The sequence below is a fragment of the Pituophis catenifer genome, unplaced genomic scaffold (genome assembly GCF_029215685.1).
Source record: "Pituophis catenifer annectens isolate HBS135680 unplaced genomic scaffold, rPitCat1.0.hap2 SCAF_11, whole genome shotgun sequence".
NCBI classification, from domain to species: Eukaryota; Metazoa; Chordata; class Lepidosauria; order Squamata; family Colubridae; genus Pituophis; species Pituophis catenifer.
Window position 1 is genome coordinate 678,894 of NW_027256891.1, and position 288,358 is coordinate 967,251.

General features: G+C 43.3%; 1 protein-coding gene across 1 annotated transcript; it reads right to left on the reverse strand.

Moving 5' to 3' along the window:
* Positions 1-35,812: 35,812 nt before the first annotated feature.
* AR (androgen receptor) lies at positions 35,813-204,074 on the reverse strand. The gene is made up of 8 exons (XM_070951840.1): positions 202,557-204,074; positions 136,638-136,789; positions 100,962-101,078; positions 67,001-67,288; positions 48,021-48,165; positions 46,229-46,359; positions 41,974-42,131; positions 35,813-40,242 (listed from the first exon to the last, which is right to left on the reverse strand). Exons 1-8 carry the CDS (start codon positions 203,747-203,749, stop codon positions 40,087-40,089), a joined length of 2,340 nt encoding a protein of 779 aa, XP_070807941.1. The 5' UTR covers positions 203,750-204,074; the 3' UTR covers positions 35,813-40,086.
* Between the last annotated feature and the right edge of the window lie 84,284 nt (positions 204,075-288,358).

A 288,358-nucleotide genomic window follows, 5' to 3' on the forward strand; every position in this document is an offset into this window, starting at 1 on the left:
GCTATTATTATAGAATCATAGAATTGTAGCCCAGGGAGGGAAGTCCAACCTCAAGCAGGAGACCAAAGAAGTGGCTGTCCAATCTTTTCTTGAAAACCTCCATCGATGGAGCACCCACAACTTCTGAAGGCAACTTCTGTTCCACTGGTTAATTGTTCTCACTGTCAGGAAATTTCTCCTTAGTTCTAGGTTGGCTCTCTCCTTGATTGGCTTCCACCCATTGTTTCCTGTCTCCCCTTCTCTCTGATAGTCTCTCACATATTGTAAGACTGCTATAATGTTACTCCTAGTCCTTCTTTTATCCGACTAGGCTTTCCTAGCTTCCTCAACTGTTCATAATATGATTTAATCCCTTACCATCTTTGCTGTTCTTCTCTGCATACTTATCAGGGCCCCTATTTTATATGACGATGACCAGAACTGGACGCTGCATTTCAAGCATGGCCTCATTAGTGTGGTGTAAAGTGGAACTATCAAGTGATTTCAACGCTATCCCTCTGTTGATGCAGCCTAGGACAACGCTGGCTTTTTTGGCAACTGCAACATCCTGCTGGCTCACACTTCAGTGCTGGTCCACAAGACATCAAGACCACTCCCTCAGTTACTATTGTGGAGCTAGGTACTGCCTGTGTCATACGTGTGCATTTGATTTTTCTTGCCTAGGTGTAAAACCTGATTTTTCTTACTACTGAATTGTATTTGTTGAATAGGGCCCAGTGTTCAACTCTGTCAAGATCCTTCTGGCTCTTGAGCCTTTCTTCTAAAGTCTGGCATTGTCTGCAAATTTAATGAGTTCCCTTTCTATCTAATTAATTATCGTCTACCTAATTAAGTAGTTCTGCCTTCTCCCTGCTGCCTATCACTTTCTTGTTATCTGCTTCCATTAATATTCTTAATTTCATTTTCTTCTTCTTTATGTATTGAAAGAATATTTTTGGATTTTTTTTAGCTCATTCTGGGCCTTAGTTTTCCTCCCTGCCTCCTTGGAGATCGGGTTATTTGTTGATATTCAGTTTTAGTTATGTGCCCTTCTTTCCATTTTTTTCTATTTGACCTTTTTTGTCCCTTAATTTATTGGAGAGCTTGTTGTGCAGCCATGCTTGTCTTGTCTGTTCTTCCTCTGCAGCCTTGATTTCGGTCGGGGCTTCATTATCTAATTTTTCAGGGTTTCCCAAGAATCTTGAAATGTTTTTCCTTTTAGGACATCCATCCATTGAATCCAACCTAGTCTTTCTCTTAGCTTGTTGAAGTCAGCTATCTTAGAGTCTAAAACACTAGTCTGACATGTTACGGGTAGTTAGCTATGGTTGCATTATGGTGAATTCAAGTATGTTCTTGGCTGCTTTTTTCCCAAAGGTTTTCTAACTTCTACTCCCTCAACTATTTTGTCTCTATCGGTATCAGTTAAGTTCAGTATGGCTGTCCCTCTGGATCTTCTACCTTTTCAGAGGTGGTATTCAGCCAGTTCTGACCAGTTCTGGAGAACCGGTAGGGGAAATCTTGAGTAGTTTGGAGAACCGGCAAATACCACCTCTGACTGGCCCCGCCCCTATCTATTCGCTGCCTCCTGGGTCTTCTTTTGTTGCCCTGCACACCGAGCTGGAAAGCAGGTTGGTGGGGTGGAGTGGAAATGGGGATTTTACAGTATCCTTCCCCCTGGAGTGGGGTGGGAATGGGGATTTTGCAGTATCCTTCCCCTGCCATGCCCACCAAGCCATGTCCACCAAGTTCATGCCACGCCCACCAAGCCACGCCCACCAAGCCACACCCACAAAACTGGTAATAAAATTGTTTTGAATCTCACCACTGTACTTTGCTCTCCTTCTGCCTGCAGAGTTTGCCTCCCAGTTGAAGTCGGAGTAGTTAAAGTGCCCCGTTACTACCCTGGTGTGTTTTCTGCACACCTCAGCTAACTGATTAGCAAAGAGTTCATCTATGTCCTCTGGTTGGTTGGGTGGCCTGTAGTACATACCTATAACAAGGTCATTTCTTTTTCTTTTAACATTTACCCAGATACTTTCAAGAAGGTCAATTGAGAGAGCTGGTTACAGTGGAAATGCCAGGAAGCACAAACTTATCTTCCAGACTGGAAAAGGTTCTGATCATGTCTGCATAAATTTCTGAGCTTCAAGTATGTTTGGAAAGACAAGCTGGCTATGAGCTTCTCAACAGTGGCTCTGGGTGCGAACATACAGCGTGGAGCAACTCTTTCGCCATTTTTGCATCAGTGACTCTTTAGTGATAAGAAAAAAAATGAAAGCAGCACTTGCCCAAAGAAGGTTTCCAACTACCCCCTGAAGCCCAGATTTCCCAAGTACAACATGGCCTAATCCAGCTGGTTGTGTGAACTGTGCACAAAGGACAGGAGGCAGCAAAGAGGCTGTTGTGGTACCAGTGTGGCCGCTGCAGAGATGTGCCCTTTACTCCTATTTGTTCCTCAAGGAGAAAACACATGCTAGGATGAATATTAATCTCAGTGAAAAAAAGGGGGAAATAATTCATCATCCTCCTATGTCCTCAAAGCTGCCAATGTATTGAATAAATAAATGTATTGCAAAATACTGTTTGCAAACTGCTGCTTTCCTGCTTGAACTGAGAACCTGTATTTAAAGCACAACCAACTTTTCCTCTAGGATTGATTGAAATAAGAAAGGTGGTGACCTTACACAATCCCAGGCCAGAATAGGATGCAAGCAAGGTCCTGCCTGACTTCATTGTCCTTGTTTTCCATAAATTATGCCATCCTGTTTCCTCCAAGCAAGACTAATTGCGTGTCATTATTTTATTTTTCACTTTTGGAAGAGTTTGCCCACGTTTGCCCAATGACTGAATGCAATTATTTGCCATCACATGTGCAGAGAAAAAAGGAAGACATCTGAAGCGTTTGCCAAGGAAGATCGTTGTGGAATCCAAGTCCAAGGTTCCTTCCCAGCAGCCACCTCAAGTCTTGCCTTGGGAAAGGGGCACATTGGCAGCAAGCTTTGGTCACGGCAGGGTGACATCTGTCTCCCTCTTGACCCCCAGGGCACCCTGGCTCTTCTCCTTCTGCTTCCTTTCCTGCTTAATGTTATTTTCCCCTCCTACCTGCTTACTTGGGGGGTCTTCAGATTGATCATAGCCTCCATGTAATCACAGATAAAATGTGTTTCAGACCTTTTGGATTTTAACTTCCTGCTAGAAGGGCGTCTATGGTTTAGATTGACCAAGATTCACAACACCAGAAACTGCCATGGAAAGGACATTCCGCCCCCCCCAGCCCCACCCCGTCCCTCCCACTCCCAAAGAAAAGCACGGCTGAGGCCAGGACAGCCACTTAGCTCTTTAGTTAGGAAAAGATTCTACCGAAGAGGATTGCTGATTCACTTTAAAGAAGCCCATCAAATGCAAGGAGCAAACAGATAACATTTTGGACAGGCACACAGTATTTTAGTTGTGTTATTGGTTAACAGATCAATGCTGAGCACACAAGAAATGTTATTGTGGATAACACGTCTAAAACATTGTGCTTCTGGCACCCCCTATGTTGCTTTGAGGTGTACAGGTTAGGTTAGGTTTATTAAATTTGTATACCGCCCTTCTCCCGAAGGACTCAGGGAGGTGAACAGCCAAGATTAAAATACATACAATATAAAAATTAAGATGAATTAAAACAGAACTAAATCAAATTGGCTTCCCAAAATTTAAAACCCTTTGCCCATAAAATAACCCATTAAAATTTTAAGCCAGCCCAGCTTGCTGAAATAGGAAGGTCTTCAAAGCTCGACGGAAAGTACGGAGGTCCGGCCAGGATCAGTCGTATTCCTGGGGGTAGCTCATTCCAGAGGGCGGGTGCCCCCACAGAGAAGGCTCTCCCCCTGGGGGTGGTCATTCAACAGTGCTTGGCCGACGGCACCCTGAGGAGACCCTCTCTGTGGGAACGGATTGGCCGGTGGGAGGTTATCAGTGGCAGAAGGTGGTCTCGTAAATACCCGGGCCCTAAGCCATGGAGCGCTTTAAAGATGAGAACCAATACCTTGAAGCGCACCCGGAAGACCACCGGGAGCCAGTGCAGCTCACGCAGGAGAGGTGTTACATGGGAGTGCCATGTCGCCCCCATAATTTTTTTTTTTTTTTAAATTTGATTTATATGCTGCCTTTCTCCGGAGACTCAGGGCGGCTTACAATGTGCTAAGCAATAGCCTTCATCCTTTTGTATATTTATACAAAGTCAGCTTATTGCCCCCACAACTGGGTCCTCAATTTACCTACCTTAGAAAGGATGGAAGGCTGAGTCAACCTTGAGCCTGGCAAGATTCGAACCTATAGTAATTGCAGGCAGCTGGTCTGGGTGCTTTAGACCACTGTACTACCAAGGCGCGCGGCTGCATTCTGGACCAGCTGGAGCCTCCGGGTGCTCCTCAAGGGGAGCCCCATGTAGAGAGCATTGCAGTAGTCCAGGCGAGAGGAGAGGAGAACCCAAGAGAGTTTTGGAGGAGGTCCCTGGTGAAAGGAGCTCAACTTAGACCCTGCCTTTCTGGGATATACTCTACCCCTCCCCCTCCCCCAAAACAAGCCTTTTCCAAGATCTTCTCATTTCATTATTTCATAACATGAAATTATGAAAGTTATGAAATTAACATGATTTCATAACATTATCTGTTTGGGGATCTATTTCTTCCTGACTTAGCTTCAGTTTCCATGAAACCAGAGCAAAAATTCTATTTTCTTTAAATTTGCTCTTAAAAGCTTGGAGACAATCCATTTTTCCAATGAAAGAATTATCGCCTCTCTCACTTGTCCAAATCCCCAGGCCTTGCAAACGCAGAAACAAACATGCTCTGGAACCATTTGATACAAGTTTATTCAAGCCTGAGGCCTGGCACAAATGAGTACGTATCAGTCCATTGCAAAATCAGCGCTGGGAGCTACCGCCTCCCAGCCCTCTATATAGGTGAGGCCATGCCCCTCAGGCCCACCCACACAACCAGCATCCGGCATCAGCATTCAGTTCCATGTTATCAGTCCACCAACTGGTGCTTAGGACACTGGCCTCCGTCCGGCCTCCGATCGCTGCATCCAGCACGCTTTTGCATCAGGTGCCAGCCAGCTGGGTCCCGGAAGGCCGCCAGTCAGCTGTGTGGGCGAGAATGCTGCCATTGCTTCCCTCGCTGCTGCATCCACAGCAGCTGGAGCCGACGCCATGCCAGTTGGGCACCTCATCACCGGCTGGGTCACCGCTGCACCGTGCAGCTGTTCTTGCTACCATGGCTGTTCTTGCTACCGTGCCTCCCCCCCACCCCCAGGTATGGCAAGCTGGTCGAGGCTTGACAGCCTCGGCTGCTGCAGTCCAAGCAACCCATCTTCTCTCTGCTCCCTGCCCCACGAAAAGAGGTCTTGTTTCTTGCTCTTTGTCTCTGCATTTTCCTGCCTGGAGTCCTCCCTCGTCTTCCTCCAGTGGTGCTCTAGGCATCTTTTCACCCTTTTCAGGACCTGCAGTTCCTCCATGAGCCACAGGGAGGGTTGGGGGCAATGGGTCAAGAGAGGCCCACAAGCACGGTGATAGTCAAAGCCTTTGACTCTAGGACATTACAAGGACCATGCAGCAAAGCCCCCCCAGACATTCTCCAGTGCTCTCGGGTCATCGTAAGTATTTCTCAACAATTAAGCTTTCACAACGACTGCTATCTATGATAACATGGCTCAGGGCCAGGTTATCTTCGAGACCGCCTTCTACTGCATAGCTCCCAGCGACCGGTAAGATCCCACAGAGTTGGTCTCCTCCGGGTCCCATCAGCTAAACAATGCCGGCTGGCAGGCCTGCGGGAGAGGGCCTTCTCTGTGGCTGCCCCAGCTCTCTGGAACCAGTTACCTCCTGAGATCCTGACCATCCCCACTCTATTGTCCTTCCGAAAAGCAGTGAAGACCTGGCTTTTCTGGCAGGCCTGGGGCCGTTGATCTCGCTGTTGCGATCTGATGAGATCCGGCCATGAATGGTGTGAATGGGTTTTAATGTTTTTAATGTTTTTAATTTTTAAGTGTTTTTATAGTGATTTTTTGAGTGTATTGTGAGCTGCCCTGGGTCTTTGGAGAGGGGCGGCAGATAAATTGAATAAATAAATAAATAAACAATAAGAGAAACAGAAATAAGAATGAATTATGTAAAGCAAAAAACCCAACCCTTTGAGTTTGCAAACAAACCTCCGAAATGGTTAGCATATAAATTACAAAAAGAAAAGAAAAAGAAAATCATATTAATATGTCATATGTATGACAAAATCGCTCAGATCCGGCGGGATTTGGACTCTATTGCTTAACGCATTGTAAGCCGCCCTGAGTCTCCGGAGAAGGGCGGCATATAAATCAAATTAAAAAAAAAAAAAAAAAAAAAAACTCTGACTGGGTAGATCCAGGCAGAATGATGAGGAATAGTCTTGAGAATGTTATCTGGGAAGAGTTTGACTCTGTGACTCCGGATGACGTGGACAGGATTTTGGGGAGACTTAATGCGACCACATGTTTACTGGACCCGTGTCCCTCCTGGTTAGTACTGGCTTCCCGGGAGGTCTCACGAGGCTGGCTCCAGGGAGTTATCAACGCTTCGTTGAGTGAGGGTCACTTCCCCACTACCTTGAAAGAGGCGGTGGTGAGGCCTCTCCTCAAGAAGCCCTCCCTGGATCCGGCAGTATTGGCTAACTATCATCCTGTCTCCAACCTTCGCTTTGTGGCGAAGGTTGTTGAGAGTGTGGTCGCACGACAGTTCCCAAAATTCCTGGAGGAAACGTCCTATCTAGACCTGTTTCAGTCGGGTTTCAGGCCTGGGCACAGCACGGAAACGGCATTGGTCGGTTGGTTGATGATCTCTGGAAGGCTCAGGACAGGGGTTGCTCCTCTGTTCTGGTCCTATTAGATCTCTCAGTGGCTTTTGATACCATCGACCATGGTATCATGCTGCACCGGTTGGAAGAGTTGGGGATGGGGGGCACCGTGTTACGGTGGTTCTCCTCCTTTCTCTCAGACCGGTCGCAGTTCATGTTGGCAGGGGGGCAGAAGTCGACCTCGAGGCCTCTCATTTGTGGAGTGCTGCAAGGGTCGGTCCTCTCGCCCCTTCTGTTCAACATTTATGTGAAGCCGCTGGGTGAGATCATCCGTGGCTTTGGGGTGAGATACCACCAGTACGCTGATGACACCCAGCTGTACATCTCCACCCCAGGCCACCCCAGCGATGCCCTTGAAGTGATGGCCCAGTGCCTGGAGGCTGTACGGATCTGGATGGGGAGGAACAAGCTCAAGCTCAACCCTTCCAAGACTGAGTGGCTGTGGTTCCCGGCATCCCGATATAGTCAGCTGACCCCATCGCTGACTATCGGGGGCGAGTTTTTGGCCCCCGTTGAGAGGGCGTGCAATCTGGGAGTCCTCCTGGATACGCAGCTGTCTTTGGAGGAACATCTAATGGCTGTTGCCAGGGGGACCTTTTGTCAGGTTCGCCTGATTCGCCAGTTGCGCCCCTTTCTTGATCGGGATTCCGTGTGCATAGTCACTCATGCCCTCGTCACCTCTCGTCTGGACTACTGCAACGGTCTCTACATGGGGCTCCCCTTGAGAAGCACCCGGAGGCTCCAACTGGTCCAGAATGCGGCCGCGCGGGTAATTACGGGAGCTGCATGGCGCTCCCGCACAACACCGCTCCTGCGCGAGCTGCACTGGCTCCCAGTGGTCTTCCGGGTGCGCTTCAAGGTGTTGGTTACCACCTTTAAAGCGCTCCATGGCATAGGACCTAGTTATCTCCGAGACCGCCTTCTGCCACCAACGACCTCCTATCGACCCGTGCGCTCCCACAGAGAGGGCCTCCTCGGGGTGCCATCAGCCAAGCAATGCAGGCTGGTGGCCCCCAGGGGGAGGGCCTTCTCTGTGGGGGCACCTACCCTCTGGAATCAGCTGTCCCCAGAGATAAGGAGAATCCAAGACCTCCGTGCCTTCCGCCGTTCCCTTAAAACGTTCCTTTTCCAACAAGCCGGGCTGGCCTAACAATGCCTTTTAAATGATTTTAAATTTGTATGTTTCTTAAATTTTTGGCCAAATTGAGATATTTCCTTTTAATTTGTTCTTAATGTTTATATTATGTGTTTTTATCTGGCTGTACACCGCCCTGAGTTCCCAGGAAGAAGGGCGGTATATAAATTCAAAGTAAATAAATAAATAAATAAATAAATAAATAAATAAATAAATAAATAAATAAATAATATTGCAAGTGGGGGATACCGTATTAATGGATAGTGTGGCTATTCCAAAAGCATTTCTTCAGTATTATTCGAATTCATATGAAGCACAAGACATTTCTCTGGAGAAATAGATGTATACCTAAAGAAACAAAATTTACTGAGGATTACAGAGGAAAAGAAAAATAATGATGAGTGGCCCTATAACGATAAAGGAGGTTTCGGAAGCTATAAAACGGTTGAAACAGGAAAGAATAGATTTCCAGCTTCTTATTATAACTGTTTTGAGATGAATATTTACAACCTCTACAAAATACGATGATTTCTATTTTACAGGCAGGAAATATGCCAGACAGCTGGAAAGAGGCCAATAGAGCCTCAACTTCTAAAGAGGGACCAAGGTTTGACTTCAACAAGAAACTATTTGCATAATTGACGGAAGAAAAATAGGCCAATATCATTACTGAATAATGATTAGAAGTGGGTCATAATTACTTTGGTTGGCAGGCTGAAAATAATTTTGCAAGATCAATGGATGAACAATGTAGGTTTTTATCAGTGATGAAATTCAAAAATTTTCCCTACCAGTTCTGTGGGTGTGGCTTGCTGGAATGGCCTGGTGGTCATGTGACTGGGTGGTCATACACAAAAATACCGGTTCAGGCAATAGGTTGTAAAAAAAATGCTTTAAAAAGTAAAAAAAAAAGTTCCCACAATTGTGTGGCACAGCTGATTGTCACAGCTGATCGTTGGAACCTTTTTTTCCTACTTGTAAAAGCATTTTTATACTACCGGTTTGGGCGAACCAGCCCAAACCGATAGCATTTCACCCCTGGTTTTTACCTAAAAAGGCAATTGTAAGACGATATTAGAAATGTGTTGCAGATTTTGGAATATTTGGAGCAATATAATGAAAAACAAGTCCCATTGATCTTGTTTGATGCAGAGAAGGCCTTTGACCATTTGAACTGGGATTTCATGTTCAACATTTTGGAAAATATGAAATTGGGAGAGAATTTTGTGAAATGGCTAAGATCAGTTTATACTTCACAAAAAGTACAACTACAGGGAGTCTTTGACTTACGACCACAACTGAGCCCAAAATTTCTGTTGCTAAGTGAGAAATTTATTAAGTGAGTTTTGCCCCATTTACAACTTTTCTTGCCACAGTTATTAACTGAATCACTTACAATTGTTAAGTTAGTGAGACGGCTGTTCAGGGAATCTGGCTTCCCCATTGACTCTGCCTGTCAGAAGGTCGCTAGTGGGGATCCCATGGCCCAGGGACACTGCGACCGTCATAAATATGAATCCAAATGCAAATCATGTGACCCTGGGGATGCTGCAATGGTCATAAGCGTGAGAAATGGTCATGTCCCTTTTTTCAGTGCTGTTGTATCTTTGAGTGGTCACTAAATGAACTGTTGTAAGTTGAGGACTACTTGTAATTATTAATGAAGCTCTAATAAAGACTTGTGAGGTACAAAAAGGAGCCAGACAGGGATGCCCATTATCGTGTCTCTTGCTTATTTTTAGTCCTCTGAATACTGAGTAAAAGAGAAGATGAGAAGATGGTGGGAGTAAAAATTTAAAAAATAAATTTATGAATTTTAATAAATATTTTAATGTGAATAATTTTTTGTAGTTGACTTGGTGGTGATTTGGAAAGAATGTAAGGAAAATTGAAACTTTAATTGCAAAACTGAAAGGATTTGGGACATTAGCAGGTTCTAAGATTAATAAACAGAAGACAAAGATATTAACAAAAGCCATGAGAAATGGCGGACTGAGCGAATTGGTCAAGATTAAAAGTATCACAATGAAGAATGTGAATTGTATGTTATTTCAAAATAATTATGTTAAGGCAATTCATTACCCCAACTAGGTAACATCATCAGTGGGGTCTGCTCTCACTTTGTGTTCCCGTGGCTTGCCCTGGTCTTCCGTCCCTCAGTTGCATTGATGATGTCTATGGAGATCCTCAGTCCTCCAGGACGTGGTTGTCCCAAAGGAGCTTTTTCAAGAGGCAACTGGGCTTTCTTGTTTTTCTTTGAAGACGTTTCGCTTCTCACCCAAGAAGCTTCTTCAGCTCTGACTGGATGGAGGGGAATGGAAGGGTTTATATTCCTTGCAGAGACAGCTGGTCCTTTGCATCCTTTTAGAGAGTCATTGAGGCTGCTTGGAGGTTCCTCTGTGTCCTCAGGGTCTCTGAAAGAATGCAGCTGCAGCCCCAGCATCCAGTCAGAGCTGAAGAAGCTTCTTGGGTGAGAAGTGAAACGTCTTCAGAGAAAAACAAGAAAGCCCAGTTGCCTCTTGAAAAAGCTCCTTTATGATAGCATTCATGATGTTACCTAATTCAGGTACTGAAAGCTCTGCATAAAGACAACCGAGCTCAGAGCACCTTTCAACCCTGAGCTACAAATATTCTCATTTGTAGGTGAAAAAACCCACATGTTAAATATAAAGTGCTAACAAGTTGCAAAGGGAATTGGGGGGGGGGGAGAGATTGGGTTTGTTGGCTTGAAATTGTATTTTGCAGCTTTCTGTTTGGGTGGCTTGAAAGTGCAGATGCTCCTCAGAACGGGAAGGCTTTTGGAGTTAGAAGGACAACCCCTGAAATGGGGGGGGGGGGGAAGGGCATGGATATTGGTGGTATGACAGTTGACATTAGTGTGGATTTTAAAAATCATTTATGTCAGATATGCCATATTGAGAACATGGAATAGATATAAATCCAGGCTGTGCCCAAAAACACCTTTGTGGGTCTCAGCATAAGAAGCATTTTATAGATGATAACTAATAGGGGAACAAAAGTGGCTAACTTATTATGAGATACCAGAATTTTGTCAAGGGGAATAGAAAATAAAACCAAGAGAAGAACCGGTGGCAGAGGGATATAGCTCCCAACGGTTTTCTTATTTACAGTTGCCAGAAAGATTTAAAATAGACAAAAAATGTTTGTGGTATTGAATATTGTAACACAGGTATTGAAACAGAACTGAGTACAAATGATGAGCATGTAACTGCTTAAATCTGTACATTTTTTTTGAAATTTGAAACAGAAGAAGTGAAATAATGTATGATAAACTGAGCTGAAGCTTTTGGTTATAATGCAGCAGCCCCCTCCCCAACATTTCTGGCTCTGCAGACTGGGGGTATCCGCAGTGGTGGTGGGCGGGGGAGGGGAGGGGAGAGGAGATGGTTTTGCACATGTTTCTCAAAAGGCAAGTGGACTTTCTCGTTTTTTTCCAGATCACTCTTGTGAAGAGAGCAAAGTCCACATTCTGGACAAAGGGGACCGCTGTTTGGCAGAGGGCTAAAAGAGGCCATCTGTATTAGAACTGATCAGTTCCCGCTCTCTCAATAGGGGCGGGGGGAAGCTACGACACCGCCTCTCCCCTCTCTACAACACAGTCTTGGCAGCCGGTCCAAGTATTCAGGTGATCCTGAGCGCACAGATAAACCCGCAGGTGGCCTCAACAGCTGTTAGACTATCTGCTAATGACCAGATGACTGCAAAGACTATAAATCCTCCCATTCAGTCAGAACTGAGAAAGCTTCTTGGCTAAGAAGCAAAATGTTTTCAAGAAAACAACCAAGGAAGTCCAGTTGCTTTCTGAAAAGCACCTTTGGGACAAGAGAACTACGTTTTAACTTTAGAGAAAGAGGTAAATTTATAATTGTACTTAAAATTGGTATAAAGAAGGTTGGAAACTACTTCTTTGTATCTTTTTGTCTTTAAAACTTCAACAATATTCGATATAAGAAGTAATTTAAAAGTTTGTGCACACCTCATGTGCACTCAGTCTTGCTTACGATGGTGGTAGGAGGCCAACATGTGTTCAGACTCTACTTCTTAGTCCACTTCCGGGGCTTTTGAAAAACTCACCTTCCTTGGGAAAGTTCATGCAATAGCCCATTATATGAAAAGGACCTGCAAAACTCAACTCTCTGATCTGACATAACTTGATTTCCCATCATAGCCCCAAACAAGACGGAGCCAAAGGCTTCCTGCATCTTGCCATTGCTGCCTTATTCACATTCCCCTCTTCCCAACTGGCAGGCCGTGTGCTTCCCAGTGATTCACTGGGCCATTAAGGAACATCTGCCCAGCCCCAGTGCAAGCAAACGGGCACTGGGGTGCATAAAACCCTGGTTATGGCTGAGGTTGTTGCAAATAATATAATCATAGGAAAGGGAGCAAAAGAGAATGTTTAGCATGCTATCAGCCAGTGGCCATGACAATTTATGATGCTTTGAACGCTGCTTTATTTTACCTAGTAATGGAGGGCCTGGAAATGAGATTACTAATGTACTGCTTATGAGTAATTGCCCCTATGGATTAGCCTAGTCTGCAATTTCAGTTTCCATGCAGTAGTTTCCTACAAAACTAATTCCAGCTTGTTTAAAAATATCTTTTAAAAACATGCTCCTCTTGGCTCTTTCCTGTGACACCCCCCCGACACCCCCCCCCCCCGCTGATTCTACTGCCACTTAGAAAAGGGGTTGATTGAAATCAGTGATCTGTTTCAGCTTCACAAAAAATACAGGTAACTTTGCCCATTAGACATTGCCGGATGTTTTGCAAAACTCTCACAGAGAAAGAATGATGGCTAAAAGGGACATGGTCTATTCTATAACAATTTTTTTTTAAATCATTGTATTTACAGCTTAGCCCATTTTTTCATGGCTAACAGGCCCAAATAACAAAATCCTTCAACTATCAATAGGAAAACATCTTACAGACAACAGTTGAAATGTTAATTACTATGCAAATAATAATAATAAAAAGATTGGCAAATCCAGTTCAAAAAGCTTATTGCTTTAAAAATTACATGAAAAATGGTCGTTTTTAACACTATAAGCTGCAAGGAGGTGGCCAAGAACTTCTTCCGTCCCCAAAACCCAGAACAATTTTTTTCTCAGGTTCTCACCAAGTGAGTGCTTGAGAAAAGGATTGGGAGGCTGGGGAGACGCTGGATTCCTCAGGAGATTGCTGTACCCAAGCAGGTCCCTTGAGGTCCCAAAGAGCTCAGGGGCTGGGAGAGAGGACTCTCAGTTAGAGGTCCCACTCACCTATCTGGCTCAGATATTAGAGGTAGGGGGAGGAAGAGCCAAGGTGGCGCAGTGGTTAGGGTGCAGTACTGCAGCTACTTCAGCTGACTGCTAGTTCAGCAGATCAGCGGATCAAATCTTACCGGCTCAAGGTTGACTCAGCCTTCCATCTTTCCGAGGAGGGTAAAATGAGGACCCAGATTGTTAGGAGGCAATATGCTATTTAGTATACTGTCTTTGGTGTAAGCGGCCCAGAGTCCTCAGAGAGTGGGCGGCATAGAAATATGAATAATAAAAATAATAATAAAAATAAGTGCAGCCAAGGGGCACAGGGGATGGGCAGGAGCTGCACATAAGCATCCTTGCCACAACCTGGGAATGAAAATGGCATCGACCTGGTTTTTCAAGAAGAATGCACACCGGCTCTAGTTACTTGGTCTGTGTTACTCTTTCATCAAGTTTACATTCATTCACCATCATAATTTCCATTTTTCGATTCCAGATGTTCACTTGGGAAATCAGTCACTTTGTGGGATTATAAAAGAATAGGTAATACACATGCAACCCAGATGCTTCAGTCTAATGAAATATTAAATGTAAGACCCCTCCAAGCTGCTCTACCTAACAATGCATATTGCATGACCTCTGAAAAATCTAAAGAGCAAAGAGAAATAATTGCATTGCATGGCTTTCTGTCACTTTTGGACCTCCTCTAGTTCTTCCAGTAACTACTGGATGTGCAGGAAGTGATGCAAATGGCAACTTTTTGTTGAGATGGAGCATCAAAGCACAGTCAGCTCATAGTGGCCTATCCTGAAAACGGGATTTCTGAAAAGCCTCCTTGACAGGAAACTCATCACATTCAGAATCTCCATAGACATTCATCACACTCAACTTAATGTGCTTAGGAGGTTTTTTCAGCCATGGGGATCAAATAGTCAAGTGGTACAGAATAGGCACCACTTGGCTCAATTAGAGTAGCTGTCAGACCTGTCCCCGTCAGATCCCTTGGAAAGAAAGACTCTTGACTCCATTTGGGTGAAGTGATAGGTTCTTTTTTCTAAAGGCTGCTGGCTGCAGTAAGGTGAAACTAGAATGAAATTTCTTGCATGAAAAGTTACATATTTCCCCCCACATCTGTGAGAGGGATGTCCTGGTGGACCATTGCTTAAGTATGAGCCAGCCACGTGCTGCAGCTGCCAAAAAAGCTAGGCTGCATCAACAGAGGGATGGAATCAAGATCATGGGAAGTGATAGTACTGCTTCACTGGTGAAATCACACTTGGAACATAGCATTCACATCTGGTCACCATGATGCAAAAAACAATGCTGAGGCTCTAGAAAGAATGCAGAGAAGAGCAACAGTTCCAGTCGGGCTTCAGGCCCGGGTACAGCACGGAAACGGCATTGGTCACGTTGGTTGATGATCTCTGGAGGGCTCGGGACAGGGGGTGCTCCTCTGTCCTGGTCCTGTTAGATCTCTCAGCGGCTTTTGATACCATCGACCATGGTATCATGCTGCACCGGTTGGAAGAGTTAGGGGTGGGAGGCACTGTGTTGTGGTGGTTCTCCTCCTTTCTCTCTGACCGGTCACAGTCTGTGTTGACAGGGGGACAGAGGTCGACCCCGAGGCCCCTCATATGTGGGGTGCTGCAAGGGTTGGTCCTCTCGCCTCTCCTGTTAAACATTTATGTGAAGCCGCTGGCGAGATCATCCGTGGTTTCGGGGTGGAGTACCATCAGTACGCTGACGACACCCAGCTGTACATCTCCACCCTGGATCACCCCAATGATGCCCTTGAAGTGATGTCCCGGTGCCTGGAGGCCGTACGGATCTGGATGGGGAGGAACAGGCTCAGGCTCAACCCATCCAAGACCGAGTGGCTGTGGTTTCCGACGTCCCAATATAGTCAGTTGGCGCCATCACTGACTATTAGGGGCGAATCATTGGCCCCCACGGAGAGGGCTCACAACTTGGGCGTCCTCCTGGATTCACGGCTGTCTTTAGAAGAGCACTTGACAGCCGTGACCGGGAGGATTTTTCATCAGGTTTGCCTGATTCGCCAGTTGCGTCCCTTTCTGGTCACTCATGCCCTCGTCACCTCCCGCCTGGACTATTGCAATGCTCTCTACATGGGGCTCCCCTTGAGGAGCACCCGGAGGCTCCAACTGGCGCAGAGTGCGGCCGCGCGGGTGGTAATGGGAGCGACATGGCACTCCCATGTAACACCTCTCCTGCGCGAGCTGCACTGGCTCCCGGTGGTCTTCCGGGTGCGCTTCAAGGTTTTGGTTACCATCTTTAAAGCGCTCCATGGCTTAGGACCTGGTTATCTACGGGACCGCCTACTACCACCAATAGCCTCCCACCGGCCAGTACGCTCTCATAGAGAGGGACTCCTCCAGGTGCCGTCAGCCAAACAGTGTCGACTGGCGGCCCCTAGGGGGAGAGCCTTCTCTGTGGGGACACCTACCGTCTGGAATGAGCTCCCCCCGGAGATACGGAGGATCCCGGATCTGCGCACCTTCCGCCGCGCTGTGAAGACCTTTTTATTCCACCAGGCGGGCTTGGCCTAATCTCTTCCCTCTTTTTAATATGTAAATTTTAATCTGTTTTTAAATTATTGGGGTGTTTTAATCTGTCTGGGCCAAAATGATTTAATTTGATTTTATCTGGTTTTTAAATTTTTTGTATCTATGTATTTTATTGTTTGGCTGTTCACCGCCCTGAGTCCTTCGGGAGTAGGGCGGTATACAAATCAAATAAACTAAACTAAACTAAACTAAACTAAACTAAACTAAACTAAACTAAACATAAGGCTATACCTTATGATGACCAGTTAAGAGATCTAGATACAGTGGGGCAAAAAAGTATTTAGTCAGCCACCAATTGTGCAAGTTCTCCCACTTAAAAAGATGAGAGAGGCCTGTAATTGTCATCATAGGTAGACCTCAACTATGAGAGACAAAATGAGAAAACAAATCCAGACAATCACATTGGATTTGGAAAGAATTTATTCGCAAATTATGGTGGAAAATAAGTATTTGGTCAATATCAAAAGTTCATCTCAATACTTTGTTATATATCCTTTGTTGGCAATGACAGAGGTCAAACGTTTTCTGTAAGTCTTCACAAGGTTGGCACACACTGTTGCTGGTATGTTGGCCCATTCCTCCATGCAGATCTCCTCTAGAGCAGTGATGTTTTGGGGCTGTCGCTGGGCAACACGGACTTTCAATTCCCTCCAAAGGTTTTCTATGGGGTTGAGATCTGGAGATTGGCTAGGCCACTCCAGGACCTTGAAATGCTTCTTACGAAGCCACTCCTTCGTTGCCCGGGTGGTGTGTTTGGGATCATTGTTGTGCTGAAAGACCCAGCCACGTTTCATCTTCAATGCCCTTGCTGATGGAAGGAGGCTTGCACTCAAAATCTCACGATTCATGGCTCCATTCAAGTTGAACAGTTAGTGAGGGAAAGCATGAATTTACTCAGCCACAGAAGGGCCAGGAATGGCAAACGCACGCACTCACATATAAACAAACGCACACCTTTGCCACCCTAGCACTCTCAATTCAGGAGGAAATAATCAGATTTGGTTGCATGTTTTTTTTTAAAGTTTTGTTTGCTTTTTTTTATTTCCAGAATTAATGATGGAAAGGAAGAAGAGCCTCAATGCCCCTGGGCAATTTTTCTCCCTCCCCACCTTTAAATCGTTATTAATATGCTAAAGAATTTCTTTTCATTTCATGAAGTGTAAAACATACAGAGAAGCTGGAAGGCTTTGCTGTGTGGATGGAGGTTGCAAAACCCAGCTGATAACTGGGAACTGATCACTCAAAGAAGCTCCATGGAAAGGTTATCCTGTACCAGAAAATGTGCACTTTTGATTAATTCGGCTGCTTTGCAAGTACATTCTGGCAACAGCTTTGTCATGGTGTAGATGAGATCAAGGCTGACGGGGGATTAGAGGCAGGTCATTGCAGAAGGCCCAGGAGAGAGATCAAAACAGAGGCCTTGAACTCTCTTCCCCTGCCCGACATTTGGATTCCTCAGAGGGCTGCATTCATACAAATTAATAAAATTTGTATGAAATCAAATTAATAAAAAATCCTCTTATGGGGTAGTGTTGGCTTCAGATGTTCAGATTCTACCAATCTGCATTCAAATTGACAGAAAACATCCCTCAAAATTTATTTCATACCAAGGGACATTTTAGAATGATTCTCTCCACAGTAGCATGAGTTCTTGCATTTGCTATGTGACAAGGTAAACAAGGTCCTTGGTAGTACAGGGGTTTAAGGCACCCTGTTATTAAGCTTATTAAGACCAGCTGCCTGCAATTACTGCAGGGTTCGAATCTCGCCAAGGCTCAAGGTTGACTCAGCCTTCCATCCTTTCTAAGGTAGGTGAAATGAGGACCCAGTTGTGGGGGCAATAAGCTGACTTTGTATAAATATACAAAAGGATGAAGGCTATTGCTGAGCACGTTGTAAGCCGCCCTGAGTCTTCGGAGAAGGGCGGCATATAAATCAAATTAAAAAAAAAAAAAAAAAAGGTCTGTATATGAATATTTTCACATTCATGGTTTAGTCTCCAGCAGCCAGCAACTCCAGGCTTCTGTTAAATCTCACACAAAGATAAAAATGTTCTATTGGACTTTCCCAATAGCTGCTAAATGGATTTCTGCTTTGGAGAAATAAACTACTAGACTTTGGAGAAGTCATCTACTTAACTGACTTTCCTGTTTACAAATTTGGTGAAAAATTTGAAAAGGACTTTGCGGTCCTGCTGGTAATAGAGCATGAGCCCCAAATCCCCTTTGGTTGTTTGGGACTGGTGACCATCAGGCCATCAGGGCCCACCAGACTCCATAATGTGAGAACCACTATCTGGACTTCTCTATGCAAAACCAGGAATTTCTATCATATATTTGAAGTGCTTTGCATAAATGATTTTGAAAGCTGAGTGTCAATGTTTTGACTGACGAACCTAACCAAATAGCTGAGACGATCCAATCCCTGAATGCAAAACTTTATTGAGTACATCATTTCAGCACTGATGAGGGCAAAACCAGATCTAGCTAATTCCCATGCAAACCCACATAATTAAAGTATAGGATTCTCCCTCCCCTATTAGTGCAGGCCACATTGTCCAATTGAATGTCATTGTATTGTTATGAGAAAAAGTCTTTGGTTTTGGCAAACTTCTGCCAGAGCATCCTTGGTTCTCATGCCTTGTCTTCTTGATGTCTGGAGCCTACATTCCATCTCCCCCTTCCCTCCCCTCTGGTTCACTGGCAAGCTGAGAAGTGATAATAGTTGCAACAGCAAAAGCACTGTTCGAATTTGACACTGAGTGGATGATTACAGAAGAAGCCTATTCTACCTTGTTCAGACAAAATCTCTCACAGAGAAATATCTGTGCAAACTCACAAGATTTCTTATTGGACAGAAGTGTCAGAAGAATTTAGCATTTGTTTCAAGAATGTGAGAGGAAAAACCTCTCAGCATATTACTGCAGCTAATTGATTGATTGGTTTGAACAGTTTGAATGAACCAATCAGAGCACAGCTTCCTGGCTCTGAGTTTCCCACACTTTCCAACAGTCAGTTGATCAGTATATAAGCAGCAGCAGAGCACGAGAGCAGAGTTCACTACGGAGTTCACTGCAGAGCCCAGCAGAGAGCAGCAGATCATGGCCAGAGACCTCACCTGAGACCTTACTCCAGAGCTGAAGTTGCTACAAAGAGCTGAATCACTGCCTTGCTCCTGAGAAGACTGACAAAGAATGCAGAGAGCCTCCCATGCTTGGAAAGAAGATTAGAGCTAATGGACTTTGCTAAGAGGAGAATCTTTTAGGCTGTTGGTGTCTGTAGGTTTTGTTTTTATCTGTTTTTATTAAACCAAGTAGTTTCTCAAGACTCCTTTGTCAACTTCCATGCTTCAGTGCGTTTGTGTGCATATTGGGTCAGGTCCATTTGAACACAGAACCTTTCATTCACAATTGGTAGCAGAGGATGGTTCAATGGACCTGATTCATAGCACAATGCACTAGCATGCTCACCATCAAACCAATGCGACAGGATAAAGTCGAGACCCGGGCCTTTACTAAGATTAAGCAACTCCAAGGCCGATTGATGGAAGATCAAGCCAGGATGGCCTCAGCTGGAGGACTTCAAGCAATGGTTGTGCAGGAGAGCGAAGAAGCTGTGAGTTTCGAAGCAGATGCCCCAGCTCTCGAGATGCATGTTGCAAAAGGTGATTTTTCCCTGCTTGGAGGAACAGTAGGTGGACGGGCGTCTCCTATGGCATCGAGTGTAAGACTGGTGGGAGAAGATGAAGTGAGGTCAATAATACTTCGAATTCTCAGTCTCTCTACAACGTGTCAGAATCCAGCTGCTGATTTCAGCATCTTGATGCAAGCAGCAACTACGCCAGTGGCAGCTCGAGACAGGACTGAAAACACCAGGCTGGTAAGGGATTTTCAAACTTCTCCTGTAACCCCCCTTGCTGGCTGTAAACCCAAGACAGGAAACAAAGGACTGCCTGATTTAAATTTCCCGCCAAATGTTATGGCGCCATCTACTGCCCAAACTGCTTTAGATCAGCCAGCTGGAAGTTTTATCCCCCCCCTCAACTGCAGCATCGCTAGTCCCGGTTGCATTTGAAATGCCATCAATGCTGCCTGGACGGGCTACTACCCAGACGACCAATACGGTGATGTTGGGCACAGCCTTGAATGTAAGGAGTTCACCTCCCGAGTCTGAAGTTGCAAGTGCAATTGAGACATTAACTGCGTTCTTTGGAACTGATTTTCAGTTACTCCCTGCTCAATGTGAAACTGCAACTCGTATTAATACTCCCTCGATATCTACGACCCGCTCTTCATCTGTTGTAAATGGGGCGGGCACTCCCACGGTGCCCCCAGTTTTTGGAGCTACCTCTGGGACTATACCAACCGAAGTTGATGTTCCAGGAGTACGCTCAAGGTTTTCTGCGGGGGGGGGGGGGGGCAGCCAAGGAGGTCTTCGCATTCTGCATCACAGGCAAGGATGATTTCTGAGTATATACAGCCTGAGAATTGGACCCCCTCCATTGAAGGGGGGCCTTCATCGAGTGACCAACCGACAGTTTTTAAGCCAACCACCGTGATTCCTATGCCCTATTGTCAGTTTAAAAATCTGCAGCATTATGGGAGGCAGCATTTTCCTAATTCTATGCCTACAAATGCAAATATTTTGCCATCTGGTTTTAAAATCTTACACATTAGTGGAATCAAACAGAGTTTGATTAGTATCATAATTAACTCCCTAGATCCTAGTTGGGATAATTTTGTCTCCCGACTGGACAACATTAGTCCTGAAAATATGTCCCTGGAAGTTCTGTCTGGTAAATTAATTGCTGAAGACAATTGGAGAAAAGATAGGGCAACTGTCAGGTGTGCTTTCTTCAAAGTCCAGGAAAGAATGACCCAAACTCCATTGTTTATAGAGAAAGGTACTTTTACTAGAAGATGAAGTGAACGCAACCAAAGGAAAGCAATACGCGTGAAAATTGCATATAGAAAGCATCCCCTCCCACTGTCCACCATAAATCACCCAATCCAAAGGTCAAATCTTGCAGCACCACGGAAGTTGTTACGCCCTTACAAACACCTGCAGATGCTCTGCAAGATTCATCCTGCACGCTGTGGGCCGAAATGGAGTTTCTGAGGGACAGATCCACCCCTCAGAAGCCCCATTCGGCCATCCAGAGGCCTCCCCTGGCTCGTTGCTGGCTGAAATGGAGCTTCCCAGGGGCAGATCCAGCCCTCTGAGGAGGCATTCGGCCCTCTGAGGGCCTCCCCATAATTACTGTACTGACTTTTCACAAAGCTCCAGAAGAGGCTGACCTACATGGCAGAGAAGCCAAAGTCTTTTATTCAGAAGCCCGTGAAGCTGTAAGGTAAGGAAAACAGCTTTCCCCATCTGAATGCAAGACTGGCTTCTCTGCCCCGAGGGCCTGTAAGCTTAGTTTGGGCCCAGTGCGGCAGGCGAGGAGCAGCCTCCTGTTTGCTGCTGACTGGCTAGTTCGAATGAGCAGCTTCAGGGATTGGGGCATGGCAGCCAATCAACAAGGGGCTTGCAGTTCAGCTTGATGAGACAAAGGAAGCAAGCTCCTTGTTGATTGTCTGCTGAAGCTGTCCTGAAGCAGGAGGCCTTTTCTACTACCAGAGGCTGGCAAAAAATTTTTTCCTTAGATTTCACATTCTTACAGCTTTGCCACCATCTGAAGAAAAGACTTTGGCTTCTCTTCCAGTGGGTCAGCCTCTTCTGGAACTCTGGAGATCTTCAAAAAGTAAGTAACCCATGGGAAAGGGGGTATAGAGGAGTAAGTGGAATCTGGGATGCTAGCAAAGCAGGCCCAGTCTGTGGGGACCCCAGGGGAGTATGAGGTATCTCAGTGGATTGGGGGAGGCCTTGGATGGCCTGCTCCAGCACTAGGCCCTGCAGGCTCTTCCCCGCTCTGGGGTACCTCATGTGCATTTAATGACCTGCGCATTGGATTAACAAATGCATTAGGGAAAGCACACATTCATTTAATGGGATTCAATCAAACAAAATTTCAGGTTATGAATGTAATTGGCAGGCTCTATTACATTCATAATTTGAGGATTACCTATAATAAAAAAGTTTCTTTCAACATATAAACAATAAGAAAAAAAGTCAAGTTGGTTCACTAAAGACAGAAGATGGCAAGGAAGCCAGTAGAGAGAAAGCTTAACTTATTCCTCGCATCAATCTTCACACAAAAAGAAACTATAGCCCAACCTACCAAAAAGACAACTGTAAAAGACAGACTAGAAATAAAAATTAAAATAAGGAAGAAAATGGTAGAAGAACTACTGTCTGCTTTTGATGAATATAAATCACTGGGACTTGATGGATTACATTCCAGAGTTCTGAAGGAGCTGGCAGATGTTATCTCAACATCTAGAAACAAATAAAGTTATGCCTACAAGTCAGCACAGGTTTGTTAAAAACAGAACATGCTAAATCAGTCTTATTTCATTCTTTGACAAAGTGACTAAATTACTAGACTAGAGAAATACTGTGGACGTAGTATAGTTAGACTTCATCAAGGCATTCAACAAAGTAGACTACAACCTACCTCTTGGTAAACTAGAAAAATGTGGGATAGACAGCATCATCACTAGATGCATTTGTAACTGGCTGACAAAGTACATCCAATGTGCAGCCTTTAATGGAACTACAACTACATGGAGGGAAGTAAGCAGTGGAGTACCTCAAGATTCTGTTTTAGGCCTAGTATTCTCCAATATCTTCATAAATAACTTAGATGAGGTGATAGATGGGGGACTCATCAAATTTGCAGATGACGCCAAGCTGGCAGGAATAGCCAACAGCCCAGAAGATAGGCTCAAGATCCAGATGGGTCTCGACAGACTTGAACACTGGGCCTAATTCACAAAATGAAATTCAATGGAGAGAAAAGGTTTTACACTTAGGGAAGAAAAACCAAATGTGAACGGATCTTGGAATTCTAATGGATAGTTACTTAAACATGAGCCAGCAATGTGTTGCAGCTGCCAAAAAAGCCAATGCAATTCTAGGCTGCTTTAACAGAGGGATAGAATCAAGGTCATGTGAAGGGTTAGTACCACTTTATGGCTGACAATCTGTACTCAACAAGTAGTCCTTAATGGTACTACTTAGTACTACTACTTCCTACATGGAGGAAGTACCCAGTGGGGCACCACAAAATTCCATCTTAGGCCCAGTATTCTTCAATATCTTCATAACAATATCTTCATAAATGACTTAGATGAGGGAAAAGAAGGGGAACTCATCAAATTTGCCGATGACACTAAGCTGGCAGGAATAGCCAACACCCCAGAAGACAAGCTCAGGATCCAAATAGATCTTGACAAACTTGAACAATGGGCCCTATCCAATAACATGAAATTTAATGTAAAGCAAGGTTTTACACCTAGGCAGGAAAAACCAAATGTACAAGTACAGATTAGGTGAAACCTGCTTCAAAAACAGTAACTGTGAGAGGGACCTTGGAGTCCTAGTAGAGGGTCACTTACACCAGAGCCAGCAGTGCGGAGCAGCAACCAAAAATGCTAATACAAGCCTTGGTTGCATAAACAGAGGCATAGAATCAAAATCACATGAAGTAGGGCCTGGTGGCTCAGCAGTCTAAAAGCATTGTGATTATCATCTGCTGCTTGCAATTACTGCAAGTTCGAATCTCCCCAGGCTCAAGGTTGACTCAGCCTTCCATCCTTTCTAAGGTAGGTAAATTGAGGACCCAGTTTGTGGAGGCAATAAGCTGACTTTGTATAAAAATATACAAAAGTATGAAGGTTATTGCTTAACGCATTGTAAGCCGCCCTGAGTCCCTGGAGAAGGGCGGCATATAAATCAAATTTTTAAAAAAAGTATTAGTACCACTTTATAAAGCCTTGGTAAGACCACACCTGGAATACTGCATCCAGTTATGGTCACCAAATTGGAAAAAAAAGATATTGAGACTAGAAAAAGTGCAAAGAAGAGCAACTAAGATGATTAAAGGCCTAAAACATATGAAGAACAGTTGCATGAACTGGGCATGGCCAGACTAGAGAAAAGGACTAGGGGTGACACGATAGCAGTATTCCAGTATTTGAGGGGCTGCCACAAAGAAGGCGGAGTCAGCATTTTCCAAAGCACCAGAAGGCAAGACAAGAAACAATGGATGGAAACTAATCAAGGAAAGAAGCAACCTGGAATTGAGGATAAACTTCCTAATAGTGAGGACAATTAACCAGTGGAACAGAAGTTGTGGGTGCTCCAACACGGAAGGTTTTTAAAATGAGACTGGACAGCCATTTGTCCAAAATGGTATACAGTCTCCTGCTTGAGCAAGTGGTTGGACTGGAAGATTTCCAAGATCCCTTCCAGCTATGTTCTGATTCCTCCTCATTCACCTTCCCAACTGGACGTCCACCGGTAGAACCGGTTGTTAAGTAGTTAAGTAGTTAAGCAGTTTGGAGAAACGGTTGTAAAAAGAAATCTCCTTTTGTTTTTTTCCCACTTTAAAAAGTTAATCCTGTAAGGAATTACAACATTCGGTGTTGTTTCCTAGCCTAATCTTTATTGCCCTGCTTACAGAAACTGCCTCTCGGGCAGTATGCCTAGACTTAGTGTCACTTCCGGTTCCGGAGGTTCTCTGAGGTTTTTTTTTTGCTTGACTTTCTTAAAGGGGAAGGGTTGTTTTAAACTTTTTACACTGCTGTTGGGAGGAAATATTCCCCTGTTGGAGTTCTTCCAGCCCTGGTGCAATGATCAGCACTTTGAAGAAATAATTGAAATTTATTTATTTATTTATTTATTTATTTATTTATTTATTTATTTATTTATTTATTTATTTATTTATTTTTATTTCTATACCGCCCTTCTCCCGCAGGACTCAGGGCGGTGCACAGCCAAAATAAAACATCGTATATAAAATTTAAAAAACAATTTAAAAACAATTAAATAATTTTGGCCCAAATAATTTAAAACAACCCAAATTAAAACCGAATCAATTAAAACTGAGAGGACGGGATCAAGCCAGCCCAACTAGATGGAATAAGTGTGTTTTTAGGGCCCGACGAAAAGTCCGGAGGTCTGATATCGTGCGTATCTCAGGGGGTTTGTCGTTCCAGAGGGCTGGTGCCGCCACAGAGAAGGCTCTCCTCCTAGGGGTCGCCAGCCGGCACTGTCTGGCCGACGGCACCCTGAAGAGGCCCTCTCTGTGCGAGCGAACCGGCCGGTGGGAGGCTATTGGCAGCAGAAGGCGGTCTCGCAAATACCCCGGCCCTAAGCCATGGAGCGCTTTAAAGGTGATCACCAACACCTTGAAGCGCACCCGGAAGACCACAGGAAGCCAGTGCAGCTCGCGCAGGAGAGGTGTCACGTGGGAGCGCCCCGTCGCTCCCATAATCCCCCACGCGGCCGCATTCTGGACCAACTGCAGCCTCCGGGTGCACCCCAAGGGGAGCCCCATGTAGAGAGCGTTGCAGTAGTCTAGGCGGGAAGTGACGAGTGCTTGAGTGACCGTGCGTAGGGAGTCCCGATCCAGAAAGGGACGCAACTGGCGTATCAGGCGAACCTGATAGAAAGCCCCCCTGGCCAGGGCCGTCATATGCTCTTCTAAAGACAGCTGTGCATCCAGGAGGCCGCCTAAGTTGCGAGCCCTCTCCGTGGGGGCCAATGATTCGCCCCCAATAGCCAGCGATGGCACCAGCTGGCTATATCGGGACGCCGGAAGCCACAGCCACTCTGTCTTGGAAAGGTTGAATTGGAGCCTGTTTCTCCCCATCCAGGCCCAAACGGCCTCCAGGCACTGGGACATCACTTCAAGGGCATCGTTGGGGTGGCCTGGGGTGGAGATGTACAGCTGAGTGTCCTCAGCGTACTGATGGAACTCCACCCCAAAGCCACGGATGATCTCGCCCAGCGGCTTCACATAAATGTTGAACAGAAGGGGCGAGAGGACCGACCCTTGTGGCACCCCACAAGGAAGGTGCCTCGGGGTCAATCACTGCCCCCCTTTCACCACAGATTGCGACCGGTTAGAGAGATAGGAGGAGAACCACCGCAGAACGGTGCCCCCCAGCCCCTTCAACCGGTGCAACAGGATACCATGGTCGATGGTATCAAAAGCCACTGAGAGATCTAACAGGACCAGGATAGAGGAGCAACTCCTATCCCGAGCCCTCCAGAGATCATCGACCAACGCGACCAATGCCGTTTCCGTGCTGTGCCCAGGCTGGAAGCCAGACTGGAGTGGGTCCAGATAGACATCTTCATCCAGGTACTGGGGAAGCTGCCGCGCCACCACACTCTCAACAACCTTCACAACGAAGCGAAGGTTGGAGACTGGACGATAGTTAGCCAAAACAGCCGGATCCAGAGAGGGCTTCTTGAGGAGGGGCCTCACCACCGCTTCTTTCAAAGCGGCTGGCAAGACACCCTCACTCAGAGAGGTGTTAACAATCCTCTGGAGCCAGCCTCGTGTAACCTCCCGGGAAACCAGCACCAACCAGGAGGGACATGGGTCCAATAAACATGTGGTCGCATTCAGCCGTCCCAGGATCCTGTCCACATCCTCGGGAGCCACAGGATCAAACTCCTCCCGGATAACATTCTCAAGACCTGCCTCAGTCATCCCGTCTGGACATACCCAGTCAGAGGCCAGGCCTTCCCGAATCTGAGCGATCTTGTCATGCAGATACTACACAAAGTCCTCAGCTCGACCCTGCAAGGGATCATCCCGTGCTTCCAGATGGAGGAGGGAGCGGGTCACCCTAAACAGGGCGGCTGGGCGATTATCTGATGACGCGATAAGAGCATCAAAATAGCTAGATTTCGCTGCTTTTATCGCCAGTAGGTAGGTCTTAATATGAGACCTCACCAGTGTTCGGTCGGATTCGGAGCGGCTGGTCCTCCAACTACTCTCCAGGCGTCTTTTCCGGCGCTTCATCTCCCTCAGCTCCTCAGAGAACCAAGGAGCTAGGTGAGTTCGGTGTCGGGTCAGAGGCCGCAAAGGCACGACGCGGTCTAAAGCCCCGGCGGCCGCACTGTCCCAGGCGGCCACTAGGTCTTCAGCCGAGTTATGAGCCAGAGTCTCAGGAAATGGCCCAAGCTCCATCTGGAACCTATCAGGATCCATCAGGCACCTGGGGCGGAACCACCTACTCGGTCCCGCCTCCCTGCAGCGGGGTGCAGTGGTTAGAAAGTCTAGTCAAAGGAGCAAGTGGTCCATTCAAATGTGAGTTGACGTACCCTTTCTGGCTTTTGGTCTAAAACTGGTTTTTGGTGATGTTTAATCCTGTGTTTAGTGATGGGATAATTCTCCCTATTTAGCTTTGTTTGGAAGGAAAAATGTTAATCTCTGTTCCTGAAAAGAAGCAGCTTTGGAAATCTGACTAGTTCTGTGTCTATTTGTTCCGGTAATTGGTTTAACAAGCAACAGATACTCTGTTTGCTCCTTGGCTTCATTCTGGAGAGTTTAAACGACCTCTCTGCTAAAGAAACACTTTATAACACTTTATGAGCAAGAGTTGGCTGCTGATAGTTATCATTGCTTTTTAACTATTTTAATTCCTCAAGGTGCTCTGGCACCCTCCCTGATTTGTTACTCCAGTTTGCAGGTATTTCTAATCAAATGATTGGCATTTAGGGCAGCTTTTTGCAAGAAAAGAAGCTTTTTGTATTTTTGTACAGGTAATCCTTGATTTACAGCAGTTACAGTGGCACTGGAAAAAGTGATTTATGACCATTTTTCACACTTATGACCATTGCAGCAAACTGTCATTAGGGCAAAGAAGCGATGCCACATGACCACCTGGCCACGCCCACCCAATCACATGAAGCACTGCAGTTGTGAAATGAGTGACACGGTTGTTAAGAATGCTGCAATGGACATTTATTAATTCAATTTATTAATTCAATTTATTATTAATTCATAAATTAATATTATTAGTGGCATAAATGATGACCAGTCAAAAGTGCAAGGAACTGTCAGAAATCACTTTTTTCAGCCCTCTGGGTAGTCCTTTTGTGCATATGGACTACTCAGAGGGCTGAAAAAGTTATTTTTGACTGGTCCTCGCACTTTTGACCAGTCCTCACATTTATGACTGTCCTCACATTTTACGTTTTTCGCCCTATCTTGTCACCATGGTGAAGAGAAGCAGTTGTGAAATGAGTGACATGGTTGTTAAGAATGCTGCACGGGCATAAATGTGAGGATGGTCATAAGTGTGAGGACCAGTCAAAAGTGCGAGGACCGGTCAGAAATGACTTTTTTCAGACCTCTGAGTAGTCCCTATATACATAGCCAGGGCCACCCAGTCACATGATCAGCTAGCCACGCCCAGCCAGTCACATGACCTCCAAGCCACGCCCACCCAAATAAGCCACACCCACAGAACTGGTTGTTTAAAAAATTGAATCCCACCACTGGTCCAATATTATATAAGGAATTTAAAACATGCAGTGGTGGGATTCTGGGGGTTCTAGGGGGTTCGGCTGAACCCTTTGTTAAATTGCTGGCTTGCCCCGCCCCTTGCCCCGCCCCTCCGCACTACTATTTATTGCCAATAAATAGGGCGAGCGAGCCAGCAATTTAACAAACGGTTCGGTGTTTTTTTGTAATTTATTGGCCCCGCAGCACACCAAACAGTTTGTTAAATTGCTGACTCGCCCGCCCCTCGCCCCGCCCCGCCCCGCCTGCCACCCGCGCGGCGCCAGCCTACCATAGCCAGGGGTAGGCAATTGTGGCTCTTTTACAACCTGTGGACTTCAACTTTCAGAATTCCTGAGACAGCTTGGGAGTTGAAGGCCACAGGTTGTAAAAGAGCCACAATTGCCCACCCCTTCCCTAGCCTGAGTTCCGCTGCCTGGGATCCACGTGGGCTCCCACGTGGTTCCCCACCGGCTCCGGACGCAAGAGAGCAGGATGGAGAAAGCATCTTCCACGCCTTCACTCATCCTCACCCTCTGCTTCTGTTGGATCGCCGGCCGTTCGCTTACCCTGCCCACTCCCAATCTATTGCTGCCTCCTGAGTCCCAGCTGATGGCTAGAGGAAAAAAAACTGTTCAAATTCTTGCCGCGGGGCTTCAAAGGGCCGCCCTATAGCCAGTGGTGGGATTCTGCCGGTTCTAGGAACCGAACCATTTGTTAAATTGCTGGCTTGCCCCGCCCCTCCGCACCACTATTTATTGCCAATAAATAGTGGTGGGTGAGGGACGGGCGAGCCAGCAATTTAACAAAGGGTTCGGTGTTTTTTTGTAATTTTATTGGCCCGCGGAGCTTCAGCATAGGCTAATTAGCCCTTGCTTAGATCGGCTCCCGACCCCCAGCTGATTTGCTCTCAGCTGTTTTGCTCAGAGCTCTGCTCCTTGCTGGAGCAATTTTTTTCCCCCCTAGCTATCCTGAAAAACGAAACTGAAACTGCTTTGCTATTGCTGCAAGGTTGGATAATTAGGCAGGCAGATTTCTTTTCTTTTTCCTCACCAAAAAAGATAGGTGCAAACAATGGGAAATTTAGGGAAAAAGAGGAGAGTTCAAGATTTTAAAACACAAAAGAAAAAAAGCTCTATTTAACTAGGGAATTGTAATAATTGAGATACTATTAATTGTATATTTCTGAAAGCAGAAATTGTTAAGTTGTGGTTTGGAGAAATGTATGGGGGAAATTATTTGGTTTATTATTTTTGGTAAATATAATTAATTGATTTGTAAGAAATTGGATTGCATGGAAATAATTGGAATATTCATGTTCATATTTATTAATATACAAAAAAGGTAGTTATATAACTAATTAATTTATATTAAAATGTTGAATTTATATTAAACAACTAATATTACATAATTAACCAATGTGAGGATGGATATAAAAATAGATGACAATGGGAAGGGGTATAATATAGAATAGAAGGGAAAAATTGAATTTGATTAAGATTAGAGATAAGGATGAAGGGTAATATTGGTTTTTTACAAAAGTAGATGAGGAATAAATAAAGGAAATATAGAAATTGTAAATTTAATTGAAATGACTAAACACTGTTTAAATTTGTGAACCGGCCAAATACTCTGTTCAAAGAAAATACATTGTATGTTTGTATGTGTGTTTCTAATTATTCTTATTTATTCATATTTGTTCTCTTTTATTCTTTAAAGTTTAACAATTCATTCTTTTATCTTAATATCTTTATATTTGTTTGGGGTTGGCTTTCTTCCCTTTCATCTTTTTTATTGTACAGCAATCTTTCTCCTCAAACCTACCACCTCTCTCTTTTCTTTCTTTCTTACTTTCTCTTTCCCCCCTCTCTTTCTCCTCCCTACTTCCTCTTCCTTTCTTCTTCTCCTCCTCTCTTCCTCCCTCTCTTACCCTCACTCCTACTCTAATTTCCCTTCCCTTCCTTCATCCCTCTCTATTGCTGTATCCTTTTATGCATATGGACTACTCAGAGGGCTGAAAAAGTTATTTTTGACTGGTCCTCGCACTTTTGACCAGTCCTCGGACTTACGACTGTCCTCACATTTTACGTTTTTGCCCTATCTTGTCACCATGGTGAAGAGAAGCAGTTGTGAAATGAGTGACATGGTTGTTAAGAAAGCTGCACGGGCATAAATGTGAGGATGGTCATAAGTGTGAGGACCGGTCAAAAGTGCGAGGCCCAGTCAGAAATGACTTTTTTCAGCCCTCTGAGTAGTCCCTATGCACATAGTCACGCCCACCCGGTCACATGACCAGCTAGCCACGCCTACACAGTCACGTGACCAGCTAGCCACGCCCACCCAGTCACATGATTGCCAAGCCACACCCCCAACTAAGCCACGCCCACAGAACCTGTTGTTAAAAAAATTGAATCCCACCACTGAAAACATGTCTCTCATTAGTTTACTCCTTGGAAACTAGACCTGGCTGCAGCCCTGCAAATAGCAGCCCTTGCATAACTGCTTGTAATTGACATAGGGATTAATTGTTTCCTCAGAGCTAACTGTGAAGGGATCCTACCCTTATGTCCCAGAGAAACCAGGCAGGAAACGGGACTACTTCTTTGTAGGCTACAATAACAGAATCTTGCGAGTCTGAAGGTACAAACTTCCTGCTGTGACTTTAACTGCCCTAACCATTAGGCTGGGTCCTTCCTATGTTTCTTCCTCTAACCCTTAAGCCAGTGGGGGGCTCCTCTCTCCCGTGATTGTCTTCTAAACAGCATTTCTTCCCCTCGTCCCTCAAGGTCATTCTCATACAGCAGCACCCCTTAAGGGCAGAAAACTGCAGAGTAACTTTATTGCCGGCTCCCTCACGTTGGAATCGTGTTCCAGGGAGAGCAAATAATGGTCACGGGTGAAGGATTTCTGCTTGTTACGTGTACAGAACAATGTTTGAAAGTCTCAACTGAAGTTCAAGTGCTGTCTAACAATCCTTCAATTGGAATGAGATAGTGTAGAGTGACATTTTGTCTTCCTGTCTCTATCATCATTCTTGAATCACCGCCAAAGCTGTTGGTGTCAGTGGTGGGTTTCAAATTTTTTTACTACCAGTTCTATGGGTGTGGCTTGGTAGGTATGGCATGGCTTGATAGGTGTGGCTTGGTGGGCATGGCAGGGGAAGGATACTGTAAAATCTCCATTCCCACCCCGATCCAGGGAAAGGTTACTGCAAAATCCCCATTTCCTCCCGATCAGCTGGGACTTTGGAGGCAGAGAATAGACGGGGGCGGGGCCAGTCAGAATTTTTACAACCGGTTCTCCGAACTACTCAAAATTTCCGCTACCGGAAAGGGAGGAAGGGAGGGAAGGGAAATTAGAGTAGGAGAGAAGGTAAGACAAGGGGGAAGAGAGGATGAGAAGGAGAAGGGAAGGGGAAGTAGAGAAGAGAAGAAGAGGATGGAGAAAGAAAGTAGGAAGGGATAGGGAAGAGGGAGAGGGTAGGTTTTGGGAGAAAGATTGCTGTTCAATAAAATTTTCCGCTAACGGTTCTCCAGAACTGGTCAGAACCTGCTGAAACCCACCTCTGGTTGGTGTCATCCTTTGTCTTGGCTGGACACCCTGATTAGCAAAGTTGGGAAAATATCTACTATTTTTTGAGATATTAGATTTTTTAATTGTTTAATGGGTTTTAGTCGTAAGGTTCTTAATTTTCGGCCAAAGGGTATAATTCCTTTAAATTTTTAAATTTTGTATTGGATGTTTTTTACTTGGCTGTGCACCACCCTGAGTCCACCAGGAGAAGGGCGGAATACAAATTTAAATAAAATAAATAAATAAATAAATAAATTGTAGCACTGCTACAGCCACAGGATGGGCCTGCCCTTTCTGCTAATCCAGTTGACCAAGCCAGTGGTGGCCCTTTCTCCAGCCTTAGAGGGAACACAAAGCCTCCTTTGAGTGAAGCTCAAATCCTAGTGACTACATATTCGATTGGCAACTAAATATGGCGAATGCTTTTGTTGACATCAAATGTCTATGTCTTCAGTGATAAAAGAGCAGAGTGCGGCTTCCTCTGGAATCTATTCTGGAGGGCAGGGGCTATGACCACTTTGCTTCCTTAGACTCAGAAGATGTTTAATTCACGGGATACCACACTACCCAAATGTACTTCACGGGCAGGAAAAAAATGGATAGGTGGTCCCTGGATAACCAGGCCCTCTGCCATGAATGGCTTTATCAATAATCAACACCTTGAATTGCTGTCGGAAGGCAGCTGGCAATCAATGCAATTAGCACAGCAGCAGTGACACATGAGAAGAACGAGAAGGGCCCATAACTGCTGATGTTGTATTTTGAAGCGGCTCTAGCCGTAGATTCCAGAGGGTCTTCAAAAGCAGCTCATGTGCAGTGCTTTGCAAAAGTCCAGGGCAATAGGGACTCTCTGAAGGGCTTGAAGACAAGATGCAACTGACTCACAAAATGAACCTGTGCAAAAACGGTCCTAGCTAGAACTGCCACTTTCTTGTCGAGCAGGAGCTGAGAGTCCAGGAGGACCCCCAAGTTGCAGGCCAATATTGACTGAGAAGTGCAATTCCATCCAAGACGACCAAGATGAAAACATCTCTGAGCCAAGGGCAGAACTGCACTGAAAGTCGTTCCTCCCCATCCAGACCCAAATAGCCTCCAGACACTGGGTTGGTACCCTGGCATCATCTTGCAGCCCAGGATTTAACATTCTGATGATACCAAATCCCAAGCTGATAGATGACCTCACTGAGGAAGGGGACAAAACACTGCAGCACAGTGCCTACCACCCCGAGTCTCTGTAGCTGGTCAATGGCGTTGAAGACCACTGAGTGGTCAATGCATCAAAAACCACTGAGGGCAGACAGATGCACCACTGCTTTCCTAGCTTCATCAAAGGTCATTGACAAGTGTGACCAATATTGCCTGGGTACTATCCCCTAGTCTGAAATCAGTCAAAATAACCTGCCTCCTCCAAGATCTTCGGAAGCTGCTGATTACTTTCTTCAGAAAGAGAAGATTGGACACCGGACAATATTGCCCAAGATGTTGCTTGTCTCTTCAGCACACAGCAGGAACACTGGATAATGTGTATTATTATTAACATACTAAACTGGAGACCTGGCAGTGGGTGGGTTCAGTGGCTCTTTGGGCACTGCATGACCTCCATATGAGCAGGGCCCCAGGAATGCCCTCGTCTCATCCCTTGAGAAGCTTGATGCCTTTCCCACCCCAAGCAAAGGTGCCTTCAGGTGCCCTTCACATGGAACCCCCAAAACGATCAGCTCAGCTTTGCTGTCACTTTGCGGAAATGCCCCTGAACGGCCCCTCAGGTGAGCCCCTGGGATCAGCAGATCAGGCAGGTTGTCTGAGTAGCAAATGTCCCTTCCAGGAGAGACCAGCCTTGGCTTTGCCAGTTTCCCTTCTTTACACTGACTGCAAATGAGTTGTTTTAGCACAGTTACCGCAGGATTTTGTCCTTAGGAAGATATAAGTTATTATTCAGAATGTAAATATATTCCCTGTCACCTTGAAAAAGAAACGAACCATGCAGAAAAACTAAACATATTTAGGTCCAGCTGGAAGGGATAAGAAAAGATTCTATTTGTCACCCAGATCCTGTAAAACATATTCTTAAATAACCTACGTAAGCAAATTATTTGTTTTCTCTTCAATAAGACTGATTTCCCATAACAGCATCGACTGTTGATAAAATACCTTGAAAATGCTTTTGAAATGCTTCCTCTGCATAAGTTTCTCTCTCACTCATTTTGTCTAGATCAGGAGTCTCCAATCCCCGGGTCCACGGACCAGTACCGGTCCACGGCCTGTTGGGAACTGGGCTGTGGAAGTGGTGGACGGGAGTGCAAAGCTTCATTTGTGCATGTGCGAGATTTAGGTTGCGTGCACCAAACCATCCCCCCCCTCCCCCCGGTCCATGGAGCCCGAAAGGATGTATCAAAAAGTAGAAGCCACACTCCATATGTAGCCAAGAAAGGAATTGTACACATGGATTCAGACAACCAAGGTTTGTTTTTTAAAACTGTATTTGGAGGAACAATAGAATGCAAGGTTACAAAGATCAGAACTGGTTTACAGCATTAAATTTGCCCTCTGTCCAACGACAACTGTCACCTTCTATTAAACACACCACGTACTAATGAAGTCAGAAACAAAAGGCTCATGTTTTGTCTTGTAACATCCTCTCTTTATCAGTTCCCAGTTCTCTCCTGTCTCTTGAGGCTGGGTGTACACCAACTCTCAGGTTTTAGCCTCTGAGCCTGGAGCGGATTGTTTGCCCCGGCCTCATGTCAGTCATCCCAGGGCCTGTGGCTGCAGCTGCTTCTGTGGTTGTGCCCAGCATCTCCATAGAAGTGTCTGACACTGAATTACACTTTTGTGTCTAATTCTGACACTAATAAAGTCAATTACAAGTTCTTCTATCAGTGTCAGTAAATAAATGGCTGGTAAATAAATGGCTGCTTCCATCCGCTTTGGCACCCTTAATTAAAGACCACTTCCTGGATATAATGCCATTATTCTCTTTAAGTATGGCCACATTTTGTCATGTAATATACAAAATGCACAGCAATTGGACTGATCTGCTCGCCCATCCATCCACCCAATCAATCAATCAATCAATCAATCAATCAATCAATCGTCATTAGTTTTATGTATGCAATGAATTTATGATCATCGACCATAACAAAGAATCCATCCATCCATTTCATATTCTTTCAATGAATTCTTAGCCTAATGAAATCATTCTTTATCTACTGCTGTCTGATGCATCTGACAGGCAGTTCGGCGCACGGGAGAGCTGGGTGGCAGTGGTGTGTTAACCATTAAGCAAACTAAGCATGTGCTTAGGGCACCAGGCCCAAAGGGGCACCACAAAGTTGAGAAACAACCCCCCCCATGAAGATTGGTTCTTCATTGAAAGGAGGGAGCCACCAAGATTTGTCAGTGCTTAGGGCACCAGTGAGCCTTAATCCACCACTGCTGAGTGGGCAGCTGTTCTGAGGACAATATTCCAGCTGTTTGGCTGGTATTGATATGTTATAGCATCACAAGCTTATTTGACTGCATTAAGACCATAGAAACCTGTACAAGTCCACCTAGCTCCCGCCCCCTCACAACTCTAGTGCACAGCCATTTGGGTGGTCTCATCTAACAATAATCTATGTATGCAAAGATTTAATTAAAAAATACACAAGCAGATTAACAAATGTAACTTTTCAAAAAAGTGCCACAATTTTTACAGAATTATTTCTGGCTCCAGCTCTGCTATCCGCTCCCCCCGCCCCCAGGCTCTCCAAGCAAGGAGAAGGGCCTGGTGCCTTGAGCCCCTCTGCTTTCTACACATTCAATGCGGAAACCATCAACTTCTGCTAAGAATGAAAGGCGTCTCACACAGAAGGACGTGCACTTGACTCTGCCCTGACTTCTGAATGTCCTTCTCTGGCCAAGGGCTCCTTTCCAGCAAGAGAGACAAAGCCCAGGTCCTCCTCTGGCCGCAGCCTGACCCTCCTCCCTCCCTCCCTCCCTCCCTCCACCGGTGGTTGCAGCATCCTCACAGCCGCAGGTAAGGGAAACAGAAGACCCCCATCGCCTTCAGCCTTCCCGTCCTCAGCCGCAGCTCAGGTTGAGGCTGTGCTGTAAAACCACTCTGAGGCAAAAGAGTTCTCCTCCACTCTCCGAGGAGCTGTGAGCATCGAAAACCTTTAGTGCGATCAAAGGGGAACAGAATCCGGGCCAGGCTCCCCCCAGTGCAAATAATGCAACCAACGGGCTATTCCCCACAACAGAGACCCTCCCTCTCCCCTCTGCTCAGCAGGCCAGGAAATCCATTCGTACCATCAGATTTCCATGCTTTTCTGCCTTGGCTAACCCCACAGGCCCTCCATCCCCGCAGCGGCAGGGCAGAAAATGCTGGCCAGGGTGCAGAGGAGGCTCCGTGTGCTCCAGAGCAAGAAGGTGACATGTCCAACTGAGTCAGAAATCTGTTTTTCCCACTTTAAATAACATTCTTTGGTACTAACACTACAAAGACATTCTTTCGGTCAGAATTGCAACAAGTGAACACAGAAGCAGCTTAAGCTTTTACAAAGTGCTTCAGACAAAAGAGAACTCAGAGTTCCAGTAAAATTAAGGGACAAGATTGGAAAAAACGTTTTCCCAAAGAAAAGGGGAAAACATAGATTTAGGCATCTTTAACTATAGAAAATCTAAGATTCTTAAGCACATAATCCCACATCAAAAATAAAATACAAGAAACCCCAAATCTGTGATGCACAGCCATTGTCATCAGAATTGTGATGTTGTCAAATGCACAAGTCCCTTCTTTGTGCCATGGGAATGCCCCTTTCCTTCAATTCTCAGCCTTCTTCCTTCTTCCCAGCGGCCAAAGGAACAAGACCAAGCGTGTCCCGGGGGGGGGGGGGGGGGAGACCCCATCTGGGGCGAAGGAGCAGGAGGCGGCAGCAGCAACGGAGAGACCGTCATTCATCCACCCCCCCACCCCCACATTTGTCAGTCCTTTTACAACCTTGTGCGTTTTCAGAGTGATTGGGGTCTGGCAAATAACTTCTCGTATCACAAAAGGCAATTTTCATATGGCAGAATAGAATGTACTCACGCCTAAGTACACTTTTTAAAATGCCTAATAATTTTGATGCATAAAATGCACAGTACTAAAAATATGGACTGATGACTATGATTTTGTAAATGCTTTTCATAATTCATAAGCTTCCCCCCCCCAATTCCTTTATACTGCTGCAGCAGTAGCCCACCGTAAATAAACTGAAGAAAGTAAATATTTAACTCCCGGCCACCACTAATCCATTCTCCAATATTTACATGACATTCATTAAAAAGGATTTGAAAGGATCTTCCAGAAATGGTCAGAAGATGAAGCTTCTCCTGGACCTGATGCACATCGGAAGATTATCTTGATGCTGAAGAGACGGAAGAGAAATCAAGCTGCTGGATGATAGGTTACCGCAACCGTAAATGAGTCATCCTGGAGTACTTGAAGATCTAGCAGGTTCACTGTGGTATCAAAAACACGAAGCAGCCATGCTAGATTGCAGAGGCCTGCCAGCGGTGGCACTTTGGTTGCGCGCGGATCTTGAAGATGTCAAGATGTTGCCCTTTTGCAACAGCTTAGCATGAAGGATGCATGTTGCCCTTGAATTTCAAGATTTTCAGAAGATTTGAGTATGGGAGGAAAATACCCTGAAATCAAGTACAGCATGCATGCACACTGGAATGCCACGGACACAGTTCCCCACCGCCAGCTCTGGGGAAGGCACATCACAAGTACAATGCAGTGGAGGGAAGTTGAATCAACACACTGATCTGAGCCATTTGGGCTCGTCAACTACAGAAGTGCTTTCAGTGTTTCTGCCCAACTTTTGATGGCCTTATCTTCACTCATTTATAGGGGCGTCTGAGGCAATATTTCTAAAATGAATAATGAAATTATATTGAGTCTACAGGGAAGGATGGTTAAGAGTGCAATTCATCTAGTTCGATGTATGTGGGAGGAGGAGGTTTTCAAACCAAGCACCCAAAATGTAGATTCATGTCTTAAAAAAGAACTTCATTGTTTTTTTTCAAAAAAATCTCTTGAGACAGCATGAAGAAGGTTCAGGAAAGCCCAAATATCCGCAGCATTGTCACTGTTGCTCTAAGAACGAGAGGAGAGGGAACCTCAGTACAGAAAACAGGAACATATTTCAATGGTTCCATCTAATTATTGTTGTTAACGATCCAAAAATTAAAAAGCAGCTAAAATAGATTTATTTTAGGAATGCAAGGCACAGCATCACTCAAAAGCAAAAGCTAATTCAACGGATTGCTATTTTATTGTTCTTGTTTCTGCAGAGATGAAACGGAATGCTGGTCGTTTTAACTGCGTTGCTAGAAATGTAACCTTGTTTTTCCTTTGGCTGAAGCTTGGACTGTGCAGGATCCATCAAAGGCACAACAGCAGTCAGGTAATTAATGATCTTAAGCATCAGGTCAAAGTGACCCAAGGTGGGCAAGTTTTAAACTCCGAGCAAGACATCTTGAAATCACAGCAGATGAAGAATCAAGCCGGGCCTCAGGAGGTTCTCCAAAAGTTTGAGCTGAATTTCATCTTTGTTATTCTCAGTAGATGTCACCTTGTGCTAAAAAGTGGTACCTAACAGGAAAACCAATCAAGATAACGTTCTCATTGCAACCATGGGCTTTTCATACACTCACTGATGGTATCCAAGGGCATGTCTTGAATTTTCTTTTCCCAGGTGTATATTTTTCCTAAAAAGCAAAACAAAACAAAAAACCCTAATTCACCCATATGGCTTCTCTGAATCTTTGGCTACCAGCTCATGGGATTTCCTGGTAAGTGATACCACGGTGCAGCTAGGTTAGAAAAAAGGGATTTTGTTTCCCATAAAAAAGAGGTATAATTTTGGGAGGATGGTTTCCTTATCTCCTTTGATAAGGCAGTTTCTCCTATTGTTCAACAGAAATTGCAGAAAGGAAAAGGGGCTCCTTCGTCGTTTTCTTGCAGTTTAACACATCATGAACCCAAGTGAAGTTTGGAAGAAATTCTCCTGGGCTGGGCTAGGACGATGCTGACGGATGTTCCCAGGAAGGATCACCGAGTTGTATGATTTCTGAGGCTGTTCCCTGCCATACATCAAAAAGCAAGTGACCCAAGGAAGTGAAATGAATGGCATGCAACGAGAGGCAGAGCTCAGATGAGGCTAACAGAGAGTGGGAGAGCGCGGGAAGTTGCGGGAAGCGGAAAAGAATACAACTGGGAATTAAAGGGAGGGAGGGAGGGAGAGTGAGTGTTCATGAAAAGGTAAAAAAACTCACAACTGGAATGTGTTCACATTCACTGGGCAAATGTTTTTACTTCTGGCTCATGGTCCACAGAAGAAGAAAGATGAAGTAGTACTAGCTACAAAAAAGCCCCATCATCTCTGGGTGTTGAGAAAACTTCCAGCCCTTCTTATTCCTTGCAAGAACCACTGCATGTGTTAGGGAGCCGCGGCTGCGAGGGTCTCCACAGGCGATTCCCGGCTCCTTGGCTCCATCCCAGAGAGAAAACCAAGCTGAAGGTCTGAGTGCTGGGAACCCAATGGCTGTCGGTGGTCTCCTGCTCAAGCAGGGGGTTGGACTAGAAGACCTCCACGCTCCCTTCCAACCCTGTTATTCTGTGTGCATAGTTGTCTTGAGCCTGACTGTATGTGGAAATGAAGTCTAGCAGGCACACAGATCGTGTGTATCAACTACGTTCCCTTTGTCTGCTTTGGGGTTTACATCGCTCGTTATTTCCAGGGACCCTTCAGACCTTTTCTCAGAGAGATGAAAAAGAGGCTGCAAGAACTGCTAAAACAAACCCAAAATACCCCCCCCCCCCAAATCCAGCTTGAAAGCCTTCCCTTCTCCCCAGCATTTAATGACCTGCTTCCATCGGTTAGAAAACAGACAGCAGCAGGAAGCGGCTATGGACACTTCCCTTGGTGCAGAGGGCCACCAAAGCCACGGTGGGGAATGCACAAGCACAAGAATGTAAACGGTGCCACCAGGCACCACGCCACAAAACCGAAAGAGGAAGTTCACGCACACAGTGAGCCACTGAAGCCGGCAAGTGTCCAGGCAGATCTCTCAAGGTGAAGGCAGTTCAAGGAAAAGCAGAAAACAGAAACCTGAAAGGGGGCCCAGCAAAGAGTTCTTTGTGGTTACTGTGCACCTTTGAGGACACACAGTGTGCCAAGGCACTGCAGTGCAGGAGTCCAGGGACCCGAGGAAAGGAGGCCGTCCGCTGCTCGCCATCACTGGGTGTGGAAGTAGATGGGTTTCACTTTCCCAGAAAGGATCTTGGGGACCTGCACCGAGATGATCTCAGCCATCATTTCAGGGTAGTCGACGCTCACCATGTGTGACTTCACCAAGAGGTCAAATGTAAACTGATGCAGTTCTCTGGCAATCTAGAGGAGGAAAAGGGAGGTTTGTCACAGGGAGGAACTCTTATCTTGCTCAGCAAGTCCTTCCAGAGGACCTTCTGCCCTGAGGGTCACCATCTGCACTCTGGAGGACGGGGGAGCCACCAGCGGTTCCAAAAGAGAGAAGTTTGGGGTTGCTTCAAAGGGAAGGGGGAAGGATACTCGGGAGTCCCGCATATCCCATTGTCCTGGCTGGACTTGTGTTGTAAGGGCATTTTATTCTCCCGCAACCAGAAAATGCACAATGTTCTGCAAGGTGTGACTTTGTGTTTTCTTTTGCTGGAGCTTCTAGAGCTGCCCATGGCAAGTGGTGACCCCCTCTCCTTCTTCTCCTCGGCTGAGCCCAACATCAAGGCAAGAGCTCGTCTTTAGATAGAAGGGCTCCGTGGCCAAGGGCTGCCCCAGAATGCAGCCCAACATGATGATGTCCATGGAAGAGGAGGTGCTGCCGGACGTCCCATTTGGTCCCTCTCAAAGCTGAAGGGCCTCTTACTTGCTCCTGCTTAACTCTGCATTCCTCCCACTCCCCGTCTCAAATTCAGATGGAATTTTCTCTTCTTCCCTAAACCCCGCATAAAACGCCTCCCTCCTTACTTCCCCACCATCCCATCCACACACCACTCTCTGAAATATTAACGTGGAAGAATTCCAGACGTTTTACGCTGCCTTTGAGGCTGAATGCTCCTGCAGCCTTTTGTAAGCTATGGAAAAGTGACCAGACCGTCTGATTGGTGGAGAGCTCCTTTAAGGAGGTGTTGATGGGTGTGGCGCACATGGACAGCCCAGATTGGAATCCAGATCCAGTAAGGCACAGATCCCTAACTGGAATCATTGTTGGCTTTTCAAACAACAGTTCTCTGCTTTAAGGCTCAGCCGCTTCCCTCACTCCTTGTTTTTTTTTAATCAGACAACTCTTGCCATACTATTCATTTGTCATTTCTTGTTCTCTTTCCATCTGCTGCATGGAGGCACCAACTGTCCTCTGTGGGGCCTGCAGCGGGAAATGCTCCAGGTACCCCCTCCTAAACATAACGGTAGCTAGGGATCCAACAGCGTCCCCTGTTCCAATCCTACAGAAACTTAGCGGATGGAGCTTCCCCAAGAAGCCTCCCTGGCAGGGACTATCTGAAGAGGACCGAGGGAACTTGGCTCTGAGCCCAAGAAACAACACCGAGCAAGAATTAAGGAGAGGGAGGAACTCCCCCCCCCAAGCTGTACATGGCTGTTGAGTGGTGGGCCAGAAGCCCCGGTCCAGAAAGACAGAACAGTAATTAAACTTCCTTTTAAATTTGATTTAGTTAATACTAATATAGCAACAACTTTGTCTACAATGTTTAAAGATGCACTGAAATTTATATGTATGCTTTTGGAGCTCTCGGGGTGGGGGGAAGGGGCTGAGCCCAAGGATTTTGAGGCTGCTTGCAGCTCTGGGGCTTGAGGTTGTGTACCACTGTGCAGGGTCCACAAATCTGGAGGGCCCCCTAACTGGGGAGCTCCTATAAAAGAAACAGGTGAATTATATTTACAATATAATTGTTCACCTCTCTGTGGCAAACATCTTTATGCAAGTCCCCTTGCTCTTTTTCAAAAGTGATCCTGCGAGATTCTGTGACTTCTTGGGCTTTGAGTTTCCTCTTTTTGAAGCCCTTTTTGGTCTGAGCAGACTTTGCCCTGCACCCCAAGGTCCTTGGCCAACTCTCCCACTTTCACACTTACCGGCTGCACAGAGTCCAGGAGCTTGGTGAGCTGATAGAAGCGACGCGAACAAGACGTGGGGTTCTTCCTTTTGCAAGCAATGATCCGGTCAAGCTCCTTGATGTAGTTCATCCGGAGCTCATCAAAGAATTTCTGATTCTTCAGGCCATCCACTGGAACTGATGCAGAAGAAGGAGAGGCAATAAAAGCAGGCAAAGGGAAGAGCCTGAGGGGGGAGGCGAAGGAGTCTCCTCACTTACAAAGGCGCAACCAACAGCAGGGCAGCTGCCACAGAGAACAAAGACTGTTTCTTCTCCAAGCAGAGTTGGAAGGGATTTGGGGGGTTGCCTAGTCCAACCCCCCCTGTACTAGCAGGAGACCCCAGACCCTTTCGGACAAATGGCTGTCCAGGCTCCTCTTAAAAGCCTCCAGTGATGGAGCAGCCACAACCTCTGAAGCAGGGGTGAAGTGTAAAATTTGTTACTACCGGTTCTGTGGGCGTGGCTTGGTGGTGGTGGGGTAATGTGACTGGGTGGGCGTGGCCAACTTTTTTTAAAAAAACTTTTCAAAGCATTTTTTCTGCAAATACAAAAAAATGCTTTGAAAGCCTCTGCCAATCAGGCAACACAGCTGGGATCGTCAGAGCCTTTTCAAAGCATTTTTTAAACCACCTCTTCCGCTGAAGAGGTTGCAGAAAAAAATGCGCTAAAAGCCTCTCTGACGATCCCAGCTGAGCCAAGTGACCATCAGAGGCTTTTTTTTTACTTTTAAAAGCATTTTTTCCGCGGAATAAGTTGTAGAAAAAATGCTTTTAAAAGAAAAAAAAAGCCTCTGATGATCCTGCGGCTCAGCTGGGCATGGTGGAGGGGGGGGGGGGCGCAGGGATTTTTGCTACCAGTTCTCCGAACCACCTGCCGCCATCGCTACCGGATCGGGTGATCCGGTCCGAACCAGGAGCATTTCACCCCTGCTCTGAAGGCAACCTGTGCCAGGAGTTAATTAAGGGACCTTGGAGATCTCCTGTTCAAGCAGGAGGCCCTCTACCACTTCAGACGGGTGGCTGTCCAGTCGTTTCACTTGTTAATTGTTCTCACGATTAGGAAGTTTCTCCTTCATTCCAGGTTGTCTCTCTCCTTAATCACCTTCCATCCATGGCTTCTTCTCCTGCCTTCTGGTGCTTTGGAGAATAAGTGGTTCCCCTCCCTTCAGATATTGGTAGGCTGCTCTCATGCCTCTCCTACTCCTCCTTTTCACTAGACTAGGCAAACCCAATTCCTGCAACCCTTCTTCCTATCTTTTAGCCCGATAAAGCTTATTTGGAGGCTGTAGTTTCTTAAAGAAGGCATGCCCATTAGCACCGTGGATCTCATCTACCATGGATCATTTACAGAAACAAACAAAAAAGAGGTGGAGAGTCTGAAAAAGTGCAGAGAGCAACAAAGGCTAAAACATAAGAAGAACGGTTGCAGGAATTGGGAAATGGGAATGTCTAGTTTGATGAAAAGAAGGAAATAGGTGTGAACAACCTATTCTTCCAGATACCTGAGGGCAGGACCAGAAGTAATGGGTAGCAAATCATGAAAGAGAGATCCAACCTAGAACTAAGGAGAAATTTCCTGAGAACAATTAACCTGTGGAACGGTTAATTCCTACCCCCAGAAGTTGTGGGTGGGGGGGGTGAGATCCGGAAGCGGCGCGGCGGTACTGGATGGGAAAATGTCGGGCTACGATGAGCTCAGCAAAATCCAGCCAGATGAACCATCACCGGGGGGTCTTCAGAGGGACAGCAAAGAAAGAGAGGCAGCTCAGTGTCTAAAGAGGGACAGGCAAGTCCCTTGGATAGCCTGAGAAACTCTCTTTGAGCTGGTGATGGGGGGCGGCGATCAGAGTGAATCGCCGTGAAGCTGGAGCCTCTGGAGCAAGTGATATACAGGTGGGAAGATTTGGACAGAGTGCTGATGCTGGGTGAGTGATCGGCTAACCCACAGACAATAAAAAGAAAATTCTAAATATTTTTAGCTACTAAACTATTACTAAAATTACCCTGGCGTGGAAATTGCGGCTAAATAGCAGCGGGGAGATGGCGATGGAAAGAGAAAGTGAGAATGACAAGCGCGCCATAGAAGAACCCGAATAAAGAATTAAAAGTGATTGACAAATGTAAATGTAAATCTGGAACTTGGATTCAATTTGGATTGGATTATAAACTGATGGGTAATATATAAAGGTGAAAGAAGATGTGAAAACTGGATTTTTTCTCTTTTATGACTTGGTAAACAGGGATGTGGATTACAAATAATAGGAGCCTGAGTGGCGTAGGAGGCTAATGCCTCCTAAGGCAGCATTTAACATCCAGCTGCCTGCAATTACTGTGAGTTCAATTCTCCCCAGGCTCAAGGTCGACTCAGCCTTCCATTCTTTCTAAGGTAGGTAAATTGAGGACCCAGTTTACGGGAGCAATAAGCTGACTTTGTATAAATATACAAAAGTATGAAGGCTATTGCTTAACGCATTGTAAGCCGCCCTGAGTCTCCGGAGAAGGGCGGCATATAAATCAAATTTAAAAAAAAAAAAAAATTAGATGACTGGAACTGTGGATTATAGAGAGACATCTGCAGGAGAAGGAAGAGCATGACATGGAATTGTTTTAATTTTAAAACCTTGAACTTTTAAAAAAAGATAACTGGAGAGAACTAAGGAGGATACGTTTTGCCTACAAGAGGGCAGACTTTGATGATTATAAAAGAAGGACCTTAATGCGATTTAAAACTGGAATAATTCAACCCAGAAAGAATAAAATGGAACAGGAACTTAATGAACTGATAAAGACGATGGGGAAAAGGGGGAAAAATTTGTATTTATAAAACTTTTTCAATAAAAAAAATGTTTTGAGAAATATATTTAATGATTGAAATTGAATGTAAAACTGAATGAAATTGAATTGATAAAAATGATTTAAATATTATACTTGCAAGAAATAAAGCAGAAAAAATATATTGGTAAAAGTAAAAAAGATAAGAGATTAGAAAAGTGTTTGAGTAAAGATTTGAAGGAAAAAAGAGAATAAAATGAAATATATTGTTAGTAATTAAAAAGATAAGGGATCGGGGCTCCCTGAACTCCACAATGGAAAACAATAAATTGAAAATGAATACAGCAATAGAGAGAAATGAAGGAATTGGAAGGGAGGAGGGAGAGGGATGGAAGAGTAGGGAGGAAAGAAGGGAAGGGAAAGCAGAGTAGGAGAGAAGGTAAGACAGGGCGGAAGAGAGGAGGAGAAGGAGAAGGGAAGGGGAAGTAGAGAAGAGAAGAAGAAGGTGGGGAAAGAAAGTTGGAAGGAGAAGAGGGAGAGGCTAGGTTTGAGGAGAAAGATTGCTATGCAATAAAAAAAGAAGATGAAGTGGAAGAAAGGCAGCTCTGAACAAACAAATATAAATATATTAGTAAAAAGAATGAATTGTTAAAGAATAAAAGAGGACAAATATGTACAAATAGTAAAGTTAGAATTTAGGGATAAATGAAGAAGGTGTTTATATATGCAAGTATAGAAATACTGAGGTATATTCAAAAAAAAGGAAAGGGGGGAAGACGATATTGACAAAAATTGTACTTGAGTAAAATGTATTTGAATTTGACTAATTGTACAAGATAAGAAATGACCAACACTCTGTTCAAAAAAATAGAGAAAGATGTGGGTGAAGGTGGGAGAGGAGAAAAGAAAAAACCAATAAAACTTGTTTATCTATCTAGAAGTTGTGGGTGTGCCTTCACTGGAGGTTTCCAAGCAGAGACTGGACAGCCATTTGTCCAGCATGGTACAGGATCTCCTGCTGGAGCAAGCGGTTGATCTAATACAATCGGGGCCACCGAGGGAAGTTCAGAGAAATGCTTTGGATCCTGCCTTGGGCTGTGATGTTCAGATGTTCTTCAGAAGGGGTCAAGCTGCTTCCCAAGGCACCCAAAGGCCAGACAAGGAACAATGGATGGAAACTGAACAAGGAGAGATTCAACCTTCCTGACCGTGAGAACAATCAACCCATGGAACAGAAGCTGCCTTCAGAAGCTTTCAAGAAGAGACTGGACGGCCATCTGTCAGAAACAGTGTAGGGTCTCCTGCTTGGGCAGGGGGTTGGACTAGATGACCTCCAAGGTCCCTTCCAGCTCTGTTAATCTGAATCTAATCTGAATAAAAGACTTCCAAGGTCCCTTGCAACCCTGCTATTTTATGTTTTGTTCTAAGTTCAAAGACAGGTAGATGACAAATGCTACAGCTTACTAATACTGAAGAGGAGCAGAGCCTTCATGCAGAGAAATTCTTGAGGAGTAATCTGAAGCCATCCAAATTCTTGAGAGAGATGCCGCATCCTGACACATTGGCTGTACATTCTGGATTTGTGCATCCGGTACCTGGGAGAAGAAAAGAAGAAAGACGTAGAGAGAATCAGCTGACAAAGCCTGCCTTTCTTCCAGGACCAAATTCCACACTTTTCACTATTTGAGAAATTTCTCATTGTTACCATTTCAGTCTTGATGGCAGCTTAGTATTTCTTGCCATCCAATGCAAGTCCTCTGAAGGGTGCAAGTTGATCTTAGCCCCAAGCTCTGACCCAGTTCAGCCCCCTTCCGTCACTCTGTAAAATCCCAGCAGCCCCTCCCTGGGATTTCTGTCATTTCATATGAGAAAGCTTATAGCAAGGAAACACTGACATGCCCCACTAGGAAATCAGTACCAAAGCAGCAGTGCCTGCCCCCCAGGAGGAGTTAAGCTGCAGTTAATTCCTGCTGGTCTTACTACGCACTGAGCCATGTTACATCTCCACCATCAACTTTTGCTGAGTAAGGTAGAGCATCTGGGTTATAAATACGCGTCTGTCTCCAAGGAATGAAAAGATGGATGAGGAGATGTGGAATCTGCCAACTATAGACACCCCTGGATGCCCGAAGAGCACTCAATCGATTTGCATGCCCACCTGGACATCTGAGATTCCATAGAAGTTTCCCTTCTGCTTCCTCTCAGATCAGAAACAGGTCTGAACTCATCTCAAAGAGACACCAAGTCACCATGGACAAAGGTCATGGAGAAAACTGTCATATGTTGCTTCTGCCTGTGATGAGTCAAGAAGGAACTTTCCTGATATGGAGATGGCATATCTTCTTCATGTATGTATGTAAGGTCAGGAGGTTATAGGAAGAAAACACTGACCAAGGAAGGAACAAACAGATCCAAGATTGCCTGATGCCAATTGTGCAAGCAAGGCACGATTTTCAGGGTTAGGGCTACCATCACTTTTAAAAAATATTTCATAAAGAACCAGAATTTTTGGCAAGAAAACTATGCCCATATTTATGCACAACACAGGAAACGAAAAACACCTCCAAAAATATAGAACCCAGAATGCTGAAATTTGTGTCTAATATCAAAAAACGGGGAAAGAAAGCTAGAATCCAACTGATGTTGCAGAAATAATGTGGTTTCTGCTAAGAAAAACCTGTTGGAAATCCATGGAATTATCCATGGATAATCCATGGAAAACGCTTGGGTCAGGACAGCTCCATGTCAGGTGGTATATGGCTTTACAGAACTTTGATCCTCCAAGGTGGCATCTGAAGCATCAGCATTTTATGCCAGAGATCAACAAAAGATGGAATATTTCAAAGGATGCACAAACATGAGGAAAGGACCAGTATTTGCCCACTTGAGAAAATATAGCATACGCCTGGAAAATACATATTCAGTTTACACTTAAACATTTAAAGTTACCTAGAATTCATATTGTGCGGCCCCACATTTTGCCTTTTGACTCTTGTGCAATGTAATCTCAGCCAATCTCAATGACATTGCACTCAAGGAATCAAAACCTTAAACATCTGCCTGAAAGAAGTCAAGCAGACACAGTTTGAGCTCAAAAAGTTTGACCTTGCACAAACTTCCTTTCTTCCTTTTCACTGAAAAGGCCTTGTGGCTCATTTGCCCTGCCGGGCCTGAAGAAAGGAGAGGGTTTCGACACTTTCCACTTTCTTCAGCTTTATACATTAATCAAGTCTAACATGAAACAGAGGAAACATACTCATTGAAGACCAAATCTGGAGCAAAATAAAGCATCCGGGAATTCACATTGGTGAAGGATCTCCATCCCATGGCAAAAATCATCAAGCCCATCCAGGAGTACTGAATGATGGCCATCTGGTCATCTACATGCAGGTTGCGGAACCCTGGGAAGAAAAGTCAGAAAGGTTGAGTCAGCTGGAGGCAAAGCTCTTCCTTCAGGTCAAGGAGCAGTTGGGTTGTTAGCCTGGGCTCCAGGCTGCTGGCCCCTCCAGGCCAACCCTTTAGAGGCAACAGAAGTCCTTCTCCAACCACGATTACAGCCTGGAGCATTTTCAATCTGGCAGCTAGAAGTGAGGGAAGGAAAAGTCACACACAAAACATTTTCTTACTGAAGGTTTGCCTGTTGTTATAACAGAACAAGCTATTTTTCTCTTTAGACTGCAGGGATCACAAAAAAGAAAAAAAAGGACTTATAATTAGGGATGAAAGGAGAAAGAAAATAAAGGCTCACACCATAAACCATTTGGATTCCGAGTTGCATGCAGTCTGGACCGTCCGTATGACGACTCCATGTGAGGAGAGAGGCATTAAGTCAAAGATCTGCCAGGATGCCTTGATAAAACCCAGAATTTTCTCAAGCAGAATTAATTATCAGAAGTTCATATAATTTGATGCCACATAGTGTGGGTCACACTTCAGCCCCCCCAAACAGATTGTATTTTAAAATTCCATTTTAATCTCACTGCTATTGCCCTCTTCATTCTAAAAGCATCTCTTAAGCCTTTACAATTATTAAAAATATACTGTGTTGCCTAAGGTATTTCATCCATAATTATATTTGCTCCACTTAAAACTTCTCATCCGTTAGATTTGCAGACTGAGAGGAAATCAAGCACTTTTGCTGCTAATTGCTAACATGAGCGCATGTTTCATTCACCTTCTTGGCATTTGGAAGGTGGCAAAAGTGCTGAAATGAATGACCACAGAGAAAGAGAAAATTTGAGGATTACCAGAACTCTCAACAAAGCTACAATTGGAAACTACTTACATCTTATTCTTACTTTCTACATCTTTCCAAGGTGATTTACAATATACACTGTATGCACAATTATTAGGCAAGTGAGTATTTTGACTAGATCATCATTTTTATGCATCTTTTCCACTTCAAGCATAAATTTATATTCACATATACTGGATATAAGCATATCAGGTGATGTGTATTTGTGTAATGAGGGAGGGTGTGGCTTAAGAAAATCAACACCCTATATCAAGGAGTGCGTAATTATTAGGCAGCTTCCTTTTCTCAGGCAAAATGGGCCAGAACCATCAAACGCTTTGTTGCAAATAGTCAACAGGGCTGCAAGAAAAGTGTTGAGAAAAAGAGATGCACATTAACTGCCAAAGATTTGAGAAGAATCAAATGTGAAGCTTCCAGGAAGCCATTATCCTCCTGTGCTGTCATATTCCGGGACTGCCACCTACCTGGGGTGCCCAGAAGTACAAGGAGTTCAGTGCTCAGCGACATGGCCAAGGTCAGGGAGGCTGAAACCTGACTACCACTGAACAAGACACAAAGCAACAGCAAGACTGGCCAAGAAGTATCTGAAGGCAGATTTTTTTCAAAGGTTTTATGAACTGATGAGATAAGAGTGACTCTTGATGGATCACTTTGAAGGCTTTGATTTCTCTGCCCTGAGTGGACCTTCGCAGTTCTTCCAATTCTGCTTCTATTAATATTTTATTTCATATTATAAACAGACATTGATCTTCCAGCTCCTGTTCTGTTCTTTCTGATTCTGGATGTTGTTCTTTCCAGAACTGGTGCATTCATTTCAAATATCCTCTTTTTGTTGGACTTCATCTGTAATAACAGATCATTATTTCTTTGTTTTCAGTCACTGTATATTTGCAATGTGTAACACCTTTTCCTCTGCAGCTCCTGGCCCTGATTGCTCAGCCAACAGTCCTGAGGCCTGTAGCCCATTTTTCACCAGATATCCAGGAACTCCAACATGGACCTTGTTAACCCGGGTGACATCTGAGCTGGTATGGCTTTCTGAAATTTAGGTCTCATAATTTTTATGGGAGAGACACTCTGTCTGACTCCTCTGATGACACCTGCCAGTATGGTTGAACCTCTGGCACAGCTCTCATCTTCCTCAGAGTGCACAAGTCGCACAACCACGTCAAAGCAGTGCCTCATTGGGAGATTGTTGTTGTTATTACATGGGTAACCCAAAATTCTTTGGATCATTCTAGGGTCAAAATATAGATTTCCTTGGTGACAGATTTCCCCCCTAGCACCTCATAGCCTGTTGTCTTGTGCTTTGTTGGTCCGGAAAGGTACTTCTCCCTATGAACCAACAGCCATAAATCCCAGTGCAGAAAATTATGTGATTTGGACGTTCTGAATTTTTTTTTTAAATTTGATTTATATGCCGCTCTTCTCCGGAGACTCAGGGCAGCTTACAATGCGTTAAGCAATAGCCTTCATACTTTTGTATATTTATACAAAGTCAGCTTATTGCCCCCACAAACTGGGTCCTCAATTTACCTACCTTAGAAAGGATGGAAGGCTGAGTCAACCTTGAGCCTGGTGAGATTCGAACTTACAGTAATTGCAGACAGCTGGTGTTAATTACAATGCTATCAGTCTGCTGAGTCACCAGGCCCTTCCAATTTTGTGATAGAGTTTGTGATAGAGATCAAGAGTTTAAAGTCCTTGGGGATCAATTCAGAAAATACTTTTCTAGAATCTTTTCTTGGCACTATTTCTTCAGCATCAATTTTTATTCTTGGAAAACATGGCAATAGAATAGAATAAAATAAATAGAAGAGAAGAGAAGAGAAGAGAAGAGAAGAGAAGAGAAGAGAAGAGAAGAGAAGAGAAGAGAAGAGAAGAGAATTTTTTTTATTGGCCAAGTGTGATTGGACACACAAAGAATTTGTCTTGGTGCATATGCTTCATTAAAACAATTTTGTTTTAGTACAGGCTTTTGACAGCATAGAATAGCTAACATTAATTTATAGAATTAACATAGAATTTAGAGTGTTCAAACCATTCATATCTGTAATCTGTACACAGATGAGAGCTTGCAATGTTCCTTAACATCATCTAAGTAAGTTCCAAGCAGAGGCAAGAATTGCAGGATTTTAAGGTTGCTCTCTTACAGATTGCATTACAACTTATTTGGAGATGGAATTCATGGTATCTGTGGTAAGTACAAGCCAACAAGTTTAACATCTTAAAAAACAAGTAGCATTACAGTTTCATCTCTGAACTTACCAATAAAAAATAACAAGTATGAAAGTTAAGCAGAGTTAAGAGTTTGTGGTCATTTTCATCTCCAACTAAAGCTGAAATTCCAATTTTGGTTATCACTGAATTTGCAGGAAACCTGCCTATAGCTATCACCTAAATGACACCTTGAGATAGCTATCACACTAATGCTGCATCGGTGGAAAGCGCACTTAATAAGTGCTTGGCATCAAGCACATTTTTACCTGCTTTTCCACTGGTATCTCATTTCATAATTAAATGTTTCACTTGAACTCTACTAATATTAATTAAAAAAAATTTGCTAGTGTTTTTAGCAATAGCAGCACCCAGTGTTTTACAGCCCTCTCTAAATAGTTTACAAGGTCAGCATCTTCTTGCACCCAACAATCTGGGTCCTCATTTTACCGACCTCGCAAGGACGGAAGGCTGAGTCAACCTTGAGCCGGTGAAAATCAAACTGCTGGCAGTTGACAGAGTCAGCCAGCAATACTGCATTCTAAACATTGTGCCACCATGGCTCTTTTTCTAAATAGCTGTTAAACAATGTTATTAACAATTATTTTGTTGGTGGTAAGCACTGAACTATCACTTTTGTAATTAATATTTTCAGCTCATTATTAAAACATTAAAGTTCATACACGTTCTTTCTAGCAATATTCTGAACAGTTCTATATATTTTTTTTAAAACGCCCTAAAAACTCTTCTGTAAATTAATCCAGCATCAGAAGGTGTATACTGACTCCCTGAATTGCTACTGTAATTAAAGGCAGATTCCATATTGGAAATTACTACAAAGAAAGGCAGAAATATAATTTCCAATTTTATTATGTGCTCTCACTAGCATATGTCCAGCCATTACTAATTTCATATTTTGGAGAAATATATATACTACCATGTTTCCCTGAAAATAGGACATGTCCCAAAAATAAGGCCAAGACTGATTTTTGGGGTGGGCCTAAATATACGCCCTCTCCAGAAAATAAGCCCCCCTTTCTGTCACACACACACAGGTTCCTCACCCCCCCAGCCTTCCCAAGGCAGCCACATCCCTGTGAAGTATTGCGTCCCCCACCCCTTTTGCCGCCCGTGGCACCGACCATAGACCTCGAGTGCCTGCTCCTGCACCATGGTGATGGCCCACCCGCTCTCATCCCCGCAAGCAGGCACCGCATCCGTTTTGCTCGTGCTACTGAGCGCCTGCCACAGCAGCCCCAATGCAAGCATCGCTGCCCTGGGGCTTCCTTGGCAGGGCGGCCACCTGCAGCAGAGAAGCCTCCATGCACGGCAGGCAGTCGTGGAGGACTACAATGGCAGGCCTGGCACGTCCCGCATCTGGGCGCGGGTCTCGGTGGGGATGGCTGAGGCGCTGCAGGTGTTGCTGCTGCCGTCGCTGCCACCTGCAGAGGCCCGGAGGCCCCCTGCAGCCAAGCTCAGCTGCGGGTGACTTTTAGAAATTTGCCCTCCAAGCCTTTCAGAGTTGTACCTTCCCGTTTTGAGATGTCAACCTGCACCTTCTTTTATCCCTGTTCCTCCACTCCCACTAACGAACTTACTCCCAGCATCGGATTAAGCCCAGATAAACCACCCTGTCAAATGTAATCAGGAAGGACTCAAGCAGGCCGAGATTGGCTGTTGGAAAAGTTAACGGCACGCGTTACATGAAAGATTTTAAAGACAATTCACAAGACAGCTTTACTGAAAAGCAAAAAGCAAAAGGTCGATTTTTGTCAAAACGTGCAGTTTTTAGTGTCTGCTGCCAATGTGGTTGTGATGACATTATAAAAGGGAAGAGAAAAAAGGCAGGCCTCTGCTGAGTTTGCCTTCAGACAGGAAATAGGTGTGAAGAGAACAGTTCAACATCCCGGAGTCACGGAGATCCATGGTTACACAATCATTCCCTTCACATTCTAACTCTCCCTTTTCCTTTCAGTCAGAAACTCCTCTTAGGCAGGAGTAGATCTTACCCCAGGCTGGGAACTCCCTGAGCCTCAAACTCTCCCGCCAGGGCAGCCAGACCAAGGAAGTTTCTGTCCCCATGGGCAGCCCCCCCCCCCGCCTAGCAGGAGGACTTTGAAGGAAGATGTGCTTCATTGCATGCCATTGGCTACCTGCCAATTGATAAATCAGAACAAAATATTTATTTAACAATAACGACTGCAGTTGCAAAGAGGCTATAACTCTCTCGTGAGGAAGATGCCAATTTGTATCCATTATTTCAACCTAAGGCAATTGGCAGAAAAGCAACATCACATTTAAAGACCAAAAAATCCAAGCTGAGTGTAGTATGAAATAGCACAGAATTAAAAGAGGAGAAAAACAGCAGTTAAAGGGGGACTCCAAATAACTTGCTTTCCCCACTCTTGAGGGTCCATCTGGCTTGAGGAAGAGCAGACAAGACACTAACAAGGTATGTGCCAGCTCTGCCATCTTCGCTACCCATTGCTAAGCTTGCAGGCATCCTGCCATAAACGGGGTGGGTGGGGCAGAGGAAGGTAGGGAAGTTATGCAGGTGGTGTGAATGGTTTCTATGGATAGAATATGTCCTAAAGATATTAATGAAGGAATGACAGATGTGGAACAAATGTTTATTTGACAAAATAGAGTTCCAAAAACAGAACTACAAATGATAGGCTACAGATTGAGTTGGAAAAGGATCTTTTATTCCACATAGAAAAGAAACTAGATGATTTTTTAAAAAAAAATACAAATGATAAACCTAGAATAGAATAGAATAGAATAGAATAGAATAGAATAGAATAGAATGGAATAGAATAGAATAGAATAGAATAGAATAGAATAGAATAGAATAGAATAGAATAGAATTCTTTTATTGGCCAAGTGTGATTGGGCACACAAGGAATTTGTCTTTGGTGCATATGCTCTCAGCGTACATAAAAAGACAAGATACGCTCGTCAAGAATCACAGGGCACAACACCCAGTGACAGTCATATGGTACAATAAGCAATCAAATCATACTAGGAAACAATATCAATATAAATCGCAAGGGTACCAGCAACAAAGTTACAGTCATGCAGTCACAAGTAGGAGGAGATGGGTGACAGGAACGATGAGAAGATAAATAGCAATAGTAATGTAACCTTAGTGAATAGTTTGACAGTGTTGAGGGAATTATTTGTTTAGCAGAGTGATGGCATTCGGGAAAAAACTGTCCTTGTGTCTAGTTGTTCTGGTGTGCAGTGCTCTATAGCGTCCTTTTGAGGGTAGGAGTTGAAACAGTTTACGTCCAGGATGTGAGGGGTCTGTAGATATTTTCACAGCCCTCTTTTTGACTCGTGCAGTATACAGGTCCTCAACGGAAGGCAGGTTGGTAGCCATTGTTTTTTCTGCAGTTTCTAATTATCCATTGAAGTCTGTGTCTGTCATGTTGGGTTGCAGAACCAAACCAGACAGTTATGGAGGTGCAGACGACAGTCTCAATAATTCCTCTGTAGAACTGGATCAGCAGCTCCTTGGGCAGTTTGAGCTTTCTGAGTTGGCTCAGAAAGAACATTCTTCGTTGTGCTTTTCTGATGCCGTTTTTGATGTTAGGTGTCCATTTTAGGTCTTGAGATACAATAGAACCTAGAAATTTGAAGGTCTCTACTGTTGATACTGTGTTGTCTACTATTGTAAGAGGTGGAAGTATGGGAGGGTTTCTCCTAACATCCATCACCATTTCTACGGTTTTGAGTGTGTTCAGTTCCAGATTGTTCCTGTCGCACAAGGCTAGTTGTTCAACCTCCCTGTCTATATGTAGATTCATCACCGTCTCAAATGAAACCAATCAATGTTGTGTCATCTGCAAACTTCAGTGGTTTAACAGATGGAACGTTTGAGATGCAGTCATTGGTATAGAGAGAAAAGAGAAGTGGAGAGAGCACACATCCTTGGGGAGCCCTGTGCTAATTGTACAGGTATCTGGTGTGATTTTGCTTACCTTCACCTGCTGCTTCCTGTCTGTTAGGAATGATCTGTAAAATATTTTCTTATTGGAACTACAAAACAGGCTTATTAAAGACTTGAAGAAATTTGTGTGATGGGATAAAGAATTGAAGCCCAAACAAAGCCTATGACGATACTGAATTGATTTAAGATTTCAGACTTTTAGAAGTAAAAGGAAGGAATATAAGTTTGATAAGACCTCCTCCTCCTTCCTCTTCTCCCTCCCCTCCCCCTCCTTCTTTCCTGGAAACCCCTTCTGGATTTTTTGCTGGCACTAAGAATGAAAAGTTGATGTTTTATGGATTTGTTTATATAGAAGAGATAATATATTGGAAGAAGAGGTGTATGCTTAACCTTATAAGAGCTGAAGAGTTATTTTTTTCCAGTTTTTTCCTTTTTTTCTCTTCTCTATCTCTAGGTTTACTTTATATTAGTTTTTACTGTAATCAAAATTGTTAATAAAATTGTATATAAAAAATATGGAGCTTCCAATTGTGACCCAAAGGTGGGACATGTGAACCAAAATATATTGTGAATCCCATTTTCCCTTTGAAGCACAGCCATACCACTCGATCCCATTTCTTGTCTTGCTGCCCTTGCTGGTCAAGCCAAAAACAGCTATTTTTCCTTGTTCCCCATCAAAAACTCAGTTACTCTTCCTGCAGAGAAAGGACAAGTGATTTCTTCTCTCCTAAGGAAGATCTCTGCTGAAAATTATCCAAGGACTTTTCTTTCCTGCTGGCCCCAACCTGAAACGCTGCTGCTATGTTCAGCTTTTTCTTTTTTTTTTTTATTGAAAAAGTTTTCAAATACAAATTTTTCCCCTTTTTTCCTTCCCCCCCTCCTCCCTAACCCCCCCTCGCCACCCATCCCCCCGTGACTTCTTCACACCAAAAACCTAATTCATAACAGATTACATAATATTTTACCATCGCCTTACTCTCTCCTCTATATACTGACCCTTACTTACTAAAAATATTATTAATATTATTACTTTCCCCTTTTACCATACATTTCAAAAAAAAAAAAAAAAAAAAAGCAGTCTGCTATAACATTGTATGATAACTTCTAGTTTAGCATAATATTATTATAACCCCCAATTTAGCAATAATCTACCCTTTTTGTCCTCCCCAAAACTTATATCTATGTATTGTTACAACATTTCAAAACAACCTTCCACTTTAAGACTGTATAATAAATCCTACTTTAACATTTATTCTTTGTGTATATTAATATAACATTTCAAAGCAGCCTTCCACATAAGTCCTAATTTAACATTTATTCAACTCTGTCCATTTCCTCCACTACCCTAAATATATCACTTAAACATCCCTTTTCTTAAGCTAATCCATCAGTAGACTAACATATTTCCACCCACTTTCCTACAAAATTACCATACACAACAATTCAATTCTTAATATCTGCCCACTCTACTAATATATATATATATATACATATATTCCGTTATTTAAAAAAAAAAAGACAATAACTTTAAATTTATAATACATATAATATCTTCTTTGATGTCTTTCCACTAGATTGTTGAGTCCCCCATCCATAATTGGGTAACATAGCATCCTGGTGCAACAGTTTGTTCAAAGTCTTCAGTCTTCATCTGCCCCCATCAGTAATGAATATCCTCATATATATATAAAAATAAAAACAACCACCCGAGTGACATTATAATTGTATTCCATATAGTTGTAATTGTGGCTTTCATCAGGATTATTAATTCCCATCATCGTAATGGGTAACAACCAGATCTTCTGCATGCCCCAACGTAACTCTCTTGCCTTGTAGCTCAGAATAATTATAATATATTTATCAGTACAAGAAAAGAAATCCAAAATAGATAATTCAAATCCAACAGATTAAGGCTCTTTTCACATCCCAAAATTACGGCATTGCAGAGGTCTGTCATTGTCCTCAGGATGATATTAACCAATACTTCGCCTCCACTATCTTTTCACATATTCATTCATTTTTTTTTAAAATCACTGGCTTCACCGTTGCTTAGTTTAGAAATTTCTGTTTTTATGAGACCTATTTCTTTTTTTCTTTTCTTTTTGTGGGTTTGATTTCCATCCTGTTTTCCTTTCTACAAGTTGTATATCAACTGATCGGTTTTCATTCTGCTTTATAAACTGATCTTGTTGGATCATCACGTTGAAATCAGATGCCGCTTCTCTCATATTTGTAGATAATCCAGCTGGAGTATCAAGAGAATCCAAAGACAGTTTGTCTACCACAACCTCTGTAATTCGATGTTTTCCCTTTATTTCCAACTCCTTCTGCTTATCCTGTATTGTGCCTATAGATGTTAAGTTCATTTTCAAAATTTTTTGATAAAATTCTTCCGCTTTTTCAACAGTATCTAATTGGTATCTTTCTCCTTGATATCTCAATATTATGCCAACTGGGGCATTCCACCTAAATGGAATATTTCTGTATTTTAACTCAGTCACCAGAAAACCAAATTTCTTCCTTTCCATTAACATCTTGGGGGGAAGCTCTTTGTAGATCCATATCTTCCTTCCATACAATTGCAAAGTAGAATTGAAGGAATTTTGCACAATTTTATTCCTAATTTCCTTGTCTGTAAAATAAATCACCACATCTCTAGGCAATTGCCTTTGCTTTGCAATCCAGGAGTTTATTCTGTACACTCTATCAATCCTACAAAACACTTCCCCAGGTTGAACCTTTAAAATCCCAGCCAGAATTTCAGAAGATATTTTCCTTAAATCATCTCTGTTATTTTCCTGTAAACCTCTGAGTCTGATCGCATATTCTGTAAAATTATAATGCATCATTAAGACCTCTCTTTCAATCCGTTGTTGTAAATTTTCTACATTACAAGACTTTTGTTCAACCTCCATTTTAGATTTTTCTTCTGAGCTATTGTCTTGAGTATTTGTCAAATCATTTTCAATTTTTTGTATTTTATTATCCAAATTGTCCTCAATTTCTTCCACTTTAGACTCTAATAAGTTAGTATTTTCATCCAACTTAGTCATAAATCCTACAAGATCATTAGCCATTTTAATAATCTTTCGATTCAAAATATCAAACTTTAATTGCACTAATTCTTTAATTTCCTGCTTAAATTTTTCAAAGTTCTGATTCACAATCTCATCCCTTCTTACAATCTCCTCCAAAAGAAATTCAATTATATTAAAATCGGTTTTCTGAGACTGGAGCTTTAAAACTTGGTTACGTATTTTGTTAATGGGGGAATCCCCCCCCATTGCTTGTTTGTCCAACTTTAATGCCATGTTTCAACACAGACAAACTATTTTTCTTAAAAAGAAAAGAGAGGCAGCAGAGAAAAAAAAAAACCTCTTTCCAACCAAGATGAATATCAAATCTCCAGGAAAAGAAAAAACACAAAAGTAGAGCTTTATTTTAAAGTGTAGCCAAAAATATTTATTCAGCTACTTTGTATCTCAATAAGAAACGGAAGGACTCTCCCTTTCAGCCCCTTCTCAAGCCTCGGCAATCGCCCTTTTTAAAGATTCTTTTTTCCTTTTCCTTTTCCTTCTTCAATAATTGTTATAAAATAAGTGAAATACTTGCAATTCGAGGTCACAGATCCAGCTCAAATCCCTTCAAATGTAACCAGGAGCATTTATTCTGCTATTTTGTAACTTAATAAGAAACGGAAGGACTTTCTCTTTTCAGCTTCCCTGCTCCAGTTTCGGCAATCGCCATTTTAAAAGGTCTTTTTTACTTTGTTGAATATCCTTTGTAAAATAAGTATTAATACTTGCAATTTAGGGTCACAGATCCAAATCCAAATCTCATCATCTTTAGTTAATCTGTTAAATATCTTAAAAGGCTTGTCTTCGTAGCCTTGTTCTGCAAAAAGGCAGAAGTCTCCCAACGCCCGGAGCGGGCGGCAAGTGCTATAGGGAGCATTCCTCCGCCCGCCCCCAAGAGTAAAAAAAAAAAACCCCTGGGGGCTACGGAGAGCTCTACCTGCACTCACCTGCTCTATCCCACATTTCCTCCTGGAAATGGGGTTTTTCGAGCCGCCTTTGCGCTGTACAGGCGGCTCTTTACAGGCGAAGGGGCTGGCGGTCCCAAGAGACCGTCTGGTGGCTACGAAGAGCAAACCGGAAGTCCTATGTTCAGCTTTTTCTGAATGGAACCACTTATGGTGGAGTTGATCCAATGCCCAACTCAAAGCAGCTTGCAGGACTTTGTTGTGCTTCCACCAGACGTTACTGCTGTTTGGGTCCCAAAATAGGAGCCACACTGGAAGATCAAGATGGAAGGCAAAGTTCTGTCCCCCAAGATAGCCTGAATGACTTTTTCTCCTGCCGACAACCAGCTGATTTTGCCACCAAAGGTGGTTATTGGGAATGCTCCCCAGGTGAGACTAGGGAGGTGGGTGCATTTTATTACCTGTCCCCCAAGAGGCTCACAAGTGAGTGATTGTAATAACACTTTCATGCTCATAGTTACCTGTGAGTCAGGTGGCTGTGTAAATGAATAAATATTTAAATGCTCCTTTTAGCTTTCTGCAAAAGCTACTTTCTCAGTTATCACTGATGAGGGCAATGTTTCAGAGGTGGGATCAGCAAGCAGAAGGCTACTCAAAGAAGCAAACTAGTCACCTTCAAGTAGGCCAATCAAAAGGTAAAAATCTGTTTCAGGAAGTGCTTTGAGATTTGATCAAGATGGGGAGCGAATCCATTGACTGACTGTCCAAAAACAGCCGTAGCTCTCTTCCAACAGGAAAGCCACCAAGTATCGTTGGTACACGAACAGAAGAAAACTAGAGATTATTATCTATCTTTCCTATCCTATCATTAGTTCTTTAATTTTTAAAAGTTGTTCTGGGCTTTGGGCTTTGCACATTTATAAGTAAGAGATTTAGAAGTTCTGAGAATGATAGGTTTAGGAGTGAATTAATTAATTCATTATCTCTAAAACACCACATACCTCATATTTCTGTGGTAAAGGTGCTGAAGAGTGATTAAGTGGATTAAAATAAGTTTCAAAACCTATGAATAATTAAAGTAGAAATAATAAAAGCAACACAACCACAAAAACGGCAATGAGAGCTACGACAGCTAACAACTATCAGGTATAATTGCAGTTAACAGCAGGTGTACCTGCAGAGGAGGCATTAGAGAAGTCAGGATGGACCATATGATAGAAGCCCGGACTTTTGCCAAGCAGTCATGGCCACCTCCTTGGCCTTTTCTGCCTCCCCTCCCCTCCCCCTCCAAGGATGTACCCAGTTAAAAGCTTCCGTAAAGGCAATCGATTAAGTCTGACATTCAGCCTTTCCCATTAGGAACTTTCTAGATATGCTGGACAACAACCTTGCATGTGGCCAACTGGAATCATCTGATTCTGAATTGCTGGCCAAAGAAACAGCAAAATAGTTGCTGCAAGAGAGAGAAGAGTTGTGGAAAGTGTGTTTCATAGCTGAATTCTTGGAAACTGAGCCTCACAACTGAACAGGGCCAGCAAGACTTTGCAAAAGTGACTTGGGGGTGGCAAGCTGGCTGCGCCGCGTTGCCTCATTCTGATCCAGCTGCCTTGGAATTTCCTGAGGAGACATTCTTGAACTATTGGTGCAGCACAGTCACACGGGGGCTCTAACCCGAGCAACGTTCTGTCTTAACCGAGCAGCTTAAAGCCCACACACAACGCCAACCATTACCTTGATATTCCCTTGAGATGAGATGGGCAGCCTATAAGTTTCATAAATAAATAAAATAAATAAATATTGCATCCTTCATGGCCAAAAACTGCAGAGGCAGCAATTGCATTTCTTATGAAGGGAAGGCAAAAGGGAGGAAAAGCCCCTTCCTTGGCCTTCTTTTCGGCTGCCCTTCCATCCTCGTCTCCCTGCATGGCCTGGGAGCAGCAGCCGAAGAGAGGAAGGGGAGCAGCTCAGGGTGGGAGCACGCGGAGCAGACCCTTTGCAGAAACCAGCCAATCTGGCTCAGGAGTTCTCTGGCCTCTTTCTAGAGACAGGAAAGTCAAACCCTCAAACTCTAGGAGGCTTCGTTCTAAATCAGGCCACAGGTTTTAATGAACATTTACCACATGAGTCCTTCCAAATGAGAAGGAGTTAATAATCAGGCAGTACTTTTAAAAAGCTCTATTTTAACAGAGATAAGAACCACCAGCAAGTTACGGGGTTGCTAATAAGACATCGGTCTTGGAAGTCATGGTGACATGACACCTACAATCTCAAATAGGAGTGACTTTCTCATTATCCTTATTCACAATTTCAGGAATAGGGTCTAAAAAATATAATTTAACTGAAGTTAAAATGACCTTTGAGAAAAGCAGCGGTTTGGGAATGTAAAACTGACCGAACAAAGATCTTCCATGCAAAGTTATCCTTTCAAAATGGGTGGCAATTACTTGGGCTTTCTAGAAGTTTAAACAATTTGGTTCTAGTCACTTTCTTTGGAGAGCTGAAGGCAGGAGGAGAAAGAGCTTGGCAGACACCCTGTTTGAGTGTGGATGGTGAAGCAGGTATGCTTACAAGCTATCCCCCCCCCATTTTACTTCCCCTCTTTTGTATTGGTGATATGACATATGGCTGAATAATTAAAACAGTATTAGAAGTTTTGACGTTCAGGAGCAACTCAGGAGCAAGTTCAGGAGCCCGTTCCTGGACTTGCTGGTTCTACCTTGCTTAGAATTGAGTTGCTCTAGTACACGTTTCTTCATGAATTGGTGGGATAGGTTTTCATTCATAAACCACAGTTATGTACATCAAGTTCTGTAAAATAGGAATCAATAGAAATTAAGTGCTTCATTAGATGACCAAGTCCCAATTTTTCAATGCAGTTGCATCCAAATCAAAAACTAAAATTTTCTCAGTTTGCCTGGATGAACTGAGAACCTCTTTATTCACGTAAAGCAGAAAGGAAAGCCCAGAGTGTCACCTGATCTTTCCTGCTTCTTTTCAATAACGAAGGATCGTATAATGTACGGGTCAAAAGGCATCTTAAATCCTGCTTGTATTACTGGAGCGCACTCCTCGCGGGGCTGCCCTCGAAGGGTCTTTGGAAGCTTCACCTGGTGCCAAATGCAGTGGGTGCCCGTTGTTTGGCACATGTCACACCTCTGCTCCACAGGCCACACAGGCTGCTCCTGAATACAAGGCAAGGTGCTGGTGTTACCTTTCATGGCTTGGGGCCAGGCTACCTAGGGGGCCATCTCCCTCCAGCAGCGTCTCCCCATCCTGTTAGATCCAGCAGGATATGCTCTGGGTCCAATCTCCTATCGGCTTTTTTATTGTAGCGCCTGATGTCTGGGGATTAGATCGGCCCCATCCCTGGTGGCCTTGAAAGCTTGGCTGGGTCCTGGCGGCATGATGGAGCCCGTCCCCCTTGTCTCTTCTACTTTCTGACAAAATTCTCACCACCAAGAAAGACCAGAAGTCTCTTGGACTTCCATTTCCTAGCAGTTTTCGAATTGGTGCCATTCCTACTGGGCTAGCCAAGACTCTTGATCTCGTAAGAAATTCCAAGGTTGATTTAGAAAGACACCTTCTGATCCACTTCTGCTTCGGCAGGTGACCTGTACCAAATTCCCACAACAGTATCTTTTTCATTTCCTTCTCTTTAATGTCATCCAGATGCCTTCAACTTGAATTCCATAATCAGGGACCTGATTTTCTACACAGGCATATGACATTTTACCCCGAAATCTATTCCCCTTTGTTTCAGTTGGGTCTATTCACTTTGAACAAGTCATAGCCCTCCATTCTACTCTCAGCAGGCTTTTACCATCCCTGCCCATCATACTTGTCCCATTCGCTTTCCCACCTGAAGGTCTCTGGTTCCTCTGTTTTGTCTGCAAATGTGGACTTGGTGATTGATCTTGTACATGGGGAGGGTTACTGCCTCCCTGCTGTCATCTGCTGAAGATTTCTAAGTAAGTTTTCCATTTCATTCCTCTGCCATTATTATCTGCAGCTATGGTTCTAATGCCCAGCCTTCCTCTACTGACGTCTGGGCTGCTGCCTCCGTTCAATTTATTTTAAAATCTTCCATAAACCCTGCAAGGCTTTTGCTAAAGATATTTTCCCTTCTCTTACGGGTTGTTGCACATTCTTGCCAAGGAATCCCTTATGCTGGTGACGGAGGCCAGGGTTTAGGACTTCAGGTCTTTCTCAATGGGACATTCCTTGCCTGTTTTTTCTTTCCAGGGTCCTGATTTTCCTTCCCTGCCTATTAAGGACGAGCAGAGAGGATTAGTACCTCTCCAGCTGGTCCACCTGCCTGCCCAGGCTTTTAAAGATGCTGGTAATATTCTGAAGGGTTTTTATCTTCTAGCAAAATTGTTTAACTGGATCAGAACACACATGAATCGGCCAATATCAATTTGATGAGTTTGGATCATCTTTTCTCCATATCCATCAGGAAGAGAGTTGTTTCTTATGCTCTTCTGTTTCTCGCCCTTATCACTTTACCTCCTCAGTGGAAAGCCTGGTTTTGTTGGTGGCTGAAGCACTGACAGTCCTTTCCATTGTGTTTTGAGAAACTGGCATAAAAAACTGCCTCTCAGCTGCTTGGAGCTGTTTTTCCACATTCAGCTGGTTGGCTCCCATGACACAGTCTTTCTCTCAGTTTAGCCACTCGTTCTTGCCATACTTTTCAATGCTCACCAGAGTATTTTCCCCCCCTTTGGGGGGCCACCTCTTCTCCCCTCGTCCTGGGCAGCGGACTGTGCCCCGCCAGCCTTCATGTCTGAAACCTTATGGAACAAGGGCCTTCAGTTTGTTCACCTTTTCCTCCACCAAGGCAACAAGCTTTCATCTACAACGGATATAATTAGTGTATTCTTCTGACAGGACTCTGTGCTGGGATCCGTATGGCATGATGGCTTCCCATATGGCAAGGCAACTTCCCCAGAACAGCGACAAGAGCACCCCATTATTCCCAGTTAGCGTGTCCGTGTCCATAGAACGATGGGGTGCTGGTGACAGGGATGACGCAATGATCCCTATCCAAAATAGATGGAGACCCTCTTGAGGAAGAGGCATTTAATGAAAAGAGGTAGAATTCTACTACCAAAAACAAACATTGTTCTTTTAATTACATTAATTTTTATTTCAGGAGGTATTTGGAGACTTAACAATCAATGAAGGTGGTAGAATTTCTTTCTTTTATAAATACAACTTGCTTAAGCGTGCACACAGAGACAGGCATATGTACAAATTGAACATCGATGGAAAAGTGAGATTAATGAAACTGATAACTCCTATGCATCTTATAGAGCCTATAGAGATGTTGTGGCCTAGAAGTGGAGCTCTTGCCTCACAATCTGGAGGCTGTGAGTTTGATCCTAGGTAGAGGCAGATGTAGGGTCTCCTGCTTGGGCGGGAGGTTGGACTAGATGACCTGCAAGGTCCCTTCCAACTCTGTTAATCTGTTAAATCTTTCATGAAAATTAGCAGAAATTAGAATTGGCAATACTTTATAAGCAGGACTGAGGTGATGTTGAAAAAGGAAGTAGATGCCTCTTTCACCGTACAAATTAATCAGTCAGAACCAGAACACTCCTTCATTTATTCATTCAGAAAAATTATCCAAATCTACATATTTGTGTGTAGTGAAAGTATGTAAACCTCTAGGCTTCATTTGAAGGGGAAATTTAGAGTCAGGAGGCTGCTCTGGAGGAAGCAGTGGGCTAAAATTCCTCTTTAGCTACTGTCTAAGTGGGGGGGGGGCAAACCAGTTACTGAAAGCAAAGAGAGACATACTTTTGCCACACATAAATACATCACTCCGGATCGTTTTCCTCGATCAACCAGTGAATGTTTTTGACTCATTTGTTTAATTTGGTTTTCTTTATCTAGTTTTGGTACTTGCATGGAGATGAAATAACATTTAGATCACATTTATGCAGAAATACTGAACATTCAAAAGGTTCACAAACTTTAAGCACCATTGTATTTGGTGCTTAAATTTCCATCTTCAGCATCCTAGTTATGCCTTATTAGTGCATTTTTGTCCTGATTTTGTCCACGAATCCAGAGCAATAATATAAAGAGGCCTCTGGAGGCCCAGATTATCCAGGGCAGAGGAGCCCCACTCTGTGACAGTTCACACTTCTCTTCATAGCCCTAAAGCTCAGGCTCTAAAGGGAAGAGCACTTCTTCTAATGCAAAACCTTTTGGGGGGGGTGGAATTTTGGGGGCATTACAAAATTCTCATAAGGAGAGTTGCCTAATCACAAAAGGTGTCATCCCCAATTGTCCTTTTATCTGAAACTATCTCCGCCTCCTCCGCCCAGGTCTGCTCTGCAGGGTGCTTTTTCCTCTTGCCTTTCCCAAGCACTGGCATGCCCCCTTTTCCTGAGGAATACCTGGGAGAATAAAGATACTGTGTTTACCTTCACTGCAATCCAGGTTTCTGAATACTGAACCCAGGGGGTCAGGGAGTTTGAAGGGAGAAGGCCTGTGGGGTCCCCATTACCTGGCCCGGGTGCCTTGTATTCAAGGCAATTCAGGGCCATGGGTGATGCCAGGGGTTTTGTGTGGTCTCTGGGTCCTTGAAGCTTCCCAGGACAGGGTCACCTTGTACACTTTATGCAACACAAACTGCTTCCGGTGCATCGTTTGAGTCTTTTGGACAAAGACTGGAACAGAACTATCAGCTGCCCCTATTAAATCTTGATTTGCTTGCATGTGGTGCATAAAGAAAAGGCCATTTGGAAAGAATCAGAAGGCTAAGCTCTCACGGAGCTGTTTGAAACATATTTTCTCAGGGAGCATCTTGTTCTGTAAGATCTTTCAATATTTTGAAAAACTGGATTCTTTCATTTGTTCTATAGAACGGTGGTATGGGATTTTTCTTCTGCTTTTCTTTTACACTGATGGATTTCTTATATATGATTTTCCACTCCAACTGGTTTTTTACTCATTATTTTAACAGCAGATAATGGAAGAAAACAACAAAAATTAATTTCAAAGAATATGCAGAATAATGGAAGAAGGAACTCTGTGTAATATTTGAACGGAAACGTTTTTCTTATTTTGCATAAGAAACTGAAGCTGAGCACAAATCAGTTAATCAAATCAAAACAAGCCTCAAATAATACCTGAGCAAGAAATGCTGGGCAGCAAAGAAGCCTTTAGTAAAGCTGGCCAGAGAGAGGGAGGCAAGTACTCCAGAGAGTACGGAAACAAGAGGCAGACGAAGCCCAGCACGGCAGCAGGCATTTCTCAGCACAATCCTGGCAAAGGGAGGCTTGTATGGCAGCTCTCAGGGGGACAATCTCTATAGGCTCAAGGACACATTTTGACTTTTGAGAGCCTTTTTATTATTTTTTTTCAAAATGCCAACAGGACCTATCTGAAGCCAAGAAATATAAATAGGCAACAAATCCCTTGGTCCTTTCTTTGCATTTAAAAATGTTAAGTCTAATGTCAGCAGGAACCTGACGGATACCAAGGAACGTATCCAGGCCACTTACCCTCAGTCAAGTTTCCTTGAGATAAATGCAATCCCTCATGGACCATTCCATGCAGTTTTTGTGGCAATAACAAAGCAGGGGGTTGGACTAGAAGACCTCCAAGGTCCCTTCAAACCTGATTATTCTATGTTCTGTGTTAGCTATCACCTTCTTCCATGAAGTTTTTTCAATCTCCAGTCTAGCCTTCAGCTCTAAGATTGCCAGGAAGTCTCCTCTCTGAGTGCCTCCACCACCTGAGACCCCCCCCCCCACTCCCTTGGCTTGACATCTTCAGATCCTGACAGGGCTGAATGGGGGTACACAAAGTGCCTCTTACCTGGCAAGGCTTTTGCCCATTTCACCACATGTACCAGGTGCCTCTCTCCAAGCTCATTCAAACTGGTGAGAAGGGAGCCAAAGGAGTCGGGCTGGTTATTGTCATGCCCTGCGCAAACCACGCCGGGCTCGATCGCTTCCAGGACATTGAGGAAGATAGGCTGGCATTCCAGGCCATCAATGTGCGCTATGGGCATTTTCGTGGCTTGCTCCTCAGAGGGGCTCGACGGCCCTGCTGTCTCCCCTTCTTCTTGCAACTTCAGGTTACCCAATTTCTTTAACTTGCGGGCTGGAAGGAAAAAAAGGGTTTCTAAGAAAACTTTCCATGACAGGTTGACAGTTTATACGATGAGTGGGCGTATCATCAAAGGAGGAAAAGTTTATGGACGCTTCTGTCGTATAACGAAACCTTATGCACCTGCTGCTCTTGGGCACCACTGCTGCTACTCTGGGGGGAGCCACCCGAATGCCAATGGGGCCCTCTGGATTCCTCCGGCCAGCAGCCCAGGCAGAGAAGTAGCCTGACAGAATCTTAAGGCAGCCAGGCAGCCGTGTAAACATAATGCGAAATAACTTGGTAAGATTTTCGCTAACACTGAGAGTCCCAATCTTCTCACGCAAGGTTTCATAGTGCAGGCTTGCACCAATTTATAAGGAATATTTTTAGTGTTTTCAAAAATTAACGTGTTAGGATTTGAGCAAGCCATTTGGGAATGATAAAACGTCATGATAGTGGTGGCTGCCCCTAAAATGCTGCTGTTGTGTTTGTCGCAGTCGGTGTGACAAGATGGAATTATGTTCCTCTGAATGTTTCTCGGTATTCAATACTGACTGCTGATGTTCACCATTACAATTATATGGAATTTCCCCCAAAGCCCAGAGCAGCAGTATAGTGTGAATCTACGGCTGCAGGAATGTAACAGGGAATTTTCCATCATTATGCTTTTCTATTTCTGAACAACTAGAGTTCTGGTCACTGTTCTTGCAAACAAAAGAGCATAATGTATAAATTTTTGATCTGATCCTAGAAGACTAGATACGTTCTCTACAAAGTAAAGGGTGGCCCTTATTTTATGTGGCCGGGGTCTCTATGCTCAAGGGCAAAATGGAGCAATAATCTTTGATGACCTACTCTGCCCCAAAATCTTGTCAGATGTCTTAGGAGAATTCTCATTAATTCTGGAAGCCTATGTCATTTTTAAAAATTAAATGATGTATTTTAAAAGGTTAATTTTAATTTTAAAAGCCACTTGGAGGCTGTGAATTCTATTGCTGCTCCCCGTCACAATGAAAACCACCAAGGTTGGGCAAAAAGGGAGGCTCAGCTATTGCAGCAGCACAGAGGGGGCCTTCTTTCCCTTCTCCCCCCTTTCCCCTTCCCCATCCCCACTCAGTACAGATCAGCTCTCCATTTCATACTATAGTTTATACTGAAGTCCAGTAATATTTCCTAATATTCAAATGGGATGAGAGGTAACTTAGATCCATTATTCCCATCTTTGGGTCTGACAATCTGCTCTTTTCAAAACTAAACACTCTTTCTCTTTGGAGGCTGACTTTTTGGTTGCGCCTCAGATAACCTTTGCTGCCCTTCTCTAATCTGTCTGAATTGGTCATGTTACCTTCGCTATCATGCAATTTATTAATTTTTTCCCTAATATTCAAATAGGGTTGCCTTTAAAAAAAGAGAGAGAGGGGGGGGGGAGCCATATCTCCCTAGACAACCAGGAAGCTCTTCTGGCTTTATGGCTTGTCTTCTGTTTTGCCTTTTCGCTGAATTGCTTGCCCTTCTGGGTTTCCTTTAGGCTGCTGACTGCCAGGCTGTGGGACCCAAATGCAGAACTGGCTGTGGGCCGGTTCAAGCTCCACTGGTTTTGCAGAAGTGCTACATTTCAAGGGTTCTGAAAGGGCCCTCAAATTCTTGACTCCTTAAATTAGAGATGGGGAACAACGGCCCCTTTATGACTTGTGGCTGGTTCAGAAATTCTGGGAGTTGAAGCCCACAAGTCATAAAAGGGCCATCATTCCCCACCCCTGCCTTAAATGACACATGAATTTGTCTGGCCCACGAACAATGCAAATGATTTTACTTGTGCTAGTGGCACAATATAAACACACCACCTTTCATCATTAAGCATGTCAAACAAACAAACAAACAAACAAACCTAGTGACAGAACCTTGTAGCTTTTAAAAAAAATACAAACAGAATTCAACATTTAAACTATATTTTTAAGGGGAGGAATGAGCTGGCCTAGTTTTGCACAATTCCTGAAACTCAGGTTCCCTGGCCCAGTCCACATTCCCCCTTTGTTGTGGGTGGACTTTCCCTCTTCAACACAGAAAGAATGGCAGACCTCAACTGGCTCAGGCCAAGGAGGGAGCTCTGACTGCCACCCAGCTTTGCAGGTGCATCTTGCAGGCCCAACCACAGCTTGTCCACCTGACCTGGGAGAAGGGGCCACAATTTTAAAAATCCTGCCCTACAGAGTTAAGAAAAAGAAAGACGTTTCTCTATGTCCTTGTAGTAATTTTGCTGCTTAAATCCAGCTAGAAATGGTGGCGCTGTATATCTATCTATCTGTCTATCTATCTATCACAGGAGGCCAGTGCTGCCAACCTGCACCTTGCCTGAGCTCAGCGACTGAACAGGTTGTGGAGTCCTGAATGTTCTGCAGGGCCAAAGAACTGCACTGCCAGGGAGATTTAAGCCAATCCAAGCAACCTTCAGACCTTGGCATCACATTACACAGATATGAATAAAACCCCAGGAAGTCTGTGATTATGACTTTTCTAATTCTCCGAAATGGACTGTTTGTAGCCTTTATTTATTTATTTTCCACTGTTTGCTTTAATAATTGGCTTGCTCACAACCATAAAGTCTACAGAGCCAGATTTTGTCATTCTAGACAATAAAATGCTTTTATATCTCCCTGAAGCTCTACCACCCCCTTCTCAAAAGCCAGCTTGAAAGAAAATAAAATAATTAATTAGAAATAATGGAGAAGAGATAGAGAAAAATCCTGATTGCTTCACTTCAGCAAGAGAAGCATAAAACCGTATCTGTTTTCCTGTAGGATCTGGCTCCCTACATTAAATGATACTTATCTGAAACTTCCTCAGGTCATAATTTAAAAAATAAGCCTCCAAACATAAAGATGTCAAATCAAAGAGCATCTCAATAAATCATTTCAAAAGCTGATCTTTAATTATACGTTTTGGATGATCTACAGTAAGAGCAATTAAGGGAGGTTGCTCTGCAAAAATGGGAACATGGCAATAAAAAATAAAAGTGAGCAACCTTTGAAAAACAAGAGCAAAATGCAGCATGACATCCATGCCATTATTTATGCAGGTTGGGATGGTGACAAGGAGATGGCTGAACATGATCTGACCGTGTCTCGCAACGTTCTGATAAGCTTTCCCAAGAACATGGCTGCGCTCCTCTCTTAACCTTGAGGCAGTTTTGCTTCAAGCTCCACGGTTAGCATGTCATGGCCTATCTGAGCTCCAAAGACACAACAGTCCCTCTGTTTTGACTACACGGAGTGGTCGCCCACAAGGGAGGCAAGGAAGATGCCGAGCATCTGGAAAGACAGAACCTTCCAGAGTTGCCTGCATGGCCGCTTCTGAGAGAAGCTGCAACTTCAGTCAACGTTTAGACCTTGGAGCAGCCTTGCCCTACTTCTCCTGACCTCCACGGTTTCAACTGCAACTCCAGGGCTTTCCAACTAATGGGACCCCTGCAAATGTTGGGAGGTATTCAGTTAGCAATCATTGTGCCTTGGATAAACCTCAGTAGCCACAACGCTGCCACTGCGCAAAGCATTTGTTTCATGTTTTTACTGGACATGGTTTCTCCTTGAAGACATTTTGCTTCTCATCCAAGAAGCTTTTTCAGTTCTGAGAATCTCCATAGACGCCACCAGTAATGGAGCATCCACAATTTCTGGAGGCAGCCGTTCCACTGATTAATTGTTCTCAATGTCAGGAAATATCTCCTTTATTTATGTTGAATCTCTCTTTGATAAGTTTCCATCCATTACTTCTTGTCCTGCCTTCAGGGGCTTTGGAGAATAGGTTGACCTCCTCTTCTATGTGACAGCCTCTCAAGTATTACTGAAAGACTGTGATCATGTTATTCCTCCTCCTCTTTGTTAAACGAGACATAACTAGTTCCTTGACCCGTTCATCATACTATTTAGTCTCCAGACTGCTAATCATCTTTGTTGTTCTTCTCTGCACTCTTTCCAGAGTCTCAACATTTTTGTATCATGGTGACTAGAAATGGATGCAGTATTCCAAGTACGGTCTTAGCAGCACAGTATAAAGTGGTCCTAACATGTCACGTGACTGTGAGGGTATCCCTCTGTTGATGCAGCTCAGGACTGCATTCACTTTTTTGGCAGTTGCAGCAGACTGCCGTAGCAGTGGGTCTCAACCTTAGCAAGCTTAAGATGTGCAGGCTGCCAGCATGCTGGCAAGGGAATTCTGGGAGCTGAATTCTCTTGCCAGCAATATCTTAAAGTTGCTGAGGTTTTGAAAAAGCACCGCTCTGGAAGTAGTGAATGCCCCGTTAGGAAACTTGCAGGTCCAGCTTGTTTCCTCTAATACACAAGAGTTCAGTTAGTGGAAGCCTAGAGAAAACCTTCCAGAGTTTGGACAAACAGATTGCTATATCCAGTCTAGCCCCTCCCCCTCCCATCAGCCCAGCTGTTCCAAAATGACAGATGCTGCTTTTTGGGGAACAAGTCCTGGTTTCCCGCTGATAATGATTGTAGCTTTGATTATGGATGGGAAAAGACAAGATGCCTGGTTTCCTCAAGAGGAGAAGGTTGTTAAACTTAAACTGATGGATCAGCTCAACCACACAACCACAGAAAGGTGTGTGCGTGTGTGCAAGTGGGAGGGAGGGAGGGAGAGAATACGCCATATTGGGCATTGAATGTTTGGGTTATCATTAGAAACATTGGTAGGGGGAAGTGACCACTGGCACCGGTCACATGCTCCCCCCCCCATCTGCCCATGGAAGTACAAAACATGCTTCAGGCTGAAAAACCAGGGTAGCCTGGTATGTTCCCATTTGCCCTGCACATTGCCCAATGCAGCTGGGAACTGGGTCAGCCGTGCCTTGGGCAGAGGAATAGGGCAGGTCAGGAATGAGAAAGGCTTGCAAAATCCCTACTTGACTCCTAAGCCCAGCTGAAAGAGAGCCTTTGGGGCTGAGGCCTGCAAAGTAAATAGGCAGGCACCATGGCTATACAAATGCAGCGTGGTTCCTACTGAAAGGGAGGCGGCCATCGTTCATCCCGAGTGTCTTTAAAATCACGCCATCAAAGGTGCCCAGGGCAGGGATGGGCAGACCCCTAAAAGAGCACCCTTGGTCAGGATCTTTTGGCAACTGTTGGGCAACTGCGAGGCCTGGGACCCCCATTTCTAATGAAGAGCAGGCAGGCCTTCCGATGCCTTGGAGGTAGCTAAGGAAACACAGCTCTGTTCAAAACGGTTATGGCACCATGCCCAGACTGTTTAACTGGAAAAATGGAGATTATTAACCAATCGTGGCTGGCTAGTTTCACAGATACCTCTGGAAGTCTATGAGAGAAGTCACACAAACAAGAAACGCTCAAGGGAAGGAGGAGAGAATCACATTAACAGAGACATTTCTAGACACGCAAAAGTACACCGCCATTTACACCTGGTTGGGCTAGAAACCTATGCTCAGGCTCAAACCAAGTCTTTATAGTCCAACCTCCTGCCCAGGCAGGGGAGCCAATGGTTGTCCAGTCTCTTCTTAAAAATCTCCAGTGATGGAGCACCCATAACTTCTGGAAGCAAGTCACCATTCCACCAATTAATTGTTCTCAAGATCAGAAAATTCCTCCTTCGTTCTAGGTTGGATCTCTCCCTGATTAGTTCCCACCCATGGCTTCTTGTCCGGCCTTCAGGTGCTTTGGAGAATAGGCTGACCCCTATTCTTTATGGCAGCTCCTCAAATATTGCTGCTATCGCGTCACCCCCGGCCCTCCTTTTCATGACATAAGACATACCCATATCTGCAAATTGTTTTTCATACCTTTTAGCCTCCAGATCCCCAAACATCTTGGTTGCTCTTCTCTGCTCTCTTTCCAAAGTCTCTACATCTTTTTTATATTGTGGTGACCAAAACTGGATGCAGCATTCCAAATGGGATCTTACAAGGCATTATAAAGTAATACTGACACTTCACGTGACCTTGATTCTACCCCTCTGTTGATGTAGCCTAGGACTCCATCGGCTTTTTTTGGAAGCTGCAGCACACAGCTGGCTCTAAGATCCTTCACTGCTATTGAGCCAGGTTTCACCTAACCTGTACCTGCACTTCTGGTTCCTCTTGCCTGACTTTTCTCTGCATTGAATTTCATTTTGTTAGAGAGGGCCTAGGGTTCAAGTCTGTCAAGATCCATCTTGATCTTCAGCCTGTCTTCTGGCCTGTTGGCTATTCCTGCCAGTGTAGTGTCGTCTACAAATTTGATGAGTTCTCCTTCTATCCCCTGATCTAAATCATTTATGGAGACATTGAAGAGTACAAACTGGCCACAGAGGGATCTCTACTGAACCAGCATTAAGCAGCTCTGCGGCCATTTAGAAGGTCTCAATTGGTTTGGGTTAAATAAATCCAATGATGGCAGAGAAGTAATTTTATTTGCTGGATTCCTTCCCCGACTTAGTTATGAAAATAGCCTTTGTTGCACATTTTCCATCTTCTGCCTTCCAGTTGCAGAGTTTGTCATTTTACCACACTGATTTTTAGCTAGTTATTTTTCTATTTAATATGTTGCCAACTCTGACCACCTTGATTGTATGTTAGACTAAAAAATGATGGGATACAAAGCTTAAAACAAATGAAGTTGGTTACTTCTGAAACCCCTTTTTTCCTGCAAGATCCTTTATCCTGAGTGTGAGAGTTTTGATGCCGGACTGGTAGGTTGCTGGTGGGGCACAGGATTCTTGGATTTGTGTGTGTGTCTGCGTGCGTGTCATATATCTTTGACTCCGGGTGAGGGCCTGGACTTGGCCCTGCCGTTTTCTTGCTCTAAATGAGGCCGTTCTTGGCCTGCAGGGCTCTGCTGGTGTGGAGGCTTTAGAGATAGGCAGAGCTATGACTGCAAAGCAGGGCGCTGGAGTCGGCTGGGCAGCTTTTAGCGCGGAGCTTGCTAACATTCACCATTAGGGTTTGATTGAATGGCTGGCTCAAGTCTGAAGGATGCAAGTCTGAAGTCGAGGTTCTACAACTCTTGACATCTGGTGGACTAGATCAATAATGAATTGCATCAAGAATAAAAGATATTCAGGCTTCCGTCGCCACCAGACGGTCTTTTGAGACCGCCAGCCCCGTTGCCCGTAAAGAGCCGCCTTTACAGCTGAAAGGCGGTTCAAAAAACTCCGTTTCCTTAAGGAAATGTGAGACAGAGCCAGCGAGGGCAGGTAGAGCCCTCTGCGAAGTCCCCAGAGTTTTTTTTTTTACTCCTGGGGAGGAAGCAGGATGAGGCTCCCTATTTTCGCTCACCGCTGCTCCGGGCTTCGGGAGAACTCTGCGCTTTGCAGAGCCAGGCGATGGGACCAGACCAACTAACAAAACTAACAGATCGTCTGAATAAGCAGGATGAAATCCGGATCTGGGATCCTAAATTGCAAGTATTTCTAACAACCCTAAGACTGATTTTAAAAGTAAAGAAGAGTGAAAGGGGAAAAAAAGAAAGTTTAAAATGGTGACTGGCTGAGGCTTGAGAAGAAAGCCGAAAGCGAAAGTCCTTCCGTTTGAACAGTTTAGTATGTTACAAAGTAACTGAAACAGTAGCGTTGGCTAGAAGTGAAGAGAAAAATTCTTATTTCATGCTTCTTCCTTCTTAGAGACTTGATATTGATATTGTCTGGAGAGAAGTCTTTTTTTTTAAAAGGAAAAAAGAAAAAAAAATCTGTTTGTGTGGCAGGATGGCGTTAAAACTAACAAAGCCAGACAACCAAGCTGGGGGGTGGGCTCCCTCATCTACAAATCACATGAACAAGTTTTGAGCTTGCAGATGCAGAAGAATGGCTTTAAAGACCTAAAGGAATTTGTTTTGGAGGAGATGGCAAGACATGATGAGATTGTGAACCAGAACCTTGAAAAATTTAGACAGGAAATTAAAGAGTTGGTTCAACAAAAGTATGATAACCTGAAGCAACATATGAAAAGTTTCTTAGAAACAATTATAAAGATGGATAAAGATATCAATTTAGAAATAGTCTAAAATGAAGGAAGTTGATTATAAGATTCATAATTTGGATAATAAAATACAAAGAATTGAAAATGATTTAACAATGATTCAAGAAAAAAGCTCAGAAATAAGAGTCTAAAAAAATAAAGGAAGCTGACTACAAGATTTACAATGCAGATAATATAAAACAAAGGATTGAAAATGAAGTCACAATGATGCAATTCAGATTCATGGAATTTGCGGTCAGAATTAGGGGAATACAGGAAAATAAAAGAGAAGACTTGAGAAAGATGACTGCTGAAGTTCTGGCTGTGATTTTAAAGGTTAGTCCTGAAGAGGTATCCTGTAAGATTGATAAGGCCTACAGAGCAAATTCTTGGGTGTCAAAGCAAAGGCAGTTGCCTAGAGATGTGGTGATTTACTTTACTGATAAAGGAATAAGAAACGATATTGTGCAAAAGTCTTTTAACTCTACTCTTGAAATGCATGGAAGGAAGATTTGGATATATAAAGAGCTGCCGTCCAAGATGTTAAAAGATAGAAAGGATTTTGGATTTTTGGTGACTGAGCTAAAGAAACAAAACATCCCATTTAGGTGGGATGCTCCAGTTGGTATAATATTGAGATATCAAGGAGAAAGATATCAACTAAATACTGTTGAAAAAGCGGAAGAATTTTACTACAAGGTTCTTAAAATGGATTCAACATCTCCATGTATGCCATCAGTGTCAGGAACACAGGAGGGGAATAAAGAAAAGCAAAATCAACAAGAGATTGTAACCCAGGCTAAGCAGATGGAGATGGAGGTAATGGAAAAACAACAAGTTACAGAGGCCTTTTTGGACGAGCCGCTTTTGGATTCTCCTTCAGAGGTTATAGTTGGATTACCTATAAATACAAGAGAGGTGGCTTCGGATCCTAATGTGATGTCTTATCAAGCTACAGACCAGCATGGAAATCAATCAGCTGATATACAAGTCCTAGAAAGGCAACCAGGATGGAGATCTAAACCACAAAAAGTTAAGAAAAGAAGGAGCAGATTCTACAAAACTTAAAAATTTTAGACTAAAAAACAGTCTAATGCCAGTTACTTAAGAGACGATTAAATATACATGAAAATATAGCTGAGGCAAAGTATTGGTTTATACTATTTTGAGAAGAATGACAGATCTCTGCAGTGCTGTGCTTTTGGGATGTGGAAGATGGCCTTTAATTGAGTGGATTGGAAGTTTCTATTTTGGACTCTTTGACAAATGGATTACGTATATGTTGAGCTACAAGGCAAGAGAACCATGGGATTGGGGCATGCAGAAGATCTGGTTGTTACCCTAACACGGTGGTTGGAATTAATAATCTAGATGAAAGACATTACAGAAGATACTATATGGAATATAAATATAGAGTCACTCGGGTGGTTTTTTATATACGAAAACACTTATTATTGATGGGGGCAGATGGTAATGGAAGATACTGAACATACTGTTGGAACTAGAACTTGATGGTACCCTAACATGGGTGATGGAATTAATAATCTAGTTGAAAGACATTACAGAAGATATCATATGGATTACAAACTTAAAGTCATTTGAGGATTTTATTTACATATGGAAATATTTTTTAGTGGTGTGGGCAGAAGAACAAAGATATTAAAAATATTATGTATGGTAGACCTGTAGGAAAGTGGGTGGAGATAGGTTAGTTTACTGATTGTTTAGTTTAGGAAAAGGGATGTTATGTTCAGATATTAATATACATAAAAGATTTGAATTAAGAGACATATGTATGGGGGAGGAGGAAATGGGTAGATTATGAGTTGAAATTGCCAAATTAGGATTTATTATATAATTTTACAGCTGAATGTTGCTCTGTAATGTATAGTATAGGGGGGATATAATAATATTGTTAGAAAGAAATGGTCAGCATATGGGGGGGTGGAGTAAAAGGATGGTAAAGTATTGTATAATCTGTTATTAATCGGGGTTTTATTTTGGAGAAGCCACAGGGGGAAGGGAGGGGGAGGGGAGGGGGAGGGGGGTTAGGGAGGAGGGGGGGAAAAAGGGGGAAAAATCTGTATTTGAAAAACTTTTTCAATAAAAAAAAAGAATAAAAGAGATTTTATTGATCAGAACTTTTCCTTCTCTCCCACTCAGTAGACTCCCCTTTTCTCACCAAACACGGCACTTCAACTGCCTCCTGTTAGTAAAGAGTTAATAACAAATACCCAACCACTGAACGTTTTTGCATCTTTCGGTGGGGTCAAGACAGAAACAACTTGGGGAGGGATTCAAAAGGGGAGGATGGTGGGCACTAATTCACAACACACATTTTCACCATTACTTTTAAGCTAACATTAAAAGGCAAGATAAAACGAGCCAGGAGGCAGAAAAGGTTAAAGTGACCTGAAACGGACACACATACACAGGCAGCATTTATTTGCTCGTCCCAAGGAAGCACCCGACCTTGGGAAGGACTGAGTTTTATTGGTAACATTTCTTTTAGAAAGAAACAGATTTCCTTTCTAAAAGGAAACTCTTAGCTTGGTCAAAACAGAGCCTAGCAGGAGACTGTTTGGCAGTTAAACTCCCAGGAAACCATCTGACACCCATCGGCACATCTTGCTCTTGGGAGCTTGTGGCCTTGGAGCCAGGGGGCCTCCGTCCATAGGTGACAAAGAGACGTCCCTGGGACAGCTGGGATCTCCAGAGCTCAGCCTTTCGAAAAAGATGCACAGGAAAAGGAATCGACTTACATGGATCCTTCAGGCTGGGTTATTATTTGGGCAGTTTTTCAGGACAGTGACCCAAGAACTGCATGAATTTCCTTCCCCCATATTGCATTTGGCACAGAAAAGTCTCATTCTGCATCTCACAACATTGTTGTCAGCATTGTGAAAGCAACATTAAGTGGCTTTGGTCTTGCTCAAGGAGACTTGTGAACCATTGTAGATTCTAGTTTATCTTGCCCATTCTAGAGTTTGCCATGCAGGTCCAGAGCAGGACAATCTTGCATCAGTTTTTAGCAACAAGACCGGCTGAGCTCAACTTTAACACTCTGTCTTTCAGGACAGGACCGGGCCTGGGAAGCAGCCTAGAGGACCCACAGCTCCCTATTTCAGTTGGAAAGACAGCTATTAATACTAGCCCCTGGCACCTCTTGTGAAGATAAGGCACGCCTGCAGAAAGAGAGGCACCCTGGCATCCCAGCTGGGCTGGGATCAAAACTTTCATGGCAACAGGTGGGAAAGGCTGGTTTGCTTAGCCTGTCACAAAGGTATATACGGCTTGTACTTTGTTCCGAAATGGCATAAGCTAGGAACTACGACTTGATCAGTGCTTTATCAATGCCATCAAAGTGGAGCCTGACGCTCAGTAGTCCTGCTGCAAATGTGCTCTTTGGGAACATGTGGGTCCTGGCTGTGAAAATGAGTCCAAAGGAGCCCAACTGTGAGCCTGAGACTGTGCCACGCTTGTACTCTCTGCGGCCTCTCTTCTGGATGAGGACAGGACAGAACAACAGAGTTGGAAGGGACCTTGGAGGTCTTCTAGTCCAACCCCCTGCTCAAGACCTGGGACAGGAAGTGCCTCTATGCCCATCATCTAGTGCTATTGAAAAAGCTAAATGTTTTCTGTGACCAAGAGCAGGCAGCCTTAAGCCTTGATAGTTCTACTTCTTCTTCTTAAGCTGCATGCTAAGAAGTAAAAGAAAAGAACATCTCAGGGCATACTCTGTACACAACTCAGTAGTTTGTGACAGTAGCAGAATGAAAGTCTCCTTAAAATGCACGCAGATACTGAGATCTTTTTCAGTATTTTTGGGGAAGGGTTGGGCTATTTTTGTTACTGTTGTTATCATTATTCCTAGAATAATCAGAAAACCTTGCAAATCAGATAATTGAGACATGCAGGGAAGGCATGGCAAGCTAAGCATGTCTCCGAGCAAAGACGACAAGCATGGCAAAGATTGAAGAATCAGCAAGTAAAATAGTTTTTGGAAACTTCTCCAGACAAGGAAAGGATGGGAGATTACCCCCATTTGCTCAGGGCAGCAGTCTCCTGGAGGTTTGGGAAAACTGTGGAGGGACCTTTTAAAAGACATTAGATTCACTCATTCATTTTCTAACCACCTTCGGAAATTGCCTATTTAATTACCTTGACACTATTAGAGACCTTCAGAGCAATTAGGTTTAAGAGCAATCTGGTGAATTTACTTCCATTCTTGAAAAATAACCATAAGTTTAAGAATGTAAAGAATTGGAAATAAATAGTAAAAAGTAAATAAGACTTTGATTTAAGAAAGTTATGAACAAATTAAGGGTCCAGGCAAATTTTAAATATTTGTTACTATAAGCTTTTATTATATAAAATAAACAGCTTTTCATGGAAAGCAAATTGTTTTGTCTATCTTCAGTCATAACAGACAATTGAAACTTCGAGACTTCAGAAATTGGACACTGGGAAGGATTAAGGAAGCAGACGCAGAGGGGGAAAGCACTGGGAAGCAGAAAAGGAAAAGGAAAAAAACAAAGTATAAACTTGCCCTTGCTTTTTTCTTCCTAAGGGTCTTACAAAATGACACAAAGCTTTAGAATGTTGAAATACTCCACGAGATTTTCAAAGAATGGGGCCAGAAATTTGTAAACAATATCAGTAATGTCAGCAATGATATCTGCTTCTTCAGATTGCTTGTCAAAAAGATGTTCATGATGAGGTGATAAATACCGTATTTTCCAGCGTATAAGACGACTGGGCGTATAAGACGACCCCCGACTTTTCCTGTTAAAATATAGGGTTTGGGCTATACTCGCCCTATAAGATTACCCCTCTTCCAACGCACACCAAATAAAAATTAAAAAACATCAACTGGCTCACCCACAATGTAAAAGCAGCTGTGCTAGACCCAAAATGGCCCCTGCAAGAAGCAGGAACCTCACACAGCCACAAAAAGCCCAAAAAACCAACTTTCACACTTTACACACACAAAATTTCACGTACAGCTTTGTGAGATTTTGTGTGTTTATGTAGTTAGAGTGAAACACTACAGAAACACACTAAATCTCAGAAAGCTGCACAAATATTATTTTATTTTATTTTTATTTTTATATGAAAGCTAAATTTAAAACTTCCTAAACTTTAAATAGCTAGGTCTAAAAAAGAACAACTAAAAAACCCCACAATTAACTATTTTTTTTAAAGCTCCCAAAGGGGGAAAAAACTTACCCAATAGAATAGGGGTCTCCAACCTTGGCAACTTTAAGACTTGTAGACTTCAACTCCCAGAATTCCTCAGCCAGCTTTGTTTTGCTGGCTGAGGAATTCTGGGACTTGAAGTCCACAACTCCCTGCCTCCCTGCTTGATTGCAGGCAGGGAGTTGCTTGCTGATGGAATGGATTCAGGCAAGCGAAGCAAGGCAAGCGTTGCGACTAGCAGCTAAGGTAAGCAAGCTGGAGGGGGAAAACGTTTTTCCTTTTACATGGCTCTGGCGATCCCAGCTGAGTTGCCTGATTAGCAGATCCTCAGAGCTTGGATCCTTTTACATGGCTCTGGCGATCCCAGCTGAGTTGCCTGATTAGCAGATCGTCAGAGCTTGGATCCTTTTACATGGCTCTGGCGATCCCAGCTGAGTTGCCTGATTAGCAGGCAACTCAACTGGGATCATCAGAGCTTGGATCGCCAGAGTCATTTAAGGCTCGTCAGAGCCTTTCGGGCTGGTCTGCCTGGTTACAGGAGAACGACACCCGGCGTATAAGACGACCCCTGACTTTTGAGAAGATTTTCATGTGTTAAAAAGTCGTTTTATAGGCCAGAAAATACGGTAGATAAAAATTTGTCTGATGTAGAAATATTAAAATCAGAAATACCAGATAATAAAATTGACATAGAAGGCAGCTAAAGTGTCATGCCCAGAGAAAGGCCCGAATAAGGACAAGAACCTGATTAAAGCTTTGAAAATGAAACTGGAAATACAAATGATAAACCAAAAGAAGGGGATGATGACTTTTTGCTGGATTTACCATGGCGTTTGCCAAAGCCTCTAAGAAGCATTTAAGTTGGGAAAAAGAAAAATTGAACAAAAACCAAGTCCCATGACAACAGCTGAAAGGATTAAATATCAAACTTGTCAGGTAAAAGAAAGGAATATAAAGTTGGTTTCTTTGACCAAGATTAAAATGACACAAGTTTTCATAAAGCTGTAGTGACCATTTTATAGACATTTGCTGACACCAGGACTGGAAAGTTTATGATGGTTTTACTTATAAATAAGGGATGGGTTATGGAAAAGAAGTCATATTTGTACCCTTTTAGGAGATGAAGAGTTATCATTCTCATTTCTACTTTTTGTGATTAAGATTGAAGGTCACTTCTTTAAATTTTTGTTTTCTTTTTCTCCTTTTTATTTTTGCACTTTTGTAAGAGAAAACCTTGCTGATCACAGAGAAAAAAACCCACTTTCTACTCTTATTCTTGTTCCATACATGGGGATGTTTGGGATTGTAACATCCCTTTCTCCCTGTTTTCTCAACAAATATCTATTTCCCCTTTTATTTTGTTTCTGTGTGCAGCATAATGTGCATGTCTGAGTAAGGTTGTGAAATGTTCTGAATACTCTACGTGCTAGTTTTAAGGAGTCCAACCAATACAAACCCACCCACCCACCCCATTTCTGAAAGCCCAAGGTTGCATCTCAAGACCTGTGCCTGTAGGCACGTCCATTCCCACCCCCCCCACCCCCGTTACAGATGGTCAGTCTGCCGGCTTTTGCTTGCACACCAGAGATGCTCTTCTTTAGCTCTGCCTTCACCAACCGTAAACTGGAGGGGGATATTTCTGCTTTGTAAATGCATCTACTTTCATTAAGTAGCTAATAGGGACAAGAACAGCACCAGCACCGTTTTATGTTCATTTTGTAGTGCTATTTAGTTGCGAATTCAAAACACTGATTGTTCTTAACAGCCCATTAATTTGAACACCTGATGATGTATGTTTTCCATCCTAACACGCTTGACATGCAACGAACCATCTGTTGGGGGCTGGATGTCACTCTTGCCGGCAGGCTCCACCTGGCAGGCGGGGTAATCAAATGGCATGGATGACCTTGCAAGTCTATCCAGGAGTGGGCTGAGAATAGCAGGTACTTCTACCTCTCCGCTACCTGGCTTCAGCGCCACACCTTTGTAAAAGCATCACTGCTTTGTTAGAGAAACCATGCAGCTGAGCTGCGGAGTGGCTACTCTACCAGGCTTGGAAAGGAGGAGGAACCAAGTCATCCTTCTCAACTCAAAGCCATCCCAGTAGATTTTGTTTAACACTTTCTGACGCCATGAACTGTCGGAAGGGACCCCTGCCAACTTCCGGCGCTTCATCTAGTCGAACAATGAAGAGCCTGTAGAAGTGTTCCAACTGGCTCCTCCAGCCTCTTCCGCTGCCTCCGGGTGGCCAAGAGTCAAAGTGTCAACCCACCTTCAGCAGCATCTTTTTGCCAATGGCGAAAGTCCCCTTGAGAACTATTCCCATGGAACAGCAAAGGAAAGAGACAGAGCTGTTGTAGATGATTAATCTGGAGTTACTCTGAATGTAACGGGATTACAATACAATACCTCTTCAAGCAGAAAAGAAGGGTTTTTTAGGCCTATCAAGACTAAACAAAAATTATCCACTGAAGATAACCAAGAGCCCCAAAGCGATTTCAGCAAGAAAAATTTAAAAATAGGTAATAAATGTAAAAAAATAAATAAATCTAAATTCTTGCACAAATATATTTTCAAGAGATAACATCCTTGCTCCACTCTAATTTGGCAAATGGAGAAAATAATACTTTATTGTTGTTGTTAGTTGTGAAGTCGTGTCCAACCCATCGCGACTTCATGGACAACGTTCCTTCAGGCCTTCCTGTCCTCTACCATCCTCTGGAGTCCATTTAAGCTCACGCCGACTGCTTTGGTGACTCCATCTAGCCATCTCGTTCTCTATCGCCCCCTTCTTCTTTTGCCTCAATCTTTCCCAGCATTAGGCACTTCTCCAGTGAGTCCTTCCTTCTTATTAGGTGGTCAAATACTTTAATACTTTAATTAATACTGTATTAATGTTACTGTATTAACAAGGTTCAATTTAAAACTGTTATACTTGCACATAGACCCATAAATCCTTGGGGGCTAAGTGGCTTATGAATTTGCACAATCTTAAAGAGTTCCACCAGCCATGCCTATCCTGAAAGGGCCTGGATATTGCTTTATTCTGATCTTGTGCCTAGTGATAAAGGGCTGGAGAATAAAAGCACCCGAGAAATGCCTGCTAATGCTAAACTAAATCAAAGTTGGTCCATTTAGACAGCACTTCTGGCCAGTGCAAGTAGAGGGAACCAAAAAATTCAAGATGATACAGTATATCAGGATTCATTCTTCTCAAAGAGGCAGCTCTTAGTGCAGACACACAAAAAACCCTGCTTTCATGCCTCTAAGTCAGGGCTGTCAGACTCGCAGCCTGTAGGCCGGATGTGCCATGCGCTAGCCACGCCCACACCTGGTTTAGCGAAGGGGAAAGAAGTCGTGATACAATGCCTTGACAATGTGAATTTGATACCCCTGCTCTAAGTAGTTCCAGTGATGCAAGATAGCAAGTGTGAATCCAGCCTGTGCAGCCTACCCATTATGACAGTCATAAATCAGGTCGGGCACATGACCAAACTGATTTTACCACCTTAACCACCGACCTGTGGTCACTAAGCCAAAGCAACAGTCATAAAATGAATGCTGTGGTTGTTTAGCGTACCCATTGTTTGCTATGCTGCAGTATTTCCAAAAATCAGAAGTAACTTCTGCTTTTATGACATTTTTTGATGATGTCATAAAAACATCATCACGCAAACAAGTGACGACAAGATGCTGCAAATGGCCATAATTGCAACTGTGTTGCCAAGCATCCAATTTATGGTCACCTTGCATGGAGGGAGGGGAGGGGGGTGTCAAAACTTTGAAACTGGATCGTAACTCCACTGTGCATTCCATGTATCCTGAAGTCATGGCATTTGGGCACATTATTATGGCCCTGTTGGATATGGCTTTATAGCACATCCTACAAGTCTGAAAGCATTTTATTGCCTGGCTAGAGGTCCTGAAGGCTGGTTGGGGTGGGCTAGGCGGATTTTCCTCAGGGAGCAGGATGAAGGCAAAATGGGGATGGTTGGTTATGTGCCATCACATCATTGTGAACTCTGACAATCGCATAATTAATTCAATTCAATTCAGAATAGAGTTGGAAAGAACATTAGAGGTTTTCTAGTCCAATCCGCTGCTCAAGCAGGAGACCCTCTACCATTTCAGACAAGTGGCTGTCCAGTCTTCTCATAAAAACCTTCCGTGATGAAGCACCCACAACCTCTGAAGGCAACTTCTGCTCCACTGGTTAATTGTCCTCACTGTTAGGAAGTTTCTCCTTCATTCCAGGTTGCTTCTATCCTTGATTGGTTTCCATCCATTGTTTCTTGTCCTGCTTTCTGGCGCTTTGGAAAATAAGTTGACCCCCTCCTCTTTGTGGCAGCCCCTCAAATACAGGAATACTGCTATCATGTCACCCCTAATTCTTCTTTTCTCTAGATGGGCCATACCCAGTTCCTGCAACTGTTCTTCGTATGTTTTCGTCTTCAGGCCTTTAATCATCTTAGTTGCTTGTCTCTGCACTTTTTGCAAGTCTCAACTTCTTTTTTGTAATGTGGTGACAAGAACTGGATGCAGTATTCCAGTGTGGTCTTACTAAGGATTTATAAAGCGGTACTAATACTTCATGTGATTTTGATTCTATGCCTCTGTTTATACAACCAAGGATTGCATTGACTTTTTTGGCTACTGCCCCACACTGTTGGCCCCCGTTTAAGTAATCATCCACTTGGATTCCAAGGTCCCTCTCACAGTTACTGTTTTTGAGGCAGGTTTCGCCTAATCTGTATTTGTTCCTGCCTAAGTGTAAAACCTTACTTTTCTCTTTGCTGAATTGCATTTTGTTAGATAGGGCCCTGTGTTCAGGTTTGTTGAGATCCTTCTGGATCTTGAGCTTGTCTTCTGAGGTGTTGGCTATTCCTGCCAGTTTACTGTCATCTACAAATTTGAGGAGTTCCCCTTCTATTCCCTCATCTAAGGCATTAGATTTTCTGCACGACAAACCGATCCTAACTGGATCTTTTGGGTATTGGGTTTATTGGGCTCTTATTAGACAATCAGTGATCCTCCTTCTGATATGAAGATAATCTGATTTCCCCTCAAGTTCAATACAAGCTCTCTGGTGAAATTGAGGGGATGAGGCTGCACAAGCCCTTCACACAGAAAGAGAGGAAAGTAATGGAGGAAAACAGAGAGGGCTCCCTCCCAGAATTGGGAGGGAGAACCAATCTCAGCTGGGGCGGAAGACTTTACAGAACAGGTCCGGAGTAGGCCTGGCTCCACTCTGCCAACTGTCTGGAGTTTTGGGAAAGGCAAGTGAGTTAATCAAGAGGTTGAACTTGGAAAGGGATTTCAGAGTTTGCTTCAGCAAGATAGATTTCTTCTGGACTCCCTTAAATCTTCCTGGCTTAACAATCAAGAGCGCCACCAGACAATCAGCCTCAGAAGACCAAATGTTGGATGTTTTGCTCTTGTGCGTTTGCAAACATATGACAGCTGCCGTACCTGACTACAATTTGCACAAAGGAGAGCTGCTTGTAAATTACAGGAGGGGCACGGTGACCTGGAAACCACATAAACCAAGCTCAGCAGCTGTAGCCCCAGTCTTTGTGGACCAGAAGAAGCACGGCCAACGCTTCAGCTTCTGCAAGTAAAAGGCAGAGCCTTCCCCTCCCCACCAGTTCAAACCACTCGCCTGCCCTGTTTCAAATGGTGTGTGTGCTGGCCATGCGGGAGCACACATCCCAGCAATTTGGGTGCATTTGTCAGTTAATTCCAGGCAATTATAGGAATGCTCAGCTTCTCTCTCAAACATCTGATGAAAGAGGAGACATCCTGCCCCACAGACTGTCCGTCTCTAAAGCGCTTGTAGGCTAATGGCAGAGCGACACTCGGAAAGAGCGCTGGGCAGGGCAGCCAGGCCAAAGGGGGCAAGAAGAGCTGGGAAAAGGAAAGACAACCTGCCTGCCCTCCAAACGCCGGTAGTCTGAGGCTCCCTTTCAACAGAATGTGTGGAAGTGCTGCGTTCACAAGCACAGCGGGACAGACCACGGGGGAGGATACAGAACTGTGCTCTGATCCCTCCTGGGTATAACATGCTGAAAATGGCAGCTTGCTGAGGGACACGATAGCAGCATCCCAATACCTAAGGGGCTGCCAGAGAGAAGAGGGGACCAACCTATTTCCAAATCACAGGACAAGAAGCAGCGGATGAAAACCAATCAAGAAGCGATCCAGCCTAGTACGAAGAGGCAATTTCCTGATAGTGAGAACAATTAATTAGTGAAAGGGCTCGCCTTCAGAAGTTGTAGGTTTCTTTTCCCCCTGGAGGTTTCTAAGAAGAGGCTGGACAGCCGTTGGTCTGAAAGGGTACAGGGTCTTCTGCTTGAGCAGGGAGTTGGACTAGACGACCTCCAAGGTCCCTTCCAAGCACGTTACTCTGTTATTTTCCAAGTCAATGCAGCAGCAGAGCAGAGGCAGCAGGAAACCTCTCTGATGCTGTATTCCTGATTACTAACAAATCTTTACCCCTCAGATTTTATAATCCATGGGCTTGTATTTCCAGCACAGCAAAATTCCAATATGAAACTTTCCCAGATTGTTTTGAACTTTCAGGGGCTGTCCATCCTCTACATTCCTTCTCTCACTATTAAACAAGAAGCAGTCAATGGGAAGGATTGGAAAGAAGGAATCAAATAAGGCAAATTTTCATTTAATTAACTTTCATTGGTTTGAATTTAATTTTTTAAGGGTGTTGGATTAACATGTGGAAAAAGTATCATTTTATACCCAGATGTCTTTGATAAGACGACCAATTTTAGTTCCTGGGGAAGAGAGGGCTTTGTCTTGAGATCTGCTGGAGGATGTCCAGACACCTAATTCTTGCACAGAACATTACTGTGATCTGATGAAAATCTAGCAGCTGATAAATCATGCCAGGTGCTCTGTTTTGCTTTTTATTGGATAAAGATCAGTATATTTGTTGGGCTGCATGCCTTCGAGAATCTCCATCTATGCAAGGGAAGAATGCCTTTAGATAGGATTATCAATAGACCACAAGAAAATATGTGCGGTGTTTAAGTGTGTGTGTGTGTGGGGGGGAGACTTCTGGTGAGGAATGGTGAGCTAGCATGTCTGTGCAGTGATGATGTCACGATGGTGACCGAAGAACCAGAGAGTAGGCTGGTCTCACGGAACCTCTACGGATAAGGAGAGGACGGGAGATTGACTGCTTGAGCTTTGGATGGTAGTTTCTCATGAGTTTGAGTACTGGGAGATGAAGGGAAGCCACGATGCTCTCAACTGTGGCAGAGCCTTTTAAAGGACACCAAATCCCTCACTTTCTAACCACTTTGGGAAATTACCTACTTTACTATCCTGGCTATCAGAGTTCTTCAAAATGACATGTTTGCAAAGCTACTTGGTGAGTTGACCTTCGTTAACTATAAGTTTAAGAATTTAAAGAATTTGAAATAAATGGCAAAAGCTTAACAAGACTTTAATCCAACAAATTAAGGGACCAGGTGAATTTGAATTATCAGGGCTTTTAGTGTAAGATTTTTGGAAATAATTATACAAACAGCACTTTTGTAGGAACAAAATTGTTTAGTTTACCTTAGTCATAATAGAAATTCAAGATTTTATGATTTCAGAAATTGGACACTAGTAGGGGCTAAAGATTCAAGGCATAAAAGATGAAAGATAAAGAAGGAGATCGGCTTATCTTTTGTCTTTGGTCAGCACTGAGTCAAAATGACAGAAAACGGCATGACATTAGAAATACTCCGGGAGATGTTTGAAGAATGGGGACAGAAAATAATAGCTACAATGTCAGCAGTGACATTTTAAAGCCTTTAAGTGGGCTTTAAAATGAATAAACAGAAAATAGCAATGCTTGTTAAGAATATGACCTCTCAGTTCTATGAAATTTGAGGAAAAAAGACAGGTGGAGACAAAGGGGAAATACCTGGGGGCTACACAGATAAATACAAATTCTAAACTGTTTCAAAGTAACCTTCTGCCTCTTTGGAATGGTATAAAAAAGACCTATTAAGATGGGATGAATTACAGTCATTTTTATTGGATAAAATCTCTGTAATTAAGGTAAATGTTTTACCAAAGATGCTGTCCCAAAGGTGCTTTTTCGAAGAGGAAACTGGACTTCCTTGTTTTTCGTTGAAGACGTTTGGCTTCTCATCCAAAGAGCTTCCTCAGCTCTGACTGAATGGTGGGGAAGGGAAGGATTGATACTCCTTGCAGACAGCTGGTCACTGGCATCCTTTTAGAGTGTTGCTGAGGCCACTTGGAGGTTTGCCTGTGTCCTCAGCGTCACCTGAATGGTGCAAATGGGTGTGGAGCCTTCTTGGAACTGCTGAAAGGACTGTGTTGTAGGCTGGAGATAGATGATGTCGTATCCCCCCCTCCCCCCCGGTCTGTTGAGAGAGGGCTGCTCAATTTTGGCATAGATGGCCTCTTGGACCCCTCTTTCAAACCAGCCATCCTCTCTGTCCAAAATGTGGATTTTGCTGTCCTCAACAGAGTGGCCCGTGTCTTTTAAATGCAGATGGACTGCTGAACCTTGTCCTCATGGCTTTGTTCTCCTATATTGTGCCATGTGTTTATGAAGTGATTGTTTTATTTCACCAATGTACAGATCTGCACATGTCTTACGGTATTGTATTGCATGTACAACGTTGCTCAGTTTGTGTCTGGGTGTTTTATCCTTGGGGAGAACAAGCTTCTGCCTTAGTGTATTCTGGGGCTTGAAGTGTGGACACGTGTTGTGTTGGCTTTTCAGATCTTCCTGCTGTGTATGGAATGACAACATTGCTCCCTTTACTGTTCTCTTCTTTGCCTCTTAGGGAGGAGCTCCTGCTGGGTCTCTTTTGGGATCTGATGAAGGCCCACTTGGGACAGCCACATGTTCTGAGGGCTTCCTTGATGGGTTTTAATTCTTTTTCTTTCCCCTCTTTGCTGGTAGGCAGGCCTTCCGCTCGGGGGTGTAGGGTTCTGATGACTCCCATTTTGTGCTCCAGTGGGTGGTGGGAATCAACATGTAAATATCGATCTCTGTGTGTGGGTTTTCTGTAAACTTCAGTGTTAGGACTGTTGTCTCCCTTAATGTGTACTGCACAGTCCAGGAAGGCTACTCTATTTTCCTTAACTACTACTGAAGTACAATGCCATTGACAAGCCACAATACTACTGGCTTTGCCCTGGGGAAGCCACCCCACGCATCTATGGACTCCCCCAAATCCACACAGACCAATTGTCAGCAGCATCAACTCTTGTCACCTACAACACTGCAAAACATCTAACCACCTTATTAGCTCCTCTAGTTGTCAACACCACCCATCACATCAACAATTCACAGGACTTTGCCAGCAAGGTTTAGAAACTAAAATTGAACCCAGATAAGACCATGGTTTCTCATGATGTTCCCCCTCCCCTCTTCACTGTTACTCACATCCCAAACAACTGAAGCTGTCACAGTAGTGAAGAAACATCTGTTACAAAACAGCACATTAGGTGACAGAAGTAAATTCAGCCCAAACCACATATGTGCCATGCTGGATCCCTGCCAGACCACGTTTCTAAATACAATGAAGGTTTCTACAGACAAAAACAGGGCTGCACCATGGAATAACCTGTGCCCCCCACTGTGGCCAATCTCTACATGGAAGAGGTAGAAACCAAAGCCCTAAACCTCTTCACAGGAATTCCACCCACTCATTGATATAGGTATGTAGATGATATTTGGATCAAGATCAAAACACAGGAATTGGAAGCGTTTGCCAAACATGTCAACTCTGTGGACAGACACATCAAATTCACGTGTTAAGGAAAATAGAGTAGCCTTCCTGGACTGTGCAGTACACATTAAGGAAGACAGAAGTCCTAACACTGAAGTTTATAGAAAACCCACACACAGAGATCGATATTTACATTTTGATTCCCACCACCCACTGGAGCACAAAATGGGAGTCATCAGAAACCTACATGCCCGAGCAGAAGGCCTGCCTACCAGCAAAGATGGGAAAGAAAAAGAAGGAAGGAAGGAAGCCCTCAGAACATGGGCCTTATCCAACATATCCAACTTGTAATTCTGTATGAATGGCGAAGGGGAAGCCCAGGAAGCCACCCTGCAAATCTCCTGGATTGAGGCCTGTGTAGCCCAAGCTGCTGTAGTGGCTGCGCTTCTAGTTGAATGTGCCGTAATACGGCTTGGAATAGGCCTGGCCTGGTGTTCCTAAGTCAATGCGATACCCGCTTTCAGCCAGTGTCCAATGGTAGATGGTGATACTTTCTTGCCCATAGACCTGGGCTGAAAGGAAACAAACAGCAATTCCGACCATCTGAATGAGGCCGTACACTGTATGTACTTGAGAAGCGCTCTGCGGACGTCCAAGGTATGGCAGCAATGTTCACGTGGAAGTCTGGGCTTAGGGCAAAAATCTGGTAGCATCACTTTTCGTGCCCTGTGAAACCAAGTGTTGAGTTTTGGTATAAATGTACCAGATCTAATCTGAGTACGACCCTATTTGGATGAAAAATGCACAGATCTTGTCTTACTGACAGGGCCGCGTGCAGAAGTGATCACCACCAGAAAGGCAACCTTGAAAGTCTATAGTCTAAGGCTGGTGGATTCCAAGGGCTCAAACGGAGGGGCTGTGAGTGCCTATAAAACGAATGACAGGTCCCAAGTTGGGTATCAGTGGACCATTGGTGATAAAAAGGTTAGATACCCCTTTTAAAAAACTATGCACCCTGGGGTGCTGTGAAAGAGGAATCGTTCCTTCTCCTGGGAGAATTGTGGCCAAGGCCACCACCTGCCTCCAAAGTGTATTCGTGGATAAGCGATAACCCTAACAGTTAGCTCCCCAGACACCCCCAAATTGGCCGTTGATTTGGCCTTAAGCAACAAGGTCTTAAACAGAGTGGGGCGGAAAAACCCGGTATATGTGGGCTGCTCTAGAGAGATACCTTCATCCTCTGATAAATCATACTCTCCCATTTCTTCATCTCCCACCAGCGAAGCCTTGCTGTGTATAGAAGGGAGTGGGGAGGTTTCCACCCTAAGATATCCAGCCTCGGGTTGAAAATGAGACTACAAAGTCCCTGGCTGGGAAGATCCCAGTAATCCCCTTTGGTGGAGAGGTGCATCAATCCCTTGTATAATGGTTTGTGCTATGATGTTATGCAATTCTGCTGCCAAACCAGAGGTGGGTTTCAGCAGGTTCTGACCAGATCTGGGGAACCAGTATCTGAGAAGTTCGGAGAACCAGTAAATATCACCTCTGACTGGCCCTGCCCCCATCTATTATCTGCCTTCCGAGTCCCAATTAATTGGGAGGAAATGGAGATTTTACACTATCCTTCCCCTGCCATGGCCAAGCCACACCCACCAAGCCACACCTATAGAACCGGTAGTAAAAAATTTTGAAACCCACCACTGTGACAAACCATGCTCTATATTCTCCTTGGGGCGGAGCCCTGCTGCAGTCAGAGTAACCATGGCAGATGGAGCAGAAGCTCTATGGCCAGACACAGGTCGCAATCCTATAGTGGCCAGGCTTGAAGCAGGATTAGCCCCTTCCTCAGAGGGAAGTGTGTGAAATTCTTGGAGGCTCATAATCATGTTACAGCTGATCCTCCTGTAAGGGTTGAGGGGCCAATTCCCCTCCCAAGGAAATGCCAACTTCCCTGAAACTCCCAGGAATTCCTGGATCTTATGGAGCCTCTGCCATTTTTGGGGCCTTTGCAAATTGCTTTTCCAAGGCCCTCTGTCTCCTCTTTGCATCCTTCTCAGAAGCTGAATAGGTTGACCTTGGGTGCTTGGGCCTTAGATCTGGCAGAAGGCCCTTTAGACGCCAATCTAGCCCTACTGGGCTCTGAAGCCTCAGCTTCCTGATGAGTGGGAGAAGAGTCAGCAGAATTGCTGCTAATTGACTCCCTGTGGTCCGCCATTTTAAAGCTGCAACCGCTGATGCTATCTGCACTCAGACAATACTAGTCCCGGAAGAATTGAATTACAATTGCTGAAGTAACCCTTTAGCAATAAGTCTAAGCTGACAAACAAAAACAATCCGGGAACGCACTGCAAATCCAAGCCACAATGGGGCACCAAACTGGCAACACGGTTTGTAAGCGCAAAACTGCACACAGCAGAAGCAGCAGAGGCAAAAGAGCGCAAGACTGGCAACAGGGTCACAAACGTCTGCAACGTGATATTGGCACTAAAACTGGCCACACAGTTTACTTGCGTGCTTTCTGGCCATCTCCCTCACTGCTGACCAAAGTCTCAGTCTTCAGAGGGTCTCAAAGTGCCTGGGTTCCTTCAGGCTTAGCCACCAACACACTGCCTCTTATTGTTGTGATCTTGCCGACCATGCGGTAATGGCAGCTATTGTGGTGCCAATCTCGGCGCAAAAGGGCAAACCGTGGTCTCCGCTGAGCTCCAGTAACTCCACCACAGAAGAATTAGGTTTCTTTGAATCCACTTCATTCTTTCCAATTCAATCAATTTAGTAAGGAGCAACTCATTTTATGTCTCTCTAGGCTGACTGAGGTGAAAAAGCTGAGGAAGAGGCGTGGCCAAAGAAATTACAACTCAATCTCTGGCCAATCAGACAGAATTGAACCCATGCTCGGACTCTCCAAGCCGCGCACAGGAGAACAACTGGCTCAATTTATCAGAAGAGATTTAAACTAAAATTGAGGTGGGAGGACAGCCGATCTTTAGGATCTTCAGGACCTAATCCCAAGCATAAACCCCAAAACAACCCATCAAACGATGAGGTAGGGAGTGATGGAAGGAAGAAAACTCAGAAATAAAGTAAGAGATATAGGAAGCAGATGCCTATACATAAACACTCAAAGGGACTTTAACTACCCTGATATCAACTGGGAGACAAACTCTGCATCAAGTGGGAGTTTGAACAGGTCTCTGACCAGCCTAGCTGACAATGTTGTCATCCAAAAGGTAGAGGCGAGAACTAGAGGAAAAGCTATAGCGGACCTAATTCTTACTAACAGAGAAGAAGGGACAGAGGGGGTTGAAGCTGCTGGAACTTTGGGGGGGGGGTGGAGAGAGTGTCCAAGTCACATTGGAATTCAATGTCATGCAAACACAAATGATAGAATATAATCAAACCAGTGTCTTAGATTTTTAAAAAGCATGTGAAGGATTGCAAGGATGCAAATCTTAAAGGGGAAAACAAGAAGCTTGGGAAACTCTAAAAAATATGATTATAAAGGCCAGTCCAGTTCAATACCACTGAAAAAGAAAAAACCAGCATGGCTGCACAAAGATCTCCTGATAAACTGAAAGAAAGAAAAAAGGATAAATACAAAAAATGGAAAGAGGGACATATAAATAAGACAGAGTACCAAACAAATAGCCCAGACATGCAAAGATGAAATCATGAAAGCTGACACTCAGAATAAAGTAAGACTTGCAATAAATGTCAAAAATAATAGGAAAAAGTTTTTTAAACATATAAAAAACAAGAAAAAATGTCAAGGAAATAATTGGTCCTCCAGAAGCCAACACAGGTTTGTCAGAAAGAGATCATGCTAAACAAATTTTATTTCATTCTTTAACTAAGTGACTAAATTAGTGGACCAGTGAAGTGCATACTTGGGTTTAGTAAAGCATTTGACAAAGTAGACCACAGCCTATTTCTTGGTAAGCTAAAAAATGTGGGATAGACAGTATCACCACCAGATGGATTTGTAACTGAAAAATGTCAGGTTTTAAAATGATCATGTTGCAATCTACTTTCTATGCAAAAAGAGACTTTTAACTGAACCATAATCTAAGATAAAACTAAAGAAGCAATTAAAACATTTACAATGAATAACACCCCAGAACCCAATGGTATTTTTGCAGGATATTACATGACTCATTAAGAAATCCTGGCTGAATCTTGAATTCATGTAATGAATGAGATCCGACTAGGTGAAGAACTTCCTCCATCACAGAATGAGGCCTTCATTTCCTTAATTTATAAAGGGAGAGATTCCATAACTCCCAATTCATAACTCTATTCGATCATGCTGATCAACTGGAAAGGGGATTCCTTAATTTGACATGTTGAGTAGGTTGCATTTACTAAGTGAAGATGGTTCACATTTTTCTCTGGGTAAATTTGTATCATAGCCAACAGCTACACAGTTAATAAACCTAAACACACACACACACACACACACACACACACACACACACACACTCTCCTGAAGTACTACTGTCTGGCTCAGCATTAATGGAATAATGCTGGAATAATCCAACCTTGATTATGGGCTATTTTTGGAAGATCCATGGACTTCTGTTTTGAACAGGTTTACCAGTTTTCCAGAAGATGGCTAGAAAAGTGTTCTAGAACAGTCCAGCCCAGTTTTTTTTTTTTTGGGGGGGGGGGGGAGAAAGTGTGAGCTGAGAAGATGTTCACATAGCAAACTGAGAAATTTCCTTGCTGCTTCATCCTAGCCTGTCAGCTACCCCAATAACCTATGGCAGGGGTGGGTTCTACTTACTTTTATACCGGTTCGCAATGGGGCCGCGCATGAGCTCGCATCGCTCGCACTTCTGCACAAGTGCAGAAGCATTTTGATGACGTCGGGGTCGGTGGGCGCAGCTTCCCACCGGTTTTACTACCGGTTCTGTAGACGCATGGACTATTTTTTGAGGGATGCTTGACAAAAACCTGGTGGACAGGCCCCTCAGTCATCCTTCTCCTCAGGGACCTAAGTGGGGCCCTGCTAGATCAGGCTCTTAACTGAGGTAGCCCAGCAGTTTGTTCTTACAGTGCTAAAACAAGTGTGTAAGGAAGCCCACTAATCTCCCTGCTATTCCATTCACAGATGGTCGCATTTCATCAAGGCTAATAATAATTGATCCCAATGATTTCCATAAATTGGTCAAACCCGTTTCTCAAGCCAGCTAAGCTGGGAGCCAGTACATTTCATAATAGTGAATTTCAAAGTTTAATTATGCATTGTGCCCTGATCCTCCCAGGATTCAATTTCACTGAATGGGCCTCTAGGTCTAGTATTGTGGGAAGGAGAAAAATAGCTTCTATGTGCCCATTTAATCCACATCATGTCCAATTCTGTAAATTTCAATCATGTCTCCTTTCATTCGCCTCCTTCCTAGGGAAGCTACTCCAACCCCATCGTCATCTTAGTTGTCCTCCTCTGAACTTTCTATTATCTATTTTTTGAGGAGCAGCTACCAGAACTGCACACAATATTCCAGATCTGGTCATACCATTGATTCATATAAGAACATTATGATATTGCCATCTCTGTTTTCAGTGCCATTTCTTATTACTCCTAATATGCTGTTGGCCTTTTTATTTTTTATTTTTTTACAGTAGATGCTGACTCTGTCAGCCCATTCCTTGATCTGCTGATCATCGCTCCAAGGTCCCTTCCTCCATCAGTCATTGTCAGTTGATCCTGTTAATTTGTATGAGCACTTAGGATTTTGGGCACCACTTTACCCTTGCTCACATTGAATGGCATCTGCCATTTCGATACCCTTCATGCGTTACTGTTATTACTACTCTGAACAACGTAGTGTCATTCGCAAACCCGGCTATTCCATTAGCCATGCCCGATTCCAGATCATTTATAAATGTGTTAAAAAGCGCCTGTCCTAGGAAAGAATCCCAGGATTCCTATTCTTTAGCCAGTTCTTTATCTGCAAAAAGATCTGCTTTTATTCCATGGCTGTTCTGCTTACTACTGAGAAGTCTTTGATGAGGAACTTTATCAATGGCTTTTTGAAATCTAAGAAGATGCTATTCTACTGGCTTGCCCTCATGCATATGTTTATTAATACCCTCAAACAACTAATAGGTGAATGAGATGGACCTCTCCTACATGAAAGAAAGGTCTCCCTGTTGGATCCCGATTATCTGTGGGATCTCATTCTCCCAACAATCTCTACCCATCCCTTGAGACCTGGAAGAGAAGGCTCCCTCTGCATCCCATCGTTTTGGGACAATCTCTTGCAAGGTTTCTGGGGTTGAAGCGTCTCGTTCGCTGCCCTCTACTCTGGAAAAGCACTGCTCTTCAAATCAGGTTGGCCCCAGCCCTGTTTGCAATTCCATTACGGCCAGGCTATTTCAGCCAGACTTTGGGCTGAAGGAACCATTTTAATCTCTCCTGAAGTGGATGGGGTTACAGTTGTTCCTTGGAGCACGGAATACTACCAATTAAATACATTAGATACAGTGCTATTTTATTATACTGTTATGTTTCTACTATTTGGTTTTAATCTTAATACTGTTTTAGGAGGTCAGTAAACTGCTGCTTTATCAGGCCTGACTCGAGCGGCATATAAGACTACTGAAGTAAAATAAATAGATAAAATAAATACTTAGGCTACAAAGTGAAATTGGCTCAACTCATGTCAATTTTACTTCAGCACCTGCTGGTATAAATTATTAAATGCTTAAGAAAACGTGCAGGACACAACCCGCAATACATTTTAAATTAAATCAACACACGGCATCCTGTAATAGAGCCTATGCATTTCCAGGCAGAGCTTAGAGTTACTGAGGAGTAGAGTAAATGCTGAAGAAACAGAGGGGAACTGGGAAGAGAATGCAAGTTAAGATCAACTGTCTCAAAACCCCGCAAGAGGAGGGGTTACAAGATGGTATTAATTAAATTAAAAGAAATAAGCAACGTTGCATCACTCCATGTTTTATACTAACCTCCAGGCATCAGTGAGGCAAGATGGAAGCCTCGAATTGCATGCAGAGGAGTTTGGGAGGGGTAGCATTTCTGCAGCTGGGAAATGAGGTGGAGGCCGAGATCAGCATCTCTACCAGAGCAGGCCCGAGTTGTGGCCCTGAATCTGGGAAAGGCCTGCTGCCAGAAGCAGGGAAACCATTGGGCTGGACCCTGGGGGTGCCCAGCACTCAACTGGATAATAATTTGCTCATTAAAAAGTAATGTTCCCTGGGGTAGGGGTTGCTTACTAGGGTAGTATTGCTTGTTCAGGTGAAACTTAAAATACTTGTGAGATTACACTGATAGTCCACAATAAATTCTGCTGTGTGTGTGTTTGGTAAAAGGAACATTGGGTCCAGAGGTCCCCCACAACAATTTTTTTCTCTATAGCTTGCTGTCTAATTAGTCTTTCTTATCCACTTACTTTTTGTGTGTGTAGCATAGCCTTTTCTAAATTGGTTTAGAGACAGACAACTATTTTTAGACAATCATTTGTCTGGGATGGAGGAGATCTTCTACCTTGGGCAGGTAGTTGGACTAGAAGACCTCCAAGGTCAGAATACTGTAGGTATAAAAGATTTTAGAAAGAGCCACATAGTCATACTCCACTCAGTATCAAAGATGCAGCTGTAGAGGTGGTCAACAGTATTAAGTGTCTGAGGTTGCAGATAACTAGCAATCTTACTTGGTCTCTCCACACGTCATCTTTAGTGAAGCATGCAAACCAGCGTCTGCATTTCCTGCGTCAGATGAGGAGAGCACATCTTTCTCCTTCTGTCCTGGCCACTTTTTACAGAGGCGCAATGGAGAGCATTTAACAAATTGCATCACTGTTTGGTTTGGTGGTAGCAGTGCCTCAGATAGAAGGTCCATGCAGAGAGTGGTAAGGACAGCGGAGATTATAGGAAGCTCACTTTCCATTATTCAGGACATTGCTTATAAGTGCTCTGTGCTTAGAGCTCGAAGCATTGTTAGAGACCCCACCCACCCACCCCACTGTCTGTTTCTGTTGCTCCCCTCTGGGAGGAGATTTAGAAGTATTTCTAGCAGGACTACCAGATTCTGGAACAGCTTTGTTCCCTATGCCATCCGTCTGGTAAACTTGCAATATTTGTCTCTCTCGTCATCCAAACTAGACTGTTGTTTCTCTGTGTCATATATGTGGGTGTATGCATAATTATTTATCTATCTATTTATTTTCTCATGTTTATATAGTGTATATTGGAGGTGGTGACCTTTTGAGAGCTGTATGCAATGAAATTTCATTTTAATATATGCTGATTAGTATACATCAAAGTGACAATAAAGATGATATGATCTATTATATGGATGGCATGCATATCTGTTGTATGATAAAAAAGCGGATAATGTTTTTAAGACTCACATATTGAGGAGTGCTCTGTTGCGTGTTTGGAGAAAATATCAATATAAATTAAATCACAAGATACCTATATGGGCAATACCCAGACATGCGATGGAAAATGTAAGTGTGGAACAGAAACAAGATAGGACTACATATAAGGAACTTCTTATAATGGAAGGGAATATATTGCAACTAAAGACTTTAAATGTATTAAGGGAAGAAAAGATAGCCCAGACTTGGTTTCAGTTCGGACAGTTACACGCGAGATGGAGAGGATCAGAAAATTGGTATCATAAAAACTGATGAAAATTTGGTAAAACAAATTAGAGATCAAGGTCAATCGCATATAAAAAGGTTATATAATGCATTGATAGAAATAGATTCAGAAACTGAATTAGTTAAAGATTGTATGATAAAATGGGCACAGAATATCCAGGAACCAATAATGATGGAAACCTGGGAAAAAATTTGGGTTAGAAATGTGAAATTTACACAAGCACAAAACTTGAGAGAAACTTTTTATAAAATGCTTTATAGATGGCATTTAGATCCTAAAAAATTAGCATGTATATATCCGAACCAACAACCTAAGTGTTGGAGATGTGATTGTGATGATGCAACTTATTATCATATATGGTGGATGTGTAAAAAAGTTAAAACTTTCTGAATAAAAATATGGTGGATTATTCAGAAGATTTTTAAGAAAAAGATAAGTTTCACCCCACAGTTATTTTTGCTGGGTATTATCTCAGACTGTACTGTTATTGAAACTAACTTGATGTTAAATTTAATAACGGCAGCAAGACTGCTAGTGGCGCAATATTGGAAGAAAGAAGATTTACCTACTATAGAAGAATGGACATTAAAAGTATCGAATTTAGCAGAAATGGCAAAAATCTCAGCATATTTGAAAGACCAATCACAAGAAAGATATATTGTGGATTGGAGAAGATGGATTGATTATATTCAAAACAAATATGGGACTAAAAAGTTTCAAATAGTATATGAATGAATATTTGGATTTAAGAAGATATGTTATTACTTAGCTACGTAAATAGGGAGTTGAAGTGAAAAAGGGATGAAAAGAGTTTATAGATAGTTAGCATATGAGCTTAAGATTGCTAAATGGAATACCCTGTATTTCGCTCTGGGAAGTCGGGGGGGGGGGAGAAGGGGGAGGGGAGGGAGGGGGAATGGGGAGGGGGGGGGCTTAAAACTTGGTTAAAATGTTTGTAAAAAACTTTTCAATAAAAAAAAAGTGACAATAAAGATTCTAATCTAAATCTAATCCAATCTATAGCAATTGAGAGTGCTTATCTTAGAAAACAAGTTTACTAGGAGATACTATTAAAATACAAAGATAGACAGGTATGCATGCTGTATTCTTAATTCTTATTTTGCCCAGTCTTCACCATTCCTAACTGCAAGTTTTTTCTTAAAAGCAGCTTTTTTTCTGATTTTTTTTCCAAAAAAGTTTTTTATTTTTATTTCTCATAAACATATTTACATGTACAGTCATTTCCATCATTTTTCATTCATCTTTTCTTTAACTTTCATTTTTAATTTTTACTTTTTCGGGGCTGCTCTTTTACTCTTTACCTTTACTCCAACCTTTCTTCTTCTCCTCCCCTTCTCTTCCTTCCTCTTTCTCCTCCTACTTCCTTCGTTCTTCCACTCCTTCTCTTTCCTACTTCCCATTCTCTTCCCCCACTCCTCTCTTCTTCCCCCCTTCTAACCTTCTCCTCTGCTCCTCTTTCCCCTCCTTTTCTTCCTCTCCTTTTCTTCTTTTTCCTCTTCTCTCCTCTCCTCTCTTCTCCCTTCCTCTCTCTCTACTCCTTCCCCTCTCTCTTGTTGTTTCCCCTTTCAGTTCAATCTAAAATGGTATTCGAGCAGCCCCGATTTTCTAATTATCTTTATTCTCATTTCAATTTCTTATTCAATTATTTTTATTTCATCATTTGTGTACATTTTTATAATATCTCACTTTTTTCCCTTTTACCCCCCTCTCCCCTTTCTCCTTTTACTTGACATCATCTGGGTATCTATTTTTCTAATTGTTTTCTCCCATCTATTCTCTATCTATTTTATCTCTATATCCTTATTCATATTTCCTTTCTAACCAATCGTTGGTTTTTCTCCTGATTTCTCAAAGCAATGTCTCTTCCAGCTACTTTTTGTCCCTTGGCTGGGGAATATGGACACCTGCCTTTGTAATACGCTCAGGTTCATTAGAGTTTGATCTGATGGGATTGCTTCCTGCATAAAGACACAGAAGATCCATCTCATAAAAGCTGTGAATTTCTGAAGAGCTCATCAGTGAATGGCCCTAATCTCAAACCCACTTGGCATACACTTTGATCTTTTCTCCTGTGATTTCATAGAGGAGTTTCGGCTTCATTAGTTCTGGGACACCCAAAGACCATATAATTTTGGGGAACCCACCAGTGGCAAAAGGTGGCGGGACTTACCTCCAAGGGTCATCCCTGCTTCGTAGCATTTTCTCAGGCGACAGGAGGGACAGTTTTTCCTTCGGAATTTATCAATGGTGCAGTCATTTCGGCTGGCACAGAGATACTTTTGTTTACCTTAAAAAAGAAACAGTGAAATTTGTCATTAATAGATCAGAACAGTGGGGGATGGGGTGACTTTGTTGCAATTAAGAACACACATATAGAACAATGCATCAATAAATATACAAATCATATCAGACTTGGGGGGGGGGGGTTAACCAAGGGAAGCAAAAATCATGGGAGTGTTGAATGATGTGCCTACTACCCACAGTTTCTGTATGTGCACCTGAACTCTGGAGAATGTGCACCTATGTAATGTGTCTACCCCCAAAGATCCCTCTGGCAGAGGCCCGTCAGAAGCAGGCCGAAGTTTCAACTGCTGAGCAAAGGCCGGAAACCAAATGTTTGGGGCTACCACACCTCAGCTTCTGTTGGGAGAGCGTGACTCATTGCTAGGCCTCAAGGAAGAGGCTCAGCAGGCCTCACCAACTCTGTACCCAGCAGACAGCAAATCCAACAAGCTGTGCTATAGAAGGGCTCGAGATAGCCTCACACTGAAATCTCGGATAGGAAAAATCAAAATCTAGAATTGCTCTTATTTGGGAGAAGACTAAATAGAATATTAACTTCCACCTTCCCGAGAAAGGCATTGCCAATTTGGGTGATATTATCCATCTGGCTGGGTTAGTGACACAGAATATTCATAAACATCCAGGTGGCACTGGAAGCCGGTGCTCAGCATGAGCACATATATTACCAGCTTTGATGAGGTTACCTCGGCATACAGGTCAGAGTGGCAGCCCAAAAAATTGTGGTCTTGAAGTTTGGACACTTCCTGTGACGCCCATCCCTCTATCGGAAGGGTTCAGGTGTTTCTTTCTTCTTTAGCCCTCCGCTTAAAATGCCAGCAGGACAGAGGGCTAGGCTGGCCTGGCCAGGACAGTTCTCTGAATTAATGAGTTCTTCTCCCTCTCCTACTCTGACATGAGGGATACAATCACAAGGATGCATTCGGTCCTTTTATTAGTGCACCCTCACAACTTCAGAAAAGCTCTGAAACTGCCTTACGGATGCACCCATCAGCCTAGTCAGACTCCTAATTGGCCTCTTGGAAAATTCAAGGCAGCCTTGGGATGTAAAACGAATATATAGTATGAAACCGGCAGATTTTTTTTTACATTATTTTAAGTTATGGAGGACTAGAGAAGAAAGTAGGTACAGAGAAACTTGGACAAAAATGGAATGGCTAAGTGGAAGCAAGGCAATAACAGCATTCCTATATGGGTGGACGTTCAAACAGGATATGAGGAGGACAAAGGAGCCAACTGAGGGAGAAAGAAAGAAAAGAAGTACATATTGGCTTGAAAGTATTTGGAGATCATCTAGTCTAACAATCTATTTGATGTATGGGATAATGGGTTAGAAAGCATTCTCAACCAGGTGCAGCTGTTCAGGCCATCTCTGCAACAAGCGACGGCTCTGTTTTACCACTGACGGTTTGCACTGCCAAAGGCATTTGCAGCCAAAATCTGCATTTCTCTTATTTCTGCTCAGTCTTCCCTTCTCCAGGTTAAACCACTTTCCCTTTTCTTGACTGCTGCCCTGCTTACCCTCTGGTGAGGCACAGTGCTTGAGAGCTCTGCCTTCAGCAAATGTTTTAGGCTTCTTTGCAAAATGGCAATGGATCATTTGCACCACGTGTTATCAGCTCACTGATGAGTGCATCACAGCAAACCTTTTGTATTTCACTGAATTAAAGATATACTAGGTTGTGGCATTTTACAACGATCTATTAAATGGTAACTCTCTCAATCAGTCAAAATGAACAAAACGCTATTGTTAGAATTCCAGTTGGGTCCAGTCCTCTTCTGTCCCCGTTCCAAATGATTCCCGAGAGAAAGTCATGGTGGCAATTGCCCCTTTACGGCCTCCAAGACTTTAGGCAGCTGCAGCCTGCTTGGTTTGCAGGTTTATTCAGAGCTCTTCTGGACTTTGGAATCACTGATAACTGGTCTGGCTGACGGGAGAGTAATCAAAGGAAGAGGAGGCATGCACCTGGAAAGGCTGACTGCTGATCTTTATTTATTATTTATTTATTTTATTAAATTTCTATACCGCCCTTCTCCCGAAGGACTCAGGGCGGTGAACAGCCAGAAGATAAAACACAGGAAATACAAAATCTAAAATAAATTAAAACAAATTAAATAATTTAGGCTGAATTTTAAAATACCCCATAATTAAACAGATTAAAAATTTATGTTTAAAATTTAAATTTAAAAGAGGAGATGATTTAGGCCAGGCCAGCTTGATGAAATAAAAACATTTTAAGCGCGCGACGGAAGGTGCGAAGATCCGGGATCCTCCGTATCTCCAGGGGGAGCTCGTTCCAGATCGTAGGTGCCCCCACAGAGAAGGCTCTCCCCCTGAGGGCCGCTAGCCGACATTGTTTGGCCGACGGCACCCGGAGGAGCCCCTCTCTATGGGAGCATACTGGCCGGTGGGAGGCTATTGGTGGTAGCAGGCGGTCCCATAGATAACCAAGTCCTAAGCCATAGAGCGCTTTAAAGGTAGTAACCAAAACCTTGAAGCGCACTCAGAAGACCACTGGGAGCCAGTGCAGCTCACGCAAGAGAGGTGTTACATGGGAGTTCCATGTTGCTCCCATAATCACCCGCGCGGCCGCACTCTGCGCCAGTTGGAGCCTCCGAGTGCACCTCAAGGGGAGCCCCATGTAGAGAGCGTTGCAATAGTCCAGACGAGAGGTGACGAGGGCATGAGTGACTGTGTGTAGGGAGTCCCGATCTAGAAAGGGACGCAACTGGCGGATCAGGCGAACCTGATGAAAAATCCTCCCGGTCACGGCCGTCAAGTGATCTTCTAAAGACAGCCGTGAATCCAGGAGGACACCCAAGTTGCGAGCCCTTTCTGTGGGGGCCAATGATTCACCCCCAATAGTCAGCGATGGCACCAGCTGACTATATCGGGACATTGGAAACCACAGCCACTCAGTCTTGGATGGGTTGAGCCTGAGCCTGTTCCTCCCCATCCAGATCCGTACGGCCTCCAGGCACCGGGACATCACTTCAAGGGCATCGTTGGGGTGGTCCGGGGTGGAGATGTACAGCTGGGTGTCGTCAGCGTACTGATGGTACTTCACCCCGAAACCACGGATGCTCTCACTCAGCGGCTTTACATAAATGTTGAACAAAAGGGGCGAGAGGACCGATCCCTGCGGCACCCCACATATGAGGGGCCTCGGGGTCGACCTCTGCCCCCCTGTCAACACAGACTGCGACCGGTCGGAGAGAAAGGAGGAGAACCACCGTAATACGCCTCCCAAAAGATCTTGGGTCTTTTGTGTTCTTATTATTACTTCTACATTATGGCAAAAACTGATTTTTTAGCACATAGGTGGTGCTCTTTATATTTATATTTTGTAATCATTTCCACCTTGCTCTGCTATTCTGCTGCAAACAAACTGCAGACAAACTTTATGGTGCAAAAAGGATGAGTGAGGAACAATTGATAATCAGTCACTTCAAAATCTCTTTTTTCCTCTGCCCCCACGTTTCTATACTTCCTATCATTTATTTATCTTGGATGGTAAATAAAACAAAATCCAAATTATAGAACAATTCAAAATAATTTCACCTGATTACAGTGTCAGTTAAAATATTTATTTAGCCTTCCAAAATAGACCTTCTAAAAGTCCACCAAAGACTCTGGTCCTCCCCAAACATCTGAGATAAGGGCTTTCCAAAGCTCAGAAAGAAGTAAAAAGAAGATCCGACCAAACAACCAGCAACATTTATTTGGCTATGGTGGTAATAGAGAACAATGCAAAATGAAGTGCCAAGCCTACAACTTTGTTCCTGCTGTCAAGTTAGGGCAAAAGGTTTTTAAGAGAAATAATAAATATGTTTGTTACTCAGTTACCGCTCTCTCAAGGAGATCTGTATAATACCAAGTTACTTTTGGAGAACAGCCAATGGACTCTGTCGCCAAAGCTTTATACAGAAATTAATGTGTGGCCTTTTAAGATGCCAAAAGATGCTTCGTTAGACAAATGGGTAGAGAAAAAGAAAGGGAAAGGATCTCATTTGTGGCCTCTGAAAAGCCCTCTGCTCAGTGCTCCATCCCTGGAGCCTTTGAAGAAGAGATTGGACCGCCATTTGTCTGGAATGGGGCTCAAGCAGAGGGTTGGCCTCCAAGCTTCCTTCCAACTCTGCCATTATGTATCCTGTTCTGGCTGCTTCTTTCCCTCCCTTTCCTTGGAAGCAGCGAGTCTTAGCTGCTTTGAGAGCTTGCACCGTTCAAGCAATGCCACCAATAGCCACCAATAGCCTCCCACCGGCCAGTACGCTCGCACAGAGTGGGCCTCCTCAGGGTGCCGTCCGCCAGACAATGTCGGCTGGCGACCCCCAGGGGGAGAGCCTTCTCTGTGGCGGCGCCCACCCTCTGGAACAACCTCCCCCCAGAGTTACGTACAATAACAGACCTCCGGATTTTTCGTCGGGCCCTGAAAACCCATTTATTTCAATTAGCGGGGCTGGCCTGAGTTAATTTTAAATTGATTTTAAATTGGGTTATTTTAATTTTCGGCCAATAATATTTAATTATTTTAAATTGTTTTTAAATTTTGTATGTATTGTTTTTACTTTGGCTGTTCACCGCCCTGAGTCCTATTCTGGAGAAGGGCGGTATAGAAATTTAAATAATAAATAAATAATAAATAAACAATGCGACTTGTACCTCTTGGTACCCCTACTCTTCCTCTTGGAGAGGAACATGGTTGCCTGGGAAAAAATTGAAAGAGGTGAGACTGGCCCAAGATTCTCTGCCAAGAAAAGTGCCTGGGGGAAGGAGGAGGAGGAGGAGGAGGAGGAGGAGGAGGAGGAGGAGGAGGAGGAGGAGGAGGAGGAGGAGGGAAGGGCTGCTTGAGGCAAAGGGAGCAACCAGGAATGCCTAACTAAGCAGGCAGGAAATTTGGTCGCTTTGACAGAAAGAAAAGAACAAGAGTGTACATATTCTTATCTCCATCTGTAACCAACAAAGATACGTTAAGATGATTTAATGATTGGGAAAGAAGAACTTTAAAAAACTGCCCCAGGCCACAAATTCAAAGACTGAAGTCATGCAGAAGTGTTGCATTAAAGAAAAGAGAGGAGGAGGGCTATGTTTCATCAGGAGCTACTCGGAGGAAACATCAAGGTGCCCAGGAGGAAACAGCATGAAAAGCCCTGCAACCTCAGGAGACAGGAGAAGGAGGAAGAAAATCATCAGGGAGGAAAAAGAACAAGGAGAGAGCTGGTGGGAAGGAGACAAAAAAAGGGGGATAACTAAGATGGAATCAGGGGGCTTGGAAAAAGGGGGAGGGGAGTTGTCAGTATGACTCATTGTTTCTGAGCTTAAAACTCTCCCAAAGAAAGGCTCCATACCAATTTGCACCACTCAGGTGACGCTGAAGACCCAGACAAACCACCAAATGGCCTCAGACGACTCTCTAAAAGGATGCAAATGACCAGCTGTCTGCAAGGAACATAAATCCTTCCATTCCCCACCATTCAGTCAGAGCTGAAGAAGCTTCTTGGATAAGAAGCCAAACGTCTTCAAAAGAAAAAAACAAGTAAGTCCAGTTGCCTCCTCAAAAAGCACCTTTGGGACAATCAGGACCTGGAGGACTGAGGATCTCCATAGACGCTCCCTGAGAAAGGAAGAAGACTGCAAAGAAGAAGATGGGAAAGAAGAAAAGTAGGAAGGAAATAAATGAGAGGAAAGGAAGTAAAATTGGGGAAAGTCTGGGAAGGAAGTTAGGGGTTCAGGAGGCTGCCCTTGAAGATTAGCTGAAACTATTTGGGGCAAAATGCAGCAGCATGAGCATTTATATCAGCTTCTGGTAGATACGGTGGCTGCCTAATATTCCTGTTTAACCTCTTTTAGTTTTCAATGTTTTTAATATTTGTTAATGATAATAAATGTAAAATTTATTTAGTTTTCTTGTACGCTGCCCAGAGACTCTTGCTCATGAGATGGGAGGCTCTATAAATTAGATAGATAAATCAAGTGGGTCAGGAGAGCAAATAATTAAGTGAAGGAAAAAGTGAGAGGCCAATAGAAGAAATGAGCAGACACACATAATAACAGCGCAAGCTAGAAGAAGCAGAGTGGAAGTTTTCATTTTCAATAATCATTTTGAGAGGCAAGATCGGAGAGATATGATTTAGCTGATTATCTTTCTTACATCAAAATTGCACCACAGCCTTTTAACTATGGTAAGCTAGCAATTATTATTTTTAAGGAGCCCATAAATATTAGCACACTGACTCTGGTGGCATGAGAAACAACATTATCAACAAAACTCCCATCAACCAGATTGCCCCAGAGCAACTTCTGTTTGGCAAGTTGCTCCTTTCAAGCTGGCTAGATCAGCTCCATCGCATGTATTGTAACCACTAAAGATTAATCTACAATCTCTTTGCTGAAATCTACTTTGTTATCCACGTCCCCAATATTCTCACATAAAGTTTCATCAAATAAAAAGAATTTAGCAAACGGACCTGGAGTTTAGCTGAATGCCTAGGGACAATATGTACACAACCTGGCATCTTTCTTTTGTGATTTCCCAGTCTGGCCTACAGGCCTGAATTTCCCCGTGGTCTTTCATCCAAGGACTATGAGGCTCAAGATATTTTACTGTGGCATCCTTGAATCCAAATGTACTTTGCCTCTTTAGCTCTTCCCTCCACTTTCTGTTTGATAATGGACAAGTTTTGCTGAATTAACCTCGTAGCAAATCAGTGTTTTGAAGCTTTCTCCAAGAATTTCTGGGAAAAGCTCCAGGTTTTTATCAACAACCCCCCCCCAAAAGAATCTTCCTTGCCAGTTAATCCTGTTAAACTCCTTTTGTGTACAGAAGGAATCGGCTTCAGAATGAGATGGTTGCAGAAAGCAACAATTCCAAAAGATTCTTTATTGAATAATTAAAACGATCTGACCAAAATATTGCCCAAATGTGCATTTTTGTTTTATGGTGTTTTTTTTTTTTTATGCTCACCACCTTTAAAGTCCTTGGCAGGAAGAATTCCCATGACAAGAGGATCCGTATCTTCTGGCTCCTCCTGCATCAATAAATTGTGCTGAGAGGCAGAAACCGTGGGGACTGGATCCAAAAATGCCTGGGTATATTTACGCCTTGAAACAATTGACATACAGACACACCCACACCCACACCCAGTTTAATAATTTAATCTCTTCATTCAATTGGTTCAGCTCTTTCATCCTCTCCAATAAGGCACACATTAAAAAGCACCTCTCTGACGAACCAACTCAAGAGAAAGGCCGAGGCGTTCATGGGCTGTGCATGACTTGCTTCTCATTTGCTGTCGTGAACTAATGTCCACTTCCTCCCAAAGCTGGGATGGCTGGTGGCCCCCAAGCCACACGGCGGTCTCCTTAACAGCCTGCCACTTCCGGCGAGAGCCTCATGTGTCGAGCTACAACGGGAACAAGACCCCTGCTTTCCAAGTTCACGGCCCGGCTTTTCCGGAGAAGCCATTGCAAAGAGTTGTAAGAAGCTGTCTCCTAGGCAACGATTGAGTCCAGAGTAAGAAAGCCCCCCCACGACCCTCCAGGCATTACACATCTGTGCTCTTTGTTTGACACGATGGACCCTCCTTAGCAAAATCACATCAACAACCTGTAATCAAGGCCTTGAATAAAAGTCATTAGACTCTTTTTTCTCATAATAACGTTCTCCCTCTCTCAGGATGCCTGGCATGACATTGGGGCACAGGGCTGAAAAACAAGCACATTAAAAGAAAAATACAAACAACCACACAGTCTTGTAATTTACTTTATTAGTACTTGTGGTAACACCCAAGTCCCTTTGCTTCCGAGAAAAAAAACAAAGAGGCACAAGTGCCCTAAGGTGAAATTTCGCCAAGATCTTTTAACACAACCAGCTCTCAGCAGTGCTTCCTCTTACCCTTCATCCCGAGTCCTGCCATTCCCATTGCCAGCTGAAAAGCTGCTTTTCTCGATTGTAGAGGAGAAAGGGGAGAAAAGCAGAAGTCCCACTCATGTGAAAACTCTGAACTTCCTCACTGGAGTAGGAATGCACAAACAGGCTTAGAAGCACATACTAAATGGTTTGGAATTATGTTACAGGTGCCCCAATGGTCCTCTGCAGAGATGTTGGACTAGAAACCCATCACCCTCTTCCTAACGAAAATCAAAATTATATTCCACCATATTAAAGGAGATCATCTTAAAGGATGATCTGAAAGGAGATTACCATTATCTTGACCCTATGCCATTCCAGACAAAGGGCTGTCCAGTCTCTTCTTAAAAGCCTCCAGTGATGGGGCACCCACAACTTCTGAAGGCAAGCCCTTCCGCTGGTGAATTGCTCTCCCTGTCAGGAAATTTCTTCTTGGTTCTAGATTGGCTTTCGCTTTAATGATCTCCCATCCATGACTTCTTGTCTTGCCCTCAGGGACTCTGGAAAATAGGTTGAGCCCCTCATCCCCATGACATCCCCTCGAAGATGCTCCTGGACTCTCTGGGCCAGATGAACATAAGCTATCTATGCAAGTTGGTCAAGAACTTGAGCGCACAATGCTTTCAGCTAATGCAATATTCTGTATAGAGCAAATTGAACACCTTAATGACTTAGCTCTCCAGTTTGACTATGTGACTTAAAATAAACCTTTAAATATACCCCTGTATATTCCTTAAAGCCTCTTCAACAATTGCTGCAGTAGAAGCTGCAGTAGATAAACAGATTAGGTGGGATCCACCCACAAGTTATTATGTGGCAAAACACAGAAATCCTATATTTGTCAACTGATCCTCTTTTCAGTCAAAACATTTCAGCTGATCCTGAGAACATGTCCCCTCTTGTTCCCTTTTCCCTCCTTCCTACAATCAACAATCTCAGCTCTTTGTTTGAAAATTCTGTTACCACATCAAGGCTTTCTTTAAGGCTGTCAAACTTTCAGATACCAGTTATTTCCCCCCTCATCTATACACTCACCATCAGTAAATATCCACTAGCTTCCTGACTACAAGAATCCCTCTCCACTTGGATTACTGGTTGTAGACTAGATGGCTCCCACTCTTATGTTCTCATGGTGGCTCCAACTTCCTTCCAGTCCCTACCATCGAATGCCAGGTAAAATAGTTAAATTCCAAAGTCTCATCAGCCCTGGGTCTTCCCTTCCATACTCCACTTCCAGCACCAAGGAGACTGGCCACCACCGCTGATTCCCTTCTAAATGTTTTGGCCACTAGATAAAGCCAATCTGGTATTCCTCGAAATCTGACACAAGGTTCCTGGCCAATGCACAATAAATTGTTCACTAGTGGCAATATGGCATTTAAAAGAAAGAAAAAACGGTTAGCTGCCCGGAGTCACCTACCGATATGTGTGAGTTGGGCAGCTATATAAATTTATTGAATGAAATAAGTGAAGTTGGGTTTCAACTCCTTGCCTGGGATCAAAGCTGCCAGCAAAACTGCAGCCTCCACTCTGGTCCTGCCCTACGATGACCTGAAAGCCATTTCCATTCTGATTAATTTCTGCCATGAACCTCCATATTCTTTCAATTTCCCCCTTTCCTCTATGTTTCTTTTCTCTCTCTCAGTTTGTCTTCTCAGTCCCTCAGCAAAGTCCACATCTGTTCACTCAAGTCCCATCAACATATCTCCTCCTTTGCTTGAGGGAGGCCCAGTGCGGAAAGAGCATTGGTCACACTTGTTGACGATCTCTGCTGAGGAGGGGAGGGGGACAGTGCCTACATCCTGCTTCTCCTTGACCTCTCAGAGGCTTTCAGCACTATCGACCATATTCTCCTTTTGGCCCGTCTATGGGGGCTGGGGCTGGTTCAGCTCCTTTCTCCAAGACTGGTTCCAATCGGAGTTAATAGGAGTGAGTGGTCCAGCCCTCAGCCACTTATCTTGTGGGGCGCCGCAGTGCTCAGTATTCTCTCTCCATTCCTGTTCAACAACCACATGAACTGCTGGGTGAGATCATCAGTCACCATGGGTTGGGATATCTCCAGTATGCGAATGATACTCAACTCTGTATTTCCAACCCTGGTGGCCCAAGTGATGCTGGTGCGGCCCTCTGGCAGTGCCTGGAGGCTGTGGGGCCTGGGGTGGGTGGGTGGGTGGGTGGGGACAACAGATTTCAACTGAACCCTGGCAAGACTGAATGTCTTTGGGTGCACGGAGCCCCAAGATCTGGGACATTGACATCTCTGTTCTGGTTGGGGTGGCATTGCCCCAGATGGATCCGGTCTAGAACTTGAGGCTTCTCCTGGACTCGCAACTCCTGCTTGAAGAGCAGGTGGCAGTCATAGCCTCTGCACAACTTTGGGTTGTGTATCGGTTGTGGCCTCTCCTAGATCAGGATCCCTGCCCTCAATCATTCAAGCCCTAGTCATCTCACGGCTGGACTACTGCAATGCACTCTACATGGGGTTACCTCTGAAAAGCATTTGGAAGCTACAGCTGGTACAGTGTGTAGCAGTGGAGGCAGTTTTGGGGTTTCAAGGGTGCCCCATGTAACACCACTTCTCTGCGAGCTGCTGGTTTGCTTCTGGGTACAATTCAAGGTATTGGTAATCACCTTTAAAGCCCTTCATGGCATGGGTCCAGGCCACTTGAGGGAGCTTCTCATTCCACTGGGGCCATGCAACGGGACCTGTCGGCCAGGGTATCCCAGCTGGTGGGGTCTAGGAGAAGAACCTTCTCTGCCGTTTGGCTTGCCCTCTGGAATTCCTGCCCCTGGGAGTGAGCTTGGCTCCAACCCTCTGACCTCCCACAAGAGCTTAAAGACTTGGCTTGGGGTCCCAATGGAGGGTTTTACATTGGGGTGGTTGACAGAATCATAGATCCCCCCTTCTCATCCTACTCCCTTCCTCCCCGTTTTTTAATTAGGGCTGAGTATTTATTATTTAGTTCCTACTGTGTATAGGTTTTGTAAAATTTAATCTTTTTAATATTGCAAACTGCCCAAAGTTACCTTGGGGTAAGATGAGTGGATGAGTGGGTGGGTGGGGTTTCCATAGGATCCCAACATGGCAAGGCACAGAGAGCACTTTACTGCTCATTTAACAGAATCAAATAAAAACGTTAGGGACATAATATTGTATGACTGGTACTATTGCCTCTGAGGATTTTGAGATAAAGCGAAAAGTGAGCAAGTAAAGCAAAGTAAGAGATAATCGTCTGCAGCAAACTCAGTGGGAACCCTCGAGATGAGGCTACAGCTTATCCACAGAGAGCAAAGCCCCAGGATCAGGAATCACGATTTTCAAACGTGCGCTGCACAATGTCCGTGCCTGGGCTAAGCAAGGAAATCTCAAGACAGCTGAGGAGAATCAAGTGAAAGTTTACATTTATGGGGAGAAATACTTCTCCATCTTCTTCAGCAATCGCTTTCTATTTTCAGGGATGACTCATTCTAACTAAGCACTCTGAATTAAACTGATGAAGACTCTGATGATCTCTTAAAATATACAAACTGTGAAAAGCTTTTATTTCCTCTGGAGTGTCCTCCCTACCTTGGTCTGTGTCTTTGGAAACCCTCTCAGCAGGCTGATGATACCGATTTATTTTTGAATGATTTAGTGCCTTTCCACTTGGCAAGCAACTCATTATTGCAGTCTTCTCTACCTCAAGAGCCATAACAAATACACAGCTTTTTTGATGCTCCTTATCGGTGCGATTTGTTAATCCAAGTTTTTTTTTAAAAGGATAAATAACTATTATCAGAACATCTAGAGATGGGGGTCAGTTGGCCCACTATTTATTGTTACTGATTTACAAGGAAGCAAAGATTGTGGAGTTCCCCAGTAAGAGCCCGGAGCAGGCAGACGTTGCCAGCTGTTTCCCCTCCAGTACAATCAATTTCTCTTGTGCTGAAGCAGAGAGGTTGTGAATGGCACAGGAGCTTCTGCAGGAGGACCGCACACGGTATGAAAAATAAGGAATAATCACCTGGTAGAAAAGCTTCAGAGCATAATTCTGTTTCCAAAGCAAAGCCGGGCAATAATTTTGGGACTAAATGGTTCTGGTCCCATGGCAAGCCCAGAAAAGCCTCACTTTTCATTTGCGGAGTTACGACTTGATGCTGCTTCCAGAGAAGAAGCAGACTCAACTACTGGAAGGGCAGAGAGAAGGCAAGGCTTTGCAGAGACCTGGTACTTTCAGAGGGGAAGCTCATAATTAGAATAGAATATCAACAAATAGCGTGAATCTGCGAAGATAAAATCTGGAAAGCTAAGGCTCAGAATGAAGCTGTCACAAAGTGGAACTGCTTAATTCCTTGTTTGCATCTATTTTCATGCAAAAGGAAAAAAATAGTCCAACCTATCAAAAACAACACCATGGGAGACAGGACAGGAAAGCAAGTCAAAATAGGCAAAAAATTAGTAAGAAAGCACCTTTCCGGGAGTTTACATGCTAGTTCTGGAAAGCTGGCAGTTGTGATTTTGGAACCACTGAACAAAATCTTTTGGAGCTCCTGGAGCATAGGGGAAGTGCCAGAGGACTGGGAAAGAACTGATGTCATTCCCATCTTCAAAAAAAAAAAAGGGGGGGAGGGGAAACAGATCCAGGAAACTGCACCATGAGATCAGTACCTGGGAAGATCGTGGAAAAGACAATTAAGCGACAGATTTGCAAACTCCTAGAGGCAAGCAAAGTGATAACCAACAGATCTTGCCAAATAAATCTTATTTCATTCTTTGACAAAGTGACTAAAGTGACCCAAGCATGGTGGTTAGTTATGTCAATATGGAGAGAGATAACTCGGGGGAGCATCTGCAAGTGCCGAGTCCTGGGCTCAGTGCTCTTAAATTAAATTTTGCAGATGACCCAAAGCTGCTAGCACCTCAGAAAATAGGCTTAAGGTTCAGAAGTGTCTTGATAGATTTAGATATTGGGCCTGATCCAAGAAAGCATTGTTCAATAGTGAAAAATGTATGGTTCTGTATTTAGGTAGGAAGAACCAAATGCACAAGTATACAACAAAGTATACAACAGGCGGTACCAGGCTCAACAGTATTATTTGTAAAAAGAATCTGGACTTTCTGGGAGACCATAAATTAAGCATGAGCCAGCAATGTGTTGCAGCTGCCAAAAGAGTTAATGCAATGCTGGGCTGCATCTACCGTGGTGTAAGACCGAGATCAGAGGCGGTGATAATGCCATTCTCTGTGGCCCTGGTTAGCCCACACCTACAATGCCGTGTTCAGTTTGGCTTTCCTGTGAGAAGAAGGGTGCTTGGAACTGGAAAGAGTTCAGAGAAGAGCTATCAAAGTAAGATTGGCCTTGGCACGTCAACACAAAAGAAAGGCGGTTAATGATGAGGTTTGGGAAGTCACCTTCCTAGTTTTTATTTCACTTTTTCTCCTTCTTGCATCTTTTATTCTTTCTACTTTTATTTTTTATTTTCAGTTTGTATTATCTTTTATTATTGTAGCTAAAGCTTTTAATAAGAATATTTTTAAAAATAAAGGAAGTGATATGGCAACCATATGTCTTTCTTCTCTGTAGCACTTAAGGGCAAGACGTGAACTAATGGCTGGAAACAGAGATCCAAATTTGAAATAAGCAGTAATTTATTGACTGTGAAAGCTGTCAAACAGTGGGACACCCTAGATCAGAGGTCTTCAAACTTGGCAGCTTTAAGACTTGTGGACTTCAACTCCCAGAATTCTCCAGCCAGCATAGAAAATTCTGGGAGTTGAAGTCCACAAGTCTTAAAGCTGCCAAGTTTGAAGACCTCTGCCCTAGATCCTTGAGCCTTGGGTGTTCCATCATGGAAAGTTTTATGACAAAGTTGAATAGTCATTTGTTTGGGAAGGTACGTGGATTCCTACCCTGATCAGATCTCCTCTGCTCACATGATTCTATACTCCAGCAGGTAATGCAATTTGACAAAAAGCTGTGGCTGTGATGTTTGATCTAATGAAGGCAGTGAGCAAACTAACCCTGTGACCCACCAGTTGGAAAACTAAAACTGCTTGCCATGCCTGTGGATCATCCAAAAGGTAAAGGAGGGAACTAGAAGAAAATCTATACTGGACCTAATTCTTACTTAACACAGAAGAAGCGATAGAGGGAATTGAAGTTGCCAGAATTTTGGGCGAGAATGACCATGTCATATTGGAATTCAATATAATGCAAACACAACCAATAGAATTTAATCCAACCAGGATCTTAAACTTTTTTAAAAAACCTGATTTTAACAAACTCAGAGAGAGCCTGGGAAAGATTCCATGGATGAAAATCCTAAAGGGGAAAGCAAATCAAGAAACCTGAAAAATATGATCATAAAAGCCCAGTCCACCACAGTACCATTGAAAAAAAAAAAAAAGAAATCCAAGAAGACATGGTTACACAAAGCACTCTCTGATAAACTGAAAGACAAAAAGGACAAGTACAAAACATGGAAAGAGGGACAAATAACTAAGGCAGAATATCAGCAGATAGCCAGAATCTGCAAAGATGAAGTCAGAAAAGTTGAGGGTCAGAATGAACAAAGACTTGCAACAAAAGACAAGGATAATAATAAAAAAATAAGTTTCAACTCATAAATAACAAGAAAAATGTCAAGGAAACAGTCGGTCCACTAAGGAGAGAAGATAGCAAGGAAGTAACAGGCAGTAGAGAGAAAGCAGAGCTGCTTAACACATTCTTTGCATCAGTCTTCATGCAAAAAGAAACTATAGCCCAACCTACCAAAAACATAACCGTAAAAGACAGACTAGAAGTAAAAATTAAAATAAGCAAGAAAATAGTAAGATACACCTGTCTGATATTGACGAATATAAATACACCGGGACCTGATGGATTACATCTCAGAGTTCTGAAGGAGCTGGCAAATATTATCTCGGAACCACTGTACCACATCTTTCAAAAAATCCTGGAGCACCAGGAAACTACCTGAGGATTAGAAAAAAGCTGATGTGGTTCCCATCTTCAAAAAGGGGGAAAAAACAGACCCAGGAAACTACAAACCAATCAGCATGACATCAATACCTGGGAAGATACTGGAAAAGATAATCAAAAAAACCAGATCTGCAAACATCTAGAAACAAAGTTATAACTAGAAGCCACATGGGTTTCTTAAAAACAGATCATGCCAAACCAATCTTATTTCATTCTTTGATGAAGTGACTAAATTAGTAGACCAGTGAAATGCTGTGGACATAGTATGCTTAAACTTCAGCAAGGCATTTGACAAAGTAGACCACAACCTACTTCTTGGTAAAGAAGTAGAAAAATGTGGGATAGACAGCATCACCAGCAGATGGATTTGTAACTGGCTGACAAACTGTACTCAATGAATAGTCCTTAATGGTACTACATCTACATGGAGAAAAGTAAGCAGTGGGGGTACGGTTCTGTCTTAGGCTCAGTATTCTTCAATATCTTCATAAAGGACTTAGATGAGGGAATAGAAGGGGAACTCATCAAATCTGCAGATGACACCAAGCTGGCAGGAACAGCCAACAGCCCAGAAGACAAGCTCAGGATTCAAAAAGATCTTGATAGACTTGAACAATGGGCTTTATCCAACAAAATGAAATTTAATGTGGAGAAAACCAAAGTTTTATACCTGGGCAGGAAAAACCAAAGGTACAAGTACAGATTAGGAATGACATGATAGCAGTAGTTCAGGGGGCTGCCACAAACAAATGGGGGTCAACTTATTTTCCAAAGCACCAGACAGCAAGATAAGAAACAACAGTGGGAAGTAGACCACAACCAGAAGCAAGCTGGAATTAAGGAGAAACTTCTTAACAGTGAGGACAATTAACCTGTGGAACAGAAGTTGCCTTCAGAAGTTGTGGGTGCAAACGTCATTGGAGGCTTTTAAGAAGAGACTGGACAGTCAGTTGTCTGAAACTGTATAGGGTCTCCTGCTTGAGCACGGGGTTGGACTCTTCTAGCTCTGTTCTCATTGATTGATCTTGCTGTAGATGGGAGTCCCCATATTTTTAAGCAGGGATTTAGCAAAGAGCCCTAATAATACAATTGGATACTTTTTCCAGAATGCCTTTAATTCAACTACAGTACCCCAAGTGGATCCAGTCCTATGTTTAAATCTCCAGCATTCGGACTCCTAACAGCTCCGTACTGTACTGTTAGGAAGACAAGCCCTTCGGTTAGGTCATGCAATAACTGGACATCACTCAAGCCTTCCTACCGATGCTATTAAGCTCCGGTTGAGTCCTGGAGGGAAGCTGACAGTTTCCAGCAACTACATTATGACTGCAAACCACTCTTGCCTGTCCAGCAGAGACGATTTCAGCCCCAAAGAATCTCACATTGGTAACTGTAGTACAACTGGTTGGAAGCAATTTAAAACTCAGTTGTAAGTGGTTTATTTTTGTAAGCTGCCCAAGATCACTAAGAGTGAGTGGGCGGCCATATAAATTTTCTTAAATGAATAAATAAACAAAAATTCCCTATCCTGCCCTGCCTAATTAGTTTGGAAAACACCTGATGCTGTATGTATATGGGAGCTTCTAACCTGCCATTCTTTAAAGTATCATTTGTCATCTCAGCTTTCATAACCCTCTTGGCTCGGGCCAGACTCCCAGACACGCAAAGCAGGTGTACACCTTGACATTTCAGAAATGCAACTGGCAACATTTAGGCTGCTGGAGTTACATCAGAGGACCGTGGGGGCTCTTTCATTGATGCTCCTTTTGTCACAAAAAATGCAGATCTAAGGAAAGCAAAGAGGTGTGACAGGCGGGGCAAGAGGAAGCAATGAGGCTGCTCCCCTCCCCCCTCCCGCTGTTTGTAAAGTATACACAAGTGTATCACAACATAGCATTTATTTTCATCCATACCCACAAAACACTAAATCTATAGACAAACATGGCATCTTCCAGACAAAGAGGTAGAGAAGAAAAAGGAATATCAGGTCACATATAAGAAATGGATCAGACCCAATTATTATCATTTCAGTTTTACCAGCTATAAAAATGTTTGTTAAAAAAAGGGAAAGGACAGTAAATGGTCTCAGAGTGTCCTTAATTGAAGTCTATTGAAGGTGATAATTATAGTAAAAATTAGTAATTTTATAGATTAATTTATAGGTTAAATAATTGAAAATAAACCCTAAAAGAAATGTAAAATTATGAGTATAAGGTAAAAAAGGAAAGGTTCCCCTGGCACATATGTGCTAGCCATTCCTGACTCTAGGGGGCGGTGCTCATCTCCGTTTTTAAGCTGAAGAGCCAGCACTGTCCGAAGACGTCTCCGTGGTCGTGTGGCCGGCATGACCAAACGCTGAAGGCGCACGGAACGCTGTTCCCTTCCCACCAAAGGTGGTCCCTATTTTTCTACTTGCATTTTTTAGGTGCTTTCGAACTGCTACGTTGCCAGAAGCTGGGACAAATAACGGGAGCTCACCCCATTACGCGGCCCTAGGGATTCGAACCACTGAACTGCCGACCTTCTGATCGACAAGCTCAGCGTCTTAGCCACTGAGCCACCACGTCCCTTTTATGAGTATATATACGGTAATTCAAATTTATTTATTTGATTTATTCATCAATCAAATTTATACATCACCCATCTGACTGTCTAAGTGACTCTGAGCAGTAAGTATTGCACAAAGATAAACAGGATCCTAAATCAAGCAGACATTATAGAAAAAAAAATTATATAAACATTCCAAATGAAAAAAAAACTTGTATCTTTCACCATCAGACTGAAAAGGGCCTCCAGAGATACAAGCATGTTGATTTCTCATGTCAACACAATGAAGTAAACTGAAACCTTCTGGTTACTACAATTCTGCTGAATGATATCATCTGCAGGGAACATGACTGTAGGTGTCCATTACAGAACGAATGATGTCACACCCACTGCAATGCTATTGTGCAAATAATACAAATTATGCAAGTGTTCCAGGTATCGTTTGCTCCCCTTGAACGTGACCAGTCTGGAAAAAAAAATAGTTTGAGAAAGCTGCTTCGAGTAAAGCAATGCTGGCTCTTCTGTGGGCGCTCTGCCCATCAGCCCAGCCTTCATGGCCATAAAGGGCACCTGCAGAAACCCTGGCCCCGACCCTGCGTACAGAATTACAAGGTAACAGAGTTGGAAGGGACCATGGAGGTCTTCTAGTCCAACCCCCTGCTCAAGCAGGAAACCCCACACCATTCCAGACAAATGGCTGTCCAATCTCTTCTTGAAAGCCTCCCATGATGGAGCACCCACAACTTCTGGAGGCAAGTCGTTCCACCGATTATTACTGTCGGTGTGATGTCTCTGCACTCTGCTATTCTCCCAAGCAGCAGACATTTATTTCATAACCACAAAAGCCACCCCTGCAGTTCAGGTTGTCACTCTGAAGCCGATTTCAAGACGGAAGGGACTTCAACATCTACATGGAACCGCTGGGTGAGGTTTCCAACGGTTTGGGGTGAGCGATCCCCAATATGCCGATGAGACCCAGCTCTCTATCTCACCCTGTGGGAGCCTGGATGGGGTGCACCAGGCTTCGGCTCAAGCCAAGCAAGACCAGTTTTTTTCTGGGATTTGGGGTCTCCTGACTCCAGAGACCAGATACCTTTCATTCTGGATGTGATAGCATTAACCCAATAATCAATTGAGGGGGTCCTTCTGGACTCACGGGGAACAGAGTAGCTAGGAAGATCTATTTCTGGGCTCACAGGCACTCATGTCCTTGTGACTACCAGAGTGGATTACTGCCATGCACTTTATGTGGGGCTACCCTTGAAGAATATTTGGAAGCATCAACTGGGAGAAAACTGAAGGTTGGGTCACTCTAGGGCATCACACAGTGTTATAAATTGAGGCCAATGGCACGATCCACATTATTTGTAGAATGCAGTTATGGCACAAATCACATCATATCAGAGGCATCGTTAGAACGCAGTACTGCAGGCTACTTCTGCTGCCTGCCAGCTGCCTGCAATTTGGCAGTTCGAGTCTCACCAGGCTCAAGGTTGATTCAGCCTTCCATCCTTCCGAGGTGGGTAAAATGAGGACCCAGATTATTGGGGGCAAAAGGCTGACACTGTAAACCGCTTAGAGGACTGTAAAGCACTGGGAAGCAGTATATAAGTCTAAGTGCTATTGCTGTCATTTGCATAAAAACAAAAAATACAAATTGCAATGCAGTGTGTTGCACTGAGGTCTGATAAATCAAACTTTTATTTTGTGTGTATACACATGTATTAGATTTATCCTTGCTGCAAGAGGAGGCTCAACAATTTACAACATCCATCAAAACTAAATAATAAAATGATTAAAATACTACGACATAAAAGTTGGCTGCTAACATGCATAGAAGAGTAACGGATGATATCGATGCTTACATTAACAGCTTTCTGAAAAAGCTCCATTTTAGGGGCAGATTGGATTCTGGTGAGGAGATGTTATTTCAAGTTTCAGGTGCCCCCACTGATGTTTTCAAGCCTCCCTTTACACAAAAGTTTGTGACAGGAAATTGGACTCCCAAAGTTCAGCGATCCGATTGCTACACCATGGATTGCAAGGGAATTCTAGAGATTTGTATGAATTGTTACGATGTCAGGACCCCCTAAAACCAAGCCATAGGCTTGAACGTCAAAAAAAAGCCATACCTTCACATAAGGAACTCTCTCACTGCCCTCAACTGCCCGTGAGGTTGGTCTCTGGAGTCCCATATGTGCCCCCCACCTCCCCCTTTTTTACTCAGAACTATGTATCTCAATTAAACCAGTATCTTTTGCCTAAATTTTAGAGTTCAGATTTCCCTCTTCTGGACTCCAGAACGTTCCAATTTAAACGATGTGATTTCAAGTTCTTGTTTATAATGTTTAAGGCCCTGCTTTTACATTCTGTCGAATGCAATTAGTTTATTTCATTTGGAAATACTTGGGAAGTCAAATTTGGAGATGCTGAAATGAAACACCTGCAATTTTTTTGTAATTGCAATTGCAAAATATAATTGCGATTGCAGAAACAGCAATTTTGCAATTTTTTTTAAAAAAATCCTCTGGTCTCATATTCACACAGGTTGAGTTCAGTTGCATCTTGCGTTGGTCTGAAGGGTGTTCTGAGAATCCTATCAGACGCTGGTTCCCTACCACATGCCTCAGTACAATGTATCAAAATGAAAGCAAGCAAACATAATTATTGCAATTATCTCAATCATGGTTCATTAGCTGACACCCCAATTAAACTCTGGAATAAGTAAAAAAGGAACAGGAACAAGCTTCAGTCTTTCCTGAGAAGAAAGATGAACATTCAGTGCACTAGACTACAAACAATATATATTATCCAACTGAAGTTGCTAGTAGAGTTTATCAATGAATTTGGCACAATAATGTCCTCCGCCCAGCAAATTGCTCTGACATGAAATCTGTAAGCACTAATAACAGGGCATGGCTTAGGGCGGGAGAGTTTCAAATCAAAACATGCCTACTACATCCAAGGGTGGCTCAGGCACTGCCAAGTACTGGGTAATAGCGAGATGATTGAGGAGGAGGAGGAGGAGGAGGAGGAGGAGGAGGAGGAGGAGGAGGAGAAGGAGGAGGAGGAGGAGGAGGAGGGGGAGGAGGATAATTTTGCTTGATTCATACCTTACTCTTCCTCTAGCAGCTCAAAGTGGCTTTCCTTATTTTAACCACCATATGAGGTCAGAGACAGTGGTTGGGCCAAAGTCCCCAAATGGGTGATGGGAGACCTGAACTGTCATTCTAATCCAATGCAATGACTACCAACTCCCTCACTGTGGGAGGGACCGAAGGGTCCTCATGGACCGCTGCTTAGGTAGGAGCCAGCCGTGTGCTGCAGCTGCCAGAAAAGCCAATGCAGTCTTAGGGGAGTGCACTGGTGAATCCACCCTTGGAATATCGTATCCACATCTGGTCACCACAATACAAACAAGATGCTGAGGCTCGAGAAAGATTGCAGAGAAGAGCAACCAAGATGGTTAGAGGGCTGGAGGCTAACTCCACTGAAGAATGGCTAAAGGAACTAGGTTTTTGGAAACTGATAATTAGGCTGGAGGGGGTGTGTGTGTCAAGTATGAGCTTAGCTTAGAATCCTTGCACAGTCGTAAGAGGCATAAACTTGACCTCTCCGGAGATTCATAAAGCTGCATCTGGAAAAGCAAGAAGTTTGGAGAGATTCTGGCAATACAGTCAGAGAACAATTTAGGTACAGTTGCTCACGTTGGCTATTTATGTCTGGCTCTAGTTGCTTATGCCGGACACTAGATAGGCCTAGCTTAATGATGAGAAAACTGAGGGGAGACATGAGAGCAGTCTTCCAATACTTGACGGCTGTCACAAGGAAGAGGACAGACAGAATTTTATTTTTATTGACCAATAAAAATACAGTCAATAAAATGAACAACACAAAATCATCCCCTAATAGCAAGGACTACAGTATTAACAACCATTTGTGGGTAAAGCTTGCACATAGTGTAGCAAACTTTTGTTGCTTTTAGAGAAATAATTTTTTCCTGATCATTGAACAGTGTAGATAAAAGCTATCAGGGGGCCCCAGAAATTTAAATAGAAGAGGGATAATCAACTGGGGGAGAGTGACCCTGCAGTCCTAGCCGTAGAGAAGAACATGTGCTGTGGTTTCTATGGCACCCCTATCACAGGGGCGGCATCAGGTTTCATAGGGCAATTTCCTATTCCCCTTCCAGGACAACCGTGGGGAGAACATTAGAGCCAGTTTGGTTCAGTGGCTAGAAAGCAGGAGAACTGCCTTAGCCATGAAAGCTGGCCGGATGACTTTGGGTTAGTCGCTCTCTCTTAGCTCAGGGTGGTTGCGGTGGGGGAAAACAGGAGTAGGAAAGTGTGTGGGATATGTTTGTCTCCTTGAGTTCTTTGTACAAATAATAAAGATGGGATATAAATGAGTAAAATAAAAATTAAATCAAGCCATGGTCTAGGGCCTCCCGTTTGAGCAGGCGGTTGAATTAGAAGGTCCCTAGGATTCTACTATTTGTACCATCTGATCCATCTACCAATATTAGATGGATCCGTATACGAGGGTTGTGGTGCAGTTTCCACCAGTAGGTAAAGATATTTATGCAAGAGATTAGATTGAAGTTTACTGATTCCTGCTTCAGGGAAGAGGGTGTTGATTTATTCTCCACAGCACCCAAGGGCAGGAGAAGAAGCAATGGCTGGAAGCTCATCCGAGGGAGATCCAGCCTGGAATTTCCTGACCGTGAGAACCATCAATCAATGAGATTTCCAAGAAAAGACTGGGCAACCATTTGTCAAGGATAGAATAAGGACCCTTGCTTCCTATGACAGGGGAAGACCCTCCAGCCCTATGAGGCTCTGTTTCTAAACAACGGATGGTTCTTTAGCTCCGCTCTCTGCACAGCTGCAAATTATCCCCGAATCAGAAAAGAAGTTCTTCTCTTCTCTGGTCAGCCAGAAGGCTGTGAGAAGACTCCGAAATCCCCTCTGGAAGGTACAGAGTTACATTGGTCCTAAACTGAAACCAGTTCCCTTGTGTCATTGACCGCTTCCATCCTAATCTATATGGCTGAAGAGAACCTTTAAGATTCTTACTTCCATTTCAGACGGCCACTAAAGGCCCGGCATCCGCTGGGTTAGGGAACAAATGGCACACTTCAGGGAATGTAATTGAAGAGAGTGGCAGAGAAACGACTCCTGTCTGGTCTCCACAGGCAGCAGCTACATATTGTGGTCTATTGATTTGCTCAGGAAGAGTCAGCTGGACGAGACCAGCAGTTGGCAAAGAACATCCGGGGGTGGGGGGGGGGATGGACTTGTTCCATGTGAAAGGGACCTAAAGGCCAATCCGTAACCTTGGTGACCTGCATCAGGATCAAAGCAGACCTGAGAATGAAACCAAACACTTCCATACTTGTTCAGACTCTGAACAACATCTATCCATATTGGTTTGTGAGCCCACACGCCACACAAACGTCCTGCCACCATTTCCGGTCCAGATCCATCTCTTCCAAAGGAGAATTGATACTTTTCCAACACAGACGCCAAACTGTATTCCCCATGTTCACATAAGAGTGGATTTGCATTAATATTGCATCTTATGAAGGAAGGGAATTAGTCTGGTATTCCTCAATGTCCACTCATAAGCTTTCATTTAATTTCAAGATTATGAAAGGCAGAGCTGGGAAAATATCTGAAGCACATGGTCAGCAGGACATCTGAAGTGAGTTTGCAGCCCTGTGCATGGGGAGCTTCTAAAGACTTGATGGGCATGCCATTTGGGGATATTAAATCATTTTCCGTCATGGACTTTTAGATTACGGTGAGACCCCCTAGGGTTACTTTAGGTATATGGAAGGCATCTCCCTTTCAGAAAGCACCATGGCATCTCTTCTAGGCAAGTCTTGTGTGGCTGGAGAGAATCCGGGTCTAAAATCATGTCTATGAAAGTCTAAGCAAGAAAAAGCCCGACAGCCCATTGTCAAGTTGGTTATACAAATGCTCTTATGCAACCATATTATGCAAATACATAGATTTCTACGTATCAACTTGAAGAGCTAGTTTTGCTCAGCTTATTGTTATTTGAATCCAAGTCACGATACAGTAACTATGACTTGGAAGGTTTTTGGAGAAGGATTCAAAGACAAAATGAGACAGTTGCTTGAGACAGCAGAAAAAGGTAGGAGATGTCCATCTCCAAACAGAGCATGGAAAGTCTGATCTAATTCCACAGGTATTAGGTATTTTTGATGGCTTAATGAACTGCACAAACCAAGTTTGTTTTGATAACTTAGTGTTAGTTCAATAAGCACTTTAAGGTATGTTGTGAGAACGCACCCATTATTACCTTAGTTCCTGGCTTTTCTTCTTCTAATTCATTCCATGTCTTTGGAGGCAAACAGGACAACTTTCATTCAACCAAACAATTCCATCCACCTCTACATATCCACCTGAATATGAATGTTCTGGGCTACCTGTATACAACGGGAGAATTTTTAGAGCGCTACAACTTCTGGTGTGATCTCTTTAATGCCAGGTCCTGAGAAGATGGGAGTAAGTTCAAACTCTTGTGTTGAAGGGTTGCTCATTAGAAGCTTGAACGGGTGGAATATTTTGTGCATTCAGACTTCAGACCATCAGCTTCAACAGGACTGCTGTTCAAGACAGAAGCTGCCCTTAACCAAAGGCAGCCACTGCTACGGCCATTACTATCAAACCAGATTTTCTCCCATTTATGTGCCCAATAAAACTGGGCATTTTAATCAGAATGTTAATATTTATAACTCTCATTCTTTTCTACATGCTTTCCAGTCTATGTAGTCAGGTCTCATGTGTACCTGAACAAATCTACCTTCTCTGCAAACTGTGCTCTAGGAAAGCATGGCAGATGACAGGACTGTGGAATGCCTTCCCACAAAGGCCTACTGGTATCCCTATTCTTCTCCCAGGTGCCCGGGAAGCTGGTTAGATATGTCTCTTTAGTCACCCGGTATGCTTCAGATTGTAGTGTGTAGTTTTATTTACTTCTCCTGTATACTAATTGATCAGTTTTTTTAAAAAAAAAGGTTTAAAAAAACCACCTAATTGAATCTGAACTGTTACTGGATAACAGGATATGCAATCAAGAAAATAAATACTCTACAACTCTAGCCTTCAGAAGAAAGTCTGGAAACAATAGGCTTCCAATGGACATAAGAGCACAGAATAGGGTTGGAGGGAACCTTGGAGGTCTTCTAGTCCAACCCCCCCCCCCCACTGAAGCAGGAAATTCTATACCATTTCAGACAAATGGTTGCCCAGTCTCTTCTTAAAAACCTCCAGTAATGAGTCACCCGCTATTTCTGGAGGTCAGCCTTTCTACTGGTTAATTGTTCTCACTATCAGGAGTGAAAAAGAGCCTTGGTAGTACAAGGGTTTAAGGCACCCTGTTATTAAGCTGGTTATTAAGACCAGCTGCCTGCAATTACTGCAGGGTTCGAATCTCGCCAAGGCTCAAGGCTGACTCAGCCTTCCATCCTTTCTAAGGTAGGTGAAATGAGGACCCAGTTTGTGGGGGCAATAAGCTGACTTTGTATAAATATACAAAAGGATGAAGACTATTGCTGAGCACGTTGTAAGCCGCCCTGAGTCTCCGGAGAAGGGCGGCATATAAATCAAATTAAAAAAAAAAAAGAATTAAAACTTAAAAGTGAGTTAATACTTGAAAGTGGTTATTGAACTGACACCTCATTGGATATGAGGTGTGATTGGACATACCAGGAATTTGTCTCTGGTACATAAGCTCTCACTATCCATACAAGCAATAAAGTGATAAATCATAAGTCATAAGATACATAAGATACAACCAACAACTGATAATCCTAGATACCAATAGGAATAGGTAGCACCACTCCTGCAGGAGCTGCACTAGCTGACAAGTGTTTATTTATTTATTTTATTTATTTATTTATTTTTATTAAATTTCTATACCGCCCTTCTCCCGAAGGACTCAGGGCGGTGATTTGATTTATATGCTGCCCTTCTCCGGAGACTCAGGGCAATTTACAATGCGTTAAGCAATAGCCTTCATATTTTTGTATATTTATACAAAGTCATCTTATTGCCCCCATAATCTGGGTTCTCATTTTACCTACCTTAGAAAGGATGGAAGGCTGAGTCAACCTTGGGCCTGGTGAGATTTGAACTTGCAGTAATTGCAGGCAGCAGATGTAAGTGGATGTTAATAACAGTGCTTTAGACTGCTGAGCCACCAGAGCTCCTTGTGTTTTGGGGTGTAATTCAAAGGGCTGGTGGTTACCTATAAAGCTCTAGTTTGGGACTGGGATACCTGAGGTATCACCTTTTTTCCCAAAGGTCTCTACCCATCCCACCAGATCAAATAGAAGGGACATGCTGCAGATCCCGTCAGCCAAAGAAGGCCCACCTCCTCAGGTCCAACAGGATCAAACTGCTCCTAGATAACAAGGTAAGTCCATTCCCCAGAATTGCCCCATGCTTGGATGCCAACCGAGAAAGAACCGAAGCGATTTTATCCAGGGTGTTGCACAAACTCTTCCAGGTGGCCCCGAAGGGGCTCTTCTGAGCCCTCCTGCCCAAGGGTGACCCTGAGCAGGGTGCCTGCGCGACATTCTGCAATTGCAAGAAGTGCCGAGAAGCACAAACAGTATTTGGCTACAAAGCAATCAAGGACCAAAGAGGAACTTCCTGGACGTCCCTTTAATAGGATGATCATTCAGATTTATGCTGCAACCACCAGTGCAGAAGAAGTTTAAAGCTCAAGATTGGTTTGAATCGGCAAGCAAGATGTGCTGTTTGTGATTGGAGACTGAAAGATTAAAGTTAGAAACATGAAAGAGGAAAATAGAGTTGGAGTTTGGGGCATGTGAAAGCAAACTAAAGCACTGTTATTAACATCAGCTGCCTGCAATTACTGTAAGTTCAAATCTCACCAGGCTCAAGAAAGCCTTCCATCCTTTCTAAGGTAGGTGAAATGAGGACCCAGTTTGTGGGGGCAATAAGCTGACTTTGTATAAAATATACAAAAGTATGAAGGCTATTGCTTAACGCATCGTAAGCCGCCCTGAGTCTCCGGAGAAGGGCGGCATATAAATCAAATAATAAAAAAAAAAATGAAGCAGGAGGCTGACTTATCAGTTTCTGCCACTCCAGTGATTTCTTCACTGTCTTCAAACAACCAAAAAACACCTCTATACATGGGCATCACCTGACATAACAAACGGTAACCAAACGGAAAATACTATCACCCAAAGGAGGCAGAGGAAGTAAATTATAGTATCGAAGACGTAGGCAAGGACTAACTGCGAACTGCTCAAGTTTCAAACTAAGAAGAAAGCTACTCAGTTTCCACAATATGATCTTGAACATATAGCTACCATTTTCAAGAATCACTTTGAAGTTCTGCATTTAATTAATGACCAGAACAATTACAGAATGAACTTAAAATACATTATTAAAGATTAAAGTAAAAAAAAAAAAAGAATACCAAAAATGAAGGAACTGGAAAAAACCCAACAACTTTTATGTCAGAACAAACTGTGCAAATTGCCAAGAAGAGAAGCCAAAGCTAAGAAAAAGAAAAATCTCAGAAATGAATTTAACAAAGCATCGCAGAGAGAGAGAGAGAGAGAGAGAGAGGGAGAGCTGTTGGAAGAGACAAGAAGCAAGAGTTACAACACTTTAAAGATATAGGAAGTGGAAATAGAGGCAAGTGAATCTTCTTTTTTTAAATAATAACTTTATTAAAATTTTAGAAATGCAAAGACCAATGAAAAACAATTAAAGCTAAAGAAAGGAAAGTGCAGAAAGAAAGAAATATGTAAACTCCAGTCCCTACATGTATTCCTAAAGCGCTGTGTACTTTTGGACAGCTCACCCAGATATGCAATGCTGAGCCGCCTTACCTCCTAGACAGGCAAGAGTGAGGTTAGCAGCTGTAGGTCCTTAAACCCATCTATTTCCTTATTTGTAAGTCCAAATTGCAATGCTATAGAAAAACTGCTCTGCACCGCTGAGAGAAATAGGAACTCTTAGTTGCTATGACTTCTGCCCTGCTCAGCTGTTTACAAAGGAGATACTTTTGGAGGGATTTAATTTATTCCATCATTACATTCTCTAGCTAGAAAATACTGATAAAATATTAAGTTCCTAAATGTTCCTTAGCCTTCCTGCATGAATATATCATCTTCGAGGATAGATATCTACAGAATCAATGTAGATAAGGAAGCAACACCATAGAGTATCCTAAAAATATCTACGCATCTAGGTGAATTCCAAATCATATGAAGGGCTACTATCCTTCTTTATTCACAAAATAAAAAGAAGAAGAATTAATAGAAAATAAGAATTCCCTCTTTCCCTAAGGAGTCAAGGATAGTCTTTGGATATTTGGCATTATTTGCATAGTACAGGCCAATAAAAATAGATTTCTCTCAAGTATGTGAACTAGCAGCTTCCTAGGGAGGCCTTAGCCCAGACAAGAAGACCTCCCCGTGCTCTTCTGATGCTTTGTAAATGCATTCATTTGTAATACCTGGCAGATATTGCTACTTCCTTTGAGAAATACACTATAGGTCTTGAGATCGCATTCTTCAATCCCACTTCAGAACATGCTTTCCATTGGATCATATGGGAAACAAGCCATGCCCAGCCTGTCAGCCTTCTGGAGAAATGGAATTATTTAGTCAGAGCCTATGGAGATTCTCAGTCAAGCAGGTCACGCTTCTCCCAAAGGTGCTTTGCTTTTTTCCCCAAGAGGCAGCTGGACTTTCTGGGTTTTCTTTGAAGACGTTTCGCTTCTCATCCAAGAAGCTTCGGAGCTGAAAAGAAAACCCAGAAAGTCCAGCTGCCTCTTGGGGAAAAAAAAAAAGAAAAGCATCTTTGGGATTTGGTCAGAGTATTACTTTCTCGTCACGAAAGGTGTGTGGCTCTCAGTTGGATGTCAGGGTCACCAATCCCAACAGCTTTGTAAGACAGAACTGAGACAAGAAACAGGGGCTTAACAGCCAGTTCCTTTCAGAGAACTTTCGATGGGGATGGTTTGCTCAGGGCGTCATCCCTGACAGCAGATGATGAGTGGTTGTAGTGGTTTTGTGGGGGAGGGGGATTAGACAAGACACGGGTACTTGTCAGATTTGATCATGTACTTGCTTCTACAACACATTTACCCACGTGCCCTATGCTGATGTAGCACTCTTGGGCTCAACTTTAATTTGCCCTCATCTTCTGCTCCCTAGGTAACCAACAGATTTGGTTATCATCGCAGCAGAGAAAACACTAATTTTTGATCCACTGAACGATCAAATCTGCAGCCTGCCCTAAGAACTTGGCACTTGCATGCAGGTATACCTACATAAGTCCTTCATATACTGCACCGCTACTATATCGAAGGTAGCAATAAACCCACTATCCAATGCCAATTTCCCCTCCACAACTGCAGGGCTTTTACTCCAAGCCACTGACACAGCAAGACAAAGTGCTTGCCGTCAATGAAAACTTGGGGCCACTGCTCTAGTACAAGGCTGCACACATTGTGACTAAGCTGAACATGTTCCACAGGAATAGAATGAATAAAGCCATGATTTTTATTACTCCCTTTACAGGAGCAGGAGCAGGAGCAGGAGCAGGAGTCATCGTCATCATTGTCTTGGTAGTAATGTTGCACCTGATCATCTGGTAGCTGCTATTCAGCCCGTCTGAGCCGGTTTTTCAGCTTCCCTGGAGACTTCCCAAAGGACTCTGGGAGCAGGAATCTGGGAAGAGGCTGGTGCCTTTTCAGCCTAACGGTTAGGATCCCAATTGTGCCTTTGCAAGAAACCTCTACTCCCAAACGTTTTGTTAAATATGACCAGCCAGATTTAGTGCTGGATCCCCTGAAAGGGGGAATGCCATTAAATGGGAATGCCAGAAAATGAACCTGGGTGCTTCTCTGCCCTTCAAATGAGGGCGCAGGTAGAACTCTGGCTCAGTATTTTTGTCTAGGAAGACGAGGTCGCAGCCCAGGCTCTGCAAACAGAGGTCCAATTGGAATCAATGCCACACAGCCGACGTGGGCACCCTCGAAGGGAAACCAGCACAGTTCTCCCTTTGCATGCCTGCCTCAGCCTAAGCACTGTGACAAGAGTGTTAGAGGAGGCTGTTTGAAGGCTGCTAGTTACCTCGGCTTGTTTTACAATGCTTGCAGTCTGAGCCAAAGAAGATAAGGACAATGACCCACAGTCAAGAAATGATCAGAAAACAAAGACAGACAGAAAAACACATGGTCATTTGTAAATGACTGAATGTGCACACATCACAAGAAGTGACTCCAGATGGCATATACTGGTATATATAATAAATATAAACCATGTCAAACATGGTCATTTTCATGAAGAAATCACACCAAGAGATTTGCCAGCAATGGAGTCACCTCAAGATCTCACCAGTCCCCTGAGACATAGCCAGGTCTTGAGGGACTCCCAGAAAATAAGGAGGGAGGGAGCAAGGTGACCTCATTTTTTTTGGGGGGGGGGAGGATGTTCCAGAAGGCAGGCGCCATGGCAGAGGACGCCCGCCAAGAAAGCGTTGCCTGAGAGGTGGGTCCTGAGAGGTGGGCCCTGCAGCACATCTCTCTTGCCCGATCTGATGGAACAAGCAGATGGAATCCAGGACAGGAAGTCCCTCAAATAACCTGGTTCCATGTCATGAAGGGCTTTCAAGGTCAAAATTAGCCCCTTGAACTGGGCCCAGAGGCAGACTGGCAAACGATGCAGCTCCTGGAGGAGAGGCATAACATGCATTGTAACTGCCCACATTCTGCACCAGCTGAAGCTTCTGGATGTTCTTCAAGGGCTCCCCCAGGTAGAGCATATGTACCTCCTGGTACGAAAAAAGGCTCCCGTTCTCTAAGCTGTAGGCCCTCAGCTGCACTTTTTGGCAAAATCTGTTTCCTGACTTGACCACTTGACATGATCCATCAGGAAAAGGTTTATAGGAAACATCTTCCTACCAACTCAGACTTTGGTCCGTCCAAATCCAGTTCTCTCTATTGGCTGGCAGGATGTGGGGCTGGGCTCTTTCCAAGCCCACTTAGGGACGGCAAATATCTCACTTGAGAGTGTTTGTATACAAAGCAGATCCTAAGCTCCGTCTCTTCCTTGGATACATGGGGAGTTGGTTTCCGTAAGAGTTGGAGCTGCAGAATGCAATCAATGTGCTTGCTAGCAGCATGCCTTCCCTCTTATGGAAGCAGGCGGACCCTGCCCTGATTCTGCCAGGTACAAGATTTCCTTCTCTTTCTCTTTTAAGACCCCTGTTTTTTCCTGCACTCCTTCAGGGACCCATACCCTGGCACACATGGGGGAGGGGGAGGAGGTCCACTCCACGGCTGTATAAGGCACACCAGAAGCGTGGAAAAAAGATTTACAACTCACAGCTCTTATGAGTCCCAAGATAAGCTCCTCTGAACCTCCTCAGCTTGTCATTTATGTTCTCTTTTGTCCAATACAACTGTTTCTGCTTTGCTCCTCAATGAAAATCCACACAGCTTTTTCTGCCAGTTACAGGATGGATAAGAGTTTTCCTCATGACTAAAGAATTACTTCTGAAGTCTTAAAAAACAGAATGGACAACAACCCAAGGAGACATTGAGAAAGATTAAAGTTATGTCTCCAGCAACTAAATATAGACAGGTCTGTATTCAGCTGTGTGCTGAAAATAGCAGGTCTGAAAGGTCTTCCAACTTCCAGTCACTAGTCCACTGCCTGGGGATTCCTGGCTGGGGATGACAATTCTTTCAAGGGAAGGAGGGAGGGAGAAACTGCAAGCACGCCGTCTCTCTCTCGTGACTGGCAGTGCAGAACTTACAAACACAAGAAAAAAGAAGGCCTTGGATACCCAACTCATGAAAGGCCCAGGCGTCCCTAACTCCCTGCCCAGGGAAAAGAGCCAGGGGTTCAGTCGAAAGGATGACAGTACTGAGGCCACTCAAACCTTCCAGGCAGCAGGCAGCAGCACAGAGAAGGCCTGCTGCCACTCATCCAGTGAAGTTCAGGAAGTGAGCACATTGAGGCTTGTCTATAAATACTAGGTATTCTTGACCCCTGTAGCAGAAGAAGAGTGCCTTGATAGAACCCCTTCCGTGGGCTCCTACTGGTATCAGTCAAGGTCTCTCGTCATCTTTCTCCACCAGCACCCTAGGTGGCCCTTTCCTTCTTTCATTTCCTGGACCTCCTCACAAAACCGGGGAGCCCCAAGGACTGGCAAGCGGGGAGGCACCAATCCAAGGCTCTTGAGACCCACCTCTTCCAGGAGGTAACTAAGGCCTCAGTCAAACTACCCACCGGATCCCCTGGAAAACTGCCAAGTTTCTTCTTGAATCCTATAAAAGGCCCGAATTAGGCTTAGCAAATGCTTTGACAACCACAATGTGCAACTCCACGACTTTGAGGCAAGGAGGGGTGGAGGTCGGGTCACAGCTGGAAGCCAGCATTCAGTTCAGGCATGTGTCTTTCCTGACAAATATCTGTTACTGCCATTTGAAAAATGGAATACAGCTGGTTGTACCACCACCCTGAAAATGCTGTCACTGTCATCCAACTCAATTTCAGTAAAGCCAACAGTTGGAGAGAAAGTATTTTGTCCGAGGCCTTTATATTTAACATTAAATGGCACTTAATGTGCCTATTCACACCTAATCAATGTGACAGACCCATATAAAGTTCTGGTCAGGCATGTGAAGAAGTAGATGTCTAGACATGCGCAAAGCTTGAAAATATTTGGAAGAGACACTTCAGGTCTCGTATGAGTCTTGTATGAGTACAGCCTATATAATAAGCAGCCCATTGTTTTTCCAGATCTTTCAGGGAGCTGCTGCCCTGGTCATTTGAGGATGAAGCACTTCTTTCAAGTCTTCTTCAATGTCTGTAGTCCTGATACAAACACACATGTAAAACAGTGGGGAACCCCAAAGTTCTGTTTTAGGCCCAGTACTTTTCAATATCTTCATAAACGATTGAGAATGAGAGGGTAGAGGGGGAACTCATCAAATTTGCAGATGACGCTAAACTGGCAGGAACACCCCAGAAGACAGGCTGAAGATCCATCTGGATCTTGACAGACTTGAACATTGAGCCCTATCTAACAAAATGAAATTCAATGTAGAAAAAAGCAAAGTTTTATTCTTAGGCCAGAGGAACCAAATGTACAGGTACAGATTAGGTGAAACCTGACTCAATAGCAGTGACTGGGAGAGGGATCTTGGAGTCCTGGTGGACAATCACACCCAACAAGCCAATGCAATCCTAGGTTGCATTATCGGAGGGATAGAATCAAGATCACGTGAATTATTAGTACCACTTTGCAATGTCTTACTAAGACCACACTTCGAATGCTGCATCCAGTTTTGATCTCCACAATATGAAAAAGATCTTGGGACTCTAGAAAGAGTGAAGAGATGAGCAACGAAGATGATTAGGAGCCTGGAGGCTAAAACATGAAGAACGTTTGCAGGAATTGGGTATGTCTAATCTAGTAAAAAGAGGGACTTTGAGAGGCTGCCACAAAGAAGAGGGAGGTCCTTATTTTCCAAAGCAGCAGAACGCAAGACAAGAGACAATGAATGAAAACTCACCAAGGAGAGAAGCAACCCAGAACTAAGGAGAAATTTCCTGACACTGAGAGCAGTCCACCAGTGGAACGGAAGTTGCCTTCAGAAGTTGTGGGTGCTCCATCACTGGAAGCTTTTAAGAAGAGACTGGACAGCCACTTGTCTGAAATGGTATCTGGTCTCCTGCTTGAGCAGGGGGTTGGACTAGGAGACCTCCATGGTCCCTTCCAACTCTGATGAAGTTCTAAGCTCTTCCTTCCATCTGTCAATCAACCAGTCTTCCCTCACTGCTCACTCTTATTTCTCTTCTGAAACCCATGTGACATTTCCAAACCAATTCTGTATACCTGTTCTTGTGCCCTTTTTGGCAGAGGGGGAGAATGGCATCCAAAGTGCTGAAAGAACTTAACAGGAGTTTTGCAAAGCAAGGGCACAGAGACTGAACAGCACAAGTATTTGTTAATTACACAGGAGATGAAGAGAAAGGCATTTAGAAATGGTTTACAAATCCAGTTGGGTTTCCCTTTCAAAGACATCATAAGAAGGAAGCGTTTTCAAAATCAAACTATCTACTACTCCCCCATTCCCAGGGGTGGGCTGCTACAGGGGTTCGGGAGAACTTCTAGCTAAGATTCTGTGTAGTTCGGAGAACCCCCAAATCTCACTCCTGGCTGGCCCCATCCTACCCATCCCTCCCCTCCCCGGAGTCCCCAAGTGGCCCATTTTGGATGCAGGTAAGTACAGGGTGCATGTGGAGGCTCGGGGAGGGCAAAAAACGGGCGTTTCAGAAGTTCGGGAAGGGCTTCAGAGGGCAAAAACGCCTCCCACCCCCTGCCGTGGTGCAGGAGGCCGACTAGCCTCGCCCACCGTGGCCACATCCACCCAGCAACCGGGGCAGAGAACCCCTTGCTAAAATTTTTGAAGCCCACCCCTGCCCATCCCCCCTATTTCCAAAATATGGAAGATGTTTATTCTGCTTTATTCTGCTAATACAGAATAAAAGGCTTTTAGGAGAACTGGTAAAAGACCTCTGGTTAAGCAAAAGGAGGCAGAGGAGCAGAAAAGGAAAGGAAGGCAGGCCCACTGGGAGAGGTCTTGTTTGCAGCAGGTGATCTAGAGAAGAGGTAACTCTCATGTTCCGTTCAGGACTGGACTTGGACCGTCTCTGGGGTTTTCTTGATATGGCTGGGATAATTGTGTCATTACTTTAAATCTCCAACCTAGATGAACAAAAAAGCACTGCCAGCCGGACTCTCCTCTGTCTTTAGCCACTTGAGGTGGTGCACGTTTTACTCGGGGACTGTGCTAGTCTCTGCAAAGGCCATTCCCCCAATCTCCCAGAAGGGTCCTTCTCTGGCCTCAGCCACCCCTCCCCCACCCCCCTTCAGTGGGGAGAAGCCAGCTAAGTAAATAAATCAATACATTTCCCTGATAGAGCCAAGGAGGCAAATCTGGTATAGTCCTCCCAGATGTTTAACATGAGAGACCATGGACACGTCATGCTCCCAGTACGTGATGTGTCCAAAAATACAGCACCTCAAAGAGCTTTTAGCAAATCCATCTGCATGGATCCAGCAGTTCTCGGGTGAGTGTCTGAGGCACAATTACAAATGTTGTGCCAGAATTGGCGCACAGAAACCTCCCTAATGATTGAAAGGGAAATATATCAAAGGGAACAGAGCTGACTTCCAATCACAAGCGCATTGGCTGGTTGGCTAAGAAGTGCTTCTTTGCTAAATGATATCATAAAAACCAGTAGATGACTGATTATTGCCAGAAGCTGGAGCTTTAGTGGATGTTCAGGTTAAGAGAAAAATTATGACTGGTGCCGGTTAGATACCCTCTGAAAATTGCAGCTGTTACTTTGATTTACGGCAGTACTTTTATCACCAAATATATCGGCATAGAACTGCTGGGCCCTTTCTCTTCCTTGAAACTTTAAAGCTCAAGATGCTTTCTCTCCACTCAGCTTAATGAGGAATAAAAACTACGGCAATCACAGAATTAAGAAGAGCTGCCAACAGGGTAAAATCACCTTTGGGGCAAGCACAGTGAATTTATGATTTACTAGCTAAACTGTCATCCTGTTTTCCGGGGGAGGGGGGATATAATGAAAGCACAGTTCCAGTCCTTTCCCCAACCCAATTCATCTAATTCTCCTCTTTTCTCGTAGGTCCCCATTACCAGCAGCATGATAACAAAAGGCTGGGAAAAGCAAGAGGGAAGTGGAAGTCCGACTGAGGAAAGGATGCCCCTTTCCCAAGAGCCTTCTGCCCTGGCAGGAAAAAAAACGTCCTGAGAACGCTCTGTTGGGGCCGACTGTAATCCAAGATATGCTGGTCTCAATCAGGCAGAGGACTGTTATCCATGGTGGCCCATCTCCGATGGTGGGCCCTTCACACAAGCAAGCCACGTTCCGCAACGTTTTAGTAAACCACGGTGTCTGAAGTGGCCTTTACAGTAATACAGACACCCACCCACCCACCCACCCACCCGCCCAGCAGTCTCATTCTCCAACGGATGAATACATGAAGAATTCATTACCTTCAGCTGCCCTTTTGAAAAAGACTTTGCAGCTTCCACAGGTCAGTGCTCCGTAGTGGCATCCTGACGCTTCGTCCCCACATATCAGGCATGTCTTCTGTGGTGGGAAATAATAGTCGATAGGCAGAACATGGTCCCTTCCAGATTCCAGCCTTTGGAGGCAAAAGAGAAAATCAGAAAAAGAAACATTAGCAGGTGGTTTAGAAGAAGCCAGCCTTTACCAGGAGTCCCTATGCTTGAAAGTGACAAGGAATCCCGGCTGCCTATCAACCTTCTCTAAGGGCCTCCCAAGAATACAGGGCAGCTTCTCCACCTCAGTGATTCTGGAGGCCTCGTAATGGCCCAGGGCTTCTTGTAATTATCCTGCACACTTTCTTGTGATTATTTAGAAAAAGGATTTAGAGAATTTCTCCCATTTCCTGCAAACATCTTTTGAGTGGCGGCAGCTCTAAGCTCCCTATGACAGAAGAGCAAAACTTGTTCCTTCTTCCTTCGGGACATAAAGCTCCAACTTGCCTCCTTCACTGTTCCCTCCCTCTTTAGATGTGGAGCTTCTGCCTATCGGGAGAAGGGCCAGTATTGCCACAGGTCACAAGTACAATTTTACCATTTTTTTTTAGTACAGCCAAATGTTAGTTCTTTGATGTAATAAATACAAATTTTCAACAGAATAGTGGCTATCAAGAAAGAAGGGTGTCCACCTTTCTGTTCTTTTTCTTCTTTCATAATTATTCACTATTCTTCCTATGTTCTTTTCTAGTATTTATATAGTTTTTAATGTTATTAAAATGTCTTCAATAAAAATTATATTAAAGAAATGATAACCCAGGAGAGAGGGGGAAATACAAATGCCTTTGTAACCACTGTCAAAAAGATTGAAGTGTCTCTTCAGTTCTGCTCTAGGCAGATGTACTGTGGATTTAATGGGGAGGTTGTGTAGAAATGGGCAAAGGATTGGCTCCTTTCCCTTGTTTGGGCATCTTCCCTGTTCATGTGATTAAGGTAGGAGGGAGGTTAGCTGTGAAGTTGCTTAGTGCTGCAATCACAAGCAGGTCCAACCTCTGTGATTTGCTCTGCATGGGGTTGCACCTGAAGCAGCTGCCTATTCAGGGATAGTCAGAGCCATTATGGTTAGCTGACATTGTCCTTACAGGAGAGGCACTGATTACCAGCTTGTTTCCAAATGGCATTCAAGACACCCAGAAGGGCTTGGGACAGGGGTCTTCGAGACCCCTCATTCGAGACAGAATCTGTTCATTCTACCGTTCTAGCAAAAAGGGCCCTCCGTCAGTTTCACAGCTGAATGGGGATGTGAACCTTAGATCAATACAGCAATTGTTGTTTCACAATGTCCAAATGTATACACATATGAACACACCAGCCTGGTAAAAAAAGTGTCACCAAGTCTCCAAAGATTTTTCTTAGTCTTTAAAGTGCCCACCAGACATTTGCTCAAACAAAAATGTCAGTGCAAGTAGAGAACAACATTAATGATCACATTCAGAATATTTACATTTACACTTATTCCTACAATATTACCCAAAAAGGGATAACTGTCCCTTTTCAAGGATAACTTTGACATTCGTATAATATCTGTTCTTCTACATTGTCCAGAAAACAGTTGCCAAACATACATTGAGTCAAAAGGTTCAATAACTGGCAATCTTGAGCTGAGACGGCAGCAGCAAGCTGCTCATTATAACCAACAACTCCTTCATTTTGCAAAGTAAAAAAAAAAAAAAAAAGTAGTTAGATAAAACTGAAGATGTCAAGATGAAGGGTGTTTGCTGGACTGATTACAATTAATGAAGTCTTAAGAGTGGCAAATTGAAGCACTTCCATGCCTTAGTTGCACCTGGCAAATAATTCCAGCACATTATGCTTCCTAAAGCATAATGGAGAGAGAATGCAGCAGTAGACAACCAGGTCAGACAGCGGGAACTCCAGAGAGACTGGGCACCCAAACTAGGATGGACTTCTAAGCATAGGTACCTCCCTGGAAGCTGTTTCTAATCTTCTCTGTGGCAGGCCAGAAAAGCATTCTATCCTCATTCAGAACTAACAAGGACGCCAAAGCAATGAGTTCCAATCACGTTGCCCAAAATGTGTTGACTGCTTGGGGAAAGCAGGCAAGTGCTCCAGCTGCCAGCCAGACCCCGGTAAACAAAGCTGACATGGAGTTCTTGCTCTTCCCAAAGATTCCTTGTGTCTCTCATCACACTTGGCCAAATAAAGTATTCAATTCATTGTTTTCAGCTTTTTTTTTTTTAATCATCTGCTGTGAAAGGTGGACTTGCAAGTCAGCTGCTTCAGAATCCTTGTCCTGCTTTATGCTTTGTGGCGAGCCCAAGGCCTTTCTCCCGGGGGGCAACTGGTTGGGAGGCTTGGCCATCGAGCAAATATTCCACGCCTACATTCGGCTGACCTGCTTCACTCTTGCATTTCATGAAGCTCCTGCCTCCCCGCAGGAAGGCTCCCTCGGCAGAGAATTGGCTTCTGGCTCCTCTCTGCTCTCCTTAGTCTGCACTGACTTCTCCTCTGCCTGAAACTCAGGCGTGGTGGAATTCTGCAACTCTTTAAAATCTCCATCAGAGGCTGGAACCACGCAGGAGGTCTCTGGCAGACCAGAGACTTGAACCCAGGTCATCCAGCCTTAAGAAAGCCTCCAGAATTGCTAAATTCCTATTTAATACAGCCACTTAAGACTGTATGACTGTAACCTTGGTGGAGGTTGGTGGCGCAGCGGACTAAAGTGCTGTTAAGTAGCACTTAGCTGCCAGCTGCCTGCAATTATTGCGAGTTCAAATCTCACCAGGCTCAAGGTTGACTCAGCCTTCCATCCTTCCGAGGTAGGTAAAATGAGGACCCGGATTGTGGGGGCCATAAGCTGACTTTGTATAAAATAGAACACCGCTTTGGGGGGGGGCGAAAGCCCTACTAAGCAGGTATATACAAAAAAGGTATGAAGGCTATTGCTTAATGCATTGTAAGCCGCCCTGAGTCTCCGGAGAAGGGCGGCATATAAATCGAACCAATAAATAAATAAATAAATAAATAAATAAATAAATAAATAAATAAATAAATAAATAAATAAATAAATAAACAAACAAACAAACCTTGTTGCTGGTATCTTTATGATTTATATTAATATTGTTTCCTGATTGCTTATTGGTAACCTGTGACTATCATTAAGTGTTGTACCTTGTGATTCTTGACGAATGTAGCTTTTCTTTTTATGTACGCTGAGAGCATATGCACCAAAGACAAATTCCTTGTGTGTCCAATCACACTTGGCCAATGAAGAATTCTATTCTATTCTATTCTATTCTAAAAGCAACCCAAGTTTTCTTCTATTTTAACTTCACATAGAAAACCTGACTAAGCTAAGAAGCACAGTCGCAGAAGTTATTTCTTAGGCACATCCCCAAACCAAAGCAAAGAGAGAGCCCTGCAAAATGGAAACAGAGGCTCCCATCTGCAGCTGGAAAACAGGCCTGGCACCTTACTCTTTGCAGTGCAAGACCACGAAAGTACCCTTTTAAAATGCAAGCCAAGTGTCAGAGCAAAGATTGGCAACCTAGAAAAGCAAGATAAGGCAGAGTGAAGCAGACACAACTTGTGCAGGAGTGACGTGAGCCAGCAATTCTGCTGAGTTCAACTGGAAGGTTAAGGCCAAAAGTGTTCACATGGTTTGGGACATAGAGAAAGAAACAAACTTTCGCCCTCTTCTTTCTCCTTGGTTTGAGATGGGAGAGAATGATTGCAGGACTCTCTGGCGCTCTTTCCGATGAGCAAAATGCTGGCACTTTCTTACAACAAAGGCCAGCTCTGCTAGGGGGGGTGTATGTGTGACAGAGAGAGAGAGGGAGGGAGAGGGAGAGGGAGAGAGAATAGGTTATTCCAGCAATCAGCCTAGTTTTCACGGCATGCTCTATGGACCAAGGGCAACCTTGAACGAGATGACATTTCCACCTCTCCCTTCCCCTCCTCCAACCTGCCATCACTTGTGCTAAAAATGTCCATCTGAGCCATAACACACACACACACACACAGAGAGAGAGAGAGAGAGAAGTCCATCCTTTTCAAGTAGAGCCAAGTCACAGAAATCTGTAATTCATTTATTTGTGGATGGAGTTTCAAAGTTCCAAAAAACTAGCTTTCTTCCCTGAGAAGGAAGGATTATTTGTTTGTTTGTTTATTATTTATTTAAAAATACTTCTGACTTGCCAATCAGGAACAAACCCTCCTAAAGGGCTTTAAGGAATACAATTAACGTTGATTTAACTTTCCGTGGTTAGATTGTTGAAAAAGTATGGGTTGATATAGGGTGGCTAATCAGGTACTGCAATACAACACATGGATAAATTTTCTTTGCTGTTTCATTTCATTTAAAGTGCAAGGAACAAGGCCATTTCCCTCTTGTGGTGATGAGGCATTCAAAGCAGGCAGTGTTTGCCCTGAAGAAACGGCCCCCAGAGAACAGGAGGCGTTCAGAGGGGCATCCTACTAACTTAGGAACAACCCTGAAGTCATGCTAATCCTACGGCCACCACATAACCAAACACCAATCTAGAATATATAATAGAAGTCGAGGAAGGTATCTTATTATTAATTTAAAAATATGGGGGAAATCGTCTTAACGTGATACTGACCTATCGCAAACCTAAACCTAATTGCACTGAGGATGCTAGTAATTATCTCTATGGTTTTAACCCTTGGCTACCTGGATCCTTGAAGGAAGACACTTCAACCTATCCCAGCTTTTTTCTAGATCCTTCTGTCATTTGTCCTGCAAAGGCCATGCTGGACAGGCAGCGTGGGAGCTGCAGGGCAACACAGCTGGGGGAACTGCAAAATAAACTCAAACTCTGTAACCATTTTTGGGACAATAAAACAATTCCTCCAAACGATCCAACAGTTGGCCACAATTTTGAAGACGCACAAAAATAGTTACCAAATTCTGCAAAGAGTTTTTAATGCTTCCTGTTGATAATTATTTGAAGATTGAACAAACATCATGAATACTATAGTTGAGACCTGAAGACAACTGAGCCAAGAAAGCATTCATCTTTCTTTCTCTTCATATCTTATTTCTATGCGGAACTAAATACCACTTCCTTAGTGACTGAATGGCCTGAGTTGTCACCTTTCTATATCAAAAATAGGGATTAGCTCCATCGGATTTAATAAACAAAATAAGAATGCCTTCAATAAAAGTGAGATGTGGTATATTTTAATTTTATATACTTGAATTTACTTATGTTTTTGTTTTTCTATCCTAAGGGTGGCATGTGTTATCTTTGATATTGATCTGGACTGCAAGTTTATTTGGCAAAATGCACTGGGTATTGTAGGAGGAGGACAGGCAGAGCCTGGGGGTCAAGAGAGGACTCAGTCTAGAATCATTATGTCTGCACAAGTGCCTCAAGTCCATCCCCCCCGTCCCCACCCCCGAATTTCTTTGACTCTTATCTAGCACCAATTTAGTGCCGACTATTAGTTGTGTAGATTCTTGAATATAGGCATGAGCAAGAAATCTTTTTACCTGGAATATCCTGATTCTTTGTGCATGTCAGATATGAATTTAATGGCTTTATGGGCCACAACCAGACAAATAAGCTGCTGCAATGAATTTAACAAAACTCCCTTCCCCTTCCATTCCAGAGCAATCACAAGAGTCCATGATGTATAGATGAATATTCCATGTGCCCTTCAAACGTATTAAATCCTTTCCCATGAACTGTAGCAGCCTCACTGCAGAACCACAAGGAAATGGCCTTCCCACCTACCCAGCCCAGCATGAAAGCAGAGCAGTAGCAATTAGAACAGAAGAGCATTATGGGAAGATAGCACTTAGGCTTATGTACCTCTCCATAGTGCTTTACAGCCCTCTCTGGACAGTTTACAATGTAAGAATTATTTGCATATTGCCCTCAAAACAATCTGGCTCCCCATTTTACGAACCTCAGAAGGACGGAAGGCTGAGTCTACCTTGAGCCAGTCAGGATTGAACTGCTGGCAGCCAGCAGAATTAGCCTGCAATCCTGCATTCTAAGCACTGCGCCACCGGAGCTTCTACAAAATGTTTGAATTCTGATGACTACATAGGACTATGAACTCATGCTAATGAAGAATTTATTACACACATTACTGCACATTTCATGAAACATCTGCACCTGACATGGGAAAAATAATCTGCAATGATTGGATGGATGATTCAAGCTACCCAGAAGAATTTACCCAAAGGCAAATCATTGATTTTTATAAGTTCAGTGGCTGGCCTCATTTCTAATACACACATATTTTTTCACTACTCTCTAAAACAGACTGACTACCTACATTATTATTATTATTATTATTATTATTATTATTATTATTATTATTATTATTATTATTATTATTTGAGTTCCTGGCTCATCTAGAATGAAAACAAGGCCAGTCCAGAACACTCATCTGTATTCCTTCATACTACAGTCTGGAGCAGTTGCAGGTCTGAGGTGTTGGGGAATAGATGGCAGGTCCAATCAAGTGTACTTGTTTTAGGAAGTCATTTTCTATTCTTCTATCTAGGCGGTTTCTGGAATTTTGTTCCTCTCTCCTGAACAACATGTTTCCGAGTTGGCTACCTCCTGATTGCAGCGATGAACTGCAGAGGCAGAAGACACCTCCCAAGCTGAGAGAAACTGGGGAAGATTGATCAACTCATTGACAGAAATGCCCTCATTTCGAATCTGTCACCAGTTGGAAAGGTTGCTGGGTATGGGGCTTGGCACAAGAAAGTCATTTCAACAGATTTTGAGTAATTGTACTTCTACGTTCCCACAGGAATGGAGGCAGTCCAGAGAGTATTCTGTGGTTTTTAAACCTTTGTACACCTTTGCTTATTTGAATTTCTCTCTTTTTGAATCTTTGTGGTTCATGTAAAGTTTTGGGAAAGATTTGGTGCTCTGACTCCAACATTTGCCTGTTAAAATGAGAGAAATCAGCCTGACAGTTTAGCAGTTTTCAGGCTTTTACAGGGATGTTTCCAGTTTCTGCTTTTTTTTTTTTTTTAGTGCCTTTGGGTCAGTGTTGAGTCCTGGTCTGGATTAGTTCCTGCAGTTTTCGGAAGTGGTTTGCCATTGCCTCTTCCCTAGGGCTGAGAAGGTATGACTGGCCCCAGGTCACCTGGCTTCCTGATTTCTAGCCTGATGCCTTAACCACTACATCAAACCAGCTCTGTCCTCCTTCATGACTAAACCCTCAGTTTGGCTGTTAAAATATTTCCCAATCTTGGTCCTACCCGTTCTGCGTAGGTTCTGAGGCTGCACTCAGGGTACTGCAGAGTTCAGTTTCCATCTCTAATTTACACCATCAAGAGGACTTAAATAAAGGAAATACTCATTAATTTATGGATAGAGCAATAGTATAGGACTGGACAAAAAGCATTCTCCATAGCAAAATAGAGTTTTCTGAGAATGACACCAAACAAAACACTCCAAAATGGCAGCGCCTCACAGTCCTGATCCCCTGGCTGAATAAAGAGGCATGTGGGACCCCAATCTTCTCCTTATCCAGGGAGAGCTTTGAGGAGTGAACCAGGCATAATCTTCAGTTGTTGTGCATGGCGCCTGTTTAGAAACACTACAAGGTTCTTTGCATAAACCTACAACCTGAATTTTCTTATAAAAAGTGTGTTGGTTCTTACTTGACACGCACCTTCTCGTTGAGTGGAGACAGCAGCCAGGAATGGGTTGTGCTCCATTCAGATGAAGGACTGAGCCTGTGCAAAGTTGTTAAGTCCCACCCTTGTTGCCAGGGTCTCCAAGCTTACAATGAAGATGAAGGTAACAGGCTCAATGTGTTGAAACAAGGTAAGTATAGAAAAGAAAAGGAAAAAGACCAAATAACCAGGGGAGGGGCTGGCTACTGTCTCCACTCAACGAGAAGGTGTCAGGTAAGAACCAACGTTCCTTTTCCATATTGGTGGAGACAGCAGCCAGGAATGGGACAAACCAAAGCTTACAGTCCGAATTACGGATGGCCCCTAGTCTGGTCTTGGGACTCCCCACTAGTATGAACACTTTGCAACACCCTGCGGCCAAATGCATCCTCAGCAGGGGCGAACTGATCTCTCTTGTAATGTTTGATAAAGGGTGAAGGAGAAGTCCAGGTGGACGCTCTGCGTATTTCCAGCAAGAATGCCTGAGTGGCCCATGCTGCCAATGTAGCTGGACTGCGGGTCGAATGCGCTGTCACATGAGTAGGCCGCTGCAGAGAATGCAGATTGTAAGCCTTGGCAATTGTCTGGCGAAGCCATCGGCCAATGGTGGATGGGGTTACTCGAGAACCCAATGAAATTGGTTTAAAGGAAACAAATAAGGATTCTGTACGGCGGAGGTCTTTAGTTCTCTTTAGGTAAATACAAAGGGCCCGGCGGACATCCAGGGAATGACAGCACCTTTCCAACAGGTGAGCTGGCCGAGGACAAAAGTTGGGAAGAATCAATTCCTGCATCTGATGAAAGGTAGTGTTGATTTTGGGAATGAACGATAGGTCGAGTTGAAGAACCACATGGTCAGCATGGAACACACAAAGGTCACTACGTACGGAGAGGGCGGCAATCTCCAAATTCTCCTGGCAGAAATGATTCCTACTAAGAATGCAACCTTGCAGGACAACAAATGAAGACTGGTCATTTGTAACGGTTCATACAGAGGTCCGGTAAGAGAATTCAGGACGATAGAGAGATCCCAGGTGGGATACCTATTCATGACCGGAGGGCATAAGTTAGTAGTCCCTTTGAGGAACCGTTTAATTGTGGGATGCTGAGATAGAGAAAAAAATGATCCACAAGTTAGAACAGACGATAACGTCGCCACCTGCCGCTGAATGGTGTTGGGCAAGAGGCCTCGGTTGAGACCATCCTGTAGAAAGGTCAAGATTTGGGCAATTGATGCCTGTAGAGAAGAAATTGATGCCCGATCACACCACAAGCAAAAAGACTGGCAAGTGGCCAAATAGATCCGTTTCCGTGGCCAGCCTTCGGGCAGCCTGAATAGTACAAATAACTCTGGAAGGAAAGTGGGCTCTTCTCAGAGAGCACCGCTCAAGTGCCAGGCGGTCAGTTGGAGCCACTGAGGATCAGGATGAACCACTGACCCCTGGCTGAGGAGAGCGACTGTCTGGGGAAGTCTCCAGTGTGGTGCTATGGACAGGGACTTGAGGTCTGCAAACCAAGCCCGTCGGGGCCAATGTTGTGCGATAAAAATGACGTCTGCCTTCTTGTGCAAGATCTTCTGCACCACCTTCGGTATGAGAGGCAATGAGGGAAAGGCATAAAGGAGATCCCGAGGCCATGGACTCCGGAGCATGTCTACGCCCTCCGCCCGCAAGGTTGGGAACCGGGCATAAAAGCGTGGCAGCTGAGCATTCTGCTATGTGGCAAATAAATCCACTTCCGGAAGACCGAACCGTTCCGAAATCCATTGGAAGATGGACAGGTGCAGGTGCCACTCTGCATGATCGATCATTTCATGGCTCAACCAATCGGCTTGTACATTGGTTACCGCTGATATGTGTTCCGCCTTCAGCGAGCACAGGTGGTGTTCCGCTCAGAGACCCAGCCTTTGGCTTCCAACATTAAACTGGACGATCTGGTGCCTCCCTGGCGATTTATGTGTGCCTTCATGGTCACATTGTCGGTGAGAACCAACACCTGATTTGCAGGGATGGGCTGGACCGCTCTGATGTCCAGAAGATGTTGAATTGCCAAGTCCATAAGTATCCGGCGGTTATTGTCCTTTAAAACAGGACAACGGATAAAAAATTCCGGAGGGGAGGAAACGAATTCAAGGGATAGACCAGATCTTACCATATCCCAGAACCAAATGTCAGAAGTAAGATGATCCCAGCAGTCAGCAAAGAGAGCTAATCTGCCCTCAATGGGAATATCCAATTTATATTTAACGCTAGTGCCGGAACGAACAACTCCCTCCCTCTCGAAAGGGCCTGAGAAAGATTTACCTCGGACCGACCTGTCAGACTGACCTCACTGTCTAGCTCCAAAGGTGGACATCCCCCGTGACTGAACTGCACCCCAATCGAGTGTTCTTAACTGCAGCCTGCGACAGAGAGTAGAATAGCGGAATTCCGACTTGTGTTGAACGCTTGGCAAAATCTTCCTTTTATCTTTAGTCTCCACAAGCAGTGGATCTAGGGATGGTCCAAACAAGCTACCTTCCGCAAAGGGAGCTGAGGCGAGGCGCCACTTGTGTCGTGTATCTGCTGGCCAATGTCGGAGCCAAAGCATCCTGCACGTTGCTACTGCTGCCGCCATGTACTTAAGAGGCGAAATGCGTCGAATTCAATGTCGCATCTGCAGAAAATTGTACAGCTGCTATTATTTTGTTTAGATTTTGCTGCAATCGAGAGTCCTCAGATGGCAGCTTGTCACGGAGTTGTTGAAGCCAAACCAGAGTAGCCAGGTTGAAGAAGGAAGCCGTGGAAGCTGATCAAATAGCCCACACATTCAGCTGCTTGATGAACCCGCTGTAAAGATTGGTCAGAACGCCTCTCCTCTGGCTGGAGACCTTCTTCCGGCTCGCCTGGAATGGAAGAATTGGGCAATAACGCTGCAACCGGGAAATCAACCTTAGGAACCTGGAGAATTGATGCCAATTCCGGAGCCACATTGAAATAATGACGGTCCAATGAGGAAGGAAGAGGAGCTGATCCTGGAAACGAAGAGTATAGCAACGGATGGCGGCCTGTAGAAGGGCCTGGAGATCCAGGATCCCGAGTAGATAGAAACTCTGCCACACTTGGATCGGAATGTGACTCAGAATGCTCTGACACAGCTGGAGAGACACGTCCGGACTGATTTCGAAATGTAGCTGCCAGACTCTGTTGGATAAGTCTGGTCAAGATATCCTGAAGGTTGTCGGGCAAGGATACACACTGATCCATCCTGGTCCCCTGATCTATCACAGCCGACCTATCAGGAATCTGTGAGGCCGGTTGGGCAGGAACAACAAGAGACCCACGAGGACCCCACAGATCAGCAGTGGAATAGTTTCAGGGCAATCCTGTAAAGACACCTGATCTGAAGTACCCCCAGGCAACCGTGGACTAGGGGCAGCTGAGACCACCTCACTGGTCAAGGTGTGGCAGCTTGCTTTGCTAGCCTTAGACAAATTTTCTGCAATGCCTGATCCCTGCGAAGTTCATCTCTCAAGACTGCCTGACTATGCTCTTTGTCAGATTTCTTGTGTGTGTGAGAAGCAGAAGAGTCTTTCCCTCGCACCGGCTTATGAGCAGGCGCAGCCAATGGCTCAGGCATGTGGGCATCAGAATGGGCATCTGTCAGCTTAGATTTAGATTTTGCCTTGGGCATCTTGGATCCCAGAAGGAATCTCTAGAAATTCAAAGATAAACTAGACTTAGAATATTATTAGAAACCCCCCCCCCGAGTACAAGAAATCTGAAATGTTAAGTTGCACTGATATAAAATGGCTGCCATGCTAGACTTGCCAGATTAATGAAAAAACACCAGAGCGCAAAGCTCTTGAATCAGGCCATGAGCGTGTGTTACAATAAAAAACCCCAATAATGGAGTGCAAGACTCCTGCACCCCTGTGTCTGAACTGAAAGTCTCAGACACTGATACACGCCATCCACAGCAGTGGGTTCAGAATAACAGGGCTGATATGCCTATCAGACCACTGAGGCACAATTCCAGGGCAACAATTCCAATGATATGTTGGGCAGGCAGAGAAAAAAAAAAAAAAACCCAATCCAAGTTTCCAAATTGCCTTCAGGAAGCGCGAAGCTCTTGCGCCAGAACGAGGCCTGCAGGCACTCGCAATCCATGTGGCTCAATCTCAGCCCCAACAATAGGAGCTACATAATGGCCGCCCTCCGTGCAAACCACAGTTCCAGAAATGCCTTTTAAAATGGAGCACGAAGCTCCTGTATACTAAAGGCGAGCCCTTGAGGCAGGCTACAAATTAATGGAGCCCGAAGCTCCTGTATGCTCCTGAGTCCAAGTATGAGCGCCAAAATTCCAGGTATGGTGCGTGGAAGCCAGTATTGGAGTGTGAAGCTCCTGCAACTTGCCAACAAGTTTTGGAGCGTGAAGCTCCTGCAGCGGTCAAATGAGGCTTGAACTGGAGCGCGAAGCTCCTGCAATAATCCTTATTCAGTTTTGGAGTGTGAAGCTCCTGCAAGCATTTTTAATCAATGTGGAGCGGAAGCTCCTGTAGCTTCCTCACGAAGCTTCTTCTTCTCTCGAAACAGTCTTAAACCTTGAGGAGAAATTTAAATGGAGAAAAAACTCGCTCTAAATGGCAGGACAGAGCCCACCACTGAGAAATTAACTCCCCCCCCCAAACTCTATCCAAATGAGGGAGGAGAAAAATTACTTACAAATCCCAAGAGAACTAAGGATTCTTGCAGAGAAAGAAGGTGAGGCAACAGCCAGAAATAAGGGAGAAAGTTCCAACACAACCATCCAGTCTGAGGACTGAGCCGAAAGCTGAGAGACCCTGGCAACAAGGGCGGGAGTTAACAACTTTGCACAGGCTCAATCCTTTGTCTGAACGGAGCACAACCCATTCCTGTCTGCTGTCTCCACCAATACGGAGAACCTTCAGCTTTCTGGATGGAAAGCTCTGAAATAAAAGTCTTTGTTTCTTGAAATGTTAAGCACTACTCGTTTTAAAATAATCAAGGCATATTTAATGCATAATGTCTGAACAAGCTCTATGGACAGTTTTCAGCCCCACAGAATCTGAATCAATAAAAGATACTTTTTTATCAGTTTCAGATTGGAGCTTGATAGAGCTTGTTTTATTAAAAAAAACAAACATTGCAATTCTAGGCAGACCAACTTGGCAATAAATCTCACCGAACTCAATGGACTTTTCTTGTGGGTAGTTAGGGTTATTCTGGAAATGCTTCCCTTTGTGCACAATACACCTAGGACATTTCTAGCACATCCAAAAGCATATGGCTTCCCAAACCTTTTAACAGCATAAAAGAGGCTGAATAATCTGCATAAATTAAAGTTTAAAAGTACAAAGTTAAAAACTACAATTTAATATTTCGCTTATAAAATTGTCCATAAATCTATCTATCTATCTATCTATCTATCTATCTATCTATCTATCTATCTATCTATCTATCTATCTATCTATCTCTCCTCAATATATATATTAATAGTATTTAACTCTGTTTGCAGTCTCCTCTGCTGGCAGTCAAAAGGATGTGTGGCTGAATGTGAGCTGAGTAAAAGGATCCTATGCCCTGCAGAGGTCAGAATGAATAGTTGCAAGAGATCAGACAAAAGCATTAGGTTCTTTTACCACATCCTGCAAAAAAGGGTTACAACGTTATTGGTTAATAGCAAGATACTCTTCCTGGAGGGAACAGAGTTGCTCTGCTATTAAAATCACGCCTGCCAATATTTCATGAATGATCTTGGGAAAGGACAAGAGGCAGCCTAGGAGTAGCAACACAAATAGAGTTGCTCTGTGGAAATCACACCAGGAGTAAATCAGCAGGTGGGGCCAAACCTCCAAAGAATCTTGTGGTCCTAGAGATTCGGAACATTTCATTCTTGATGCAGACTATTCGTGGAAAAGATGCTCCAGGAAGATTCATGAAATTGTATGATTGGAAGGGACATTTGCAGTCTCTGGTCAAGCAGGAGTGCTCTTACTATTTTGGACCAACGACTGTCTAATCTTTTTTGAAAACCTCCAGCGATGGAGCAGTCAGAATTCCAGGAGGCTGGCTGATCTATTGATTAATCGTTCTCACCATCAGGAAATTCCTCCTTAGTTCCAGCTTGGATTTCCCTCTGACAAGCTTCAGGTGGAATCCTGTCCACATGACTTTGCTATGACTTCCTGGGCAAATTAATTGTGCTTGTATGGCAACAATGCCAAAACTGCCGTCTTCTCCTCCTCCTCCTCCTCCTCTTCCATTATACTTCCCAATCCAGGCCTGAGATTTCCTCTCTCACTGGTGTACTGAGGAGACCAGCTGAGGTCAGCTGGGTGTTGCCACCTGCTGTGGGCACTCTTTACTTAGCCCGCACAACACCCTGACAGAGGCTTTCCCCAACTATTAGCAGAAGCCCCCGAGACTTTCTTTCTCGGGAATCCTTTCCAGGGCTAACCTCTCTTCTGGGAAAGTTACTGGTGGGTCTGGGACAATTGAGCGCAGCCGCTTGGCTTTTGGAGAGACTCCTCCCTCATCTTGGCCTTCTGGGGGTTTTGATGGCTGCCCGGGGGACAGCTCAAACCCAGCCCAGATAATGAGTTACGAGATCTTCCCAGAGGAGCTGTCAAGTCCTAGCACCAGCAGGTCCTTCCACACCTCAGGGGCTCTCAGGACACACTTTTGCAGTGTTTCTCCCCTCTCCTTGTGGGCCCCGGGTGCCCCCTGGCCCAGCAGGGTGAGCTCTCCCCAGGGAGAACCTGTGCCACCTTTCCATGCTCCTCGACTGCCCTCACACTGCAGACCTTCCTTCTCTGGCCCCTGGCCCCTGGCCCCTTCCGGCAGCCCAGCCACTTTCAGAATGCCACCTGCCCTGGGCACCACATGCTTCCCCCCCCGGGGCAGCTTGGCTGAGAGGGCCAGGGGTTGCTTCTGTGATCCCCAACGTGGGGGTGGGGAGGGGGCACTATGCAACCCTGTTGCCGGACCTGCTCCTTTTCCCAAAAAAGGAAGCCAAGGTGCCATTAGGGCACCTATACCCTCTTCCAGTGTGCCATCCATACAGGATTGAAGGGGACGGCTGACCCCCTCAAGAGGGAGAAGTGAGTCAAGAAGCAGGGCCTGTAGGTGTCTCCTCCAGTCCCAAGCCTCTTCCTCAGCTCCTCTGCACACCCAGCCCTTCCAGGCTGTCTGGGGTTTCCCCGTAGCCCTCAAGGGCCAACCGAGCACAGCTTTCCCCAACTGCTGCCAAGGCCCATCGAAGGATTAAGGTGTGGCTGTCTTGGCCAGCTCATCAGAGCGGCAGGAGCCTGATTCGACCGGAAGCGTTGCGGCGAGACAGTCGGGGAATTAGCAGGCTCTGATGAGCTCAGCAAAAACCCGGACTGACGAACCACTGCCGAGGGGTCTTCGGACCAGAACTGTCCTATAGGGATGGGGAAGGAGGAGAGGCACCTCGGAAGACCAAGAGGAACAGGCAAATTCCTTGAAGGTCAGAGGAATTTCTCTCCGATTCGGCAGCAGGGATGGCATCCATTGCGGCTGTCAAGAAGCTGGGGCAACCGGACTAAATATTGAGCAGGAGCAGTGAATGCAACTGAGTTTTTGAAGCCTGGTGAGTAACAGCCAACCTACAGGCGAAGTAACAACAAAAATAATTATTTTTAAACTTGAAACCCCCAGCGTAAAAATAGCAGCTAACAGGCTTGGGAGGAGAAAAAGAGGATGAATTTAAAGGGACAAAAACCCGAAAAGAAAATTGACTTTTGAATAAAATTATTTGGAAAATTTTAAGAATTAGAAGAAATAACCCCAAAATTGACTAAAGGATTGGAAAAGAAAATAAATACATCCTTTCTTTTTGAAGGCTAAGAAAAATAAAAGACAATTGGATATTAAGCCCTGCAACAGAAGTGCTGTATACCAAAATATAAAATAAAGGAGGAAAAAAAAGAGAGGGAAAAGTACTGTTTAATTTGGACTGGACTATAAAAATTGATTTGGCAAAGTTAAAAAAAATTGATTTTTAAAGTTAAAAAGTAGAAAAAAGAACATAGATTGTGAATGAGGATTGATACAAAATGGACACTTTGTTAAACAATTAAGAGAATTGTGGATTGTAGAGAAACATCTTCAAGAGAAAGAAGAGCATTGCAATTTGGAATCTTTGTTTTGGAAAATTTTGAACTACATTAGTGATAATAGTCTTGAGAACTTTTGGGGAGGATTGCTTTGCCTGCAAGCGGCTTGACTTTAAAAAAAAAACAACGGAACTTTTAAAACTGGAACAATATCAACACAGAAAGAATAAAATGGCACAGGAAATTAGAGAAATGATGGAAATGATGTACTTGTCGTGGAAAGCGGAAATAAGAGGAATAATTACAATGTTACATGGAGAATTGAAACTTGAGGACCCAAAAATTGAGACAGAGCATGCTCAAGCTAACAAGGAAACAAAGACAGAGAAGCAAGACACAGAGACTGAATATAAAGAAGACAAAGACAATGAGAGTAATTTTGGAAAAATAATTGACAATGTAAACAGAAAGGGCAGAAAGAGACAAAGGAGAGAAGGGTGGCATAGAAAGAATACAAAGAACCTAAATGATTACACTGGGATTAACAGTGAAAAGAAAAAAAAGAGAGGAAAAGGCTGGAAAACAACAGGAAATGCAGGGCAAAATAGAAGAGTCCAGATCTGTGAAATACAGAATGATTACACTGGAATAAACAGTGGGATGATAAGAAAAAGAGAAAAGAGATGGGAAACAAGGAGAAATTTAGGGCAAAAGAGGAGAGTTCAAGATTTTAAAACACAAAAGAAAAAAAGGAGAAAGAAAAAGGCAAAAATAAAAATGGGAAGGGAGAAAAAGAAATGAAAGAGAAAGATGTTATATATAATTAGAATTGAAATATGAATAGTAGTAAGAAACAAATGGGAAACCATACAATTGTAAAAATGAAATGAATAACAATTGGAATATTTGTTTTTGTATCTTTGAAATCTAGATAATGACAAGTTTTTCTTTTTTTTTGAATTTCTTTTAGAAATATGAATAAGGATAAACTGTAGCAATTGAAATATCTGTAATGGTATATGGTGGTCAAAGTAGAAAGGATTAAGTTGTAGCTTGGATAATAGCTGGAACATTGTTAAATTTAATTAGGGAAATTGTAACGATTGAAATATTTTATATAATTAATTGATTTATACTAAAATGTTGTACTAAAATGTTGGATTTATATTAAACAACTGTAATGTTACATAACTAACTAATGTAAGAATAGATATAAAAATAGATGACAATGGGAAGGGGTATAATATAGATAGAAGGGAAAAAATTGAATTCGATTATGATTAAGCTTAGAGATGAGAATGCAGGATAATATTGGTTCTTTAAAAAAATAGACAAGGAATATATATGGTAAAAAGGAAATATAGAAATTGTAAACTTAATTGAAATGACTAAAAATTGTTTAAATTTGTGAACCGGCCAAATACTCTGTTCAAAGAAAATACATTGTATGTTTGTATGTGTGTTTGTCTAAAAAAATAAAAAAAACTTTTACAAAAAAAGAAGAGAGTGTCAGGAGCCTGAAGCTGTCGGGCAGCCAAGGCTCAGGGTGTAGCGATGGGGCATTGGCTGGCCTGCGTGCTTGTCCACGCAGCCCAATGATCAGTCAACAAGCAAGATGCAGTGGGCAGAAATGCCTGCAGTGGGTCGGCTGGGAGCAGGGTGGGGGGCTGGGGTAAAACAGGTGGGGCCAGGCAGCTGTGCTCAATTGTACCATTCTAGCTATAGGATGCCTAAAAAGGACCGGAGATAAGCTGTTGAGCAAAATCCCCCTGAACAAAGGAAGCATCCGGGAGTTTTGCTTAAGGGAAAGAAATGTGCTAGAAATGAAAAAAATAAGATATCACACACAGGAGTAGATTACAAACGTGAGGCGTTTACCATTTACATAAGAAACAGCCTTTCCATAGAAATGCTTTACAAGCATTTTCTGCCTGCTTGTTTTGGGAAGTGAAGGATGGGATGGGATTTGCTCTGGTCATCAATGGCCTGGACGAGGCACTCGGCCGCTGCTTGTCAATATTGTCTGTGTGTTGTGCGGAAGATCAAGGCTTCATCCGTAAATTAATCCCAATGCTACCATCATATTTTCTCTATCATGGTCAGCCGTAACAATACAAATGTGATAAAGGAACTCAACACAGGAGATTTACCTCCGATGTACAGAATTTGTAACCCCAATGGGATAATTATAGGTTTGGCTAGCCTGCTGCATGAAAAGTTCTTTCCCAGTTGGATTGCATCATGGAATTGCTGCAAGATTTCAGCATTAGGCTAATCAAGTACACTATCAGTGGCCACCTCCTGCCTTTAAAGCCACAATGTGATTTATCTGATTACAGCTGAATGCAATATGTGATAATTTAGCCACAGGATTTCTATGAACCTGGCCCATGAAGTTTTAATCAACACACTGGGGCTTGTTCAGTGGGGGAAAAGTCATGGACTGTAATGAACTCAGCTGGGAAATAAAGGTATAAATATATATTGATTCATTTGTATTACTATTATTGGAGAACACCTGCTAACGTGTCTGCAGACTAATGTTTGCCAGATGTGAAATATTTTAATTCCCACCATGCCCACTTAGCAGGGCCCCAAAATAATTTGTGGCCCACAGGCTGAGGAAGACTTAATTTAGAATTTATAAAGGTTCAAACCAAGTGCAACTTTGATCAGACGACTTTGAAAGCTGCTGGGGCGCTTTGAATGAGAAATTAGCTCCCAGCACCAGCTTGGTCAAAGGGAGGCTGGGCAAGAGATCACGTGTGGGGGGAATCACGCCAGAATTTCAAAGGGGTTACGATGGTCGCTTCTCCACTATGGGGAGCTTTAACCTTAAAGTGCAACTCAACCCTGCAACCCTCCACCATTTATGCTGCCCCCCCTTTTTTCCCCCTACAATATCCTTTTTAGCATTGCTAGCCAGGAGGGACTCTTGCATTTCTGCTTACTTGGATTTCACAGGCAACACAAACATCATCAATGAGTTTGCATTCCTTCTACTTCCTAGATCTTTCATTTTGAGGATAAGATCCTGGATGAGATGAGATGTGCCACTAAAGTGAATAATGTGAATAATATAATAATGTGAATAATATGAATGGTATAGGGTCAGCTATAGGGACACTGGAGGACCCTCTTTATTCACATTATTATAAGAAAGAAAAGTGCTTGTTTAGAAATTATACTAAGTCAGCTAAATTCCATTCTTGGTAATATATATATCTTCTGAGGGGCCTAGTTGTCAAGGATGCAAGGACATCCATATGAAACAAAAAGTTACTTATTAATTCAAGGCCAGCCATGAATCTATGCATCAGTGATTACAGAAGAGGAGGATGTTTAGCTAAGATTATCTCATGTACTATAAATTAATGTAGGAATTTAGTAATTAAAAAAGTGTCAATTATCATGTAACAAATGTATGTTAACCATATATGGAAAACTGCTGTGCCAGCAGAATCCTTTGTCTTGGATATGTATAAAAGCAGTTGTATCAGAACTCTTCCTTTGTTCAGAATTGCAGATACAAATCTGGTTCTGAAACTGCGCAATAAAACTGTCTCTGGCTGACCAAGGAATGTTGTTCAGTCTTCTCTTTCTACAACACCACATGCATGTGTGCGAGACAACAGGTGGGAACTGAAAATATTGTCATGAGGGCTTTTTTCATAGCCATGTTTTATATGTATTCTATCAAACTTTCATCAACAGAAAAACATGCTTGAACAATTTGGGTTATTCTGTAAGTAATCTGGTCTTAGGCCCCCCATAACCTTGCTAGTCCATTCAATTAGTTGATGAAATTAATGGGATGCTAATAGATCCGTTGCAGAGACTTGATTATGGATTCATCTTTATTTTCCTCAAACTGCAGCATGAAGGAGCCCAAAAATCATTTTTAGAAGAATGTCCCCATTGCACGTTTAGTCTCATTGCCTAAATTTGCACTTACTTTAGACAGGCAGAGGCGTGAAGTTTTTTTCAGCAATTTAACCCAAAATGGTCATGAAGGGCAGAATCTTGTGCCTAATGGGAAGTGCCAACTGGAGTTGGGAAGTACCACATCATCATCAAGATCATGAATGAAGATTCACGGAGCTTTCATATACCATTAAGACTTGTGTTAGAGAAAACAGAAAGTACTACTTTAAAACTGGAGCTTAGTGCAAATTTAGGCAATGAGACCAAGTATGTGCAATGGGGACATTCCTCTAAAAATGGTTTTTGGGCTCCTTCATGCTGCAGTTTGAGGAAAACAAAGTAAATTCCACAACTGAAAGGTAGCCTCAGAAAATGAATTTTCTCATATGTTAATCAACTGAATTTTTAAAGCCTTGTTTTTTCCACCAATGTGAGAGGATATGACAAAACCTCACACCATAGGATTGCACAATCCCTTGCCTCTGGAGCACATTCTTGGCACCTTCGCTGATTTTTCATACAAATAGTTTTTCTTACTCTCCATAGTCTTCTGGGATGTCCCGAGAGTGAACTTTGGTGAAGTTTACCTGTAGTGTTTGCCCCAGTTCAAGCTTCTTTCAGCAGACTTCTCAAGCCTGGATGTCCTCCAGTTGGCTGAAAATGATGGGAGCTTGGAATGGCTCCTTCATTAATTAATATAGGTTTGTCAATAATTCCTAGTCCTGAATAAAACTGCCTAAAACATTAGATTGCCCGATTGTCTCAGATTTTGCAGAACTCGGCTACTGACTTTGGCAAGAACCAACACGCATAACACAACTTGAATCAGGTAACTCCCAAACTTGTTCAAAGGCTCCCCTGCTATGGCTCAGATGTTCCTGTCTCTCTTATTTCTTAGGTGCTTGAAAATCCCCATGGATACATCAGAATAACCTACGTCTCCCTGAATTTTTAATTCGAAGTGCTGCTGCTTGAATGCTTTAGGAATCAGACGAATTGAGGCTTTCGGGACCGTTTAGAGCGAAGGCAACTGAACAGGAGAGCAGAAGTGTTCATCGGTTTCTGGAAATGGAATGAGGAGAGGAGAAAAGCCATTCTTTAATCCCCCCCCTCCACAACAGAAGAGCAGGCATCTGCCTGATTTAAAATAGGAAAATCTAAAACATCAGCAGTTTATACTTTTGGACCTTTCTCTCCAAAAGAACCTTCTCCATTTTGTCTCCACAGACTGTTTCTGTTCTCCCGAATTCCAAAACAGGGGGAAAATCCCCTGACAAATTATAAGTGTTGCTTTGTTAAAGAAAATACTATTCAATCTACCTCTCAAATAGGAAAATTGCAAAGAAAATATAAATTGGCTGCAGATATGAAAAAAATCTGCATTTTTAAAACGAGAAAATGTAAACAATGCACATAATAGGGTGGAAAAATCCCTGCTAGACATTCACAATATTCTTAGCCTATCCTGAATAAGTAAAGCTTAATTAAGTACATCATGATTAACATGTTGCTGATTAACTTCCTCAACTGGCTACATACTCGCATAGTATTCAGGTGGTAATTATTGTGTGTTCACAAAAATCATTTTTCAACTGCATTTATATCAGCCTCAGGTCAGCCAGGCTAACTTGGTCCCAGACCAGGCCAGGGCGAAACCCACAAATGGCTGCGTTGGTGGCTGGCGCGCCCTTTAAAACCTACCATCTTCTTGGCTGCACTTTTTGGCAGCCATTTCCATCACCCATCTGAGATGGGAGTCTCTCATTTTTAGGACTGGCCACTAACTCTTACCAAAATCTGTTTATACTGCATATTTATTAAAAATAAAATACTCTACACTATCTGGAAAAGCAAAAGGTTTATTTTATTGCCTTCTCTTTGTCCCTATTCATGCTCTGTTACAAGCATTGCTGAAGAATTTCAAGTGTTTAGCAGAAACTCTGCAAATTGACAGGATTATGTTTGGTATACGAGAAAGGAGTGAATGATCTTCAACAATCTTTCAATACTGCAAATTCCTGATGCTCCTTTCCCACAAAAGTACAACTTTCCTTGGCATTCCCAAGGATAACCCAGACTTTTGGAAATAAAGGAGCACAGTCAAAGTATCCATTGGATAAAGAAAAGTTTCAGTTTAATCTAAAGATGTGTTGATTTGGACTCTTGCCTGGGCAGGACATCACTTCTGCAGCCCTTCCAACTCTAGTGCTCCACAGTTTCAAACTTGATTTTGAAAAAAATCTTTTACTCTCAGTTCTATGAAAATTTGTCACATTCTATAGGGAAAAAATAAGCACCGAAGGCGAGGAGCCATTGGAAGAAAGAGCTGCAAAGCATCCTGCTTCTGCCACTTAGTTCCTACCTCATGGTCAGAAAAAAATCAGGAGTCTGGTAACCCCTTCTCCAACTAATGAATTTTACTAAAAAGCATACAATAAGCTGCAGTTCATAAATGCTGATGCTTTTTAGTAAGATGCTACCAGGCTCCTTCTAAACAACATCTCTGCTACCAGACCCTCATAGTGCTAATTTACGCTGCTTTGATTCACCTGTTTAGGGTTTTATGGGTGTTTTTGTTTTTGTTTTTTTGCCACACTTGCCATGTAACTTTGTGTCCACTAGGAGAAGGGCGGTATACAAATTGAATAAAATAAATAAATAAATAAATAAATAAATAAATAAATAAATAAATAAATAAATAAATAAATAAATACAGAGCTACATATCCAAAGGGTCCCTCACTCCTGGTACAGCACTGTTGTAATACATTCAAAATCTCAAACAAAGAAACTCAAAAACAGAGTTAACCACTAAATTTCCCTTCCAGAAACAATTCATTCTTTGCATCTATCATCACACAAAAAGATAATACAGCCCGGCTACCAAAAACAAAACCATAAAAGACAAGACTAGGAATACAAATAAAAATAAGAAAATGATAAGAGAACACCTGTCCATTCTAGAAGAGTACAAATCACCAGGACCTGACAGATTATACCCCAGATTTCTGAAGGAGGTGGCAGAGGTGATCTTGGAACCAATGAACCATATCGTTCAAAGATCCTGAAGAATCAGGGAATTACCAAAGGACTGGAAAGTGCTGATGTGGTTCCCATCTTCAAAAAAAGGGGAAAAACAGATCCCGGAAACTAAAAACCAATCACCCTGAAATTAATACTTGGGATGATCCTGGAAAAGTTAATTAAGCAACAGATATGCAAACACCTAGAAGCAAGCAAAGTTATAACCAGAAGCCAACATGGATTTGTCCAAAACAGATCATGCCAAACAAATTTTATTTCATTCTTTTATTTTATTCACAAAGTGACTAAATTAATGGATCAGCGAAATACAGTGAAATACAGTTTGGATTTCAGTAAGGCATTTGACAAAGTAGACCACAAATTACTTTTTGGTAAGCTAAAAAAAATGTGGGATATACAGCATCAACACCAGATGGATTTGCAACTGGCTGAGAAATTTTACCTGGACTGCAATCTAGACAAGCCTTTGGGAGATCAGCAACAATAGAGCCCCGCCCAACTTAATGAGGCATTCTGCACTGCTGGAGTCTTTCTGGGAAAGCGACACAGAGCTGACAACCTCGGCTCTTTCTAATTCCTCTCTGGACAAGAGGAGGATTTTGAGATCATCCCCATGTATTCCAGGCAGTTGCTCCCTGTGAGGAGGCTGCCAAGAGAGTGGACTCTGGCAGGTTTAGTGCTCTGGAAGACACAGGAAGAGCCATTCTGCTGGAAGCAGTTAGGTACGCTGAGTTTGTGTGCTTCCTTTTCTAATCAGTCTGAGGAATCATTTATTAACTGCTTTTCAGCTATGCGACACAGTGCTAGGTAAATTTCCTTCAATCACAAATAGACCAAGGAAGCACATGGATTTGAAAAAAGATATTGGGATTAATTTTAAAAAATCCTTCCCAGGGAAAATACATTGAATTCTCTTTTTTAAAAAATCATATAGGCCGAGACTTATATATAATATTATCTAATATTATCCTTTTAGTAGTTTATAATATAAAATACAAAAATACAAAAGCAAATAATAGGAAAAATAGGGGAGTGAAAAGGGGAAAGTGTAGAAAAGAAGGGAAAACGAAAGAAAAGGCACTGACTTCCAACCCCAACTTCCAACTCAGTTTTGTCCTATTTTACGACTTTTCTTGTCACATTTGTTAAGTGAATCACTGCAATTGTTAAATTATAACACAATTGTTAAGTGAATCTGATGTTCCTGTTGACTTTGGCTGTTGGAAGGTCACAAAAGATGATCGCATAACCCCGGGAAACTGCAACCGTCATAACTATGAATCAGCTGTCAAGCGTCCAAATGTAAATCACATGACCCTGGGGATGCTGCAACGGTCACGTGTGTCCTAAGTCCCTTTTTTCAGTGCCATTGTAATTCTGAATGGCCACTGAGTGAACTGTTGTAAATTGAGGACTACCTGTATGCCAGAGAGTCAGCGGATCCTGTGTTGCAATGCAGCCACGATACAGCGAGGCACTCTGGCCTTGTGAAAACTCCCCACCTAGTAAAAGAACAGTTTTGCTGGCTGCGCATTTCTTTGAATTTTTCTCTTTTTTACTATATTGGTTTTACAAAATTTACTATATTGGGTTTTCTTTTCTTTCTATTTTTCTTTTCTTTTCTGCATTTGCTAGTTTTATTTTTATTTTTTTCCCTTTAATTTGTATCCTTTAGTGACTGTATGACTGTAACCTTGTTGCTGGTATCCTTAAGATTTATATTGACTGTTTCCCTATAACTATCATTAAGTGTGGTACCTTATGATTCTTGATGAACGTATCTTCCTTTATGTATACTGAGAGCATATGCACGGAAGGCAAATTCCTTGTGTGTCCAATCACACTTGGCCAATAAAGAATTCCATTCCATTCCATTCCATTCCATTCCATTCTACTCTACTCTATTTTGTATTAGTTTTCTATCTTTTTAACTGTAATTTCTAATAAAATTACTATATTTAAAAAAAAAGCAACCTAGACCGCTGGGGTGTAACTTCTATATAAATATCTTGCCCACACAATGTCTTTGGAAAGCCTACAAAGGAGAGAGGAGATGTGATGGAATCTCATCAAAGAATAAGAGCCCGAGTTGATTTCCAAGCTCAAGATTCTTATCTGGCTTGTAGCAATGTTTCTTTTTCAACTTGAAATCAAGTAGTACAGCTTTTCCTGAACTGTATCATTTTAGCCTGCAGGTAAATCTTACCTGCTAGAACGGGTCCTTCTATAAAGATCTACATTGTGGCTGGACTATCTATCAATTATTCTCCCTCACGTTTTACTCAGGGCACCCGTTGAAGTCTCTTCTTCATTTCCATGGGAACCCTTCAGACATACATGTTCCTCTCTATTGTTCAAGAGTACTATTCTTTATTACTACAGTGTAACCCCCACCCCATGAAAGAAAAACAGCACTCAAGGAAGTTGGTCAAACAGATCAGAAGAGCAAGGGCTGCAAGGTAGAAAGGGGTGTCCAAACGCAGAGCAAGACAGACAAAGGGAGGCCTGGACTTTAAGGACAAGTCGAAGAGTCACAACTTAACCGAAAGAGTCAAGTTTCAAGAAAGGTCAAGGAAGAACCAGACACTCTTTAGGCAAAAGAAGGGAAAGGTGTCAAAAGGTTGTCTAGGCCCATAGATTGTTTGGGCTTGCAGCAGGCAATTTACAGGTGTGAAGCCAACTGTTCTCATAGAGCCAAGGGGGGCCGGGAGGGCTGCTGCTATTTCTGTAATTTACTCAGGTAAGCAGGACCACTCAAACAAAAGCCCAACTGTTGTACTAGACACGGCTGCTTTCTGTGTGAGCAGAAACATTCAAAACGCTCCACAAAGCATGCTCACTGGGAAGAGAAGGCACTCGTGTCCTGAAGGCTCAGGAGGGAAGAAAAGCAAGAATCCCGGGGATTACATGGACTTTACCCAAGCTGCAGGCAATGTCAAATATGGATGTTTTGAGACATCCAAACAAATGTCGCTGTGAAGGAAGGGAATATTCTTGCACTATGCTGATACGGTGGTCGAAATGCAGTATTGCAGGCAAACTCTGCCCACCGCCAGGAGTTTGATCCTGATGGGGTTCAAGGTTGACTCGGCCTCCCATCTTTCCAAGATTGGTAAAAATGAAGACCCAGATTGTTGTGGGGGAGGCAAGATGCTTACATGGTAAAACCTCCGGAGAGTGCTGTCAAATGCTATGGGGCAGGAGACAAGTCTAAATGCTAGTGCTGTCCAGCAGACAATTTCAAATCTTACAGAAGTGATCTGGGGATGCTTCCCATCTTACAGATTTAGCTGTGCTTTGTATACATGTAAGAACAAAATCAAATAGGGCAGTTGCTCTTCACCCTCCATTCAGAAGGTTGGGCGAAGCGGAAACTTCCTGCTTGGGTCACTTTTAGTTACCAAAGGGAAACGTGAGGACAGGTAGTGCTTTTTCTGTTGCCACGTGCTGAGGGAAGAAAATGCCTCTTGTGAGGGAAGACACCGTTTACGGCCGGCAGAAGGCAAGCCACTTCAAATCCTCTGTAAATCCCACCAACGGCCTTCTGCCTGCAGAGCAGCGGGCCTCAGGAGGAAGTGGACACACCTGACCAAATTCCACAAGTGGCAGAGAGAACAAAGATGGAAAGAGAGATTTAAAACGCAAAGGATTATTTGAATTAGTATCTCATTCTCCCAACAACTGCCTCATCAAAATCTGCTTTGTAGTATTTTGGATTTAGCATAGCCTCAAAGGCACGTTGCTGCTGTTGCTGCTGCTACTGTTGCCGTTACCAATATTTTTAAAGTATTTGCTTTATTTGATAATACTAAATTAACAGTTTTTGCACATTTTACACCAATTTGCAACATTTTATATCAACTCACAGTCAGGAACATTCAAAATGTGGGAGTCCCAAAGATGCTTTTTCAAGAGGCAACTGGACTTTCTGGTTTTCCTTTGAAGATATTTCGCTTCTCATCCAAGAAGCTTCTGGATGAAAAACCTGGATGACTGAGAATCTCCATAGACAAAATGTGGGAGAGAAACCTGATCTCATTTATTACAAATCAAATAAAACAAAATACATTCACTTAGTCTATTCAAATTACTTATTCCAATGCCTTCTAGCTTGAAATTTTTTTAAAAAAAACACCGCAAATCTAAATCCAACAGCAAATCATATCAAGCTAAGACCTAAGTAGATTTTGCACAAACATCTTCTCTCCATTTCCTCCTAAACGCATCAAATCCCAGCTGCTGACATCTCATTTTGGATCTCACTACCCATGTGGCTGATCCACAAGGAAAGCCACCTTCCCTGTACAAAAACAATCGTCTTTCAGAAGGTACAGAAGGAGTGAGATCAAAGATGCCGCAATCTGTACTTGTGCTAAACTTTTCTTCTGCGGATTGTTTTCATAATAGCACTGGAGCACTTCTACAGCTCTTGAAACTTTGAACAAGAGGGAAATATTGTAAAGGACTGAGCAGGAGTGACCATCAAGCACATGTTGAAACTCAGGTGCTATTTGCAGTGGGAAAAAGTAGCGGAAGGTCCTTCCCTCTATTACAGGAGAGATGTAAGTCTTGTAAAATTGTTTTCCCTTCAGGTTGCTTTCATTTCAGTGTGAACCAGAACCTCCAAATTCACCTCACTTAAGCAGAATTCAGTCGCAGCCTAGAAATGCATTATCTCAACCCTTCAACACAAGCCCAGGTGCTCCTTCTAGAGAGCCAGGCAGATCCCTCCACCTTTCATTTACAAGAGCCTCCAAAGCGGCTGACAACTTAGATTGAAAATCAGTATAAACAAGAACCATAAGCCATACCAACTAAAGCAACCCTGGAAGCCAGCAGCAGGATGAAAAACGGAAGGGCTCCTGGTTCCGGCTACTTTGGGGGCCAAAGTGAGTCTTCCTGGAGAGGCCACTTCCCAGAGCTGCTGAAAGAGAGCGGCCCCCTGGGCTCCAGGGGGGGGGCAGTTTCACTTATCCAAGGAGGAGGAAACTTTTTGAGTCTGGAGGATGCGCCATGGCCCCCCGTTCTGCAGGAAATCAGCCCAAGTGGGGAATTCATTTCATGCTCTAAAATCTCCCCACCATCCAAACATTTTTAAGAAGGGTCTGAAGATTCCTCCTACCCACCCACTGAGAAGGGCTGTGGGATGTCCTGTGTGGATCAGGGCTGGTCCACCCTGAGGCTTTCCCGCAAGGCAGCAGCTGGAGGCAGGTGAACAAGTCATGGCTTCCTGCCTGCCTCCGACAGCCCACCTTCCCTGGGAGCACAGCAGCTCCAGCCCCCTGAGCTCCTTTGCCTGACAACCTGTTGTGGATGATATGGCAACGGCTGCCTGCAAGCAGCCTTGGCTTGCAGAATAGCTGCCCTTGGCTGGCTGGCTGGTGAGATCAGGCGTGCCGCTGCCTTTTTTCATACGAGTATTGATGCAAAGGGGAAAGCGGGGAGGGGGGAGGGGAGAGGCAGTGGGCTATCTTGCATATTTGCCCTTTCTCAGTTAATGCCAACATATTTAAAAGGGGGTGTAATTAAAAGAAAGCAGGGGCTACAGAAGTGATGGCAACGTTTGTAAAGAATCTAAAGGTTGAGCTAAGCAAGCAGGAAATGAGGGTGCCAAAGAATTCACGTGCCTTTCCCCCTTCTTTTCAAAACTGGAAGCAGAAACACACAGAAAAACGTTTGTGGAAACTCTCCAGATGGCGGGGGCGATGGTCCTTCTGCCCCAGGGGAATTTAGAGGCACCTCCTGGTTGGCCCAAGTGCCTGCGATGGCGAGAGAAACAGAAGCACAGGTAACGTCTACCTGACTTCTCGGTACAAGCACACAGCACCTACTCAATCAGAGGCAAAGAGGAGAGGGAAGGGCGCTTTGGGTGGAGAAAGTCTTTAGTTACAATTAAATGCTCTTAACTGTGTAATTCCCTCTGAGTGGGAATTGGACAAAGGCTGTTCTCCAAAGGAACAAGAGGAGATTGTACAAAAAGGTTAGAAAACCATTCAAGCCTTACCCATAAAAAACAGTCACAAAATCAGGGTTGGGACTGACAGCATAAGATTATGTGCCCTTGATCCTTCCTGTGGCATCCATGACCATGTGTGGCCAAGGGTCCACAGATGCCGGAAGAGACGGGCTTGGGGTGAACCGTTCACTGGTGCCGCTGATCATGAAAAGGTGTGAGTCAGAGGGATGGTGGTGTGCAAGGGGGCACAAAGAGAGAGGGCTAGTCAAATGAAGGAAGTCACAGAAATACCGTAGGCGGCCTTTGCTAATAAAAGAATCAGGGCCACCCGGTTATTCCTTTACCTGCCTAAGAAAATTATTCCCACCCACAACGTGCATCCATAGACATCCACACCTGCATCTCTGCTGGTCATTGGGCCACACCCGGCGCTTTTTGGCTGGCATAACAACATCCCAGTTGGATAGCTGAGCCAACTATTCCTGGGCTTTTCCAGGAATGTCCCAACATCCTTGGTACAACCAAGCAACCTTACCTGCTTTCAGAGGTTATCGTTCAGAAGAACTTAAAACAATAGAAAAGGTTGGTATATATTCTGAATGTTGCAATTTCCTAAATGTTAAAAATCATTTTTTTTGTATTGCTATCATTGAGGTAACATTTCACTAGATTTGCCCAGGATCAGTGGCTACAGGCCAGAGGTGGCCCCCATTGTGGAGATACGAACCTCTGCATTCATGTATTTGCAGGACTTAATAGATGCCTCCAATCAAGTGACACCCTTCGACTCCCCAGAGTTTTTCTCTGAAGTCTGCTGTTTCCCCCGGCCCACCCCCTCCAAATTTTAGTAATTACTAAAGTATTTTCCACAAGCTGGTTGTCACATCTACAATTTCCCCATGGCGGAAAAAATACTTTTTATCTTAAGTGTTTTCAAGAAATCAAAGAAAAATAGCACTTAACACACTACTCCAGAGCACCAATAACATGATACTAACAGTGTGCTCTATTTTGAGGTTTGTTTGTTTTTTTAGTAGAAGTGCAATTCTCGTCCTCTCGCATCCGCAGCATCACTCAGGAAAATATTACTAAAAATCCTAAAGATAAAGCCTTCCTGAGACCACACCCAGAATGCTGCATCCAGTTTTGGTCACTGTATTATAAAAAAGATGTAGAGACTCTGGAAAGAGTGCAGAGAAGAGCAACAAAGGTTATTACGACGCTGGAGGCTAAAACATATAAAGAACAGTTAGAAGAAATTGTGTTTGTAGAGTCTAAAGAAAAGAAGGACTAGAGGTGACATGATAGCAGTCTTCCAGTATCTCAGGGGCTGCCACAAAGAAGAGGGGATTAACCTATTCTCCAAAGCACCAGACGGCAAGACAAGAAACAACGGATGGAAACTAATCAAGGAGAAAAGCAAACGAGAACTAAGGAGAAATTTCCTGACAGTGAACAACTTGCCTCCAGAAGTTGTAGCTGCTTCATCACTGGAGGCTTTCAGGAAGAGATTGGACAACCATTTGTCTGAAATGGTGTAGAGACTCCTGCTTGAGCAGGGGGTTGGACTAGAAGACCTCCAAGGTCCCTTCCAACTCTGTTCTGTTCTATTATCCATTACTTTTTGGCTTCTTAATATGATGGCAAAATTCTGGAACTGGAGCAGGGAAGTAATAAATTCGAGATACATTTTAACAAGCAACTCTAACATCTCTTAAACAACAGCTTTAAGGTTTTACCTTTTTATTTCCTAGAAATCTGACTAAATGTTATAGATCTTCTTAAAATGTGCAAGAGGAAGATGGGATATCCCACTTCCTGTTCTTTAGTCTCTTTTTCAGAAAACCATTTCTGCTGTGATAAACAAATTACATAAGAAGGAACTATAGATGCATAAGTCTATATTTCAAAGTTATATGCCGTTTCAAAGTTAATGATGATGATGATAAAAACAGGGAGAAAGAACCTGGAAAGAATTGGCTAGAACAACTCTCAAAACAATCCTTATTACATTGCTCACACATTTTGCTCACTGTGCCTTTGTAAAGCAAAACAAATTTTCAAACCACAAATATCACAATCCATTGCTTAAAATTTGCCAAATATTTCTCCTTCCACTTAGCTTCTCCTTCTAGCTACTTCCTGGTTGCTGCAGAATCCATAATCCATCTCCAACATATATAACACATTTTATATCAAGCTTATTTTTAGATCATTGGAAACACCTAGTTTAAAGTGACTCCCTATTAGTTTCTCAAAAAAGACATGTATGCTTGTTATTTCAAGGGCCATGTAAATGACTAGCACCAATTTCAACAATTTTATTCAACTTTATATAAATAAAGGCCTACAAATCACAGTTAATTTCTCCAAAACTTTCAATTACTGTGAAATTGAAGAGGAGCCATAGCATCTGGACCAAATAAACTACATCACAAATGTTTAACCTGAATATATAGCAGCATACAGTATCAGCATTTTATATGTCAGTATTTCCAATCTTTTTAGGACAAGAGATTTAAATGAATTCTGGGAACTGCACACCCTGAAGGGAGAGGCCAAGGCAAATAAACAGACAAGACTAGGACAAATGCTAAATTTAATTTGATTTGATCACTTTATAAAATTATACACAGTGACAATTTTGGAAGAATTGGAAAAGGCTGCTTTGTGGGGCAAAAGATTATCCATCCCAGCTGGAAGCAATTATTTGTTGTCGCTGCACTCAAAATGTTTGAATCTGAATGAAGAAGCAGATCTGGGCTGCAAGAGCCAATCTCCAGATGTATGACTCACCTGGAATTGCCCGGGCTAGTCAGAACTGCATCAGTAACAATTTCATTAACAATATAAATTTGTGGTTCAGAAAAGTTTTGCTCAGTATTGTTGCCATAGTTTCTCAAAAGGAAGTCAATCCTGGTGACCCATGCTCCAAAAGAAAGGAAAAAATATTGAACAAAAATCCCATTTTTTCAATCAGAGGTTATCAGCCCCAGCTCCAGCCAACTCTGGAATTTTCTCTCTCCTCAACTACTATGAATATGTATGTATGTATGTATGTATGTATGTATGTATGTATGTATATGCAAATGAATGTGTGTATGTGTACATATCTGTTCAAAGGCAACGTTGCCAAAAAGAATAGAACTACAATAAATTTACATGAATTTTCTGTACGTGAAATGCCATGTTTATAAAAGGATTAGGCCTCCCCATTTCCACATGCCCTCCATCCTCTCTCATACACATTCAGAAATTCACAAGAACGCACAAAGCATACGCACACGTAGGCTCTTCCTTCTCAGCAAAAAAAAAAAAAAAAAAACAGGAAAAGAGGGAAAAAAGGCATAAAAACCACCACTGGGGATGGAAACAAGGCAAAGGGAACAGAGCAAGGAAGAGAATGCAAATTGTTCAACTCCATCGGCCAACAGCTCCTCTGAAATGCTCCTCTTTCTAGCAGCCAGATCCACAACAATTTGCACCTCTTTCTCTTGCCTTTGCCTTAACCGCTTCCTCTGTCAGATCGGCATAGAAGCGTTCCAGAACCTGGATGGAGAGAAAGCCTCTTCTGATGGATAAAGATGGGGTCACATGGTCCCTGGGCAGTCATGCCCAGGGCAAAAAAGAGCCTGAGTGGTTTAGGAGGCTAATGCCTCCTACTAAGGCAGCATTTAACATCCAGCTGCCTGCAATTACTGCGAGTTCAATTCTCACCAGGCTCAAGGTCAACTCAGCCTTCCATCCTTTCTAAGGTGGGTAAAATGAGGACCCGGTTTGTGGGGGCAATAAACTGACTTTGTATAAAATATACAAAAGTATGAAGGCTATTGCTTAACGCATTGTAAGCCGCCCTGAGTCTCCGGAGAAGGGCGGCATGTAAAAATAATTTTTTTTAAAAAAGCATTATGGGGGTGCAGGCTGGGGCAACAGGGGCTGGGCTGCAAAAAAAGGCAAAGACATTTTTAGCCCTCTTCAAAAGAAGCTGCTTCCAAAATCACGGGATTAATTTTCCATTCGTTCTGTTTGGAACGGGCTCCATGGGCCATGTCCAGTGGCAGGCACCATTCCAGCCATCCATTTATTACACTTATGCAACTGCATCAGAGATTCAGAAGCACTAGAGGAGTATGAACACACACACATACACACACACACACACACACACACACAGTATTCAAGGAAACTGGAATGGATTCAGAAAAGGGCAAAAGAGATAACCAGGGAACGGGAAGCAAAGCCCTCCGAGATGGGTTTGCCTGTCCCTGAAATGAGGAGAGTGAAGAGGGCATGATGGCATTCATCAGATACCCAGGAGGATGCCCTACAGAAGGTCAAGACCTGTTCCATTCCAAGGCAGGACATGGAAAACGATTTATGTGCCAGGAAGGCTGATGCCAACTGAACATTAGTAAAAACACTCCCTCTCTCCCCAGAGCAGTTCAATGTTCAAGGGAGGCTCACCTTCGTTGGGTCCTTCAGGCAGACGCTTGGAGTTCCTGCAGTGAGCAGGGATGAGACTGGATGGCCTCAAGGGCCCCTTCCAATGGGAGGATTCTCTGCTAGGGTCAGTGTCAGGCCTGCCCCACTCGGCCCGCTCAGAAAAGCAAGACTCTTGTATCCACTGAATTGAATCAAAAGCACTTTTACCGAGAGAAACTGGTTGCAGGAAAGTCAGGCGGAATCTGACGCTCCTGCGCAAAAGCAATTCTTTCGGTTTCCCAATCCCAACCACACAATGCGGTGCTGAGAAGATGTTTTGAGAACGCTGAGAACATTCCACAATCCTGCAACTGCCATTCAGGTGCTTCCTAACCAGCTTGTGACAAGCAGAGTTAATACAGAACACAGAAGTAAAATCGTAACTCATCATAATTTCACTCATTCCGTGTACATCATAACTCACAAAGAGGAAGAGAGGTCATAAGCCCATCACAATGTGATGTTCCACTTAGTGACAGAGCTGCTGGTCCTAATTGTGATTACCAAGTGAGGACTACCCAATAGGAAAATTGGGAGAAAGTGCATTTTTCCTCAGCAAGGTTATCTTTCCACATCTGCAACAATAGCAATAGCCCTTAGACTTATATACCGCTACACAGTGCTTTCCAGCCCTCTCTAAGCGGTTTGCAGAGTCAGCCTCTTGCCCTCAACTATCTGGGTCCTCATTTTACTGACCTTGGAAGGATGGAAGGCTGAGTCAACCTTGAGCCGGTCGGGATTGAACTGCTGGCAGTGGGCAGAGTCAGCCTGCAGAACTGCACTCTAACCACTGCGCCACCAGGGCTCTTCAACAATGACTTTCACTCCTTTCACAATACTGGAGGATCAAATCCACACTCCTTTAAATCACGTCAATCCAATACAGTTGTGCTGCAGTGAAGGAAAAGGCAGCCCGCAGATGCAAATTTGGGGTGGATCAGCTTGGAAAGAGCTACTTATCCCGACTGTATTTGAGCCACCATAATCTGAGAGGCTGGACACGAATGTCCCTCTTTCGGGTCTGAGGACTGCAGAGACCCCGACACCTCCACCCTGGGATGGCCAAGGCCATTTCTGCTTCTCCAGACACCCCCCTTCTCTTAAACAAAGCAGCCCTGGGGAAGCCAAAGTGGGTACAAGTAGTCCTCGTCTTACAGCCATTCATTTAGTGACCATTCAAAGTTACAGCAGCACTAAGAAATGTGACTCATAACCAGTCCTCATATTCTCCTGATTATGTGATTAAAACTTGGCTGCTTGGCATCTGGCCTGTATTTACCATGGTTACCGTGTTGGGGTCATGCGATCGTCATCCCCAGCTGGCTTCCGGCAAGCAAAGTCAACGGAGAAATCCAGACTCACTTAAAGACCACATAATCAGGTGCAACTCATTTAACAACTGCCTTGCTTAACAATGGAAAATCTGGTCCCAATTGTGGTTGTAAATCAAGGACTGCCTGTAATTCTAGTCCTGGGGGGGCTAAGGGAGGGGACCACCCCCCCTGCTGCTCTGGCCTTGATTGTTTTGGCTTTGTGAAGTCTGATCTTTGGATATTTTTAGTCTTGCCTCCAGCTAGTGAAGCAGTCACACTCTGAAGATCAAATTGTTGTGCCTGCCTGATGGGGGCATTCCACAGTCACATCAAACACAAGTGGGCAGGCCAGCTGCTTAATCAGGTTAATCTCTTGCACTTTTCTCTGGGTAAGAAATTAGCTAAGCCTGCTCCAGCCAATTTTATGGCAGGTGAGTAAACGGCAGCCTTGTCTTTTCTTGGTATCCAAGTTTTGGCTTTTGTATAACAGAGAAAGAAGCTGTCAAAAGCAAAACAAATCTTCTGGTCAGGGCATTTGGAGATGAAAGGGAAGAGACTATTTGGAGAAAAGGGACTCTGAACTTACTGACAGGTTTCCTTTTCAAATCCCATAAGCCCCTTTCTTATTTTAACAGAGAGGAGATGAAATTGAGTGCCCATCTTGCATGGCTAATAGGCTGCTTTCTCTTCGATCACTCAATCGCTTTGGCAATGCAGGGCAGGACTGGCACAGAGCCCCAGCGCTGAGACTGGCGCTTCCGGTCTCCTCTCGCTCACATCAAGCCACCAAGTAGGTGCAAAGAAGCCAAGAGGGAGAGAGGGTGATCTAGCAAGGCGGTTGCGATCAAGTAGCGGGACCCCTAAAGTTGCCTTCCAGATCCCAGCTCCTGCCCTCTGGAACATCGACTCCCCCAGAGACGACAACCAGAAAACTCCTAAAGACGGGCTGCCTTCCCAGGCTCTGGGGCAGAGGAAGGACTGAGCTGGTTTTCTTTGCTTGTCTCTTGCTTTGGAGGGTGTCTTTTTTAACTTTCAACCATAAACTGCCCAAAATTGTTGGGAGTCGAGTGGCCTATGCATGGTATGGATGTATGAAATACTAACGTGCTCCGGGTCAAGGGTCGGTCGGTTTGTTCAGTTTCTACACCCTCCAATTACCAAGGACTCTAGGCAAATTCACAAGGAAACAGGAGAACTACAAAGTGATCAAAGGCAGCAATAAAACAAGATACCCCAGAGAGCAAAGGTGGCACGAGGACAACAAAATCACACGCCCACCACCCCTGCCTGGCCTTAGGCGCACCTGGAGTAAAAGCCGGGTGAGAAGTTCCTTTTGACACCAATTTGCAGGAACCTGGGAGAGAGTGAGGCCAGGGCAGCCTCCAGCTGTGCCTCTGCTGGGTGAGAGGAAACAGCTGGCACAGACCTTTGGATGCCTACTTTCTGCTCCAGCCCTTTTCTCACCAAATATAAAGCCAATTAGGAGAAGAACCAAAACCAGAATTTAATTTTTCCTGCAAAATAGCAAGCCCAGCTAATATCTTCCAGGAACTGCTTTTGTGGAAAGGTGGTGGGGGGAGAGGGACAGACAAACAGAAGAGAGTAAGACAGATGTTGCAAACTCATCTTTTGCTAGCTGGACTACTCCCATCAAGACCGTCCCCCTCCCCCCCCCAACTCAGTGGCAGAGTTCATAGGAGAAAAAAATCTTCTCAAGAAAGGGACGTTTCACACATGCGGACCAGCAGAAGAAACAGGAAGATCTCCTGACTGAAGAGCCCAAGACTCATTTTTGGATTCTGAAAAACTCCGTCTGGTCAATTCTGCTTCTGGCTTGTAAGTGCTGCTGCCGCCCCACCCTAGGTGGCTATTTCAGTGGCCGGTGGGCTAAATTGCAGCAACTGCACAAAGTGAACTCGGCTCCTATAAAGCTACATCACTAACACCAGGTATTCAGAACTGCCCATTCGAAAGCAGAGGGTGAGTTGATGCTGCTTGGCCTCCTGTGTGTGACACAATACAGCTGGTGGTGACGGGGGAGTTCGCTCAACAACTTTCTCCCAACATTCATCTCTCTCTATGAGAAAACAGCTCTCTGGAATAGCTTCAGTTCAACCACAGCCCTAATCAGAACAACTGAATGGAACCTCCTTATCCAATGGCAGGCTACCTTGAGTGTCATAATGAGCTGGGTATAATGAGCAAGAGGGCCCTGCTGCTTTTGCTCCCTTACTTTTGGGCCTTCCTGAAACACCATGTTTGAATTTGCTTTGACCCAGAAAGGCAGGCCTTAGGGTCTCCTCGTGGGGATCCCGCTCTTTGCTTTTGATGGCAGACGAGATAGAGATAACAGAACGGGATTCTATGTCAACATTTCTCCATTTCTAGTGGGATAGTTATGATACTTGGGTGTTTAGTGGCAATAAACTCCATCGGTTAACATTGCAAAAGGCATTTCATCTCGAATTGTGACTGCACCAATCTGGAACTAAAATTAGACAGGGGATCCCCAGACAACAAGAAATTAAAGCGGGATTTGCAACCCGCTTTACTTCTAATCCAACCCCCCACTGCCCAAGCAGAAGACCCTGGATCACTCCAGACGAATGGCTGTGCAGGCTCTTCTTGAAAGCCTCCAGTGATGGATCCCCCACAGCTTCTGGAGACAAGCCCTTCCAGCGCTTAACTGCCAGGCAGTTTCTCCTTAATTCCAGGTTGCTTTTCTCCTCGATCAGTTTCCATCTGTTGACTCTTGTCCTGCCTTCTGGGCTTTGGAAAATAAGTTGACCCCCTCTTCTTTGTGGCAGCCCCTCCAATATTGAAACACTCTCATGTCACCCATAGTCCCTCTTTTCATTAAACTAGATATACTATACAGACTAGATACATATAAACAGATATAGATAGATAGATAGATACATATAGATAATACATATATGCACACCAAATACATACTAGGCCCAGGAAGGTTCCATCGTACGCTGAGGAAACGCTCACCAGTGGCCCAGCAGGAGGCCAGAGATTATTGTGGCAACTGCACCGGAGTTTGGAAGCAGCTCAGGGGTTGGTTGCTGCCATACTGCAATGTTTGACACTTAACAGATCAGGAGAGCACATGGGGTTTTTTGGCTGTTATTTCATATGTGGGCAGCGGAGTGGGGGACACACTCTGCAATAACTCCTCCTAGAACCATTTCTTTGTAAACGCATTTTCAGCATCTCAAAGGCGCTGGCAGCTGAGGAAATTTTGAAGAAAGCCATTGATCCACATATATTATATGGCATGTCAGACCTGGCTTAGACCTCAAGGTCTAGAGTAGCAGTTCACTGGAGCTGCAGGTACATCCGGTGAGGATCCCCATCAATGGGGGTCAGCATGCTCAGTGGCAGGAACGAGCTGCAGGACAACACACTCGAACAGCCCTGCTCTGCCAGTCCTTTGGGGAGAATCCATAAAACCTGATGCTCCAGCCCCCCCCCCCCCCGACTGCCCCTCCCCCCCGCTCACTACCCTCTCTCTTTCTCGCGCACACATCTCAGATGCCTTGTCCAACTTGTGCAACTATCTTACTGACACGAGGAGCCACCCAGCTACAGTTGCGAACTGCAACACAATTGGAATCATTTCCAACCTTGTTTAGTACCAGAGCTATTCTAAAAATGTCAGGAATTTGTGATTAGCTTAAAGTTGAGAAATAATACAATAAAAAACACTAGATAAACACCGGTAGGAATCTGTCAGGAGTGACTAATAAGAAGCTTCTGATATTGTTCAAGGTTTGGTGCCAAGGGTTAGCTCTATAGCAAGAAGTTACAAGCTCACCGTTGTTCCTTCAAGTCTCAGAAACAAAACGAAAGCTAAAGACGTTTTACAGTCTCGTTGGATGCCTGTCTTTTCTCAGAAATTCAGTCCTAGCTAGTCATCATTTTACTAATAGCCTGAAGGAGAGGATTAACGCTTAGGATAGACAAGGAGAGGATCAGAGAGAATTTAGCTAACTTAAGCAAATCCAAATCTCCAAGATCAGGTGGATTACTTTTCCCAGGGAACCAAAGGAACAAGTGGAGCTGACTGTGGAGCCACTCTGGGCATCTTTGAGAACTCCTGATGGGCTGGCAATTCCCAGAAGACCAGAGGAGAGCACATGCTGTCCCCAGCTTCAAAAAGGGGAAGCTAAGGAAAAGATCTAGAAGACCTCACACCTACCAGTGTGATACCTGAAGGCCATGCCTTCAGACAGGTGATCAAGCAGCACTTGGGTAAACATCTTACAATTAACAGGAGCCATAGGTCTGTTGCAAACAATTTGTGCCAGATTAAATTCACAGTTTAATCAACTGGGATAACATTATAGACACAATATACCTGTGTATATAAATTATACACAGTAAATTATATTATAAAGTAATATAAATTACTTTATACCTAAAGTAATATGGTGTGGGCTGGATGATGCCACTGTTGCATGGATTTAGAGCTGGTTGACTGACAATGCCCAAAGTCTGCTTGTTAATGGTCCCAGTTCATCTTGGAAGGAAGCATCTAGGAACTGTCATGAGGTTCGGCTCTGGGGCTTGCGCTAGTCAACATTTGATCAATGATTTGGATGAGGAAGCTGAGGATACATTTCAGAGGATGCAAACTGGGAGAGATGGCCAGACTATGTAGCCCCCTCCAGAGGGAGGGAAGAAAAGATCTAGATAGGCTTGAGAGGTGGGCTGAAACGGAGAGGATGAACAGAAAAAAAGGGTAAAGCTCTCCTCCTAGGTTGGGAGAGCAAAAATGAGAACAAAAATAGAGGACCTGGTTTGGCAGGAATACATATGAAAACTATCTGGCTGCCCCTATTGACTACAAGTTAAACGAAATTCACTTAACACCCAAAGACCAGGTCTAACACACATAACAATCCCCAAGCACCCCCCACCACCACCACAAATTCCCCGCCCCTAAACCACCCAAACATCCACACAAGAGACCAAGCAATAAAGAAGACAGAATCTAGAAAGAATAACTCCACTGTACTCTGTGCTGGACAGACTGCCATTCCAAGTCACATCTCCAGAGTCAGGTACCACAGTTGAAAAGAATGACAAATTGGAACAAGTTCAGTTGAGAGTTACCAAGATGGTGAAGGGCCTGGCAAGCTGTAGGAGAAATAGATGAAGGATCCGAGTATGTTTAACTTACAGAAAAAAATGACGCAGAGAAACAAGATAGTAGTCTTCAAATTTCTATGGATTACCACTCCACAAGAGGTCCGCTTGTTTTAGACTGCCCAGGGGACAGGGTTAGAATCAGTGGGTTAAGTTTCTAAAGGATGTTCAGTTGAGCCACCAAAAGGGACTTCCTGATGTTATGAGCTGCCAAATGAAGTGGTAAGTTCTCATTCTCTGGGAAGTCTTCAAACAGAGGCTCAAAGGTCAGAGATGCTCCAGTGAATCCTGTCCTGCACAGAAGGATAAACCAGATGAATCGAAGGTCCCTTCCATGGTCTCTACTACGAAATTCATGGAAAATCTCTACCTTATTTCTCAAATATTTTGGGACCGTGGATTTGGTGAATTATCCCCTGCACACTACAATGGCTTTTATTAATGTATCAAATCATTTACAGTAGAACCTCTGGTCACCACCATAATTTGTTCCATAACTTTGGTCACAACCCGATTTGGTCTTGACCCAAACCTAATTTTGGAAATTTGGCGCTTACAAAAAAAATGACGAAGAAGGGGAAATCGGCCAAGGGGGAAAAATTGTGAATTTTTTGGTTGGAACCCGATTTGGTTGTGGTCAGAAGCATTCGTGACCAGAGGTTCTACTGTATTTGGAAAGCACATTCAAGGTGGATTTCTCCGAAGAAGTAATGGCCTATTAAACAGTGGGCTCTGAGTGGCCAGTGAGTTATATCTGAGGTGAGATTATGGCTTATTGGTGGTGAACTGGTGTGGGAGGGGATCCTAATCTCTAGAAGGAGCTCTAATTTTGCCATGACAACTTCAATGCGTTCCTTCTACTCCAATGGCCTTGCTCATGTCACAGCAAGAACTAATAAGAAGCTATCACATTGCTTACTGAGCTAGTAACTAATCGTGCCAAAATAAACTACACACTTGACTTTTAAGTTTGATATGACACGTCTTTGAATAAATGTGGCAAGAAAAAAAGAGAACACAATAAAACCCTCTCTATTTTCTACTGTTAATTCTGAGTAACCAGGTGGACCAGACTGATTGGGACTGGTGGGGGCAATAACTTTATTGTCACTTAGAACGTACACTAATCGGCATACATTAAAATGAAATTACACAGCATACAGCTCTAAAAGGGTCTCCACCACTAATATAAACATAAACATGACAAGATAGATAAACAAGTACAAAATTATGCACGTACCCACATATATTATATGACCCAGAGAAACAACACAGTCTAGTTCAGATGTATACAGATGTATACATCAGATGTATACATGTACATGGCGAGAAAGACAAATCTTGTGAGTTTACCAGACGGATGGCATATAGGGAACAAAGCTGTTCCAGAATCTGGTAGTCCTGTTAGAAATACTTCAAAACCTCCTCCCAGACAGGAGCAACAGAAACAGACAGTGGGGTGGGTATGTGGGGTCTCTAACAATGTTTCAAGCTCAGCACAGAGCGCTTTTAAGTAGTATCCTGAATAACAGGAAGCAAGCTTCCTATAATCTTCTCCACTGTCCTCACCACTCTCTGTATGGACTTTCTTTTTTTTTTTTATTGCAAAAGTTTTACAATTACATTTTCACCCCTTTTTTCCCCCCCACCACCCTCCCCCAAACTTCCCAATCTCCCTAACCCTCCCTAACCCTCCCCTCCCCCCCGGGCTTCCCTATATTATGCTCATATCTGGTAAAAAAAATAAAAAAAACCCTTAATATAAAACTTGTGTAAAAACTTGAACCCCTCCCTCCCCTTTATAATTTTTCTTTTTACCCTCATTACATTAAAATATTTCTAATACATTATTTTCAAATAAAAGCTATTTGATACTTTCTAGTTTGATATTTGTTCTGAACATATTCTATCCACTTTTTCCATTCCCATTCATAAGTCTCTTGTGAACAATCTTTTAAGTATGCTGAAATCTTCGCCATCTCTGCAAAACTGGCCATCTTCAAAGTCCATTCCTCAATAGTGGGCAAGGCTTCATTTTTCCAATATTTACCTATCAACAATCTTGCTGCTGTTATCATATACAATATCAGTTTTGTTTCACCCAATGTAAAACCCTTAACTATACCCAATAAAAACAATTGTGGAGAGAATTGAATTTTTTTCTTCAAAACATTCTGCATGACCCACCAAATTTTTATCCAAAAAACCTTAACTTTCCTACAGGTCCACCAAACATGATAATACGTAGCATCCAAACATTCACATCTCCAACATTTTGGCTGAACATTAGGGTACATACATGACAACTTTTTGGGATCTAAATGCCATCTATAAAACATTTTATAGAAATTTTCCCTCAAATTCTGCGACTGTGTAAATTTAACATTCTGAACCCAAATTTTTTCCCATGTTTCCAACATCACTGGTTCTTCAAAATTTTGTGCCCACTTAATCATACAATCTTTAACTAATTCAGTTTCTGAATCCCTTTCTAACAAAACATTATAAAGCCTTTTGATATGCATTGGACCTTTCTCTTTTATATGTCTAACCAATTCTTCCTCGTGCAACATAATACCAGTTTTTTGGTCCTCCTTCCATCTCAATTGTAATTGATTATATTGTAACCAAGTTAGATTAATCCCTTCGTCCAACAGTGTCTGCAATGTCTTCAGCTGCCATCTGCCCGCATCTGTAAAAAGAACCTCTTTGTATAAAAACCCCCCGAGTGACATTATATTTGTATTCCACAAAATATGACCAAGATCCAGCCATAGCGGTATTTTATAATCCCATTTGAATCGGTGCTTCTTCCAAACTCTCATCAAAGAGTCTCTAAGTATGTGGCTTTTAAATACTTTATCAACTTTGTCATCATAAAATAAGTAGGCATGCCATCCAAATTCAAGATCAAAACTTTCTGCATTCAATATTCCAGCCTTTTTCCTTCCAAACCAATCACTTGTTAAAGTTAAAGCTGCTGCATCATAATATAGCTGTAGGTTTGGAAGTTTAAGACCTCCTCTTTCTGGAACATCTTGCATAATTTTCAATTTCACTCTCGGCTTTTTCTCGTTCCAGACGAACTTATTCACTCCAGTTTGCCAAACTTTCAATTGTTTATCACTTTTAAGCACCGGAATCATTTGAAACAAAAAAAGAAATCTTGGCAAAATGTTCATCTTAACTGCTGCTATTCTTCCAAGTAGAGACAGCTGCAGTTTTTTCCAAGTCTCCATGTCTTTCTGCACCTCTCGCCACAACACCTCATAATTATTTTGAAACAATTTCATGTTTGATTCTGCAACCTGAACTCCTAGATATTTTACCTTTGGTACAATCTCAAAACCTGCCCTCCTTTCAAGCTCATGTTTACGATCTTGTGTCATGTTTTTAGCTATCATTTTAGTCTTTTTTGGATTCAATCTAAAACCTGAAACTTTACCATAGTCTTGTATAATGTCCTTCATCAGGATTATTGATTCCATGGCTGTGATAGGGTAACAACCAGATCATCTGCAAATGCCTTTATTCTGTAATCCTCTTGCCTAATCATTATACCTTTCAAGATATTAGAGTCCCGTATTGTATTTAGCAAGACTTCTAGTGTTAAAATAAATAAAAGTGGGGATAGCGGACATCCCTGTCTTGTTCCTTTTTCAATTTTGAACTCTGTTGTCAAACTTCCATTAATAATGATCTGTGCCTTTTGCTCTTGGTAAATTGCTGAAATCGCCTGTATAAATTGATCCCCAAAGTCCATCCTTTTTAAAGTCTTTAGTAGAAAATTCCAATCCACTCTATCAAAGGCCTTCTCTGCATCCAAAAAGACCAGCACTGCAGGAATCTGTTTATTCTTCTCAAGATATTCCAATAAATCTATTACTTGCCTTACATTATCTTTTAGGACCGACTTGTTCTTTTGGTATCAAAGATATATAAGCTGTTGTCCATGATGGGGGTATTTTACCCCCTTGTTGAATATTGCAAAATAAATCTCTAAGTTGTTCCACCATTTCAGCTTGCAAAGTTTTGTAATACACTGCGGTCAAACCATCTGTGCCAGGAGCTTTGGCTGTTTTTAACTGTTTAATTGCTACTATTATCTCCTCCTCTGTTATAGGATAATTCATTCTTTCCTTTTGTTGATCAGTAATTTTTGTAACTCTTTTATCGTTTAAATATTTTTCTATAAATCCATTCTGCACCTCCTCTTTGGTGTATAGTTTGGTATAGTAGTCCACAAAAGCTTCTTTAATTAATTTTTGTTGAAAAATTTCTTTCCCTCCAATATCAATACTATCAATAGTCCGTATACTCTGTTTTTTCCTCAATGTGTAAGCCAACCATCTGCCCGGTTTATTAGCGTTACAAAATGTATTGTGCTTCGCATATTGTATGTTTGTTGCAACTTGTTCCGCCATAAGCATTTGAAATTGATCTTTCAAAAGTTTTATAGCACCGCATATTCTTTCATCTGTTGGATTTTTAATAAGTAACTGTTCTTTATTCTTTATTTCTATTTCCAATTCAGATCTTTTCTTTTGTCGGATCAGTCTATGTTTAGAGTTCATGTAAATAAGCACCCCTCTCATATAAGCTTTACTTGCATCCCACACAATTTCTATTGGGGTACCTTTATTCAAATTTATTTCAAAAAATTCTTTCAAATGCTTTTTAAGTTCTATTGTATTTTTTTCATATCTGAACAAGTTCTCATTTAATCTCCAAGAACGTCTCTCAATCTTGTCCATCTCAATTTCTATCCATACTGGGCTATGGTCAGTCAAAGTTCTTGGAAAAATCTTTGTTCTTTTTGTCTTGACAAGTAAATCATCTGACAACAAAATGAAATCAATCCTAGAGAAGGATCTATGTCTATCTGAAAAAAAAGTATAGTCCAGTTCTTTTGGGTTATGTATTCTCCAAATATCTTTTAGTTCCAAATCTTCTTTCATATCAAAAAAGGTCTGAGGTAACCTAATCCTAGATTTCGCTGAACTCCTTTTGTCTAATTTAGAGTCTATTACTCCATTCCAGTCTCCCATGATTAAAATAGATCTATAGTCCCATTGTAGTATTTTAGTATGTAACATTTTATAAAAATAATCCTGTTGTTGGTTGGGAGCATAAATTCCTATCAAAAGAATTTGGCCATATGTTGTAAGTAATTCAATTGCTACAAACCTTCCATCTTCATCTGTTTCTATAACTTTAGCCGTAAATTTCTTATTTACATAGATAACCACACCATTCTTTTTTTGCAACGTTGAAGATATAAAATGTGTTCCTAGTTTGGAGTTTATCAAGTATTTTTGATCTTGAACTGTAATATGCGTTTCTTGTAAACAAATTATATCATTATTAAATTGTTTCAAATATGTAAATAATTTCTTCCTTTTCTGTGCTGAATTCAACCCATTCACATTCCAAGATAAACACTTAAGCGTCATCTTCATCTTTCTGGAGCAAAGAGCAGAATAATCGAATGTCATCCGAAAGCTTCGATCTTGCTCCCCCCATGGCTCCAGTCTCTTGTGCAGTACTCTTAACTGCCTTCTTGTCTTGTCTTTCCTGTTGTTGTTGTTGCTTTTGTTTAAGTAACTTAGATTGAGCTCGAGTTATACGTTGATCCTTAACTTCGATCATCCGAACCGGGTCCAAGATTGGAGAAGATTCCAGCAAAGGCTCATCCAGAAAACCTCCTTCTGCGCCTTGCATTTCCTCTAGTTCCTGCTTAGACTGTTCTTGCAATTCTCGTTGAGGTTGCTTCTCATCACTCTCCTTAATCTCCAAAACTGTAGATGTACGTGGGGATGGAGTTCTTTCCTTAAGAATAGTAATGTAAAAGTGCTCTGCCTTCTCCACGGTGTTCAAACGATATCTTTCTCCCTTGTATCTGAAAATTATACCAACTGGGGCGTCCCACCGAAATGGTATCTGTAGATTTTGCAATTCTTTAACAAGAAAGCCAAATTCTTTTCTGGTTTTCAGCATTTTAGGAGGTAATTCTTTATAAATTCCAATTCGTGAGCCCCCCACTTGCACAGAGGTGTAAAAGGATTTTTGCAGGATGTCATTTCTTATTTCTCTATCTGTAAAATATATGACCACATCTCTGGGCAATTGTCTTTGTCTGGCCACCCAAGAATTCACTCTATAAATTTTATCTATTTTGTGAAAAACCACATCAGGATTAACTTGTAGGATCTTGGCCAGGGCCTCAGAACAAACTTGTCTCAAATCCTGTCTTTCCTCTTCTCGAATTCCTCGAAGCCGTATGGCGAACTCCATTGCCCTGAATTGTACCATCACAATCTCATTTTCAACTCTTTGCATTTTATTGTCAACATCAGCAATTTTATAATCATTGTCTTTCATCTTAACATTAACTTCTGATTTAAATTCTTCAACTTTAGAATCAACTTTCATAATAAATTCTGCCAGGCCAGACGCCACTTCTGATATTTTTTTGGTCACCTTGTTTTGTTTCTGTTTCACCATATCTTTAACTTCATTAATTTCCTGCATAAATTCCTGATGTGACTTTTGAAGTTTATCATCTATCTCCTGTTGAGATTTTTGAAATTTATCATCCAAAATTTTAGAAATAAATTCTTTTAAATCTCCCACATCAAAATCTTTTTTCTGAGTCTGTGTCTGTTGTACAGGGGGAGGTTGTGTTTTATGTGTGGGAGATCCACCTCCTGTTGCCTTCACTTCCTGCTTCTTTGAGGCCATCCTGCCACGTAGGCTGGTTTTACTAAAAAAGGAAGTTCTTCTTCCTCTCCCACCTCCACAAAGACTTCTGAAAAAGTCCCCCAGATTTAATCAAATAAGAACTAAAGTAAAGCAAAGTCCAGTATTAAAAAAGGAGAAATTTCTCTCTTATTTCTCTTGTTACAAGCGAAGCAACTTCGTAACAGTTTAGAAACTTTGTGACAAAGCAAGATGAGTTCAGCAATCCACACTCGCCAGCTCGTTAACTCTGAGGCTAAGCACCATGTTTTTACAGTTCACTTTCACTCATCCACATTTTTTCACTCAGATTAGAAAGCCAAGAAAACTCTAATACTTGCGATTCCGAGTTTCAGGGTTCAAGTAAAAATATGCTGCTTATTAAGGCTGGTTCCTTTCCTTTCAGTTTGAAGTTTCCTGTAGCCGGCTTGTTCTGCAAAAGCAGACTTGTCCCACGCCGCCCGGAGTTCCAGCAGGTTGAATGGGAGCCGCTCCTGATCCCTCCCCAGAAACTATTCCCTGGGGGGGTTGCAGGGGCTCAACCTGTGCCCTGCGATCTCTCTTCAAAAATCCTAGGGATTTTGAAGTTTTCGAGCCGCTTCTTAGTCGCGAAGCGGCTCTACAAGCGGCGGGGCTGGCGGAGCTTCAAAAGGCACCGCCGCCACCGAAGACGAGGAAACCGGAAGTCCCTCTGTATGGACTTTCTATCTGAGGCATTGCTACCACCAAATCAAACAGTGATGCAATTTGTTAAACACTCTCAATTGTGCCTCTGTAAAAAATGGCCAGGACAGAAGCAGAAAGATGTGCTCTCATCATCCGATGCAGGAAATGACCAATTGAGATTGATAATTATCTGCACCCCCAGACACTTTATAGTGCAGAAATGGGTGGGGGTGTTAAAATCTGAATTTGGGATTTCCTGAAAAATAGCCAGGCAGTTCAAGCACTGCCCAGATCTCCACATGCATTTCAAAAATATTTTTCTCATTAATATTAAGCTCATTCTACCAAAGTTTTCCCCCCAAAACAACAATTTTGACGAAGTTTAAAAGCTTTTATAAAGTCTTATAAAAATTCTAGTCCCTGCATCACACATTAGATGGGCAAAGTCTCACATATTTACACAACAAAGCAAACAAATTGATGTAAAAAGAAAAAGACATTTTTCACCTTTTATATCTAACAGTTCCATTACTTATTTTACTACCTCAGGCTGTAAACGCTGCCAAACCATATATATTGGGAGAAAGAGCATGGAGTGCAGAACGTTTATAGAGGGCATAAATAAGGGTGACAGCTGATCCTTAATGAATAAGCCATAAATTCCTGGATGAACTGAAATTCAAAGGTGTTAAATTTCTGTCAGATATTCCATTAGACACCTGCTTCCTACACCATTCACCGTTTTTAACATCTCTCCCTCTCTCTCTATAGAGCTAGTTGGTCTCAAAGAGACAGCAGCACTCCTATGCCACCAAGAAGCAGCAAGAAAGTTAGAACCTGCTGCCTTCTGACAAGGAAGAACTTGTGGAAAAAGGTGGACATCTCTCCAGCTCCCAGATCCTGTACCTCAACACTCTAACAAAGGCCTGCCACAAATGCATAATGAAAGCCTACCACGATCTCTACCTGACTTCTAGGCTGTCCGAATACAGCTGTTTCCTCACATGAAAGATCTCCATCACAGACAGATACGGTAGTTCATTTGCTACTGCCTACTTCTTGGGAGGTAAAGGCCCTTACCCTGCTTTTCCTTGAAATCTTATGGGGAGAGATCCTTGGGAAACAGAAACTGGTTGCTGCTCCCCACTTTATCCAGACCCAAGCCAGTCTATGAGGATGCTGGAAGGACAAACTCCTTGCTGGACTAATAATGAATAACAGATTGCTAATTTACCAAAACTTTTTTAAATAAATAGAACATAGTAAGAACACAGCAAGTCCTGCACTTAAGAATTTAAACTGAATTTGTATCTAAACTGGAACAGGTTATTTAATCAATCAAATGTTTGTCTTACTATGAACAACTGAAAACAGACCAGAGCATGTGCGAGCCAAGGAAGGGGGCTGGGAAATGCAGAGGTGGAGCTGTCGGTGGTGCTGCACCCTTTGACACAGCCCTGGGGGGGGGGGCTTTCCTTGCATATGAGTGTGTGTGTGTCTGTGAGAGAGAGAGAGACACCATGCGTGAGAGACGCCGCTGGGCCTCCCCACCTGCAGGTTCTCCTTGCCAGCATGCACCAGCCTTTCTTTTGGCTCTCCCTGCAGGTTGGCTGTCTGCCATTCTGAATAGTGCAGCTTGTATCTGGGGGTGTTTATAAGCCGAAGGTTCGTAACCTGGAGACTTCCTGTAATATCAATTTCTAAGAGTCCTAGGCCTACGTATAAGAAACATTGATCAGTGAAAGAGACAAAGGAACGGAGGTCTGAAAATGTACGTAAACAGAACAAAGCAGCACTGAAAATAAATGAAGATTTCTGTTCATTCATTCTACAGGCCTCCATTTTCTTAGGCTTCTTGCTATTTCCAGGATGTGCAGCCAAGACAGACTGACTGCCCGCCTTCACTGGAAGAGCCCGGCGGCCTGATTGACCTAGAGAACAGCTGGAGGCGCCTGTTAACCTGGTTAACAGGTTAACCGCCTGGAATGACAAGCAAGCTGGTACAAAGTGAGGCCAGAGCCAGACACAGCATTCACCGGGGACCAGTCCAGGAGCTACTTCAGTTCCCCATCACTGAAGGCACCACTCCGAGAAGGGGGGCTGCTTTCCTTCACTTTCTCTCCTTTTAGGAACAGCCCCCACCTCTTGCCTTAACCCAGAGGCATCAATACAGTACTAAAATATCACATCCCAAAACTCTCCTAGATGTCTTGAAATACCTTCGCATTTGTATTTTAGCTAAATGAATGAAGTCTTTGCTGTCGTGGCTATTATTATACAAACGTACGTGTGTGTAGCTAAGGACTTTAACTAGCTTCCCCACTTAAACGCTTTGCAATCCCTGGTGATATTACCAGCATTACAGGAGCAGGTAGAAGATTCCAATGCTGGCGGAGGCTAGAGAGGAAAGAGAAGAGGACGATGAAAAATAACACTGTATGGCACCCGAGTGAACAACTGAAGGGGAAGAAGGGAACTAGTGCTGTGGCTTGCTCAAGGCCAAACTCAGGCCGTCCGTGCTGAGATGGCCACAGGCAGCCAGTGGTTTCCCACTCCCATCAGGGAAGCTTTCTGACTTGAAAGGGTAAAGTAGACGTTTGAAATGAAATCCTAGGCTAAGAATCTTTTAATTCTAGTTATACAATGTTACGCTCAGGTCTGGTTGGAAGATCCCAAGGCCCGAATAAGGAAATTGCCTCTTCTTGTTATAAAATTTGTATTGTGCATTTCCACCTGGAGTTTGAAGGGAGGCAAAAAGCACTTTCCCCTTCAGTTTTATGCTCCATCTAGTGAGAGACAGTAATAGTGAGCCTCAATTAACCAGCCTCAATTTCCACAGTGAGCCAAGTGGCAGAACACTTAGTAACACCAATTCAGCACCTGCCCTCCAGCCGTTCCAAGCCTGCAAAAGGGGGGTGTGGGTGTTATAAGACGGATTGCAGAATTACTGCTCTGATCACAACTAGCATTTTGAACTTTCAGAGGTGCTTTGTCCAACTTAGGTGTTGCATTCTTATTCACACAAGAATATGTGTTGAAATGCAAGGAAAACTACCACCTACAAAAAAAAAAAAAATCAGGTATTCAGGTAAGGATTTTGCAAACCAAATCCTTAACCAAACTAAATTGAATCTTCTTCCTTGTACTTCTAATGTACAATAAATATTCCCTGAAGCACTTTTAATATCGGTTGTCTAATCTGAGAGCTTGCATAGGCAAACCTGCAATTTTACAGAAGGCAACCGAGTGTGCGGTTTTGTCCCCCACACAATGACTCCTTTCATTAAATTATTAAGAGCCAAATCCTGCTTTTTGTTATATCCCAAGATGGCAAACAATGAATGTTTCCTTCTATGTTGCTTTTGTGTTCTAAACAAAACAACTTTGTATCCTATTAGTAACTTACAAAGTCTGGTCCAGAGTTACACTTTGTACAAAATTAAATATTTGCTTATAGCTATAACGCAAACTTTCAGCCTTTCCAGCAGCAACTAAACATTGCACTGAATTTGTTCATTGTGTCAATATTTTAAAATGGATTTCATCAACTTTTATATCAACACAATTATGATCCAGATTTTCTCAAAATTTTGCAGCAAGGGAAATAAGTTATTTACTGGTATATATTTTATTATTAAATGTATAACACCGTATTGCAGATAGGAAATTGAAAGACATGATTCTGGAAGTTTCACATATAACTTCAATCTCCTGTTTTTTAAAAAAAGTCCCAATCAAGTTGCTTTACTAGAACATAATCTTATCTAATTTAGTCTGGAAGTAGCTTAAATTGCCCAATTAAGGCTGGACTGAAAAAGTTAACTAAACTACACTGAGTATTTAATTCTGAAAAAGAAATTAGTTTCAGCAGAACGACAGGAGTTTGTGCTAAATTTCTCTGAATGTTTATTAAAAATATATTTGTGACCCCAGACCGAAAGAGAGAGCAGAGCAAAATGGGAATATCTGGAAAGGTTCATAGAGCTGATCCTCCTCCTTCCTTTATCCTCCTTTAAAACTCACCTAGAAATCCAAGCAGTGGCTTATAAAACTGTAAAAGGAGCTACCAGCTTGGAAGAAAAAAGATGGGTCACAGCCTCTATTCTGATGCAGGCCTTACTGTGCTCCAAGCTTCTTTCTGATGAAAGGGGATGCAGCCTTGTCCTGCAACATTCACACCTTCCATGCTTCAAGGCTGCCTTGCTGCATTCACCTCTCCTGAGGGCAAAGGCCGTCCCATGGAACGCAAGCAGGCCGAGTCGATTTACTGATTCATGGCCACCTCCAGCAGCAGGTTGAATAACGTCCAGTGTAATTGACAATTCCAGTAGGCCTGATAAGCACTGGGGAAATCAGGAAATCCAGGCAGTTCAAATGAGTATAAAGATTTATTGCATGCTTAAGCTCTCTACAAGAATCTGAACTACTAACAGTCATAGCAAATTGGCAATTGGCGATAGGTAAAAGGAATTCAAGGGGAGGCTGGACTTAGTTCTCTTGTGGGTGCCAAGGGACTCAAGATTGATGGTGCATTTGACCCCTCCACTGGACTCGGCCTAGTCATATCCTACAACACCCATTATTATTGGCCTACACTTAGTCCAATTATAGCCTTTTTTCCGTTCCTGGCCTAGCATTAATCTTACAACAATCTTGCTAGTACATCAGTATTCAACGAAGCGTAAAGCTGAAAAGAGGGGCTTCTTCCAAGAATCATCAGAAGTCTCTGGCTGAGGCAACAGCTGATCCCCCGCCCCATTTCCTTCCACTCCCAGGAGTCTGATTATATCAACGACTCCACAGAAAAATAGGATGCATAGTTTCTTCAGATTTTCTCTCCTGCAAACCCCTGGGAAGAAGAGACCATAACACAAAAGCTGAAACATTCAGCAGCCTTGAGACTCTTTGCCTTCCACTGGGGCTGCCTCTTCAGACACGGAGCTGAGCTTTTCTCAGCAAGGATTCAGCAAAGGAATACAAAAATTATCCCAACATAAATAGATACATGTATCTTGGTTTCACATGTTCACCCAAACTAGATTTTTAAATTTCTATTTTGAGGAAATGCAAAGATTTTCAGCTACTATTTTTTGAATTTTTCTACTAAATTTTGAAAATGTTTAGAACTTTCCTAAGGTGAAATTCTGCATGATTACTATTTATTGTACAGATATTTTAATTGTAACAGTTAAGAAACCCAGGTTCAAACTGATTTTCAGCTACAAAAAGTCTGGGTGGCTTTGAGCCAATCAAAGTTTGTTTTTGTTCCAGGAATTTTATTTTATTATTATTGACAATATTTATAAACTGCCCAGTCATACCAATAAGTGCTGGTGCAATACAATACAATACAATGCAACTAACATCAAATAATAACAAACATACTAAAAGAATCCAACATCAAAGGCATGTTAAATAGTTCAGTCATCAAGGCTTTGTAAAATGCAAGAACCACTGGAGCCAAATTTAATTTATTTAATTTAGGCCATGCCCAACGTCAACTGACTCAACGTACAATAAAAAGTGACAGCCTAAAATCAGAAAACAGTAATCATTAAAAAAAACAATAAGAACTGACAGCATCACCACCAGATGGATTCATAACTTGTTGACCAACCACACTGAATGTGTAGTCCTCAATGGAATTGCATCTACATGGAGGGAAGAATGCAGTGGAGTACCCCAAGGCTCTGTTTTAGGCCCAGTGCTCTTCAACAACTTCATCAATGACTTGGACGAGGGGATAGATGGGGAACTCGTCACATTTGAGGACAACACCAAGCCGGCAGAAATAGCCAACACTCCAGCAGATAGGCTCAAGATACAGAAGGATCTTGACAGACTTGAACATTGGGCGCTATCTAACGAAAGGAAATTCAATGGTGAAAAAAGTAAGGTTGTATATTTAGGGAAGAAAAACAAAATGCACAGGTACTATATATGTGGTACCTTGCTCAATAGTAGTAACTGTGAGAGGGATCTTGGAGTCCTAGTGGACAACCATTTAAATATCAGCCAGCAGTGTGCAGCAGCTGCCAAAAAAGCCAATACAGTTGTAGGCTGCATCAACAGAGGGATAGAATCAAGGTCACGTGAAGTGTTAAGACCACTTTATAAGGCCTTGGTAAGGCCACACTTGGAATCCTCATTCAGTTTTGGTCGCCACGATGTAAAAAAAATGTGGAGACTCTAGAAAGAGTGCAGAGAAGAGCAACAAAGATGATTAGGGGCCTGGAGGCTAAAAACATATGAAGAACGGTTACAGGAATTTGGTATGTCTAGTTTAATGAAAAGAAGGACTAGGGGAGACATGATAGCAGTGCTCCAATATCTCAGGGGCTGCCACAAAGAAGAGGGAGTCAAGCTATTCTCCAAAGCACCTGAGGGCAGGACAAGAAGCAATGGGTGGAAACCAGGGGTGGGTTCTAAAAATTTTTTACTACCGGTTCTGTGGGCGTGGCTTATTTTATGGGCATGGTTTGATGGTCATGTGACAATTCTTTAGGATTTAGCAGAGGTACTGGTCTACCAGGCTTTTAACTGCTTGCAGAGCTGTACCGGTCTACCCATTTGTTCTTGGAGCGTCCTGGTCTACCCATTTGTTTTTGGAAGTACCGGTCTACTCATTTGTTTCTGAAGGCACCGGTCTACCACCACACTGCCTTTTAACACTGATCAGCTGTAGGGTAGCCCTTTGAAGCCCTGCAGCAAAAGTTTAACAGTATTTTTTCCTTCTAGCCATCAGCTGGGACTCGGGGGGCAGCGAATAGATTGGGGGCGGGGCCAAATAAAAAGTAAGAATAACGCGGGCGGGGCAGGAGGGCCCAGCTCCCGAACAAAGAGAACTGGTTCGGTGACGTCATATTGTCACCGCTACCAGCTCGGCGGAACCGGGTGGAACCCACCACTGGTGGAAACTAATCAAGGAGAGAAGCAACTTTGAACTAAGGAGACAGTTCCTGACAGTTAGAACAATTGATCAGTGGAACAACTTCCCTTCAGAAATTGTGAATGCTCCAACACTGGAAGTTTTTAAGAAGATGTTGGATAACCATTTGTCTGAAGTGGTGTAGGGTTTCCTGCCTAAGCAGGGGTTGGACTAGAAGACCTCCAAGGCCCCTTCCAATTATGTTATTCTATTCTATAACTGATGATAGATTTGGTCAGTCACATCCACATACAATCCACCCACCCTAACAAATCACAAGGCCTGGGAGAGCAGCCAGAGAGGAGGGCTTTCCAGTCACCAACCCCCCGGCCCAGGAAAGCAACTACTGACATTATTAAATCACCTCGACAGACCCTATCATCGGTTCCCTTTTTGGAAGATTTCATCTAAGCTTGTTGTTTCCCATCCGCTCCCCAATAGATCCCAAATCCCACTTTAGGACTTTTACAGCAACTTCAGCCTGGTCTAGGGTGGTGACAAGTTCTTGGCGCTCCCAACTCCAAAAGATGTGGCGTGTATAATACGGCCCATAGTCATTTCAGTCAGAGCCCCTACTTGTGTTTCATTGACTGAGCTGCTTTCGTGGCAGAGAACAATAAAAGGAACAAGTCTTCTCAGAGAGGTCTTGTCCCCATTACTGATCATTTCCTACAGAACCTGTTGAAAAATTACCAAGGAACCCATTTCCAAGTAATAGAGAAGAAACGAAAGAAGGGATTGAAGTTGCAGGAACTTTGGGGGAGAGTAAAACTTCAATTTAATGCAGACACAAGCAATAGAACAAAATCAGACTAATGTCTTAGACTTTAAAAGAGCTGATTGTGACAAACATAGAAGACTTGGGAAAACTCCATGGATGAAAATCTTAAAAGGGAAAACAACTCAAGAAGTTTGGGAAACTCTGAAAAATGTGATTATTAAAGCCCAGTCCACCACAGTACCATTGGGAAAAAAAAAAAGAAATCCAAGAAGACATGGTTACACAAAGCACTCTCTGATAAACTGAAAGACAAAAAGGATAAGTACAAAAAAAAAAAAAATGGAAAGAGAGACACATAATTAAATCAGAATACTAGCAAATAGCCTGAATCTGCAAAGACAAAGTCAGAAAAACTAAATCTCAGAATGAACAAAGACTTGCAACAAATGTCAAAAATAATTTTTAAAGAAGATTCTTTCAACATGTAAAAAACAAAAACAAAGTCAAGGAAACAATCAGTCCACTAATGGGAGAAGATGGCATGGAGGTGACAAGCAACTGTGAGAAAGAGGAACTGCTTAACTCACTTCTCTTTGCATCTGTCTTTACACAAAAGGAAAGGAAAAAGTAGCATCATAAAAGAGAATAGAAATGCAAGTCAAAATAGACAAGAGAATGGTAAGAGAATGCCTATCCACTCTAAATCAGTTCAAATTCTTAGAATTACACCCCAAAGTTCTGAAGAAGCTGGAACACAGAATCTCAGAACCACTGAAGCATATCTTTCAAAGATCCTGGAGCAACGGGGAAGTACCAGAGGACTGGAAAAGAGCTGATGTGGTTCCAATCTTCAAAAATGGATCCAGGAAACTACAAGACCAATCAGCTCAACATCAATATTTGGGAAAATCCTGGAAAAGATAAGTAACAGAACTGAGAATACCCAGGGTCTCCTGTTTGAGCAGGGGGGGTGGGTGGGCTAGAAGATCTCCAAGGTCCATTGTAACTCTGTTATTCTGGGTTCTGTCTATTTCTAGCAATTCCCCAAACTTCACCCACAATCACTTACTATAATAGCAAACCTAGTGGCTCCATGATGCTTTGGACTTCAATACTTTGGACTTATGATCCCTTGCTATCATGGTCCATAATAAGGAACTATGAGAAGCCTAGTTCAAAACATACAAAGGCATCAGCTGCCAGGTGGAAGGAGGAGAGTGGGGTTGCTGCTCAAGTATCACCCCAAAACAAGACAAAGTGGTAGAGAAAGGGAAGCGTTTTTTTCACAAACAGTACCGATAAACAATGTTTCCTCTCAAAGTGGCCCATCACCCTTCCAGAACAAAATTTCCATGCTGAAGCCTAAGGTTCAAGTGCAAACCCAAGAAGTTACTTGTATGTATTTTTTAAGACGGACAAGCTTCACGGGGCTTAAAGAACTCTGCAGGGAACGCGTCTGGCCCGTTTTCTAGCCAGAGCCCTGCAGCCCAGGCCCTTCACGTAAAAGGTGTTGGGATTTCTAAGCCAGTCCCATCGTTTTCACTTTGGAGCTTCCAGATGTCTATGGAAAGCTGGTCAGGAATTCTGAGCAGATCAACATGTCTACAAGTTCAGCCTTTACGGCTGCAATATTAGAAGGATGAACTAAGTGTTCAACTGGCAACAGATGGAGAAAGTTTGGCAGCCCTGGAAAGAATGGAGAGGGAGACTATCTTCTGCCTCAGCCATGAACTCACTGAGGGAGGAATTGTGTGTTCCATAAAGTCTTTTAACTCCTTCTTAGGGACAGCTTTCTTTTTATATACCATTAGCACGAGGCTGGATTTGGCTGGGGAACCAGTGACAAGAAGAAGGCAAGTTTCTTAACCCATTCCCCTGGGCTACTTTTCTGTTGGAAATCAACTTCTCCCCTTAAAAAGAGATAAGGGGAATAAAATAGCAGAGGAGGTTTTTTAAAAAAAGGAAATGAAGTTGGAAGCTCAGACCTACATCTGGAACACAGAGATGTGCAAGACTGGCTAATCTGACAGGCAGTGGTGAGCAACACACTGTAGCACATCGAAATATCAAGGATGAACGCGATCCTTTTTATTTAAGCCAATGTTGCATTTTTCCCCTCTGATGAAGCTCATCTGCTTTTTACATTTCACATCTGTGCAGGCTTTCAAGAACATGCAATAAAAATCTTGGACTTCAACTAATTATCGATAAAACAACCTTTCCTGTGGAAAACACTGGAAAGCATGATAGAAAAAAGTCCTTGACATTCAGTTCTCTGTCTGCAAGGATGCACACATTTCTTTTGCCTTGCAGTCTTTTGGAACAGCAGCAGGGAGAAAAAAGGAAATACAGGGGAGAGACAGACCCCAAACGAGGAGCATTTTCATCCCCTTTAGAAATCTCAAGCAGCAATTCTGAAATGGAAAAAGGAAGCTCCTATGGACCCAAGAGCACCAAAAAAAAAAAAAAAAGTCAAACCCAGAGGCTCTTTGTTTGGGGAGGACACTGTTTTGAGAACAGCAGGAGAGTCACCTCAGGAAGGAGCCTGGAGTTTGAAAGGGCCCCTCGGGATGCCTTCTCAAAGGCCTGCTCAACCCCGAGCCAAGCCTTTCCCGATACTGGATATCTGGACCACTTGAGTTCAAAAAGGGACAGTGCATTTGGCCCACCGGTGGTTAAACTGCATTTTATTTTCTATCCTGGAAGACTAATTTTATTCACACTGGTTAGCTGAAATGACTATACTTTATTAATGTTTTTTGTTCTTGTATTTCAACTACAGTGCTTTTAAAAAAAGATAATTAATTATATTCTTTGCTTCTGTGAGCAAGAATGCACAAGTGAATAAATATCCTTCTGCATTTATTCTTGACAATGATGAATTTATCTTTCCTGCTATAGGGCAGTCCTTAATCTGCGCTGTTAATGTGCCCGTGAAAATTGCGGCAAAACGAGGAGTGTTTGTTTTATGGCTGGTTTCCCAAGCTTTTTTTTTTTTCTTTCATCCCCTCCCTACAGAGCAGCCAGGCCAGTCTGAACAGGAATGTCCTCTGGTTGTTTGGGGAGAAGCATGCCAAGGACTGATGGTTCCCCAAGGCAAGAAAAACTTCGACCGGAGGGCAGACCCAAAATGCTTCTCCTGCAGACCTGACCTGGCACCCAGATAATAAATCTGCTGGGACAGGCGAGACCCTTCTTGGGCTCAAGTGGGCCTACTTTCGGATCCCTTCCACTGAATCCTGCTCACGTCCCACCCCAAGAGATTGGGGGACTGCAGCCAGTGGTGGGATTCAGCCGGTTCGCACCACTCCGGAAGAACCGGCTGTTAACTTTCTGAGCAGTTTGGCGAACTGGTTGTTGGAAGAAATCATTAGGGCAGAGAACCGGTTGTTGAATTACTTGATTCCCACCACTGGCTGCAGCACATTGTCAATGGCGACACTGCCCCTCAGCACCTCACCGGAGGTAATGTTGTGAGGAGGGCGCAGAGATTCTCCTTCTCAGCTTCTTTGCAGCTGTTCTTTGCCTCAGACAACAAAATTCATGATTCCAACCATGGCTGAGAGCAACCAGAGGGATGAGCTAACTGGAGCTGGAGACGTGGTCCAGAGTCACTTGGTCGAAACAAGTTTCCAAAATTGAAGGGGAAAAAACAGAAGGACACCGAGTAAAAAAATAGCCTCGTGAATATTTTCAATATCGAGCACCAGTGATAAATTACTCTACGTTCACAGTACATAAAACCAGTTCTAGAGGCTCTGGGTTTTTGAGAACGTACCAGAAAGGCACCTGGATGGGCAGGTTTCAGAAACAGCATTCTTCCATGCGCAACTGCCTCCAAACGAAGTCTCTACACACCACCAACATTACATGGAAGTAGAAAGGTCAGAGACACGCCTGTCAGCCAAGAGGGAACTAACCGACTGTTGCAGAAGCCAGAAAGCCCTGCTTTGAAAAGCTCGTTTCAACTCCCATTTATTTTACACATAAATTTTGCCTGCACAGAAGCCTACATTAAATTGTGAAAAACGAGGAATCCCAACTGATATCAGTTTACCTTATTCACAGCAGTTATAGAAGAATAAAACATTCCAAAGTCACCGGAAAATGAGGTTTTAATATATAAATTATATATAATATATATAATATAATATATAAGAGCCAAGGTGGCGCAGTGGTTAGGGTGCAGTACTGCAGCTACTTCAGCTGACTGCTAGTTCAGCAGATCAGCGGATCAAATCTTACCGGCTCAAGGTTGACTCAGCCTTCCATCCTTCCGAGGTGGGTAAAATGAGGACCCAGATTGTTGGGGGGCAATATGCTATTTAGTATACTGTCTTTGGTGTAAGCCACCCCGAGTCCTCGGAGAGTGGGCGGCATAGAAATATGAATAATAAAATAAATAAATAAATAAATAAATAAATAAATAAATAAATAAATAAATAAATAAATAAAATAGCTGTAGAGAGAATGTTGTTCCCGCTAGCAGATGTGGAAAACTGAAGCAGCAAACCCAAATAGGTCATCCTCAAATTTAATTCCTGAACTTTGTGTTCAGATCGCTCTTTTAATCTGATAATGTTTAAATTTACAGGGTAAAAAAAAAAGAACACTTAAACAATATTATTATGGATTATCCAGTGGCCCCATCCCAGCAAGGAAAGCAGGTTTCAATAACACCATTAGAATCAGTAGAACTATTGCATGGCTTAAGTTCCATTGGATGGAGGAGCGCTCAGATGGCTCAAGGTTTTACACAGCCAGGTTAAACAAGCAGTTGGCTCAAAGCAGATCAGAGGCTGCTCACTCCAATCCAACGGCCTCCAAGACCACGACTCTCCTCCGCCCTTTTCTTACTGCTCTTTTTTAAATTGTTTTCATTGTTTTAACCTGTAAAACTGAAGTGTTTTAATATTGTGTGTGACCAGCCATACGCTAAATAAAATAAATAAAATCCTCAGCCCTTGAACAAGACAGGCCGGTCAGATATCATGGTCACACATCTGTGAAGGGATCCAAATTGCAACCCACTTTCTCAGGCTAAGTCCTTCACCAAGGGGATAATTTGACTTCGGGAGATGGAGGGGGGGGGTAGATTTAGTTCAGCTCTGTGCCTTGGGCGATGACCTTACTGTCATTGATCTTTATTAATTTGTCTTAAGGATTCAGAGGTCTTAAGTATTACAATTGCACTATCCAATTCCCCAATTCCTATGTGTTGATCAAAGCACCCTGAGACAGACCCGCTCTGAAAAAATTATGAACAATTTTGCTAAATAATAAAGTATAATTAGCTGCTGAATGAAAAAGAGAAGTGGGATAAAGTAAAAGAATTAGCAAATGTGTAATTATGGAGATCAGCTGTGTTGCCTGCAAAGGCGTTTACTGAGAGATCTTCTGAAGTGCACTTAATTGAGTAGGAGGCTTATTTTATTAAGAGAACATGTATTTGAAACCAGTATGAATGAATGCCCTGGATCTATTTATTTATTGACATTGCATACAGTTTCTTGGGAATAATTTCATCCCGGGACTTAAACCCTAATAATGGATATATCAAAAGTCATGTTGATCGTAATTCTGTAAAAATACAGTGGTATAAATGTGACTGATAATACCCCCACCAAAAAAACCACCAACCCCTACATACTGTATAAGTGCATGCATTATTCTTTGAGAAATACCTCAAAAATTCTGAAAGCAATCCAGATAGATTTCACTTCTCCTGGATTAAGCTTCCTTCACTAAACTGGGTGAAAAGAGCAGGACTTTAGTTATGCAAACCAAATTCCTCTAAAAGTCAGGATGCAAAATTGCAAGCCAACAATTATGCGGATCCCACTCACAGGACTGGCTTCTTTCTTGTCTTTTGATCGCTAACTCTTCTTGGCGGCTTTAAAACAAACAAGAAAAAAAATCAAAGTTCTGGAGTCACCCTGGCCCATGAGGCTCTTTTCCACATGAGGGGAGGCGGCTTTCATTCCTGCTGCAGCCGAGGCGGCAAGGATCCCTTTAAACGCTGCAGGCTGAGACTGCGCCCCCCCCCCCTTCTGCCCAGCACCTTCAGGTGGAAACAGAGGGAATAGTTGGAAGCCGGCCAGCCCAACAGTCCCACTCTCCACAGTTGCCCTTAAACTGCCTTAAACCCCAACCCCCTGCCTTCTTCCCTTTGGATCAATTCAGTAAAGAGGCCTCGTCTGCCATGAAATTCCGCAGAAGCCTGAGCTGGTTTCAGGACTAAGCAAGACAGAGAAAGCAACATTTGCAAAAGTAGATTTGGGAATCCAGTTTTCCTTTGGCCAATTAAAAGAAGGAACGGAACAGCAGAAACCTAAAGGGGTTAAAGGGACAGGCGAAAAAGCCACCACAATGCGGTTCTGTTTTCAAAAGGTACAGGGGAACTGAGAAGTAGCTCCATTGGGAAGAGAAGGAAGAGAATGGAAGCTGCTGCTATCTTGGCCAGTAGCACTCTCCAAATTGTGCAAGGCTGGACTGAAATATTTCCAATTCCTCAGCATTAGGATTACCCATTTTCCTACATTAATATAATATAGGAAAAAGAGGGGCAAGATACCCTGGCATAATTTTCAACCCCAGCCGTACGCCACAGAATGCCTGGGATGGAGGTGAGAACTGCACCTGCCACCGAGTCCCAACTCTGGTCAGCAACACAGAGGAAAGGATGGCATCAGTGCCTGATCTCAGCTTATTATTGGCTCAACTGAGTGAAGCAAAGTTGAAGATGTTCAAAAGAAAAATCAAAGGGATTCCAAGGACAGGAGGCAAAGCAACTTCACTGACAAGGAAACCCACACCTGGATTATGAATATTCAGGGAATACCAGCAATTTCTCGGGCTGTTGAATGTACAAAACAGGCAATATATTTACCTAATTATTTTTTATGGAACTGTGTTTCAGTCACAGAAAATACTGCTGTTGAACCTTGTCATTTGACTGAGAATCTGGGGAGGAAGGAGAGAAGAACGAGCGCAAAGATCCACAATCTCGTTACTTTGTTAGATGAGAGGCCGCTGCATGTACAGTACGAATAAATCTCAGGACCCATAATTTATTGTGCACTATTTCTTCCTATAAGGAGTAAATTGAAAGCTGCTCACAGCCAAATGAATTTGAGTAGCAGCAACAAACAGAGCCTCACATAACCTGCAGGAATTAAACGTAGGGAGAATACATCGAGGAGAGGGGAATAATCTAAAAATGAAACTACCTTATAAGCATTTGCTCTCAAATTTATACATCACAAGATCAAAGCTCCTTAAACACTCCCCTTCGTGTCTGTAACCCATAGTGTCTACAGCATATGTTCTCATTACCTTTGGAGTGAAGTCGGAAGGAAGGGAAATACAGGGGGAAATACCAGTAAGAGCTATAAGCTTGACTCATAGGATGCTGTGAAATGGTCACCTCAATGTTACTCTGTGTTCCTCTGTGACAACCTTACAGGCTCCATTCGCTTGCCAGTCACAGCGCTTAAGGCTGCAGCCTAAATGAATTTAGCCAACAGACGTTGTGTGCAGAGGGGCGGCCAGAGAGACCTCCAGTTTTAAATATGGACAAATTACCCCATCACCTAAGAGGGAGATGAACCTCACCAATCTCAGATGGGTGTTATGAAAAGAAGTAAAATAAATAAATAAGCAAAGTTCTGCAATTATCATGAACAAATTAAGCATTTAAAATGCCTTCTCTTGAACTCTTCAGCTTTTAGTTGTACAATACAGTATTAACTATAACATCAGCGCTGCCAGAATTGATCACTTTTAAGATGCAGGATTTAACGCAAAATGTTTAATCATTCCCGATGAAACAAAGGGGTGCAGAAGCATACATTTTGGTTGGAACATGACTACTTAAGCTCCTAGTTTGTCCAACAAGCCCCTCAGAAGGAAAACCTTGCATGGAGATTCCATTTTATTGCCAAGCAAGAAATAACCATGTTCTCAATTTTCTGTATTGTGGCAAAATACACGTGGCATACATGAGGCACGATCCGGATGCAAAGTGTTCACTTTTTTCAGATTGATTTCCTTAAACCTAAAGTCTATCTGCATTTTATACAGATATTTCACACCACAACCATGGCTGCCAACCTGTTGTTAGAGAACTCCTACAGGACACATCATGACTAGAATTTCTGTGCTAGTTATGATGCCATCTGCTAACAAACAGCTGTAGTCCAATTCCAGTGAAAGCAAAGAAGTTTTGCTATAAATCACAGTTATGGATAAGCTGCACCAAAGGCAATTGAACACACTAGCAGGATCTGCTGTTCCATTCCAACAAAAGGCAAAGGGGCCTCTTGCAAGAACCACATCATAAATAACTTTGGATCACTATACTGTAACATTTCAACAGGACCTACAGTCATAAACGTAAAGAGTCCATCCAGGTCCATTGACGTCAATGGGGAACTTTCCATTAGATTCCATAGAGAACTGGATTAGGCCCAAGATAAATGCTAAGAAGGGAAAGGCTACTCAATGCACTTACAACATACCTTTTTATTATTATCACAAATGGGCAGTATGAAATATTGTCTCAGTACTAGCCTATCAAATTTCTAAATGTCTGGTTCCTAGTGCTATAAGAATATTTTATATATGGACATTGTTAATCTGAATGGGAAATATTTGAACATTATATCATACGGGCAATTTTAGTGCTTTAGGCATTCAAAACCTCTTCTTCCACAAAAAGAATCACCGATAGATGTTTTATTTTAGCTCAGATTCCACAATTTTCATGTTACAGAAATGAAGCTTTCCTACAAAGTATTGGCAGGACTGACTTCTGCAATAGACATACATGTTAACTGACCAACAGTTGCCTTAATATACATTAACTAGAAATGTAGGTTGTGATGCAATTCTTATGGTTTAGCAAATTCTAGTGGCCAATTTCCAGGCACAACACACTGCTGAAGATACTTTCAGTGGAGTTTGGCTTGCATTGAACAAATATGCTTTGCAATTCTTAGCAACACTTTAACATAAGAGCAAAGAGTAGCCCCAACTAGGAAAGGAAGAGTTAGATCAAGAGGACTTCGAAGTAAAGCATGAACCACAAGATGCGGCTGAGGCTGCTTTTTCTTCCTCGGGTCCGAGAAGCAGTTAAGGGGGCCAGAAGAAAATCATGGGAGATTCTAAATATTGAAATTGAGAAGAATCTGAACTCACCCATGTATACATAAATGCACACCAACGGGCTGCTAATTTTGCCTGTATAGTAATACATTTAACTGGCTTGCTAGCATGGAAATTGTTATCTTCAAAGGCATTTTGCCTAAATGGAACGCAAAGTTGATTACAGGGAGCTGGGATGTCCACTCTCTACAGCAGCAGCACTAGCTTAGCTAGAATTATCCCACAGGATTTTGGTGAAATCACTGAATAAATATTATACATTACCACAACTATATCATTATGCAATTTGAAGACCCCTCTACATTGCAGTTTTTTCTTCAGGTCTGGGATCGATTTGGATTTTAATTTATTTTTCTTCTTTTTCCCTTTTGTCTTTTCTTCAGGTATTGTGTGTGTGTGTGTGTGTGTGTGTGCACACGCGGTTTGCTTACTCTCAGCTTCTGAATCTGAGAGATGATCAAATTAAAGAATGATACTTGTATGCTGTAGTAACACCACACCACTTTAAGTAGCTTTAAATCACAATCCCAAGGATTCATATTTACCAGGAATAAATGAAACGGATGGGATTTCTTCTGATATAATCCCTTTGGGATGATTTTGCCCATTGAACAGTGCTAACTCTGCTCCTAGAACCCCAAGTCAACTGGCCTAATGGACCAGGATATAAGCCCAACCAAGTTTATTCAAAACAAAGTAAACCAAATAAATATATTATATACTGCTGGATCACTGAAACAAAAATTGATATGTAAACACGTTGTGCAAATGGAGAACTCAAATTTAGGTAAGAATATTTCATTCTTTTTATTGTTAGTAATAATTAATAGTATAAAATTAAGCCCTTGTGAAAAGCTGCGGTGCCTGAACAAAGCAACCTCGGAGAGTTGGGCTGTTGGAGAGCGATCCACACCTCCTGATGCCGGATTCTAGGAAGGGATCTATCCTGGATCTTCCATGTGTTAAATACTTACTGCAGGTGCCGGAAAAGATGGCTGGCTAAACCTTTTGCCCACAATAACGAAAGTCACGTTGTAGGCTTAGTATTTTAAAAGGTACCTATGGAAAATACAACCCATTGCAAGTCCCTATTGCCATCAGAAAGAGTAATTTGTGATAAAAATAAATGACAAAAAATATTGAGAGAAGACTAAAGTTAATGTCTATAGATTTCTTAAGATTAAGATACTCTAGCAAGTATACTGTAGGTAAGTCCATGGGTCTGAGCTATCACATTGGAGTAACTTATGTTTCCTCAGGTCCCTCACACATACATGGCTCATCTTTTAATAACATAAACCTATGTAATTTATCTATGTGAAGCAAATTCTATTTAATCCAGCAGAATACTCTTCTTTTAAAGGAGAAAATATATCAATAATTAATTTTGTCAGGAAAAAGTGGTTTGCATTTGTTTTACCCAGCATGCTTTTTAAAAATGTGTCCATATGTACAATTTATGCTTCCTTATTTCAAGCTATAAAATACACACAGTTTTATATCATTTAACATCTGTTGTGGGCTATTGCAGAGACTTTCATAAAGACAAAATAAAAGGGTTTTTTTTTTCCAAAACTCTCTAGAGTCTCGATGGTCACCAGGGGCCTGGAGTCTGCTCTTCCATGTCTATAAAAAGGGACCGATCCACCGGCCGGAGTGGCTGCAGCTTCTTCACGAAAGGGGCCGCCGGACTTCCTTTCTCTGGCAACGCAGGTCCCAACTTTCTTCAATCGGATAGGCGAAGCCCCCTCCCCTCAGGCAGCCAGCCGGCCCCTCCAAGGAAAGCCCTTCTTGGCCAGGCAAGCAGAGGGGCAGGTGGGCCTGAAGCAGGATTACTGCCCACCCCCCGCCCCCAGGCCCCTTCCTCCAACGGCCCAGGCCCGAGAGCCCGCGGAGGAAAAAGCCAAGGCCGGACGGGCCGGCCTTTTTCTCCCCCAGGGAAAGCGGAACGCCAACCGCTGGAGCGCAGAGGCTGCCGCCGGGGCTCTGGGCCGCGCTGAGAGGCTTCCCGGGGGCTTCCCCGCCGCCCGCGGGTCTCCTTACCTCACGTCTCCGTAGGCGCCCGCGTAGCCCTCCATCCAAGGCCCGAGCTCCGTCTTGATGCAGCCGGTGGCCGGAGCGAAGGGCATCCTGCCCATCACGCCTCCGGGGTACCACACCTCGGAGGGCAGGTCGGCTCCTTCCTGGCCGGGCGGCCCTTGGCCCCGGCCGTAGCCGAAGGGGGTGGCGGCGGCGGGCTCGGCCGAGGCGCAGGGGCCGTAGACTTGCGCGTCCTCCGCGAAGAAAGGGTGCCAGGCCGGGCCCGGAGGGGCGGCGTAGTGGGGCGGCAAGGCGGGCATTTCTCCGGCGCGCCGGTACTGCGCGCCCCAGAGGCCGCCGGCCGCGTACTCCAGCGGGCTCTCCAGCTTGATGCGGCCGTGCGAGGCGAGCGCCAGCTGGAAGTTGTAATAGTCGCGGCTCTGGAAGGCGCCCGCCGGCGGCTCGTCCAGCTCCGGCGAGCTCTTGAAGAGGCTGAGGTGGCCCGGCACGTCCATGGCCAGCGCGCCCTCGCCGCCGCCGCTTTCCTGCTCGGCTTCGACGATCTTGCAGCCCCCCACGGCCACGGGCCGGGCTTGCGCGCCCGGCAGCGCGAACATGCAGTCCCCGCGGCTGGCGCCCGCTTCGCCGCCGCCGCCGCTGGGCCCTTCGAGCACTTCCACCGCCAGGCCCATGGAGGCCGAGACGGCTTTGCACAGCTCCTTGGCGCTCTCGCCCAAGTAGTCTTCCTTGGCCGCGCTGGCTTCGCCGCCGCTCGCCGCCCCGCTGCCGCGCGGCTCCCCTTCCGCCGCCGGCAGGAGGCTGCTCTCGGCCAAGAGGTCTTTCAGGTCCCCGGAGCAGGTCTGGAACGAGGGGGCCAGCAAGGCCAGCGCCGAGGAGGCGGCCGAGGAGGAGGCGGCCGGCGGATGGGGCGCGCGGTCGGCCGGCTGGAGCCCTTTGCTGCCTGGCGCAGCCTCATCCAGCGGCAGGTAAGAAGGGGAGCCGGGGTGCTGCTGCTGCTGCCGCGGGCTGGCCGGACACGGGCCAGTCGACGGAGAGGCCGCGCTTGGGCCGCTGGGCCCGATCTCCTCTCGCGCTCCGCCGGGCCCGGGACTCTGGAAAGCCTCGCGGACGCTCTGGAAAAGGCTCTGGAAAGCTCCGCGGAAAGTTTTTGCCGGCGGCCGGCCGTAGACCCTGCCCAGCCCGACGTGGACTTCCATGGCCCGTTGGCGGCGAGGGCGGCTGCCTCACTGGCGAGGGCGGCTTCTTCGCCCCACGGGGAGAGTCCTCGGCGGAGCGCGGACGGCCACGGGCACCTTTCACCTTTCTCAAAGCAGGCGGCGGCGGCGGCGGCCGATCATCCCTCGCAGAGCCGTCGGAGAGGCCGGGTCCCAGCAGGTGCCGCGCCAAGAGAGGCGGCCCGCCGCTTTCGGGACCCCGATCCGGAAGTCGGGGCTGCTCTGCTGAAGCGGCCTAGGAGAGCGGCGGCTGCCAAGCGGGAGAAGCGGCGCCTGTCACGCTGGCTCCGCCGGGCCTGTCGCGACGACGAACTTTCTGGGCGGAAAAGGCGCTTCACGGACGCTCCGGCTGCCGAGCGGCGCCTGTCTTGCTGGCGGGCGGACGAGCGAGCCGAAAGTTGAGCGCGAGCGGCGTGCTGACAGGCGCACCAAGAGGCGAGCGGCCCGCCGTCCTCTCCGCTTCCCTCCCCCGGACCAAAGCCAAGCGGAGCGGCTCCGGCGCGCGGACCGGCAGCTTTGGGGCCGGCCGAGCCGCCCCGCCCCTTTTGCCCCCGCCTAGCGCCGGCAGCGAGAGGTCGCGCTCCGGCCGGCCGGGGAGGAGCGGAGCCGAGCGGGGCGCCCGGCAGCCCAATCAGCGGTGGCCGAGCAACAAGTGGGCGAAGCGCAACAGGCGGGCGGGCGGGCCGGCGGGCGGGCCCTGGGAGGGGACGCCCGCGCCTCCTTCGCCGTCCCGAAAGCCGGAGGAGCCCCGCGCGAAGCCCCGCCGTTCTGCTTGGCGCCGCTGCCTTCCTCGGACTCCGGGCGCGAGGGAGACAAGCGGGGCCGGGCGCGAAGGGTGCCGGCCTTGCCTGGGAGGCTGGCGGCGCCAGGCAGGCTCGGCCTTTATGTAGCGGCTCTCGGGCGGCCCAGCGCCGCTCCTCTGCATACGCCCGCCCAGCTCCACGTGCCGAAGGCAGAGCCCGCTGAAGCGAGCCCACGAGGCAGCGCGCTGCGCCGGGGGCCCAGCCCGACGTGAGGGGGAAGCGGAGCCCGCGGACCGCCGAGATCGCGCAGAAGGGAGGCTCGGCTATCCCGCTGCGGCCGCCCGGCGGTCCCGGCCGTCGCTCTACCTCAGCCGGCCGCGGGGCCCGGACCTTCCTACCGCTGCTTCTCCGGCAGCCTTGCCGGCTCTTTGGAGACTGCGGCAGCCCTGGAGCCCTCGGGGAGCCTTTTGTCCACGGTCTGCGGGGAGCTTCTGCCCAAGAGGAGCCGTCGAGGCCCCTGGCGGGTGGGCGCCGGAAAGGGCAGCGGGCCCAGCGGCGCCTCAATGGGGCCGAGGTGCTTTGGCTTTCAGGGCTGCCCCTTCAGAAATGGGGCCAGAGCAACTGGCAACTTCCAAGTCAGAAAACTCGCCCGACCTGAAACGGCCTACAGTTCAGTCAGGATGGGAAGCATCTGAGGGGCTTCTGAGTTCCTACTGCCATGTCCGCCCCCCCCCTCCCCAATTCCTGTAGGCCGTGAAACATGAACTGTATTGCCAGTTGAGCAAGGAAGGCTGAGAAGTTGTTTGAAACAAAGTTTCAGAAATACCCAGAAGAATATTTGGAATGGGACTGTTTTATTCTGAGCTTATTTCATGTACCTCTGTACTGTGCAAAGTCTCCCTCTCTCTCCCACACACCCACCGTGTCCGCTGAGGGAGTCAGGCCAGTTGAGTTCCCCGGAGAAACAACCAGGCAACTCTTACCTCATTTTTCTGGAAAAGGTCGCCCTTCCCTTCAGTCTAGCCCCCCCCCCCCCCCATGAAGCCTCTCTCCTCCAGAGGTGCTTGGGCTACCAAACAGGTTGATAATTTGGGGTTGATAAGCACCATCGGTACCTGTTGCCATTTGTATTAGTTTGTGGTGCTTCCTTTTGTGCTGTACATCAGTCTCAAACAAATTCAGGTCTGCAACCTTGAATTGGTTTGAATCATTGGACTAATATAATGATAAATAGTTTAAATGCAGAATTCTAATTTAATCAGGGAAGCTAAATTTATATGAAATTGGTTTTTGATAATGCTTTGGTTTCGGCATGCAAAATGAAAATAGTTGGTTTTCTTTCTACCAAAAAATAGTCATCCATGTTTATTAACCTGTGCATTCTTCCTTAACTCTAATACAGGATTTAAATTGATGTTCTGGATATTTTTTGCCATTTTTTTCTCTAGACGTTTATGTTGAAAACATGTGTTAACAAGCAATGCAGGCTCAGTTATAAAACCACTCTTCATGATCAAAGTGAAGAGAAACATTTTTTCCTCCTTGTATAAATGTATTCAGCTAATATTTGTATTCAAGCAACTTGCCCTAGCTATAACATTCTATAAATTGTAATCCCAATTTATGGAGGGCAGAAGGTCCATGAAGGCAAGATTAGAAGCTGGTTTTACTGTACCCACAAGTCAGATAAAAAGTCCTGAGTCCTCCTTTCCCCAAATGGATGTGAAGAGAGCAAGAAATTTTACAGATTGTGAACGATGGTGTAGAAAAAGGCTGGTGTAAGAAAGAGAAGCTATTCAGGCCTGGCCCAAATTGCTGTTCTTTAATGCTGGGCTTGAGGGTCTGAAGAGAGTTCACCATTTCTGGCTCCTGAAGAACCTCTGCAAGTAAGCTGTAAATTTCCCCCCAAAAAGTATTGCACTCTTCTTGCATAAAGATATACTCACAGCCTGTCGTACAAAAGGGGAAGGAGTGTTGATAAATTTGTAAGTAAAGAATGAATAAGAGAAAATAAAAACTGCTGGTGACTAAGGGACACTAACTAGTACTGCAATCTGTTCCAATAGACAGTAAAATGAAAACTGATCTAAGCCAAAATGCAGTTTTTAAAAGGCTGGGAAAACTCTCCTTACTCCTTAAGGGTCTCAGGCGCACAGACTGAAAAGACTGTGAGTAGATCCACACAGCTGTTTGCTCTACTCCTCGTGCTGTCTTAAATGTTGCCCCCCCCCCAGTGTGGCTGGAATGTGCAGAAGGTAAAATGATGGAATTACCCTAACTCGGCCCTGCTCTACGTAGATCACACACTCACGATGTTCTAAGGGACTGAAATCGGCTGAAATGCAAGTTCCATCCACCATACTCCACTGTGTGAAATCTCCTCCAGTTGGTCTGCGTAATGTTCTGGTTGTTCCATGCACAGCAATTGGCCCGATTGTTGTTTTGCTGTCACGCTAAACTTTTTTTAAAAAACTTCCTCAGCTGTACTCATTTATTTTATTGTTTGACTTAACAACCAGTAGAGCAAAGAGTTTTTGTATCTGTTGGCTGCCATCTACTGATTATCCCCATTTGTGCAGCTGCTGCTTGGAAGAGCTGAAGTTTCAAAAAAGGAATTAGTTGGGGGGGGCATCTTTGTGGGAATTGTATGCTAAGAACATCCTATGAAGGAAAGAAATGAGAAATCGGGGCTTCTGAGAGCTGTGGCCACCGGGAAAGGAATTTGCTTCCAGACACCTTACAGAAGTAGAGAAGGCATTCCTACAATTACACTTCAGTTACTGACTTTGAGCCAGGAATACTGTATACTAGTCAGTCTTAAGGCTTCTGCTAATCAGTCATCCCATTAAAAAAAAAAAAGGGAACAGGCAAAGTGGCAATGAAAGCAGGTTCTGTTCTCCCTCAGAGCCAAAAATGATTGAGAAGAAATCTGGGTAGGAGGGGGCATCCACAGGAAACGGGCAGAAACAGACTTCTGGAGATGTCTACGGAGATCCTCAGTCATCCAGGTCATGGTTGTCCCAAAGGTGCTTTTCCAAGAGACAACTCGACTTTCTGGTTTTTCTTTGAAGATGTTTTGCTTCAAAGCTGAAGAAGCTTCTTGGATCAGAAGCGAAATGCCTTCAAAGAAAAACCAGGAAGTCCAGTTGCCTCTTGAAAAAGCACCTTTGGGACAGATTTCTGGAGCAGAAATGGCGGACTGAAGATGTCTCGGTGAGTAGCAGGGCTGGCAACTGCAGCAGAATGTAGAGCTGACGAGTAGACCAGCTCTTTCTAACTCCTCTTGGGATAAGCAGAGGGCTCGAGGTCACTCACGACACAGGTGAAATTGTGGATTGGTAGAGTTTATGTACCTCCTTTTCTAAATCACTTTCAGAAACTGCTTTTTCACTGCTTTTTGGCTATTAAGCCACCTTTGGATTGACAGATTTTAACACCGAATTTCCTTTAAGGACCACATATACAGATAACATGATGGGGGTGTGGGGTGGGGGAAGAGGGATAAACAACATTCCCATTCCTTTCCATGGGAAAATACTTTTGGTTTGAAACATGATAAGATTTTAAAAACTTGACATTAGACGGAACTAAGAAATACAATTAAAGGAAAAGGACACTCAGTTTACCCATTACAAGATGAAGCAAAATATTTTAACATTGGGATATAGTAGATCTTTTTGAACAATGAAATCAGAAGTCACATTTTAAAAATGCCTGCTTCTATACATAGTTTGTGTCTAAACTCTTGTTTATGGAAGCAAAGCAAATTCTACCTAGAAGAGTAAGACTGAGTTAAACATGGATTTTTACAAGAATGACTCAGAAAAAGATGCTACACTGGATATACAAAAGAAACCGACTGATGTTTTAATAATTAAATGAGATATACAAAAAATTATCCAAAACTATAACCTGGATATTTTTCCTATATTAGATTTACAAAAGAGTCTTCCTAAAATTTTGAAGAATTTTGAAGGAACAAAGAGCAAATGAAAAGAAATCAAGTTCTATGGCATTATTTGAAGGTATGAAAGATCACAATTCTAAGAGGTAAAAGGAAGAAATATAAAGTTGGTTTCTAAAATCAAGGTTAAGATAGATACTATTTTAACCTTATCTCTGGTAATCTTTAAGTTTGCTGACATCAGGACTGAAATGATGGTGCCTAATGGATTTGTTTTAAATAAGAGATGGCATAGGCGAAGTTGAGGTCATTTGTACTTTAAGAGAAGGTTATTAAAATTGTTTAGATTTGTTGCGAGGATTATAGGAAGTCATTTCTTTCTCTTTACAATATTTTTATTTTTTCTTTACTATTTCTTTCTAGTTTTCCTTTCTTTTTTCCTGCATATTCTATTCGTTTTATTCTATTTTTTCAGTTGATATTACTTTTTATTGGTGCAATTTTAATCTTTAATAAAATTACTACCATATGTATTTTTAATAAAATTACTACCTAAATTATTACACACACTCATAATAATAACAGGGTTGTTACTCAGGAGGAGTTCGCCTGAAATGGGATATTTTTTATCTGCAAACCTCTGGCTCAACTTGGTTCTATATATATATATATATATATATATATATATATATATATATATATATATAGAGAGAGAGAGAGAGAGAGAGAGAGAGAGAGAGAGAGAGAGAGAGAGAGAGAGAGAGAGAGAGAGAGTTCTGGATGCCTTGGAATCCATGCAGCCTCTTAAAGTTGTCACAAATGAAGAATCTAGAATAACACAGATAACTCTGGCCATTTGTTTCCGTCTAGAAGGGAATGGTCAGTGACTTATGCAAAAGAGTGTTAAATAATGATAACAGGATCTAATGAAATTCCAAAACTGCATGTGTGGTGGAGATCTCAGTACCACAGAGAGATCCAGTAAAATTAGATCAATCAGAATAGAGCTGGAAGGGACCTTGGAGATCTTCTAGTCCAGCCCCTTCCTCAAGCAGAAGACCCTATACCATTTCAGACAAGTGATTTTTCCAGTCTCTTAGTAAAAACTTCCAGTTATGGAACTCCCACAACTGGTGGTAAGCTGTTCCACTGGTTCTCACCATTAGGAAGTTTCTCCTTAATTTCAGGTTGCTTCTCTCCTCGATTAGTCACTAAACGAATGGTTGTAATTGGAGGACTACCTGTATTGCAGCATACAGTAGAACAGGACCCAACTGCTCTCTGCTGCTTGCAGGGCCATCCCCACCAATGGCTCTCAAGAGCATTTGAAACTGCTGGATCACCTGCAAAGGTGAGAGAAAGATTCCCACAGTCCCTGGACCCCCAACACTCAAGGAAGATCTTTTTTGCTAGAAATATTCCTCCTTCTACAAAGGCTTTTCAGTTATAAACCAGGCCAGAATTCAACTTGAAACAGAAGTAAGAAATGTTTCAGCCAGGCTGCTTGGAGTTGGCCAGAAAACATCCACTACAGTCCAGGCAGAGAGTATTTATATCAGCCCAAATAATATAATGCAAGGAAACTTTCTACAAGAGTGTCTTCCTTCTAGATGCATGTACTTTCCCACCCTATTTATAGTTCAAAGGAAATATTTGGGAAATTCGTTTAGCTTATGCAACCCTCACGGCGTGTATACAGTTGCTCCCCCAGGCAGTTTACAGTTGTTCTTCTGGAAATGGCCTCCTCCCACAGGCATTTCAGTAAGCATGAGATTGCAAAAGCTACATATTAATCTTGATGGGCACATTTACGCTACTGGTAATATATATTAAATTTTAGTTTATATTTTAGTAAAGTCCCATATCGTTATATTCTCCTTCATTTCCCAGTAAACTAAGAAACCTACCTATGGTATAAGAGAAGACACTTGGAAGCCATCGGAGCTCCTGCTCTGGCCACCTCTACGTGCTACTTGTCCCGACCACTTTCCCACATCAAAGGCCAAAGCAGCAGCAGAAACTCTAGCAATGGAAGCAGCAGCTCCCTGACAACACAATCGGGAATCCGGATGCCTAACTCTCATAAACCCAACGCCAGGCCAAAGGCAACGCTGGCCTCACCGATGTACTTTCTGAACTGAACACGTCCGGTCATCATCTCGTTTGCAGCACCGTAGATCAATGTATATATGTTCAAACTAATTTTGATGCCATTCCCCAGTACTATATGTCAATATGCTTTTAAAACATTCCTAAGGGTACTCCTTGACTTACGACCGCAATTGAGCCCAAAATTTCTGTTGCTAAGCAAGACAGTTTTTAAGTGAGTTTTGCCCCATTTTGTAACCTTTCTTGCCACAGTTATTAAGTGAATCACTGCAGGTATTAAATTAGTCACATGGCTGTTAAATGAATTTGGCTTCCCCATTGACTTTGCTTGTCAGAAAGTCGCAAAAGAGAATCCCATAATCCTGGGACACTGCAACCCATCAAAACAAGCGTCCAAATTTTAATCATCTGACCACAGGGACGCTGCAACAGTCATGTTAGAAAACTTTAGAAAACCGTGGTTTATTATCTATGAAATAAGCAGCCTTTAATTCTGAAGATATTGGAGTAGAAACCGATTAATGTCAGAAAAGATTTCATCTGGTCCCTGGAGACACGTTTTAAAGAAACCGCTGCTCTAGAAGACCCTAACCCTGAGGAACTTGCAGTAGAGGGTAGCTATTCCTCTCTTTGAATACGGCCTTACACGGGCCTTACACACTCCAGTTGGCTAAAGAGAGGAAAACCGGCTGGAGTTCGTATCTCCATTTGCTTCTCCAGGTTGCTGTTCAGGGCTGAGCGGACAGACAGACAGAAACTTGATTTGACCAATAAAAGTACATTCAAGAAAACGGACAACTCAAGGCCATCCCCATAGTTTCCAACTGTTTCAATTGTTGCTGAAATATAGTATGTAAGCAGAACAAATGAAAAGCTACATAATAAAATTGGTGCAAAACGTAAAAGGAGCAATTATAGTCGAACAATGGGAAGAGTTACAGGGGGAAAAAAATCAATGGAATTTACTCCAAAATATAATCTGAGAGACAAACTGGTATAAAATATTTTATAGATGGTATATACCATAGTAATAGTGCTTAGATTTATATACTGCCTCACAGTGCTTGTTAGCCTTCCCTAAGCAGTTTACAGAGTTAGCCTATGGCCCCAAAAATCTGGGTCCTCATTTTACCGATCTCGGAAGGATGGAAGGCTGAGTCAACCTTGAGTCGCTCAGAATCGAACTCCTGGAGTGAGCAGCGAGTTAGACCTGCATTGCTGCCTTCTAACCACTGCAGCACCACAGCTCTATTTAACCTCTGAATGATTAAGAAGCTGGGCAAATCATTAAATAACAAATGCTGGAAGAACCAGAGTAAAGAAGGAATATTCTACAATGCATGAACAATTCTAAAACGATTGGAAGGGCGGAAACGCAAACATTCTGAACATTTCAAAAATAAATTCTAGAGAGCATAAATGAAAAATATTACGAAAGCATCTACTAAGATATAGTGACAAGAAACAATTTGATACGACGTTGGAAAAGTGAATCTCTCCTAACAATGCAAGAATGGGAGACCAAAAGGTTTACGATGAAGACCTAACAAACATGGCTATATACATAGATAGATAGATATAGGCATAGATTCAGAAACACACAGATGATACAGCTAAGGATATAGATATTCATCTAGCATGTGTAAATCCTGCCCCCAAATGGATATTCAATCTACCGAGCACTGTCTATTAAAGAAACTTCCACACAGCAATCTGATTGCTCATGTTTAATTCCTACTAATTCAGCACTCTAACATCTTCACATTCAAATGAGCTAAATGTGAAGCAGAATGCATTTCAAAGGTTTCTGGACAGTCAGGTTAGGGTATTGTTCTATAGAAAAGTTACAGTTATAAATGGATTGTATTCCACATGGGGTCAATTATTTCCATACCAGCTGTTTTGTTGTATAATGGGAATTACTCCTCTTGAACTTCAGATCTTTAAACCTGGGCCTATGATTCTCTAGGCTCTGCTGTCAAATGCTAATTATGAACTCAATGTACATCAACATGAGACACAGTAGCAATACCACCTAGACTTATATATTGCTTCATAGTGCTTTACAGCTCTCTCTAAGTGGTTTACAGAGTCAGCATATGGCTGACAAGTATCTGGGTCGTCAGTTTACCTGACCTTGGAAGGATGGAAGGCTGAGTCAACCTCGAGCAGGTCAGTTGGCAGTCAGGAGAAGTAGCTTGCAATACTGCAGTCTTTTTTTTAAAAAAAGTTTTTTTATTACAAACACATTAAAACAAGACACAAACATACAACATTTATATACATACACTTTTATTTTAAACAGCTCTTTCGAAGTGGTCCTTTCTTACTATTTACACATATTTTAACTTTATCTTACTCCACATTGATATCTATCTTCCCTTATTTCACCTACATTTTACCTTTATCTTTAACATTTTTTTCTCTCTCCTTTATTCCTCTTTCTCATTTTTCCTATTCTCCAACCATTCATACCATCTACACCACACTTTATAATATTCTGTATCCTCTTTCTCCTTGGGTTCTTTTGTTAGTTTGTCCATCTCTGCGCACTCTAAATTTTTTTTAATCAAATCTTCTTCTGATGGTGAGTTTTCCTTCTTCCAATTTTGCGCATAGACTATGTGGGCTGCTGTTAGTATGTGTAATGTTAAATATTGTATTTCCTTTGTGTAATTTTCTACGGTAATCCCTAGTAAGAATGTCTCTGGTTCTACCTTTATTGATTTCTGTGTTATCTCCTCTAGCCACTTTTTGACTTGGGCCCAGAATTTCTTTGCCAGTGGGCAAGTCCACCAGAGATGGTAGTATGTTCCATAGTTACTCTTACATTTCCAGCATTTCGGTGAATTACTAGAGAAAATCTTTGCTATCCTAGATGGCTATCCTAGATGCCATCTATGAAACATTTTCATCTGGTTTTCCTTGTATGCAGTTGATATTGTCAATTTCATATTTATTCTCCACATCTTTTCCCACTTCTCTAATTCTACTGTGTGGTTGAAATTCCTTGCCCATTTAATCATAGTATCTTTCACTATTTCCTCTTCCATTTTATATCATAATAAGAATTTATATATTTTACTAATTAATTTTTGTTCCCTCCCATATACAATTTTATCCAATTCGTTTTGCTCCAATTGTACCTCATTTGTCTTTATATCTTCTGTATATTTTGATCTTATTTGTAAATACGTCCACCATTCAACTTCCGTATTCAAATCCTGTTCCAATTCTTGTTTTGTTTTTGATTTTCCCAAATTGTTTAATATATCCCTGTATCTAATTATTTTGGTCCAGACTATTAAATGTGGATGCAATACTGCATTCTAACCACTGTGCCACCACGGTTCTTAGTAGTACATTAGGAGGTTAGTTGCATTATGAGAAAACATCATTCCTCTCCAGGTAGAGACATGGAGTCAGAATTATACAAAAATAACCAAATCTTGTTGGTTGCACATTGTATTTGTGTTTTGTATTCTGACAATTATGTAGACTATATTCAAAACCACCCCATAATGCTTTACAGCCCCCTTTGAGCAGTTTATAGAGTCAACGTATTGCCCTCAACAATCTGGGTCCTCATTTTACTGACCTCGGAAGAATGGAAAGCTGAGTCAATTTTCAGCCGGTCAGGATCGAGCTCCAGGCTGTGTGCAGAGTCAGCCTGCAATACGGCACTCTAACCACTGCACCCCCCAGACCTCCTCTAGTCATGTGGTCATGGAAAATGATGGCGCTTCTTCTGTATGTCCTCCCAAAGTCAAACACATAGAATACACATAGAAGGTATACATACACCCACGTGTGTGTACACATATATGCACAGAATAAAAATTACAAAAAGAATGTTAAACAGTTAGAATCCTTCACCATATAGAAATTCCTCATAAGAAATTGCAGATGTATCTGTAATTGCTTCCAAAACTCATTAGTGTGACATAAATAGAAGTATTTATATTGCCCAGTAATTGTGATTTAAATCCAAATTATTTTTTAATATCAGGGAAAAAAGATAGAAAACATTTCTGCATCAGCTCCTGGATTTGAGGCTCATTTAAGATGGCTCAAAATCCTTGGGTGAATACTAGCAATCATGGAAGTTATTCAGGATACAAATTTATATCAGATGAAATCCTTAAAGGATTGCTTTGAGTCAGAAAAAGCAGAGAATATTTTTTAGAAAAGGTTTTCATAGAAAAGGGAGAAAAAAAAACATCAAATTATTAAAGCCTTTGAGATTGTATAATGCCAAAATACTCTGTATCTACTCCTATCCCATTTTTTTTAAAAAACCTCACAGCATCTTCTTCCAAAGCACAAAAGAGCAAATCCTATATAGTATGCTGAAATATCTCATTATGGAAGCACAGTCCAGAAATTGAAACATTTCCTCTAAATTTCTTTGAATTTTTTTTTTCTTGTTTGTTGAATTTATTTGCCACCCATCTCATGACTGAATTACTCTGGGCAACTTGCAACAATAAAACATTAAAATCCTAACAAATAAATATATTTAAAAGAATAAAAAAGAAATCCCAATCAAGATAAAATTATGGTTAGAAGATGGGGAGGGAGGGAGGGAAGGAATTGAATGCATGTGGTGAATGGGGGGGTGGGATTGCCTCTTAATTCAACAACCACCTCTAATGTGATGGTCCCCCCATTAGGGCCCCAACCCAAGCCATGTGGCAGAACCAGGCCTTCAGGCTCCTACGGAATGACAGAAGGGTGAGAATCCATCTCACCTCAGGAGGCGAGATGTTCCAAAAGGCAGGAGCCACAGCAGGGAAGGCTGCTCTCCCAGCTGTCCCGACTCTGCCAGCTGGAATTCCTTGAGTGATGGGGCCCACAGGGTGGCCCCTCTGCTGGCATAGGTGGAGCAAGCCTCTCCCAGTGGGGGGAGATGGTTCCTCAGGTAACATGGGTCTGTGCCAAGAAGGGCTTTAAAGGTGATTAGCAACACCTTGAATTGCACCTGGAAGCAGACTGGCAGCCAGCGCAGCTCACAGAGCAGTGGTGTAACATGGGCCAACCTAGGGCCTCAAAGAACTGCCCATCCACTGCACTCTGCATCAGTGGAAGTTTCTGAATGCTCTTCAAGGGTAGCCCCATACAGAGCACGTTGAAGTAGTCCAGACAAGAGATGACATGGGCTTGAGTGACTGAGTGCAGGGACTCTGATCCAGGAAATATTCCAACCCAATAAAATGACAATGCAAACAAAGTAAAATCATTGCACAAGATGGAGGAGGAGAAGCAGGACTAACAGATTAACAGAGTTGGAAGGGATCTAGTCCAACCCCCCGCTGAAACAGGAGACCCTACACCATTTCTGACAAATGGCAGTCCAATCTTTTCTTGAAACCCTCCAGTGATGAAGCTCCCACAACTTCCAAAAGCAAATTCTGTTCCATTGGTTGATTGTTCTCACTGTCAGAAAGTTCCTCCTCTTTTCTAGGTTGAATCTCTCCTTGGTCAGTTTCCATCCATTATTCCTTGTCTGGACTATCTCTTCATCAAACAACCATCTCTAGGGTGAAGCTCTCCCATTGGGCCATGGGGCCGAACCAGGCCTTCCGGCTCCTACGGAAGGTCAGGAGGTGAGAGTCCATCTCCCCTCGGGGGATGAGATGTTTCAAAGGGCAGGAACCATGGTGGAGAAGGCTCTTCTCCTGGAGCAGGCCAGCTGAACTTCTTTGGCTGACGGGATCCGCGCTATGCCCCTTCTGCCAGCATGGGTTGGCTGGGACAGTCCCATCGGGGACTTGGACCTATGCCATGCAGGGCTTTAAAGGTAATAACCAACACCTTGAATTGGACCCAGAAGCAAACTGGCAACATGGAGAAATGGGGGTAACATGGGCCACTTTAGGGGCCCTAATAACTGCCCGGCCCCACACTCTGCGCCAGCTGCAGCTCCTGAATGCTCTTCAAAGGTAGTCCCATGTAGAGCGCATTGAAGTAGTCCAAATGTGAAATGAGCAGAACTTGAGTGACTGAGCGCAGGGATTCCTGATCCAGGATGGGCCAAAATTGGTGCATGAGACGAAGTGAAAGGACCTGCTGTAAAGTCAGGTGGAATCTGAAGGCCCCACACAAAGCAACAAGCAATTCTTTTGTTTCCCTAAACCCAGCCCCCCCCCCCCCCCCGATTCATTTCTTCCCAGGAAGAAACCAGTGTGGCTGCGCGAACAACTCTCTGATCAACGGAAAGACAAAAAGGATAAGTACAAAAAATGGAAAAGGGACACATAACTAAGCAGAACATCAACGAATAGCCTGAACTTGCAAAGGGGAGGTCAGGGAAGCTGCGGCTCAGAAGGAATGTCAACAAATGTCAACAAATGTTAAAAATAATTTTTAAAAAATTTCTTTCAACATATAAAAAACAAGAAAAAAGTCCAAGAAACCATTGGTCCGTTAATGGGAGAGGATGGCAAGGAAGTCACGGGCAGCAGAGAGGAAGCAGAGCTGAGGGTGGAGGTTCGTTCTCTGAGCTTCTGAACGTTTCGTTACCAGTCTAAGTAACATTTTCAGGGGAATTTAGGGGACATCCGTGTTCTTCTGCTGATAAGGGCTTCGAGTAGCTCATGTGATGGGGAGGTCACGTCAGGTGAAGGTTTTGTGATGGGTCAGGTGTGGGTCATGTCAGGTGAGGGTCATTGGGAGGGGGGGTGTTGCATGGATCAGCTTCATGCATTTTCATGACCTGCACCCAATGCACAGGCCTACCTTCCTTCCCTGGGCCTCCCTGTGCACACCTCCACCAGCATTCTCCACTCAGGCCTCCCTGGGTTTGCAGACACAGGCCCCCACCAGCAGCCCCCTCCCTGAGTCTCCCCATTCTTGAGCTCCCACTACTCACATCGCACTACAACCTCCCACTTAACTTGCACACGGCCTGAACGGCGTCTCTCAGGACCTCCCCCTCCCCAATCAGCCCCACCTGAGATTCCCCCCACTTCTCGCTTAATAACCGGTGCATTCGGGGATTACAGTGACAACCAGACTGCCTGGATTGCTGTTGCTAAGCAATGAGGTCATGTGATGATATGCTTTACGACTGCATTTTACTTAGCAATGGCAGTCCTGGTCCCAATCGCTGTTGTGATTCAAGGACTACCTGTAAATACATAAAATCAGTATTACTAGTGAAGCAAAGTGCAAACATATTACCACAGAATGCCTCATTTGCGTTGAAATACTTTTAGCACTGTGTCATTTCCCATTCACGCAATCAGGAAAACCATCGGTTGAAAGCATCCACTTCTGATTTTTAAAAAAAAATTGTGGCCCAATTTGGAATAATCAGAGCACATTTCCTGAAATGATAGACCCTTTACTTAAAATGATTTGCCTTTTTGTTACATCCCCTTCTAATGGGGATGGTAGAACACTGTGTAAAAGGAAAAGGCATAGAACACTATAAGGAAGAATGACTGTATCACAGCAGCATTTTTCTTTTCCCACCGCTGGACTTTCGAGTCACAAACTCTGAACAGCTACTAGGGATTAACGGTCTTTTAACCCTTGAATTCTCCAGCGTCTACAGGGTGAGGAATCCTTGAGTCAGCTTCTCAAATGAACACCTTGGAAATAGAATATGGCTAAAACAGATGAACTCTCAGCTAACAAAACCTGGGAACTCAAGGAGTTACAATCCTGAATGACAGATGGGGGGGCGGGGGTCTATTTTGAGCCGTATCTGCATAAAGTCATAATTTTCCTGTTTAAAGAATTATGCTTAAAATTCTACAAAATGAAAATGCTACATGACATCCACTTATCAGATCCACCCCCCACAAACACCCCAAGTGGATATTGACAATTTTTTTTTAATTTGATTTATATGCCGCCCTTCTCCGGAGACTCAGGGCGGCTTACAATGCGCTAAGCAATAGCCTTCATACTTTTGTATATTTATACAAAGTCAGCTTATTGCCCCCACAAACTGGGTCCTCAATTTACCTACCTTAGAAAGGATGGAAGGCTGAGTCAACCTTGAGCCTGGCAGGATTCGATCTTTTCATCCAGATCTTTCAGGAATGTCTGGAGAAAGGCCAAAGGGGAGAGCTCTTCATCTTGCAAACCAGCCTCGGCCATTAGTCTCCCAAGTTATCTATCACAGGATTGGCCATTAATCCTGCATACACATATGTGTGTGTGTGTGTGTGTGTGTGTGTGTGTGTGTGCACGCGCATGCATCAGTGGTGGGTTCTACTTACCTTTACTACTGGTTCACATCGTGCCCGCACTATGTGAACTGGTATATAAGTCTAAGTGCTATTTCTATTGCTACTATGAGTGCCCTGGCAAAGGCCATGCTGACAGCATTTCAGAAATAATGACAATGTGGCACCTCTCACACTAAACACCACCTACTCCAAAGAACACAGCCCTAAAGAGAGCACAAGTCTTGGATTTACACACATCGTGCCTTCTGTCCTGCAGGTGCAAGTGTAAGGACGAGACTGAATACCTTTATCGTCACGTTTAACGAAGCAATGTTAAGTATGTATATGCTGTAGCTTACCAGGTTTTGGTATTCTCTCTTGAAATTCCATAGTTTACAGAATGTCCCACGAAACCTCTGATGATGTATTGTTCTACCCAAAGGAAAAGCACAGGATACTTCCTGTAGTTCCAGGGGCTGGAGGGTTGGGAGGCTAGATGGCTCACCGAGAGGTCCTTGTTGATTTTTTTGCATTTGGATTTACCCTTGGTGACCATTGCAGGTTGTTAATTTTGCTTTTTTATTATTGTTCTGACATGTTGTCAGCACCCGCAGTCCCATTTGGGAGATAGGCAGCCACGTAAATTGATTAAATAAATGAATACATCTTATTTTTAATGTTACGTAACAATCAGACATTGCCTGATTGACATTGGGCACTAAACTTGTTTTTAGATAAGCCACAATTGGCTTAATATGCTAAACCCGAAGTTAACAAACTTGCGCTGTGTCTTAGCAGGGTGGATATCTCTCTCTCTCATTCAAGTTCAATTCAGTTCCTCGCAATTTCAGGTTATTTTCCTGGCAAGTACCTGCATCTCTGTCTGTGTGTTTCCCATCCGATTGCTTAACTGATTAATTCTACAAAGACAATAAAAAAATAAAACAAGGAAGGAATAAAGAACAAGAGATTGACAAGCATTATACAGTTAGCCTTAACACTTTAAAACTGACATTAATACAAATCCTCAGGTGTTTTGTAATTTGATTTCTTTCAGTATTAAAATGAAACAATATTAAAATCAGGCTATTATGCAATTATTAACCGAAAGTACCCATTATAAATTGAGGTAAGAAATTCTGGGAACTCTAAAAAATTTGGCAAATTTAACAATTTAAAAACAGAGAATTATAATCTTAAATTAGGGAAAAGCCAAACTTTGTATGTGGCGCATACCCTTCCTTAAAATTGTCATCCAAAATGGTTTCTATGTTGATTTGTATTCAAATATGAAAACACATTTGGGATTGAATATCCCCCCCCCCAGAACATACTTGTACAGAAGGGTTTTGGCCACAATAATCAGTGGTTTGTGGTTGCGATCTTTGCCTTCTTCTACACATCTTTTAAATTATTCTCCAGCCATTTGCAGTTGAGGCAGCAGACCACGAGAGTCAAAGGCTACAGGTTTACTTACCTGGAAGCAAACCTTAGGAAACAAGCAGGACTTTCCAAGTAAGCCTTACCTGGGGGATCATGGATTTTGTCGGATTGTAGCACAGAAGAGGTGAAGGAAACTAATGACATTAACCCTTTGGACAGGCAGGACCAACAAGACGGACAGGGCCCGAGTGTGCGTGCAGGCACAGGAAGTAGGGGTGACCGGATCAGACCAGAACTGGGAGGACCTTGGCTCAAGTCCACCCTCATTGGCAGAAGCTCACTGGGTGAGATGGGGCCGGCTACTTATAACTGATTTCACAGGGTTAATCTTGTGAGAGAGTGGAAATGGAGGGAGTATTTGAGTAGTTTCTTGGAACTCCTGGAAGAAAGTCAGGATAGGAAGAAGAGCATTGAGCCATCTCCCATGTGCCCAGAGATGTACCTTCTCAGTACAAAGACGTTGACCAACCAACCAGGGTAGTGAGAGAGTATTCCAGAAAGCAAGTAGAGACGGAGCTTCAGCAGAAGAAGCAGAAGGCTGGGACTGGCGGTGTGGCAGAAAGGGAGAAGGGGAAGAGACGAGCTAAAGGAAGTTGCCCTGACAAGCGTGCTAATGTTTCGCTTTTTCTTCTGGCACATGAGAGAAACATTCCCTCTCTCTTTACCCCACACAGGGATCCCCAGGGTGCTCTCCCTGGCTTCTTCTCCACGACTGGCTGCGTGCGTTTTTCACGTCCACCTGCTGCTTCTCGCTTGGAAAGGAACAGCATGGAACCATGCAGGGGGTTACGCTGTTTTTAATTAAAAGTTGTTGCTTGACTGTTCCGTTTGACCCGTAAAAATAGATTTAAAATACAAGTAAGATATTCAAAGTTAAAACTGTGAGTTGGACCCTAACTTGGTGGTATTTAGTTCCCACTGAAGCCGATGGGCCTTAAGGTATGACTAACTTTCCTCTCTGATGTCATTGAGACCTAAGCTGAGATCCCACCCAGTAGAAGAATCGAATCATAAAGGAGGTGAGGAGTAAACTTAGCAGCATATGGCTGAATTCAAGCAGCATGGAAATCAGCCACAGTTTGCTTAGTTAACCCAGTTGTCTGATTCTCACAACAAACTATATGGCTAGCTCTATGGGGTTACCCTAACATCAGACTAAAAAGGTCAGCCTGTTGTTACCAAACCTCCCTGTCTTATAATTTCTGACATCCTTTTCCAAATCTGACCTTGAATTACCCTTCGTTTACCAATTAGCTGGACTTGGATCTAACTCTGCTTTCTCCATTACAGCAACCAAAAACCAAAACAGGAAGTTAAAAGCAGTAGAGATTCAAACAAAATTGTAAGACAATCTAAAATACTAAACTAATTGCACAGGACAGAAGAATAAACAGAGAAGGATACAAAAACATGTTTCCCTTTTATACGCTGAGAGATCATCCCAGCAAGGGAATGGAAGGGCAAGGAAGATCAAGTAATTGCAGTTGTTTGGCAGTAAGAGAAAAGACACCCGGAGTAAAGTTTTCCCTCAGTTTTCATAAGTCAGATCTAGTATCGAAAGCAAACTATTTGGAGCCTGAGCACTGGGGGAGGATGGGCAGGAAAGGGGGATCATTCTGGGAAACAACTACTGAAGAGTGTAAGGTCCTAGGAATGGATCAGTCTATGAAGGAGCTTTATCTACCAAAAAAGGAGAACATTTGCAGCTCAGGATTGAAATGAGGGCTCCCTGCTGCTCTCTGAGTTTGGCTGTTTTCTTGCAGAAATTACCCAGACTGATGCTCCTGATGATGTTACCTACTTTGGGTAATGAAAAGTCCGCAAGAAAACAGCCGAGCTCAGAGAGCAGCAGGGACCCAGTCCGTGGCTTTACCTTTTGCACTGACTGATGGACGTAACTGGGGTCAAGGATTACATTATCAAAGGAGCTCTACTAAGGCTTTGGTCTTTGGGAGAAATCACAATAAGCTCTGTTTGTTAATTATTTGTGCTAACAGTGCCTTGATTCAGTGGTCAAGGGAGACCTCTAGTTTCTTACTGCTCCTGCTCATTGATGGCTGTATCTGCTATTCTCAGCTGTTATATGAGCTGTAAACCTGTAGTACAATACGAAAATAGCTATGCAGAAATCCTTTTCCAGGAAATGGTAATTTTAAAGTATTTGTTCAATTAGAATAACAAAAGGATTTTGGGGGGGGGAGTATTCTTTGTGGGCTGTCAAACAGTTTCTCTAGCCAATGCAACACAAAATTGCTCTTTAGGCCATGTATAAAGATCATGCATTTGGCAAATTAAGCTAGCTGATGGTAATTGCAGAATCTCCAGAGAGGTACAAAGCAAGCTGCTTTCTCCCTTTCTTGGACTGTGCTTGAAAGTATGAAAAGAGCAAGAAAGCCAGCAAGGGCCACTTCTAGCCATGATTATCTGAACAACCATTGGAGACCCAAGAGTTGGGGGAATACTAGAGAGGCTGGTACAAAATGCAGTGGCACAGGCAGTTATGTGTGCCCCCAGAATGGCACATGTTACAGCTCTGCTCCATGAGGTCCATGGGTTGCAAGTTTGCTTCAGGTTCAATTTGAGGTGCTGGTTTTGACCTAGAATGCGTTTATGGCAGGGGCCAGGTTACCTGAGGGACTGCCTCTCCTGATTACAGGTGCCCATCCCATCAGGTGGAAGAGGTGCGCTATGTATCCCATCTGCAAAAGTTTCACCTGGCAGAACTCAGGAGGCAGGCCTGGACCCCTCTTCTCTGGGACAGCCCCTCAAATATTGGAAGACTTTCTCTTCCTTAGATTAGACGCACCCAGTTCCTGCAAGCGTTCATCGTATGTTTTAGCCTCCAGGCCCCTAATCATCTTTGTTGCTCTCCTCTGCACTCTTTCTAGAGCCTCCACATCTCTTTTGTATTGTGATGACCAAAACTGGGGGCAGGATTCCAGATGTGATCGTACCAAGGCAGTATAAAACGATACCAACATTTCACATGATCTTGGTACTATCCCTCTGTGGATGCAGCGAGGACTGCATTGCTTTTTTTGGCAGCTGCAGCATTGGCTATTGGCTATTCCCCCCAGCTTGGTTTTGTCTGCAAATTTGATGCGTTCCCCTTGTATCTCCTCATCGAAATCGTTGATGAAGACATTGAAGAGTATTGGGCCTTAGACAGAGCCTTGGGGTAGTCCATTGCTTGCTTCCCTCCATGTAGACGCAGTTCCATTAAGCAGTACATGCTGAGTGCGGTTGGTCAGCCAGTTACGAATCCATCTGGTGGTGATGCTGTCTATCCCACTTTTTTTCTATCTCGTTTCTATCTTCTATCCCGTTTGTAGCCTACTTTGCCAGTTTTTTCATTTACTTATTTATTATTAAATTTGTATGCCACCTGTCTCTCTATGACTCTGGAAGACTCACAAGTAAATTTTTTTTTAAAAAAAATGCAATTGAAGAAAAAATGAGAAGTAAAAGTCAGCCAGATGACAGAAATCAGACTGCATAGAAAAAGAGGTGGGGGGGGAGCAGGAGGCTCTGCTTCCCTTTTCAAAGAGCCACATCTTCAAGGCCCTTCAAAACCCCAGCAGAGTTAAGGTTAAGGCTTATTTGTTCCCTTCTCCCATCCTTCCAAAATGGATTTAGTTTCTCTTCCCACTTCCCCCAACATATTTAATTAATATTTGTTGAGTTTCAGGCTGCAATATCTATCATTGTTAACTTTGTGTACATTTTTATTTTTAAATTAATAGCAATTAAAGTTTCTTTTTTTTATTTTTTTTTATTTTTAAACACAAACAAACGTACAACGTAAATACATGTAAAAACACTTACATATACATCAATACAATACACACACAAAGAAAAAAGAAAAAAATATCCTAAGAAGCTATCATATCGGTGGTTGTTTTCTAATTTACCTGTTGTTTCTTTATTTAAAAGTTTGCATTTCTGCTTATTTGTGCCTTAACATAATTGTGCATTTCTAAGCGTAGTTTTCTGCAATTCATACTAACTATTCATAACTACCATCCTACTGTTTTCCTCATGTGCCACTTTCTGTACTCTTATTTAAGTTTTCCTAACATTTTATTTTACTGGCCCTATCTTTCCCTCCAGCCATGAGTACCATCTTTGCCAAACTATATAATAATCGGTATCTTCCTTCTCTTGAAGCTCTTTAGTGAGTCTATCCATTTCTGCACATTCGGTTATTTTTGCAATTATTTTTGCTTCTGTTGGTAGTAGTTCGGATTTCCAATTTTGGGCGTACAGTATGTGTGCTGCTGTCAAAATGTGAATGATAAGGTATTTTATCTCCTTAGTATATTGTGGTGTAGTCATTCCAAATAGAAAAAATTCCGGTTTCATTTCAACTTTTTGTTTGGTTATTTCTTCGATCATTCTCTTAATTTCTTGCCAGTAATGTTGTGCCTTTCTACAAGACCACCAGAGATGGTAGTATGACCCCTTTTGCGACTTGCATTTCCAGCACTTTGGTGATGTATTTGGAAACATTTTAGCCAAACGTGCCGATGGAAGGTGCCATCTGTAGAATATCTTATATAGGTTTTCTTTGTATCGGATCGACATTGTCATCTTATGATTTTCTGTCCATAGCTTATCCCATTTGTCCAGTTCTATATTATGACCTATATTTCTTGCCCAGCTTATCATGTTTTCTTTCACCGTTTCCTCCTCTAATTTATACCTCAGTAGATAACTGTAGATTTTAGATATCATTTTTTCGTCCGTGCCTTTTAGTATTTTGTCTAATTCATTCGGTTCGGTTTGGAATCCAGATTGTATCCGGTCTGCTGTGAATCTTGACTCTATTTGAAGGTATGGCCACCAATCAATAACTATACCTCGCCTTTCCAATTCTTGTCTTGTGTATAGGTTCACTGCTCAACAGTTCTTGATATTTCCTCATCTTTCCTATTTCTATAATATTTGGGTAGATTAATGCTTCCATAGGGGACAGCCATCTCGGGATTTTACTATAATGTTGCTTTCTGATGTCTTTCCACGTTTTGTATAATGAACCTCTGATTAAGTGCCTCTGGAAATACCCGTGTTTCTTGTCTGTGCCTTCCCACAGAAAAGCGTGCCAACCTCGACTCAAATCGAATCCCTCTAAGTATAGTGTTCTCCTATTTGTTAAGTCTATCCATTCTCTGATCCAGTTTAGCGAGGCTGCCTTGTAGTATAACTCCCAGTCCGGTAGACCAAGGCCTCCCTTCTCCTTGGTATCCTGTAGGCATTTTATTTTGATTCTAGCCTTCTTTGCTTGCCAGATATATTTCATTATTATCTTATTAAGGTCCTTGAAAAAATATTTTCCTGGGCCAATTGGTATCACTTGAAAGAGATAGAGGAGTCTTGGTAATATGTTCATTTTTATTGAGGCTATTCTACCCAGAAAGTTGTACCTTGTTCCAAATTTCCAGGTCCTTTTTAATTTGTTTCATCAATTTAATATAGTTGTCCTCTCTAATCGTTACTTTTGTGGTGAGCCAAATTCCCAGATATTTTATTTTCTTAACAATTTGTATTCCTAATTCTTCCTCCAATTTTGTCTCTTGTGTCTTGGTCATGTTTTTGGTTAGGACTTTGGTTTTTTGCCTATTAATTTTGAGACCCGCCACTTTGCCGTACTCTTCTATCTTCTCTAATAATTTGATTCCTGCTGCTTCTGGTTGCTCCACTATGAACACCACATCATCGGCAAAGGCCTGTAATTTATATTCATCTTTCCGTATCCTTAATCCCTTTATTTCTTCTTCCTTTCTTACTTCATTTAATAGGACTTCCAATGATATAATGAACAGTAGGGGCGATAGTGGGCATCCTTGTCTTACTCCTTTTTGTATATTTATTTTTTCTGTCATATCCCCATTGATTGTAATATACTTTCTTGACCATTTTTAGAAATTTGTCGCCCAAATCCATAAACTCTAGTTGTGCTATAAGGAATTTCCAATTCAAGTTGTCGAATGCCTTTTGGGCATCGAGGAAAATTAAGGCCACCTGTTTGTTAATTTTTTGCTCATAATATTCTAAGACATTTAAAATTGTCCTCATATTACTTCTTATCTGTCTCCTTGGGACAAAGCCATTCTGATCCGGAGGTATATAGTTATGTATAGCTATGATTGTCATGAATAATTTATAATCAACGTTTAACAGAGAGATCGGTCTATAATTTTTAACTTTGGTCGGGTCAGTATCTTCTTTGGGGATAAGTGAAATAATAGTTTCTGCCCAAGATTTGGGTGTTTCTGCTTCCAGCAATGCATCATTAAGAACCTGTAGAAGTAGTTCATGTATTGCAGTTTGACAATTTTTGTAAAATTCAGTTGGAATTCCGTCTGGGCCTGGGACCTTATTATTCTTTTGTTTCTTTCGGGCTTCCGTCAACTCTATCATCGTGATCGGTTTGTTTAGTATGTCTCTGTGGTCTTCTTCCAATTTTGGGATGTTTACTTTTTGCAGATATTCCTTAATATCTTGGTCTTGGATCTCATCTTGTGTGTAGAGGTTTTGGTAGAATTCCTTAACTATGTGCTTTTTATCTAGGTTCATATTGTACATTTGACTTGCTTCGTCCTGTAGTTGGTATATTATTCTCCTCTCCCTCTCTTTCTTCAGTCTATACGCCAGCCAACATCCTGTTTTGTTTGCATGTTCAAAATATTTCTGCCTTGCCATCTTCATTTTATGCGCGATTTCTGTTTGCGTCATTAAATTCAACTTATGTTTAGTAAGGTTCAATTTTGCCTTTATTGTTTTATCGTCAGGCTGCTTCTGTAGTTGTAACTCATATATATTAAGTTCTTCTAATAGGTTTTTCCTTTTTTGTTGTTTATCTTTATTTTTTTTTGCTGTATACACTATAGTGAGGCCTCTTATGTAGGCTTTTGTAGTTCCCATAGATTCTGTAATGAGGTCTGTTCCTTTGTGTTTATTTGATAGAATATTTTGAGTTCGTTCTCTATCATCCGTACATACTCTTTATCTTTTTTTATTCCAGTGTCCATCATCCATCTCTTTTGCTTACGATGTCCTTTCCATATTATTTTTATGGGATTGTGGTCGGCCCATGTATTTGGCATGATTTCAATATCTTGTAGTTCCTTTCTAAGATCTGACGTCATCCAAGCCATGTCGATCCTAGACCATGACTGTATATGTATATTGTTTAGATTGTTTGTTGGCCTCTCTCCATCCATCGTGTAGTTGCAATTCTTCAGTCATATCCTTGAATGTATCCGGTAAAGTTCTATTCTAGCTTTGCTTTGTTTATTACTTCGATAATCGTCTTGTAAGTTCGTGATTGCGTTAAAATCCCCGACAATGCAGATGTTCTCATACTCCAAATCTTTGATTGTGTCATGTAATTTCTTGTAGAATTCCCTCTGGTTTCCATTAGGAGCGTATATAGAGACTAGTAGTATTGTCTTTGTTTCTGTTTGTATTTCCGTTATTAGAATGTGTCCTTCCGTATCTGTGTATAATTGTTTGACTTTCAAGTGATTTTTGACGTATGTTGCCACTCCTCTCTTTTTGCTATCTCCTAAAGATGTATATAGTCTTCCTAATTTTTGGTTCTCCAAAAGTTTTTGTTGCTGTCTTTTAATATGTACTTCTTGTAATGTTACAATGTCATAGTCCAGTTTTTGCAATTTTGTGAATATATGTTTCCTTTTCCTTGGTGAGTTGAGTCCGTTTATATTAATCGATATGATTTTCAGTTCTCTTTTCATCTCTATTGGATTTTTCTGTTTGTTATTTTCAACTTTGTTGTGTTTCTGGTGACTCTTTGGGTCTTTTACCTCGTTCCCTCTCTCTCCATTCTTTCTCTCTCCGCATTTCTTTTGTCTTCCTAGTCTTTTTCCTCTGTCTCCGTCCGCTGTATCTCTTGTCTCCTGGGTTCCATTTCTCCTCTCGTCTCCTGTTCTTCCTCACAGGCAAAGTGTTGTTCAAAGAAGTCTTGAGCCTTTTCTATATTATCAATTTTGTATTTTCTTTCCTCCCAAGAGATGAGTAGACCTTCCGGTAATAGCCAGCGGAATTTTATTTTGAATGTATTCATCTGGGTAGTTAGGAAGTTATAATTTCTTCTTTGGTCTCTTGTTCTCCTCAGTATTTGTTTGAGAGTTAGAATTTATCTTCCTTTATACATGGTTGTCTCTTCTCTCATTTTCCTGTAAATCTCTTCCTTTATCGATTTCTTCATAAATCTTATGTGAATTTCTTTCGGTAATTTATTCCTTCTTGAGTAATTCGTATTTACCCTATATATTTCGTCAATTCCATTTCGCAGTTCATCCTTGTCCATCTGGGTTGCCTTCGCCAGTATCTCAATCATTGTTTCACCTAGGTTTTCCTCCTTTTGTTCTTCTACATTCTGAAAACGTAAATAGAATGATGCCTTCTCCATCTCGAGATACGTTAATGCATCTTCGGTTTCCTTGTTAAATGCCCCTTGATCATGTTCCATTCTTTCCATTCTGTTGGTCGTGTGATCTATTTTTTCTTCCACCTTATTAATCCTCTGCTCATTTTCCGCTATATTTTGATGGATTTGTTCTATCTTCTTATCCATATTTTTGATGTTATCCTTTATTTCGCTTACATCTGACCTCAGTTCTTCGTGGTTTTTTCTTGTTTCCTCATGGTTATGTGCCATCGTTTCCTGTATTCTATTCATACCTTCCTGGATCATTGCTAGTGCGGATTGAATGTTCTGTATGTTGAGGGCGGGGCCCGTCTTTTCCTTTTCTGTAGTTTCAGTTACTTTTTGTTGGGCTGGCGAGGCCATGAGTATCATTTGGCTCGATGGTATTTTCTTACTTGTTTTGGTTGTTGCTGCTGTGCCTATAGTTGCCATTAATATTTTTTTTTTTATAATTTCCCAGAGTTTCATATACTAATCAATATTTATAATTCTAATTCTTGGCTGTGCACCCAGATTTATTTATCACTATTCAATATTCTTGTAATATTTCACAATATTTGTGAGACAACAATGATGGGAACTAGAAGAGAGGGATTGAGGGAAAAGTGCACTAATCTAGCAATCCATCAACCAGTTGTTTTTAAAATTAAATATTTAAATACCTGCTATAGCTCTTATACAATTAATTAAAAATCAATTTCTGTTGAATTCTAATTTATCTAATACAGTAAGGATATATAATTTATATAAATATAATTAATATGCTATAGACTACGTCTTTGACTCTAACAATGTAAAAACTGGCTAATAGATTAATAGTTCACTTAGTGAACTATCGACTTAATCAATACCAAATTATACTATGCAATCGTATATAAAAATGAATTTCCAAAACGATGTATGTATATATATAAAAACATTACTTCTTGATCACTATTGATAATTAATGAGTAGTTTTAATGACAAGTCTTTGGTTCTTCTTTGAAAGTACTTCCCACACTCGTTATTTTCTCCTTCTTCTTACTCCTTATATTGAGTGTCCAACTATAATTCAACTCGACTTGTTTTCAATTGTCCGTGATTTCAATATCTTAATATATCTAAGTATTATCCAGTTATTTCCTAGTTCTCAGTTCAAGTCCCCCCAAACTGGAAACGGTAGAAAAAACAATGTTATAGATCCAGTATATTCCACATTCGTTCATACTTTTCCTTCCCTTTTATATATATCCCATAAACACCAAATGTGCACCAAGAATGTCAAACGTCTGCTTCTCTAGATAATTTAAGCCAATTATCCAGTTATCTTATTCTCCAATAATCCAATTGTCTCAGTCTTATTAACAAAGCCTTTGTCCGAGCTATCCGATAAATGTAAGAGTATTATAAATCCCAAGCTCGCTGCATTCTCTCTGCTGTAAATCAATATGGCTTCTCCGTCTTTTCTTCTTTGGATATCCGGGGGTCTGGTAATCCTCCCATCAAGTCTTTTTCACTTTCTGAAACTTTAACTTCTTTCAGATTCTTATTTATAAAGTTCTAAATATCGCCCTCACGCTCGATCGACTTGCTTCCCTCTGGATTTCCTCGGGTTTCACTGGCTACCAAATTACGCGCTGTCACTTTCAATATGAATTCCTCCCTCCACTCACTCGTCAGTCGCCGCTTCTCTTCTTTCTTTGACTCAGGGGTTCCTTCCTCCCGCTTTCTTTCGACAATTAGAAGGTGTAAAAGTACCTTTTCTCGCTTTCTATTTCCACCGATGTTTCTTTTTCGATCTTCGCTTCCCTCTAAACAGCTGTCACCGTTTCTGGCCAGCCCGGGTGCATCTGCCAGGACCTTGTCCAGAAATGGAATTCTGGAAGCTGCCCAGAAACTGCCCAAGGCAGAAGTGAAGCTCAGGGGGATGTTTTGAAATTAGAATCTCATGGCTGCCCCTTTCAATGAGGATGACCAGGTCGTTTTTATCCCCCAGCCCCACCAGAACTTTCCCTCACAGTGGTCTTAACATGCTTTCCTCTGGTCCAGAGTTCGTAGAAAGCCATGCCAGCAGAATCTAGGCTGTTCAACGGCCACACTTTAATCTGCCTGTCTAGGGAGGGTTGTGAATATGCCTATCACCCAATTGGTCGATTCCTAAATCCTTCTCACCAATATCAACTGTTGCTAGGAAAACCACCATCCATTGCTTTCTATGAGGGCCAGGACTGGTTGAATGTGGACAGGTGCCAAGGATGACAGAGGCTTTAGCCCCTTGTCAAGTTGCACATGTGGCAGGCATTGAAGGTGGGGGTGTTCTTCTCCCACACTATTTCTGAGCTCAGCTCTGCCAGTCTCCCTGCGAGGGAGACCACGCAGCACATGGCAAGAGTGTCTTGCTGCTTTCTCTTGGACCTTTCCTCTGCCCCGTTGACCTGTCCGCTTGGCTATCTTACAAGGTTTTCCATTGCTTGGGGTTAAAAAAAAGAAACTGCCATAATTCTGGAACATCTCAAATTAGGAAGTGCTGCCAAGCCAGAGCACCCGCAAGTATCCCTTGGAGTATGCAGGATGGTTTTGCTATCTTCCAAAGGACTAAAACAACAGAAACCAACCTCCCGTAAAGCCAGCAATACATTTCTTTCCCAGTTCAACTCAACAGGCAGCTCTTATTTGTCAGACAGGGGATTCAGTTTATGGAAAACCATTGAGCAGCAGGAGCCCCAAAGATGTCCTCCTTCCATTCTAGGTCTGGACTGACCCCCCCTGATTTTCTTCACTCACTGTCTGAAATGTTACAGGTTGCAATTCCAAGAGACTTCTAGCAGTGGGACTTTTCAAAGTAATAAATAAATAAATAAATAAATAAATAAATAAATAAATAAATAAATAAATAAATAAATAAATAAATAAATAATTTTATTTCTATACCGCCCTTCTCCCGAAGAACTCAGGGTGGTGTACAGCCAATTTAAAAACACAAGACACAACAATAATTAAAAATTAAAATAATTAAATAAATTTGGCCGGATTAAAACCCCAAAAATTTAAAATACCCCAATTAAAATATTATGTTGATAGCCTGGCCTGGCGGAACAGCAGGGTCTTCAATGCGCAACAAAACACCCGGAGGTCGGAGATCTTACGTATTTCTGGGGGCAGTTCATTCCACAGGGCTGGGGCTCCCACAGAGAAGGCTCTCCCCCTGGGTGTCGCCAGCCGACATAACTTGGCTGATGGCACCCTGAGGAGACCCTTTCTTTGGGAGCGGACTGGTCGGTGGGAGGCTATTGGTGGCAGAAGACGGTCTCGAAGGTACCTGGGTCCTATGCCATGGAGCGCTTTAAAGGTGGTAACCAACACCTTGAATCGCACCCGGAAGACCACTGGGAGCCAGTGCAGCTCGCGCAGGAGGGGTGTCACGCGGGCACAACGGGTTGCACCCATAACCACCCGCGCGGCTGCATTCTGGACCAGTTGGAGCCTCCGAGTGCTCTTCAAGAGGAGCCCCATGTAGAGAGCATTACAATAGTCCAGCCGGGAGGTGACAAGGGCATGAGTGACCGTGCGCAGGGCGTCCCGGTCCAGAAAGGGCTGCAACTGGCGGATCAGGCGAACCTGATAAAAGGCTCCCCTGGCCACGGCCGTCATATGCTCTTCTAAAGACAGCCGTGCATCCAGGAAGACACCCAGATTGCGAGCCCTCTCTGTGGGGGGCAAAGATTCACCCCCAATAGTCAGCGATGACACCTGCTGACTATATCGGGACACCGGCAGCCACAGCCACTCGGTCTTGGACTGAGTCTGAGCCTGTTCCTCCCCATCCAGACCCATATATTGCTAACCATGAAAGATGGCTTGCTCGGCCTGCCTGAAGTCTCTAACTCTTCAGCCAATGTATGTGTGTAAAAGGTTACGTTGGAATCTCAGTCTTCTTATCTTTGGAATATTACAGATTGCGGTATGTGAAATCTCTTCTCTTGAGTAATAGGCAGTAGCAGCATTACTTAAATTTAGCCTCAAGACCTTGACACTAATTAATGATTACATAGTTATGCCTATGCCTAGGTAAATAACAAACATCAAAAGTTAGCAGATTATATATGTTTCAGCCTCCAAATACTCATGATAATATTAACACAAGAATTGGGGCATACAGTTATATGCACTGCACAAAATTTAATTTTACCCATTTGATAAGGAAGAAATCTCTCTTCTCCCTTTTTAATCTATCTGTAAGAAAATCCAACTTGTAATTTCTAGATATTGCTTCTGATGCAAACTTTGACTTTTTTTTTTTTTTTGCTTTTAAATGACTGATGATTACCAGGAGGTACAGAGTGGGCTGTGGAGAAACCCTCATTGATTAATTATATTGCTGTTTGTGGAAACTGAATTCCATATTTGGTTATATTTTTAACATTTGGATAGTGATTGCAGTTAAAGTCATTTGATAATATTTATTTATTTACAATATTTATAAAGCGACTTCTCTTATAACCAACTCCTGGCAGCCCCCAAGAATAAACTGGTCTTAGATCCCAGTTTGGGATCTTCTCAGTTGACCTGTTGCATTCCAGGCAAGTGGAGGCTGCTCTTATAGGCTTTTTCTGAGCAAGACGTTGTGTCCCCTGATCGATTCTGTGCCTGAAGTGGTTCAATTCTGGATGGCATCCAATGTCTTAAGTCTAGATGGCTTCCTTACTGAGAAATGTAAAGCTGGTCAGGCTCTGGAGAAGACCTTTCTTGACTGTGGAAACCTGGAATAATTTGGACTAGTGGACTGCCAAATGAAAGGGGCCCAGGTGAGCTTCCTCATTAGAACAACAGGTTGGACATGTTGCCATTTTGGCCTTAGTTTGTACTGCTTTTACATCATATTGTGGTGATTTTATATATTTCATCTTGTTTTACTTTTAATCCTATGTTCCACAACCCAAGTCATATTTTGTGAGCAAAGTGGCCATACAAATAGTATACATCAGTGATGGCTAACCTTTTCCGGACCAAGTGCCCAAAGCACGCATGTGTGAATGTTTTTTCAATGCAATGTGAGCATGGCCCCCGTGCATTCCACTTGCCCCCCTCTGCATGTGCGTTCCCCCCTGCATGTGCCCCACTCCCCCGCACATGCACGTGCCCCCTGCACCTGCCCCACCCTCCGCACATGTATGGCAGAGACCCGGTGACCAGCTGGCCAGTGGGAGGCATGCACGCATGCGTGGCAGAGCTGAACTGGGGCGATGGCTCACATGCCCACAGAGAGGGTGCTGCGTGCCACCTGTGGCACGTGTGCTATAGGTTCACCATCATGGGTATATATGTATGAATCTACCTAAATCTATACTTTAGCTATAGCTATATCATCTTTATCTAATTTATCTATTTCCCTTCTTTGTGTGTTTATTGGTAGCAACCTGGAAAACCGCATGGGATTGGAGTCTGAGCATAATAACACCCACTTATAAAAAAAGGTAAAAGGAAGATCATTGTTTGCCATTGGTTAATAAGCCTGCTGAGTACAATTCCTGCACACAGAACAACTGTGGAATAAATTCATGGACTGACCTGAGCTTGAACACTGGAAGAAGAGCCAACTGGCTGTAGGGCTGGTCTTCTACAGGCCAAACCTTGATCTAACAACATTGGGTTGAAAAATATGCAACCAATATTAGAGGAACTTTCACGCAGCCTTTGTGGCTTGGATTCAAGAAATCATCCATAGACAAACTTAAGAAGAATTCATATGTAAAAGCCCAGAGCTTAGAGTCAAGGTGTCAAACCTGGCCCCGTTTACACTCTCAACTTCATTGGTACTCCAGGTTACTTTTAGTAAAAGCACAGCCAGAACTAAGAGTTTCAGTGCAAAAATCCCCTAATTTGCTTTCCTTTCTCTGATCCACCCCCCATCCTTGTTCTCTCCCCATTGTCCAGCCCAATTCGAAGGAGATGTTTTGGTAACTGTCCCTGCAACGGCTGGTTAGATGGAGAGGTGTTACATTCCATTCCCAGGTCCACAGCCTTGGGAGTCTCCTGATGACACAAAGATTGCTTTTGGTTTCCCCCATCTTTCCACAGCTCCCCCCCCCACCCCCACCCCCCCCCATGACTTATGACAGACTGGCATCTAGCAAAGCATAGTTGCGAGCAAAGGACAGCAGCTCTGACAGGTGGCATTAAGGAATGCCAACTCAGAGAGCTAATAGAATTTAGACTGGCATCTTTATTATTTAACTTTTGTATAAACACCTTCGTTACTGCTCCCCCGCCCCCAAATTGGTACATAAACATAACTTCTACTCCCCAATGAAGTTCTATTTTCTGTGGTGCTGGTTGGTCTTAAGTGAGATTCATCTACTTTTACAGCAATCCACAAACACAGAAGCCTAGGTTACAGTATGATCAAAACATTTATCTAGAACATAAACAAGAATAATAGGGTTGGAAGGGACCTTGGAGGTCCTGTAGTCCAACCTTCGGCCTATGGTAGGAGATCTTATTTCACTCCAGACAAATGGCTGTCCCGTCTCTTCTTGAAAACCTCCAGTCATAGTTTAGCCTCTGGGACTCTTATCTTCTTTGTGCTTCTTTTCTGCAGTTTTTCTAAGGTCTCTCTCAACATCTTTTCCATATCTTTGTGACCAGAACTGGATGCAGTATTCCAAATGTAGATTTACCAGTGCAGTATAAAGTGTTACTATCACTTCTCATGATCTTGATACTGTCCTTGTATTAATGCTGCCTAGGAATGTATTAATTCAGGTTTTTTTGAAGCTGCAGTACATTGCAGGCTCCTTTTTAAGTGCTGGTTTACTAGGACCCCATGATCTCTCTCATAGTTGTTGTTATTAAGTCAGGTACTACCTAGTCTATGTGAATTTGGGTTTTCTTTGCCTAGGGCCTGACTTTTCTTGCCACTGAATTGCATTTTGCTGGACAAATCTTCTGAATCTCGAGTCTATCATCTAAAGTGTTAGCTATTCCCCCAGCCTGGTGTCATCTGCAAATTTTATGAGTTTCTCTTCTATCCCCTCATCTAGATCATTTAGGAAGAGACTGAAGAGTCCTCCTGGGCCTAAGGCAGAACCTTGGGGCTCCTCACTGCATGCTTCCCTCCATTTAGATGCAATTTCCATTGAGGACAACCTGTTGAGTGTGGTTGGTCAGCCAGTTCCAAACCCATCTGGTGGTGGTGACTATCTTTCCCACGTTATTCCGTCTTACCAAGAAGTCGGCTGTTGTCCACTTTGTCAAAATCTCCGCAAAGCACACCAGGAGCAATTAAATGAGTATGAACCGGAAAAAACGGAAACCTTTCAAGACAGTCTTTTGCCTCACTTAGAAGCAAAATGCACGAAACTGAGGGAGTGCTGCTTGCTTAGGAGAACATTTGCAGACCATTACTTTGCTATCTCTGGGGCACCCAAAGAAACCCCAAAATATAGAAGAGCCTCAACATCATCATGTTTTAATGTGTTACCAACAGGGGTATTGGAAGGGAGCTGTTAAAAGTCCATTATGAGGACTTTGAGAAATTGAAACCATCTCTCCTTTGCTTCTCTGCTATGCCCTGCCTGATATTGAGGAGGAGTGCAAGGTCTCTCTTCTCTAACTACGAGGGCACCGAGTTATTTCCCAGGCCGTTTCATCTTCAATACCAATGCTCAGAGCAGAGTAATCTATTTTTTTTAAACGTTTTTAAATCTTATTATGCTGCATGCAGAACCTGAAACAGCAGATTGATAAGCATTATGTTCATCTGTTAGCTGACAGGGGTTTTTCTTCTTCTTTTTTTCCTATCCCCAGTGGATTAATTTTATGATTTTCTAAATTCATTTACATACTTCTCATGCAATCTTGTTTTACTAGTTATCAAAATGATGTTGATCATATAAAGTAATCAAGCTTTGCAACACAGTCCAGACAGGAATCACAGCCAGATTAGCATCAACATGGAGTGAAGGAAGCAGTGGGGTTCTCTCAGGCCCAGGAGGACTCTTCAAAATCTTCATCAACGATCTAGATGAAGGAATAGAAGAGGAACTCATCAGATTTGTAGACAATACCAAGCTGGCAGGAATAGCCAACACTTTATAACATAGCCTCAAAATCCAGATGGATCTCAAAAGACTTGAACTTTGGGCCCTCTCCAACAACATGAAATTTAATGTGGAGAAAAGCAAGGTTTTACAACTAGGCAAGACAAACCAAATGTACAAGTACAGATTAGGCAAAACCTGGCTCAAAAACAGTAACCGTGAGAGGGACCTTGGAGTCTTAGTGAACAATCACTTAAATATGAGCCAGCAGTGTGTGTTAGCAACCAAAAAAACCAACACAGTCCTAGGCTGCATTAACAGAGGGATAGAATCAAGATCATGTGAAGTGTTGATTCCACTTTATAATGCCTTAGTAAGATCACACTTGGAATACTGCATCCAGTTTTGACCACCATAATGTAAAAAAGATGTAGAGACACTGGAAAGAGTGCCTAGAAAAGCAACAAAGATGATCGGGGGACTGGAGGCTAAAACATATGAAGAACAGTTGCAGGAACTGGGTTTGTCTAGTTTAATGAAAAGAAGGACTAGGGGTGACATGATAGCAGTCTTCCAATATCCCAGGGGCTGCCACAAAGAAGAGGGGGTCAACCTGTTCTCCAAAGCACCTGAGGGTAGGACAAGAAGCAACAGATGGAAACTAATCAAAGAGTGAAGCAGCCTGGAACTAAGGAGAAATTTCCTGACAGTTAGAGCAATTAATCAGTGGAATGACTTCCCTCCAGATGTTGTGGTTGCTCCAACACTGGAGGCTTTTAAGAAGAGACTGGACAGCCGCTTGCCTGAAATTGTATAAGTTTTCCTGCCTGAGCAGAGGGTTGGATTAGAACGTCTCCAAGGTCCCATCCAACTCTGTTATTCTGTTATTAGTTCTACTTATTGTCAGGACCTTACATTAACAGGACCTTGCAAATCTGAAAGTACACCTCTCCCCTTTGCAAGAAACGAAGAGGGGTCCCATCTGAGCTGCTTGCCTGCCCCACGTTCCTGCTGCAGGCTGGCCTGCCTTTCATCTGCCTGTTCCTTGGCTGCATCTGTTCCCCCATCTCTCAAAGTCATTCCCAGACACCGTTACAAATGTTATATTTTGTTTACCCTTTTTAACAGCTAAGGTTGTCCTTATTGGGTTGGTTGTTAATTTTGTTTTATGTTGTTTTTCTCTTCTCTACGACCATAATAAAACTCTTTCTCCTTCTTTCATTAAATCCATGGTTCATAACAGGCGTGCTTGTCTTCCAGAAAACCAACATTCCAATGTATATAAGGAGCCCATGTAATACCTGGTGCACACTCTATGTGCGTGTGTGTGTGTGTGTGTGTGTGTGTGTGTGCTTGCACAAGTGCTTTCAAGTCATTGTTGATGCCTGAGGACTGCAAGATTTTACAAGTGGTTTGTCACTGCTTCCTTCTAAAGTCTGGGAAGAGGTGACCAGGTCACATCACTAGATCAATCTAGCTGTGATCAATACTTGACTAGTGCATTGCAAAGTGTGCACCAGGAATTAGACAGGCAGATGCTCTCTAGAAATCAGATGTCCAACCTCCCCTCAGCTCAAACCCAATTGGTCAGTGTCCAGTCGAGTGGAGAAGAGTAGCTTAGTCTCAATCCATCAGAGCTTGCCTGTCTCTTTCTCCATTATCACTAAAAATGTGATCATAGATCTTTCTTATACCAGGACTTGTGTTGGGAACAGACAGAAAGCACAATTTTAAAACTGAAACAGTTAAGGTGAAATTAGGCCCCCTCCACAAATGGTGTGAGGGTGAGACAGAGGCTGTGTCATTCCCCTAAAACAGGTCAGGGCTGTCATGGAGCTGTAATTATTGGATGTACTTTCAAGACCTCAGCCAGCACGGAGAAGAAGGAAGAGAAAGTCTTAAACACTATCCAGGAATAAAAGTTAAAATGACAATAGAGAGAGCAGAATCCAAGTTACATCCAAGAAACTGCACCAGCTAGTTCTGGGCAATGAACTTCTCCTCCATTTTTCTAGAGGTATTTGTTCTCTTTGCTCAAAGGGATTTTGCCTTTGAAACATCTTTCAAAGGAAAAACAAATTTGGGTAGAATTCTCACTGCTTAGGTGGGATGTTTCTGCACTTATTTAGTGACAAGGTGTTTTGAGAATTTCACCCAAATTATGTGTTCTGAAAGAAATTTGAAGGATAATTTATCTTTTATTACTGAATGAAAACTACTCAAAGAAAAATGGGGGTGGGGGGAAAGTATGCTTAAGATCAGTGTTTCTCAACCTTTCTAACTTCAAGATTTTATTGATTTATTTTTATTTATTTGTTCAACTTGTATGCCGCCTTTCTCCGAAGACTCAAGGCGGCTCACAATGCATTTAAAAACCATATATAAAAACATTAAAAATTAAAACATTAAAAACAATTAAAACCCATTCACACCATTCATGGCCGGATCTCACAAGATCGCAAGAGCGAGATCAACAGCCCCAGGCCTGCTGGAAAAGCCAGGTCTTCACCGCTTTTCGGAAGGCCAATAGGGTGGGGATGGTCTGGACTTCAGGAGGTAACTGGTTCCAGAGAGCCGGGGCAGCCACAGAGAAGGCCCTCCTCTGCAGGCCCACCAGCCGGCATTGTTTAGCTGACGGGACCCGGAGGAGACCAATTCTGTGGGATCTTACCGGTCGCTGGGAGCTATGCAGCAGAAGGCGGTCTCGAAGATAACCTGGCCCTGAGCCATGTAGGGCTTTAAAGGTAATAACCAACACCTTGAATTGTGACCGGAGACCAATAGGGAGCCAGTGCAGCTCACGGAGGATTGGTGTAATGTGGGAGTACTTAGGTGCACCCACGACCGCTCAAGCGGCTGCATTCTGGACCAACTGTAGTCTCCAAACACTTTTCAAGGGTAGCCCCATGTAGAGCGTGTTGCAATAATCTAACAGTGAGGTGACAAGGTTTTATAACCTTGTCACCTTATACATCTTATAACTAAGATGTGTGAGTTTCAACTCCCAAAATTTGCAGGCGTCAGTTCTGGGAGTTGAAATCCACACACGGAACGTGGAGAAATGCTGCTGTAGCTAAAGAGCCGACTAGCCCCCTGAGTGGAATGAGCCAGGCCAGGAAACACACTGGCCCCTAGAACGTTGTAAGAGGCTCATTGGGTGATTTGGGGTCAGTTCCTTTCTCTTTCTTGGTTGCATGTAGGCTGCTTGAGCTCTCAGAAAAGAAGACAGACAAATGCAAAAATAAATGGCATTCATTTCAGAATCAAGATCAGGATCTATGGAGCAGAGGCTGCCATATTCCTTAGGAACCTTCCCTAGATTGCTCCTGGGCAACTTGTCCTTGGGGGGATCAAGTTTAATAGCTCTTCTAATATTGGAGCTAGTTATGTTCCCGATGTATTTCTGAAAACCCATTTAAAAACTGTGACGCATTCTCTGGCTTGGAAACTGGTGACCTGAAAATCTATTGACTCCTATGCTAGCCTCGAGATCCACTGGAAATTTTTATCTTGACAGCCTTTCATCTGAAGGCTTCTCCAGCTCTCCTCCAGGAAGGCTTTCTCCCCATTGTAGTTTTTCCTCCATTAAGAACTGATAGATTGCAGCCACATTTTTCTTTCTCTTGTGGTCAGTTTCTATATTAATATTGTCAACTGTCCAACTAGTGAATCCAAAACAAGGAAACACTCTCAGGAGACCTGAATTCTCAAAAGTAAAACTTAACTGGATACACCATATTGGTACTGAAGAAACAAAACCAGCTCTGAGTTTTTCCACGCAAATGCTTGCCTAGTTAAACAATATTGTCCCCTTCTCCCCACCCCTGGGTGATCACATTGTCCAATTAAGAGACATCCTTTTGTTATGGGAACAGTCCATCCTATTCTCAAGCACCTACAGTGGTGACCTTGATGGTTTCCATGTTCTCCTGATCTCCACATTCCATTTCCCCCTTCTCTCCCCCCAGTTCATTGGTAAGTTGAAAAGCATTTGGGTTTGAAAGAAACAAAGTAGTTCTATCTTGACAAATGCCCAGTTTAATGCCCAGTTAAGGGTTTTTTATGACCCCTCTTACTTTTATCTATTGCTGTTTTAATACATACATACATACATACATACATACATACATACATACATACATAGTGTTTTTCTATCGAAGCACCTGGTCTACCCCAATATGGGAGGGAGCATACTGCTTCCCTTCTGCCTTTCAGCTCCAATACAGGAGCCCTCAAGCAGTCGCATTCACAACAAACTATTTTATACCAAATTTATATTTGCTGATAAAGAAATAAAGGGAGACTAGTATAGATCTATTTCAAGCTATTTAGCTCTCATCAGCTAGCCATACCCTTACTCGGATTTGAACTTGGAGTAAGGGTATGGCTAGCTGATGAGAGCTAAATAGCTTGAAATAGATCTATACTAGTCTCCCTTTATTTCTTTATCAGCAAATATAAATTTGAGATACATACATACATACATACATTTCATATAAAGGAAACAAGAAATAAAGTTATATAACACAGAGTGAAGATGACCCTCAGACTTTTCTTCTGAATGTGGGTTATATGAATTGAGAACAAAACAAATCACTTTCTGTGTCTGTCAGGAGTTGAATGAAATGGTAGAAATCCAACATACATTTGAATGAAATGAGTCAAGAATCCTTGGACTAATGGACTAAACATTCATTGGACTAATGATTAATAGAGAAAGGAATTAAGAATGAAAAGTCTATGGAGATTCTATGGAGATTCTCAGTCATCCAGATCACAATTATCCCAAAGGTCCTTTTTCAAGAGACAACTGGACTTTCTTGTTTTTCTTTGAAGATGTTTGGCTTCTTATCCAAGAAGCTTCTTCAGCTCTGACTGGATGGTGGGGAATGGAAGGATTTATATTCCTTGCAGACAGCTGGTCATTTGTATTTTGTTAGAGAGCTGTTGAGGCCACTTGGAAATTTATCTGTGTCCTCACGGTTATTGTTCTTCATTAATTATTTATTGAGAACAATAAACAAAGCAACGTTGTCATTCCATACACTGCAGGAATATCTGAAATGCTTAGGAGGATCTTCAACCAACACAATGTACACGCACACTTTAAATCCAAGAATACTCTAAGGCAGAAGCTTGTCCAAACTGAGCAACATGGTATATGCAGTACAGTGCAATGAGACATGTGCAGATCTGTACATTAGGGAAACAAAACAACCACTTCACAAATGCATGGCACAAAATAGGAAAACAAACTCTTCAGGACAAGTTTCAACAGTCCATCTGCATTTAAAAGACAAAGCCCACTCTTTTGAAGACAGAAAACTCCACATTTTGGACAGAGAGGACTGCTGGTTTGAAAGGGGGTCAAAAAGGTCATCTATGTCGTCTCTTCTCTCTCAACAGAGGGGGAGGGATACAACATTATCAATCTCCTGTCTACAACACAGTCCTTTCAACAGTTCCAAGGAGGCTTCACACCCATTTGCACCACTCAAGTAACTCCGAGGACACAGGCAAACCTCCAAATGGCCTCAATGACTCTCTAAAAGAATGCAGACAACCAGCTGTCTGCAAGGAATATAAATCCTTCCATTTCCCCACCATCCAGACAGAGCTGAAGAAGCTTCTTGGATGAGAAGTAAAACGTCTTCAAAGGAAAACAAGAGAGTCCAGTTGCCTCTTGAAAAAAGCACCTTTGAGATAAGAATGAAAAGGAATACTCAACAGTATGCTTTCTCCTTTCTTCCCATGATTTGAACTTTGCCCATCGTTGGTACTTTAAAGAGCAGATTCAGGAGGTTTCCATCTTAGACTCTGGGGGCTTTTGGAAAAGAAGAGTCAGAAGCATCAGCTGGGACAGCTTGGGTATTGCAGGCATGTCTGCCATTCTCAGGTGAGGAAGGTGTGGGCGAGGCAATTATTTCTGCCTTCCTTTAGCTTGTTGCATGAGAAATGTGCCCTCCCCTGTGACCTGGGTGAGAAGGTGTGTCTTTCTTTGCGGGGTGTGGAGAGAGGGCTAGGGTAAATGTTTGGTTTGAGAAGGGACCTTCCAAGTCATAGATCCTGAATGCTTGGGAGAAATTATGGATGCTAATTCTATTAGCAAGACGGAATGCAGAATAAAAAGGCCCAGTTAATCTGCTTCAGCTTGGACCTCTTACTGATTCCCACAAGGTGAAGATATTTGGAAGATGTCTTTGGGAATGATGTAGGAATGGAAAATTTGATACAAAAGAAGCCAAGATTTGAGTTTCAACATTCCAGCTGTCTACTTAAGAACTTACACAGAACACTTAACAGTAGCCCTACCGGTTGCTCCAAGGCCTGTACATCATGGACAGACACTGTCTATTGCTCTAAATGGTGCAACCTTCTTGGTTGGGGCAGGATAATATATCCAGAGGAATAAGTGAACACACGATGGCCTGTTTGTCTAAGGTTATGCTACTACCTCTTCCCTAGTGTTAGAAATAAAATTATACCAGGGCACTGTGTTTGTGATTGCAATATGCATATGAGTAGCATTCCCCCATTCTTGCTTGCTTGCACTTTACTCTCTAAATGGCAGCCACTTTGGGGTGAGCAGAGTGAGCTGCTTTTTCCAATTCTTCCATTTTTTCATTTTATTTTATTACTTCTACACAAACTATAATTCATTGATATAAAACTCTCAACCATTTGATGCAGCAACAAATTCTTGAACCAGAGCTAGGAGATCTATGTGGTCATCTCAGGCACATAAAAAATTGAAATGCAACAAAAGCGCGCACACACACACACACACACACACACACACACACACACACGGATATTCAGTGTCTGAAAATAAAGGAATTTCTTTCCCCTCAAGAACAGGTGTGGAAAATACTCTGTGTAAAACCTTGTGTGGGGGAGTGACACAATCAGACCTGTATCTGGATCTTTCTGCTCGGAGAGATGCTCCAGAAAGCTGCCAGCCCCTGCCTCCTTCTATAGGCCCCACCTTAGGGATTCAATAGAGAGAAAGAAAGGAACATTTCTGTGGGGAGGAGGCTGTCTCCTCTGTGAAAATTATTTATTTATACCTTGATTGCATGAATAAGCCACCTTTCATAAAAACATTTCAAACTTGCATATAATTTAAAACAAAGGGAAAACATGACAAGCCCAAATACCCAATCTGTACAGTGGGGAAAGAAACTGTCTTTATTTCCTTCCACTCCAATGTCTTGTGGGAAAACAGCCAGTTTTCCAAAGCCAGTCAGGATGGCTTTGCTCTCTTTGACTTTGACTTTTATTTGATTTGTATACCGCCCTTCTCCCGAAGGACTCAGGGCGGTGAACAGCCAACAATAAAATACATACATACAAAATTTAAAAAACAGAACTAAAATAGAATTAAATAATTTGGCCCAGACAGATTAAAACCCCAATCAATTTAAAACAGATTTAAACTTTGAAAATTAAAAGATATTGAAAATAGTAAAATAGTAAAATTGTTTAAAAAGAGGGAGAAAGTTAGGCCAGGCCCGCCTGGTGAAATAAAAAGGTCTTTAGAGCGCAGCGGAAGGTGCGCAGATCCGGGATCCTCTGTATCTCCGGGGGGAGCTCGTTCCAGATAGTAGGTGCCCCCACAGAGAAAGCTCTCCCCCTGGGGGCCGCCAGTCGACATTGTTAGGCCGACGGCACCCAGAGGAGCCCCTCTCTATGAGACCGTACCGGCTGGTGGGAGGCTATTGGTGGTAGTAGGCGGTCCCGCAAGTACCCAGGCCATGGAGCGCTTTAAAGGTGGTAACCAAACCTTGAAGCGCACCCAGAAGACTACCGGGAGCCAGTGCAGCTCGCACAGGAGGGGTGTTACATGGGAGCGCCATGTCGCTCCCATTACCACCCGTGTGGCCGCACTCTGCGCCAGTTGGAGCCTCCGGGTGCTCCTCAAGGGGAACCCCATGTAGAGAGCATTACAATAGTCCAGGCGGGAGGTGACGAGGGCATGAGTGACTGTGCGTAAGGAGTCCCAATCCAGAAAAGGACGCAACTGGCGAATCAGGCGAACCTGATGAAAAATCCTCCCGGTCACGGCCGTCAAGTGCTCTTCTAAAGACAGCCGTGAATCCAGGAGGACACTCATGTTGCGCGACCTCTCCGTGGGGGCCAATGATTCGCCCCCAATAGTCAGTGATGGCACCAACTGACTATATCGGGACGTCAGAAACCACAGCCACTCGGTCTTGGATGAGTTGAGCCTGAGCCTATTCCTCCCCATCCAGATCCGCACGGCCTCCAGGCACCGGGACATCACTTCAAGGGCATCGTTGGGGTGGTCTGGGGTGGAGATGTACAGATGGGTGTCATTAGCGTACTGGTGGTACTTCACCCCGAAACCATGGATGATCTCGCCCAGCGGCTTCACATAAATGTTGAACAGGAGGGGCGAGAGGACTGACCCTTGCGGCACCCCACATATGAGGGGCCTTGGAGTCGACCTCTGCCCCCCTGTCAACACAGACTGCGACCGGTCAGAGAGAAAGGAGGAGAACCACTGCAACACAGTGCCTCCTATCCCTAACTCTTCCAACCGGTGCAGCATGATACCATGGTCGATGGTATCAAAAGCCGCTGAGAGATCTAATAGGACCAGGACAGAGGAGCACCCCCTGTCCCGAGCCCTCCAGAGATCATCTACCAATGCGACCAATGCCGTTTCCGTGCTGTACCTGGGCCTGAAGCTCGACTGGCACGGATCCAGATACGTCGTTTCATCCAGGTGCTGGGGGAACTGTTGTGCAACCACACTCTCAACAACCTTCACCACAAAGCGAAGGTTGGAGACCGGACGATAGTTTACCAACATTGCCGGGTCCAGGGAAGGCTTCTTGAGGAGAGGCCTCACCACCGCCTCTTTCAAGGCGGCGGGAAAGTCACCCTCACCCAACGAAGCATTTATAATCCCCTGGAGTCAGCTTCGCGTCACCTCCCGGGAAGCCAGCACTAACCAGGAGGGACACAGGTCCAATAAACAAGTGGTTGCGTTCAGTCTGCCCAGAATCCTGTCCATGTCCTCAGGGGTCACAGGATCAAACTCATCCCAGATAACATTCTCAAGACTTGCCCCAGTCCCTCCCCCTGAGACTACCCAGTCAGAGTCCAGATCGTCCCGAATCTGAGTGATTTTGTCATACTGATACTGAGCAAAATCCTTCGCTCTACCCTCCAAGGGGTCCTCCCGCGCTTCCTGGTGGAGCAGGGAGTGGGTCACCCTAAAGAGGGCGGCCGGGCAGTTATCTGATGATGCAATAAGAGCAGCAAAATAACTACATTTTGCTGCTTTTATCGCCACTAGGTAATTCCTAATATGGGATCTTACTAGTGTCTGGTCAGATTCAGAAAGACTGGCCCTCCAATTACTCTCTAGGCGTCTTTTCCGGCGCTTCAACTCCCTCAGCTCCTCAGAGAACCAAGGAGCCAACTGAGATTGGTGCCGGGTCAGAGGCCACAAAGGCACAACCCAATCCAGAGCTCCAGCGGCCGCCCTATCCCAGGCGGCCACTAGGTCTCTAGTCGAGGCGTGTGCCAGAGCCTCAGGGAATGGCCCAAGCTCCATCTGGAACCTATCAGGTTCCATCAGGCGCCTGGGGCGGAACCATCTTACCGGCTCCGCCTCCCTGCAGCGGGGTGCAGCAGTTCAAAAGTTGAGATGAAGAAGAGAATGATCTGACCATGACAAGGGCTCAGTGACTATATCCCCTATCTCAAGATCACTCAACCACTGTCCAGAGACAAAAACCAGATCCAGCGTGTTTGCCCCCGTGTGGGTAGGGCCGTGAATTAACTGGTTCAGGTCCATAGCTGTCATGGAAGCCATGAACTCCCAAGCCACCTCAGACGTCTCACCCATGGACGGCAGGTTGAAATCCCCCATGACCATAAGCCTGGGGGTGTCAACCGCCACCGCGGTGATGACGTTGAGTAGCTCGGGCAGGGCTGTTGCCACGTGGCAGGGAGCCAGGTACGTGATCAGCAAACCCATCTGAGCCCCATGACCCCATTTCACAAGGAGGGATTCACAGCCGGCCGTCTGAGGAACAGTGGCCTCCCTCAGTCTCAGACCTTCTTTAATAATAATCGCTACCCCCCTGCCCCTCCCCTGTGACCTCGGCTGATGGAATGCTTGGAAACCTGGCGGGCACATTTCAACGAGGGGAACCCCCCCCTCCTGGCCCAACCAGGTCTCCGTAATACCTGCCAGGTCCGCACCCCCCTCCTGAACAAGATCACAAATGAGGGGGGCTTTATTTACTAAGGACCTGGCATTGCACAGCATCAGCCAAAGGCCCGGGTCCTGAGGGTCTAAGCAACCTGGGGGGTGAGTGGAGCCTTGGGGGCCGGAGCATGCCACCGCTTGAAGACAGCGAGTGCGCACTCCCCTAACACGATGTGGCCCCCTGCTCCTGCCATATCTACCCCTCCCACCTACAGTATTGATGTTCAGAACACTATCCGGACGAGCTCTAACCCCCCCTCGACCCCGGGTCCCCCATCCCCCATGCTGCACTTCATGGCCAGACCCGACCCTCCCCCTTGTGGGTTATCCCCCATATCCACAACCCGAGTTCCAATCTGACCCTCCCCCTCCCTGGGACCCCTTAAAAATTTGACTAAAAATTTCCATAGAAAACCCCTCAATCCCCTAGTTTTCACATGCCACCTCGCTGGGTCCCAAAACCCGTCCTTGAGGTGGGCCCGCGATAGTGAGGAGGGCCACATCTGCGAGAGGGGGGAATCTCACAGTGCAAGAAGATCCGCTGTCGTGTACATCCCCAAGTGCAGTGATGGAGGCACCGAGCTCAAACAGGAGACTTTACAAAAGATGTAACACAGCCATTTGATCATTGATGTACTATTGGTATCTCTGCTGTCCTCTCATCATCCCCATTTGAACAGAATCGCATGCAAAGCACAGAAGGAACCTTTCCGTTTTTCTAAACGATTTGAACAGATGCATACCCACCCGTGCATTTTAAAGTGTATCTTCTACTGAGCAATTCTTGTTTTTCATGAAGCTGGACATAGAGGCAGGCTTAAGGGGGAAGAATGGAGGCTTGTGCTTAGAATGGGAAAGCAGGGATTAGCTGGATAAGAATGATAGCCTAGCAAGCAAGGATCAAATGTAAAACTCAAGGTGCCTCCTGGGAAAAAAGAAAGGAGTGGGGGGTTGTCTCTATGTGTCTCCTTTTCTGGAACAATTTTCCACCAAAACTGCTCATCTTCATTTTCAAGAGAAAGCATATCTCCTTGGCATTGATCTTTTTTTTTTTCTCATTTGTTGCCAAGCAGAGTGCCGAAGAATGCCTCTGAATTGCACAGGAAGATATTTTTAAGAAATGAAAAGAGCATTTGCCCCGGGAAAAAAAGTTAACCCAGGACTAGAGTAAAAGGTGTACCTTGGAGATGTTGATATCTTCTGATCAGTAGATATTTTTTTTTGACTGGTGGGAGCCCACCATGCCCACAATTTTATAAGAAGAATAGAAATAAATTTTTAAAATGATAGCAATAAGGGCCCCTAATTATTGCTTAAAGCATTGTAAGCCGCCCTGAGTCTCCGGAGAAGGGCGGCATATAAATCAAATTAAAAAAAAAAAAAAAAAAGAATATTTAGTTAGGAGATCAAGACCAGTGATTAATATGCTACAGAAACAGCAAACATTCCAAGTCAATTTAAGTAAAGTCAAGCAACCACAAATAAGTGAAAGATTAAGACAATAAGAAGGTAGCCATTACTAATAAGCCAAATTTGCTGTTTCTTTAGCAGTGCCGGTTGAATAGTTTATTTCTTCTCATGTTCCAAATCTTGATATTTCTCATTGGCCCCAGAACATGAATACACGTAGTCCTTGCTTATCAAAGCTAAGAGATCAGGAACTTCATTGCTAAATGAGACTGTCATAAGCTGCAGAGAAGACTAAGATGTCTCCTCTGGGACAATTATTTATTGATACCTCTTAGGACAGCGGTTGTGGCAGTCTCAAATGCATCCTTAGGCGAATCCTATGAGGTTGCAACATCCCACAGTCATGTATTCATCCTGGTAATCACCTACCAAGTGTTGACTCTACTTGTCAGAAGCCATGGGTGAAGATCACAAACGGCAATCAGGTGACCATGGGATACTGCAATGCCATAATTGCAATTGAGAAAACTCGAGCCTCGGAATTTTATTTTGTTCGGGGTGTTACTTGGAACCCTGACACCAGGTGCTAAGCAGCCAAATCATGGTCCTGTGACTGTGAGGTTTCTACAAAGCCCACAACTATGAAGAGCCACCATAACTCTTCCTTGTCCAGCTCTGCCATAACTCTGATCAGAAACTCAGTGCACATCAGGACAATTGCTCCCTTCATGATCAAGATCTATGACTTCATTAGAAACAATTCTGTTGTTTTCAGACTTCCCAGATGGTGATGCACTATTAACAAGGAGCTAGGAAATCTTGGTATCTTCCATGTCTTCATGATTCATTTTTTTGTAGCTCGCCCAACATAAAGAGCTCTGAACGATGGGGAAGTTGTAAGAGCATAGAACCAAAAAGCTGGAAGGCAGCTGGGAGGTTTTCTAGGCCAGGGATTGGATCTCCAACCCCAGCCCATGATCCACTGTTGGGCCACATTTGGAACCAGACCTTGGAAGTGGTGGGCAAGTGCATAAAGCTGCATTTGTGAAAAATGTGTGTATGTGTGTATGTGCACAACCATCTCCCTGCAACTGCTACCACTGGCTCCACTGGTCCACCGAGCTGGAAAGGCTGGAAATCTCTGTTCTAGGTCAACCCTCTGCTCAAGGCAGGAGCCTTATACTTTCCCAGTCAAATGGTTGTCCAGTCTATTTTGGAAAACCTCCAATTACGGAGTACCCACAGCTCTGGGAGGTAAGCTATTCCATGGATTAACTGTTCTCACTGTCCAAAATAATTAAAAAGTTTCTTTCAATATGTAAAGAAGAAGAAGAAAGTCAAGTAGATAATCAGTACACTAGTGGGAGAAGATGGCAAGGAGGTGACGGGCGATAGGGACAAAGAGGAGCTGCTTAACTCATTCTCTGCATGCGTCTATGCAATGTCTCAATAGCACTACCGTAAAAGATAGGAATACACATCAAAACGCAATGGTAAGGCAACACCTATCCACTCTAGATGAGTTCAAATCACCTGGACCAGATAGATTACATCCCAGAGTTCTGAAGGAGCTGGCAGAAGTGCTCTTGGAACCATTAACCCATATCTTTCAAAGATCCCGGAGAACCGGGGAAGTACCAGATGACTGGAAAAGAACTGATGTAGTTCCCAGCTTCAAAAAAAAGGAGGAAAACGGATCCAGAAAACTACAGACCAATCAGCCTGACATCAATTCCTGGGAAGATGGTGGAAAAGATACTCAAGCAACATTACTTTTGTTTCAGTGGAAACCAGTTTACTACAAAAAATAAACCAAAATCCTTACTTTCCAATCAAAAGAGTTTTGGAAGTCTTCAGTGAATATCAGCTGACTTTTAGCTCATGGCTAAGGAATAAAAAAAAATAGCTTGCTACAAAATCTGGTGGCTCTGCAGTTCTTGGGCCTGGACTTTGAGTGAATTATTAATCAATTGTGAGGGATCTGACAACGTGTCCAATGCTCCAGTTACCCTGGAGTGAAATTGCCCTGGTAGAATTTGGCCCAAGGGCTGATTGTGCCGACAGCCTAAAATTGGCCTCGTGCAGCCAGATGGTTCTCCTCACCTCATTCACTTTTAACAGATAAGAGAATATAAGGCTGCCAATTAAGCAAGGAGGCCTGTGGAGCAGGGACAATTTCCTTTCCTTTTTGTGAATGTCAAAATTTATCTCCCAAAGCATTGACTGAACTAAGGATACAGGGCCACATTTTATGTAAAATGAGATTTTGACCTTCTTCCCATTTCATGCAGGTTCCAGGAAACATTTTCATGATCATCTGATAAAGTTTGTACACCAGAACTGATGACATTTGGAGGAAGTCCAGAAACAACAGACCTTTACATCTTTTCTCATGTCAGCAAAGAGGAGAGGAACCCAGGGATAATCATTTCTGTTTTTTCAAAAAAATAAAAATAAATAAAATGGTAGGTTTTTTAAAAGGAAGAATATGATTAATTTACCCTTTTCCATAATACTAGAAGCAGACTATTTGAGGTATAATTAATTAAGGTGTAATCAAGCTTAATCATAAAATTGAGAAAAGTCATAAGAAGGAAGCTATTAATTAATGTTTCTAGGGTATTTGCTGAATAGTGCAATAACATGACTCTTAGACAGGGCAATTAACGAAACAGAATGAAATAGTCCTGTAGAATAAATACATGGGTTTGTAACAATTTTTTAAAAATTAATAGCAAAGAACACGTAAAACAAAGAACAAACATGACAGAACACAAGCCAGAGACACTATTAAGGCCCGCCTGGTGGGGATCAGAGCAGGACACCCCAACACTTCTGCACTCTTCTTACATCCACAGAAGGCCAACTGGTGGCCCTTCTTAGGGTCACTCAGACTCCCCAGAGGCTCATTTGCAAGGCCGGGCAGAGGAATTTTCCATGCATCTGGAGGATAAAATTGACCAGATTGGTTTCCACTTGGATGCCAAGCATGGCAAAAATCCTGTCGAGATGCCCAGTCAGCGGACTTAAACAGTTATATGGGAACAGTTTGATTCTGTTGAACCCGAGGGAATGGACACATCCGTCCAGCATGAAAACACCCACCATCTGTGCATTAGTTTCACGCCCGTCCTAGCTGGTTAAAGCCGTGCAGGAAGTATCATGTGGATGGATCCAAGCAATGGTGAATTCATGGTTGTTGGAGAGGTTGTTCCCGGCTCCTTTTAAAGAAGCCTCCTGAAGAAGCCATTGCTGGACTCTACTATTCTGTACATATTTTGCCCAGTCTCCTACCTTCCCTTTTTGAGAAGGTGGCAGTGTTGCAATTTCAGAGGATCCTGGAGGAAACGGATTATCTGGACCCTTTTCGGTCAGGGTTCAGAGCCAGATAGGCATTGGTGCACTCAGGGATGAGCTTTGGCAGGCATCAGGGGGCCTGTAAAGCCCTACCTGGTCTGGGGCCACGTTCCCTATAGAACCATCTCTGCCCCATTACCTCAGCCTGGCCTACCTGACCAGGCAGGGAAGGCGTGTTCCACAACCTGTCAGCTAAAGAATTCTGACTGGTGGGGTCCAGAAAGAAAGCCTTCTCTGCCGCTCCCCTTGCCCATGGACCCCCCTCCCGCAGAGGAGAGGCTGGCCCCCGTCTCCTGGCCCGGCAGAAGGGTGTGGAAATATGGCTCTGCGGCCTTGTGTGGGGAGCGCAAAGGAGAGCGCGGTTGTGGGGCTGGCTAACGCCTGGAAAAACCTCCCTTGCCTTTTAATTAACTTTAATAGTTATTTTTCATTTCTTGCCTTTTTTTAATTTTAAATTTTATATACTGTTTTCATGGTTTAATATTTTATTTTATTTATACCGCCCAGAGTTCCTCTGTGATGGAGATAGGTGCTTTAAAACCGTGTAATAAATAAAACAATAGTGTCTGGAAACCTCGAAGACAGCACTGGCTGTAAAAAATTAGGCGAGGTTGAAGGTAGTGAGAGAAGTTTTATATATTGATACTGTATAACCTCTCTAAATATATCAGGTAAATTTTTTTTTAAGGAGCTCCGCTGTTGGTGAATGGGAGAGCAAAGAAGAAACTTTATTATTTTAAAAGAAACGAAATGCTTCATTATAATAGCACTTTATCTCATTTGAAGCAAGGCCAAGCAGACAAAACCAAGAACTCCCAGAAACGGCCTGCTCATAAATCAAGTCCTTCAAAAGGCTCTCGAGTGGGAGGCCTGGAACATCTCGGCATCTTTAGATCGGCTGCGGCTGCGGCGGCCGCTCAGGGCTGATGCTCAGGCCCTCCGGGGCTTTTCCTGAGGAGCCTGAAGGTGGGTGGGCTGATAGAAAGAAATGCCCAGAGAACGGTGGGTGGTATCTTCTTCTCTGTCCTCGTTACCTCAGAACGGCAAAGTCATGGGGGAGGGGGGCTTGGAGTTTTCAGAGCTTTTGTTAAATGACATTCGTGGGATTGTGCAACGGGATGCCACGGGGTCTGCAAAGTATCTTTTGACTTCCCTTTAGGAATGGAAGAATCTACTGTTTGCAGATTGTACATCTATAGTGCAGTTTGCAAATCAAATGGTATGGCTCTTTTTTTAAAAAAAATCAATTAGGGCATAAATAATGCGAAAAATGCAGGCTTCTGAAATTCATATTGAAATTTCAGTAGATCTGTAACTATGTGAAAAATGATAAATAATTTCTGAACAACTAATAGCTAAAGATGTATTTTTGAAGATATGGGAACACAAACAAAACACTTGTTTCCATTAGTGAACAGATTGTGCCCATCTGAATTTGAGTCATCTGATCCACATCTCAAGTCCTTCTTCACTGTCAACTCTCTAAATATAGTATTTAGAGATACTATATAGCTTCTTGATAGCTTCTCAGAAGTCAATGAAGAAGCCAGTAGGGAAGATTGCAAATTGGTTGGGTAAATCTCCCTCCCCCAGGCAACCCCCCCAGCCCCTCTGTGCTCACACCATTTGGGCCATTCACCACCCCACATATCTTTCTGAACATGTCCTGCACACCTGTGCACCCTCCCTGACCCAAACAGCACTTCTTGTGCACCCCCAGGTACTCTTCCTGACCTGTGCCATACCCTCTGACCTGTGAGACTTACCTGCCTGCTGGCCTTGGACTTGCAACTTCCTGCCAGCTTCCCCACTGCTCGTGGGAAACTTGCAGGGAGAAAGTCAAAGTTGAAACTCGTCAGGGAACATCACAAGTTGTTTAGTTTGTCCCTCCCACATTTCCTGTCCTAGGCCTTCTGTGCTTATGTTACTCTAATCAGTTGCACACCCCTCCTTGACTTGCACTGCATTGCACCCCTGTACATCCTCCCTGAGCTGCACCCTCATGCACCCAACCTGTCCTGTGCTGCACCGCTCAATACCTCTGAAAGAATTGAGGGGTCTTTCCCTCAAAAGAATGTTTCTTGCAGACATTTTTCATTACCTAAACTAGGTAACATCAACAGACTAGCACTGATGTTACCTAAGAGCACCAAACGAGAACACCAAAGGAACTCTCATTTCAACCCCGGGCTACAAATATCCTCCTTTATCTGAAAGTATTACCTAATGGGTTGTGTATTGTATAGTAGTTTGTGCTTATATTTTTCCCAAGCTACAGTAAGAAAGAGCAACAAAGATAATGCGGGGTATGATGAGGATTGAGAGAAATAGATATGTGTCACCTATCAAAGAGAAGGATTAGGGGAGACATGATAACTTTCTTCCAGTACTTGTGGGGCTCTCACAGAGAAGAGGGAATTGACTTATTCTTCAAAACACTTGAGGGCAGGATAAGAAGTAATGAGAGGAAGTTTATTAAAGAGAGATCCGATTTAGAAGTAAGGAGAAGTTAGTAGTGAGAACAATTAAGCAATGGAATATCTTACCTCCTGGAGTTGTGGGTGCTCCTTCACTAGAAGTTTATTAAGGTAAATTGTCAACTAAGCTTTTGCATCCCTGAAGGGATGTAACAGAATAACAGAAAACAGAGAAATAGAATTGAAAAGGACCTTGGAGTTCTTCCAGTTCAACCCCTGCACAGGAGACCCTGTACCATTCTGAACAAACAGCTGTCCAATCTTTTCTTAAAAATATCCAGTGATGGAGCATCCACAACTTCTGAAGGCAACCTATTCCACTTGTTATTTGTTCTCACTGTTAGAAATTTCTCCTCAATTCTAGGTTGCTTCTCTCCTTGATTAGTTTCCATCCATTACTTCTTGTCGTGCCTTATGGTGCTTTGGAAAATAGGTTGATCCCCTCTTCGTTGTAGTAGCCCCTCAAATATTGGACAGTGCATTCATGTCACCTCTAGTTCTTCTCTTTACTAGATTAGACATAACCAGTTCCTGCAACTGTTCTTCATATATTTTAGCCTCCAGTCCCCTAACCATCTTTGTTGTTCTTTTTTGCATCTTTTTTATATTGTGGTGACCAAAACTGGATGCAGTATTCTAAGTGTGGTCTTGCTAAAGCTTTATAAAGTGGTACTAACACTTCATGTGATCTTGATTCTATCCCTCTGTTAGGGATAGCCTAGGATAGCATTGGCCTTTTTGGCAGCTGCTGCACACGGCTGAGTCCTACTTAAGGGGTTGTCCACTGGGACTCCAAGATCCCTCTTACAGCTACTGTTATTTTTTTTTTTTTTAATTTGATTTATATGCCGCCCTTCTCCGGAGACTCAGGGCGGCTTACAATGTGCTCAGCAATAGCCTTCATCCTTTTGTATATTTATACAAAGTCAGCTTATTGCCCCCACAAACTGGGTCCTCATTTAACCTACCTTAGAAAGGATGGAAGGCTGAGTCAACCTTGAGCCTTGGAGAGATTCGAACCAGCAGTAAATTGCAGGCAGCTGTGTTAATAACAGGGTGCTTTAAACCACTGTAGTACCAAGGCTATTAAGCCAAGCTTCACCTAATCTGTACCTGTACATTTGGTTTTTCTTGCCTAAGTGTAAAATCTTGCTTTCCTCTACATTGAATTTCATGGTGTTAGAATTTCATTTTGTTGTTGGTAAATTAAACTGCAGGCTAATAGAAACTTCTTATAGGGGACAGGAGGTTAATCCATCTGAATTTAGTAGGATTTTGTTCTCAGTTGACCTGAACAGGGCTATGGAGTAAATTTGAAAAAAAGTTCCTATCCTATGATAGGCATTTTTTAGACTAACTCGTGGAATAAACAAGTGCGGCATTAATATATCAATGTTACCTCTAACCCATGTTAATTGAGATATTTTAAAAAAATTGCTCTATATTTAAATTTATTTAAATTATTTAAATATTTAAATTCATAAAATAAAATATTTATTAATTGGTTCAAAAGTCATGTTAAAACATTTTAAACCTTCTTCAGCCAACCAAGCAGCAGCAGTTAATTAAACAGAGTGGTAACTCCTGAATTGATATAAATTTAATGAAACCGGAATAGAATGTGGAATACTTGCCATGGCAGCAAGAATCACATAAGTAAGGACAAAACAAAACAAAACAAAACAAAACAAAACAAAACAAAACAAAACAAAACACCCATCTGTTTGGCACCCGAAGCCTTGTTCTCTGTCCTGGAAGAGAGCTGCAGGTCAGTTCTTGCATCAAGCATGAGCTGCCTGGGGACAGATGCTTTTCTGAGCTGCCACCAATTCTCAAATGCTCTAAGGGGGAAGAAGTCCTGCAGACCATCTCCTTTCCACAGAATGCAGAGCTTCTTGTCTGGTTGCTTCACACCTCTCTGCTGGAATATAAAAGATCAATTAAATAAGGAATAAGCATCTAATTTTCATAAGTAATCATAACTTGCATAAATTAATTTCATAATTAACCATAATTTTCTTCATGGCTTCCATGCAGGACACTGCTTTAAGGTGAAAGAAGAACATCTGGCCTAGAACTGAACCAGAATGAAATTAGTCACATTTAATTTACATTTTTTGCAGTAACCCCCCCCCCTATTATCAACATATCAGTTATGAAAATTGTTGCTTATAAATTGTACTCAATTGCCTTCCTTTGTCCCTATGACATTATAAGGAGATAATTCATAATCCAGAAATTATGTTTATTACCTTATTTCTACATCATTACTCCTGTGGAATCATACCTATGAGCAATCCTGTAGGAAGTGGTGTCTCCAATTGAGACAAGGAAAGTCTTGCTATTTGTACCTAGGTTACCCGTTGTCTGCATATATTTATAGCTCAGGAGAGATGGAAATGCAGGTGTGAATTTATCCCACAAAGCCAGAGATTTGTGCTTTTTTAAAACAATACGTCAGACCTGCTGCCGTTGTTCATCCTGGAAAGTCAACGGTGCTGGAGGACTGCAAGGTCGAGGTCTTCATTGGAGACCCGGGTTCTGCGTGTTCCATCTGCCCTCCTAAACCAGACCTATTCAGCAAAGGACTTGATTCCTTATCCAATACTGAAATGAAGCCGAATTCTCCTTCCAGCAGTTTTCTCAGTCTTAGGTAGCCAAGTGTCATTGGTTAGCCCGGCCTATGGCAGATCATGGGAAATTATCTGCTTTAAGGAATCGCTGTTCTTTGACCTGTTCTGCCCAATGAATCTCCCCGGGCCATTGCTTTCCTAGGAAGGGTTATTTGCTGGAAGAGGCACCCTAAGTAGGCAAATACAGGACACAGTTCATTGAGAAAAGTTCCTGTGACATTTCCTCTTACAGGCTACTTACTCCTGACAACCCCTTTTGCCATCTTTTGCCCCACCCCAACCCCAAACTTAGTCAGCAACTTTTTCTTTCACATATTATTAGCAAACATTCTCCATTGTTTTATTTATTGCTCCTTCTTACATTAAAAAGACCCTCATAAGAAAATGCTGCTGAGATGACTTGCTGCAAGTATTGGAAGCGGAACCCTAACATAATTATATGATTTTTGCTAACATTATGACTGAAGTCAGTTTTATGCAAAGCATAAGCTAGAAACTCTATGCCGTGGCAGAAATGATCGGCATATATGCATTATTTCTGAACTCCATACATAAATGTTGCAATAACCTTTTCCCCATCTGCCTTTCTTCCTGTGATCTTTCTGTATATAAGATCACGGACTTAAAACATCTAGGAACTGGAGAGTTCCTTAGGCAATCAGGTCCTTAGCTGCTTAATACAGCAATGCAAATAATCTAGGACAGTAGTGTTAAGTGGGGTGAATGAGGACGCAGCAAGCCAGAGTAGTCAGTGACAACAGCTCTTTATTGTATAGTGAGACTCCAGCAACTAACTCAGGGAGCCAGCTCCCTTTATATACCTTGCAGCTGTAGTGGTCAGCCAATCAGCTGAAGGTCAGTTAATTCGAACTTCCCGCCAAACAAACCTATTTACATAACAAGTAGCTTTGTTTTCCAGCTGCTTAGCACAGCCAATGAAGAGGAAGCCTCTCGGGGTCACTGATGCTACCTTCAAGCTGCCCTTTCTTGTCTGGTCCTTTTTGCCCCCTAATACTCCATTTTCCTCTCATTGCCACCCATTACTCTGAGTCCTGCGCTCTGGAATGAGAGATGGCAGGTCTTAACCTTCTCCTCTATAAAACATCTTTTCCTTTATGACAAATCTTGTCAAGAATTTGAAGAGGCCCGCTCCCAGCCTTCTTTCCCCAAAGTTAACCATGCCTAACTCCTGATAAACAGCTTTATTCTTCCCTGAACCTGCTCCAGTTTCTCTGCATCCTTCTTAGTGTGTACCCAGAACTGCGAACAGCATTGAGTTGTGTTGTCATCCAACACAGCCGTCCGGAATAAAGAGGAGTGGAATTATTACTTGCCACGAAAGACGTTTGCCTGGGTGGCAGATGGGACAATAATTGCATCACGCTGCTTTCTCACATTCAGCTTACAAGCAACTAATATTCCAAGGGGATTTTTTTCCACAAAAAGAAAGTATCCACTACTAAGTCCTGCATATTTATCTATCTGCCTCCTAAGTGGAATATTTTTCATTTATCTCTACTAAATTTCATTTCCCCCCATTTTCCTCCTCTCTCCAATTTGATGAACACTCTGGAAAGAGCGCTTGTCATCAGACCTCTTGGGTAGATGAGAAATGATTTAACTCATAGCACACAGGGTTTCCTTCTGATATTTCCCCCTTTATTGGCTAAATAAGATAAAAAGTGTTTCTTCCAGAAATTCATGGTTTTTTAAAATCAAATGGCTTTTAAAGCTAAAACATATCACAGTCGTCTCTGCTGGGTTCTCTCCCACTTTCCCTTCTCTTTCTGACATAACCAGTAAAACAGTAAAATGAAGTTGGAAATGTGATTTATTCACCATTATCATCTTCATTTAGATTTATTAGAGTTGCCCCACTCCAAAAGACTCTAGGGTCTTTCAACATAAAAAAATATTTTTTTTTATTAAAAAGTTTTATCAAATATTACAACAATGTTTTCCCAGTCCATCCTCCCCCCCTTCCCTCCTCCACCCACCACCCATGCCCCATCCCCCCTCTCCCTCCAACCCCCCTCCCCCCACCCCAGACTTCCCAGAGCAAATACAGGGTGTAACATTTAACAAACATAAACTAAAATATGCTAACTTTCTGTAGGTTCTTAATTCCCTCTTGCTCTTTAACTCCCCTTTCAACTAACAAAACATAATTCAAAAAGACAAAGTTGATTTCATTCATAAGTTATTTGAAGTTTTTTAGTCCGATATTTGTTTTGAATATAGTCAATCCATCTTCTCCATTCCGATGTATATCTTTCATTTGAATGGTCCTTCAAATACGCTGAAATTTTGGCCATCTCTGCTAAATTCACTACTTTTAGTGTCCATTCTTCAATAGTAGGCAAGTCTTCCTTCTTCCAATACTGCACCACCAAAAGTCTGGCTACTGTTATTAAATTTAAAATCAACTTAGTCTCTATAACAGTACAATCTGTAATTATACCTAACAAGAAGAACTGCGGAGTAAATTTTATCTTCTTTTTGAGAATATTTTGAATAATTCACCATATTTTTATCCAAAATGCCTTAATTTTTTTACACGTCCACCATATATGATAATACGTGGCATCATCACATTCACATCTCCAACACTTGGGTTGCACACTTGGATACATACAGGCTAGCTTTTTAGGATCTAGATGCCATCTATAAAACATTTTATAAAAATTCTCTCTTAAATTTTGGGCTGGCGTAAACTTCACATTTCTAACCCATATTAGTCATATTTCTATGCCGCCACTCTCCAAGTCTGAGTGCCTTCCCCGCACTCTCAATATATTTTCCTGTAAGCTAAGTTGGCTACAGTTTCTCCACTTCCTTGGTAGTCAAGAATCAAACTTAGTTTAATGAGTAAGATTGGGCCTCAGACACAGTCAGACTCTAACTGCAAGAAAATTTGAACAACTTTATCCATCAGGCAGCATAAATACTCACATCCCTGTAGAGCAGTGTTTCTCAACCTTGGAAGCTTGAAGATGGGTGGACCCATCTTCCCATCCCCCTCCCTCGGCTGCCCCACGAACTAGCCTCGCCCACCCCTGCTGCCCATCCCCTTTGCCAGCTGCTCTCGGGGCTCCCTCCAAAGAACACCTGGCAACGAGGCTGCCTGGAACCATCGAGCGGGAACCCTCCGTCCCTTGCCTGGCCCGAATCGCGCCTGGCCCAGCGCTACCACGGGTCCCAAGGTCAGAAAGACCAGCCGCTAACCAGCGCTATGCGAATCTGGTCGGTGAGTGGGAGATGGAGGCAACTGGAGCATCGGGGTCGCCTTTGACCAGCACCGCCTTTGATTCCCAGGTGGGCGCTTTGGCAGTTCACAGAGCCTACATGAAAATTTCAGCCTCTGGCAGAAAAGGGGCTCCAGGGAGGCTTCGGGGGGTGGAAACGGCCAGAAGGGAGGATGGCCGGCCCTCCTTTGTTTCGCCTGGAAGAGCGGGGGATTTAATCATTCCCCTGCCCTTGGCAGGCGGGGGAGGAGAACTGCGCAGCAGGGATCCAGTGGGATGTGCATGGCTCCTGGCTTTGCCGCTTTCTTCCTTCGGGCGGGAAGCCCCAAACCAGCCTCAAACCTCCGCTGCACCCCCTCCCTCCCTCCCCTTCCTTTTGTGCTATGCGTCTCCCCGTCAAGCCCCCAGAGAACATCTGTGTAGGGAGGACGGAGGGGCCCCCCAAGTTTCTGCTGTGATGCGGAGAGCTGCGAAGGCCTGGCCTGAAAAGGTAAGGGCGATGGCGGGGGATGCAGAAGAGGCCGGGCCAGAGACAGAGATAAACAGAGAGAGGGAGAGAGAGACATAGAGAAATACAGAGAGACGGGGGGAGAGAGACACATACAGAGATACAGAGAGAGAGGGTGGGAGAGAGAGAGACAGAGGGGGGGAGAGAGATATATAGAGATACAGAGAGAGGGGGAGAGAGACACATAGAGAGATACGGGGGGGAGAGAGAGACAGAGATACAGAGAGGGGGAGAGAGAGAGACACATAGAGAGATACAGATGGGGGAGAGAGAGAGACATAGAGAGATGCAAAGAGAGAGGGGGAGACAGAGAGGGAGGATTTTGTGGTTCCCATTGTTTTTTAGCAGCTGGTTCTCTGCCCTAATCACCAGATGGGTAGGCGTGGCTCGGGGGCTGTCATGTGACTGATGAAAGTGAGTGACGTCGAGTTGGCCACGCCCACCAAATGTTCGTGGAGAGTTTGGAACTTCAGCCTCGCTCTTTTAGCCCAGCGGAAGCACCAGACTGGGCCACAGCAACGCGTGGCCGGGTACAGCTAGTACTCAATAAAAATTATTTTAAAAAAAAAAGAAGTTGCCACAGTTTGTTGTGATCTATACAATCAAAGGCTTTAGCCTAGTCAATGAAGTAGATGTTTTTCTGAAACTTCCTTGCTTTCTCCATAAACCAGCGAAGGTTGGCAATTTGATCTCTAGTTCCTCTCCCTCTTTGAAACCCAGCTTTTTCTTCTGGTAGTTCTTGGTTCACATATAGCTGAAGCCTAGCTGGTAGGATTTTGAGTGTGACCTTGCTAGCATGTGAAATGAGAACAATTGTTCGGTAGCTGGAACATTCTTTGGCATTGCCCTTCTTTGGGATTGGATCATAAACTGACCTTTTCCAATCCTGTGGCCATTGTTAAGTTTTCCAAACTTGCTGGCATGCTGAATCCAGCAATTTAACAGCACCATCTTTTAGGATTTTAAATAACTCAACTGGAATACTGTCACCTCTGCTAGCTTTGTTGGTGGTGATGCTTCTTAAGGCCCACTTGGCTTTGCACTCCAGGATGTCTGGCTCAAAGTCAGCAGTCACACCATCGTGATTATCAGGAACATTCAGATCTTTCTTGTATAGTTCTTCTATGTATTCATGTCACCTCTTCTTAAATCTCTTCTGCTTCTGTTAGATTAGAACTCCCAGCACTCCTGAGAGTGTAAACAACTAACCAGTGGAACGGCCTGACTTCAAAGGTGTAGGTGTCCCATCACTGGAGGCTTTTGAGAGGAGATTGGAGAGCCATTTGTCCAAAATAATATAGGTCCCTTCAACTCTGCTACTCTATTATCCTAGAAGACTAACATTTAAGGAAATTGATCTTCTAGAATAGACTAAAACATATGAAGAATGGGTGCAGGGTTTGGGTTTGGCTAGTCTAGAGAAAAGAAGGACTAGTGGGGAAATAATAGCAGCATTCCAGTATTTGAGAGGCTGCCAAAAAGAGGAGGGGATCAATTTATTCTCCAAAGCACCTGAAGGCCAGACAAGAAGCAACGGATGGAAACTAATCAAGGAGAGAATCAACCTGGAATTAAGGAGAAACCTCCTAACAGTGAGGACAATTAATTAGTGGAACAACTTGCCTCCAGATGTTGTGGGTGCTTCATCTTTGGGATTTTTTAAGAAGAGACTGAAAGTCACTTGTCTGAAATGGTAGAGGGTCTTCTGCTTGAGCAGGGGGCTGGACTAGAAGACCTCCAAGGTCCCTTCCAGCTCTATTCTGATTCTGAATAGAAATTTCAGTTTAATTTTAAAAAATCTTCTAAATTTTGGGAATTATGAAAATAAACTTCTAGAATTTTTAAAATTTTGGAAAGAAATCCTTTAACAAGGTGGCCCAGTGTTCCAACTGAGAGGCAGAGAGGTGACCCAGCGACCCAACCTGGCAGCTGAGTGGAGGCGGTGAGGTGCAAAGAGTGGATCCTGAGCAGCAGCTGTGCAGAGGTAAATGTTCTGATATAGGCCTCCTGAGTCAGTAAAACACACGAGTAGTCCCAAAAACCTGTTTTATTTTAACAGCTGTGAATTCTGTTCATTCACAGATGAGTCCCCAATAGTTGTAAAGAGTCCTTCGGGATAAGGCTGATAATCACCCACCTTTATCTCCCTTGACATGCCGCCAAAGACCTAATTGACAAAGCTACACGGAGTCCAGAATCAAACAGAGCTTCAGGCTTTAAACTGAACAGAATTAACAATGTTGCTTCCTGCAAAAGCCCATGTGCCTTTGCTCCTCTTTTAAGTCATATGGGAGGGGCCAATCATCTCCAAGCCCTACTCCCGAGTCGTCCCTTTTGTTTTAACTGTTCTTGCCTTCTGGCAGCTCTGCGCATGCGCGCACTGGGAACAGGCTCCCCCTGTCCCTCTGCCTTGCTAAGGTCCAATTCTGGAGGCTCCAGAGGCAGCACATACCTCCCACATGGCCCTGTCTCTGCCTCCAATGCAGAGCCCTCGTCCGAGCCTTCCCCAGACTCCAGGACTGGCCCATGTTCCCCCCCAACCTCCTCACTGTCCGACTCTGCTGCCAGCTCTGCAGGCTGCTGGAAGACCACAACAGGAAGGAGCAGAGGAGTGGAGTGCACAGAGCAGCGGCTGAGATCAGCACAGCAGAGTAGCTGAGCACCCAGCAGCTAAGCACCCAGATCAGCACATCATACCTGAAAACCCCAGCAGTGGCTGAACAACTGAAGGGCAAAAAGGCAGGGAGGAAAAGGATCCGCATGTAACACTTGTGAACAGAGAGGAAAGGGGTAAATGTTCAAGGCAGGGTGCAGAGGGTTAAGAGATAAGCATCTCCTAGAAAAAAGCCTGAGATTTCCAACATAAAGAAGTGCATAACATTATGTAAATTCTTAATTTTTTTAAAAAAAATTATTCAATTTTTTATTTCTTTTTTCAACTTTTAAATTTCTTTTTAAATTCAAATTCCATTTTCAATTTTAAATTCTTTTTTCATTTTTTCAATTTTTCAACTAAACATTTAAGAAGACAGTTTACTTATTTTAACTGTTTAGAAATTTTTAAACTCGTAATGATCTAAGAGGAAAAAAATCACAGAAAAAGAGACACATAAAACAGGAAAAATAGTGATGAATTTTTGAAGACTCTTTGAAGAACAAAGAGTCAAGAACTGTTGTAAACTATTGTATACTAACATTTTGTAATAGGGAAAATAATTTTTTAGAATTTTTTTCATTTTTTAACAAACAAAAAATCATGGACATAGCGACTGACATTATAATGACTTGCAAAATATGTCATGTTTGAGCTTATGCCCACAAAAGTCCCAAACTGTTTATGCATCAAATATAAATCATATAAATTACTAGAAGAAAAAGTAAAGGGTATAGAAGCAATTCTAGCCACTCTGAAATTCAATGAACAGAGCAAGAATCTCCAATCTAAACAAGAAGACTACACCAAAATTAAACACAATAGGGAGCAAACAGCTTCTTAAAAATGACCTTATATATGAACCTAAAGAGCAAGACCAATGGAAACATGTCACTTTTAGAAGAAAATAGCAACTGAGACCAAAGCCCCTACTATCTACCCTAGCCGACTCCAGTGAAGCCCTTCTGGAACTGAACAATTGCTTTCATAGCCTCCCCTGGAAAAAAATGTGCAGACCCTTATAAAAGAGCATTCATCAATAGTTTCTAAAAAGGAGATACAGCCCAGCGTTCTTTTGACAGGAAGGATAGTATCCCAGACTTCCCTAGGAAAAATATAGGTGATAGGAGATCCAATTCTTAGGGGATCAGAAACTATAGTCTGCAGGCTGAACAGTCTGTCTTGGGAGATATATTGTCTCCCTGGAGCAAAAATCAAAGATGTAACTGAGAACCTTACTAAAGGATTACTACCCCTTTCTTCTTCCTACACGTGGGGACCAATGACACAAACAATAACAAGAGGTTAGAAACAGCTAGGGAAGAAAGTTAAAGAGTTAGGAACTCCAGTGGTGTTTTCAGCTACACTTCCAACAAAAGGCCAACTTCCAATGAGGGAGCAAAGGATTTTAGGAATGAACCGCTGGCTTCAAAACAGCTGTGGTCAAGAGAACTTCAGCTTCCTAGACCATGCATTCCCTACCTGAAGGGTTACTGGCAAGGGATGGAGTGAACCTCACCAGAACTGGAATGGCTCATCTTGTCAAAAGGGCTTTCAACTAAAATTGAGGGGGGAGGGGGCCAATCTTCACAACCTTTAGAACCTAATTCCAAGCAAAAACCAGTAGCTGACCAATCACATAAGGAGGTAAGGAATACAGAGAAGAAAGAAAGAAAGAAAGAAAGAAAGAAAGAAAGAAAGAAAGAAAGAAAGAAAGAAAGAAAGAAAGAAAGAAAAACACAATGAAGCAGAGAGTGATGGGAAACAATGGAAATCCCAGTTACAAACTAGGAGATAAAAGAAACACACCCAAGACCCCTAAAGGACTCAAATGCCTCTACACAAACGCTCAAAGCTTAGGGAACAAACAGGGTAAAGATGAAATATTAGTATATGAAGGCAGGCAGCACATAGTTGCCACTATTGAAACTTGGTGGGATGAAAGTCAGGAGTGGAATGTACTGATGGAAGGATACAAACTATTAAAAAAAAAAAAACAGACTTAGAAAAGAGGAAATGGAGATGCATTATATATAAAAGATCACTACATTTCTACAGAAATCCACAAAACCAAGGATGAAAACCTCCTAGAATCCATATGGATCAATATAAAAGGAAAAAAGAATTATATTAACTACCCTGATATCAACTGGGAGACAAATTTTGCAGCAAGTGGAAGATCAAACAGATTCTTAACCAACTTAACTGACAACTTTGCCATCCAAAAGATAGAGGAGGGAACAAGAGCAAAAGCTATACTAGAACTAATTCTTAATAATAGAGAAGAAGTGGTAGAGGGAATTGAAGTTGTCAGAACTTTGGGCGAGAATGATGTCATATTGGAATTCAAAATAACACAAACACAAGCAATAAAACATATTGGAACTCTGCTATCATACTCCTTCTTTTCATTAGATTAGACATACCCAAATCCTGCAACCCTTCTTCATATGTTTTAGCCTCCAGGCCCCTAATCATCTTTATTCCTCTTCTCTGCACTCTTTTCACAGTCTCTACATCTTTTTTATATTGTGGCAACCAAAACTGGATGCAGTATTCTAAGTGTGGTCTTACTAAAGCTTTATAAAGTGGTACTAATACTTCATGTGATCTTGATTCTATCCCTCTGTTAATGCAGTTTAGGATTGCATTGGCTTTTTTGGCAGCTGCCGCACACTGCTGGCTCATATTTAAGTGATTTTCCATTAAGACTCCAAGATCCCTCTCGCAGATACTACTATTGAGTCAAGTTTCACCTAATCTGTACCTATGCATTTGGGGTTTTTTGCCTAAGTGCAAAACCTTGCTTTTCTCTACATTGAATTTCATTTTTTAAATAGGGCCCAGTGTTCAAGTCTATCAAGATCCATCTGGATCTTGAGCCTATCTTCTGGGGTGTTGGCTATTCCTGCCAGTTTAGTCTCATCTGCAAATTTGATGATTTCCCCTTCTATTCCCTCATCTAAATCATTTATGAAGATATTGAAGAATACTGGGCCTAAGAGAACCTTGATGTACCCCATTGCTTACTTCCCTCCATGTAGATGTAGTCCCATTAAGGACTACACATTGAGTGCAGTTTGTCAGCTAGTTAGGAATCCATCTGGTGGATGCTGATAGATGCTGTCTATGCCACAAACTGGCATAGTTTACCAAACTGTTTGGTAAACTGTCTAGTTTACCAAAAAGTACATTGTGGTCTACTTTGTCAAATGCTTTACTGAAATCCAATTCTATGTCCACAGCACTTTGATGGTCCACTAATTTAGTCACTTTATCAAAGAATGAAATAAGATTTGTTTGGCATGATCTGTTTTTGACAAACCCATGTTGACTTCTGGTTATAGCTTTGCTTACTTCTAGGCATTTGCAGATCTGTTGTTTGATTATCTTTTCCAGGATCTTTCCAGGTATTGTTGTGAGGCTGATAGGGCTGTAGTTTCCTGGATCCATATTTTTCCCTTTTTGAAGATTGGAACCACATCAGCTCTTTCCCATTCCCCTGGTAGTTCCCAGGTGCTACAGGATCTTTGAAAGATATGGTTCAATGGTTTCCACATCACATCAGCCAGCTCCTTCAGAACTCTGGGATGTAAGCCATCTGGTCCTGGTGATTTGAATTCATCCAGAGCAGATAAGTTTGTCTTAATAATTTCTTGGCTATTTTGACTTCTATTCCTAATCCAATCTTTTAAAGTACTGCTTTTGATAGGTTGCACTGTTTTTTCCTTTTGTGTAAAGACAGATGCAAAGAATGAATTAAGCAATTCCAGTTTCTCCCTGTTGCCAGTCACCTCCTTGTTAGCTTCACCCATTAGTGGACCAATCGTTTCCTTGACTTCTTCCCCTGTTTTTTACATGTAGATGCTAAACAAGTGTGGTGAGACTATTAGATTCCGTGAACCCTACAAAGCAGTATCCAAGCACAAGACCTCTTGCTCCCAATCAACATCGACTGGAATCAACTCCATTGGAAGGAGGAGAACCAGCATAAGACAGGGCCACCAACCATACAATTCCTGCAGCTGGTCCAAAACGATAGCATTGGTTCTTTGTACTGATGATTGTCCTACAATCCCTACTCTCAACCCCTATTCAATCCCTATTCTTTCTTAAGAATCAACCACCATTGGAACCCAGACACATGTCACCTCCTGGGAGGCTTTCATCAACCAACAATGAACGTAGATTCAATAGATGGATGGCTGCTCTGACAGTCACGAGGAGCCTGACTACTTTCTCAGGCTGATTAAAAAATAGTGTGCCCAAAATATACCATTGGTTTAACTCTTTTGCTCGTTGGCATTAAAATTAAGCTGAGCTGTAGTGCATCTCGGTCTCAATCTATTATTCCTATAAAGTACATCTAATAGGATACGTACTGTATATGCTTCAATATTTCTTGCAAGAGATGGGGTCAAAGACCTCCTTGAGATTTACAAACAAGGCCAAACATGTTGATTTAGATGAATGAGGATATTTTTCTACCGGATGGGAGATTAACAGTCCTTGATGTAACACAGAGAAGACTGGTAAGTTTTCTTCTTCCAGCTTCAGCCAAAAGTATTCGGCATAGATTTTACTAATCAGACTAAGGAGACTCACTGGATGGCCCATCCCCAGTCTCTAGGGATTGGAGCTGTATTATGGATGACAGTGAAGAGGGAAGCCAACTCTGCAGTCCACCATTCAGGAGCAGTTCAGGAGGAATTAAATCCAGAGCTGGGACTTTTCTGCATTTAAATTCCCCAATTTGTTGACGGTCTGCTCTCCAGCAACTGAAACTGGAGGCCACCTCGGCAGAGGCTCAATCTCAGCATCTTGCAAATTCTCTCTTCCATGTAAACCTTGTAAATAAACACCCCAGATTGTTACTGGGATGTTACACTCCAGGGGAGAGGAATAGGTTTTCACTCTTCCTGCAATTAAATGCCAGAACTTAGTGGAATCTTTCACACAGCTTGCTATCAGCTGTGTCCTGATTTCATACACTGCCCCCCCCCCACCCCTTTTGTAACAGCTAATCTTTTATCATGCTTTTTCTGAGCCACTAGTTCTTTTTTGTTGCTGTTTTGCTTTCTGGTTAGTGCTTTCACTCTACTGATCAGTTTGCATTTTTTTAGATTGATCTGTTGACCTGTTTGCAGGACTGGATCAAGAACTTGTAATATTTAAGTGTAGTTTCATTTGGTGGATTAGACACTATTTTAAGATGTGTCTGGTTTAAATAGGGGAATGCAAAAGTATTCTAAGGCCCTGTTCACATAAGTTGACGATCCTATGCAGTCCAAAGTAGCTGAGGGCATGAAGCAAGGGAAGCCTGCCAACTCTACTTTGCCATCTAAATCAAGGCAGAGAAGGCCAGCATCTGGGGCACCAACCCCCTATAGAATCTCAGGCAATAGTCCTCCAGAGAGGGGCCTCTGTTGTTGTGTTGTATTGTTGTCCCTGTGTCTCCCTGGGGACCACTCCATTCAAACTGTGACAATCCAATTTGTTGGAGCTTGTCCTTTCTGTAGGTTTTTTTTTTTTTTTTTTTAATTTGATTTATATGCCGCCCTTCTCTGGAGACTCAGGGCGGCTTACAATGTGCTAAGCAATAGCCTTCATACTTTTGTATATTTATACAAAGTCAGCTTATTGCCCCCACAAACTGGGTCCTCATTTCACCTACCTTAGAAAGGATGGAAGGCTGAGTCAACCTTGAGCCTTGGAGAGATTCAAACCAGCAGTAATTGCAGGCAGCTGTGTTAATAACAGGGTGCTTAGACCACTGTACCATCAAGGTTGATGCTGGTCTAACATGGTGGTGAGTCACTCTTTGAGGGGTAGAATGATACTTTAAATAAAGGTTAAGGTCATAAAGATCTTATCTCAAGTTAAAATCTCATCCTAAAATTACCAATGCGTCTGCATAGTTTGCTCCCAAATCAGACATATAATCATGTATACATTCCCATGCTTCTTTACATTGAGACTGTCTCTTTGTAGGAGATCATGTTTGTTAAGAAAAAGGAACCGTCCTTCAGCCTAACTATGGCTGGCCCTATTATGTTCCTAATTGTGTCCAGCTTAATCCATTTTGTGGAAACTACTGTAGCTAAACCTCCACTTGGGTGTCCTCCAAAGGGAGAAGCAGCCATGCCCAAGGAGTTGTATAATTTTGGAATTAGAATTAGAATATTCTTTATCAGCCAAGTGTGATTGGACACACAAGGAATTTATCTCCAGTGTATCAGCTCTCAGTGTACATACAAACAACAAAGTAATAATCATAACATACCAATAATAGAAGGTAATAGGAAAGATAAGAAGGATGTGAGAAGGAAAGAGAGGCAGCTAAGGATGAAAAAGCAAAGATGTTTACAGAAGTTGAGGGCTACAAGGTGAGAAATCCTAGGGATCTGATTGGCTAGTCAGTTTGGAGACTCTAGGCAGGTCCTTGTCAGTATACTTGGAATCAATTCTATTGTTAGCCAAAATGGGCAGCAGAAGTGGGGAAGTCCATTGATAAAGGAGACAAAAGATTGGGTTCCTTTAGGTTGTGATGTCCTTGTAAGGACTGGCCTTGGGCCAGGCTTTAAGTCATTGGTCTACAGGGGGTGTCTGGGGGCAGGGGGGTTGATTTGGGTGTGACAGAATTAGATAAAGGGATGAAGTGGGTCATACCTAAATGGGGAAGGGCACAGAATCAATTTGGTTTATTTTTTCCACTAACGTTTCTTGTATTTTTTTCTTCACGCATTTTAATTAGCAATATTTATTTTATTTTATTTATTTTATTTTTCATATTTGTATACCGCCCTACTCCCGAAGGACTCAGGGCGGTGAACAGCCATAATAAATACAAATACATATAGAAGTTAAAAACTATTAAGAAACAGATTAAGTAATTTAGGCTCAAAGATTAAAAACATCCAAATTTATCTAAAGAGGTTTAAAACCCAATTTAAAAGCCAGTTTAAAAGCCAATTAAAAAGGGAGAGTTAGGCCAGACCAGCTTGTTGGAATAGAAATGTTTTCAGGGCACGGCGGAATATGCGTAAGTCTTGGATGTTTCGTAACTCCGGGGGAAGCCCGTTCCAGATGGTAGGTGCCCCACAGAAAAGGCTCTCCCCCTGGGGGCCGTCAGTCGACATTGTTTGGCCGACGGCACCCTGAGGAGTCCCTCTCTATGGGAGCGAACTGGTCGGTGAGAGGCTATTGGTGGCAGGATATATATATATATATTAAAAGTGGGATATTAAAATAGTATTCTAACGTTTCAATAATATATTAAGTTGTTCAAATACTATAAACACATTAATACACAAACATCAAATTAGTAAATCAGCTTTTTGGGATCTCCAGGTTATACTAATACTCTGTCCCTAGAGTTAGCATTATCACTTATTGAATTAGACATAAGTATATAGACAGAGAATAAAATATAGACTAGACTAGACTAGACTAGACTAGACTAGAATAGACTAGACTAGACTAGACTAGACTAGACTAGACTAGACTAGACTAGACTAGAATAGAATAGAATAGAATAGAATAGAATAGAATAGAATAGAATAGAATAGGAGAATAAATGGCCAAGTGTGATTAGACACAAAAGGAATTGTCTCTAGTGCAGAGGCTCTCAATGTACATGCAAAGCAACAGAATCATCATCCTCATCATAATGATACCAATAAAAGGGGGTAGTAGAGAAGATGAGAAGGATAATAATAATGCTACAGCCGTACTCCTTGGGAAAATATTCTTAGAGGTAAGCCAGTACCGTGATAGTTAGGTGTTCAGCAGAGTGATGGCATGAGGTAAAAAACTGTATTTGTGTCTAGTTGTTTTGGCCTTCAATTCCCTATAGCAGCATCCTGAGGGTTGAAACAGATTATGTCAGGGATGTGAGGGGTCTGCAGATGTTTTCTCAGCCCTCCTTCTGACCTGCAGGTCTTCTACGGAAGGCAGGCTGGTTGCAATGGTTTTTTCTGCAGTTCTAATTATCCGCTGGAGTCTTAATTAAGGCTATTAATTCATTGGTCCACTGAGAGGGTATTGGGCCTCTGAAGCAGTGGACAAAAGGTGCTCCCTGGGCCCATTGCAGAATACGTCAAATGAACTCCAAGCTGTTTTCATTTGCTTCTTCACACAGATATACCCATCCATGACTGCCCACCAAAAAAATGACAATAAAGCTTATCTTTTCTTTTTTCTTTTCTTTTCTTTTCTTTTCTTTTCTTTTCTTTTCTTTTCTTTTCTTTTCTTTTCTTTTCTTTTCTTTTCTTTTCTTCTTTTCTTTTCTTATCCACATTCATGGTGCTTTGTGCTCTGAATATGTTTTTGAGAGAACAGAGGTCTGTGTTAAGAAACTGACAGAACTTTGCTAAATTCAAAGGAAGAAATTAATTGCAGTGAGCAAACCATCAGTGCCCTTCCCAGAAAATTAAATTGGAGAGAGCTGTGAGTGGTATGCATTTTATTTATTCACTTATTAAATTTTATATGCCCATCTTGCTATCAAATTACTCTGGGCAGCTTATAACACGATGAAAATGGCAATATGAAACATTCAAATGATAAAATGATAAAATAAACATTAAAATTAACAAAGCTGCTAAGATAGGAGCCACTATACAAAAGGTGGAGGTAGGGCCTTCATTTTAATTAACTAGCCACTTCCAGAGTGGAACATCTCATCTGGACCCCAGGCCAATTGGCCGTAGAAGGGTTTTTTTTATTCGTTAACATTTTATTGAGTTATAAGATAAAATAAGATACAAAATACAAAAGAAAATAGGAAAACAATGGGGAGGAAGGAGGGAAGAGAAGTGAGGAAGGATTAGGAAAAGGAAAAGAAGCATTGACTTCTGACTCTCTCTGTTGCAGCAAAACAAGGCATTAACATCAAATCACAACTTTTTGTGTTTTCATAATAATATAAAGTAGCCATTTCTATAAGGATCTATCAGTCTAATCCAGGGGTCCCCAAACTTGGCAGCTTTAAGTCTTGTGGACTTCAACTCTCAGAATTCTCCAGCCAGATGGCTGGAGAATTCTGGGAGTTGAAGTCCACAAGTCTTAAAACTGCCAAGTTTGAAGACCTCTGGTCTAATCGATAAACCCCAAAATCAAAGGGAATCAAAGGGTCCTTCTAGTTTTGTGCACACGATACTTTTTCTGCTGCCCACATACATAGTAATAAGGTTCCAAATTTTTTCTCCAGGTCTTTTTCCATTAGGCGCAAAAGGAAAAATTCTGGTTTCATCTTTATCTTCATTTTCAAAGTTTTCTGTATTAAAATATGAATCATACAACAATATATTTTTTTTGCTTTATCACATGTCCACCATAGATGATAAAAAGCCCCTTCTTTACTCTTACACTTCCAACATTCATTTGACATCCCTTTATACGTCTTAGATAACTTATCTGGATATTAAATAGCAGAAATACATCATTTTATAAAACTTTCTTTTAGATTATAATTTAATGTAAATTTTAAACCCTTTGTCCACATATTTTCCCATTGTTCAAGCATCACATTATATCCAAAATTCCTTGCTGACTGAATCATACAATGTTTTACATGTTCATTTTCCAAATTCAATTTTTGGAATTCAATTCAATTTCAATAACATTTTATAGATCTTAGTTATAATATATTCATTATTTCCACATAGTAAAGTTTCCAATTCATTTTTAACAAAGTCAAATCCCTAGCACTTTTTATCCAGTTTAAATCTTTCTTTCAGTTGTTGATAAGTAAACCAATGGCAAATATAACTTTCTGATTCAAATTCTTCCCTTGGCTTTAATATTGGGTCACCAGAGCTGAAAGATAAAATTTTACCATACGTCAACCTGTCTGGCTTCGCCACCATTTCTTCTCTAAAAAAAGCTTCTGGGTTGACACTCAAAAGAGGCAGCTTCGTAGAGAGCCTTGTTTTATATTTATTCCAAGCTCTTAGTATGGCATGCCTAACAAAATTATTATTGGCGCAGCTATTTAAGGCAGCAGCCTATTTTAAGGCATTTTTGGAAGGTCAGAAAGATGAGTATGGATCTCAACTCCAGGGTCACAGTATTCCAGAAGGTGGGAACCCCAGCAGAAAAGGCCCTTCTCCTGGACACTTGACATTGGTCAAGGAATTCCAACCAGAATTCCTTGACCAATGGGGTCTGCAGCATACCTCTTCTGCTGGCGTGAGTGGAGCAGGCCAATTCCTTTGGTGTGAGACAGTTTCTCATGTAACCTGGACAGGGCCGGATTTAGATGAAAAGAGGCCCTAGGCTATTTCACTTATGAGGCCCTTTCACCTATAGTGAAAGTGTAATTTTAATTTTGCTAACAATTTGAATGTAGGGAATGTAGGCCCCTCTTGATCTTGAGGCCCTAGGCTGAAGCCTAGTTAGCCTATAGGAAAATCCGGCCTTGAACCTGGACCATGCTATAAAGCACTTTAAAGTTGACCAACCTTTGTGTTGGACCTGGAAGCAAACCACCAATCAGTGGTTTTTCATGGCCTATCCTGGGAGTCTCTAGGACTGTCCATGCAGCTGCATTCAAGGATATCCCCATCTAGAGCCGTTGCAGTAGTCCAAACTTTTACTTACTATCTGATGGTTTCCTTACTAGGTTCCCATCATGCTAGGAACTCACTGACTATAGTTACACAACAGGGAGTTGCACCAGAAATAAGGAACTATTTCTTTCCCATTTCCAAAATGTCAACAACTCTGATATTTTGTAGTATAGTACCAGGTTTCCTACTGAGTTCTGTTTCCTGGTGTGATTTACCCCAAAGGGCTCACACAGCTGAACAGCAGCTTCCAGAATCCCTCACTACTGAACAGACTAAGCGGGCGCTGCTGGGAAGAGGCCTCTGGAGAGTATGTGTATGTCAAAATAAGTCATCATGGCAGCTGTAATTGTATGATTGAAATCCCATCCTTTTTAAAATGCATTCAGTCATAGAGCTTCAGAGGATCCGGGATGAAACAGATTATCTTGACCCCATCCAGTTAGGATTCAGGCCCAGTCATGGGACAGGAACAGCATTGGTCACACATGTTGATGATCTCTGGTGAGAGTAGGAGGGAGGTGGTACACCCATCCTTGTCATCTCTGCAGCCTTCGATACCATCAACCTCGGTATCCTTTTGGGCTGGTTGTGAGGTTGGGGCTGCACAGCACAGCCTTGAACTGGTTCAGCTCCTTTCTCCAAGGCTGATCCCAAGCAGTGTTGATAGGGAATGAGAGGTCCTGCCCACAGCCACTCCTTTGTGGTGTGCCACAGTCAGAAGTGGTATTCAGACGGTTCGGACTGGTTCAGGTGAACCGGTAGTGGAAATTTTGAGTAGTTTGGGGAATTGGCAAATCGCACCACCGGCTGGCCCCACCCGCCCCATCCCACCCTATATATCTTGCCTTTGCCACAAGGCCCACTAATCTCCATGCGTTGCCTTCACTTCCAGAGGAAAGCGGCAGTTCACAGCTGCTAAATTGCACAAGATGCTCTCCCAGCAGTGCAGAGAGAAGCAGCCGCTGCCCTGGAGAGCAAAGATGGAGGGGAGCAAGCCCCAAAAGGCTGCTTGGTCGAGCCTCGCTGTGCATACGCGCATGTGCACACGCGCGGAAGCTGTGTGCGCACACATGCTCACATTTTTGGCGAACAGGTGGTGAAATTATTTGAAACCCACCACTGGCCACAGTGCTCAGTACTCTCTCCACTCCTTTTTAACATCTACATAAAGCCGCTGGGTGAGATCATTCATCACTGTGGAATGAAGTATCATCAGTATGTGGATGATACTCAATTCTGTACTTCCACCCCTGGTGACCAAAGTGATGCTGTTGCTGCCTCTCACAGTGCCTGGAGGTTGTGGGAGTCTGGGTGCACAACAACATGTTTTGACTGAGCCCTGGAAAGACCAAATGGTGTGTGGAGCTTTCAGATACAGGAGTTTAACATCTTTAATCCTGGATGGGGTTGCACAACCCCAGAGAGACCAGATGTGCAACTCGGGGGTTCTCCTGGACTCGCAACTTCTATTCAAAGAGCAGATGGTGGTCACAGCTAGGAAAGCCTTGGCACACCTCTGTGTTGTGCATCAGTTGTGTTCTTTCTTCAATAGAGAGTCCCTGCACTCAGTCGCTCGAGCCCTGGTCCTCTCAAGCCTGGATTACTGCAATGCACTCTACCTGGGCTAGCCTTGAAGTATATTTGGAAGCTGCCGCTAATGCAGAACGCAGCATGGTGGGCAGGTCTTTGGGCTCCTATAGTGGCCCATGTTACATTGTTGTTCTGCAACCTCTTCCTGGCTGCCTGTTTGCTTCCAGTTGCAAATCAAGGTGTTGGGGAACCTACTCACCCCAGTGGGATTGGCCCACCCCACCTGTGTTAGCAGAGGGGGAGTGCTGCAGACCTCATCAGTCAACAAATTTCACCTGATGGAGTCTGGAAGAAAATTATTTTCTGCATTGGTTCCTGAACTTTGAGACATCGTACCCCCAATGTGAGATCTACCCTTGCCCTGTTGACCTTCCAGAAGGGCCTGAAGGCCTGGCTCTACCAGCTGACTTGGGCCCCCAAGAGAGGTGCATCATTATGGAGGTGGCTATTGGGTAGGTCTTATCTCTCCCCATGTACTTCCTGTTCCCCTCCTCCCTATCTTTTAACAGTATTGATTACTGTTTGCTTTATTATGTGTAGTAGTTTTAATGTTTGTAAGCCACTCAGAGTGGTCTTGTCCACATAAAGTTAATAAATAAAGAAGGCACTTATGTAAATACAGTATACAATGATTGCTTGGCTTCAAGCTCAGCAAGTGCCCAGAGGAGTCTGGTAGCCCCTTTAAAGTCTAACAGTTTTTATTTTAAAGCATCAGAATCTGCTAACACATGGAAAGAGCAAGAGGCAGAAGAAGTGCTTCAAACCACAGCAGGTAGAAGATTCCTTTGCACCACCTCAGTCTCAATGGGCAATCAGTTGTTCCATCGCTTCATTCTGGTCCGTAATGTGGATTATTTTCCAGCCGAGCTCTACTGAGATATCTGCAGGATTACCCGAGAAGCCAAGCTAAGTCAGGAAGCCTGGGAAGATTTACTACCTAGTCCTGGCTGGATAGCCTGACACCTGTGTTGAAACAGCTGCCTTGGTTGTTTTCTGGAACCAATTCAAGGTACGTTCCCTGTCATATAAACCCTCTCTTGGATGAGGATCAAATCAGGACTACTTATTTGCAGACAATGCTCTCAGATTCCCCATAAAGCACTTTTATCCAGTTGGGGGCAGCTCCTTGGATGCTCAGGCTGAGTTTTCTCCTTTGGGCTATGCAGTTAGTCCTCGACTTACGATGGTTGGTTTAGTTAGCATTTGAAGTTAAGCAGCAGTGAAAAAAGTAACTCATTTTTCATAGGATCGTTGCAGCATCCCAGGGTCACATGATCAAAATTCAGACTCTTGGCAAACTGATTCATATTTATGACAGTTGCAGTGTCCCGGGGTCAGGAGATCACCTTTTGCAAGCAAAGTTGATGGGGAAGCCAGACTCACTTAGCAGCCGCGTCACTAACTTAACAACTGTGGCAAGAAAGATCACAAAATGCGGCAAAACTCACTTAACAAATGTCTCACTTAGCAACAGAAATGTTGGGCTCAATTGCGGTCGTAAGTCGAGGACTACCTGTAGTGGAGAGGAGGACTTAAAAGACCACTTTTATTCACCCTTTTAGGTTTGATATTGCTGGTTTTAATATGTTAGATTTTAAATCAATTTCATTGTGTAGGAGGCCTATCAATTTTGAAAGCCATTAGGCAAATGTAGGCAAATGAACGTCTGAGGATTGAGCCCTGATTTAGCTGGTCAGGCTATCCTTTTGTTCCTGCAGATGATTTACAGAGGAGCTTCTGGTCAGGCCGGTACCCCAATGACTTCCACAAATGAAGCCCAGAAGATGGGCTCCAACATGAGTCCGAAAGCTTGGAAGAATTCAACCTCTGGTCCCGGTAACTGACCCAGTTTAGATCTAGCAGAAATGACTTTCTTCCTGTCCTCCCAGGAGAAGCCAGGCACGGGTGCCTTTAATTCCCTTGGCACCTGGAGGCTCTCCCCCAGTGAAGGGCACAATGCTTCTGCCCCTCCAGGCACCATGGCAGCTCACTGCCTGCCCCCCTCCCCCAACCGTGCAAGTAGGGATGGGGAGGCAACGTCCCTCGGTGTCAAGAGATTGGCAGGAATGAAATGTCCCTGCTTAATTTTGTGTGCTGTGGAAACAGAGTGGGCCTCTCTATTTGAACTAAAAAGACATTGTAATTTAATTACTGGGCTGGTAAACAAAGAGTTTTAATGCACTAGAGGAAATTTACTTAGGCTCAGCCATTGGCAGATTTATGGGTTTTAATGGAATGTTGTAAGGTTATTGGCACTTGGGGAATCCTAGTTTGTTATTTCATAATCACTTATTTACGGTTCCCACCGTAGATTGTCCTTGTTTTGTAGTCCATTCTTTCAGGTCTATTAAGCTGTCACTACTTTTCTTCGAGGCATTATAAGCAAAAGTTCTTGAACTGCTTGGCTTGTTCTGTCATTTCCAAAACGGGCCTGCTTTGAAAGAGAAAGAGATCATAGGACACTGATGTCCTATTAAGAGGAGGAACAGCTGATTTATGGCCCAATAAATTACTTAGAGCATGTAAAAATGGCTGGCTGATTTTCATCATACACTAAGAAAAATGCAAAATTAAAAGCCTAGTAAATTAAAATGTGCCTAATAAAATCTATGAAAGGCAAAGCCAAATGGTGCTGCTTTACAGAAGTTCTGTGAAGAGAGATGGTGAGCCCACCCCACCCACTCCCATTGCTTGGATCATGGAGACAGTTTCAGGTAAGTGCCCTCGGTACACCTTTTCTCCCCCCCTCCCCTTGGGGTGTGTACATATTAAAATGGCTACATTCTATTTCAGCACTGAGAGTAGTTATCCAGGACTATCCTTGTCATTAAAAGGTCACAAAACACACTAGTTTGTCAAGTTTTTTCAAGATTTATGTTAGCAGGTAGTTTGCATGTAATGCTTTACTGATGAATCTGTTTTATGTAAAGTTTTGCATTGCCAGAGCAGGCTTGCCATAATATTGGAATCTTTACTTCATTTAATGCATTAATTTGAGTACATATTTCTCCAAAGATATGCATTTGGCCTTACAGTTGGCTTTTGCAAGTGGATGTTTGTGCATTATTCTGTAGTGCATTTGTACTGTACATGTGGTTTTGTTGCTATCTCAACTGCCAACCGTCTGTTTTGTAGCCCCCTGTTGTGGGGGTTGCTGTTTTTCATCCTTGTTAGCCGTTTGTTTGAGACGGGTGGCCAAAGCGGATGAACGAGTGCCTGCTTTCCATGTATGCTGCTTAAGCATTTCTCTTTAGCCTTCTGTGAATATGGTTTTAAATAGGCAAACTGCCGTTTTCAAATAGTAACTTAGGGCTATTGGTATTGTCAGGTTGCCCTCCTGTTGGTGGAGCCTGGCAACCCTTTTGGAGGGCAGGAATGGATGAGCGCCCTCAGACTCTGCCCACCACAAGCCTGCCATTCCAAAGCAGCTCCCTCTCAACGCTCAGTTCTTCTTCTCTGGTTTGCTTGCCGTGCTTTACTGTTAACCAGAGCCAGCAGCCCTTCTACATGGACTGACTACTTCACACAGGCAAGATCACCCCCACATGGCATTCTCTCTGCTTTCCTTGAATGACGTCTGCTGCAATATAGACTAGAATAGAGCTTGGAGGTCTTCCAGTCCAGCCCCCTGATCAAGCAGGAGAACCTATGCCATCTCAGACAAGTGTCTGTCCAGTCTCTTCTTGAAAACCTCCAGTGTTGGAGGACCCACGATTTCTGGAGGCAACTTCAGTTCCACTGGTTAATTGTCCTCTCTGCTAGGAAGTTTCTCCTTAATTCCAGGTTGCTTCTCTCTTTGATCAGTTTCCATCCATTGCTTCTTCTCCTGCCCTCTGGTGCTTTGTAGAATAATTTGACCCCCTCTTCTTCGTGGCAGCTCCTCAAATACTGGAATACGGCTATCACATCATCCCTAATTTTATCATGTCGCCCCTAATGCTATACGCTAGGATCTCTTTACTAGCGTAACTGTTCTAGTACTTTAAGTTGTACAATTTCCCAGCAGAATATCTCTTCTTTAAAAATTGCCATTTTCCTTTTCCTGAGTCCTATTTGAGTCCATGATCTTTATGGCCTGAGCTGAACTTTCCCTTTCTTCTACCCACTGATTCAACCCCAATGCACTTTAAATCTATTTGACCAGAATAGTTTTGCAGAAACAATGGAAAAGTCACATGCAGCATTATCTGATGTTTCTTAAGGAAGAACCGGTTGTAAATGCAAACAAATGAAGAACAAAACTACCTTAACTTAATCCTATCTAATGAGCCTGGAAAGATGAACACCGTGATCTACGGTCCCAAATGATTTGGTCATTTGTTCAGGTGTTGCAGGTTTTGTCCACGTTCCTCCCTGCTTGTTCTCTTATGTGGATTCTCTTCCCAGATCTCCCCCCCCCCCCCGTAGCCTTCTCCTTTTCTCCGGATCTCTCGGAGGCCGCTTTCTTCATCCCTGCTGTTGCTTCCCCACATTTGGGCTTCTTCTTTCTCCAGCTCCTTTTTGGGACGTCTTTCTCCTGGCCTTCTCACCCACGTTGCTCCAATCCCACGGCAGATCACTGGTGGATTGGATGACATAAATGGCTCAGAAAGCAGTCAGGCACACAGGCAATCCAGCTCATAGGGCTCAGGTACAATGGATCCCTCCAGGCCAGGAAAATGGGGCTTCCCTGGGCCAATCATGGATCTCTTCACAACATCCTTTCAATGCAGTTGCTGAAAGGCACCCAGAACACCAGCTTGCCTGCCTTTCCATTTCCCTGATGTGGCGGCTCTTCCAGGCCCATCGGAACCTTCTCCACCTTCGCGTTAGCATGCTAGGGATAATAAAGATAGTCACTGTTTTATTCATTGGTGTGGCAATAATTGTCAGAGGCTCGGCTGCAGTTAAACACCAACTTTTATTAACAGAAGAAAACAACATGAACGAACGTAACGAGAGCAACAACAACATCTGACAGCTCTTTAAATAGGAACCTGTCATCAGGAATGGACCAATACGCGAGCAGGGATCTCCCGCGAATTCTCTGCTCGTGTCTTAGCCAATCCGCGTTGGTTAGCAACAGCTCCGCCGGGCTGAAGTCGTAGCCGCGAGGACTCAACAGTCACTGCCATCATTCACCTTAATTAATAGTCCTAGTGATTTCTATGTATCAACTTAAGCAGTAGTGGGATTCAGCTGGTTTGCACCATTTCAGGTGAGCCAGTTGTTAAATTACCCCGCCCCCCACTATCAAAGTGGATCCTGGGCACTGCGCTGCCTGCAATGGAGAAACGGGCAATGGAGCGGCCAGCATGAGGGAAGGAGAAGGCCGCATTCCCTCTTTCTTGTCCCTGCTCCTCCTCCTTCCTTCATGCCAGCCGCTCCGTTGCCCATTTCTCCCTTGCAGCGCAGTGCCCAAGATCCACTTTGATAGCAGGGGTGGGTGGGTAATAATTTGCCTGGCCAAACTAACCCCAATGTCTCCCCTACATTGGGCCCAGCTTTGATTGTGCTGCCAACTTAATTCCTCATCCCTCTCACTTTTGCCTGCAGACTGACCAACAATCCCTGCCCGCAGCTCCCACATGAGCTTTTGGGAGCATCAACTCCTTGTCTCTATGGTAATCCCCCCTCCTTGTTCTTCAAAAACCTCAACTCTTAAAGGAGCCATGTCCAGAAGGCTGAAACAGCTGCGAGACCAACGTGCACCCTTGGAAACAGCCTTTTGGCAAAGGGTGGAAATTTAACCACCGGTTCGCCCAGGGTCAGGTTGGCCGTCGTGGGAGGCTTGTCCAGCATGTGTGATGGAGCTGGAGGATGGGGATGGGCCATGCCTCCCCCCGACCCTGGGGGAACTGGTTGTTAAATGATTTGAATCCCACTATTGAACTTAAGGGTGGCTGAGGAATTATTATTATGGTTGGTCACACAATCAGTCAGATGCTTAGACTGGATTTGGTGCCAGGTGGGGTAGACAGTGGCCTCAAGCGCCAGGCTGTGAGCAGGGGGCTTTTGTGTATAGCCTGTCCTTGATCTATCCATGCTGCATCTGGAGAGAAGTCAGTATCAAGCCACAATTGAGCTGTTGCCCCCAAATCTGAAGTCTGTGGCAGGCAGCTCAACTCTAGCAAGGCCATTGCACTTACAGGAACCCTTAGTTTAGATTCTGGACAACCTTTAGATAACAGGTTAGCAGAGTGAACCAAGGCAACCCACCATCTCCCCTCCAAGTGTTTCTCCTCTTCTCTCTCCTTGCATTCTGTATATTGCTCTATCCTCCTTTTTCCTGTCATCTCTCTTCCTCCACTTCTCTTTTGCAAAGGGACCATCCCACCAAAGATCGAGAAGGATGAGCAATCAGCCCCCACAATCCCTGCTCAGATCATTGGGGGGGGGGCAATGTCAATTGGCAAAGGGACTGGAGATCTAGCATATTTTCCCCACAGTTTTGTGAACTCATCTGGCCCCTTTCAGTTGCAGGCTTAAAAATGAGAATAATGCCAGGCAGAGTCAGCTACAAAAACCCTCTCAGCTTCAAAGCTCTGACTTTGGGTCTCTACACAAGCTACCTCACAGGCAGTGGTGGGATTTAGCCAGTTCGCACCACTTCGGGAGAACCGGTTGCTAACTTTCTGAGCAGTTTGGCAAACTGGTTGTTGGAAGAAATCATTAGGGCAGAGAACCGGTTGTTAAATTACTTGAATCCCACCACTGCTCACAGGGTTATTGTTGGGAGGAACAATTGGAGGAAGACCAGACATGCTACCTGCAGGAAGGTAGGGTGTAAACAATAGAAACAGAACCGTCAATAAATAATCCACAGTCTAAAAAACAAGAGGCATGATCACAAGAAGTCAATCCCACTATGAGGCTTAATTCAGTCTAACTGCAACCCAGCATCCTCTGCGCCTCACAGTGAAATCCTAGAGGGGTATCCTGCAATTGCCCTCTGGAAATCAACATGCAAGAATTGGCAACAACCTCATAGAACCAATAGGTCAAGGACAGGCTGTAAACAACAGCCCCCCACCTGCAACCTGGCACCAGAGGCGGCTACCATGTCTGCTGTTATTATTAACTCTTTCATTTCAGCTTCTTTTCCATTCTTATCTACTTCCTTTAACCTAGGTGGGTCCTTGTTATATTTCTTTGGGTCATCTGCGCCCAGAATTGCACTGGTATTTTCTTGTCAGGTACTGGCTGATTCACTGCTGTCTGTCCAATGATGGACTGGTAGAAACATTTTTGATTGGATTGAAATTGGAGATTCTGCCTATAATTTGTAATTCAAGGTTCAAATCTGCTGATCTTCTCGGCTATAGCTATTATTTGCTGCTTTATTATTTCCAGTGCTTCCTTGATCTTCCTTATTCTAAGTGGTATTTCTTGATTAGGTATTCTTTGTTCTTGTTCTTCAGCTTCTTTTCTTTCATCTGTTCTAGCTTGCTTGTATCTGACCGCAACTTATTTTCCAGTCTAATCTTCCATTTTGATGGTTTGGCTTTTTTTCCTTCTTTGTTGATTTTTTATCCCAGGTATTCAGCTGTAACTGCAGCCATGCTGAACATCAGTTGGTGCTTATATTTGATAACGCAGTATTTGCATCTTTTAACACTTGTGCTGGCTGTTTCTTTGGAACAAGAGTCAATGCAGGCCGCCATATTCTGATGTTTTTGTGCTGTTCCGGATGTTCAGTTATTTTTGTTTCTATTCTTTTACTTCTTTAGTTAGAGGGCTTTGTTCATCCTGAGGCAGAAAAGAGGGTGCCTGATTCCTCTACTGTCAATCCCCCAATTTTCCCCTGTATTCTGAGTTTACTTCTGGCAAGGCTTTAATTTCTTTGCCCTGAGTAAAGTTCTTCCAATTCTGCTTCTGTGAATACTTTATTCAGTATTATAAATCGGCACTAATCTGCCAGCCTCTGTTCTATCTGATTCTGGATGTTGCTTTTTTCAGAACTGGTGCATTTCGTTTCAAATGCGGGGGGATTTGGACTCTGACTGGGTAGATCAGGACAGGGTGACAAGGAATAGTCTTGAGAATGTTATCTGGGAGGAGTTTGATGCTGTGACTCCTGATGATGTGGACAGGATTTTGGGGAGACTTAGTGCGGCCACATGTTTACTGGACCCGTGTCCCTCCTGGTTGGTACTGGCTTCCCGGGAGGTTACACGAGGCTGGCTCCAGGGTGTTATCAACGCTTCGTTGAGTGAGGGTTACTTCCCCACCGCCTTGAAAGAGGCGGTAGTGAGGCCTCTCCTCAAGAAGCCGTCCCTGGATCCGGCAATATTGGCCAACTATCGTCCTGTCTCCAACCTTCGCTTTATGGAGAAGGTTGTTGAGAGTGTGGTTGCGCGACAGTTTCCGCAATTCCTGGAGGAAACATCTTATCTAGATCCGTTCCAGTCGGGTTTCAGGTCTGGGCACAGCACGGAAACGGCATTGGTCGCGTTGGTTGATGATCTCTGGAGGGCTCGGGACAGGGGTTGCTCCTCTGTTCTGGTCCTGTTAGACCTCTCAGCGGCTTTTGATACCATCGACCATGGTATCATGCTGCACCGGCTGGAAGAGTTGGGGGTGGGAGGCACCGTGTTATGGTGGTTCTCCTCCTTTCTCTCAGACCGGTCGCAGTTTGTGTTGGCAGGGGGGCAGAGGTCGACCTCGAGGCCTCTCATTTGTGGAGTGCCACAGGGATCGGTCCTCTCGCCCCTTCTGTTCAACATTTATGTGAAGCCGCTGGGTGAGATCATCCGTGGTTTTGGGGTGAGATACCACCAGTACTCTGATGACACCCAGCTGTACATCTCCACCCCAGGCCACCCCAACAATGCCCTTGAAGTGATGTCCCAGTGCCTGGAGGCTGTGAGGATCTGGATGGGGAGGAACAGGCTCAAACTCAACCCTTTCAAGACTGAGTGGCTGTGGCTCCCGGCATCCCGATATAGTCAGTTGACTCCATCACTGACTATTGGGGGCGAGTCGTTGGCCCCCAGAGAGAGGGCTCGCAATCTGGGAGTCCTCCTGGATATGCAGCTGTCTTTGGAGGAACATCTGACGGCTGTAACCAGGGGGACCTTTTGTCAGGTTCGCCTGATTCGCCAGTTGCGGCCCTTTCTTGATCGGGATTCCCTGTGCACAGTCACTCACGCCCTCGTCACCTCTCGCCTTGACTACTGCAACGCTCTCTACATGGGGCTTCCCTTGAGGAGCACCCGGAGGCTCCAGCTGGTCCAGAACGCAGCAGCGCGGGTAGTGACGGGAGCAGCATGGCACTCCCATGTAACACTGCTCCTGCGCGAGCTGCACTGGCTCCCGGTGGTCTTCCGGGTGCGCTTCAAGGTGCTGGTTATCACCTTCAAAGCGCTCCATGGCATCGGACCTGGGTATTTGCGAGACCGCCTTCTGCCACCGATAGCCTCCCACCGACCAATACATGCCCACAGAGAGGGACTCCTCAGGGTGCCGTCAGCTAGACAATGTCGTGGCAGCAGCTGCCCTCTGGAATGATTTGCCCCCGGAGATACGAAGGATACCGGATCTCCGGGCCTTTCTCTGTGCCCTAAAAACTTTTCTTTTCCATCAAGCAGGGCTGGTGTGAAAAACCCTCCCCCCTTTTTAGCTCTTTTTAGCTTTTTAGCTTTTTAAGTGTAACTTGGATTTTAATTGGATTGTTTTAAATTGTGGGCCAAAGCTGTATAATTCTTTTAATTGATTTTAAATTTTGTATTGGTATGTTTTTATCCTTGGCTGTGCACCGCCCTGAGTCCAATAGGAGAATGGGTGGTATATTAAATAAATAAATAAATAAATAAATAAATAAATAAATAAATAAATAAATAAATAAATAAATAAATAAATATCCTCTTCTTGTTGGACTTGATCTGTAATAACAGATCATTATTTCTTTGTTTTCAATCCCTGTATATTTGCAATATGTAACACCTTTTCTTCCAGGAGTTCTGCAACTCCTGGCCCTGGCTGCTCAGCCCACAGTCCTGAGGCCTGTAACCAATTTCCCCCCCAATGTCCAGGAACTCCAATGTCTAGCGACCACTGAGTGGTATGGCTTTCTGTAATTTGCATTTCACCATATCTTTTATGGGAGAGACACTCTGTCTGATTCCTCTAATGCAGTGTTTCTCAACCTTAGTAGCTTGAAGATGGGTGGACTTCAACTCCCAGAACCCCCCAGCCAGCGTTGCTGGCTGGGGGATTCTGGGAGTTGAAGTCCACCCATCTTCAAGCTTCCAAGGTTGAGAAACACTGCTCTAATGAGACCTGTTCAGTATGGTTGAATCTCTGGCATAGCTCTCATCTTCCTCAGAGCACACAAGCCCAACAACTACGTCAAGGTTAGGGTTAGGATTAGCCTCATTTGGGGATGGTGATGATGATGGTGATGATTTCTTCCCAAGTCCTACTGCTTGTATTCTCAGGAGGTGACTTCCTTTCGCCTATTTTCCCACAATTCTATCCAATCCAGCCATGATCCCTCACTCTTTCAAACAATTTATTTATTTATTTAATTTGTATACCGCCCTTCTCCAACAGGACTCAGGGCGGTGAACAGCCATGGTAATACATAACATATAAAATTTAAAAACAATTTAAAAAACATTAAATAATTTTGGCTATCCATTTAAAACAACCCGGATTAAAACCAATTACAAATTAAAACCGAAGGGATGGGATCAAGCCAGCCCGGCTAGGTGAAAAAGATATGTTTTCAGGGCCCGATGAAAAGTCCGGAGGTCTGGTATCGTGCGTATCTCTGGGGGTAGGTCGTTCCAGAGGGCAGGTGCTGCCACAGAGAAGGCCCTCCCCCTGGGGGTCGCCAGCCGACATTGTCTGGCCGATGGCACCCTGAGGAGTCCCTCTCTGTGGGAGCGTACTGGCTGGTGGGAGGCTATTGGCGGCAGAAGGCGGTCTCGTAAATACCCCGGCCCTGCAAACATCCCTGCTAACTTTTCTTTCCTATCATAAATCTTCCCATTCTTTTTACAAGATGCCTTTTGTTTCAGAACAGGTTCCCTCTTCAACTCTTACGCAACTTCATCCTTGTACTTCCCCTCCCCCCCCCATTGCTCTTATTATTTTACTTAAATTGCCCGAGCACTATAAAACTTTAGCCTGCAGCTCTTAGCATAACTTTCTCTGGTGCTAACTTGCACAGAAGAAAAGAAGCTGTCTCCAAAGCAATGGCCAGGTTCTCGTCAAAACATCAGGAAACTCTGGCTATTTTAGCTGACTAATTTATAGTCCAGAAAATATTTATTTTGTTTTCAGCAGCAGGCAGTTCATATAATAAATTGACATTATTAAAATATAATGCAATCATACATGTGTGGTACTAAATTCATTTTTGTGGGGGGAAACCAGGGGTGAAATCCAGCAGGTTCTGACAGGTTCTGGAGAACCGGTAGTGGAAATTTTGAGCAGTTCGGAGAATCGGCAAATGCCACCTCTGTCTGGCCCCAGAGTGGGGAGGGAATGGATTTTAAATTTAAGTTTAACGTGATTTATATGCCGCCCTATCTCCAATGGACTCAGGGCGGCTCACAACAGTAAAATACACAATAACATTAATACAATATAAAATTAAAAAGTCCGAATTAAACAATTTAAAATCAGTTTAAAAACTATTAAACACACCCCCCCCCCATCAGTCCAGGCTACGAAATAACCAGGTCTTCAAATCGCGGCAAAACGAGCGAAGGTCAGGGGCCATCTGGAGCTCCAAAGGAAGTTGGTTCCAAAGGGTGGGTGCACCCACAGAGAAAGCTCTCCCCCTGGGGGTCGCCAGCCCACAGAACCGGTAGTAAAAAAAAATGGATTTCACCATTGGGAGAAACTTTTCAGATGGTGGTGTCCCTTTTTGAAACACATTAATTATAACCAGGGAATGGTCAGATTATCAGCTAAGCATTAGAAGAAACTTTCCTTGAGATTCTTCTATTAAAAAGCAAGAAAAACAGCAAAAAAACACAAAGTTTTGCATGTTATTTTCAACACATAATAAATAGAGATATACCCTGCTGGTAATGTATTTTCCTCAGGTTTATAACGAAGTTATAATTACTGAATATATTGGAAGACCCACCCACATGCACACTGGACTCTTTGTGTTTTTAGTGGTGTGGCACTTGATCATTCTAGATTTTAATGCCCTTTAGATATCCATATTATTTCAAAGAAAAATGTCACTATTTTGCTGCCTACTTTGTTTCCAAAAGACTGTGGCCAATACCAATAGCACTCACCCTTACATATTGCTTCATAGTGCTTTACCGCCCTCTCTGCAGGGTTTCCAGAGACCACTGCCCATTGCTGCTGGATCTTTTGGTTCCTTAGGATGTTTTGGAGGGCTTTCATTAGTTTGTGTGCTACCGTGCCATCTGTCAGAAACGGTGTAGGGTGTCCTGCTTTTTTTGGGGGGGGAGGGGTTGGACTAGATGACCTGCAAGCTCCCTTCCAACTCTGTTAATCTGTGAGGCCACGTGGTTGCAATAGTCTGTTGATACTTTCTGAGATGTTTTTGGTGTATGGCACTGTTCATTATGCTATAATGAGTTAAGTGGTAAAACATGTTTTAATAAAGTTGCACAGGTTATCTAGTAATAGCAATAGCACTTAGACTTAGACTCTACCCTTTGGGCTTGAAGAGAACTTCCTGTAGGAGGTTGGGTTGTTACTTTGGCAGTGGAGCACTTGACTGGCGTGGGTAATGTTTCCAATTTCCCATCCCTGCCTCTGCTGGTGAGGATATCCAGAAAGGGGAAGTGTGTTATGGCTTTTTGTCTGTGAATTTTATTCCTTTGAAGATGCTGCTGATGGCTTTGTGTGTCTTCTCTAGATGGTCCTTTTTTCTTATGATGTCATCTGTCTACTGCAGGGGTGTCCAACTCAAGGCCCGGGGGCCGGATCTGGCCTGCAAGGTGCTTAGATCTGGCCTGTGGGGCCGCCCTGGAAACAGTGAAGGACTGGCCCGTGGTACCTTTGCCAGAGAAAATGGAGCTCTGGTTTTGCTGGCAGAGGGTTGCAGGAGGCCGTCGCAGCTGAAAACAGAGCTC

Excerpts from the sequence above, each read along its gene's own strand:
- AR (XM_070951840.1), bottom strand. The coding sequence starts at position 203,749 with ATGGAAGTCCACGTCGGGCTGGGCAGGGTCTACGGCCGGCCGCCGGCA. Across the intron at positions 101,079-136,637 it reads TTTCAAAAGGGCAGCTGAAG|GTAAACAAAAGTATCTCTGT; the intron begins GTAATGAATTCT and ends TTCTTTTTTAAG. Across the intron at positions 42,132-46,228 it reads TCTGCTCCTCTTCAGTATTA|TTCCAGTGGATGGCCTGAAG; the intron begins GTAAGCTGTAGC and ends CTTCTGCATCAG.